Below are 288,358 nucleotides of genomic sequence, written 5' to 3'. Positions count from 1 at the left end.
TTCCTTTCACACATGAGGCCTACATGTAAGATTCCTTGTAATGTTCACAGCGTTTATTTTAAATCGTTTACGTCCTCAAATTTCAGCAGGTATTAAATTATCAATATTTATTAATGATTTTGATTTATTTACTATTTCGAAGATACAGTCTTGCAACGTGTTTAGTTAGTCTAAGTTACATGTTAGGTGATTCTTACAAACAATAGACTGACATGAAAAGTGGCTCCTTTTGAAGCACAAACTGCATCCATGTATATATTTCAGCTGGCCCGGTTTGATGGGGCCTGTTTTTGATAATAATTAATTACCATTTTTCACTTCCGTGTTTATTATGTTTACCAACGCCATGATGGAAAAAAGTCCGTTTCCCACAATGCTTAGCGCGCATTCACACAGGTCAGTAAGACCGGTGTGACACAATGCTGTTTACTCGGGAAAGAGAAAGTGAAAGTGACTCGGGTTACCAAAAATATATCGATGATTTTTAACGTTTTCCGGTATTACCGGTACTCACAAAGTAGGTCTCTTCTAAATGGTTAAAACGTTTGTTGTGAACTAATAAGTTACTTTCTGCTGGAAAAAAAAGTTGTTAAAAATATAATTAAAATTAAAATTTCGGCTATTTTTAGCATATGTCACCGCTCTGAGGCTACACATCACGTTAGTTGCAAAAATGTTAACATTTCTTCCAATTATGAAACGGGTATATCTTCCATAATTCTTTGCAACGTTGTACCTAAGCTGTGTTATCAGCAGATTTTATGCAAGAGTAACTGAAATCCGGTAAAAATTTGACCAGTTGATATGCATAATAATTGGATTTGTCACCTTTATAGAGCCTAGTAGTTGAGTTGTCATAACACTGGTATTAAAAGTATGACTTCAATAGAGTGGTCAGATCTTATGAAATGTAATTTGTTTGACCTAGGTTTGACCTAGGTATTAAAGTATCGGTGGATTAATTGTTAACAAAATCGATTGTGAGTGTGTTTAACTTGTATTTATCCAAAGGGTTTGTTAAAATCTGTCTTAGTTTTACAACAGCATTTCAAAATTGAATAAACGCTTAAGCTATTATAATAATAGCATTACTGCAGGGCGTCCATCTGAACCAAACAATTACGTAGTTTCTGCATGACTTGTACGTTCGGTCAAGTTTCTCGATGGATCAGTTAGAATAAACAGCACATACATGTGTATCATTTACAAGGATATAAACGAATGGTCGGATATACAACTCCACACACACGAACACACTTACACACACTGTGATTTAGTATACGAATACTCGTAAAGAAAAAAACCCACACCCCCACACAATTTTTCTCGTTTATAAGGCACCACCTGAATAGACAAATCATGCAGGATCAATCTGCTCCGGGGTGTACTTTAAGTGGAAGACAAAATTTAGGGGGTACTTATCCGGGTCATCAATTCTGACAAGAGGACATTACTTCGCCCCCTATTTTTTGCAGGAGGGAAGTTCTCCGCCAAATAAATAACATTGAGGGGTCATATATCCGCCCAGTATAAAATCTTTGAGGTGGCACCTCTCCGGGGGGGGGGGGGGCGCCTATCCTAGAGTCAGAGTTTTGTAGTACATTTAATAGTACCCGAGCCGACAATGACCAATCGAACTATAACAACCGTTTTCAGGAGGTTTTTTACGCAACTCTATCAAATGTAGAGCTGATGTTTATGCTCCTGATAGGATGGCATATAGCAGTCGGACTGTCCGTCCGTCTGTCCATCCGTCCGGCATTTCATTTTCCGGCTTTTTTTCCAAATAGCTAAGATATTGACCCAATATTTGGTGTGTGAGTCTAGCTACATGACTTACAGATGAAGTGTCAGTTTCGTTCCGGTTCATTTATTTTTGAGAAGTAATGGGCCTTGGACTTCGACAAAGACGATTATTAACATCACCGCCTTATTGCTTCCAACATTATTTGTTTTTCAAAAATTATTAACGCCAGCAATGTCCAGACCTACGAACTCCCGTGTAAGTTGTTTCCATTCGCTGCTTCTCTTTCCTTGGTCAATCAAAAGACCTGTTTAATCAAGATCCCAAGGGGTAACTGACTGATCGGGGATGTGGGTACAAGGAGATAAGAAAACATTGCCTAGGAGCTTATCTCCACCGGCGAGTAAATTACCGCTAATCCATTTGTTTAACAGGGACAAGAAAACACGCCTGCTCTTTTGTATTGAGTGAAAGTGTACTGTGTTTCAGGAGAGAAAAAAATGCAGTAGGCCAATTATTAAAAAAATCATAACTCAACAGCCAGCTGGGAGGACCCGGGCCGCTGGGCCCACCCCCTGTGTACGGGTATGATTGCATGATATAATCTTCACAAACTGTAAAAAGCATGAGATGCATAAGTTATTTAAAATAGGCTGAAAGGCTAAAACAGCTATTAATCACCTTTATTAGCGATTTACATGTCTATACTTTCTTGGTAGAAAGGATGTTCTGCGCAAGGTATTTTGTTGGCACCTTGTTTCTGTTCATGTAGTTTGGACAAATCCATCCACAAATGATCAGAGCATACCCTGATGTATCTGCAACATCGATATACACTTAAGGGTTAAGCTTCATATGTACTGAAAAAATAATAAGCCGTCTGAGCACATTAAATTTGTCACAGAGCTAAATGTGAAATGCTAGTTTGTGCAAAACATGGCAAATAATTGAATATACACAGTCGGGAAGGGTGTTGATGTTTAATCCACTGAAATTGTACCAATCAATATATAAACAAATAGCCCTATGTTGTATTAATAAGAAAACGGTTTTATTATAAATGCCATTAAGTTCATTAGATTACCATTTCAGGCATTCATGGAATAGAAGAGCTGATTGTTGATATTTACATTGGTGTAAATATTCAATATCAATCTGCTCAAATTAATTATTTAAATTTAAGAATAGCAAATCATAGTGTAAAATGTCAACAAATTAGGCCATATCAAACCAAATTTAATAAGTTTATAACCCGATTAATACTAAACAAAATGTTTGTAATAATTTTGCTTGCCATGTACATGGTGTACTTCTCCTACAAATACGATATTTATAAGTCTCATTTATAAGACGCGCAAAAAATTTAGAGATACTTTTTATATGGGCTAAATTCTGCTCCAAATATTACCAATATAAAAAGAAGCTTTATATTTGAGAGCGTCAACAAGTTGGACTAGATATTTATGTACATCGACATATCATAAGACGTCGGTACACTAATGATACCTACCCGGATGCCTTCCAGTCTCGCCTGCTTACAGCTCTAATCCATGCGGTTTTCGAAACATGATTACTTTGCAATTTGTGCAGCGTTACAGGCTTGCCATATCTGCCAAGTTTTTCCCAATAATTTTGACATTCAGGCATACTACAATAGAATTTTCCAATTGTTTTCTTTCTGCGCCGCGTACTTCTAACGGACTGGAAGTGAGCGATACCTACCCGAATGGGAGACTTCTCTAATGCTACTTAGTTTCGAAAATCCGGAATAGCAACAATTTCAATGCTAGTTGTGGTATGATTGCATAGATTTTTGTAGATACAAACTGCTCGTTTCTATTTATTTTTGACCACAATTCCCATTTTGATTTCCCGCGGTTATATCTATTCATACGACACACGAATACCATGCAAGTGTTCATGTGTCGTATGAATATATATCGTTGCGGGAATTAAAAATGGAATAACAACGAGCATTTTGTATCTACAAACATCTATTTTACCAGACCAAATCTGGCCTTGACATTTCGGCAATTTTCATAAGGAACACTGATTTTTAATTGCTTAAGTTTATTTTACGAACTATTGTACGAAATTTTCGATGATTTTTAATAGTAATGTTACTTAAAGTCTCTATAACGCTCAAAATCAACGAACCTTTCGTAGAGTATTTCGTACAATAAAGTTAACACTTACACAATCAGTGGTCCTTATAGCAATAGCCACAATTTCAACGCTAGATATGGTATGATTACATATATTATTGTAGATACAAAATGCTCGTTTTTATTTATTTGTGACACAATTAATTCAATTCAAATTTCCCGCGGTTGTATCTATTCATACGATACACGAACACCATGTTAGTGTTCATGTGTCGTATGAATAGATATCGTTGCGAAATTAAAACGGAAAAACAGCGAGATTTTGAATCTACAAACATCTATTTTACCAGACCACATCTGGCGTTGAAATGTCTGCAATTGCCACAAGGAACGCTGATTTTTAATTGGTTAAGTGTATTTTACGAAATATTGTACGAAAACTGTTAAAGAGATATTATGGGCATCTAACAGTTTATAGGTATCTTTCGCAACCGTTGTTTATTTTTGGTGTTTTCACTTCATATACACTTATATTTGTTAAAGCGGATATATACGATTTTGTCAAATATTTATGAATTTATATAAACTGTGTAAAAAAACTTATTATATATATATTTCAATATAAATTAAAATAAAAGTTAAGAAGAACATGTGTCGAAAATTGCAAAATAAGCTAGATATTTAATTCTGAAATTGAAAACGGCTGTACAGCCGAATTCGCCAGCATGTATACCAAACATGTACGATGTGCATCTAAATTTAGTTTAACGGTTTATTTGAATTCCTGCAACGATATCTATTCATACGACACACGAACACTATCTCCGATCCTACTGCAAAGTCGAATGCTTCTGTTATTGTAGGAAAATATGTACGTCACTATCGGCTCGGGGCGCTAATTTGCCTTTGCTGCATTTTTATGAAATTCGGCTTTAATGTATAAATTTTCTTGCCTATTTTGTGTTATTGTAACATATTTTAACAATTAAACACATATAAAAAAATCGTATATACCCGCTTTAAAGGGATCTTTTCACGCTTTGGTAAATTGACAAAATTGAAAAAAGTTGTTTCAGATTCGCAAATTTTCATTTTAGTTATGATATTTGTGAGGAAACAGTAATACTGGACATTTTCCATGGTCTAATATAGCCATTATATTCATCTTTTGACGATTTTAAAACCTAAAAATTATAAAGCGTTGCAACGCGAAACGATTGAATAATTTGGAGAGTTCTGTTTTTGTCGTTAAATTTTGTGAAACTACGAAGATTGCTTATATAAGGTATAAAATACGTCCAACATGTGTACTCGGCGGAATAGCTCAGTAGGCTACTGCGTTTTTACTTCAGGACTCTGGCAGGACTCCAGGGGTCACTGGTTCGAAACCTGGTCCTGGCAATGTTCTTTTCCTTTTTTTAATTTTATTCTTGATTTTTTACTGGAGCTTTTACGAACCAATGTTTACGTTTATCGATATAAAGCATTTAATGAATAGTTTAAAAAATGCCAAAATCTGTGAAAAGGCCCCTTTAATGCAGCATAAACATACTAAAACAATATCCCGGAAAGAGAAAAACAATGCATTTGAATATCAACCATACTTTCGTTTGACAACTGATCATGCATGTACGACGTGATACTAAATTTAGTTTTAGTGCAGATTATTTCATACGACACAAAGACACATTTTTTCGGCTTACAGGACTCACCAGTCACGTAAAATATCGAATATAAAATACATTTTTATAAAAAAAAACTGGTAGCAAGATGAGTGGCCGATAATTGGTCAGTAACCACATTTTAACTAGCGCTTTTGACTTGTTAACTCTTTTCAGCTCAATTCAATAGTGAAAAATGACCATCATATCACTTTAAATGAAAGACGCTAAGTAATCAAGCTCAGGCTCATACAAAGGGACAATCGCACACTTTGATTTGGAGATTTTTGTATTGACTTTTTTGTACTTGACAATTATATCTATTTAGTGCACCGTAATTATGATTTACAATTGTACAAACTAAGTCTCTGAAGGGTTTTATAAATTCCATTTTATGTTTCTTCTGAATTAAACGCAACAACAATACAATATCTGTTTACAAAACGAGCCTAAAGTATACTGCGTCGCAATTTAACATATTCAATCACTTTTTGATTTGCTTTGCTTATATAAGAAATATGCATGCCTGTGGTCTAATTAAAAGGAAATGAAACAAAATTATCTTATGGCGAGAACATTAATTTGACATTTCATTCTCGATCTAAGGAAATTTTGATATTACAATTGTTAATCGTGCGATATACATGTACATTTATCCGAAATTTTAAACAAATTGATTTTTATAAGAAATTTAGAAAATAGGTCTTTTATATTATATTACAGAATATGTAATAATAATATTCATGTGTATAATTTAATAATATATATTCGATATCTAAATTTTGTAATAATAGTTGTAGATGTTATGTGAAAATATTTTCTAATGTTACAGTATTATATTAATTTTTAACTTATAATGGTAATTTACCAAAATATGTATCACATTACATGATGATAAAAGATATATTTATAATTTTCAAATATTTGAGAGGTCGCCGTGGTGTAATGGATATGGTGTCCGCCTAGCGACCGGGAGGTCATGGGTTCGATTCCTACAGTGCGAGCTTTCTTTAGATCTCCACCAAAGACACCAAGTACTGGTTCTAGGCCCAGGAAACGGACTCGAAAGCGTTTATATAAGCAATATAAACCCTCTCAGTTTGCATTAACTAGTGTAAGAGTTGTGTCCCTTAGCCGGATGTGACATAACGAGATGATACAAAATCCGCCAGAGAGAAAATTGTACAGTGTCGCTGATAATATCAACGTCTCTTGCACTATCCCGTATATGCGTATATTGCACAAATATTTCATTTTTTATTATATTGACGTCTATTTAAGCTATCGCTTTCGCATATTTCATTTTAGTATATTAAAGCGTGAAAATACATTAAACATTCTGTTCAATAATCCTGTGTGTCGCAAGACAAATCCCGCACTGTTACCACTAAACTTAAACGTAAATATTTTATTAAAATGCCAAATATTGAAAAAAGCGCTGAACGTTTACATTTTAATCGTATTGATCATTGGCATATGATTTGAGCGCTTTTTTACCACTTGGGAACATGACCTTTACCATTGAAAATGCCAATTGAAGTGTCAATTCACCCCACCTGCAAAGTTTAGACTTCGCCCACTGGTTGGCAAAACCAGTTGGAAATCATATTAGCGCATAAAGGGAAGGCTGAACAAATCATCGTTTGTAATAATAATCATGCAACATATCAAATAAAATTTTACTATTTATGTCTGAATAAAACATTTGCATGCAAGGAAATGCTTTTTTGAAACGATTATATTGTTGTTATTATTTGTTTTTACTAACAACGACCTCGGGAGTAGAACACAATGTAAGAGCTCGGTATGTGGTTATGACAAAAATCTCCATACTTGGCACTTCTTCGCGACCATTTTTTTTGTTAAAAAATTCTCATAAATTGTACTTATTTCAGAATAAATTAAATTTAAGGAACTAAAACAAGTAAAACAAGCAACAATTAAATAGATCGATTTACGCAACATTCTGTACCTGATTTGAAACTTTATTTGTCTGAAAAAAAAAACGTACCTTGTTACATATAAAATAAATTCTCTTGAATAATGTAATTGTTTGAATTAATTGTTCACACCAATGTTTAACAGAACAGAACAGAACAGAACTTTATTCGTTTTCACAGGTTACAAAACAATGACATTTTGTAATAACATGTGAGCATATATATAAGATAATTGCACAGATATCAAACAAACAGTATTATATACGATAAATCATATAAAATCAATTGGGAAAGTGGTTGTTATGTGAAAATTCTCCAGTAGAGGGTCAGTAACATAATGGTTATTTAAACAATATATTGTCTACAAACAAAAGAAAATGTGGGTTTCGAACCCGTAGGTGTTGGATAATTAATAGTTAAGTACGTATGTGAATTCGTTCTAATTACAAAATAATGTATAGTGATCACCAACAACCACATTTGTTATAATAGTACTTCTACAAAAGTAACACCAACAACAACATTAAATAGTTAACAGTTAGTGGTTGAATATTTATGTGGATACACTCCGTATTAAAGAGTAGGATTAATGATTTACAACAGCGTTAGTCATAATAATACTTCTAATAATAGTAACAACAACAACAACGATGCTAATAATGATAGTAATACTGATAATGATGATACTAGTAATCATGATGATGATCGAGATGACGACAATGGTGATGACCATGATGATTATGATAGTGGTGATTATAAAGCTAGGAAGAGCAAATATTGACACTCTTTGTTGCAGCCTTTTATCCCGGTGTTTTATTGCACCTTTGTTCATCACAACCAGATTATCTCGTTATGATCGGATACTGCCCAGACAATAACAAAAAACAAGGTGTCGTAAACAATCGAGCTAAAATAAATAGGTTTAAACTAAATAAAGGCTTAGCCCGGAATTAAGACGAGATTAATATTGAATAAAGGCAATGCCTTCCACTAGTTTACAATACACTACTAGAAGTTTTCATTTGTAACACGTTAACTAATAACTAGCGAAAGGCAACACTTTCAATACAAAGTCCTGTTTACTTGTTAAACTTACAAACATCATCGTGTTATGAACGCTACCACAAAGGGATTTTATGTTACAACAACGTCATAATCATAATCAAAATGAATCGGAAAAAAAATATATGCGTTGTGTCATTCATCACTGTTTGCGTTTTGCTAGTTTCATACTTCAAACTCTTTATGTTAATTGTACTTCATCAAATCAAAACCGCAAATGTTCTAACAGTTTTCCACGAGGAACATACACCTAACCGGAATATATGTGCGAAACTTATGAATAAAAATAAGCACGTTTACTCTTGTCATGGTGAAGTTCCCTCAATATTCGGTATAGAAACTTTGAATGTTTTTTCTGGATTTGCTGTAAAGTTTTCAAAGAAAGAGTATGACGACCAAATGCACACTCTTGACTTGTTCATGCTTTATTGTGAACACCATAGCATCACTGTCATGCTGTACTACGGCTCACTTCTTGGTGCGTACAGGAATTTTCGAACTGAACCTTGGGATGATGACATAGACGTTCTAGTGCTTCTTGAAGACCAAGAAAAGCTCAAAAAGATATCTAATGCATATTCCGGTCATACGTTGACAATATCTGAAGAAAATTACCTTTGGAAATTTCACAAGATTTATAACAGAACGATGCTTGGACTAGAATTGAATCCAGTGTGGCCGTTCATCGATATTTTCTTTTTCTCGTTTGTAGATAATCGTTTAATGGTTTTGGGCAATAAGGACAACTCTGCACCTGTTTCATATAATGACGTGTTTCCATTAGACTACATACTATTTGACACCATGGTTCTACCGGTTCCAAACGATGCTGGAAAATGCCTCAAACAAACATATGGAGACCTCGTCGAATTCAACATTTGTCAAACCAATCCTTGGGATCACAAGCATCGCAGGTGGACGGGAAAAGTGTCAATGAAACCTTGTAAATCTTTAGCCGCCATATTTCCGTTTGTGTACCGGACTCTTATGCCCAACGGAGACGTTGTCGAAGAACTCCGAGTAGGGAATTGGACGCATTTGACATTAACACGTCGTAATAAGACGTAATTGTTATCGGATGGCGAAAACATGTGACATTCAAACTTAAACTACATTTTATGCCCCCCACCACTGTAGTGGGGGACATAATGTTTTGTCCTGTCTGTTGGTTTGTTGTTTTGTTGCTTTGTGTGTTTGTTTGTTTGCGCCAACTTTAACATTTGCAATAACTTGTGCAATATTGAAGATAACAACTTGATATTTGGCATGGATGTGTAGCTCATGGAGCTGCATATTTTGAGTGGTGAAAGGTCAAGGTCAACCTTCAAGGTTAAATGTCAAATATATGGGTCAAAATCGCTCGTTTAATGTACACTTTTGCAATATTGAAGAAAGCAACTTGATATGTGTCATTCATGTGTATCTCATGGAGCTGCACACTTTGAGTGGTGAAAGGTCAATGTCAAGGTCGTCCTCCAAGGTCAAAGGTCATATATATAGGGACATAGCGTTTCACAAACACATCGCTTGTTATATCGGTATATAAGACAAGAATTACAGTTTGTTTAATGTTAATAATTTGATCAAGATCTTGGTAAATACCATTCAATTTAACTGTAATGGTAATGACAATAAAGTTTGAAAAGTTTGAAACAAATTTAAAAACAGCTTCAGTAGTTTAAAGGGACCGTCAACCGCCATTGCGAAAAAGAAAAGTTCTAAATTACCGTATTTTTTACAAGTACATGTATTAATTTATACTGATTAAAATATCAAGACTCGTATATTACATTTCTTGAAAAGAAGTTGTTAAGTTTTCATATTTTCAGTATATTCGGTAATAAATTTTACTGGGTAAAGGTACCAGGTAAATACCAGTAAACTATTAATAACGCAAGTAGATTGATCGTCATCGTCACTGGGTAAACCCAGGAATGCAAATTGTGCATGCGTAGTAAGTTGTATATATTATATATGTATAATGATCAATCTACTTTTGTTATTTACAGTGTGTATGTCGTTATGTCACCTATTTTCGCGATGTACTTTCGATTTCACATCGCGAAATTTTATTACCGAATATACTGAAATATAACTTTTTTTCAAGTAATGTAATATACTAGTCGTGATATTTTAATCAATTTAAACTAATATTTGTAAAAACAAAACGGTATTAAATAACTTTTCTTTTTTCGTCAATCGCGGTTGACAGTCCCTTTAAGAAAATAAAATTGAGTATGACATTACAATTACATTGAGCTAAGATATAAACATAATGCGTTTACACTGTTTGAGTAAATTATAAGTTTATTGTGCCAGTTATGTGAAATGCGAAATCAAAATAACATAGATAATGCTTCATTCTACTAATAAAGACGGAAAGGTATATGATTTATGTTATTACATGAAAAATACAAAACAGTCTTTTCAATACATTAAAGGGCTCACCTTTCTTAACACTTTGCTACATTAAATTTAACACTTGTTTATGTTTTGATATATGCCGTTTCTACATAACTTTTCTTGGATGCTAATCGAGTATACATATCGTCGTGCCAAAAATGAAATACAAATCAAAAGTAATAATCATGGAAACGAATTATTCTATTATATTTTTTTGCATATCTCAATAACGCACACATATTTAACAATCAGCGCGGTCAATGTTGTTGTCGAAGTAACCAACCTCCTTTGAATACAGTGTAAACATGCTTCATCTACCAAATTTCTCACACAGCGAGTAAATTTTAAAGCTATAAACATTGAGATCAGTTTCATACATGGTATTCCCCCCCCCCTTTAAAAAGAGGGAAAAAAAACAATCAAACGAATCACTAAACATCTTTTGAGAACAAAAATTGAAGGCATCAAAGCAACAGACAATGTATTATAATAGAACAGATAATTTATTTGCTACTAAAGCATATACAAGTCATCGTCATAACAATAAAGCAATAATGCAAAAATAATTTAAACATGCATCAAAATAACAAAAACAAAAAACAGTGAAAGAAAAAGTGAAAGTAAACATTTTATTCTCTCATAAATCTATTTATTATCGGTTCTAAGTTTAAAGGCTTTACTGAATTAGTGCATTGTCAAAATTAGCTAAAGAGCGATTGTCCGTGGGAACAAAATAGGTTTCCGGAAACCTATTAAAGCGCTTTTTAACTGTGCGTTTTAAATATTTAAAAAATGTAATGCTAAACATTTAACATATTTAGCGGGTGTTGGTAAAATAAAACTATGTCATTAAGTAGGTCCGAGTCCTATAAAGAGTGTACGTTAGCGTACGGAACAACATTATCAATACGAGAACTATCGTTGACCACAACGGGGTTAAATAATGTTTCCGAAAAATACAAAGATTCGAGATTTATTATATATTAGACACTTATATTAACGTATATAGAATTATCAATATGAAGGCATAGACAGTTTAGTCTGAATCACGTCCGTTTTTTCACTTGTCTATGGCATGCTTCAATATTGTCATTCACTGCAAAAGAAAATGTATTCAATTAAAAACAAACATTTATATAGCATCGTGCACTTCGCCCTTTATAGTGCGTTTTCTTATAGTTATTCAACACACCTCTTACACGTTCGATCGATCATAAAAAATATCACACATCAACACACTCATTCCGTTGAGAAATATAGTTATATACATGTAATGCTATTTATTGTATTGTAACATAATACATGGATTATAATGGGTCGATACCTACGGCAAATAGTTCCAATGTATACATGATTGTATAACAGACTTCAAATGTTAAGACAGTTTAGCGCGATTAGATTAACCCCATTGTTGGTACATATCTGATCATATATAACAGCGAGCAGAGTGCGAGGTACAATAAAGAAAATCAAGTAAAGCTAAAAACCAAACATAAGTCTACCAACTTCATAACAAAATGTTACGATAATGTAATTAATTTCCTCCATTACCAGCAAGTTTATTGTAGCTACCAGATCCATAGGCAACCATTTAGTAAAAAAAAGAGTCATATTTTGTTTTGTAAAGATTCGGCTAGCATATACATCAGATTTTATTATATATAAATAATACCACATTTATATAGCGCCCTTTTCATACAGTACTGTGATGGCGAAAACATGTGACATTCAACCTTAAACTACATTTTATGTCCCCCACCATTATAGTGGGGGACATAATGTTTTGTCCTGTCTGTTGGTTTGTTGCTTTGTGTGTTTGTTTATTTGCGCAAACTTTAACATTTGCAATAACTTTTGCAATATTGAAAATAGCAAGTTGATATTTGGCATGCATGTGTATCTCATGGAGTTGCACACTTTGAGTGGTGAAAGGTCAATGTCAAGGTCAACCTTTAAGGTCAAAGGTCACATATATGGGGACATAGCGTTTCACAAACACATCGATTGTTATATCGGTATTTAAGACAAGAATTACAGTTTGTTTAATATTAATAATTTTATCAAGATCTTGGTAAATACAATTAAATCTAACTGTAATGGTAATGACAATAAAGTTTGAAAAGCTTAAAACAAATTTAAAAACAGATTAAGTAGTTTAAAGAGACCGTCAACCGCCATTGACGAAAAAGAAAAGTTCTAAATAACCGTATTTTTTACAAGTATTAATTTATATTGATTAAAATATCACGACTTGTATATTACATTACTTGAAACAAGAAATATCTTTAAAAAAGATATACGGCGTAAATAGTTTAATGAATGAGATCAAATATAGCGAATGTCTTTTTCTGTGCAGTTCTTAGCTGCATCACAAGCAGTACGGGATGTTACGGGGAGTTTTCGCGGCTTATTTTACATTATAACATATTGCTGGTCATAAACCTATAGATACAAAACAGAAAACCAAAAGAAGAATGGAAGTGAAATTTAAACATATGAGTCAACCGGCCACACGAGAAGTATCCGTATTTATAGGCGCGTTCTTCGAACAAACCTGTTTTAGTGGTTTGTCGGGCATTGCTATTTGATTCGATTATTAACAGTATCAATTATCATCGTGCTAATGCTTAAAGTGATATTATGGGCATTTTGCACTGTTGAATTGAGCTGAAAAGAATTAACAGGTCAAAATAGTTAGTTAAAATGTGGTTACTGATTAATTATCTGCAACTCACCTTGCTACCAGTTGTTTATAAAAATATATTTTATATTCGATATTCTTACGTGACCCACCCAGTCCTGTAAGCTGAAATAATCCGTAAAACAATTTCGTGTCTTTGTGTCGTATGAACAAATCTGCACTAAAACTAAATTTAGGTTCAACTCGTAAACGCATGATCAGTTGTCAAACGAAAGTACGGTTGATATTCAAATGCATTATTTTTCTCTTTCTGGTATATTGTTTTAGTATGATGATGCTGCATTAATTAATATAAGTGTATATGAAGTAGAAACATCAAAAATAATCAACGGTTGCGATAGACACCTATAAACTGTTACATGCTCATAATATAACTTTAGTACATTAGGCAATATGGACGAATAATTATTGTTAAATTTATCAACAATAATATTTATCATTGTATTGTTGAAAACACATTAAGAATCTATTATTTACATACCATAATTATATTGCTGAATATCTTCATTTAACATATTTCTGGTCTAAAGAAAATTCCAGGTCACCTAGTTCACGGATAGCGTCTTTATTATATAACGATTATTTTACTGGCCGCCAACTCCGGTGATGACCTGTATATAAACTCTGAATGTCCGCGAACTGACCCGATATACCTCGCGGGTTGAAATGCAATGCTTTAAAGTGAGGCCTCGCTTCCATTGCTCTTTATACTTTTACATGTTAACATGTTGACAGGAATAAGGAAGTAAGTACTAAATATAAGAACATAGCCTTTTAAGTATAAACGCTCTTGCGCTGGTAATACTCTGAAAATAAAAGGTGTACGCACAAACTGTATTGATGTCGAGAATTGAGTGTAAAACTGTTCTATTTATTAAGCCTTTTCAATCGAGATAAAATTGTTTCATACAGTAAAACAGTGTTACAAAGACGCGGATATGTTTCCAATGTTCTGGTGGTATACTCAAATCAGCCAATGGAATAAATGAAGTGTATTCATTCGTACCTAGCCGCGGGAAATTTTATTGGAATGTTATTGGACACTTACAAAGGTCAGGCTGAGGTGAAAAGCTGGCGTATACAGCTAACGCCGAAAAAAGTTGTTTAGTTTTTATATTTTCAGTATATTCGGTAATAAATTTTACTGGGTACAGGTACCAGGTAACTACCAGGTAACTATAAATAACGCAAGTAGATTGAACATCATCGTCACGGGGTAAACCCAGGAATTCAAATTGTGCATGCGTAGTGAATTGTATTTATTATATATATATATAATGATCAATCTACTTTTGTTATTTACAGTGTATATGTCGTTATGTCACCTATTTTCGCGATGTACTTTCGATTTCATATCGCGAAATTTTATTACCGAATATACTGAAAATATGAACTTTTTTTCAAGCAATTTAATATACCAGTCGTGATATTTTAATCAATAAATATTTGTAAAAACAAAACGGTATTTAATAACTTTTCTTGTTTCGTCAATCGCGGTTGACAGTCCCTTTAAGAAAATAAAATTGAGTATGACATTACAATTACATTGAGCTAAGATATAAACATAATGCGTTTAATCTGTTTGAGTAAATTATAAGTTTATTGTGTCAGTTATGTGAACTGCAAAATCAAAATAACAAAAATAATGCTTCATTATACTTATAAAGACGTAAAGGTATATGCTTTATGTTATTACATGAAAAATGCAAAACAGTCTTTTCAATACATTAAAGGGCTCACCTTTCATAACACTTTGCTACATTAAATTTTACAGTTGTATATGTTTTGCTATATGTCGTTTCTTCACTACTTTTCTTGGATGCTTATCGAGTATACATATCGTCTGGCCAATATGAAATACAAATCAAAAGTAATAATCATGGATATGAATTATTCTATTATATTTTCCGCATATCTCAATAACGCACACATATTTAACAATCAGCGCGGTCAATGTTGTTGTCGAAGTAACCAACCTCCTTTGAATACAGTGTAAACATGCTTCATCTACCAAATTTTTCACACAGCGAGTAAATTTTAAAGCTATAAATATTGAGATCAATTTCATACATGGTATTCCCCCCCCCCCCTTTAAAAAGAGGAAAAAAACAATCAAACAAATCACTATACATCTTTTGAGAATAAAAATGAAAGGCATCAAAGCAACAGACAATGTATCATAATAGAAAAGATAATTTATTTGCTACTTAAGCATATACAACTCATCGTCAAAACAATAAAGCAATAATGCAAAAATAATTTATAAATGCATCAAAATAACAAAAAAACACAAAACAGTGAAAGAAAAAGTGAACATTTTTAAATTAAAGAAAAAAAGATATTCTCTCATAAATGTAATTATTATCGGTTTTAAGTTTAAAGGCATTAATGAATTAATGAATTGTCAAAATAAGCTAAAAAGCGATTGTCCGTGGGAACGAATGTCCGGAAATCAGTTAACTATAAATAACGCAAATAGATTGATCCTCATCGTCACGGGGTAAACCCAGGAATGTAAATTGTGCATGCGTAGTGAATTGAATATATTATATATTATATATATATATATATATATATATATATATATATATATATATATATATATATATATATATATATATATATATATATATATATATATATAATGATCAATCTACTTTTGTTATTTACAGTGTGTATCTCGTTATGTAACCTATTTTCGCGATGTATTTTCGATTTCACATCGCGAAATTTTATTACCGAATATACTGAAAATACATTTTTTTCAAGTAATTGAGTATACCAGTTGTGATATTTTAATCAATATAAACTAATATTTGTAAAAATAACCCGGTGTTTAAGAACTTTTCTTTTTTCGTCAATCGCGGTTGACAGTCCCTTTAAGAAAATGAAATTGAGTATGACATTACAATTACATTGAGCTAAGATAAAAACATAATGCGTTTAAACTGTTTGAGTAAATGATAAGTTTATTTTGTCAGTTATGTGAACTACGAAATCAAAATAACATAAATAATGCTTCATTCTACTAATAAAGACGGAAAGGGTTATGCTTTATGTTATTACATGACAAATGCAAAACAGTCTTTTCAATACATTAAAGAAGGGCTCACCTTTTTTAACACTTTACTACATATTTTTTTATATTGATTTTCAACAAACATCTCTATTACAACATGAATACACATATGAAGCAACAAAACATTTTGGTCTCTTACATATACTAAAGTATCATATGCATTGACTATGTCTGCACTTAAACGTGTTTTATGTATATACTTAGACAAAAAACACACACTTTATTTGTTATGAACATGGTATTGCTTAACGTTGTTACCAGAAAAATATTGTTGAGACGATGCTATGCTATTTTTTAAAGAGTGAAAAGGAGAGGGGAAAAGCTAGCTTTGATAATAAGAGAGTTTTAACATTGATTAATAATTTTAATATACAAAATAATAATTAAGTGAAAAATAATTAAATATATATCAAACAAAAATCAAAATGCCCGCGATATTTGACATATTTCACAAAATTTGACACAAATAAAGAGAGACATTTAGCGGTTTAAAAAGAAAGATTAAACAGAAAAATCATAAAGTGTCGGGGATGTAGGCAAGATTCCTAATGAGTTATTTCAAAGTTGTGTCATTTTTATCATAGCTGCGGTTACGCGACTATACTTATGTTAGAGCTACATTCCGAAAACCGACATGGAACGGTTGACCATTATGAAGCCTTACCTGATCAAAAATCAGACGAAATATCTATTTAATATAGTATATGGTAATTCTAACATTTTTTTTATATTTAGAAACGCTTTTCTAACGTTTTCTTCTAAGAATATTGCTGACACCGTTTTTAGTGAATTTTTCTAAGACCGTTTTACGTGAAAAAGCCCTCTAAGAAACTAAAACAAATTTTGTTCGTAAAACAATTCTATTCTGGTTGATAGTGATCTCACACCTACTTTCTATTTCCTTTGTTTACTGTTCTGGTTACGCATGCGCAATTAATTTCCTTCTATATTACATATAAAATAGTTGAAGTTCGATATCAATTTTTACCATGATCAAGCGCATACCCACTATATCATCATACATCATTGAACAGATAAATGCATAATCTTTTGAGAACAATGCATGTCATTAAATTATATACGCGCTAACTTAAAATATTTACCTTTGAATAGGCTAACCGGTTTTGACAGCTGTGCAGACAACCATTTTGGGCTCAAATAGTATGACCTACTTTCAAAGCCGGGAACCATCAACACAAAAAATAGAGCACACAAATGGCTTATTTTCTTATTGCTTACAAATATACCTTCAAGTTGATACCAAAACTAACTATTTGCCATGTATTTTACAAATCCTAGGCAGCATGCACTCAACAATGTGTGCTAAGTATCAAACTGTATGTATGTAACCCTAAAAAGAGGAGTTCCGGTTTGGGGTTATGTGACCTTCTGGGAGAGGTCAAATTCATAAGGCCCTGGTTTAAGGATATTTAGAATTTCATTGGTTAATTATAAATAAAAATTAACATTCTCTACAGGAAGTGGGGCATAAAGCACTTACATTCTTTGTAAATGTGTAAAAAAATAGTGTAGTACGATGAATGTTTTCTGATTTATGACATGGATTCTGACCTGCCTTTCTATGGATTTAATGAAGTAGAGTTTGAAAGAAATAGAGATTTGTTAATTGAAATTAAAATGATTAACTTTGAGCCAGAAATAAACGTTACGAGTAGAGATAACGGTTTAAATGTGGCATCGAATTTAAATTTTAATGGATTCGCGCAAATTCTGGACGAGTGTTGTCTGCAAAATATTAAATGGAATGCCGTAAATGTATCAAGTCGGAAATGAAAACGGATGGTTGCATAATGGTATGCGTGAAATAATTTAATTCTACGTAATTATTTTCATAGTTATGTCATTTTGTAACCAATCACATTCGTCACGATTTGGTATTCCCGTTTCTAAAAATAGAACATTTTTGTAGCATGAACCAACAAGGGAGGCGATGCATGATGTCAGAAATTGTTAAGGCTACAATAAACTAAATAATGTACTCTCTAAACCAGGGACCTATACTGTATTGGTCCCTGTCTAAACAAATCATCATATTTTCCTCGAAGGCATACTTAACACTTTAGACTGTTGTTCTGGTTTTATCGTTTGGAGATATTGATAGCGTAAGCATAGGTGTTCACTATTAAATACCTGAAATAGGATTAAGTTAGAGATTAAAGTAAAAAAAAGGTACTACAAAAGGTTACAATCCACTAGAAAACGGCCGAAAAAAGAACGTGCAAAAACAGTCGATTTTGATTTGAGTCGAATTCTTTTTTGGTTTGAACATGACAAATCTTTTTTATTGCTTAAATCGATTCAGCTAAGAATGCCCGTCAAGAAAAGGTATGGTTATGGGGGTCTTTATGTGCAAAATGTTGTATTTATTTACGCTCAAATATGTCGCTTTTACATTGAAACATATAAGGAAACTATTAAGTATATTTTGACCTAAACATTTTATTAAGCAGCACCTTCCCTGTATCTTGCAACTATGCCTTTAATGCCATCGGCGCTCTCGTTTATTATGTTGATCAATTTTGCTTTTTTCGAAAGCCATTTGCTTTTCTAATATAATTTTCATTCTAAGAGCATTGTTGAAGGTCTCAATATTTGGCTTTTCGGTTTTTGATTTGGTATTGAACATTTAAGATTTCATAAGAATAATTATAAAGTTTATCACTTGATTATGAGTGCCTCCTTTTTTAGTTCCAAAAATAGTATCAATTACTTTCAGTTCTATGTGTATTTTTTTCTATTTAATAACAACGTAAGCTCTTGCCATATGGGTTGTACAGAATTACATTCCTATAAAACGTGTATAATTGTTTCCTTACAACTTGCGCAAAAAGTGCACACACTTGAAGATGTTAGGTTACAATTATACAAATATGAATTAGTTGGTAGTATGCACTGTATGCTACATAAAAAATTAACAGTTGTACATGTTTTGCTATATGTTGTTTCTTCATTACTTTTCTTGGATGCTAATCGAGTATACATATCGTCTGGCCAATATGAAATACAAATCAGAAGTGATAATCATGGATATGAATTATTCTATTATATTTTCTGCATATCTCAATAACGCACACATATTTAACAATCAGCGCGGTCAATGTTGTTGTCGAAGTAACCAACCTCCTTTGAATACAGTGTAAACATGCTTCATCTACCAAATTTTTCACACAGCGAGTAAATTTTAAAGCTATAAATATTGAGATCAATTTCATACATGGTATTCCCCCCCCCTTAAAAAAGAGGTAAAACACAATCAAACGAATCACTAAACATCTTTTGAGAACAAAAATTGAAGGCATCAAAGCAACAGAGAATGTATCATAATTGAACAGATAATTCATATGCTACTTAAGCATATACAACCCATCGTCAAAACAATAAAGCAATAATGCAAAAATAATTTAAACATGCATCAAAATAACAAAAACACAAAACAGTGAAAGAAAAAGTGAAAGTAAACATTTCAAAATTAAGGGAAAAAAGATATTCTCTCATAAATCTATTTATTATCGGTTCTAAGTTTAAAGGCTTTAATTCAGAAATTAGCTAGACGTATTAACACAGCTTTTCTAGTCTCTTGTAATTATTGTTAAAATTTAAACATATTAGGTCTTCCTTTGAAAATATCAGATATAAGTGTGTTTCTTAAAGAGATATTATGGGCATTTTTCACTGTTGAATTGAGCTGAAAGTGGAAACACACAAAATAAACAACGGTTGCGATAATCACATATAAACTGTTAGATGCCCATAATATCACTTTAAGTCTCTATGACGCTCAAAATCAATGAAAAGTTCGTAAAGTATTTCGTAAAATAAAGTTAACAACTATACAATCAGTGGTCCTTATAGCAATAGCCACAATTTCAAAGCTAGAGGTGGTATGATTACATAGATTTTTGTAGATACAAAATGCTCGTTTTTATTTATTTGTGACACAATTAATTCCATTTTAATTTCCCGCGAATATATATATTCATACGATACACGAACACCATGTTAGTGTTCATGTGTCGTATGAATAGTTATCGTTGCGAAATTAAAATGGAAAAACAGCGAGCATTTTTTTCTACAAAAATCTATTTTACCAGACCACATCTGGCGTTGAAATTTCGGCAATTGCCACAAGGAACACTGATTTTTAATTGGTTAAGTTTATTTTGAGAAATATTGTACGAAATTTTCGTTGATTTTGTGTAGTAATGTTTCTTTAAATTATAATATTAAAGACATAAAAGACTTAAATGGTATACATCTTCATTTCACTAAGATTAAACAATTTACATATTATTTCGTTTCTGGATTTTTTTTCGTGCTTACCAGATTCTATCAATGGAACATTAGAGGACAATCTTTATTGAGCTATTATGCTTCTAAATTTCGAATTTTCAATTTTGTAGTAGTAAATAGAACTTTCGAAAATGGCCTACCGGTGAATTCCTTGTACAGAGATAGTTTTGAAGTGCCATTTATATCAGTAAGCCATTTTGAAGTAAACAAATCTTCTAATCGTTTTTTGAAAAATTATAAACAATATCAAAAGTTACTATTTATTACTATTTTTATATGTTAGATATGATATTTCATGCAACCATTTCAGACAAAGATTTTGTTACTTGTTTATGGTAGTGCAGCAAACATCGGGGCAAACAACAATACCAAATTGAATCGAATGTTTATTGAAAATTGATCAGCGTTTGAGCATTTGTAGGTGTAAGTCTAGAACTTTATCTTTTTATCGTGGTTGGTATATATTCTATTAATTATGCCACATTTAAAGTAAATAAGAAAATATTAACAAAACAAACACACACAAACAACCGCTAAATTTCATTGATGTAGATACGGTAGTAAAATATGCAAATTAGTTGCAGCCTGATTACATCCGATAGCGTCTCTTTATACATAAAAATAGTTCACAAGTAAGCAACAAACAATAAAATGTAAACGCGCATAATAGACCCTTTTCACAATACGCCAAAATTGATAAGAGGGCGAAGTCACGTGACTCGCAGAATAGCAGAACGAGGCTGAACGTGTATCAAATGCTTACAGTGCCACGCAACGCCTCATCTGATTTCAATCATTCACTCTAAATAAACATTCGGCGACGAATATTGTCAACCAATGATGACATTGTCAGAATTAGAATTGATATATAATTCCCATTTTAACTTGAAGCGATGGGCACAAGGGAGGCAACTGCGTACGGCTCATTTATTACTAAAAAATTCCTGCGCGAAATCTCGTTCATAAAAATAGTGCCGATAAGGGGGTCGGAATTACGTCGTTTTAAAGGTGGTTTTCGATTGGATATGGTTAAAATAACCACTAATCATATAAGTTAATACATTTATGTTCGCGGGCAAAGCACTTTCGTTTCCACACAGTTGCGTAAAAGATTAAAAGAAAGCTTCAGAAAATTTCCGAGATCGAGAAAAATAGGTAAGATACATTGCCCAGTAGAAAAATTGCTCTTATTTTTTAGGTTAATCATTCTCCTTTTCATTAATGCCACATATTGCTTTGCAAAATGCCGTGATTCTGCTGGTTGTTGCTAATGTATGGATCCACTATTGACCCGTTTCATGAATGGCAAGATGGCCGCCGTTGTTGAAAATTCATACGACTTAAAGGGATCTTTTCACGCTTTGGTAAATTGACAAAATTGAAAAAAGTTGTTTCAGATTCGTAAGTTTTCGTTTTAGTTATGATATTTGTGAGGAAACAGTAATACTGAACATTAACCATGCTCTAATATAGCCATTATATGCATCTTTTGACGATTTTAAAACCTAAAAATTATAAAGCGTTGCAACGCGAAACGATTGAATAATTTGGAGAGTTCTGTTTTTGTCGTTAAATTTTGTGAAACTACGAAGATTGCTTGTATAAGGTATAAAATACGTCATTCGGTGTATTCGGTCAGGTCGAACCTCAAAGACCTCGTGAAGAGGCCGGTAGGACCTGTAAATAAACTCTGATTCAAAAAAAAATCGGTGTATTCGGCGGAATAGCTCAGTGGGCTAAAGCGTTTTTACTTCAGGACTCTGGCAGGACTCCAGGGGTCACTGGTTCGAAACCTGCTTCGGGCAATGTTCATTTCCTTTTTTTAATTTTTTTCTTGATTTTTTACTGGAGCTTTTATGATCCACTGTTTACATTTATCAATATAAAGCATTTTATGAATAAGTTAAAAAAATGCCATGATCTGTGAAAAGGCCCCTTTAAATATCAATTGTTCTTTTTTTTCCTCTGTTGCCAAAAAATATGTTTTACGTGCTAAACATCATCGAAGGATATATTTATGCCGACATTATATCATAATGGTAGATTTCATTCGTATATATGTAAATAGACGTTTGGATAATACAAAATACAGACTTGCACAATTCGGACAGCAAGTATTTCGTATATAGAATTAATGATACAAGATACAAGAATCTTTATTAAACGTCGGATATGAACAACAATTCGATACAGTCACTGTTTTTTAGTTATATTATGTAGATATATTATTTATTTGATTTTAATTATTCTTTTTGCAGACATATGTCTGATACTAATAAGTCAGAGTCTCAGGATTGGGAAGAGTTTGACTCGGAGTCTGACAGTGAGCGTTCGGAGTCTGACAGTGAGCGGTCGGAGTCTGACAGTGAGCGTTCGGAGTCTGACAGTGAGCGTGTATCACTGCAGCGAGGTCAATTTACACAGGACCTAGCTGCAATAGCTGAAAAGTTAAAGCTTCCGCATCAGGTACTAGATAAAAAATAATTTGCAATGTTAACCAATAAATATTTTTCTTAGTATATAAATGACATTTCAGCAGAATGACATTTTGAAACATAAACCCCATGTACTTTTATTTTATGGCAATGTATCGGTCATTTTGAAATACATTTATTATCAACATTAGTTAATCATCATTATTGTAATTCACTAATGTTTTTGCATTTGAAATATATACTGTTATACTTTTAAGAAGTCAGATATCACAAAATGTAGTTTAAGAAGACAGATATCACATACTTGAGTTTAAGAAGACTGATATCACAATATAAGGAAGAGCAGTCTTTTTTTTAATTCTAAAGCTGTAGCCTAATCTAGTCTACAACCCCATAGAAATTTTCATAAAAAGGCTACATCCTCTCAAAAATTTTCATAATATTTATGCACTTATCCCAAAAAAGAAACTTGCACCTGGAAATTTCATTCCCCTGTGACTAACATTGCGTGAGTTGTATCCCCAAATTTTGGGTTTCACACATTTTTTTTTTCTATATAATATGAAGGCTAAGGCCCCTTCCCCCAACAGCCTTTAAAAGCCATGAATGGTAAAAACAATGAACCTTTAAGCTATTTTCCGTTTAAGAAAGTCCCTTCTTAAAGAAAATCCAGTTGAAGCAGAAAGCGTTTTCCCTAATAAGCCTGTGTGGACTAAACAGGCTAATCTGGGATGACACTTGAGGCTCATGCATTAAGCCCCGTTTTCCCAGAGTGCAGCTCAAATGTTAATTTACATGTTATAGAGTACCGCAAGAAGCTGCCGTTTGTGAATGCGGCCCCGATAGAGGAGATTGAGGCAAAAAAGCTGAAGGCAGCGGGAGGAAAAGAGAAGAAATCAGGAAGAAATCGCCATGGGCGATAACTGAATATAACATTTTTTAAACCATTGGATAGGTTTGCTGGTCACCTATCTTAGGAAAAATACTTACAGATACATTGAAGTTCAAATAACTAGTGTTAGGTCTTATTTAAATAAGAAGAATTTTGGTTTTTGAACCTATTTAATGAAGCAAATGATTTTACTTTTGTTAAACATGTGTGACAGTGAACTATTGTCTTCATGTTTACCTTATTTAAGTATTGGCTGTTGTTCTTGTGTTGTATTTATAATTTCAGGACTTATTTTACCTAATAGACAATTTACTTTAATTGAGTGAACAACAAATAAAACTTGTCAAAACTATTGAAAGCCCCCATAAGAATTTCAACGGTTTGTCTGCTCATGACACTGTCGGTCTGATATGTGAGAGTGAAGTTGAAGTAAATTGATTCATTAATCGTCATTTATGAAATATTTCAATCTTTGGGATTAGTTTTTACCTATATTTTACCTTTGACTGACAAAAAACCCACATCAACAATAATGTTTGTTTTTTATTTGAACAACTCGTCATTGTGATTGGGAGGCATGTGTCATTTTTATTCATCATTATGTAATGTCGGGTAATTGGACATTTCACAAGTATTTATATATTGTGTATGCACAACAAATATAAATTGTGTCAACAAATTATGTGTTAGTTCCACATTAGTTATCATTGAAAATAAAACCTTAAAAAAGCTGCAGACTTGTTATCCCCCGCCAGAGGCGGAGGGCTATTGTTTTGGCGTTGTCCGTCCGTCCGTCCGGCTGTCCGTCCGTCACTTTTGTGTTCGGAGCCATATCTTGATATGCTTTGGCGTATTTCATTGAAACTTCGTATGAGTATATATATGCATAAGAGGATGATTCACGCCAAATGGCATTGTACACCATCTGTTAAAACCAGAGTTATGGCCCTTTGTATCTTGAAAAAATGCTTTTTACTATAGGCACTTTTGTGTCCGGAGCCATATCTTGGAAGTGCTTTGGCGTATTTCATTGAAATCTTCCTCTATCTTAGTTTTGAGTTATTATCCCCCGCCAGAGGCGGAGGGATATTGTTTTGGCGTTGTCCGTCCGTCCGTCCGGCACTTTTGTGTCCGGAGCCATATCTTGGAAGTTCTTTGGTGGATTTCATTTAAACTTGGTATGAGTATATATATGCATAAGAGGATGATGCACGCCGAATGGCATTGTACACCATCTGTTAAAAACAGACTTATGGCCTTTTGTATCTTGAAAAAATGCTTTTTAGTGTCCGGAGCCATATCTTGGAAGTTCTTTGGCGGATTTCATTGAAACTTGGTATGAGTATATATATGCATAAGGGGATGAAGCACGCCAAATGGCATTGTACACCATCTGTTAAAAACAGACTTATGGCCCTTTGTATCTTGAAAAAATGCTTTTTACTATAGGCACTTTTGTGTCCGGAGCCATATCTTGGAAGTGCTTCGGCGGATTTCATTTAAACTTGGTATGAGTATATATATGCATAAGAGGATGATGCACGCCAAATGGCATTGTACACCATCTGTTAAAAACAGACTTATGGCCCTTTGTATCTTGAAAAAATGCTTTTTACTATAGGCATTTTTGTGTCCGGAGCCATATCTTGGAAGTGCTTTGGCGGATTTCTTTGAAACTTGGTATGAAATAAATTGTGAAGGCTTAAGAACCTTCCTTTGTCTTAGTTTTGTGTTATTGTCCTCCGTCCGTCCATCTATCATTATGTTCATCCGTCCAATTTGCACCCATCCTCAAACAAAGCATATGTTGCGGGGGTTACCTTTGGCCTTTCAGGCCCTCTTGTTGTTGAAAGCAGTAAAAACAAAGGCTATTCACGCACATAAATATATATTTGTATGCCCCCTTTTATTTTGCCATAAACTGTGCAGTAAAAAGTGCAAAACCAATAAAAAGACATCATTATGTTTCTTTTAAGTAGTATAACATCAATGCCAAATATCATTCAAATATTCCAATTTTAAAAAAATCGTTGCCTCTTGCTATTTTAAGTATTTATGCATTAAATAAATGTTCTAAATTAATATACTTGTTTTATTTATTCAATTGTTGGCACACAATTTGACACTCTTCGCTTGAGCATTTTTATCGCGGTGTTAGATCAAAGATAGATCAATTATCGTGTTTATTGATATATCTATGGTTTTATTGCCACTATGTGCACAACAAACGAATTATCTCGATGTGATCAAATACTGTGCCGTCAAAAAATACAAAAAAACAACAAGTTGTCATAAACCACACGTAGATCATGATGTCTGGTAAGTAAACACAATGTATGATACAAACATGTCTTCTCCTGGTAGAAGTATTGCGTATTCATTTCTAGGACTAATTAAACGCAAAAAACTCAAATAGAAAGTAATTTTTCCTTACAGATTGTCATACACTAAATACTGTATAGATATTAGCCAGTTTAATCATAATGATTAAATGAATGACGGACATTCGTTCCTACGCTAATTTGACAACGATTGACGGACGTTCGTTCCTACGTTTTTTTGACAAAACGGACAATCGTTCGTTCGTACGTGCAAATTCTCGTTCTTCAATGACAGAGAGCAGGTCCGCGTGAGCAGCCGAAATTTAATGGGAACGCCGTTCTACGTCACAGAGCAGTTCCCACCGAAAGTTGAATTAAAAAGGAGTCGTCTCTTTAAAAGAGCCAAAGAGGAAAAGCAGGCGGAAAAACGGGCGTGGGCGTCAATCGACACTTTATATATCGACGGCAGGCCAACAAAGGATGCATATAAGGGGCCGGATGGACTAAAGTGTGTAGTTTGGAACTGTAATGATTTGAGTGCAGCCAAGCGGGAGGATCCGGATTTCGTTTCTCTTTTATCACAGTATGATTTAATTATTTTGTTAGAATCATGGACTTACAAATCAAGCAAAATAGAACTTTCTGGGTAAGAGTGTAATAACTTTTTTAGGAAATATAGATACAGGCAAGCCAAGCGCAATAGTGGCGGTATAGTTATATATACGCGCAGTAGCATAACCAGTGGAATATCGGTTGTTAAGAATACTCACGACACTATAATATGGCTTAAACTAGATAAATCGTTTTTTAACAATAATGAAGATATATTTATTGCAGCAGTATATATGTGGGAAAGCGAATCGCCGATGGCCAACTTGATAGATACGGACCTGTTTGAAGTCTCGGTAGCGATACTAACCATTTTCAAGGGTTGGGCACAGTAATGTTAGCTGAGGATTTTAACGCTAGAACAGCATGTGAATGTGATGCCATTCTTTATGATTCATATGTATACGAAATTGACCCCGAATACTATATAGCTGATAACACGCTACCAAGATTTTCGATGGATAAAGGAAGTAACTCTCAAGGAAATAATTTACTTGATCTATGTAAGGCCACGACATTGAGAATCGCTAACGGGAGATTGGGCTCGGATTATAGCATTGGTAAATACACATGTTTTAATACTCATGGTGCAATGTCATCGATTATTTGATTCTAAGTGAACATTCCGTTAATGAAGTAGATAACTTTAGTGTAAAAGAGTTTAATAATTTCAGTGATCATGCCCCGCTGTCTTTTAATATAAAATGTAACTTGCGAGTTTCAGTATACGAACCATACATGAGCGAGCACGTGAAATGGAGGGATGATGAAAAACAGCATTTCCGAGATGGTTTAATAAGCAGGGCAACGGATTTTAACAATTTAATTCATAGTCACGTAGATCAAAATAACGCAAATATTGACACAATAGTTAAAAAATTCACAAATATTTTAAGAGATGTGGCAGACCCATTATTTGTCAAACGCGTTAAAAAATATCCACAAATTGAACGACACACTATATCGGACAGCGATAAACGGTTTGATCAAGAATGCAGTGCAGCGAAACAGTTGTATAAAGATGCATTGCATATATATAATAACTCACATATCGATACGTATAGAGTTAAAATGTGTAAATTAAAAAGTAATTTTAAAATGATTACAAAAAAAACAAACGCAAAGCATACAATCTTAAACGCTGTTAACAATTTGAAGACCTTAAACAGAAAAAAAGGAATTTTGGAGGTACTTTAGGTCGCAGAATACAGCTTGTTACAATAGTAATACGTCGCTCAATGATTTTAAAAATTCATTTTCAGCAAATGTTTTCGGACAAAAATCTGACTCAAAACGCTAATGCAGAAGAATTTAATTCGAACCATGACTTCGAAAATGTGTTAGGCGACCTTGATAACCAAATAACATATAACGAAGTAGTTAAAGCTATTGCCCTCTTAAAGAAATATAAATCGCCTGGTTTAGATAAATTGCTAAACGAATATTTTATAGAAGCCTGCGATATTTTGGCTGGTTATATAACAACGATTTTTAACATCATTTTAAATACAGGTAAATTCCCGTTAGCTTGGCCAGAAGGAATTATAATCCCTATTCATAAGAAGGGTGATAAATCCGATCCTAGTAATTATAGATGCATCACCTTATTACCGGTAAGAAACTTTGCAAAATTGTTTACATGTATACTCAATCAGCGTATATTGACATGGTGCAAAAACAATGATGTTATATCTGACGCGCAGTTCGGATTTAGAAAAGGCAGGTCAACTATAGATGCAGTTTCATACTCCATTCAATTCTTGAAAAAAAAACGTTAATATGAACAGACGATTGTATTGTTGTTTTATTGATATGAAACGTTGCTTTAAGTTGTATAAGACATTGCAACACATACTCCGAATATTTTAATATAGCAGTCGGGCTAAGGCAGGGGGAGATAACATCGCCGATACTTTTTTCTCTTTTCGTAGACGATCTTGAAATGTTTTAACAAAATAGACATAATGCGGGAATAAATATACAAGACATATGTTTAATTCTACTTCTGTTTGCAGACGATATGGTTGTCATAGGTGAAACGCCGGAAGATCTACAACAGTCTGTCGACCGTTTATACGAATAGTGTAATTCCTGGGGTTTGCAAGTTAACATTACAAAAAATTTTTTTTTATTGTTTTCCGCAAACGCAGAACTATCAAACGTAATGAGCGGTGGGTATATGGTAACGAAAACATAGACATTGTAAACGATTTTATATATATCTGGGTGTAACATTTAATTATACAGGGAACTTTAATCTCAATACTAACACTCTGCGTGGTAAGGGTCTAAAGGCACTTAATATATTGCTATAAAACTTGAAAAACTATAGTTGTACACCTAAGGGAGCTTAACAGTTGTTTGATGCGTTTGTTTCTTCAATTATTACATACTCGTGCGAAGCATAGGGTTTTTCAAAGTGTAGCGAGTTGAAAAAATTTCACCATAAATTCTGCAAAGCTGTTCTTGTGTAAGGAAATCAACTTCAAATGTAGGCGTTTACGGCGAACTTGGTAGACACCCGTTATTGACGATGCGAACAGCATCGTCCAAGGTATCATAACCGTAATTTTTTTTTTCACAATGGCAACCTATGTAAAAGACCGAGCCAGTCCGATTGAGATAACTCGATTTTTCAGTTACTTCCCTTTTGCATTCGCCACTGCGTAGGATATTGCTCGGCATTGATAACATTCTCCTAGCAGAGTTGTCGTTCGTGTTTCGACATTCAACAATAGCCGCCACCACGAAAGTCTCGATTCAAAACTTTCTTACTCCATAAATTGGCTTGTTTCGCTATTTAGCAGCTGTCATTTAGGATATATGAATTATTTATTCACTAAATTCTCCGCTTATGACAACAATAGTTGGAATTTGAAGGACATATACTCGATGTGAATGAAGGACTTTCTAGATCGTAACAGCTTGACACGGCAAAACTGGCATACTGCATTACTGGTATTTTTAGTTATCAATATAAGTCACATTGTGCTTTATAAATTGTATTCAGGCATTATACGACTTATTGAATGACTATGATACCCGATTTCAACATTTCATCGGGGATTTGCAGATCACCAAGCTGTCCTGAAATTCAACATTGATTTCAAACTCTTTACTGGTTTGTATACTCTTTCTTAGTCTTAGTACTTTTTATCATTTTAAAGTTAAATGAACTGTGTCACAGTAAAAGAGACATTAAAGGGGCCTTTTCACAGATTTTGGCATTGTTTAACTTATTCATTAAATGCTTTATATCGATAAATGTAAACATTGGATCGTAAAAGCTCCAGTAAAAAATCAAGAATAAAATTAAAAAAAGGAAAAGAACATTGGCCGGACCAGGTTTCGAACTAGTGACCCCTGGAGTCCTGCCAGAGTCTTGAAGTAAAAACGCTTTAGCCTACTGAGCTATTCCGCCGAGTTCACATATATGACGTATTTTATACCTTATATAAGCAATCTTCGTAGTTTCACAAAATTTAACGACAAAAACAGAACTCTCCAAATTATTCATTCGTTTCGCGTTGCAACGCTTTATAATTTTTAGGTTTTAAAATCGTCAAAAGATGCATATAATGGCTATATTAGACCATGGTAAATGTTCAGTATTACTGTCTCCTCACAAATATCATAACTAAAACGAAAATTTGCGAATCTGAAACAACTTTTTTCAATTTTGTCAATTTACCAAAGCGTGAAAAGATCCCTTTAAGGCGATTGTGGCCAGTTTGGATCTAGATCAGACTGCAGTCGCTTGAAAGCTGTTTGCTTAAAAGCGTTTTTCTGACAATAACAAATAATTTAATTGGATACTGATTTGACTGCGCTTTTCCTGTGACCTGGCTCAAATAATAGAATTGTCATTAATCAAATTATTTATTTCAAACATTAATCAATTGTTTTTCTTGTCCATCGGGATCAATGACTCCAGCAATTTCCTGTTGAGAATTGAATACTGCAAAAGGCGATGCTAGGGGGCGTAAGAGATGTTGCACCTTCCAGTAACGCTCGATTGTTCATTGTCGGCTCGGGTACTACGTACATGTACCCCGGGTACTCTTAAGTATACTTACCTGTATCCCGGGTACGGTAAATATACTAAAATGTACGTGGGAAATTCAACCCTAAATCCGTCGTTGTCGACTATTTTTTTGTAATAATTATATATACACATCAGGGCTTAACACTAACTTTTTTTCAACTAGCCCGTTCGGGCTAGTAAATGCAGAACCTACTAGCCCTGTCCAATCTTTCATGTGCCCTGACCCAAGTATTATAAAAACCTTTATATTTATTATTCAACTTGTATTTTCTTGTTCTTGGAGATGCGCAATTATGATTAAATCATTCTTATTAGCTTGCCTTACTAATGCTATTGAATTCAATATTCATCTATTTAAGACATCTATTTGTAATCTTCACGCCATTTCTGGAGAAATTTTCTTGTTTTTTTTTTTAAATATATTTCCTCATACTTTCTCTTACTTTCCTCCTTCCCTTTTCTTTTCGTATCCGAGGAACCCCCATCCCCACCCGTAAAGCCAAACTTAAACAAAGACATGAACGTTAAAACCTTTTTTACATAGATTGCTGGGTTACCGTCTTACATGTACAAGAAATGGTAAGTGAATCTTAGCAAAATAACGTGTTACGGTAGTTGTAACAATTGTACAGGGTTAACTCTCTACTAAAAGCCGGGATCGACCATTAATATTAATTTTGCTAATTGAATTGCGTAAAAAATATTGTCAAAACACTTCTTATCTTAATAAAGTCTCTATCTTCCTGTAAATGGATTTATTAATCTTCTAAAGGATGGAATAACTTTTCCATAATGACAACAAATTAAAATTATTTAAAATTGATAAATAACTATTAATTTTATAGTGACTTTGTCTTAATGTCGAGTTTTATACCTTCATCATTCCGGACGATCCTGGGCGATCCCGGCTTTTAGTTTCAAACGTATTTTCATTGAGAAAACACGTCACTTCGAAAAAAACCAATCAAAAACCGTGTATAGCGGCATTCCGTTTAAAAATAGGTACAGACGTGTTTTACCAGGAAAACCGCCGAGGATTTTCTGAATTGTCGGCCTCTTTTTGATTGCAATCAGGGGGTTCCGAATCTATTTCGAGATACGATCCGTTTGTTGTCTCCGAACTCACTCTGGGATTTAATTGTCATCTGATCGTACTGAATTAAGATTTTTGCATCTTTGAAAAGCTTATTTAAAACGCAGTTTATTGATATAGAACATATAATCCCGCTCAAAATACACACGACCGGTCGGGCATGTTCCTGGGACATTGGCTAGCCCGGACCAAGGTACGGGCAGTAAATGTCGTTCGGACGTGCCTTAGTGTTAAGCCCTGCACATTTATGTCAATTTTCTGTAGAATGGCCTCTTTATTATCGGAACACATACTCAAAAAGCATGTTGATGCAGTGTTTTTTGAAGAGAAGTGTGTTTAAGGTAATCGGTTGCGCGTTTTACGACATCGGATTTTGGGCGCAAATACAACTCGGGTACAGTCTAATATGGACCGAGTACAATTACGTTTATTTACCATACCTGGGGTACATGTAAGTATACTAAGAGTACCCAGGGTACATGTAAGTATACTTAAGAGTACCCGGGGTACATGTAAGTAGTACCAGAGCCGACAATGTCCAATCGAGCTCCATTATCCCTCATGAACCGACTCAAAAAACCGAGTCGGCAATATTTGACTTAATTTTTGGTTTGGTTGCTCTCGAGGGATCGAAAATTTCAGAATCTTCCTAAAAGCCCTACGGGTTTGATACCCAGAAGCGACATTGAAAACTAGCATACTTTGTTATCTAAAAGGCTGCTAAACCTGATATTCAATGATAATGTGAATTTTCTCTCACATGATGTTCATCATTCATATTATATAAAAACTTACAGCAGTAGTAAACAACTGGACAATAATTAATGAACGCATCTTTCATTTGTCTTTGACACTTTGATTTTGACATGGCCTAGATTAAAATATGATACTGGACTTTACCAGCACTCTTGTAACAGAGCTAAAGTTTAAATGTACCATTGAAGATCACCTAAATCCAGATTTGCTATTATAGATGTGTGGAAAGTTTTAAGGGCGTGACAAGTAAGCAAAAATTGGTCATTACCCATTAAAATAGCAACTTGATATTTGGCATACATGTGCATCTCATGGAGCTGCACATTTTCAGTTGTGAAAGGTGAAGGTGAAGGTCATCCTTCAAGGTCAAATGTCAAATATAAAGCGTCTGTCTGTCTGTCCCAAAACTTGGCCATAACTTTTTCAATATTTGCGTGCATGCGTATCTCATAGAGCTGCACATATTGATTGGTGAAAGGTCAAGGTCATCCTTCAAGGTCAAGGTCAAATTTTGCAACATTGAAGATAGCAACTCCATATTCGGCATGCATGTGTATGTCATGGAGCTGCACATTTTGAGTGGTGAAAGGTCAAGGTCATCCTTCAAGGTCAAAGGTAAAATATATGGCTTCAAAGCTGCGCAGCAGGGGGCATTGTGTTTCACAAACACAGCTCTTGTTTAATATATTTTCTGCAAATTTCTTAAAAAAACTTACATCAATACACGATTTTCTTCGTTAATTCAATAATTCCTGACAGACGTCATATTTCGCTTACATTTTGACGTGCGTAGGTAGGACCGCATTACCGCTTCCGAAATGTGTATTCATACTATTGCATTCGAGGAGGTTACGCATGCGCAATTAATTTCCTTCTATATTACATATAAAATAGTTGGTGTTCGATATCAATTTTTACCATGACCAAGCGTTTCAACACTATATCATCATACATCATTGGAAAGATAAATGCATTATCTTTTGAAAAAATGCATGCCATCAAATTATATGTGTTGTAACTCAAAATATTTACCTTAGAATAGGCACACCAGTTTTGACACATGTGGAGGCGACCATTTTTACTCAAATAGTAAGACCTACTTTCAAAGCCGGGAACCATCAACAGAGAAAGTAGAGCACAAAAATGGCTTTTTTTCTTATTGCTTACAAATATACCTTCACATTAATACCAAAAACAACCATTTGCATTCTATTTTACAAATCCTAGGCAGCATTCACTGAACAATTTGTGCTATATATCAAATTGACTGCATGTAACCCTGTAAACAGGAGTTCCGGTTTGGGGTTATGTGACCAGGAACGGTTTGGGGTTATGTGACCAGGAACTTATCTGATATTTGATGGAAAGGGCCGAAAATGTGCGAGTGTGGGTCAAGTTCCCCACAGGTACTTTCCCGTTCCCCCAATTTTTTTTACCGTACCTAAAATTTTTCGTACCCCAATTTTTTTTCATACCCCATTTTTTTTTCATCCCCAATTTTTTGTTCGTACCCAAAAAATTTTCGGTCTCAATTTTTTGTTCCCAAATAGTTTTTCGTACCCAAATTTGTTTTCATACCCACATTTTTTTCGCAAAATTTTTGTACCAAATTTTATTTTCGTACCAACATACACAATTGTGGTGATTGTTGTGATGTAGATAAACTTAACTTGATGCTTTTATATCCATCCTCTCAAAAGCATCGTCACACCAGTACTTTCAGTTCTTTGATATATTAACAGATATGTACGCATAATAAAATATTGGTTTACGTGGAAACGAGATATTGATGATAATAGGGTACTCATTGTATATAAAGCATTAAAAACAACCTTTTTTAGAATCATATCTCGAGACGATTTTGTTAAGAAATCTAAGAATGGCGATAACGAAATTACGCATCTGTGCACATAACCTTAGAATTCAGACGGGTAGATATGATAGAATGGAAAGAAATATTATTAATATGTTGAAATGCTCCAAATTTGTCCAAACCAGAGGAAAATACATTATAACTTATTATAGAGTCAGACCTAGCATGTTCAAACTCACACAGTTATTAACCACACAAAGTAAAAGTGAAATGTTCAAGTTAGGCAAGTTCATATCAGAGGCACTAACTATTCGCCAAGTTTACACTCATAGTAATGTATAATTGTGTTATATGTATAACTGTAGTGTTATATGTATAACTGTAGACTGAATTCATTATGATACATTATGCTATAAAGTGATAGGCTGCATCTAACCATGTTATGTAACTATTGTATGCTGATGTAGTTGTTGCATTAACATTAAGTATAAATAAAATTCGGTATTCTGTGTACTACTAACATTTAACTGTGATTCAAATTGTATTATGTTTTGTTCTTTAAAAGGATACTGATTTATTTTATTGATCATGTTGTATAATTAAGGTTCTTAATTGTATTTAGAGGAAAGATTAACACACCCGCTGCTCCTTTCGGGGGCCTCAGTTTGGTCTTATCAGTCACGTGATAATTAGTTACTGGTTTGACCGGCTGATTCTGTCTGGGGAAGTTTGCACGCAATCTCCGTCAAGGATGCTTTGTTTTTTTTGTGTTGCTCAATTGTGTCTTTAACCTATTATCAGTTTTAACGGATAATGTGTTTTTACTTAAATCTTTGGTTTTGAAAAATGAACAACGATATAGAAGCTACGAGTGACTTTGCTTTTGAAGCTTGTATTGCAGAACTAAATTTACCTCGTAAAGTGTCGCAGATCTTACGTCAGGAGGAACTGACATCAAAAGAAACATTGTCATTACTAAGCGAAAACGACCTTAAAGGCTTAGGATTACCTCTGGGTTGTACGAAGGTGATCCTTGAGCAAGTGAGAAAATGGAAACAGGGCGAGATTAGTGATACTGCTGGCGAGCAACCCAACGATAAAGAAACGCAAAACGAGGTGACGCTGGATGGTTCCGGTAAGTTGCTCGATGAGCTTCTTACTTTCCCAAACATAACACAGCTTCCTTCAAAAGAAAGACACAGTAATGTGCATATTGGGTCTAGCTTTATGGACCCAAGATCAATCCTTACCATGAAAGCGAATACAAAAAAGACAGTTCACATAACACAGTTCCTGTCGGAGAACAGTAAACGACGGAAGAATAATAAAAGGAAAGAATTCGTCTTGCACTCAAGCGAACGTGAAACTATTGTCTTCAAAACTGAAGATGAACATCCCTATTTGGGCATTCAAATGGAGGAATGGGGGGCAGCGAATATGCGAGTCCTAAACCACCTTCTTACGGTGAACAACATTGAAAGAAGCGAGGTGGAGTTTTACCTCGCATACACTACCATAATTTTTGAATTTGCAGAGTCTTTCGAGTGGAATAGTGTGCTGAACTATGATTACCACTATCGTGAACTGCAAGCAGAACATGGATTTAAGTGGGGAACATACTCCCCGCATATGGAACTCCAAATGCTATTTCCTAAACGACCAAAACCGTCAGTTCCGGTCCAAAATCCAGGGCCAAAAGAGGACTGCAGGATATTTAAGGCGAAAGGTGCATGTCCGTTTGGGGATAAATGCCGTTACAAGCACGTGAAAGCTCTACCCTCAAACAACTCTCGCCAAGACGCTACAAAAAACCAGTAGTCCGACCGTCGACCTTGAAACACCAAGCCTGGGAACAAAATCTGCCGGCGGATTATAAGGATCGTGAATTTATACTTTCGGGAATCAAGAACGGTTTTCATATCCTGGACATAGGCACAATTTCTCAAAGTGAAGAGGTTGAAAATTATTCATCGGCAACAATTTTAAATATGCGCACGCGAACTGAGGCCCCAAATTCTCACGGAAGTTGAGAACGGGCATTATAAGATAGTCGAGCCATACCAAAAATCTGATTCCTCGAAAGTACGATTAATTCATGATTGTAGTCAGCCGACAGGATTAGCAGTTTATGACTTTGCGGACACAACTACCTTTAAATATCAATCAATTAAAGACGCCATAAAGCTAATCACACCTAACTGTTACATGGCTAAATTAGACCTTAAAAATGCTTATCGAAGTGTTAATATTCATCCCTCTAATACTCAAGCTACAGGTTTAAAATGGCGTTTCGGAAACAATAAACACTTCACTTACATGGTAGATACAAAACTTCCCTTCGGAGCAAAACTGTCCCCTTATATATTTAATACACTGACCCAAGCTGTACGAGTGATTTTGAAAAATAGAGGTTTCAAAGATATCATTGTGTATTTAGAATACTTTCTCTTAGTAGCAGACACATACGACAATTGTCAAAAAGCACTTCATGAACTTATGAAATTAGTCCGCGAATTAGGATTTCAAATCAACTACAATAAAGTGGAAGGACCGTATCAGAAGCTGACATTCCTTGGGCTCGTTTTAAATTCAATTAATATGACTATAACGGTACCGGACCAAAAAATCACGGAAATACACACGCTCCTGATAAATACACTGCACGCAAGGAAAATTACAAAAAGACGGATTCAACAACTAGTCGGCAAATTAAATTGGATAACACAATGTGTTTACGGCGGTCGGTTTCATATGCGTCGCTTAATTGACCGCGCAAATTCCCTTCGCTCTAGTGGACATCGTACTTATGTAAATAAAGATATGAAACTTGATATTATGTGGTGGTTGGACTTCATGAAAGTATTCAATGGTACAATGCAGATGATAGACGATAGAATGCCTGTGTCAGTCAGCATTGACGCATGCAAAACTGCATGCGGCTCGTTTTTCCAAGGGGACTTCATACATGCACCATGGACTCCTCAGACGGCATTACTTCCTATAAATTACTTGGAAGTACTTTCATTGGAAATAGCTACAAGACGATGGTCACGTGCGTGGTCCAACAAATTGGTATACGTACATTGTGACAACATAACCGCATGCGCGATTATAAACAAAGGATCTTGCAAACATCCAACTGTGATGGACTCGCTTAGACGAATCTTTTTGCTGAGTGCTATTTATAACTTTAGAATTCGTGCTGTTTATTACCCTGGCCGTTTCAACACTCTAGCTGACAGGGTATCAAGACTCCATGAACCAAATGGGTTTTCGCGGCTAATCGAAATCATGGAACAATCGGGTTTTTCTCTTTACAGATAGAAGAGGTACAACGGAAGAGGACCTGGATCGGGCCGTTGAATATTTCTACAGTAACGCTCTGTCGTCCAACACGAAACGGACCTACTCAACGCATATATCATCCTATCTCAAATTCTGCGAAAAGTTCGGATATGCCGCTGTTCCTGCATGCACGACGACATTGTGTCGTTAGGCTGCCTATTTGTCAAAAACGTTAAAGTTCAGCTCAATTAAACAGTACATGAACATTATACGCTTACTTCACGCAGAATGGAACCTGCCTAACCCGGTAGCAGACAACTTCAAACTTAAGTACACGATGCAGGGTATACGCCGTCATATAGGGGACATAACTGTGCGCAAACAACCTATAACACCGGAACTACTAATAATCATTCTGGAACGACTAGACATGTCCACCTCATTCGACTCATCCTTGTGGGCTGTAGCCCTAACAATGTTTTACGGCTTATTGCGTCGCAGTAACGTTTTGGTCTCCAGTGATATGGCCTTCGACCCCCACAAACATCTCAGACGGCGTGACGTAACCTATCATCAATGGGGTATTATGGTGCACATAAGATGGAGCAAGACAAATCAGTACCAGTCTAGAACCTTTGATATCCCGCTCCCGCGCCTTAAGCAGCATCGCTTGTGTCCTGTGCAGGCTATATTCCATGCCGCAAAACTTTCCGCGCTAGCAAACAATGATGGCCCAGCCTTTGTTTATTTGAAGGATGGCCATACTCAGGTTCTAACCAGTAATCTGTTCATTGGTCGGATTCGACAGTGTTTGCAGGCAGGTGGTGTGGATCCTAGTGAGATTGCGTCACATTCATTCAGGCGCGGTGGTGCTACTTTCTGCTATGCCATCGGGCTTCCCCCAGATGCAATCAAACTACTGGGCGATTAGCGTTCAAACTGTTATCAGAACTACTTATCAAATGACACTCGTGCTAGGTACAATATTATCCAATCCATGCAAAAAGTATTCCAGGAATCTTAATGTTCAACGAGTATACCCCTACTATCTACCCCTACTTTGGGAGTTTGGGAATAACATTATTTTGTTTGTTGTGTATGCATGCATATCTTTGAATTGTTTACAATGCTTGAACATGCGTTATTACCAATGTGTGTAACATGAATATATTTAATTTAATTATTGCATTACCTTTAGCGCGCATCTACTTTGATTTGCCATGTTTTGTTATTATGCGCGCTTTTAGTTTTGGAGCTATAGTTAGTATTATTAATAAAGCTCTCCTTACCCCTCTATATGTGTTGTTGGTCTTTCGTTTAAGTGTAACTAGTGTATGCTGATGGAGTTGTTGCATTAACATCAAGTATAAATTCGATTCGGTATTCTGTGTACTACTAACATTTTACTGTGATTCAAATTGTATTATTTTTTGTTCTTTAAAAAAATATTGATTTATTTTATTGATCATGTTTTGTAATTATTGTATGCTGATTGAGTTGTTGCACTAACATCAAGTATAAATAAAATTCGGTATTCTGTGTACTACTAACATTTTACTGTGATTCAAATTTTATTATTGTCTGTACTTTAAAGCGGGTATATACGATTTTTTTTATATGTGTTTAATTGTTTAAATATGTTACAATAACACAAAATAGGCAAGAAAAATTATACATTAAAGCCGAATTTCATAAAAATGCAGCAAAGGCAAATTAGCGCCCCAAGCCGATAGTGACGTACATATTTTCCTACAATAACAGAAGCATTCGACTTTGCAGTAGGATCGGAGATAGTGTTCGTGTGTCGTATGAATAGATATCGTTGCAGGAATTAAAATAAACCGTTAAACTAAGTTTAGATGCACATCGTACATGTATGATATACATGCTGGCGAATTCGGCTGTACAGCCGTTTTCAATTTCAGAATTAAATATCTAGCTTATTTCGCATTTTTCGACACATGTTCTTCTTTACTTTTATTTTAATTTATATTGAAATATATATATAATTAGTTTTTTTACACAGTTTATATAAATTCATAAATATTTGACAAAATCGTATATACCCGCTTTAAAAAGATATTGATTTATTTTATTAGTTTAAACCTATTTATTTTAGCTCGATTGCATCGAAAGCCTAAGGCTTATATAAACGCTCTCGAGTCCGTTTCCTGGGCCTAGAACCAGTACTTGGTGTCTTTGGGGAAGATCTAAAGAACGCTCCCACGGTGGGGATCGAACCCGTGACCTCCCGGTCGCTAGGCGGACACCATATCCATTACACCACAGCGACCTGCTTTATATTTTATTATATATTATATTTTATTGATCATGTTGTGTAACTATTGTATGCTGATGGAGTTGTTGCATTAACATCAAGTATAAATAAAATTCGGTATTCTGTGTATTACTAACATTTTACTGTGATTCAATTTGTATTATCTTTTGTTCTTTAAAAAGATATTGATCTATTTTATTGATCATGTTGTGTAACTATTGTATGTTGATTGAGTTGTTGCTTTAACATTAAGTATAAACAAAATTCGGTATTCTGTGTACTACTTACATTTGACTGTGATTCAAGTTGTTTTATTTTTTGTTCTTTACCTAGATATTGATTTATTTTATTGATACAACGACATATTAAAGCAGTTTCATATATAGCTAGATTCATTGTTATCATGTTTGTCTAAAATACCTGTAAAGTTCATCTATTACCAAATTATGATATTTCTGTAAGAAAACACAACGACTTACTATATTCATGTATTTTGTATTATCATTTTGTTTAACACTAGAAACTGTAAAGTTTATGTGTAATTAAATTCTGTCCTGTCCTGTTCTGTTATTTTGACAATCCGGACAATAATTCCTACATTATTTTGACAACCCGGACATTTTTAATGTGTCATTATAAAATAGTGTGCAATTTTTCATATTTATATCATATTCTTATTCAGTTTTAAAATATTTCGTGAGCATGACCATGATATCGTTAACAATTATTCGAACATATCGACAACACTGATATCTGTAATATGCGAAACCGTGCGGAAATCGGAGAGACTTTAACTGCATGGTCACCATTGTGTAGACTCAGACGTGGGTTCCTTGGCGTACGAGTGACCCTCGAAGCATAACTTCGATCAGGCCGATCGCGTGTGTTCGTTTGATGTTCATTGTTGTAATTGAATTTTAATGGATTGCCCTTTACTATATACATGTACGTATTGTTTTCACAGTTAAGGTATTGCCCTTAATTGTAGGAATCAATGTTCGGATGTAAAAAATATGTAGAAGCGAATGTCTGTGTTGTAAAAATTATGTATGAGATAATATTTTGACTGTCAGAATAATGTTAGAACGATTGTACGGGATGTCAAAATAACATTTGAACGAATGTCCTGGTAGTCAAAACAAATAAGGAACGAATTAATGCATTGTCAAAATTAGCTACAGAACGATTGTCCGTGGGAACGAATTTCCGGAAACCTATTAAAGCGCTTTATAACTGTGCGTTTTAAATATTTAAACAAATGTAATGCTAAACATTTAACATATTTAGCGGGTATCGGTAAAATATAACTATGTCATTAAGTAGGTCCGAGTCCTATAAAGAGTGTACGTTAGCGTACGGAACAACATTATCAATACGTGAAATATCGTTGACCACAACGGGGTTAAATAATGTTTCCGAAAAATACAAAGATTCGAGATTTATTATATATATGACACTTATATTACCGTATATAGAGTCATCAATATGCATGCATAGGCAGTTTAGTCTGAATCACGTCCGTTTTTTCACTTGTCTATGGCATTCTTCATATTGTCATTCACTGCAAAAGAAAATTTATTCAATTAAAAACAAACATTTATATAGCATCATGCACTTCGCCCTTTATAGTGCGTTTCTTTATAGTTATTCAACACACCTCTTACACGTTCGATCGATCATAAAAATATCACACATCAACACACCCATACCGTTGAGAAATATAGTTATATACATGTAATGTATTTAACATAATACATGGATTATAATGGGTCGATACCTACGGCAAATAGTTCCAATGTAAACATGATTGTATAACAGACTTCAAATGTTTAAATGTAAAAATGGAGACAATAAATATTCACATAATTACTCATGAAATGATTGAATCTGATCCCAGGAATGACTCTAACTCTGTGGACTTGAAGAACCATCAGGACTGATCAGCACTTTCAAACACCTTTAAAAAAGTAATAGTAAGATATATAAAAGGATGTTTCTGTACAGTTTATGTAAATACAACAACAAATATACTGATTAAATGCAGATAAAAATACAGTTTAAATACACAGGATGTACTTCATACTAAAGTTCAAATACTCAATGTATATTAAGCCTAGATGATAAGCTAGAAATAAGCGTTTGATGTTTTGAAATGTTATTGAGTAATATTGCTACATACATGCATTAATATGTATGATCTGAGTGTCTTCATATAACATACATTGAACTGTTGCTGTTTTGCATTATTTTCTTATGCAAAGTTTTAGTAAAGACTGTGTGGTCTAAAATTAATTTGGAATGCATATGTCATGCATGATATAATCTTCACATACTGTGAAAAGAATGAGATGCATAAATTATTTAAAATAGGTTAAAAGGCTAAAACAGCTATTAATCACCTTTCATTAGAGATTTACATGTCTATACTTTCTTGGTAGAAAGGATCTTCTGCGCATGGTATTTTGTTGGCACCTTGTTCCTGTTCATGTAGTTTGGACAAATACATACACACTTGATCAGAGAATACCCTGATGTATCTGCAACATCGATACACACTTTAGGGTTTAGCTTAATACTGAACAAAAATAAACAGTCAGAGCACCTTAAATTTGTCACAGAGATAAAAGTAAAATGCTAGTTTGTGCAAAACATGTCAAATAATTTAATATACACAGTTGGGCAGGGTGTTGATGTTTAATCCACTGAAATTGTACCAATCAATATATAAACAAATTGCCCTATGTTGTATTAATAAGAAAACGGTTTTATAATAAATGCCATTTAAGTTCATTAGATTACAAGTTCATGCATTCACGGAATAGAGGAGCTGATTGTTGATATTTACATTGGTGTAAATATTCAATATCAATCTGCTCAAATTAATCATTCAAATTTAAGATTAGCAAATCAGTGCAGGGTTTTCCCCAGGCCATTTAAGCGCCCCTTGCCGGGGCGCTTGAATTCCGAAATCAGAGTCCCCGGGGCGCTTGAAATTTTCCGATCAGTGTTTTTCTACAGTAAAAAAATGGAGAATGTCAAGAAAATCAAGGGTTCTTTATCAGTGTATCAATATTCCCTGTTTTAAAAGAGCACTTGGTACCTTCTTTCGCATATAATCGCCATAAACACCACATTGGGTCATAGATAATCCACTGATAGGAGATAGCATGACGCGCGTATCGATTATTCTAGCCACATTACACAGTCATTTATGCTGGCACGGATGTATAACAGGAAACTCTCAGATAACTTTCCAGTCGTCAAACTGTGATGTTCATCGTCCAATCGGTTACGCGAATGCTTATGAGGGCGGGGTTAACTATCGACAATTATTTTTGATTGACGTCGGGCACGAAGTAAGAGTTTATCGAAGCTTGATTAGCAAGGAGTTGTACCATTCACGTAATATAAAACCGGTAACTAGAACAGTACATTAACTGTAGGTGGATGGTCCACGGCCGTCCACAAGCTCAAATGACCATATATGGAGAAAAAGGCGGGACCAAACCAAATAGGCTTGCAATGCGCATGCCCAAGCAAAACCGATTGTAAGCCATCTTGAATTGTTAGCGTGAAAAGAAAGATTCTACATTTATTGGATATTTTAATATGATGAATATTATAGGTAGAGAATATGGATAGTATTATCATTATCACGTCAACATAAACTCAACAATTGTATTGTTGACATGAAGATAAAGCTATTTCGAGGTTGTTTTGACCATTGAATTGCTAAGTAGGTCAAACTCAAAGTTTTAACTTTTATTCATTTATTGATATTTTATTTAGTTTAGGAATCTTCGAGTAATAGTTAAAAAAAATCTTTCGCAATCTATAGCTAAATCATGTGTTGTTGCTATATTATAAACTTTCGTGCATGAGCCATTTAAATCCGTTTGCATTACTTTTTTTGTTGTTTCCCCTGGAAAATTCTCTTCTTGCTAGCCTTCGCTGAGTTATTCAACAACATCGCTATATTGCTGATTTTTGTTGTTTTTTTGGTTAAAGCTGCATGCTTTTGTTGGATAATGTTTTATTTATCATTCACGTTTTACTCTCCTCTTGTGTTTCTTATGTATGCAGATTAAAAAAACAGCTCATGCTTAAATGTGTTATTGAGCAAGTGACTTCTTAATACTATGGCAGGAATAAAAAAAACTGTTATAAAATTAAAAAGGCAGTTTAGTTACATGTATAAACTCACAGTCACAAGTGTGTAAGTATTACTGTTACATTTATTTATATTTACTAAAAGTAAATATATTCTCACATATCAGTAAGTATTGTACAGCCCTAAATTATATTTAATACACCCATCAAGGCAGTAAATTCATATATGTGCTGGTTTCAATTTACATTTTTGTTATTATCCCCCTGCAATAGGCGGAGGGATATTGTTTTGGCCTTGTCTGCCCGTCTTTCTGTCCGTCCGGCACTTTTGTGTTGGGAGCCATATCTTGGAAGTGCTTTGGCGGATTTCATTGAAACTTGGTATGAGTATATATATAGATAAGAGGATGATGCTTGCCAATGGCAATGTACACTATCTGTTAATAACGGAGTTATGGCCCTTCGAACCTAAAAAATGCTTTTTTACCCGAGTGTCAAATATAACACTTTTGTGTCCAGAAGCTAATTAGCGGGGGATATCAATTCAATGAATTTGCTTGTTATTAATTGAATGGAAATAAACCTGTTTTTTTGTCTGTCATTATGGTGTTTAAAATCACATTTAATGGCATCCAACCTACTTGGTTTCAAATACAGTAACACCTGGCACCGTGACCTGGATGCAGATTCTAAGCAGATGGGCCAAAATGGGGGCAGCTGGAGAGACTCGCCCGGAACTGACAAGCCTGGAGGAAGCTGGTTGACTGTTGGCGAGATGGGACAACAAACGAAGAATAAACGAACCTACTTGATTTGATAAACATTTTTGTAAGTCATTAAAGAATCGAGCAAACTTTGTGTTTCCAATAAGCAGTCCTGTATATATCCGAAATAAAATAAAATGTTTCACTCAGGTTCCTTTATACTCATCTTGGTATTTAAGGGACCTTATAACAGATTTTGGCATGTATTGAAGTTTGTCACTAAATGCGTTATATTTATAAATGTAAACATTAAATCTAAAAAGCTCAATTAAAAAATAAGAAAAAATTAAAAGAAGAAGTAATCCTCATCTGGGCTCGAATCACTGACCTCAGGAGTAAAAGTCTAACGCTAAGACGGCCATCCATGCTCAACCAATATTTTATACTTTCAGTTTCTATAAGCAAAGCTCGTAGTGTCACAAAAAACGACAACAGAACTCCAAATTATTCAATTGTTTTGCTTTGCAACGATTTATCATTTTCAGATTGTTAATGTTAAGTATAACTGTTTTCTCACAAATATAGTTATCAGACTGTCCGTCTGTCGGTCCGTCACACTTTGCGTTTAGGTTTCGAAAAATGCTCATAACTTCTATGTCCCTTGAGATATAACCTTCTTATTTGGTATGCATGTGCATATGAACAAGGCCTTTACGTACGAACACAAATTTTTACCCATGTGACCTCAGGTTGTTTTTTTTTCCTTCTTTGGGACCCGCCGAAAATCGGCCCTTTCCCCTCGGATTTTTTTTCCCCTCAGCTGGTAAATTTTCCCCTAGATTTCATTTTCCCCTAAAAAAAAATAAAAAAAATTTTTTTTTTTTTTTTTTTTTACCTTTAAATATATAAGTTAACCTGATACACTGTAGAAACTAGAAAAATCTTGCATAATTACATTATCTGTTGCCTTGAATTTGTTTTAAAGACAGTAAAATATGTTAACTTGATTATTTTAGACCTCGCTTATTTCCCCCAAAATCCAGCTTTTCGCACAATTTTTTTCCCCAAATTCGATGTTTCGCGCGATTTTTTCCCCCTAAAAAAAGGCCAGGCCCTTTCCCCAAAATCAGATAAAAACCCCTGGACATTGACCTTGAACTTAGGGTCCGCGTTTAGGTTTCAAAATCTGCGTTTAGGTTTTGAAAAATGCTCATAACTTCTATGTCCCTTGAGATATAACCTTCATATTTGGTATGCATGTGTATATGGACAAGGCCTTTCCATACGCACAAAAATTGTTACCCCTGTGACCTTGAACTTAGGGTCCGCGTTAAGGTTTCGAAATCTGCGTTTAGGTTTTTAAAATGCTCTAACTTCTATTTCCCTTGAGATATAACCTTCATATTTGGTATGCATGTGTATATGAACAAGGCCTTTCCATACGCACAAAAAATTTTTACCCCTGTGACCTTAACCTTGAAGTTAAGGTCCGCGTTTAGGTTTCGAAATCTGCGTTTAGGTTTTGAAAATGCTCATAACTTCTATGTCCCTTGAGATATAACCTTCATATTTGGTATGCATGTGTAAATGGACAAGGCCTTTCAATACGCACACAAATTTTGACCCCTGTGACCTTGAACTTAGGGTCCGCGTTTAGGTTTCAAAATCTGTGTTTAGGTTTCGAAAAAAGCTCATAACTTCTATCAAGCATTTATAGGGGGCATAAGTCATCCTATGGTGACAGCTCTTGTTTTATTTTGTCAATTTACCAAAACATGCAAAGGCCCCTTAAAATACATGAAGTAATGTTTACAGTTGACCATAACCATATATTGAAAAAGAATGTGCAAGCTCTATCTATTGGCATACAAACAAAGCCAATCTGTTGGATTATTACTCAGGGCAAGCAATATGGTTTTAGGTATACCTTCTATAATAAGGTGTTTGCACTTTAATTACATTAAAATTTGAAATACTATGGAAGTACAAAAAGGTCAGAATGATAACAAACAGGTTTGTAATGGACATCATCTTGCAATTGCTATTTATGTGAGTGGGATGGTACAAAAATTCTGAATTTGTTATATGTAGGACATTTAGTAACTTATCAACCCATGCATGTTGCAAGGGTTTTAATTGTCCGGATTATTTGGAAATCCCGATTTGAGCCATTCGGGATTGAATTTTAGATCAGTGTAAATCCGATGATTTATTTTAAGGGGGTGTGAACAAATATTGTAATTGCTTCATTGGCATGCCGGGCATGTGCGCTTAGTACGGATTTTTCCTGGTCTTTTAAACAAGGTTTTCCAAAGAAAAAAACGGGTTATTAGATTGGCAAATGTCGGTTGGCGGGCGGGCGGAACAAGCTTGTCCGGGCCATAACGTTGTGGTTCTTGGTGAGAATTTAAAATCATTTGGCACATTTGTTCACCATCATTAGATGGTGTCGCTCAAAAGAATACCGTCGATATATCCAAGGTCAAGGTCACAATTTGAGTTCAAAGGTCAAAAATGGCCATAAAAGAGCTTGTCCGGGCCAAAATTATGTCATTCATTGTGAGACTTAAAAATCATTTGGCATATTTGTTCGCCATCGTATGACGTTGTTTCGCACGTTAGAATTACGTCAATATCTCCAAGGTCAAGGTCGCCACAACTTAAAATCTATTTATTTTGAAACAAAGGGGGTTAATTATAAACAATCAGTTCAGTTGGAGTTGTCTCCCTCTATCAGACTTTTTTCTACATTGAAAACCTGGTTTTGTGACAATTTTTTTCCTTGTTTTACTATTGTCTGATTGGTTATCCGCTGACACGGACGTAAAAGGTAACTGACCTAACCTCTTGGCTACTTTCCAGAAATCTTACATACTACAAAATGTAGCATATGTCCGCCATCATTAAATTTCCATTTTCTGCTGTCAAACTAAGTGCATATATTATTTCATTTGCAAAAGACATATCTGGATATATTTTTGGACAGTTGTTTTACTGTATGGTTAGTGTATTAACATTTATTATTCCCCCTTCGAAGAAGAGGGGGTATATTACTTTACACATGTCGGTCGGTCAGTCTGTTTGTCCGTCCACCAGGTGGTTTCCGGATGATAACTCAAGAATGCTTAGGCCTAGGATCATGAAACTTCATAGGAAGATAGATCATGGCTCGCAGATGACCCCTATTGCTGTTGAGGTCACTAGGTCAAAGGTTACGGTCATGGTGACCCGAAATAGTAAAATGGTTTCCGGATGATAACTCAAGAACGCATATGCCTAGGATCATGAAACTTCATAAGTAGATTGATCATGACTTGCAGATGACCCCTATTGATTTTGAGGTCACTAGGTCAAGGTCACGGTGACCCGAAATAGTAAAAAGGTTTCCGGATGATAACTCAAGAACGCATACGCCTAGGATCATGAAACTTCATAGGTAGATAGATTATGACTCGCAGATGACCCCCTATTGATTTTGAGGTCAGTAGGTCAAAGGTTAAGGTAACAGTGACCCGAAATAGTAAAATGGTTTCCGGATGATAACTCAAGAGCACATATGCCTAGGATCATGAAACTTCATGGGTAGATTGATCATGACCCGCAGATGACCCGTATTGATTTTGAGGTACTAGGTAAAAGGTCAAATTCACGGTGACCAGAAATAGTTAAATGGTTTCCGATGATAACTCAAGAACGCTTACGCCTAGGATCATGAAACTTCTTGGGTACATTTATCATGACTCACAGATGATCCATATTGATTTTCAGGTCACTAGGTCAAAGGTCAAGGTCACGGTGACCCGAAAAAGTTAAAAATTTTCCGGATGATAACTCAAGAATGCTTTTGCCTAGGATCATGACACTTCATAGGTACATTGATCATGACTCGCAGATGACCCCTATTGATTTTCAGGTCACTAGGTCAAAGGTCAAGGTCACAGTGACAAAAAACGTATTCACACAATGGCTGCCACTACAACGGACAGCCCATATGGGGGGCATGCATGTTTTACAAACAGCCCTTGTTATCGATGTTCTTTATAACATTAATATAAAATGACAATTACACATAGAGTGTTACTGGTGGTCTGGCTTATAATATTTTGCATTTTACTCACCAGAAATAGCAACTAAGACTATAAAAAGAACAATAAACTATGGCTTTGGGGGCTCTACCTGTAAGGGACCTACAGCCTCAGACTCCAGACTTTATCATTAGGATTTCAAATTTGTGACATTTGACACCCCTGATGTTGTGTCATGTATCAAACCGTCTATAAATATTAATTTTATTAATTGGATATGTTGAAGATTTGGTGATGCAATCATTGGATTTCATTTTGTGTTTTGTTGACCTACTTTTAATTTTTAGGCTCAGCAGAACTATGGCTGTCAAAACACAATTGTATTAATATGAATAGTGCTTCAAATTATACAAGAAGTCACTTTCTTTTTGTTTTAGATGTTTTTCAGTTTCGTCGGAAGACGTTTCCCAACAACCATCCTGTCTTGAAAGAAATAACTTTTGAACCCGATTTTCTGATAATACTATTTTTTTAAAACATACAGTTATTAGTGAATTATGAACATTTCATAAGGATCTCAATGGTCACAACAGGTATATTTATATAATATATATATATATATATATATATATATATATATATATATATATATATATATATATATATATATATTAAAAAAGGCCTGTTGAGTTTTTAATTTGTTCTCTTAAAGATTTACAGAAAGACCCTTTTTAGCTCGACTATTATATATGAAATCTATATAGTGGAGCAATTCTACTCACCCGATGTTGGCGTTAGCCTTAGCATTGGCGTTGGTGTGAGCATGCAAATGTTAAAAGTTTGTGTACTACCCCAAATATTTTCAATGTCCCTTGGCATATTTCTTTCATATTTTGCATACTTCTTAACAAACATGACCCCAACATATAAACAAGAGCAGACAACTCTATCAAGCATTTTGTAATAATTATGGCCCCTTTTCCACTTAGAAAATGCAGCAAATGTTTAAGTTTGTGTACTACCCCAAATAATTTCAATGTCCCTTGACATATTGCTTTCATATTTTGCATTTTTCTTAACCAACCTGACCCCAACCTATAAACAAGAGCAGACGACTCTATCAAGCATTTTGTAATAATTATGGCCCCTTTACCATTTAGAATATTGATATTATTGATAAATCTATGTTAAAGTTGGCGTACCACCTAAAATATTTTCAATGTCCCTTGACATATTGCTTTCATATTTTGCGAACTTACTTACCAACATGACCCCAATCTATAAAGAAGAGCAGACAACTGTATCAAGCATTTTGTAAGAATAATTGCCCTTTTCCCATTATTATAAGCATATTACTTAAGATTCAACCCAATAATATCTTTGACAAGTTTTAAAATGACGCCGGTTGGTTGAAAAAATGGCATTTATGAGGTGGGGCATTTTCCTTATATGGCGATAGTAAACCTTGTTATCACTCTAGAGGCCACATTTATTGTCAGATTTTTATGAAAATTGGTCAGAACATTTTTCCAATGATATCTTGGATGAGTTTGAAAATGGTTTTGGTTGCTTTAAAAACATGGCCACCAGTGGGCGGGGCATTTTTCCTTATATGGTTATATATGGTCCTTATATGGTTATATATGGCTTTAGTAAAACCGTGTGAACACTGTAGAGGCCGCATTGTCCAATCTTCGTGAAATTTGGTCAGAAGATTGGTCTCAATGATATCTTGGATGAGTTTGAAAATGGTTATGTTTGCTTGAAAAACATGGCTGCCAAGGGGCGGGGCATTTTTCCTAATATGGCTAAAAATGGCTATAGTAAAATCTTGTTAACAATCTAAAGGCCACATTTATTGTCCGATCTTCATGAAACATGGTCAGAAGATTCATCCCAATAATATCTTGGACGAGTTTAAAAATGATGCTGATTGGTTGAAAAACATGGCTGCCAGGGGAAGGGCATTTTTGCTTCTATGGCTATAGTAAAACCTTGTAAACATTCTAGAGGCCACATTTATTGTCTGATCTTCATGAAACTTGGGCAGAAAATTTGTCCCAATGATGTCTTGAATGAGTTCGAAAATGGGTATGGTTGCTATAAAAACATGGCCACCAGGGGGCGAGGCATTTTTTCTTATAGGGCTTTAGTAAAACCTTGTTAACACTTTAGAGGCCACATTTATTGTCAAAGCTTCATGAAATTTGGTCAGAAGATTGGTCTCAATGATATCTTGAAAGAGTTTGAAAATGGTTACATTTGCTTGGAAAACACGACTTCCAGGGGGCGGGGCATTTTTTTTCATTATATGGCTATAGTAAAGTCTTGTTAACACTTTAGAGGCCACTTTTATTTCTGATGTTCATGAAAAATGGTCAGAAGATTCATCCCAATAATATCTTGGACGAGTTCAAACATGATGCTGATTGGTTGAAAAACATGGCTGCCAGTGGGCTCTGCATTTTTTCTTTTATGGCTATTTAGTAAAACCTTGTTAACACTCTAGAGGCCACATTTATTGTCTGATCATAATGAAACTTTGTCCGAAGATTTGTCCCAATGATATCTTGGATGAGGTCAAAAATGGTACAAATACGTACAGACTTTAATGATAAACACTAGTCTGGCCAATGTTGTCTTACAAGCTGGTATATACACTCACTGCTAGAGCAGAATCATTTGTAGTCTGCTGCAGACAGGCAGTGGTGATCCTTGTTAGCAAATTGAGTTGCGGTTATTTCCGTAGCTAAGGCTTCTAAGCACACACTGATTTGCAAAATATGCTCTGTAAATTCTAAAATGAGACCAACTAAAAACAAACCCTTTGCCAACTTCTAGGTCAAAGGTTAAGTTTGAACATCGTGATTCCTTTTAAATGGCAAATGATATTCGCGTACGATCTTACAACTGTAACTCCCTATTAATTGTTCCCAACTCGGCATTTTCATCAAAGGGCATGAAAGGTGTCCAACGTGGACAGGTTGGAATCTTTGAATGGCAGGGTGCTGCGCCCTTCCATTCATGCCAAGCTGGAGCACTGGTTTTGATGGTGTTTCACTTTTAACACACCAAGCATTATGACCCTGTATATTTATCAACATTGCTAAAATGAGGCCAAAATAATTGTTAAATGCCCTTTGTTTATTTCCAAAGACATGGATGGATCATCTTTGTCTCTGAATATATTATAAATACTCGTGTTGTTGATTTTGTCCTGTTTGCTTATTGCAGGAAAACTGTTAACGCATTATGTTGTGAAGACTCCTCTGTAATCAGACAGCTAGCAGTGTTCTGATTATCAAATATTAAAATTTGACCTAACAATATAGCGCATAAATTATTATTGTTGTTTCAGATATTTTCCAGTTTCCCCTCACAACAATATGCATCAAACCTCTTGTCTGGTAAGAAATTTCCATTGAAACCAACTGCTGGTAATACTATCTTTTTATACCCCCATTACCATTGGTAATGGGGGCTATATAGGAACCACTTTGTTTGTCCGTCGGTCTGTCCCGAAATTTCATCCGATCTTCACCCAAGCTTGGTCACAAGTTGTATATATAGATGATGTATAGGTCAAGTTTGAATATGGATCATGCCGGGTCAGAAACTAGGTCATGGGGTCACTTATTGTGTTTTAAACCTGAAGTTTGTCTGGACCATAACTTTGTCATTTATTTCATACAGTATTGTAAATGATGGAACAGTTCATAATGATTTCAAGACACCTTCTGATCCCTGGAAGATAAACTTGGGATTGATCTGTCTGTATATAACAGTTCAGAGCCTTCCAATCTAGCGTGAGAAGATGTAATGATAATGTTAAAAGGAAATTACATATAACAATTCATACAGTTTAAGAAATACAATACATTTTATACAATATCATTTTTGTGCCCCTGAACCAGCGATTTTGGGGGCATATTAAAATCGCTCCGTCCTTTAGTTTGTTAGTCCATCCGTCCGTCTGTAAGTAAGTAAGTCCGTCTGTCAGTCGGTCTGGATTATTTTCCGCTCAATAAGTCAAGCAATTGTCATCAGATCCTCACCAAACTTCGTGAAAATGTGTAAGGCAATAACATCTAGGTCAAGTTAGATAATGGGCCAAATAGACCCAAACACCCCTGAGTTATGGCCCTTGAATCATAGTAAAATGGGGTTTTTAGCTCGACTATTATATATGAAATATATACAGTGGAGCTTTCCTACTCTCCGCGGGGTTCCAGTGTCCGTGAGCGTTGGAATGAACTATAGTGGGAGACATATTGTTTTTGCCCTGTCTGTTGGTATGTCTGTTGGTTTGTTTGGTCCAACTTAAATATTTTGCCATAACTTTTGCAATATTGAAGGAAGCAACTTCATATTTGGCATGCATGTGTATCTCATAGAGCTGCACATTTTGAGTGGTGAAAGGTCATGGTCATCCTTCAAGGTCAAAAGATACATAGAAAGGTGCAAATTTGCTTCAGTTTTGTGTTTAGGTTCATTTTATTCCTAAAACATCACAGCTATTACACTATGCCTCCAAACAATATACGAAAGCTTGACCCAAACCAAGACACTCTTGATGTTAGTAATGGTAGATGAATACGTCGTAAGAATTAAATGCTGGCAATTCACATGAAATTGACATGAGGGTTTATTAATTATCCATGGTCCTGACCCCTTAAATATCTGAAATCCCTGTTTGTGCATATAACATAATGAGAACACCCTTTGGTCGACCTAACTTTGTATTTCAATCAGTTTCTTGTTTTGACCATTATTTTTACATTATCATCAAAACTTGTTAGTTTCCTACCCTTGAAAAAGGAGAGGGACTTACGGTTTGCGCTCTGTGTCTGTCAGTCTGACACTTTTCTGGATCCTTCGATAACTTTAAAAGTTCTTCACCCATTTACTTCAAATTGATACTGAACCTCTCTTATGACAATGCGGTCAATCTCAACTATGTATGGCCCCATTACCAACCCTGGGGTGCCCCGCCCACATAGGCCACGCCCACCCAAAATTGCCTTTTACTGTAATTTCTTCATTTATACACCGATTCACTTCTAATTGATACTGAACTTCTCTTATGACAATACAGTCAATCTCAACTATGCATGGCCCCATTACCAACCCTGGGGCGCCCCTGGGTCAAACATGCGGCGTGGGGATATGCGTCGGCCTCTGCCGCGCCATTTCTAGTCAACATTGGAAACATTGGCATCTTAAAGGAATAAATTATGTATGAGCCCCAATTTTGCAGAACTATGGTCCTTGCTCATTTTTGTTTAGCTCCTCAGCTGAAATCATCATCTAGCAGTCACAATAGTTGAGCGGTTGGAGAGGCATGCATTGCGTCCTACTACCTGCTCAGACTATATCATTGTAATGCCTTATCCAAATAACACAAGTATTCACCATGTGCAAATGTCTTGTTGTCTGTATAACTCTCTCTATTTGCTCAAAGTAAAAAGCATTTGAACTTGCACACTTTGGTGTTTTAGTTTAAGTAGACCTTGTGTTTACAATGGACAGGTTTAAAGTGGAAGTGACAAGTTAACTGTTGATCATTAGCTGCACTGATGGAAAAATACCTGCTCAGACTATATCATGGTAATGCCTTATCCAAATAACACAAGTATTCACCATGTGCAAATGTCTTGTTGTCTGTATAACTCTCTCTATTAGCTCAAAACAAAAAGCATTTGAACTTGCACACTTTGGTATTTTAGTTTAATTTTGTTTGGACATTACAATTGTTTTGAAACTAAAGATTAGTGTGGGGGCATTACACTTCTCTTTAAAATGTTTATTTGTGATTAATATTTTTTTCAGTTTGGCAGACAAAACATGCTGTTCAAAAAGAATGTGTACCACAGGGGCCAGAGTTTCCATTTGAGTGATTGACAAGAAGAAGAGATGAGAAATGTTATCATCATATTTTAGTCTCTACTTTTATAGTGTACAGCTCAATGTATTGAACTGTTGTCTAGAATATAAATTGGAGATACATGCGAACATTATAACATTATATATAAGATGATATTTCAAAAGCAATAAGAAATAAAGAGTATAAAAAGGTCAAAACAGTAGACTTTGTGTTTACAGTGGACAGGTTTAAAGTGGAAGTGACTAGTTAACTGTTGATCATAAGCTGCACTGATGGAAAAAATAGTGGGAAATTACTATCTAGAAAACTGTTTAACGTACGACAACAGTTGTGGAACATCATAAATGACCGTATGTAACAGGGCTGGGCAGTTTTCCTTATATAGCTATAGTGAAACCTTTTGAACACTAGTGAAGTCAATGTTTTTTTCCAATCTTCATGCATTTTGGTCGAATATTTGTTCAAATGATGGCTCAGTCCAGTTTCAGATTTTTTATGTCTATTCAAAAAACATATCCACTAGAGCGCGAGGCAATTGTCTTTATATGGCTATAATGAAACCTTGTAAATTCTCTAGAAATGACATTTTTAGCCATATCTCCATAAATTTTGGTCAGAATATTTATTCTAATGATAGCTCAGTTGTAGAGTTCTTAACTGGTTCCGGTTTGTAGACTAACATGGCTGCCAGTGGACATGACAGTTTTTCTTAAATTACTAGAGTAGAACCTTGTTAACACACAATTGGCCCTTTTTATGTGCATTTTTCATGAAAGATGATAAGAGCATTTGGCCCAATGTAATCTCAGCTGACTTTGAAACTGGATCACATAACGTTTAAAAGTGGGTCAAAATGTCAAATTAAAAAAAGCTTGTAAACACTGGAAGTTGCATTTGAAATTGTGTTCCTTTTTTATGTCCCCCACTATAGTAGTGGGGGACATATTGTTTTTGCCCTGTCTGTTGGTTGGTCTGTTGGTTGGTTGGTTGGTTTGCGCCAACTTTAACATTTGCAATAACTTTTGCAATATTGAAGATAGGAACATGATATTTGGCATGCATATGTTTCTCATGGAGCTGCACATTTTGAGTGGTGAAAGGTCAAGGTCATCCTTCAAGGTCAAAGGTCAAATATATGGGTCAAAATCGCTCATTTAATGTACACTTTTGCAGTATTTCAATATTCAATATAGCAACTTGATATTTGGCATGCATGTGTATCTCATGGAGCTGCACAATTTGAGTGGTGAAAGGTCAAGGTCAGATGTCAAATATATGTGGCCAAAATCGCTCATTTTATGAGTACTTTTGCAATATTGAAGATAGCAACTTGATATTTGGCATGCATGTGTATCTCATGGAGCTGCACATTATGAGTGGTGAAAGGTCAAGGTCATCCTTCAAGGTCAGAGGTCAAATATATGTGGTCAAAATCGCTAATTTTATGAATACTTTTGCAATATTGAAGCTAGCAATTTTATATTTGAAATGCATTTGTATCTCATGGAGCTGCACATTTTGAGTGGTGAAGGGTCAAGGTCATCCTACAAGGTCAAACGTCATATAGGGGGACATTATGTTTCACAAACACATCTTGTTTAAAGTTTGTCAAAACATTTGCTGTAATGATAAGCAAAGTCAAGTTTATAAATGAGTATTTGCCTACAAATTACATATTTTTCATCAAGTAAATTTATTATACTAAACTACACCCTCTCAGAATAGTTTAGTTCCTTCTGGTCACAGTTGAGCATCTTAGTGCTCTTGTTCTATAATTTGATTGTTTTGGGAAAATTGTCATTTTGCCAAAATGTGAGCGAGTCCAAATTTAATTAACCCTGCTTTGTAGTATCTTGTTTTCCTTATATGTGTAAAGTGGAAAATTATCTATGAATCTGACTGCATAGATATTTGGTATTCAGTATAGCATCGTGTACATTATTCAGTATAGCATCGTGTACATGTAGTAGAACTAAATACAATTGTGTCATCATAAAACTGGCCATGCCATGGGGGTCAAATGGTTAATACAGACTTGTAGGAAAACGACTTCTAAAATTTTTATCTGTTAAATATATTTTATGTACATAATGATTAGCTTTTTCCTTCAACTTATCGCTTTCATGGTGTAAAGAAAACATGCCGACTTACTAAGTAAGTAGGAGATCTGGGTTTGATTCCCAGTGAAAGTCAAGTCACAAGGAAAATGCTTATTGTTGGAAGGATTTATTAGTTATTCAAAACGTAAGATTTTTTTTCTTTGCTCGTTCAGTTACAAATAACAGCAAATGATCTGAAAGTAGTTGTTTATAACGTAGAAGTTAGTGTCATGAATAGTAAATTGGAATAATGCACTTAATAGAATCTATACATATTGTATATAAGACTAAAATACACAGAAATGAAATACCAGTAGCATTATTAATACATTTTTATACCGGTTTCTGGATGATAACTTGAGAACGCTTAGGCCTATGATCATGAAACTTCATTGGTACATTGATCATGACTGGCAGATGACCCATCTTGATTTTCAGGTTACTAGGTCAAGGTCACAGTTACTCCAAATAATAAAATGGTTTCAAGATGGTAACTCAAGAATGCTTAGGCCTAGGATCATGAAACTAAGGATCATGAAACTTCATAGGAACATTGATCATGACTGGCAGATGACCCCTATTGATTTTCAGGTCACTAGGTCAAAGGTCACAGTGACAAAAAACGTATTCACACAATGGCTGCCACTACAACTGACAGCCCATATGGGGGGCATGCATGTTTTACAAACAGGCTGCCATTGTATATACTACTACCCCATGCTCGTATATAAGTAATGCCGTGTCAAGCCAGTACTATACTAGCGAGTCATGTATCGGATATATCCTACTACCCATGCTCGTGTATAAGTAATGCCGTATCAAGCCAGTACTATACTAGCGAGTTATATAGCGGGTATATCCTACTACCCCATGCTCGTATATAAGTAATGCCGTATCAAGCCAGTACTATACTAGCGAGTCATATACCGGATATATCCTACTACCCCATGCTCGTACATTAGTAATGCCGTATCAAGCCGGTACTATACTAGCGAGTCATAGCGGGTATATACTACTACCCCATGCTTATATATAGGTAATGCCGTACCAAGCCAGTACTATACTAGCGAGCCATATACCGGGTACACCCTACTACCCCATGTTCGTATATAAGTAATGCCGTATCAAGCTAGTACTATACTAGCGAGTTATGTACCGGGTATATCCTACTACCCCATGCTGGTAAACGAGTCTTATACCGGTATATCCAACTACCCCATGCTCGTATAAGTAATGCCGTATCAAGCCAGTACTATACTAGCGAGTCATATACCGGATATATCCTACTACCCCATGCTCGTATATTAGTAATGCCGTATCAAGCCGGTACTATACTAGCGAGTCATAGCGGGTATATACTACTACCCCATGCTTATATATAGGTAATGCCGTACCAAGCCAGTACTATACTAGCGAGTCATATACCGGGTACACCCTACTACCCCATGTTCGTATATAAGTAATGCCGTATCAAGCTAGTACTATACTAGCGAGTTATGTACCGGGTATATCCTACTACCCCATGCTGGTAAACGAGTCTTATACCGGTATATCCAACTACCCCATGCTCGTATAAGTAATGCCGTACCAAGCCATTACTATACTAGCGAGTCATATACCGGGTATACCCTACTACCCCATGCTCGTATATAAGTAATGCCGTATCAAGCCAGTACTATACTAGCGAGTCATATACCGGGTATATCCTACTACCCCATGCCTTTATATAAGTAATGCCGTATCAAGCCAGTACTATACTAGCGAGTTATGTACCGGGTATATCCTACTACCCCATGCTGGTATATAAGTTATGCCGTATCAAGCCGGTAGTAAACTAGCGAGTAATATAGCGGGTATATCCTACTACCCCATGCTCGAATATAAGTAATGTCGTTTCAAGCCAGTACTATAATAGCGAGTTATATACCGGGTATAACCTACTACCCCATGCTTGTATAAAAGTAATGCCGTATCAAGCCGGTACTATACTAGCGAGTTATATAACGGGTATATCCTACTACCCCATGATCGTATATAAGTAATGCCGTATCAAGCCAGTACTATACTAGCGAGTCATATACCGGATATATCCTACTACCCCATGCTCGTATACCCGGTATAAGTAATGCCGTATCAAGCCAGTACTATACTAGCGAGTCATAGCGGGTATATACTACTACCCCATGCTCGTATATAAGTAATGCCGTATCAAGCCAGTACTATATTAACGAGTCATATACCGGGTATATCCTACTACCCCATGCTCGTATATTAGTAATGCCGTATCAAGCCAGTACTATACTAGCGAGTCATAGCGGGTATATACTACTACCCCATGCTCGTATATAAGTAATGCCGTATCAAGCCAGTACTATATTAACGAGTCATATACCGGGTATACCCTACTACCCCATGCTCGTATATAAGTAATGCCGTATCAAGCCAGTACTATATTAACGAGTCATATACCGGGTATATCCTACTACCCCATGCTCGTATATTAGTAATGCCGTATCAAGCCAGAACTATACTAGCGAGTCATAGCGGGTATATACTACTACCCCATGCTCGTATGTAAGTAATGCCGTATCAACCCAGTACTATACTAGCGAGTCATATACCGGGTATACCCTACTACCCAATGCTCGTATCAAGCCTGTACTATTCTAGCGAGTTATATAGCGGTATACCCTACTACCCCATGCTCGTATGTAAGTAATGCCGTATCAACCCAGTACTATACTAGCGAGTCATATACCGGGTATACCCTACTACCCCATGTCTTTATATAAGTAATGCCGTATCAAGCCAGTGCTATACTAGCGAGTTATGTACCGGGCATATCCTACTACCCATGCTGGTATATACGTAATGCCGTATCAAACCGGTACTATACTAGCGAGTTATATAGCGGGTATATCCTACTACCCCATGCTCGTATATAAGTAATGCCGTATCAAGCCAGTACTATACTAGCGAGTTATATACCGGGTATATCCTACTACCCCATGGTCGTATATAAGGAATGCCATATCAAACCGGTACTTGCTAGAGTCATAGCGGGTATATCCTACTACCCAATGCTCGTATATAAGTAATGCCGTATCAAGCCGATACTTTACCAACGAGTCATATACCGGGTATATCCTACTACCCCATGCTCGTATATAAGTAATGCCGTATCAAGCCAGTACTATACTAGCAAGTTATATACCGGGTATATCCTACTACCCATGCTCGTATATAAGTAATGCCGTATCAAGCCAGTACTATACTAGCGAGTCATGTACCGGATATATCCTACTACCCCATGCTCGTATATAAGTAATGCCGTACCAAGCCAGTACTATACTAGCGAGTTATATAGCGGGTATATCCTACTACCCCATGCTCCTATATAAGTAATACCGTATCAAGCCAGTACTATACTAGCGAGCTATATACCGGATATATCCTACTACCCAATGCTCGTATCAAGCCTGTACTATACTACCGAGTTATATAGCGGTATATACTACTACCCCATGGTCGTATATAAGTAATGCCGTATCAAGCCTGTACTATACTAGCGAGTTATATAGCGGTATATACTACTAACCCATGCTGGTGTAAGTGATACCGTATTAGTTACACTGTTTGTAACTGATGGTGTATAAGAGAGAAGCTCGAGAAGGGAACTGAGGGTGTATATCCTATACACAATCAGTTGCTAACTGTGTATCTATTATATCTCAACCGATTACTCGGGGTGTATGGAAATTTCTCAGGGTGTATGGAAAATACATAATGGGCACATAGCCACTCAAAGCAAATCGAATCAGGTCATTTTTGTAGGAGGCAAGTTATACCTTACTACCCTATGCTCGTATAAGTAATGCCGTATCACATCAGTTGTATTTTTGACGTCATTCAGTTATATACAGGATAGTCATACAGCGGGTATTTCCTATAACCCCCAAGTACGTACTGTTAATGCTATATCAAACCTGTTATATTCCTAATTTCACAAAGCGGGTATAACCGACTAGTCATTATGCGGGGATACTTGACTATCGTATGTTCGTATTTAAGCGATGCTGTAGCACATTAGTTCAACATTCACAAGTCATACCAAGGGTATAGAGGGTTAGGGCAACTAAACCTTATTATATTGTTCACTGCTCGCCTGCATGGTCTGTTCTTCTAAAAGCCATGTAAGAAACACAATCATTCTGCTGTGTGCATATTTTGATCAAATGAATGAATGCTAGTTCAGTTGTTCGGCGTAGCTGTCTTACCAAGCTTTTCACATTAAATAACCTTTATCAACAAACAATTAAATGATGGGGAAATTTCACGCCTGTACACCCGAATGAATGAATCAGAATATTTTAATTATTGATTTCAGAGAAATCGCCCACAGCATTGGCCAAATCACTGCGGAAATCCGGACCTTTTCATGCACGTTTTTGACCAAACAACAATCACTGCGAAATAGCGCAGACCGTGTTTGAGTTACGCCGGCCGCATACGCATTAAGACCTATTTACGCAAGACGCGACTATTAGTGTGATTTGGTTGTGTTGAAAGAACACTTTGCATGTATGAACTATTTACATCTCATTGCGATATAATAAATTCATAATAAGCCACATATGATCACATGTAGTATATTTTAATCTAAGGACAAATTTGTTCGGTTTGAATATACGTTCACTTAATAAGAAACACATCATGCGGTGGATATGCGACAATTAAACCTTTATTTTCTATATAAATATTTATAAACGTGAATATACGACTTGCTTTAACGAAACAAGCGTTAATGTGTTACTGATAGGAAAATGCGGCAGCAATGAATGGACACTCCTCGTGTAAGTAATCATCATAGTCTAGGGACCCTTCAGATTTTGCATCGTAAAAAGTGTGACCCAGTAATATTGCTTAAAATGGTTGAGCTAACTTAATTTTCATCTTTTCTCGTGCTCTCTAATTACCCACATATTTAGGTCTGGTTGATAGTACTTTTACTTCCCACAGAGCAATTCGCTTCAAATTACTAATAACAACAATACACATTTTTAGCTTTATTTCAAATGTGAACATATTTATTTAACGCAGACGTGTACATAATTTTAACACAGAACAAGGGCTGTTTGTAAAACATGCATGCCCCCCATATGGGCTGTCAGTTGTAGTGGCAGCCATTGTGAATACGTTTTTGTCACTGTGAACTTGACTTTTGACCTAGTGACCTGAAAATCAAAAGGGGTCATCTGCCAGTCATGATCAATGTACTTGAGAAGTTTCATTATCACAGACCTAAGTATTCTTGAGCTATCAACAGGAAACCATTAAACTGTTTTGAGTCACTATGACCTTAATCTTTGACCTAGTGACCTGAAAATCAATAGGGGTCTTCTGCCAGTCATTATCAATGTACCTATGAAGGGGGTCATCTGCAAGTCATTATCAATGTACCTATGAAGTTTCATGGTCCTAGGCGTAAGCATTCTTGAGTTATCATCATGAAACCATTTTACTGTTTCGAGTAACTGTGACATTGACCTAGTGACCGGAAAATCAATAGGAGTCATCTGCCAGTCATGATCAATGTTCATATGAAGTTTCATGATCCTAGGCGTAAGCATTCTTGAGTTATCATCCATTAATCATTTTACTGTTTTGAGTCACTGTGACCTTTGACCTAGTGACCTGAGAATCAATAGGGGCCATCTGCCAGTAATGATTAATGTACCTATGAAGTTTCAGGATGCTAGGCCTAAGCATTCTTGAGTTATCATCCGGAAACCATTTGACTATTTTAAGTCACTGTGACCTTGACCTTTGACCTAGTGACCTGAAAATCAACAGAGGTCATCTGCCAGTAATGATCAATGTTCCTGTGAAGTTTCATGATCCTAGGCGTAAGCATTGTTGAGTTATCTTCCAGAAACCATTTTAGTATTTTGATTCACTGTGACCTTGACCTTTGACCAAGTGACCTGAAAATCAATAGGGGCCATTCGCCAGTCATGATCAATATAGCTATAATTTTTTATTTTATGATCCTAGGCGTAAGCATTTATGAGTTATCATCCGGAAACCATTATTCTATTTCGAGTCACTGTGACCTTGACCTTTGACTTAGTGACCTGAAAATCAATAGAGGTCATCTGCGAGTCATCATCAATGTACCTATGAAGTTTCATGATCCTAAGCGTAAGCGTTCTTGAGTTATTATCCGGAAACCATTTTACTATTTCGAGTCTTTGTGACCTTGACCTCAAAATCAATGGGGGTCATCTGCCAGTCATGATCAATGTACCAATGAAGTTTCATGATCCTAGGCCAAAGCGTTCTTGAGTTATCGTCAGGAAACCATCTGGTGGACGGACGGACCAACCAACTGACATGTGCAAAACAATATACCCCTCTTCTTCCAAGGGGGGCATAAATATAATATTAATTTTTAGTAATCTAAATTAACTAAAAATTGCTAGATTGTATTTTCCGAGAAATTATCGGTAAACATCGTTAAAGTTAAAGGGTATCTGCCAGCTTATGCAATTATAACAAATGTTAAATGACAAAAGCTGTTGCCCGGTTCACGGCATGCGGAGCCTACCCTATTGTGATCCATAATCTTTTTTGTGTATTTCATCCTACTAGTTACCTTGACATAGAACAGACACATTGGTTACTTTTATGAAACAATTCTTATAAAACTTGGTATACAAATTGCGACAATGTTGCCCATTTGTCCGTCAGTCCAGGTCCGAATAGTCGCTAAAATTGAGAAAACTCAGTAAGATTTCATGAAACTAAATATTTACATAATTTTTAAATACAAAAAATAATACATGGACCATTTTAATTTTGTGATAAAACTTGGTTTACAAATGAACTCAGAAGAGCAATGTGATATTTATTTTGTCCCTACCGTTTTCACATGAAGGGATTTACGGTTGACCCACTGTCCATCGGTCTGCCAGTCAAATAAACCTGGATCTTGTTACAATGTTTTCCTAAGATTTCACCAGGTTACCTACTTTTGGGACACACTTAACCCAGGCTTACTCAACCAAGATGAGCATGTCGATCAGGTTTCATCAACATTGAGTCGAAAAAAGCCTGGTTTCTTCCTTCACCTGATGATCCTCTAACACAGCAAGTCAATCCTCGAATTTCCGAAATGTGTTCTGGTTCTTTTAATGGCAGACAAAAACAAGACCTATGATTTTAAGTAAATTTGTTATGTTCATATATACATTAATTATTCCAACTATTTTTTAGCTTGTATATGTTGTTATACAATTGTATTAAACATGGCCATTTAAGTCTTTCATAAGATTCGAACTAAACAAATGAGTTTTAATTTCTTTTAAAACTCTTGATGCAAGCAAACGATGAACGGCAGTATTGGGGGAAAAAAACTGGCAGACAATATGTATTTGACCATCAAAACTAGAGAATACTGAGATAAAGATATGCAGAAAATGAAGCAACATCAGTTCATACACAGTGCTAAACTCACATCATAGAGATGTTTAAGAGCATGGATTTCAAGACTATTGAAACTCAGAACTTTGGTACAGTCTCCACATCTACAGCATTTCTCTTGAACCATATGAGAGATGATATGTGCATCTTGCTGTCCTATGGAGTGGAAGTCTTCCTTGCAGGATATCCATTTGCACGAATACTCCTATAACAAGCAAATTTGTAAACTGCAGATTGGAAGCCAAAGTCAAGTAACTTACAGTGTCCACATTTTTAACTTTAGTTATAATCATTGACCATGTTTTTCACAAATGTTATTTTTGATTGAAAATGTTAATGAAAAGGCAAAAAAAGATATTTACTGTGAAATAAGTCAATGGAGATAAGCCTACTAATAGCTCTTTGTGTGTATTGTGGATTTCACCATGATTTGTTTAACTCTATTTTTGTTTTATTTATCTATATATTGATATTTTCCATGAGTACTTTACGCAGATACACATCTAATCAGAGCCTCTGTTAATGTAATAAAAGTATGTTACTGTTCTGTTCTTCTGTCAATAACTAATCTAAAAAGAAAGAAAAAAAAGTAAATTTGCTCTATTGTATGAATATGGCATACACTTATTTTTCCATGTTGAAATCTTATTAAATTCATGATATGAAGCCCTAAAATGTTTGCAACAAACAGATGGATGGACTGACAGACTGACCGATGGAAAACGCCAACACTATATCTCTCTGGCTTTGGCGAGGATAATGATTCAACAGAAAGTAGAAATCATCAATAAATACTTGATGCATCTAAGTTAACTTAGCAATTAGTGAGTTCAATATGTCCTTTAACTGAACAAAAAACAGATGTTTCAAAAACTTAACATGATTTGTCATTTGTTGCAAATATTAAAAAGCACTTACAGGTCCTGGGTTTCAATCACCAACATATGATAAAATAAAATTTTGTCATAAAGTACCGGTCCTGGATTTTTCTCAACATCATTTAAGAGCAAAAACATCCGCTGGGACAGGTTAACATGTTGTTGAATACGCAGCTGCATCATGATGTAATGAAGACCACCTTGTCCACACATACGACCCAGAATCATCAGCCCAAACATCTTGATCCACATGGTGGGTGGGAAATGTTTGTAAGTTCCTAAAGAACAAAACATGTTAATGATTTATCATTTCAAGTATAAAAGGCAAGCCTTAAAATTCTCAGAAAGCTTTAACTTCTGAAGGTTAATATCATCCTGGCTGTGCAGATTTTGGTAATATACCCATTTAAAAAACATTCCTTAAAGCCACACAACTTGAAATGAAATATCTGGCATAGTAAATTTGGACATAAATAAGAAACATATTTTATCTTTGCCAATTAGAATATATCTGGTGGTTGCAAGGTAGAAATCCGTCTTTTTTGTGCTTTAAAACTTAAAAATAATTGTGTTTCTTGAATTGAACATGTACATATACAAATCATACATTCAGTTTTAAAATAAAAAAAAATAAATTACTTGCTAACTAGGCTATAGATTTAATGACAATTTTGCACACTTTCAAATTGCATCTATATGTACTGATTAACATGTATTTCATTTCAAGGTGAGTGGCTTTTAATGTAATAAACAAGAGTGCCAAACTGTCACAAGATACACCCGTTAGAAGTTTTTGGACACCATGCTTAACACTGGAAATGCACTAAGTGACCTAGTTTTCGACCCGGCATGACCTATATCTGAACTTGACTTAGATATCATTAAGACACAACTTCTGCCCAACTTTGGTGAAGATCGGATGAAAACTCTTTCAATTAAAGAGCTTACACCATGCTAAATCCTTGAAATGCACCCTGTGAACTAGTTTTTGACCCAGAATGACCCATATTTGAACTTGAACTAGATATTGTCTAGATACAACTTCTGACCACATTTGTTGAAGATCAGACGAAAACTACTTCAATAAGAGAGTGGACACCGTGCTAAATGCTTGAAATACACTAAGTGACCTCGTGACCTAGTTTTTTGACCTGGCGTGACCCATATTTGAACTTGACCTAGATAACATTTTGACACAATTTCTGACCAAATTTGGTGAAGATCGGATGATAACGACTTCAATTAGAGAGCGGACACCATGCTTAATCCTTGAAATGTACTAAGTGAACCCCTGACCTTGTTTTTGACCCGGCATGACCCATAATTGAACTTGACCTAGATATTGTCTAGATAAAACTTCTGACCAAAGTTTGTGAAGATTGGATGAAAACAACTTCAATAAGAGAGCAGACACCATGCGAAATGCATGAAATGCTCTAAGTGACCTCGCGACCTAGTTTTTGACCCGGCATGACCCATATTTGAACTTGACCTAGATATCATTTACACACAACTTATGACCAAATTTGGTAAAGATCAGATGAAAACTACTCCAATTAGAGAGCCACCAATGCTAAATCCTTCAAATGCACTAAGTGACCCCGTGACCTAGTTTTTGACATGGCATGACCCATATTCGAACTTGACCTAGATATTGTCTAGATACAACTTCTGACCAAGTTTGGTGAAGATTGGATGAAAACTATTTGAATTAGAGAACGGACACTGTTATGGACGCCGCCGCCCGCCAAGGGTGAAACTATAATACGTCCCGTTTTTAAAAACCGGCGTTTAAAAATAAGTAATATCCCTCACAGGGTTCAGGTCACACAATAAACTTATAGACAATAGGCAATACTTAATTCATTCGCTTCAAACTGTTTCTCTTGACAGATAACTAATTTTCAATCAAATTTTCATTTAAGATCTTGTCATTTCATTTGGTTACAAATTTGAAATATACTAAAATTTGCCTTCATAATGGAAACTTCTATTTCCAAGCATGCCTTCCACTTCCTTGGGCTGACTTCGTTGAGTTCATGATTAGCAGATGCAATCTGTAAGATTTACTTATAAATAACTCTAAAATAAGTGATTATTACCCAAAAAATAAAAAAATATAAATTCTTTTGTCTAATTACACACTTTCACATACATAAATGTGACACACGCATAAAGGCCCATAACCATCCAATCAAAATATTCAGAAATAGAGGTGCTCATTATACTAACAGTAATGACTAAGTTTGTATACATGTATGTTTTTTTCAACTATGTTTTGCAAAATATTCTCATGCAAACCAGGGTTTCCAATTTAATAAGCCACATGTACATTGCATGTAACAGGGGTAAGACAATGCTAACAAGAGATGTGGTTGTCAGAAACACAATGCCCCCTAATGCGCCACTTTGATTATTTTTTTACCTTTGACCTTGAAGGATTACCTTGATCTTTCACCACTCAAAATGTGCAGCTCCATGAGATACACATGCATGCCAAATATCAAGTTGCTACGTTCAATATTGCAAAAGATATGAAGAAGGTTAAAGTTTTGGTTAAAGTTTTGGGACACACACACACACACACACACGGACACATACAATGACAAGACAGGCCAAAAACAATATACCCCCGATCTTTCGATCCGGGGGCATAAAAATAATCCTGGTTGTATTTTTCAAGCAATCTAGCTAAACAAACAGGTTTAATTAAAATAGAAAGATTAACTAAAATGAACATACCAGTTATATAGGGCTATAACTATCATATTGAGTATGTCAACACAAAATCGTGTCATTAGTTGCTAAAAGATACAGAAAGCATTATATGGGAAAGTGCATGTGTTGACCTCCTTTTTTGTTACTTTATTTGTACATAAAATGCTTGTCAAGCATACACAAGTTAGTGATTTAAAGTCATACCATTGGTGAGCCTATCAGCTTAATTTTACTCTCTTTTCCAGTCTCTGGTTGCTTGATATGGCGACTGCAGAAGTGGCTCAGCAAAGCGTCATCGTTGGAGCAAACAACCCAGCATTCTGGACACCGATTGTGCGCCTCCTTAAAATATAAAACTTTGTGAAACATAAAAATATATTCAACATTTATTTTTCATCATTTTAACCAATAAATACCTACTAAACAAGAACTTTGACATTAACTTAGATAAGAAAACATGTATATTATGTTCAATTAAATTGTTACACAAGAGCTGTCTCCATAGGATGACGTATGCCCCCAATAAATGCTTTGATAGAAATTATGAGCATTTTTCGAAATCTAAATGCATTTTTCAAACCCTAAATGCGGACCCTAAGGTCAAGGTCATGGGGTAAAAATTTGTGTGCGTATGGAAAGGCCTTGTCCATATACACATGCATATCAAATATGAATGTTACATCTGAAGCGACAAAAGAAGTTATGAGCAATTTTCGAAACCTAAACAAAAAGTGTGACGGACGGACGGACAGACAGACATCAGACAAACAGACGGAAGGACAGTGCGATCACTATATGCCCTCCTTCGGCGGCATAAAAAAGTTAATCAAGAAATGCAAAATAAGTCCCAAACTAGAGAGCGGACCCCATACTTAATCCTTGAAATGCACTAAGTGACCCCGTGACCTAGTTTTTGACCCGGCATGGCCCATATTCGAGCTTAACCTAGATATCGCCTAGATACAACTTCTGACCAAGTTTGGTAAAGATCGGATGAAAACTATTTGAATTAGAGAGCGGACAAGAAAAGTGTGACAGACAAACAGATAGTGCGAAAAATATATACCCACTTTTCTTCGAAAGGGGGCATAAAAAATGTGGAGTAAAATATATACAAATGTGTTCTTTTTCTTTGCAGACTGACTTACCGATCAAAATAGTTACATAAACAAATATGTATAATTATATTGTTAATATTATGCGCATAAATAAAACATTGGCTATTTCATCTAAAATTAATTGTAGACAGAAAATAATGAAACAAGAAACCGTTTGAGATGGGTGATGCTCCACAAAGGTTTTTTTTGTCACAATATTGCACTATATATTCAGATAAAAGGAAACGTCTTGAGGGGCATAATTTTGGACAAAATAATATGATGGATGGTTTAGCAACTTAAAAATTTCAAAGGGCCATAACTCTGTTAATAAATCATCTAACCAGAACCCACTAATAACATGTGCATCTTCTCAAGGTAGTTAAGCTTCCCATAAAGCTTCATTGTATTCCAGTCAGTAGTTGGGGAGAAATAGCCCGGACAAAAATTGCACTATATGTACAGTTTATAGAAAATTTCAAAGGGCCATAACTCTGTGAAAAATCATCCTACCATAACCGGCTGATAATATGCACATCACCTGTTGGTAGTGAAGCTTCCCATAAAGTTTCATTGAATTCCCAGGATAAATTGCTGAGAAATAGCTCGGACATGAATTGCACTATATGTACAATGGAAAATTTCAAAGGGCCATAACTCTGTGAAAAATCATCCGACCATAACTGGCTGATAATATGCACATCTCCTGTTGGTAGTGAATCTTCCCATAAACTTTCATTGAATTCCCGTAATAATAAGTTGCTGAGAAATAGCTTGGACAAGAATTGCACTATATGTACAATGGAAAATTTCAAAGGGCCATAACTCTGTGAAAAATCATCCGACCAGAACCGGCTGATAATATGCACATCTCCTCTTGGTAGTGGCGCTTCCCATAAAGTTTCATTAAATTCCGGTCATTAATTGCTGAGAAATAGCCGGGACAAGAATTGCACTATATTTACAGTTAATTGTATATTTCAAAGGGCCATAACTCTGTAAAAAATCATCCGACCAGAACTGGCTGATAATATGCACATCTCCTCTTGGTAGTGAAGCTTCCCATAAAGTTTCATTGAATTCCGGTCATTAGTTGCTGAGAAATAGCCCGGACAAGAATTGCACTATATGTACAGTTAATGGAAAATTTCAAAGGGCCATAAATCTGTGAAAAATCATCCGACCAGAACCGGCTGATAATATGCACATCTCCTCTTGGTAGTGAAACTTCCCATAAAGTTTAATTGAATTCCGGTCATTAGTGGCTGAGAAATACATGTAGCCCGGACAAGAATTGCACTATTTGTACAGTTAATGGAAAATTTCAAAGGGCCATAACTTTGTGAAAAATCATCTGACCAAAACCGGCTGATAATATGCACATCTCCTCTTGGTAGTGAAGCTTCCCATAAAGTTTAATTGAATTCATGTCATAAGTTCCTGAGAAATAGCTCGGACAAGAATTGCACTATATGTACAATTTCAAATGGCCATAACTCTGTAGAAAATCATCCAACGACAACCGGCTTATAATATGCACATCTCCTGTTGGTAGTGAAGCTTCCCATAAAGTTTCATTGAATTCCCGTAATAAGTTGCTGAGAAATTGCTCGGACAAGAATTGCTCTATATGTACAATGGAAAATTTAAAAGGGCCATAACTCTGTGAAAAAACATCCAACCAGAACCCGCTGATAATATGCACATCTCCTCTTGGTAGTGAAGCTTCCCATAAAGTTTCATTGAATTCCAGTCATTAGTTGCTGAGAAATAGCCCGGACAAGAATTGCACTATATGTACAGTTAATGGAAAATTTCAAAGGGCCATAACTCTGTGAAAAATCATCCGAACAGAACCCGCTGATAATATGCACATCTCCTCTTGGTAGTGAATCTTCCCATAAAGTTTCATTGAATTCCGGTCATTAATTGCTGAGAAATAGCCCTGACAAGAATTGCACTATATGTACAGTTAATAGAAAATTTCAAAGGGCCATAACTCTGTGAAAAATCATCCGAACAGAACCCTCTGATAATATGCACATCTCCTCTTGGCAGTGAAGCTTCCTAAAACAGTTTCATTGAATTCCGGTCTTTAGTTGCTGAGAAATAGCCCGGACAAAAATTATTCACGGACGGACAGACGGACTGACGAAGAAGCGACTATATGCTCTCCGCCAAATTTTTGGGGGGAGCATAAAATGTCAAATTAACATGGATAATAGAAAATATTGTGAAATGCTTTATTTATAAATTAGAAACTGGATAACACTTCTAAAATGATTGCAAGTTTCCATGACTCATTGAGGAATAAACCATGTAAAAATGTTAGTTTTGCAAATTTATATAGTTAAGGGAAACAACTACATTAAATTTAAATATCAAAGCTTTTTTTTATAATTGTATATGTACCGGTAAAACACCGCTTCATTCGTAAGAATGTCATTTGAGCCTAGATGAAGATACAGCTGTTGAACATCCATCTTCCGCAAGTCTCTCAACAATGCATGGCAAAAACGATCACAAAAAAATTTGGCACCTTTGAAAACAGAGTTAGCGAATGTCTGTGTAAATAAATCACAAATTAGATGAATGAATACACAAGGAAAATGCATGCTTTGCCTCAAGATTAAAATGAAAAGTTTGCCAATACAATTCCCTACAATCTGTAAAATATTCCACACGCTTAAATAAAATATATAACCATACAAATTAGTTAGAAAACGCAATCATTGCACATCAGCATAATAAGTTTAACTTTATATTGATGACAAATACTGTAATCATACGAAGCTTAGGACTTGACATGTGAACTGTTTAAGTATAAAGAAATGAAATAATTACATCATTTATAGAAACTACGAGTATCACGTTAAATGGTGGCGTTTCGTGTTTTCTCAAAAATGTTTACAAAAACAGTAAACATTTAAACGACTGTTGATATCAACATAATCCATTTTAGTTCATTACGTTACAATGTTGCATAACTTATTAAAAGCTGTTAAAAAAAGACTCGTATACATTTGTATCATGTGTGCCAGATGGCCCTTATTCACAACAGCGTAAACATAACAAAACACCATGTACGACCTAGACGTCTTGAATATTTGACACACGTCGGCACAAAGTTTGGAAATGCGATGTCAATGACGCTTTTATAACTGACATATGGATACTGTTTAAACAGTAAGCTTTTGTTTATTTCATTAATCATTTCGTTTTAAGGTTTAGAAAAATGTGTACATGTGATACCATTAATAGAAACAAACCTGAAACTGTAATAACTGTTCTATACAATTTTCATTATATATTCTCACCAGAGATTGGCAGGCATTTGACAGCTATATCGTCAGGAAGAATATTCTTAATCCGATGAACATTGGAGTCCCCAGCAATACGGTTCACTTTTCTCCTGTCTTGGGCACCTGAAAAAATAAAAGGAAAATGCTTCCTGACACAACGCTGCATCCTGTTCAAAAGAGCCTGCGTAATAAATCTACTTATTATAAAAAGACAAGTCTTAAAGGGATCTTTTCACGGTTTGGTAAATTGACAAAATTGAAAAAAGTTGTTTCAGATTCGCAAATTTTCGTTTTAGTTATGATATTTGTGAGGAAAAACTATTATTGAACATTTACCATAGTCCAATATAGCCATTATAAGTATCTTTTGACGATTTGAAAACCTAAAAATTATAAAGCGTTGCAACGCGAAACGATTGAATAATTTGGAGAGTTCTGTTGTTGTCGCTTAAATTTACGAAACTACGAAGATTGCTTATATAAGGTATAAAATACCATCATAGTGTATACGCGGCGGAATAGCCGAGAGAGCTTTTGTGTTTTTACTTCAGACTTACTCCAGAACTCCGGGGGTCACTGGTTCGAGCCCTGGTGCCGGCTACTTTTTTTTTCCTTTTTTTAATTTTATTCTTTATTTTTTACTGGAGCTTTTAAGATCCAATGTTTACATTTATCAGTATAAAGCATTTAATGACAAACTTCAAAATATGCCAAAATCTGTGAAAAGGCCCCTTTAACAATCCAAATACTACCTTAACACTACTATTGCAACAAGACTAATAAGGACGACTAAACATGTCTTATGTGTGTCTAACTACACAAAACGAATATAAACAAAACAGATCAATCACGCTTAAATAAAAATAAAGGGCACACAAGTTAAAAAGCACTAGTTTTCAATAATCAATAAGTGTCAAAATTGCAATACACTGGTCAGTGTTCAGTGCAAATATCACTATGAACATGTCAAGTGTCAATTATTGCACAAGTGTGTAACACACTGTATGTGTTCAAATGCGCGAAGCAACTGTTGTTTAATAAATAGTATTAAAGTGTCACTCAAAATTGCAATCCACTGGTAAGTGTTCAATCAATGCACAGTCACTATAAACACATCAAAAGCGTCAATTATTGCACTAGTGTAAAACACACTGTAAGTGTCCAAATGCGAGAAGCATGTGTTTTTAATAGATCACAAAATGGGTAATAAAACACACACAGTTGAACTTAAGGTGAAAAGTAAACACAAATCCTTCGTTCACTCACACCGAGTTATGCCTCATTCTCATACTTTCGTGTCTTCTCATTGGATTCGTGCTCATTTTAATACGTCATTATCGCTGTCACCAAATACTGCACGTGCCCGGTTTCTATGCATGTTGATCGAGCTTTTACAACTGTTGTGTATTTTGCCGTGGAAAATGCGATTTAAACAGGTAATGTCCCACAACACGTAAATAAAATGCTAAAATTAACGTTTAACTAATTATTTAATCAGGTATGAATGCCTTATAGGTCACTTTCACCTTAGTAAAAATGAGTTTCCAAACTCTGTTTACATGTGTCAGCCATTTTGTTATGTATTTGTACCAAAGTTAACGCTCTATTGATTTCGGAGCGCTTTGAGGGTCCCGACGGGGTATTGTAACTCACTGAAGAACAACTCATGGTGCGCAAATAAATTAAATATCAATTAGCGCATTGTAGAATCTGACAGTTCCCAATATAAATTTACCATGTTTATTGATCCATCACAGATTGAAATAATCATTCTGATTCTTGACATTTTTATACATTCACAAATAAACATATGATCAAAAAGTTATCTGATCGAAAAACAATTATTTGTCGTCTAGTTGAGCACATATTTGTTTTCAGCCGAACCCTACCAAAATACCGGATCATAAATATCGTAGGTACAGTCCAGAATCCCTCAAAAATGCATATGCTGCGGTAAAGGAGAACGGGATGCCAGTTAAAAGGGCTGCATTGACATATAATGTGCCAATTCAAACATTAAGAGATCGTGTAAAAGGGAAAGTAGATCCATTTAATATTGGATTGGGCTCCGAGTTAATCTTTTCAAAAGAAGAGGAAACGGGTTTGGTGGAGCATCTGGAGAGCATGTCCCAGCTCGGATATGGTTACACCAATATACAGGTCCAGCATCTGGCTGAGGAACTGGCCGAACATTTAGGGAAACGCCCTACCAACAAGCCATTAAGTATAAATTGGTTGTATGGCTTTCTAAAGAGATGGACAGGCAGGCTCTCTTCCATAAAACCACGCGCCCTGGATAGTGGCCGTGCGAAAAACTCAACGCCGGAGATCGTTGAAAGCTACTTCAAAAACCTCGGGGAAGTAGTGGAGAAACACAATCTGACCGACAAACCTCATCTCATCTACAACATAGATGAAACCGGGATTCAACCCGAACACAGGCCCCCTAATGTTCTTAAAAATCCTCACGTGGGGCGAGTGCGCCATTTGCAGCCACTGGGTGCACCTAAAATTCTGCACGAAAACGCGCGTTGTAAGGAGAAACGACCGTTTCGTATGCCCTCATTGTGAAGTTTAGTTGTGCAGCTAATCAGACATGGGTCAATTGTGTTACTTACAATGTTAAAAGTTTCGTTTATATATGTTATTTTTAAGTGTAAAAAGAAGATTAAATTTAAAACACAATTAATTAGTTGATTAAAATCATTACATACCTGCTCTCGGATGGAATATTATATTATAAAATAAAACGCCAATATCGAGTTATACACGTGCCAGTGTGTCGAAGAAAATAGCCATTTAAATATGTGATTTATAAGAAAATTCCCCACATGGTGCCCCATTTAGAACGCGGTCAAGAAAGAGCACGAATCCAATGAGAAAATTCTTCTGCATGATACAGATCATTGACCTTCACCTTAACGAGGTAAATATTTAGCAAATATGTAAACAAATACTGTTTTCTTTGTGTTTCGTTTTAATATAGTATTTTAATGACGAAATAAAAGTTAAACAATGCTAAAAATACCAGCCAGTGTATGCGCATGCGCGGTAAAAATAGTTAAGAGGCACGAAAGGACGAGAAGATAGCATACTAGGACTAGGTCGCGAAAATGAATGCCACTTTGAATTATACAATTTACAACGTCGAAATACACCAAATCACAATTAAAAGATAGCTATTGCAAGTTCAAAAACAAAACTGAAATATATAAGCGCCGAAATGACTTCTTGATCTCAAAACAATGTCACAAACGTATACAATACCGGATCTCAACCGTTTGAAAGCTCGTGGGCAATCAGAAGGGGAGATCAACGATGTTTTTTATTGTTTCTCCATTCGGTACCCCTCGCACGTTATTTGATTACGCTTTCTTCATATATGGTCATATTTCACTCATTCATAACGTTTATTTATAGATGTTTGTGTTGTGACATGTATGGTTATGATTACCATATAAGGTAAAGACGGCCAGGAACCAGAGTCGCTCTGTTAAAGACGGTTTCGGGCCTCATCATCACACCTTTTGACTGTAAACAAGTGTTACTCATGACACATAATTAATACGAGAAATTAATTGCAAGTGGTAAGCAATTACTTACTTGTAGCGAGTAAGTTTTGCAAATAAATCCCGGTATCAATTATGCGATAACAATTTAATTCCAGTACATATTTATTTCATCATGTCCATTTATAGAACTGATTAACCTCGTTTTTCTGACATTTATTAGACACGTAATGCGCTTTAACAAATAATCTTTTAATTAATTACGCACAACTGTAAATGTTTCGTTCGATTTTCAAATGAGCATTATCAATTTGTAATCCGAAACACGCTTCCGAATTTTAATGCTAACGCGACATTAACAAATTGTAGCGTCAAATACACAGTGCATTATCCTTTGTCTCAATAAAAAGTGCGCGAAAAATATGCAGACATGTAGAACGTCGCATGGAAAGTGTGGATGTATTTTGTGCTGTATAAAAACATGAACATCATGTCAGGCGATTTACGCGTGTTCTGGTGGAAAAAAACGCCGTGATTGGACGATATTTCATCACATCTTTAAATAGTAACACATGCCAAAATCTTGAGCACTCTTATCGTTAATATTTACCAGAATTTGCTTTAAAGCGGGTATATACGATTTGTATATGTGTTAAATTGTAATATATTGATACAAGTTTGTTATCATAACACACACTATGCAAGAAAAATGATACATTTAAGACGAATTTCATAAAATGCAGCAAATACAAATTAGCGCCCTGAGCCGAATGTGACGAAGATATTAGTACATATTTTCCTACAATAACCGATGCATTCGTCTTTTTAGTAAGTGTGTATGAATCGATATCGCTGCAGGAATTTCAAATGAACCGTTAAACTAAATTTAGATTCACATCATACATGCATTACATACATGCTGGCGAATTCGGCTGTACAGCTTTTTCGATTTCAGAATGAAATATATGGCAAATTTCGCATTTTTCGACACATGTTCTTCTTAACTTTTATTTTAGATTATATTGAAATGTATTTATAATAAGTTTTTTACACATTTAATATTAATTAATAAATATTTGACAAGATCGTATATACCCGCTTTAAAACTGGAATATACGGGATTATCGGGTAATGAGTAGCGACTGGAAAAGTAGTAAGTATGCAGTACTAGATAGAAGGTATGGTTGATACGGATATATTAAGGAATTGATCGAGACGGGATTATGCGTATCTATGCGGGAAAGGGTAAAATATAAATAAAGGGTAAAATATAAATAGTCACTTAAAATTTATTTGAAACAATAGAAAAACGGCAAGGTTTGTGTTAAAGAATTAATTGAGAGCTTTTATCGTCAGTATTTACCAGAAAGTGATTGATAACATCGGAATAAACGGGTATATAGGGTAATATATAGAAACTTAGTAGTAAGTATACAGTAATAGAGTCGGGTTGAAACGGATGTATTGGGGACTCGTTCGAGTCGGGATTTTACTATCTATGCGGAAAAGTTTTAAAACAATTAAACAATATATTATATATTTTGAATGACTTGGGGATTTTCTTGAAGAGTCATAGCGCACCAAATGACGTCTTTTGACGCTGTTTTTATTTGAGTTATAACGCACCACAGAACGTAAATTGACACGTTAAATAAAAAAAAAATCAACGTCGGGACCGACAAAAATCCTGTGGAAAGCACCGTGTAAAATGTCAACAAATTAGGCCATATTAAACCATATTTAATAAGTTTATAACCCGATTAATACTAAACAAAATGTTTGATCCGAGTACCAAGTTTGCGACCTGTTTCTTCTATGAACACAGTTTCACAATTCTTGCACGGGATCTTGTATACACAGCCGCACACCACTTCCGTCAGCGTCTTGTCCTTAGGTTGTACGAGAAAGCGTCTGAGAGTGATGTGTGGTCGCATTGCTACACTTATGCTGTGCATTCTGTAGACTCGCGCCAGCGCCTCAGATACATTTTTCACATAGGGAATGACTACCATACCCTTTGACTTGTTCTTGGTTTTATCCCTTTTCTTCCCTCCTTTTATCTTTCCCTTCCTGTTTTTCTGATATCTTCATTTCAGTGTCTTCAACCACATTGTGTATTGCCCATATCCACATACTTTCAGTGCTCACCTGATGTGGTCAAGTTCCCTTTTTGATCCTCTTTATCAGTCACTCAGGGGTGTCAATTGGCCAAAATCTAAAATCCTGAATATAGGCCTATCTTTTTTGGGCCAGAGCAAAAAAGGGTTAATAATTCATGTAACTTTGTTAACTATTGTATATAACTTATGTAACTTTGTTTACTAGTGTATATAACTTTGTAAACATGATGTCAAAGTAAAATAATTTGTGTTTAAGATGACATTTTGTGACAATAATCTTACAAGTACAGAAAAAATCCTCTGATTTATAACAATATCAAAATTGGTCCTTAAGGGCCAAAATCCTGATTTCAGGCATAATCCTGAACTTTGACGCCTCTGGGACTCACTATTGTAAAACATCTGTCGACTAGAGTTCTTACCACACTCAATTTTTGACATAACGGGTGGTGGGAGTCGAATTGCAGATATTGCTCTGTATAGGTAGATATCTTGTAAACAAATAGCTTCACCAATCCGTCCTCCTTTCTCTACAAAGAGTCCAGAAATGGTCTCTTGCACTCACCTTCCTCCTCGTATGAAAATTTGATACTGCCTGTAGTATCCACTGTTCAAGTGCTCAGTCAACTGATTCACATACCCTTTTTTTACAATCTCTAGAATATCATCCACATATCTCTTCCAAAGTTTAGGGGCGCATGTTATGGGAGATGCCGAGATCACTCCCCGCGAAGTCACAGTCTGATGAAGATTCACCAATGGTGGATCGAAACTGTCACGGTATGTGAAATATTTCTTGTAATGTACATATAAACGGTTAAATACTTTTCAAAAACATTCCTGATAAGTTTCTTTCGAGAGCTTTTTATTATATCTTCCACCTTCAAGCTATGGCGCATACAAATCTCTCCAACACATGGCATTTATTGTATCATTTTTACATTGATCTCCGGACAGCCTTTGATAACATTAACCATGACGTATTGTTCGAATATTTGCAAAGGAAATACATTGACGGCAAATGATTATATGCATTATATAACATATTACTCTATTCACGTGTTATTTTGAAGTGCACTGAAAACACACCGATATGATATATTGTTTACATGTTACGCGAAAAACGTGGGTATTGTACATGTCTTGCTTGAAATTTACGACAAAATATATCGTACGTTCGCTGAAGATGTAACTAACTGCAGAGAGACTGCTTACAAATTACAGCATAATTTAATATGAGCCGCGCTCTGTTTAAAGGGGAGGGGGGTAATGCATGTACGTAAAGTGTCCGTAAAGTCCGAACAGGCTAATCAGGGAAAACTCTTCTCCGCCTTAACTGGATTTTTTATAAGAAGAGACTTTCTTTAAACAAACAAAATCATTAAAGCGTAAAGTGTCGTCCCTGTTTATCCGGGACAACACTTTACGCACATGCATAAAACCCCCTTTTCACAAAGCATGGTCACAATAAATATTGAATTCACTTTTCATAAACAGAGGAATCAATGTGGTGCTCTTAGCACGATCAATAAGGAGAACAGACTATTTGTGCTAATAATAGTTATTAAATTTTGTTTAATAGTATGATCATCAAACTGTTGTGGGACATTTAAGAAGTTCATAACATATTTTGTAAAATAATTGTATGTGAAACGAAATCATGTCTAAGGTAAAGGTATAGTATCCAATTTTAATATCACCATTATGTTTTCTCGTTTTCAACTTATATACATGAATATAAACTAGACAGGTTATGAAAAATATATCATGATATGATGACGGTGCAATTAATAAAAAAAAACAAATTTTGTTTATTTTAATGAAATTCATTACGACAAATTACAAGCCGATATCGTCACATTTACTCGCAGTTGTTGCACAACCAAATACGTGTGTCTTTGTGCCATATGAACCAATCTGCGCAGACAAATGCCGTAATCGCGTATTTTGCATTATATTCTGGTACGGATTCTTTTTAAATGTTTTTTTTAACCATTAACGTTTTACCTGTGTTAAAACAAAATAAAATCTTATATACGCGCTTTAAAATTTGCGAAATTTATGTATGACATTAAGATTGTATGCGCATTCAACAAACTACAGCATGTTTTTATGTTTAATAAATGCTATGCTATTATCAATAAAATACAAGATATAACAGGTTGTATCCACTTATTGCCTATTGGACAATAAAAAATACATTTTTGTGTATATGTAATTAAATTACTAGTATATATACAATCATATTGAATCACACATTCAATCAGGACGATTCTCGAACATTAATTTTTGTCCCATACCAATGAAAGTGTCTCGTGATATTCCAAATGCTTTAGGTATCTCAGATTGCAGCTAACCTTGTAGTTCTATCTTGAGTTATATAGGTCCATATGTATAATATTTCTGTTTCGTACCCCACGGGGTTCGAGTGCCTTTGTCACATACCGGTAGAGTGTGGTGTGTGATTAGAGTTCGGTCTGAACGCCACGTGCGGTAACAACTTGCCACGGTAACTGCTTTTAAACTTAAACGATATCAACAAGTATGTTCACTGTTTTTTTTTATCTTATTAGAGACATTACAATATGTACATTTTTTCCATTAATGTGAAAGTTGTATATGTCTGTCGAACACAAACTTCATAAAAACATCTCATTTTTGTCTATTGTTAATCAAACGTGTCAAGCGCCACGTGTCTTATGTAGACTACGGTTACTAAACATTTCTGTGCGAATGCCATGCAAACACATAACATGTTTGTATGTTTGTATAATTGTCTGATATTCGTAAGGCAGTTAGCGTTGTGTCCGACTGTAATGCGACACGTAGTCAAGTTGAACGCATAATCAGTCAAATTTTCTTAAAAGAACTCGTGGCCTGTATGGGCATATCATATGCAAAACAACAACAAAACAAAACAACATGCAAACAACATGGCAACAATGTCGCATTAAACTGTTCACAAAAACTAGTTTTACTAGTACAGTTGTATTAGTAGTACTATATAAGTTTATGGCAATATGTTTGCCGCTAACGAAAGTCAAGTTCATACAGTTAAATAGAACGTGGAACCCATAACCAATGTAATGAATAATGTTTAAACGGCAACATGCATAACGTTAATTTTCATCTTCATAGTTATTTTTCGAGAGGTATGACATCTAAATTTCCGAAGAGCAAATGATACGTTTCTACGTAACACAACAAATGGTTCTCCGCACCGGGAGCAGACTTAAGTGTTTTAAAATGAAAACTTTGCACTGATCCATAATAATATGTTTGCCTTTATGTTATACAATAATATATATATTATGGCTAAGCAAGTCTTTTGAAAAACGTAAATTATCTACTGACATCTATAATGGTGCGATTCAGCGATAATAAATAAAGTATTTCATTGAAAGTGTACATATGATTTATTTAGGAACATATCTTGGTCGTCCTACCAGAAGAAATTTTGACACAATAAATAATCTTTAACGCGTAATACTACTAGTATTTTCAATAAGGTGCGTCGCCAATTTGAGGTTAAGGATATACTTTTCATTTGCAACTTGGAGCAATATCCTCTTTTCCCATCACTTCATATGTAGTCAGTACACATTACGAATAATTGTTATTGAATAAACGTTAATTTGCAAGGACATTATTATTTTATATTTTGTTAATGGCAAGTAACAATGCTCTACGAGCTTGAATGTTACTGTCCTCTTTTGTTTCTTTAAAATTTACAATGAATACTGAATTTGCCATTGTTTTAAACTAAAGTTATCTTCAAAATCGATTGGTGTATCATTATAATTTAACAAACGTTTCTTCTTAGCTTTCCTTTAGCCATGACTTTTATTGTATCAGTATTTACATATAAATGTCATTGATAATAATAATAATAATAATAATAATAATTGAACATACAATTAAGAGCTTTCTGAAACAACTCACATGCTTCAGACAATACACAGTATTGTTACCGTAAGACATTATTTACTGCTTTATGAAAACATCCTCATCATTAAAGGGGCCTTTTCACAGATTTTGGCATATTTTAAAATTTGTCATTAGACGCTTTAAATTGATAAATGTAAACATTGGATCTTAAGTGAATTGGATGCATTTGATAATTAAGTCATACCGTCATAATAACTTAGAATATTACACCTCAGCATTCTATACATAGATGGTGACGTCACTACGTTATTGTCAGTAAAGACCGGTGTGACACAATGACACAATGACACCTCAGAGATATTGGTCCTTCTATATCTATATGACCGGTTCCAGTCTGTATAAAATGCGATGGAGAAACCTAAGAGTATATGGACCGGTCACTATTTTTTGTATATGCACCGTTCGGGGTTACACACCACTTAATGTGCATTGTGTTGAAGCGTTTTATTGAACAGCATTGACACTATTTCAGCTTTAACAAGAGTAAAAAACAACAACTTAATTTATAATAAACGACACGCTTATCTCAATGCCAACGTTAATCCAATGTTTATCACAATAAAGTCGGCACGATATTCACTTCATTTTTTTATTCTTCCATTCCTTTATCGAAACTTATTTTGAATCACACTATTTTATTGTATTCCTACAGAAGTTTACATTATGTATGATAAACACACAATCCGAAATAAGTATTGCATTCGTTCGATGCCTTAAACAAATAACTAACTGTTAAAAAAACACCACGTCCGACATGTCCTTAACATCCAGAGAATTTAGCTCCATTATACGTCACATGATATACGTTATCGTTTACGCATTCAGTTGCATGAACAATAAAAGTACGGAAAGCCGGTACAACACTGTACAATGATACAGGGGACACTCTTTGGTGAAATATAAGAAATAGCAAACTCCACTGCGGTCCCAATGGCCTACGGCTTCGGTCCATATACGGTTTGTGGCTGCCTGGCTGGTCAATATAATTCCATAGGGTCCCAGTGGGGTTTACTATTTCTTAAATATTACACCTCATAGATATTGGTCCTTCTATATCTATATGACCGGTTTCAGTCTGTAAAATGAGATAGAGAAACCTAAGAGTATATGGACCGGCCACTATTTTTTGTATATGGATCGTTCGGGGTTACACACAACTAAATGTGAACTGTGTTGAAGCGTTTTATTGAACAGCATTGACAATATTTTAGCTTTAACAAGAATAAAGAAAAACTTAATTTAGAATAAACGACACGCTTCCCGCAATGCAAACGTTAATCCAATGTTTATAACAATAAAGTCGGAACGATATTCACTTCCATATTCTATTCTTCCATCACTTTATCGAAACATATGTTGAATCACACTATTTTATTGTATTCCTATCGGAGTTTACATTATGTATGATAAACACACAATCCGAAATACGTTTTGCATTCGCTCGATGCCTTAAACAAATAACTAACTGTTAAAAAAACACCACGCCCGACATGTCCTTTACATCCTGAGAATTTCGCTCATACGGGAATGTTTCGTCAGAGAAACTACATCACAAGATTTACGTCATCGTTTGCGCATTCAGTTGCATGAAATATAAAAGTACGGCAAACCGGTACAAAACTGTACAGTGATACAGGGGACACTCTTTGGTGTAATATACGAAATAGGAAACTCCACTTTGGTCTCAATGGCCAGCCAGGCAGCAAAAAACCGTATATGAACCTCATCCTACGGCTTCGGTCCATATACGGTTTGTGGCTTGCCTGGCTGGTCACTAAAATGCCATTGAGACTTCAGTGGGGTTTACTTTTTCTTAAATATAAATCATGTAAAGAAAACATAATTGGAGAAAAATGTGCGACTTGTATGACTTAAACACTACGCAATATATATATATATATGTTATATATATATGTATATATATATAAGAAATAGTAAACCCCACTGAGGTCCCTATGGCATTATAGTGACCAGCCAGGCAGCCACAAACCGTATATGGACCGAAGCCGTAGGTTGAGGTCCATATACAGTTTTTGGCTGCCTGGCTGGTCACTATAATGCCATTGGGACCAAAGTGGAGTTTACTATTTCTTATATTACACCGAAGAGTGTCCCCTGTATCATTGTACAGTGTTGTACCGGCTTTCCGTACTTTTATTTTTCATGCAACTGAATGCGCAAAAGATGACGTATATCGTGTGACGTAGTTTCTCTGACGAAACATTCCAGTTGGAGCTAAATTCTCTGGATTTTAAGGATATATCGGACGTGGTGTTTTTTAACAGTAAGTTGTTTGTGTAAGGCATCGAACGAATGCCAAATGTATTTCGGATTGTGTGTTTATCATTCATAATGTTAACTTCGATAGGAATACAATAAAATAGTGTGATGTAAAATAAGTTTCGATACGGGGATGAAATAATAGGAAATGGATAGTGAAACTATATGATCAACAGAAGTATGGTTTGCCGAAAACTTGATTGGTCTTCGACAAACTTTCTATCGTCTAAAACTAAACTTATTCTGATATTTAAATCAAACGACACATAGGCAACCAAGGATTGTGTTTCTGGTAGAATTATTTCAATTATTTTAATCACCTGAATTTTTTGTCAATGGTAAAATAGCTCTTGAGCACCAACATCTTAAAAATCAGTGTTCCTTATGTCATTTGCCGAAATATCAACGCCAGATGTGGTCTTGTAAAATAGATTTTTGTAGATACAAAATGCTCGTTGTTTTTCCATTGTAATTTCCCGCAACGATATCTATTCATACGACACATGAACACTTGCATGGTGTTCGTGTGTCGTATGAATAGATATATTCGCGGGAAATTAAAATGGAATTAATTGTCACAAATAAATAAAATTTGATATCTATTTGATAAATAGATATCTACAAAAATCTATGTAATCATACCACATCTAGCGTTGAAATTGTGGCTTTTGCTATAAGGAACACTGATTGTTTAAGTGTAAGCTTTATTTTACGAAATACTTTACGAAATTTTCGTTGATTTTGAACGTTATAGAGACTTTAAAGCGGGTATATACGATTTTTTTATATGTGTTTAATTGTTAAAATATGTTACAATAACACAAAATAGGCAAGAAAAATTATACATTAAAGCCGAATTTCATAAAAATGCAGCAAAGGCAAATTAGCGCCCCGAGCCGATAGTGACGTACATATTTTCCTACAATAACAGAAGCATTCGACTTTGCAGTAGGATCGGAGATAGTGTTCGTGTGTCGTATGAATAGATATCGTTGCAGGAATTCAAATAAACCGTTAAACTAAGTTTAGATGCACATCGTACATGTATGGTATACATGCTGGCGAATTCGGCTGTACAGCCGTTTTCAATTTCAGAATTAAATATCTAGCTTATTTCGCATTTTTCGACACATGTTCTTCTCAACTTTTATTTTAATTTATATTGAAATATATATATAATAAGTTTTTTTACACAGTTTATATAAATTCATAAATATTTGACAAAATCGTATATACCCGCTTTAACAGGAATGTAGAAAATATTTCACGCACCGACAGTGGGGAATAAAATAACATATTGAGGTCATTTAAAAGCAATACTTCATTTAGGTAAAATTTATTTGTATTTCTTTATTGTGTTTTTTTTTAATCAATCAGTTATACAACTTTTAAAAGGTCTGTACATTTATTTTGAGATAAAATAATAGTACAAATATTTTATTAAAGACTGAATTATTCTTAGAATCGAAAATTCATTAATATTTTTTTTTAAATAAATCTACTATAATATTTTTCAAGACTTTGAACATTTGTTAATAGCATTTATCTAAATTGAAGATCTTCTATTTATTCAGTTAACGTTTATTATTACTATTTTTTTTAAATAAATGCATATACTAGTATTTAAAAAAAGCATTGATTTATTTTAATCGTAAATTTACTTTCAATGAAGTTACATTTTAAATTCAATCTACATTTTTTGGTTTGGTACCTAAAATTTCTCTTTGTTAAAAGTTCAGTGGTAGCTTATTCGTGCCCCTAAATTCTTCCTGTAGGCATTGCACTAATTAATCAATTAAAAATTAATTACCAGTTTGCAAATATATGCCCCTGATGTAAGACAATTATAGGTGGCATTAACGCCTCGTTATAGGAATACCTCTATAAAGGATCATTTTATCGAAGCCTTCACAACATTTACTATATAAATACAATTTACCGAGTTTGTTATTTACCGAAACCTCTACTACCCGTCAATACTATACCGTAACCTAAAACATATTGTAGTAAATGCACTGTAACACTCTCTGTAAGACGCCGTAACATTTTAATTCATGAAAACTTATCTCGTTACACTTACATGCAGTTATTTTTTAGACAGATCTTGATAAAATTGATTAAAGATTCGTTCTTGCTTACGTTTGTTAGCATTTTCTTCTGTTTTATGTCAGACTTTGAATTATATTTCAATGATTATATGAGTTGTCTTTACAGGTCTGTAACACTTCCATTTTATCGATAACATAGGAATAAATTACATTGCAAGTTGAGAAAGAGGAACACAATATCCGTATTTAAACAAACATTTGCTTACACATACAAAACTATTCAAAATTACCGTTATTATCATCTATTTTAACAACGTCCCGTATCGTCAACAAACTGTGGAAAGACGCCGTAACCGTTGTAGTTATGACGCCGTATCGCGTTGTCGTACGGACGCACCTCTCATTGTAACGTAGATCAGCGGGAGTGAGTTTACGAAGTCATGACTTAGAGAGGAATTTTTAAGTTGTTTCATAACCAAGTTTGATCACAAATTGTGACCTTTTTTGTCGGGAGACAGGTGCTTACGCGTTCTTATGATGATGGGTATTTGTTAAGATTTAATTTAAAATCAATCAATATATAACTCAAATATGGACATTTTGCAAATGCGGACAGCGCGAATATTATTTATTCCCTTCATCGAAAGTGGACATAAAATTTATCAAACGAGTAAATTGAACATTCAATGCATGTAAAAGGGAGTAACTGTGTCAGTCATGGTTGATTGAAGAATATTACTAGCATCTCACCCAAGTGGTAACAGTACGGCAGGTTTGCCTTTCCGTAGCGCGAAATCTCATGCCGAGAACTTCAAGATAAATATAGAATCAGAATGTTATTTTGCTGATTTATATGCAGCACGAATACAAGATACCTAAACTCATATGATGATATTTTGTCGTTCAAACTAATCATACGTTAAACTTTAATCAGCATTCAACATTTTATATGTCGCAAATGCATAACATCTAAGCGAGCTGTGTTTAATAGGGATAAGTTGTGCTTCGAATCAGTCCAATAGGGTTTTAAAATTAAAGACATTATAATTTAGCAGTAAATAATATCACATGTCTAATTACTGTAGAATCCAATCAATATACAGCGACATTTGAAATGCACAGGTCTGGAAAAAAAGAAAGGCCGAACGATCGATGTTTTCTAAATGCTAATTGTGTTATTTTAAACGTTGATGCCATGACACGTTCCTATCAATCAGTTGCAAAACATAGTTTTATTTTGACTTCTGTTTTTATAATATTGTTTGTCTAAATGGTTTAAAAAGAATGAGGTCAAACATGCAATAACACTACTTTATCTACGACTGAAAATTAAAATCATTAAAGGCCTGCTAAAGCCTTGATTGACATGTTGAATTGTTTTAACTTAACAGTGCGGTTGCTTATATTTAGTTCACAACAAAAATGATGTGTTTTGTATGAATACAAAGGTTTATCGTAGAATAGATATGCATTCAGTTTACATCAACATATGAATATGCGACTCAAGAAACATCAGGAGAAATGCAAATGATCCATTGCCAATACACGATAATAAATACATATCAACATAACTCATAAAGCATTATGGACCCAGGATGACAAGAGCATATTTTTTATTTTAAGTATTGACATCATTCAACTGTAAAACAGTGAAAATTATCCATACTCTGCATTATTTTTCACTGTTTGAAACAGAGAACAAACGCTTAATGCTTACAAAGATATGTGCCTTTAAACTACACGGAGGCTTAATGTAAATATAAAATATAAAATGCCTGTGATGTTCCGATTGGTTGTATTTAACGAGTTTATTGTGTCAGCTTAACGCAGTTCTTTAGATATAACGTACTTGTAGTCGATGGAAACTACAAATTTCACAAAAGCACAAATGTTGTGTAAAAAACTAAAACGAAAATTTGCGAATCTGAAACAATTTTTTTATTTTATCAATTTACCAAAGCGTTGAAAAGGCCCTTTTAAAAAGATATTGTAGATTACTTTGATCAATGCCCGTAATTACTGGTTGAATAGTTAATTTGTATCTATCCGCAATTATAATACAAATGATGGGTCGATGGGTCTAATTGACGTTTCTAGTTCATCAGTGTTTTGTTAGTTAATGCCGACATAAGTTGAGGCTAATTAGAAAGCCAATTACCTTCGTTTTAGCTGTCATCGGCAATTATATCTGATGTTCTATTGATTAGGTTCCTTTCATTCGCCCAAGTGTTCCTTTTATAATAACGTTTTCGTGCAGTTTCAGTCAAATATCGGTTTGATAATATAGAAGAACAGTATTAGAGCGATGAACCATTTTTGTCAAACGGAGTTCGCAAGTCTGATATTAAGTTGTTTCTTATGGCTATCAATATCTGCATATTCCTTGCATAATGTGTCGTTACTGCGGAAGACGTTATTTCGAACGAATGAATATGACGTCATTTCGAGGCCGATGATGGACCAATCCGTCCCAACTATCGTTTACGTGTCTCTTCAGATATACGTCTTTACGCCTCAGCTGGCTTGACGAGCATTTGGTGTGGAATCCTGACGACTTTGACCGCATACAAACGGGCGTCTACCCACAGAACAGCGTCTGGAAGCCGGATGTGTCTCTCAAGAACTCGGTGGATGATTTCAAGACACTCGGAGACCCGTCTCTCAATGTGATCGTCACGTTCGAGGGACTTAATATCAGGGCGATGACACCCGTTTTAATGTATGTGTATTTGTTGCTAGTTTCGTGCAATCTTCAGTGTTTTTGTGTACAGTTGTGGTTTCAGCGTGTTTTTCAAAATGTGTTTTTTTCCAAAACTAAGGAAACATGTTTGTTTTTTAAATAACGTTTTCTCTCCTGCTATATAAGCTTATGTAAATAAATGTTTGCTATTGTTGTTTTTTCTTGAACATTTCAAACGTTCGATATTGCAAAAATGAATACAATACAATCGTAATAGTATCGTCACTGACAAAACGTTAATATATCAGATAAAAAGTACTCAGTCACTCACGTTTTTATCGTTTCAGTTGACAACGCGAAAGGGATTATTTATTCTAATATAAAAACGTTTTAACGTACAATACGTTATGTAATTCATAACAGTGATTAATAGGAAAATACCGTTGATTTAGTATTGCTTATTCACTGTTACTAATACAAAACAATATAGAAATTGAAAATGAATGAAAATTGCCATTGTTTCCCTTTGTTTGTGACGTTTTTTCCGGTTCTCGAATGTTTACGTGTATAAAACGGATCGTAATTGATGCCAAACCCACCTTGGATGAAACGCATTTATTAAATATTTTGACGTCATGACGTTTGTAATAACTGGTGAGTTCGCCAGATAAACGCTTTGAAATGCAACACCTAACGGTGGCTTAAACTTAACAGAAAATCTTGGTTTCGGAATTTTAACAATGTACAGAAATATTTTTTATTAACAGTCAATTCAACAAATCATTTGCGTTTAATCACCATGCACAAAACAATGACATTCTTATGTATCTTAGTGAAACATATGTTATTTGTATATAAATTCAATACACAGAAGATCTCTTGTAATCAGTAGAATATACATGTATAGATTATTCTACGAGTGATCCTTGTAGCTGAGAGTGAATATTTGCATCCGCGTCGATGACGAGTGAATTAAACTGGATACTTTACATAAGGTTTACAGTATTTGTTCGGGAACCAGTGTGTAAACAATGACGCGTATCAGATTGAAAGTGTTGAAAAGCATGATATTAACCTAAAGAAATGTCTTATTGTGAATATATTGTCTTATTCCAGATATTTACCTCCAGATGCCGATTTGACATCACGTATTTTCCATTCGACAAACAGGCATGTGAAATGATTTTTGTTACTTGGGGCTACACGGCGTCTGACGTCCGTATTTGGAGACCGGAACTGGGACAAGCGGCACACTTAGAAGACATTCTGCATAACCCTGAGTGGGACCTGTTTGGGGTGAGAACTCGCAACGAGTCGAATCCTCGCCCGATGATTATTTTTGACGTGTATTTGAAGCGCAAACCGACATACGTAGTGAACAACATAATCCTCCCGCTCAGTGTTCTCATCGCTTTGAACGGCTGCGTGTTTCTGTTACCTGAACGGAGTGGCGAGAAAACCGGATTCGCAGTAACCGTGTTTCTCTCCTTTATGGTGTTTGCGAAAATCGTACAGACTACACTTCCGGTGAACTCAAAACAAACGCTGCAAACTGTTGAAAGCTCTGTCATCACGATAGTCGCCATTTGCCTTGTACGCATCGAGGGACGTTCTGAACAGTCAGGGACTGGTTAGCGTCGCTTATCATGTGCCTATCATGCTACAATGCTTTATCGCGCTCGTCTGATACCACAAAAGATGGTGGCGATCGATTTCCTGAAAATCAGAAGTGCGTAAAAACTAAAGAAAAGCCAGTCTATAATGAAGAATGTCACAAACACGAAAGCGTTACTGGCGACAAAAGAGAAGAAACGCAAACCATCAACTGGGGCCATGTTTCTTCGCGGCTTAACTGGCTTTTCTTTGCATAATTTGTCGTTGTCAACGTTGCCTCGATCTCAATCCTTATGGCTTTGCTCTACTTGAACACGAATGATCAATGAATCAGAGTCATCTACTTATGTATCTAGCTATCGCAGAGTTGTCCTAATGGTTCTTCAGTTTGTAGTTTTTATAACATATCAAATAAAAATATGAACAAAATAATGTGACAAATATTTGTGCAATCAAGTGTTCGGAGCAACACAATTATGCGAGTTGCAGGGTCTAGTTAAACATACATAATTATCATATATGAATTTCACTATGGTAACTTAGGCAAAGGGGCACCGTTCATGGTTTATTGCCCAAATGGTTGTTCTCACGTGTAGAATATGAATGAATCAGGAAAAAAAACTTTACAGATTTTTCGTTTGTTTGTTCTCTTGTGTAAAATATTATAATTGAACCGCGATCATTGGTTACGCATGCGCGAATACATTTTTTTCTTTAAAAAAATTACAATATTTAACACTTTATATCAACTTCCACAATGAAAAAGATACCTTTAAAATATTTAATTAAATATAAACACAGTTTTTTCAATGGCATCAGGCTGCCATCTTGGACATAATGTATGTACAAAGTGCATAAACGCACTACACCTTAAAAATGTAGGGAATGGCAGTGATACCACTGTAAACGCGCTTACGTCATTAAGTGCGGTCATATTCAAATCGACTAGACCTCCGCCTGACTCATAAGTAACGTGCTCTGTATGAGACTACTCAATAAACACTTGTACCGTGCAATAATCAAAGCGCTGAAGGCACTGAACTTGTTCGCTACTGCATAATCTTAGACGCAACTCATTTTTCAAAATTATCTTTTAGTTTTTTTAATCGCAAGTTTGAAATGAACACAACCCATTTAATTCATAAAGAGCGTGTCTTAACGCACAGGTCAAGGTGTGTTTGCACTGTTTGCCATCATATTTATGATAGAGAGATAACTAAAACAAACAAACAACAACATGTCTCTTTTTAGACGTTCTGAAAGCATTAAAATATGATGAAAATGGTTCAATGATAAACAATAAGATAATTGATTAAAATAAAATAAAAAAATCTGTGATCAGTACTTTTTACTCACGAATTAGTGGTCATAAAGACAGCGCTGTTGAACCTAACTTTGTTCTTTACGCATTACTTGTTACCCTTGTAGTTAACACGTTGACAACCAGTCTCTGACCTTAATATCGGTATAGAACACTCATGCGCCTTTTCGATGTAGCTGTTTTACCCAGCTTTCACCTGAAATGACCTCTACATAACGCCAGCAAGCACGAAATAATACATTCGAATTGTATAGGCTGATTCGAGAGAAATCCCCATTAATTTGGCTGCATCACCGTGTCTGTGTAAAACGTGAAGGATGTTACACTGTTAAATGTACGGAATTCCGGACTATTTTCTGCATGTTTAAACAACACATGGACACAAATTATGGCCTAGTTACAATTGCGCGCTAAAATCCATCTCTCAGAATTTTAGGGTCTGTACTCGGTCACTACATCGTAAGGGGAAGACATAATTGACTATCGATAAACACAGTTTTGCTTTCAAGATGAGAAAAAAACACTACCGAAGTAGTAAAGTGTCAAGTTTACCCATATTTGCAAGTTTGCTTTATTTGCTTATTTGAATTTAATTTTATATCGAAATGCATGGTGATAAAACAAACCATTTACAATTCTCAATTATATTTAAAAAGACCCGCGTCATGCGAAAATTGCCTGCTCATGTCTCAGTCTGGTCAGAAGAAAAAAATGAAACCATAAAACCATGAGTGATTTTATAGCGGACAACATTGCCTCTGACCAGACTACGCAAATGAACAGGCTTGGCTTGAGCTACGCTGGCTGAAGACCCACTTTCGCATGTGGCGGGCATAAAAGTGAATGTTTCGAAATAAAACTGAGTGTTACATATTTACACACGATATTTTTCCATGGTGGAGTAATAAACGCATAAAAAGCTATGTGAGGACACATATGATGCGAACTCCCTTGTATAATGTCTATCTACTAATTATGTGCGTTTTGTCTATAATAACACACATATCATGCGGTGAATATGCGACTAACAAGCGAAATAACTCACAAAATTGTTTAACCTTTTTTTCTATTTAGTTTTTTAGAAACATAAATTTCAAACTTTATTTCAAAGTCAGCATTATCGCCGAATATCTTTTCATAAGATAGTACTGATTATATTTAGTGTTTTATATATATATATAATTCGGTTTTAACGATTACAAAGCATGTGTGTCGTTGTCTGTATTAAACTGTTGTTATTGGTGAACTCGTTCAACGTTTTGTAAATTTAGAACTGTGAGCACTCGTGAATATAAGAGATCTGTTTAGAACAAAGAACGTTTCCCCGACATATACAACTTATCCCCGCTGTAGTAGTAAAAGCAGTATCAACGAGGTTACGCAACAGACAGTGTGTGTGATAGTGTGTTGGACTCTCCATATTCTTAGTTGATCTATTAATAGTCTTAGATTATAAATGACCTGTGTAGAGCAAACTAACCACGTCATTAGGACGTAGCAGATAGTGGACTTTTTTAGTCATTCATAAACATTCTCTTCCGCGACACGTCTATTACAAACGTTGCGTTTTCATTCGTTTCTAAATACGCTCCTTTAAACAATATTTCATTTAACGAGATATTCACATTATATTTCCATTTGCGAATGAATCAAGTTGGGTAATTCAACCATCTTGCATAAATTATACAACTCTTTCTCGGAGCGGATGTGGCAGATGCGGCAGTTATCAAGTTAATAGTATTTAGACAAACTGGAGTGGTTCGCAAGCGAACAACTAAAAATGGTCATTTCAATTGCAGAATCGGAATAGTCAAATTATAGTGTTGACTTGTGTGACAAAAAAACGTGTCCCTTTAAGACGCTTGCTTCCGAGGGGGGAAATACTTCACTCGACCTCCTTCATATCTTGGCACTACCACTAATGGCTATTGAATACCGTCTAAAATCAGCAACAGGTTTACTCATTTTCATGGGCATTTATGTTTAAAACCGACAAAATAGAATTATTTTTTTTAAACACCCCTATATTTGCCGATGGAAATATGAAAAGTGTTGCGCGGCTGGATACAAGTATGTTTATGTTTTAAGCCTCCAACTTAAATTATCAAAAGCTACATAATTACAGTGTTACTGACCTTTATTGGAAGATTATATAATCAGCCCATTCTAAACTGACCGTTGCTTAATGAAGTGCGCCGTTAGTGTCACTCAAAAATACGCTTGATCTCATGCGCTGGATTAAGAAGTTAATCAAGCAAGTAAAGGCTGTATAACTCTTTTATAACTTACCCGTGATTATGGATATTTTCTATTACATTGACGACTCATTAACCGGTGGCGTCGAGAACTTAATTAGAAAAATAAATGTTTATATGGAATGGGTCAATTTGTTTTATCGTAGACATCGGCGATAATTTGTATGAATCAGCAAACGAAAGGACAATGGACAGATACTGATTGCGACAATACTTTCAGTAGAGTTATCACTCTTATCGACTTGATCCACTATATAAGAAGTAAAGTTATCACTCTTATTGATTTGATCCACTATATAAGAAGTAAAGTTATCACTCTTATCGATTTGATCCACTATATAAGAAGTAAAGTTATCACTCTTATCGATTTGATCCACTATATAAGAAGTAAAGTTATCACTCTTATCGATTTGATCCACTATATAAGAAGTAAAGTTATCACTCTTATCGATTTGATCCACTATATAAGAAGTAAAGTTATCACTCTTATCGATTTGATCCACTAAATAAAAAAAATACCTTTAGTAAACGGGTCATACACTGTAATACTTCACTGCATTTACAGAACAGTCAATGTGTTTAACATGATTAAAATTTAGGCGAAAATGGATTACTTTCTTTAATCACTTTCATTATCAGTTTCAATGATATTTAATCGACCACGCGCATGACTGATTTAGGGTACGCAATCAAAAAGATATTTAAATCAAAGATTCGTAAATTCGTATCATCAATTCGATATTTCGACAAAAATAAACAGAATGTCGACCTGCTTTCTGAAATGGACACGATTGCTTTCTTTTGCTCCTGGCTTCACTTCCACAAATATTCCGCTGAAAACTACACTTACATTGAAACAATGACATCAGCCTGCCGTATTAACAGTTTTTAAATTGCACCGATAATAAAACCCTTTAATGGTTGCTCTTAACCAGAAAAACAAACTTATTTATTTTTTGACAGTTTAAATTGCATAAATATTTTGAATAAACAATTAAAATATAAATGTTTTGATGCATATGATTATTAGTTGTAATCGATTAAAGCGAATGCATTTCCTTAAAAACAGTCTTTAAAGCGGGTATATACGATTTTGTCAAATATTTATGAATTTATATAAACTGTGTAAAAACACTTATTATATATATATATATTTCAATATAAATTAAAATAAAAGTAAAGAAGAACAAGTGTCGAAAAATGCGAAATAAGCTAGATATTTAATTCTGAAATTGAAAACGGCTGTACAGCCGAATTCGCCAGCATGTATATCATACATGTACGATGTGCATCTAAACTTAGTTTAACGGTTTATTTGAATTCCTGCAACGATATCTATTCATACGACACACGAACACTATCTCCGATCCTACTGCAAAGTCGAATGCTTCTGTTATTGTAGGAAAATATGTACGTCACTATCGGCTCGGGGCGCTAATTTGCCTTTGCTGCATTTTTATGAAATTCGGCTTTAATGTATAATTTTTCTTGCCTATTTTGTGTTATTGTAACATATTTTAACAATTAAACACATATAAAAAAAATCGTATATACCCGCTTTAAAGCGTCGGATTTTAATTAGAATGTACTTTTAGGTGTCGATGTCAAGCTGAATAGACTCGCACAGATGTTTTTGTAAAACTAATACATGTTATTATATCATTATACATTAATATATGCGCAAACCTCAAACGCAGGAAACAAACAAGCAAGATGCGTCGGGGGAAACAAAAAGCATATGGCGTCAATAAACCTTTTTTAACTCTCAAAATTACATTTGCCATTCTAACGCGATAAATTGGTAAAGAAATCAAACATTTCATGTTCAAACGGTTATTATTTTTTATTTATTAAAAGTTTATATAACCGAGAGTAAGATGAATGTACCAGGCAAGGCAATATTCTCTAATTGCGAAGAGACGTGACATGAATTAAACCAACCAATCATAAACACCAAAACACGAACACAACAGAGCGGAAACGAAAGCATCTCTTAACTTGCTTAACGACCGTTATCACGGGTTTAACAGTTGGTGTAAAATTCCGTCATACTGTAATTGAAGTAATGGCAGACATTTAGTTGCATAGCCCTTTGATGCGTTCCTTTGATGCCGATTTTTCACACTCATTAGGTGAGCGAATTGTAAAACATGATAGAGAAACCAATTGTTCGTATGTCAGATTATAAAAAAGGCTATCAGTATCAGAGGTTCATTAGAAAGCTAGTTACAGACTTTTTTGCTATTATCGCTAATTATTTAGTATTGATTCGTCCATCTATGAGTTCCTTTTATACTACGGTATTCTGACCAGTTTCAGTCGAATAGCTGTTCGAACCGGGCATCAATAGAGCATCAGAGCGGTCACCTAGTTTTGTAAAATGAAGTATGCATTTTTGATTTTAAGTAGTAGCTTATGGTTAAATATATCTGGATATTCCTTGCATAATGTTTCGTCACTACGTAAAACATTATTTCAAACGAATGACTATGACGTTATTTCAAGGCCGATGATGGACCAATCCGTCCCGACAATTGTACACGTGTTTCTTCTAATATACATCATCTATGACGTGGATGAGTTGATGCAGACGTTGAAGGTATCGGCGTCTTTGCGTCTCACCTGGCTTGATGAAAATTTAGTCTGCAATCCGATAGACTATGGCGGCATACGAACGGGTGTCTACCCACAAAACAGCGTGTGGAAGCCGGATATATCGCTCAAGAACTCGGTGGACGATTTCAAGACGCTCGGAGACCCGTCGTTAAATGTGATCGTCACGTTCGAAGGACTTGTAACGTGGGAACCCTACCAGGTTTGTCGAAATTAACAATTGTACAAGCATAAATTCGATTGAAAATCTAGGTAGATCATTAGATCAATGGATAATAAATTTTTGTTGATATTGTTCGCTTCACTTGCTTAAATGTATTTCACTATCGTGCATTTGAACATTTGTCGCTTTGTTCATTTATTTTCATTGACCGTCCAAGTCACCAGTTTGTTTGTATTATGCTTGTTGCAAGTTTGTGTGCGATTTTCATTGGTTTTGTGAATAGTTGAGGTTTTAAGGTTTGAAGTTCTTTAATACAATGTTTCTTCATGCCGACGTGATCTGAAGCGATCATGTTGTTTTATTTATAAATTATAATTGTTCTTGTTTTAGAATTGAAAGTTCTTGATATTGTAAAATTGAATACAAAATTATTGTCACTGACAATATCAAAGTTTTAATAAATAAGACATACTTGCAGTCACTCACTTATTCTTGTCTTATTTGTCAACTTAAATGGCATTACATAATCATCATCAATGTTAAAACGTGCATTTCATGATATGCTTTCCCGTGGGTTTAATGAAAAAGCCGTGGGTAAGGAATTGTTGTTCACTGTTTCAAAACAATATCATAAAGCCAATGAGAATGATTTACAATTTTAATTGTTTGATATTTTAAACTTTTGTTTCTATTTCTCTCATGTTAACGCAAATAAAACGGATCGTAAGTAAGGCCAGACCCAAAATTGTTGAATCGTCGTAAATATTTTGACGTTTTGGCGTTTGTATTTTAGCGTTATATTCCAGTTGAACGATTTGAAATGGAACGAGAAATAGTTGTTTCAGGATAACACAAATCAGGTTTGGTATGAGAACTTGGACAAACTGCAAAAAACAAAGTGGGAAGTATTTTATATTAATTGTGAACTGGAACAAATGCTTGCAGCTGGAACGATTAAGTAGAACATTAACACTGAGAGATAAAATATCATTTTGTATTTATGTAATTATTCTACACATAATAGTGATTATTTTATAATAATAATAATAATAATAATAATAATTATAATAATAATAACTTTATTTTACGAAGATAACACATTTAGAAATAACATTTCTTTTTTACAATGTGGTCTTCATAAACACAGTATATATAAATATAACACAACAATGTCTAGCATACTGCAGTAAGCCTTAAAATAATTACAACAGCAACATAAATAATAGAACTACTACTACTACTACTACTAATAATAATAATAATAATAATAATAATGATGATGATGATGATGATGATGATGATGATGATGATGGTGATGATGATGATGATGATGATGATGATGATGATGATGATGATGATGATGATGATGATGATGATGATGGATGTGATGAAACACATTTATTTAGTCAATCATAATTTACATTTGTGTGATATGTTTTTTTAAATAAGTACATATAAGAAATATACTTATTTTTAGATATAATCTAAACACTTATAACTAAATTGATATATTATCCAACTTTTACAGCGAATTCTATTGATTAACCCCCGTTTATTAAACTTCATCTATAAACAACGGCACGTGCTACGGTGTTAGACTACGTTGCAATCAAATGTAGTTCCTTGTATATAAAAACTAAATGTTATATTGATGTTCTAAAACTTTTAGATTTGCAATTCAATATGAATAAAATTGTAATTGATAACGCACGACTCTTTGTCACAGAACGATATTCTGATTAAAAGAATGATTATTTGATCAGCGGATATTTTTGGAACGCGGAATAACACACTGACCTTGGTTACACTACAGTCATTATCAACGTACGACAAACACTCATGAAAACGCGAAATTATCCAGTTAAACAAATTTTGTTTAAAGGCTCTTTAAAGGTAAAGATCCGTAATTATTTACCGATTTTTAAATCTTTTTTTCATATTTTATTTATAAAGGTTATCAAAAAACAAAATATATATGCTTTTGGGCATTACAATAAAAAATAGCAATACAACTTGTTTTTAGCTCAAAATAAAGTGTCCTCCAAGTCAATTGTGTTTACAAACAAACCGTTTATTTACATCACTGTTTACTCGGGAAAGAGAAAGTGAAAGTGACTCAGGTCACCAAAAATATATCGATGATTTTTAACGTTTTCCGGTATTTCTTACAAAGTAGGTCTCTTCTAAATGGTTAAAACGTTTGTTGTGAACTAATAAGTTACTTTCTGCTGGTAAAAAGTTGTTTAAAACAGAATTAAAATAGAATTTTATTTCGGCTATTTTTAGAATATTTCACCGCTCTGAGGCTACACATCACGTTAGTTGCAAAAATGTAAACATTTCTTCCAATTATGAAAGGGTATATCTTCCATAATTCTTGGCAACGTTGTACCAAAGCTGCGTTATCAGCAGATTTTATGCAAGAATAACTGAAATCCGGTAAAAATTTGACCAGTTGATATGCATAATAATTGGATTTGTCACCTTTATAGAGCCTTTAAATAAAAAGGTTTACTGAATAAAAAAATGGATAAATAGAATAAAAGGTTAGTGTTGATTATAGATTAGGTTTATCATGCTCGGCACGAAAACGAGAAAGCACTCGCCAAGGCTCGCACTTTTTGTTTTCTAAGCCTCGCATGATAAACCTGATCTATAATCAACACTATATTCTATATATAAATATTATTCTAATATATCTTACTAAAACATGTTTTGTTATTGATAAATAAACAAAGTATTACTTGAAATTAGTAGAGTAAATATATTATTTCACGAGTGATCATAGCATCAGTAAGACAATATCTACATTAGCTTCGATCACGAGTAAATCGAGCTGGATATTTTCTAACTGTATGTAAGAATTAGCTTATTTGTTCGGGAAGTAGTACGGAAACAATTACACATATCGGGTTGATATCGTTCATTGTTGAAAAAAAAAACAACTCAAAGTATTGTTACACAAACCACCTTAAAAAACCGAAACACATTTTTAATTGTGAATGTATTGCCATATTCCAGATATTTACCTCCAGATGCAGGTTTGACTTCACGTATTTTCCGTTCGACAAACAAACCTGTGAAATGATTTTCGTCACTTGGGGCTACACAGCGTCTGACGTCCGTATTTGGAGACCGGAACTGGGACAGGCGCAATACTTAGAAGACATTCTGAATAACCCCGAATGGGACCTGGTTGGGGTCAAAGCTCGCAATTTGACGAATCCTCGCCCGATGATCATTTTTGAGGTGAATTTGAAGCGTAAACCGACACACGTAGTGATCAACATAATCACCCCGCTGATTGTGCTTAATTTTTTGAACGCAGGCGTGTTTCTGTTACCGGAACGGAGTGGCGAGAAAACAGGATACGCAGTATCCGTGTTTCTCTCCTTTATGGTGTTTGAGACAATCGTTCAGGCTACACTTCCGGTGAACTCAGAAAACGTCTGCTACCTATCTATTTTTGTCACGCTTCAAACTGTTGAAAGTTCTGTCATCACGATAGTCGCCATTTGCCTTGTTCGCGTCGAGGGACGTTATGAACTCGTCTCGGACTGGTTAGCGTCGCTTATCATATGCATAACGTGCTACAAGGTATCATCGCGCTCGTCTGATCCCACGAAGGATGGTTGCAATCTTTGTCTTGGAAAACAGAAGTGTGAAAACAACAAAGTAGAACCGCATTTTATTGACGAATGCCACGAACATGAAAGTAGTTTAGGCGACAACAGAAAAGAAGTGCCAATCGTAGACTGGGGCCAAGTTTCTTCACGACTTAACTGGCTTTTCTTTGCAGTATTTGTTGTGTTAAACATTGCCTCGTTGTTCATCCTAATGGCGCTGCTTTACTTGAACACGAGGGATCAATGAACCCCGTTTCATAAACTTCTGTTTATATTTCCTGCAAAAATGCTGTTATGGTCCTTCAGCGTCATAGAACAAACGATATAAGACACATGCACACAATAAATTCAAGCAGCAGGGACCAGTGACGAAAACATTATTTTGATATATATTGTACGTTGACCACGTACGCGCTAGAGTAGAAAAAAATCAGGGCTCTGACCGTTGTATATTGCCTAAAAAATCTTGAATAAAAAGCGTTTTCATTTATTTGTTTTCTTTTCAACGAAAAATTATTGTTAATGACCCGCGATTGTCGATTACGCATGCGCAAATCTATTTGTTATTTGTTAATTATACAGTATTCAACACTACATCTCATGAAAAAGTCAATATTTTATCTCAATTACCATCATAACATAGCTGCTTTCAAATACAATATCATGTAGTGTTTGTAAGAATATATCATACATTTTTTTTTAAACACTAACCAAACATCAGCATGTCAAAATACATCTGTGTACCTCTAAATATTAAATTGAGAGAAACACACAGGTTTTGAAAGGCATGGGGCTGCCATCTCGATCAAGAATATATTGGTATCTTTTCGAAGCTAGGAGCCATTTAAAGACAACGTAATACAACAATCGCGATTCAGTACTAATTTCTTACATATCTATACATTTTAATTGTCACTTAAACATGAACGTAATTGCGTTTTAAAAATCGCATTCACTCTGAACTGCATCAGGTCTTATGACGTAACTTGCAAAGTGCATATAGGCACTTCAGCTTTAAAATATAGTGAAAGGCGGTGATACAAATTGTTACCGCGCTTTTGTCGCAAGGTACGTTCTTTGTCACGGTGACCTCTATTTGGCTCATAAGTAACCTGATTCAAATGTTGCTACTCAACAAAAACTCAACGTCCAGTAAAGACGACCTTTTCAATTGTCCTTTTCAGAGGCATAACCGTCGGCAATAACTAAGTTGGTGTTGTTCCCAAGCTTGCGTGCTTGTTATATGGTAATAACACACTTACTTTTTCCTATTGTGGCTCTTCCATAAAAGATGGCATTGTTTTCCAGACACATACGACACACATAGCAGATATCAAATAGATATTACACATCAATGAACCTCTTACCCTTACCCTGGCCTTACCCCTACCCCTTACCCTTCGTGGGCGGAGTTAACACCGCACTTTCGATTTTGCAATTTCTCTTTTGGTGTAAATATATTTGGAATATAATGCTCACGTTCCATAAATGGCTAATAATACCGCTTCAAATAAGATTTTATATCTTCACATGGCATGGGCAGATAATCAACAAAAAAAACGTAATAAAAATTATTTAAAACCCCGAAATTAGCAGATGAAGAGACGAATAAGGGCTATCAGGAAAGACATAATTAAAGCAAATCTCAAGCTTACAGCTACATTATCGGAAGCTACTGAATAAAGTCTGTATGGCCTGGATTGGAAGTAGATACATGTACAATCAATCCGTATTTTACTTATTGTTTGTAAATGAGCTGCGATCGATAGTTTCGTGCAGAAAAACAATTTATCAACTACGATATATTTAGAGGTAAATCAAGTAACGTGTTAATATTGAATAACTCTGTAACAACTTTCCCTTTTCAACGTATCGCACTTATTACAGTGATAACCTAGTTAATGAGGAGTCGTAAATATTATTGGAATAAGACATTGTATTTATGGATTGGTTCAATGTGTTTCTTAATAGGCTCGCGCGATTATTTGTTTTATAAAATCACTGAAACAACAAAATCGATTAAGTTATATCTCTTATCGATGTTATCCATTAGATATGGAAAAAAAGAGTATCACACTGTAACTGTATTTACTGATGACGATACCATGACTGCGACAGCAATATTTAAAAATATTTGCGCTGGTTGGAAGTCGCAAAATTTCAAAACGAACTAAAGTTTGGAAATATTGGAAAGCGTTAGACAATCTAATATATCATAAGCACACGTCTTTTCAAAATTCAAGGATGCTTCATTGAACATGCATTAATGACGGACAAAACAAACTTATCATATATCTATCTTATATCATTAAAAATAAATCTGCGAACTATACTTCGGGGCGTTCGTTAAGAAATAAAATAATAAACTATTATTAATAGTTTCTAACTACCATATAATTATTAAGATAAGATGTTTGTGTTGTCTTATGCCGAAATATCGATGGACATGAAGTATTTTTATTTTGCTCTTTAGTACACTTTCAAAAATAGTTAACTTTAAACTAAGCTGACATTGATTCAAAGACATCTTTCGTGTCTACAATTTTAAAACGTATTGATAATGGATCCGTTCATTTGATTGCTTTATAACTATTGAAACAAACTCATTTAGTTTTATTGCTCGTTATTTTAGGTATTAACTACACGGAATTCACAACACAAAATATTAAAATGACAACAACTAGGCACACCGTCGTCGGATAATGTATATTGGTGGTGTTGAAAACTGGTTAATATGCATTCTGAAGGTCACTACTAAATCGTTTAATTCTCCCCATATCAAAACAATCGCAAACTTCCAACGAAAATTGTATTCATAGTATTAATAAAATACGAGTTCCAGCTAATGGTCGTTTTGTTTGCATGATTGCAGAGGGTGCTGATGGCTGCCCAGTGTCGTAGGCTCACGTCGTTTCATCTCAGCTTTCGCGTTACAGCAACTGTATGATTCAAAGCGTTTATTTAAATATCCGACAACTACGTGTTGGTATAGATAGCGATTGCCGTTAAGATATATTTTGTTATTACTATTTTCATATATGAACAAGTAGGACGGTTTACATTAACGCTGAAGTACTGCTGAGTCATGTTGAGTATGGTTGATATCTTTTTCGCCGACACATTTGATCGTCACTGAACTTTTTTTAATTAATCGATATATAACAAATAAAACTCGTTATAAACTATCAGCACAGAAATAAATATTACCATTCGCAAGTCTTTCAGTTAAGGCTAGTCATCATTTAATTTAATAAAAAGCAATACTAAGGAAACAAATATATAGTAAAAACATGACATATATATTTCCATATCACTTTAACTATCTACAAAAACAATGCTAACAGAGGCGAAAGACACGACACAAAATAAAAGCTGTTTGTTTCCATTGACCCTACCGACCCCTTTTTGTGCCGACCATAAACTTTTTTTTGGCAATTCTGGTTAAATTTTCTATATATGTGCAGAAGGCGATCATTGTCACAAGTTTCACTACTAAGTTTGAGATAATTATTCTTCATAACATCATATTCTCTGAATTGTCTAAAACTTGAAATTTAAGAAAGTGAAAAAAAACCAACAACAACAAACAATGCCTTGTACAGATGGAAGTAATTCTGCATCTAATTGCACATTCATGTTAAATTTTTGAATCTTAAGACAATATTTAGTAGATCTATCTCCCTTATCTAGTACTGCACGGAAAGCAATAGAAACAATAAGTAACAATATTGACAAATCACAGTCAGGATGTCTCACCGTTTATTCAGTTTTTTTATTATTATTTTGCCGTTTTTATATACATGCCAAGAAAATTTTCACATACCGTGAAAGTTTCGATCCACCATTGGTGAATCTTCATCAGACTGTGACTTCGCGGGAAGTGAAGGTCACAGGGCGGGCTTACTGCCGGACTGGTTCCTTGCAGTAAACAAAGGCGTGTAGATGGGGCTCAGTTGATAGCCCCCCTCTTCCCTGTTCATCACCCGTCTCTCCTTAGCTATCGCTACCGATTCCCTAAGTTTTTTCTGAGTGCGGTGTTGTTTTCCCTATCTATCACTTTCACCCCTCCCAGTCAATGACATGGTTGTGCTTAGCTATATGGCTTGTAACTGCACTGGAGTGTTCTGTTGTTTCCGATTCTCTTCTTCCTGACCGCGTGAAAACTCGTGGACTGTTATTGGCATCTTTTTGTGCTCATTGATCCGAGTACCAAGTTTGCGACCTGTTTCTTCTATGTACACAGTTTCACAATTCTTGCACGGGATCTTGTATACACAGCCGCACACCTCTTCCGTCAGCGTCTTGTCCTTAGGATGTACGAAATAGCGTCTGAGAGTGATATGTCGTCGCATTGCTACACTTATGCTGTGCTTTCTGTAGACTCGCGCCAGCGTCTCAGATACACTTTTCACATAGGGAATGACTACCATACCCTTTGACTTGTTCTTGGTTTTATCCTTTTCTTCCCTCCATTTACTTTTTCCTTCCTGTTTTTCTGATATCTTCATTTCAGTGTCTTCAACCACTTTGTGTATTGCCCATATCCACACACTTTCAGCGCTAAACTGATGTGGTCAAGTTCCCTTTCATGATCCTCTTTATCAGTCACTTTTGTAAAACATCTGTCGACTAGAGTTCTTACCACACTCAATTTGTGACATAACGGGTGGTGGGAGTCGAATTGCAGATATTGATATCGATGGGTAGATTTCCTGTAAACAAATAGCTTCACCAATCCGTCCTCCTTTCTCACTATCACAGAGTCCAGAAATGGTATCTTGTCCTCACCTTCCTCCTCGTATCTAAATTTGATACTGCCTGTAGTATCCACTGTTCAAGTGCTCAGTCAACTGATTCACATACCCTTTCTTAACAATCTCGAGAATGTCATCCACATATCTCTTCCAAAGTTTAGGGGCGCGTGTTATGGGAGATGCCGAGAACACTCCCCGCGAAGTCACAGTCTGATGATGATTCACCAATGGTGGATCGGAACTGTCACGGTATGTGAAATATTTCTTGGAATGTACATATAAACGGTTAAATACTTTTCAAAAACATTCCTGATAAATTTCTTTCGAGAGCTTTTTATTATATCTTCCACCTTCAAGCTACGACGCATAAAAATATCTCCAACACATGGCCTTTATTGTATTATTTTTACATTGATCTCCGGAAAGCCTTTGATAATATTAACCTTGATTTATTGTTCGAATAACTTCAAACGAAATACATGGACGGCAAATGATTATATGCATTATATAAAATGGTACTCTGTTCACGTGTTATTTTGAAGTGCACTGAAAACACACCGATATGATATATTGTTTACATGTTACGCGAAAACGTGGGCATTGTACATGTCTTGCTTGAAATTTAAGACAAAATATATCGTACGTTCGCTGAAGATGTAACTAACTGCAGAGAGACTGCTTACAAATTACAACATAATTTTATATGAGCCGCGCTCTGTTAAAAGGGGAGGGGGTAATGCATGTACGTATAGTGTCCGTAAAGTCCGAACAGACTAATCAGGGAAAACTCTTTTCCGCCTTAACTGGATTATTTATAAGAAAAGACTTTCTTTAAAGAAACAAAATCATTAAAGCGAAAGTGTCGTCCCTGATTATCCGGGACAACACTTTACGCACATGCATAAAACCCCCTTTTCACAGAGCATGATCCAAATAAATATTGAATTCAACTTTCATGTACATAGGAATTATCGTGGTGCGCTTAGCACGATCAATTAGGAGAACAGACTATTTGTGCTAATAATAGTACTTAATTTTTGTTTAATAGTATGATCAAACTGTTGTGGGACATTTAAGCAGTTCATAACACATTTTGTAAAATAAGTGTATGTGAAACGAAAGCATGTCTAAGATAAAAGTATAGTATACAATTTTAATATCACCATTATGTTTTCTTTTTCAACTTATACATGAATATAAACTAGACAGGTTATGAAAAATATATCATAATATGATGCCGGTGCAATTAATAATAGAATCAAACTTTGTTTATTTTAATGAAATTCATTACGACAAATTACAAGCCGATAGCGTCACATTTACTCGCAGTTGTTGCACAACCAAATACGTGTGTCTTTGTGCCATATGAACCAATCTGCGCAGACAAAAGCCGTTATTGGGTATTTTGAATTATATTCTGGTACGGATTCTTTTTAAATGTTATTCTTTTTTTAACCATTAACGTTTTACCTGTGTTGAAACAAAATAAAATCTTATATACGCGCTTTAAAATTTGCGAAATTTATGTTTGACATTAAGATTGTATGCGCATTCAACAAACTACAGCATGTTTTTATGTTTAATAAATGCTATGCTATTATCAATAAAATACAAAAGATAACAGGTTGTATCCACTTATTGGACAATCAAAAATACATTTTTGTGTATATCTAATTAAATTACTATTATATATATATAATATTATCTAATTAAATCACACATTCAATCAAGACGATTCTCGAACATTAATTTTTGTCCCATACCAATGATAGTGTCTCGTGATATTCTAAATGCTTTAGGTATCTCAGATTGCCGCTAACCTTGTAGTCAATTTGGTAACGGTAGTGATAACATCATGTAACACAAACTAGAAACAATTTCTGTAGAACACAACACATCTGCTAAAATTTTAAACATATTAATTCGCTTATCATATTACATGGCAGCATGTTTGACATTGATAGCCCTAAAACAAAATGCCACACGAGACGATGTCGAATGTGATATTTTGTTTTCAAAGGCTGACAAGACCAATATCACACAGACGTCCATGTAACATTAATTTCATTTATACCCAACACATATGATATGTGTTGTTGTATAGTATAAGTTGCACAAAAGTGTTAGATTGGTTTTATTGTCATTTAAAGGCCGAATTCTTGTTCAATTAACATCCACAGCACACCTTCCAGCATCGACCAGAAGAAGCGATTTCTGGCGATTCTGTGCATAACCTGGGTCCGTAGTCACCACAATTCTTAACTTAAGAATTAAGAAAATTCTTTTATTTCGTTCTTTTTAAAGAACGTTCTTAGGTCGATTCTTTATTGGTATTCACCAATGGTTAGCGTTCTTTACAAAGAATTATTTGTTATTTTGTTATGATATAAGCGACATTGGTACTCGGCATTTTCTGTAACGCATAAATTTGGAACCTTTGTGTCTTCTGTAACAACAAACAAGATGGCGGACACGAACGAAGTTACCATAACCAGAAATCGTTGGACCGAACAGGAGGAAACTGTTCTTGCAAATGAAATCATTAAACATCATGATGTCCTGGTCGGCCCAATGACCGGTTGTGGCGCCGTAAAAAATAGAGGAGGTCAGGCGTAGAGGCTGGGAAGCGGTAGCGAATGTGCTAAACTGGTTGGTACATTTGGTGTTATTAAAGTGATATTATGGGCATCTTACAGTTTACAGGTGTTTATCGCAACCGTTGTTTATTGTTGGTGTTTTCACTACATATACACTATATTTGTTTATGCAGCATCAACATACTAAAACAATATCCCTGAAAGAGAACAATTATGCATTTGAATATCAAACGTACTTTCGTTTTGACAACTGACGACACTATTTTGTTTTACGGATCATCTCGGCTTAGAGGACTGGGTGAGTCGTGTAAAATATCGAAAATAATATATACCTTTTATAAACAACCACATTTTAACTAACTCTTGACATGTTAATTATTTTCAGCTCAATTCAACAGTGATAAATGCAAATAATATCAATTTAATTTTTCAAATATTTCTCAATTCTAGCTCAAAGAATATTTTTACAGTTGCATTGTTTTGTTTAATCATTGATTATTATATCATTTTTATTTGTGCAATGTTTAACAAAATTAAAAAAAATGTTAAATAGCATTTCACCCTATATTTTAATTTCAGTAGATATTGATTTGAGAACCCAAAAATTGACCAAAGAATGCTTCCCTTTTTTTAAATTATCCGTCTATCCTGTTTCAAAAATACCAAAATGTTCACCAACTGGGCATCTATTTAATAAATTCAACGTAATTCATTGAAATGTTCTTATTTTGCAGATGCGAGTTTGCTAAGGCTGAATGTGAGAACAGAAATCTACGTTTGTACAGCAGCTTAAGCTTCTGTTCTCGAACATTGGGTTGAGTGAACAGCAAAAGAACAACACACATATGTTGCAATTAATGATGTATTTTTTACTAGTTTATTAGTTCATAATTCATCGATTTTGTTTTTGTTTGCTCTAGAAAACCTGACATGTAATATGCATTTCGGGAAAATGTAGTAGAAACTTAACACAAGTTGCTACAAAAGTTGTGTATAGGACATTGAATATGAAAATAGTCTAAGTTAAACAGTATGTCAGTATTTATGAGTATATAAGAATACATTTGTTTTACTGATAATAGCAAAAATATTACAAGAGTTCAGTGTTTTCTTAGCATAATGATAATACAACATATTGTTAGAAAAGATAAGAAGAAAACAGTTATTCTATATAGTCTACATTGAATTCACCTCTTAGTAAAATAATGTCTTATGTGTAAGTTATTAGCCTTTATTATGTTGTACAGACATGCATGTTAAAGTTAAATGCCTCAAACTTGTTGAAATTGTGTTCTTACACTATACAAAGACATGAGATATAATATTGTTTGAAACTTTTGCCATGTTTATTTAATCATACGTGTTTTTATTGGTTTATGAATATTAATAAGTATTGATACAAATACAGATTTCAATTAGGAGATTTTACAAGGCAATTTCTTTTCATTTTATTTAACAAAACCTTTGTAGAAATAAAAACATATTTTTTGTTTGTTTATGCATTACCATTTTTGATTAAAAACGTCTCTAATTGTATTTCATTTATTTCAGCAAATTGTCCAGCTATAGGAGGACGGGGGCCGAAGTAAAGAAAAAATATTACAACATGAAAGACAAGAGTAATGGAAATAGTGCACATTGTTATATGAATAACTACTCTGCAACTTGTCACTGGCCCAGAGTCCTTAAGCTACGTAATCTGCAATTTAAGATACATTGTACCTGAACAGTGCATAAAAATAGCATCAAATTAAATAACATAGCTACTAACAAGGGTATAACTGATGTTCTTAATGTTTATTTTAGACTCTTTAAAGCCTCTATAACGCTCAAAATCAACGAAAATTTCGTTAAGTATTTCGTAAAATAAAGTTAACACCTAAACAATCATTGTTCCTTTTAGCAATAGCCACAATTTCAACGCTAGATGTGCTATGATTACATAGATTTTTGTAGACACACAATTCTCATTTTTATTTATTTGTATGCAGTTTTTTTCTGTCCGGAGCAGTTTCTCAGTTACTATTGTAAGGAATTTTATGAATCTTACAAACATATGGTGCTATTCGCATGTTTTGTTTGGTCATCCTTCGTAATTCCTGAGCTATGCCCTCTTAATAAATTAAATTTAGGCAATTTTGTCAGTATAATGCTGTTTCTCAGTCACACTTACATGGAAATTAATGAAACTAAAAATAAATGTGAATCATCATACAGCGGTGGTGCATGCATACATTTTTTCGGAAATGACTTGGTGTTGGATTCAAATTGATTATGTTTTGCCATGAACTGTTTCACAATAACTATTGAATGAAATGTATTGAAATTTAAAATTAATGTTAAGTGTTCTATTGTGGTGGTACACTTGAAAGTTTTTGGGGTTCAGCTCAAGAGCTATGTCCCATTATTTGATTTAAATTGAGAATTGTGTCTGTCTTTGCTGTTGTATGGAATTTAATGAAATTAAAATTAAATGTATATTATCATGCTTTGGTGGTTCTTGCAAAACATTTGTCATGATGATTTGGACAGTTCATACTTGTGTTTGATTGATTAAGATTTAATTGATTGAGACTTAATGTTTTTTTCATTTGACGGGAGTAATCAATTTAAAGAATTTATGTGTTATCCCACTTTGTCATGATATCACTTATTCATGCTTTTTATGCACCTGAAGAGAGGCATTTATTTTTTTTAAACTGTCTATCGGTTTGTCACTCTGTATGTCTATCACAATTGTGGGTCCGCTTTATATCTTTGTTATTCATGGTTTTATTTAAATATAAGTTGCCAAACATTATTTTGTTTTAAAGATGTTGATAGTGATAAAAACTGTTGTTTTTATGCTCCCCCCAAAAAAAAATTATGGGGGGGGGGGGAGAGCATATAGTCGCCGCTTCGTCTGTCCGTGTGTCCGTGCACACTTTTTGTCCGGGCTATTTCTCAGCAACTTATGATCGGAATTCAATGAAACTTTATGGGAAGCTTCACTACCGAGAGGAAATGTGCATATTATCAGCGGGTTCTGGTCGGAAGATTTTTCACAGAGTTATGGCCCTTTGAAATTTCCCTGTACATTTAGTGTTACTCTTGTCCGGGCTATTTCTCAGCAACTAATGAACGGAATTCAATGAAACTTTATGGGAAGCTTCACTACCAAGAGGAGATGTGCATATTATCAGCCGGTTCTCCTCGGATCATTTTTTTACAGAGTTATGGCCCTTTGAAATTTTCCATTGTAGATATAGTGCAATTCTCTCCGAGCTATTTCTCAGCAACTTATAACGGGAATCCAATGAAACTTGATGGGAAGCTTCACTACCAACAGGAGATGTGCATATTATCAGCCGGTTATGGTCGGATGATTTTTCACAGAGTTATGGCCCTTTGAATGTTTCTATAAACTGTACATATAGTGCAATTCTTGTCCAGGCTATTTCTCCCCAATTACTAAATGGAATTCAATGAAGCTTTATGGGAAGCTTAATTACCTTGAGAAGATGCGCATGTTATTTGTGGGTTCTGGTTAGATGATTTATTTAGAGAGTTTTGGCCCTTTGAAAAAAATTAAGTTGCTAAACCATCCACCGTATTATTTTTATGCCCCCTTTCGAGGAAGAGGAGGTAATATTTTTGCACATGTCTGTCCGTCCTTACGTCCGTCCGTCCGTCCGTTAAAATTTGCTCGTAAACACTCTAGAGGCCACATTTCTTGTCCCATCTGCATGAAACTTGGTCACAAGCTTTGTCCCAATGAAATTTCGGCCGAGTTCGAAACTGGGTTGAGCCGGGTCAAAAACTAGGTCACTAGGTCAAAAAAAGAAAAACCTTGTAAACACTGAAGAAGTCACATTTCATGCCCGATCTTCATGTAACTTTGTCAAAATGTTTGTCTCAATGATATCTTGGTTGAGTTCAAAAGTGGTTCCGATCCGTTGAAAAACATGGCCGCCCACTGGCGGGGCAGTTTTCCTTATTTGGTTTTAGAGAAACCTTGTAAACACTCTAGAAGTCACAATTGTTGCCCAATCATCATGAAAGTTGGTTAAAACATTGGTTCAATTGGTGTTTCAGAGGAGTTCGAAAATGGTCGAGATCGGTGAAAAAACATGGCCGCCAGTGGGCGGGGCATTTTTCTCTATATGTATATAGTGGCAGTTTTCCCTATTTGGCTATAGAGAAACCTTGTAAACACTCTAGAAGTCACACATTTTGCCCAATCATCACGAAAGTTGGTCACAACATTTGTTTTATTGATATCTTGGACGAGTTTGAAAATGGTCGGGATTGGTGAAAAAACATGGCCGCCAGTGGGCGGGGCATTTTTCTCTATATGTATATAGTGAAAACATGGGAACACAGTAGAAGTCACATTTTTGGCCCAATTTTCATGAAATTTGCTCAGAACATTTGTTTCCTTGATAAGAGAGTTGAGTGCAAAAATGGTTCCGGTCAGTTGGATAACATGGCTGCTGGGAGGGGGCAGTTTTCTCATTATGCCCCTCCCCTACGAAGAAGAGGGGGTATATTGTTTTGCTCATGTCGGTCCGTCCGTCCACCAGATGGTTTCCGGATGATAACTCAAGAGCGCTTATGCCAAGTATCATGAAACTTCATAGATACATTGATCATGACTCGCATATGACTCCTTTTGATTTTTAGGTCACTTGGTCAAAGGTCAAGGTCACGAGGACCCGAAATAGTAAAATGGTTTCCGGATGATAACTCAAGAACACTTATGCCTAGGATCATGAAACTTCAAAAACTTCATAGATACATTGATCATGACTCGCAGATGACCTCTATTGATTTTCAGGTCACTAGGTCAAAATTCAAGATCATGGTGACCCAAAGCAGTAAAATGGCTTCCGGATGATAACTCAAGAACGCTTATGCATAGGATCATGAAACTTCATAGCTACATTGATCATGACTCGCACATAACCCCTATTGATTTTCAGATAACTAGGTCAAAGGTCAAGGTCACGACGACCCGAAATAGTAAAATGGTTTCCGGATGATAACTCAAGAACGCTTAGGCCTAAGATCATGGAACTTCATAGGTACATTGATCATAACTCGTAGATGACCCCTATTGATTTTTAGGTCACTAGGTCAACGGTCAAAGGTAACGATGATCCAAAATAGTAAAATTGTTTCCGGATGATAACTCAAGAACGCTTATGCCTAGGATCATGAAACTTCATAGGTACATTGATAATGACTCGAAAATGACCCCTATTGATTTTCAGGTCACTAAGTCAAAGGTCAAGGTCACGGTGACCCGAAATAGTAAAATGGTTTCCAGATGATAACTCAAGAACGCTTATGCCTAGAATCATGAAACTTCATAGCCATTGATCATAACTCAAAGATGACCCCTATTGATTTTCAGACCACTATGTCAAAGGTCAAGGTCACGGTGACCTGAAATAGTAAAATGGTATCTGGATGATAACTCGAGAACGCTTATGCCTAGGATCATGAAACTTCATAGGTACAGTGATTTTGACTCGCAGATGACCCCTATTGATTTTCAGGTCACTAGGTCAAGGTAACCTGAAATAGTGAAATGGTTTCTGGATGATAACTCAAGAACGCTTATGTTTAGGCTTATGAAACTTCATAGGTATATTGATCATGACTCGCAGATGACCCTTATTGATTATTCGGTCACTAGGTCAAAGGTCAAGGTCACAGTGCCAAATAAAGTATTCACACAATGGCTGTCAATTTCACGGTGACTCAACTTAGAAAATGATTTCTGGATGATAACTCAAGAATGCTTACGCCTAGGATCATGAAACTTAATAGGTAAATTGATCATGACTCGCAGATGAAATAATGATGAAATTTGACCAGGATGTTTGTCTGGTCAATATCTAGGTCAAGTTTGACATTTGGTAAAGATTAAATGAACCGACTCCTCTCAGGTGAGCGAACTAGGACCATCCTGGCCCTCTTGTTTATCATTAATTTGCATTTTCCTTCAGCTTTGATCACTGATTTGTCATACATTCTAAATTTTGAGTCAGTGCATTCAATTTCAACTCCTGGGATTAGTGACCGTGGACTGATATTTGTTGTCCCGCCCGAATCTTATTGGAATTTAATTGTTTTCCCAAGTTTCACTAGTTACATGTTTGCATAAATTTGGTTCTGAACACGTTTTCCTGCGTTTATTGCTAATATGTCATCGCAATTCCCATCATCTGAAAGGTCACATTGTTTCACATGGCTTTTGTGTTTTGATTTTCTGGCTGAGCGACATTCTGACGCATAATGATTAAGCTTTCCACAGTTTCGGCACTTTACTCCAAAGGCCGGGCACTTGTTTGGAAAGCAATAAGGACATTTCTTGACGGCTGACTTAGGTCCTCTGTGATTGCTTTGCTTTTGTTGCGGCTTCGATTATTGTTTGACGACATGCACATCGTCGGACACACCTGGCGCACCATTGCTAATTGTCTTTATTTTTGCAGTTGAGACTTCTGCGGCCCTGCGCATATCGATGCATGTTTGCAAAGTTAATTTGTCTTTTTGTAAAAGACGTTTACGCACCTGTGTGTCTCGTATTCCGATAACCAATCGGTCTTTGATTAAGTCATCGTTCAATTGTCCGTATTCGCATGACTTGGACAGTTGGCGTATTTTTGACAAATACGTGTCAAATGAGTCCATCTCACCTTGTACGCACGTATGAAACAGATATCTTTCGTACGTTACGTTTGTTTTCCCAACACAGAATGCTTCGAATTTCCTGGCTTTCGTCCTAAGTGAATGCGAATCCCTCGAACACGTCCATAGCTTCCGGTCCTATGCATGTAAGGAACGTAGCGGCACGTAAATCCCGTGCTTTGGCACTAAGTCCCGATGCTTTTTCGTAGTTAAACCACGAGCGCTTAAACTTTTTCCAGTTTGTGGCAATGTTACCGTCCATGTCGAGCTTTCCCGGAAACGGTATTTACGATGGCATTGTCGCTGGCGCTGCTATCGCTGCTGCTGGTGGTGCTTCATCACCCATGGCGTAGATTCAGATAATTGGCACAGATAACAAAATATTGTTTTTTGAAACTGTCCGAACGGATTAATCCAATTATCAGCTATCTTCTGACATCATGTTTATAGTGTACTTTATAAACTAAACGTATGGTTAATAAGTTAATTAATTATACATCCATAATAAAATATCAGGCAACTTTATAATACGAGTGCATGTGGTGAGCGCTAGCAATAGACTGAGTTAACTGTGGAGGCTTGTATGTATATGCTATCAGACAGACGCTGGGTATGACTCATGCATTCAATTAAAGGCCTATACTGTTACCAAGTTCGATCGTTCATTTAAATATCACATATCAGCACACTCATACCTTTGAGAAGTATAGTATGTAATGCTATGTATTGTATTAGACAGCTATTGTATATATTCGTTTTGTTTAGTATCGATGCTGAGTCTTCAGACCACCTTTGCTCTGATGGTCATTGGTAACTCGTATAAGATACACTAATGGTACTAAATATTATTTCGTTGAATTATTATTTAGATGTAACAATGTTTCATGTCAATTTACATTCTACTGTTGTAGGAAAATCATGATTGTCACATTTCTCATCTCTGCTTTTGCCCACTTTACCATAAGACTTATATTGCCCAGCATTATTGTCACTTTACCATACAACTCATATTGCCAAGCATTATTTTCACTTTACCATAAAACTTATATTGCCCAGCATTATAGTCACTACCATACTACTCATATTGCCCAGCATTATTTTCACTTTACCATAAAACTCATATTGCCCAGCAGTATAGTCACTCAAACATACTACTCATATTGCCCAGCATTATTGTCTCTTTACCATACTACTCATATTGCCCAGCATTATTGTCACTTTACTATACTACTCATATTGCCCAGCATTATTGTCTCTTTACCATACTACTCATATTGCCCAGCATTATTGTCTCTTTACCATACTACTTATCTTGCCCAGCATTATTGTCACTTTACTATACTACTCATATTGCCCAGCATTATTGTCACTTTACTATACTACTCATATTGCTCAGCATTATTGTCACTTTACTATACTACTCATATTGCCCAGCATTATTGTCACTTTACTATACTACTCATATTGCCCAGCATTATTGTCTCTTTACCATACTACTTATATTGCCCAGCATTATTGTCACTTTACCATACTTCTCATCTTGCCCAGCATTATTGTCACTTTACTATACTACTCATATTGCCCAGCATTATTGTCACTTTACCATACTACTCATCTTGCCCAGCATTATTGTCACTTTACTATACTACTCATCTTGCCCAGCATTATTGTCACTTTACTATACTACTCATATTGCCCAGCATTATTGTCACTTTACTATACTACTAATATAGCCCAGCATTATTGTCACTTGACAATACTTCTCATTTTGCCCAGCATTATTGTCACTTTACCATAGTACTAATATTGCCCAGCATTATTGTCACTTTACTATACTACTCATATTGCCCAGCATTATTGTCACTTGACTATGCTACTCATATTGCCCAGCATTATTGTCTCTTTACCATACTACTCATCTTGCCCAGCATTATTGTCACTTTACTATACTACTCATATTGCCCAGCATTATTGTCACTTGACCATACTACTCATCTTGCCCAGCATTACTGTCACTTTACTATACTACTCATATTGCCCAGCATTATTGTCTCTTTACCATACTACTCATATTGCCCAGCATTATTGTCACTTTACCATACTTCTCATCTTGCCCAGCATTATTGTCACTTTACTATGTGTAACGTAATGTACATATAATATATATAATAATAGAATTTATCTCATAGAACCTTCGGGTAGGGTATACATATAATATATATAATAATAGAAAAAAATCATTTGAAAGAGTGAGTTGTGTAACGTCATAGAACTTTCGGGTAGGGTATACATATAATATATATAATAATAGAATTTATCTCATTGTACATTATTGTGTTATTATTGTCGTGTTATTGTTGTATAAACAAACTAATTTAGGAAATAGAACCTTCGGGTAGGGTGTAATGAAATTTGAAAATTGATTATGTAGATGTGTAATGTAATGGGTTATAATGAATATATTACTTTATGAAAAGTCAATAGAAATATTTCAACGAGATGCAACTAACAGAAAACATGGGGGTCGTGACTCGCAAAATGCATATAAGCAATTAGTAAATACGGGCGGACCAGGAAACATAAGATTCGTGACTCGTAAAATGCATATAAATGGTTGGTAAATACGTTAAGCGGGAGGACTGACGTTCCGATGCGTGTTCCAGGTGTGAATACACCTGTGAACACAAATTGGCTTGTCAAATTACATAGGGGCCCGCGATTACAGGCGGTGTAAAATATGTAGGGATCATACATCATCTGTCTATATACGTCAAGATACACACGTTGACGTCAATTACTTGTTGACAGGCGTGGGTCACGAATTAAGCGAATACACAACGGGATCAGTATAAATAACCCTCAAAATAGGCAGACGGGGCCTCGCTTCCTCTTAGGAATTATTCACGTTATGTTATTTACTTTGACTTTGAAATTATTATAGTACAATTTTGGTGTTAGGGAATAGAGTAAAATAAAAGAAATATTTTAGACATCAGAGACTTGTTTTATCTTCACTAAAGTACATCCGATTACGTGACACGTGTTTAACTGGTGCGCGGTGACCAGAGGATCAACCAGAAGTACCACTTCTTTCACGGGCCAGAGGGAAGAAGACGTGCCGGACCTCCACAACGAACGGGCAAATATTCGGTGAGTGACTGACTTATTTTCCTATGGTTAATTATCTAAGATGGCAGATCAAGCGATTCCACAATTCTTTCAAAATTTAAGCGAACAAATTAGAGGAGTAACAAATGCTATCGGAACTCAAAGCGTCTCACAAGTAATTCAAACTTATGACGGAAATCCTAAAGAATACAAAAATTGGATCAAAAACATAGAGAAATATGGGGTACTTTCACGTTTGGCGGGGGATCAATTGAAGTTAGTAGCTTACCAATCTAGTAGGGGACTTGTTAGCGATTACATTCAGAGGTATTTGACTGATTTTCCTGATGAGTCATGGGCAACCTTAAAAAATGAACTTAAGATAAGATTCGCAGAAATCCAGGACCCTTATTATGCTCTCGCTCTCTTAAAAACACTCAAACAAAAACCCGACGAAAATGTCCAATTATTCGCGGAACGACTTCTGTCTTTATCTAGTGAAGCGTATGAAAATGTTGAGGATAACCTCGAGATGATCGAAAGTCAGTTAATTGGAACTTTCATTGACATGATTATTTACGCCTTAAATTAATGCGAGAAAATCCAACTACTTTAGCGTTAGCAGTCAATTCCGCATTAGCCGAACAAAATGTAAGAGCAAGATTCGAATTAAGGTCACATTTGAGTCATAATCAAGTTCAAACACCACTTAATAGACCTGTTCCCATGGAAATCGATCATTTGAGACCATCAAACACTTGCAGGTATTGCAAGAGACAGGGTCATGTTATACAAGACTGTAGACGTAGGAAAAACGAAATAAATGCATACGCGGTAGGTCAAAACAATTACGCACGTAAGAACGAATATGACAAAAATTGGAAAGACAAAATAGACTGTTGGAATTGTGGAAAATTGGGACACTTCAGTAGAGAATGTACTCAAAGAAAACCATACCTTAATCAAAAAAACTAGGAACGTCGTACCAAAAAGGGGTCTATGGTAACGACGGAAACGTAAAGACGTATAATATTGCTTTGTGTGGAAACCCAAATTCTTGCCTCATTTCAATAGGAAATTGTAAATTTAGGAGCTTGATAGATTCTGGTGCAGAACTTTCTGTAATTAGTAAAAGAGCTTATGATCTATTAAAACACAAACCACCACTTAAAATGACAAAAATTAATCTAAAAGCGGTCGATGGTAACTCGCTATACATTCGCGGGAATGTAAAATTAAAATTTAAAATAGGGAGTATATATATTGAACATACATTTTTTGTCGTTGAAAACATTAATAGGAACGTAATACTAGGGAGAGATTTCTTACAAGACAACGGTGTCCGTGTATACTTTGACCTAGGATGTTTAAGAATAAAAGATTGTTATGTACCTCTGGAAGAAGATGTACACCTTTCGGTAATAGCGAGGCTAACTAGGCATACCGTTCTTAAACCACAAACTGCATATAGACTCCTTGCCAGGACGAAAAGAAACAGCTTACGCTCAAATCAAAATTATGACTTTACTGGAATAAGTAATTCTTTCTTTGATAACGAACCCGGTTTAACAATCGTTAACTCAGTAGTCAAGACAACGCGTGATCGTAAATTCCCTATTCTAATTATAAACAATACCCATAAAACGATTAGACTAAGACGTAATTGTCCCATAGGCCAACTTCAATCTATCCAAGATAATGAAATATGTTCTATCGAAAGCGTTATCAAAAACAATACACCCAAATCAGGCTTGTCTAAAGATGAGATTCTATCAGATTTACATGTCGCTGGAGATCAAAAAGAAAATATTCTTCCAATACTCTTAAAACACAGAACTCTCTTCGCAAGAAATAATTTAGAACTAACACAAACTACAGCAATGGAATTTAACATCGATACAGGGGACCATCCTCCCATTAAATTAAGACCGTATCGAACACCATTAAACAATAAGGTATTCATAGATAAAGCTATTGACGAAATGTTAACGGCAAACATAATAAGCCCATCGAGAAGTCCGTGGAGTTTCCCTATTGTTTTAGTAGACAAAAAGAAAAATAACCTTGATTCAAATAAAGATCATAAAGAAGAAAAAAGATTTTGCGTCGATTTCAGACAGCTTAACAAAATTACAAAACCAATTGCATATCCATTACCATTAATTGATGATATATTGGCGTTATTAGGGAAAAGTAAATATTTCACCAGTTTAGATTTAATATCGGGTTATTGGCAAATACCTATAAAAGAAGAAGACAGAGAAAAAACGGCTTTTGCTTCAGGGTTTCGGGGTCTATTTCACTTTAACGTTATGCCATTCGGTGCGTCTGGGGCGGGATCGATATTTCAAGAATTAGCTAATAAAGTACTTAAGGGTTGTGAAGGATTCGCCGTAGCATATTTAGATGATATTCTAATATTTTCACCTGACTTACAATCTCATTTATCACACGTAGATACAGTACTGCAAAGTCTCAGTAAGCATAACCTAAAGCTTAAACTATCAAAATGTCAATTCTTACAAAGGGAGACTAGATACCTAGGCTTCATTATAGATGAAAACGGTATAAGACCAGATCCGTTAAAAGTAGAAGCGATCCGACAATTCCCTAGACCAAAGTGCGTACGCGATGTACGATCTATCTTAGGTGCAGCGGGATTTTATAGGAGATTCTGTCCGTCGTATTCAGAAGTAGTAGAGCCTCTCATTAATCTCACGAGAAAGAATGTCCCATTTACATGGTCAAAACAATGTGAAGATAGTTTCTTACAATTAAAAGACTCGTTCACGCAAATTCCTTACCTTTCCTATCCGGACCCGAATAAAGGTTATATTCTGTATACAGATGCTTCAGATAAATGCATTGGATCTTGTTTAACTCAAAAATGCGGGGATAATGAAACCGGAGATTATGTAGGGGAAAAACCGATATTCTTTCTATCACACCGATTAAACCCAACGCAATGTAAATATAGTACTATTGAGAAAGAATGTTACAGCATATTTTACAGTCTAAATAAATTACACCATTATTTACACAACGCCGAATTTGTTATCAAAACGGATCATCGCCCGTTAAAATTCCTTCTTGAATCTCCGATGCAAAACAAGAAAGTACAATTATGGGCCTTAAGTATAGCAGGTTACAATTGCAAAATTGAGTATATATCGGGAAAAAAGAACATAATTGCCGACTTTCTAAGCCGACCACCGAATACCAAAATAACGAATGACCGAGACGAACAAACGGAAATAGAATTAGATATTAACGATAAACATTATACGATTAGTTCGGAAATAAATAGACAAAACCAGGCGCGCGAAATTAATGTAATTGACTCTACGCATATCGATCACAGACAAGTAATTGATACTAGCACGATCCCACAAACGGTTATGAATAACGAGACAATCGAACCCGATAAAATAAACGATTGTAACATGGAAATTGAACAAGGAAAAGACCCACACATATCTGAGATTAAAACGAGATTAAAATTAGGGAGACTAAACAAACACGAAGATGGAAAATTCATTATGGTTGATGAGATATTATACTATATATCGAGCGTCGATGAAGAACCTACCTTTAGGCTTTTTGTACCTAAACACCTGACAGGTTTAATTATTAATCAATATCATGACGAAAATGGACACGGTGGTTCTCAAAGACTTTTTCATACCATAAAAGAGAAATATTATTGGCCTAAAATGTTCAAAGAATTGCATGATTACGTGTCGAAATGTATTGTCTGTCAAACTAGAAACTTGAAAGCAATTAAAGCTCCCGTATCATCAGAAACCGCAATACCACCATTCCCTTTCTCGGTCGTTTCCATAGATATATGCGGACCATACCCAACAACGCTTTCCGGAAATAGATATATAATATGTTTCGTGGATCAATTTTCAGGATATATAGAGGCTTTTCCGTCGCCGGATAAGTCATCCGATAGCGTAATACACCTGTTAGTAAACGAGATTTATTGTCGTCATTCATGTCCCATAAGGATAATTACCGATAATGGTAAAGAGTTTACTAGTACGGCGTTTACAGAAACATTAAAATCCCTGAATATCCAACATGTCAAAACGTCCACATATCACCCAGAAGCTAACGGTAAAAATGAACGCTCTCACTCGACTATGAACAATATACTATCAAAACGCGTTCAAGAAAACGTACAACAATGGGATTTACATTTAAACATGTCTTTGGCAGCTATGCGATTTTCCCATTCAGAAACATCAAAACATTCGCCTTTCTTTTTAGTATTTAACAGAGACCCCATCCTACCAATAGACAATTTGTTAAAACCTAGGCGTAAATATCACGGCGAAGATTATCATAAAATAATATTAGAAGAACAACACAAATCATTTAAAAAGGTGTGTGCACAAATTCAAAAATCTAAAGATAAACAAGCCGAATATGCGAATAAAAATACAAAAGACATTAAATTCGAGATTAATGACCCCGTTTACTATAAGAACTTACACCGTACAAATAAATTAGACAGTAAATGGAGACCATATTATCGTATTATCGAACAAAAATCACCGTTAACATACATAATAAAGAATCAATTAGACAACTCAACTATTAAAGTCCATGCTGACCAAATAAGACATGCTAATATAAATGAGTGGCCTATATCAAATACTAATATGGGACGCCCCATAAGGAAAGCAAATTTAGCTTTTGCCGAAACTAGTGAATCTGATAGTGATTTAAGTAAGTCAATACAAGGGTTACCTATCATAACTAGGCAAACTCGTCAAATTCGGGACAATTCTGACGAGGAGGAAGACATCCCCTTAGCAGAATTGCAAAAACATTTACGGAAAAAACAATTCAAATACAATGCGTCAAACTCTAGCGAATCTGACACACATCAATACGATAGGGCTGAACAACAATATCCGCCCCCAAGTCAATCGGACACCGATTCGACCGATAATAACATGCAAATTGATGAAATAGCTATTAAGCACAAAAAAGAAAATCCATACGACAACGTCAGAGATCTAATAAATCTATTAAGAAAGTGATTTTCACGTGCCTAGAGGCAATAGCTGATCATATGTAATATTTACCGTAACGACCACACGAGCAACGTTGACGTCTATACGCTTGAATGACCTCAAGTTATGTAAATAGCATTTAGTTAGTAACCAAATCGGATAATATACTTCTTCTTTGTAATATTTCAGATGATGTTGCCATCATTTGTTTTTATATTATCGTTGCGCATGATCGGGGGACTTGAGATTAACGAAAATGTTATATTTCAAAAAGTTAACGAAGTGTCTGTGACCAGAGCTCATTGGCAAATAGCCCTACTTCTCGATACCAACGTCTTCTCTACATTTCTTACCCAACTTGAAACAAGACTAAACGATATCACAAATACCACGAAAGACATGATGTTCCAATTCAAACGAAATGATCTACTTTTAAAAACAGACGCCTTTGAACAATCATTAGCACAACTCCATACGGAAATCGAATACATCCGTTCTGACCATGACAACGTACTTGACAGCTATCTAGATTATAAAACGCTCAGTCATACCCAGAAACGCTCATTGTTACCCCTAGGCGGATTCTTTAAATGTCTTTTCGGCACAGCTGACGATTCTGACATCCGTAATATTCAAACACACGTTATTCAACTTCAAGAAAGCCAAAAAACTATTATCCATGTGTTACAAAATAGTTTATCTATTCTCAATGTTACCCAACAACACATAACTGAGAATCGCCACTCCATTAACACTCTGATATCTACCCTCAGACAACTTGACGACAAAATCATGCACACACATGAACGTTTACAGGCAATGACCCATGCTGTTCAAGATTATACGGTTAATTACAACTCCCTGAAGATCATGATTGATGAATTACGTCAGGATGTTTTCCACGCATCACTATATCTAGAAACGTTTAAAGGACAACTTAATATGCTCAGCACTGGCAAACTTTTTCCATCTCTTATTTCACCTATTCACCTGAAAGACGTACTATTAGACATTGCGACAAAAGTGCCTAATAATTTGCAACTACCAGCTAATCCCAAGACCGACCTATGGCATTATTACCAATCTACCTCAACGACCGTCGTAATGTCACCTACTACTATTATCATTACAATGGACATCCCTCTCCTCGAGATAGGAGCTTCTTTCGAGGTATATGAAGTATTCAATTTCGATATGCCCTACTCACCCATTAACGAAACTATCAATGACAATAAGATCCACTATAACATGTCCGCTAGATACGAACTGGAAACTAAGGGCTTCTTGATTGATCAAGCGCGAAATCACTACTGCCTATTGACAAATAACGAACTGAAAACTTGTCAAGCGCGACGTACATGTGACGTACAATCCCCATTCTACCAAGTAGACATGTCTAAATTATGCGTCATAGCCATTATGATTAACAACACTCAGCACATAAAGGATTATTGCAAGGTGATCATACACCCTAACACCGTCTTACCTGATGCCAAATATTTAGGATCTGGTAACTGGGCGATAGTCTCTAGACAAGACCTACGCCTCGTGACGATATGTCAAGATCATTCCCAAAATAAAATATCCGCTCGCGCTATCGCTCCCATAGACATTGTTAATGTACCCATGAACTGTCGCGCATACAATGAATACTTTACATTAAATGCCTGGTACATTAACTCCAGTCAAACCCGGCTTCAGACCGACAAACTCGACATACCTACCTTTAAGGGTTCTTCCATTTGGAAACCATTCCATACCTCTCTCGTTAATTTCACTAAAACCGAAATGCCTCATGAACTATCAAACATCAAAGAAATACCTATGGAAGCTTTAATAACAAAACTGCAGAGTATCAGACAATTAAATGACATTGACACGACATCAGGTGACTTCCCATTATGGGGTTACATTATCATAGGTGTAGCGACCGCTCTGAGTTCTGGTGCAGCACTCCTTATTTACTGTAAATGTAAACGTATGACCCGATCTAATCGTCCCATAATTACCCAATTCCGATCTGCCAACGATGATATGCACCTGGGAGAAATCAGTCCCCCGGGTTATGTGGGCGTGGCTTCCTGTGATGTGGCGCACGAACCTCTCGTGTCTGAGGTCAAAAAGCCCTCGGCACCCCCACAACGACCGAGAACACTGTCATCCCTATACCCGTCTCTACGAGGGTAACAAATCCTTCCAGACGACGACATCAGGATGATCCTTGGCGATAACAACTTGTCAACAACCAAGTTGTGAACCATAAACAGCACCATGGGCTGTTTACTGGATATTACCTACTATCGTCAATAATGAACAGAACGATATACTTGAAAACTAAAATCTACGAACAATTGTTTAGTGCACTACCACATCGATCGATATATCACCCGTATTCATCTATTGTGACTGTATATATGTGTTGAACACTCGTATAATCTTCAAAGAACGTTTGGAATATGTATTATTCGGATGTTGTCTATAGTTAACCAAGATGCGTTGAACACTCGTATAATCTGCAACGAACGTTTGAAATATGTGTTATTGCCACATTGTATATAATTTACCAAGACTAATGTCAACACCATGAACTGTATCTAACGATGATTTTGATTCCACGAGTTATTCTACCGCAGAGTCAAACCAACAACTACAAGAACTCTACCGGACGCTGCCGTCCAATCTACCAGAAACCCATCATCCGCGGGCGCCAACTCTACAAGACCTACATCGTTCACTGACACCAAACTTCACAAACTTTATCGTCTGCCGACACCCAGTCTACAGGAGCTCCATCGTCCAACATCACCCAGTCTACAAGACCTACATCAACCGCTGACGCCAACTCTACAAGAACAACATTGTTCGCTGACGCCCAGCTACACTAACTTTATTTTCCACTAAAACAACATACAAGAACTGTGCTGTCCACTGACGAAACGGATATAAACATTTCCTTATTTTTATAACTATATATTTCATTTATTAACCATGTACCTCGTTGACCTCTTTGTACACATTACTTTTTGGACCACTAATTCGATTTTCTTTCAATCATTTTTTAGATTTTACAAAGAATTTAATTTTCAATTGCCAGTTTCCATTACTTTACCCATTGAAGAAACTCAATTAGAAGAAATACATTATTTTATAACTACGTTTGAAAAAATGTCCACCCTTGAACAAGAACATAATGTTTCAATTTTTACTTATATGATGAGATCTGGCGAAATTCAAGTGGATACATTGATTTTCTTGATTACGTATTTCAACATACCTCTTCTTCATCAACAGATGCTCAATCATTTAACAAATGAACAACACATTCTCAATTATCAAATTTGCAAAGCAATGTACATTTTGTTTCACACATTTGACATTACCAGATATAGCCCTCATTCATGCATCACATCAGTTACCACACATACAGAGATATAAACAAATACTACTGGAACGCAAACGACGTAAACTTAGTAATAGACATCACCAAGTTTGGTAAACAAAAAAAAAACAATAATCATTATTTCATAACAGGAAATATTTTTACAATCTCGTTGGTTCAGAGTTATACAGTATTTTATCTTCGTACATATCTCATGATTAAATTGTTGACATCATCGTAATTTTTTCATATCATGAAATAAGAAAAAATTCATTTGAAAGAGTGAGTTGTGTAACGTAATGTACATATAATATATATAATAATAGAATTTATCTCATAGAACCTTCGGGTAGGGTATACATATAATATATATAATAATAGAAAAAAATCATTTGAAAGAGTGAGTTGTGTAACGTCATAGAACTTTCGGGTAGGGTATACATATAATATATATAATAATAGAATTTATCTCATTGTACATTATTGTGTTATTATTGTCGTGTTATTGTTGTATAAACAAACTAATTTAGGAAATAGAACCTTCGGGTAGGGTGTAATGAAATTTGAAAATTGATTATGTAGATGTGTAATGTAATGGGTTATAATGAATATATTACTTTATGAAAAGTCAATAGAAATATTTCAACGAGATGCAACTAACAGAAAACATGGGGGTCGTGACTCGCAAAATGCATATAAGCAATTAGTAAATACGGGCGGACCAGGAAACATAAGATTCGTGACTCGTAAAATGCATATAAATGGTTGGTAAATACGTTAAGCGGGAGGACTGACGTTCCGATGCGTGTTCCAGGTGTGAATACACCTGTGAACACAAATTGGCTTGTCAAATTACATAGGGGCCCGCGATTACAGGCGGTGTAAAATCTGTAGGGATCATACATCATCTGTCTATATACGTCAAGATACACACGTTGACGTCAATTACTTGTTGACAGGCGTGGGTCACGAATTAAGCGAATACACAACGGGATCAGTATAAATAACCCTCAAAATAGGCAGACGGGGCCTCGCTTCCTCTTAGGAATTATTCACGTTATGTTATTTACTTTGACTTTGAAATTATTATAGTACAATTTTGGTGTTAGGGAATAGAGTAAAATAAAAGAAATATTTTAGACATCAGAGACTTGTTTTATCTTCACTAAAGTACATCCGATTACGTGACATATACTACTCATATTGCCCAGCATTATTGTCACTTTACCATACTACTCATGTTACCCAGCATTATTGTCACTTTACTATACTACTGATATTGCCCAGCATTATTGTCACTTTACCATAATATTCATATTGTCCAGCATTATTTTCACTTAACTATACTACATGTACTCATATAGCCCAGCACTATTGTCACTTGACCATACTACTTATATTGCCCAGCATTATTTTCACTTAACCATACTACTCATATTGCCAAGCATTATTTTCATTTTACCATACTACTAATATAGCCCAGCATTATTGTCACTTGACAATACTTCTCATTTTGCCCAGCATTATTGTCACTTTACCATAGTACTAATATTGCCCAGCAGTATTGCCACTTTACTATACTACTCATATGGCCCAGTATTATTGTCACTTTACCATACTACTCATATTGCACAGCATTATTGTCACTTTACCACACCACTCATTTCCCAGCATTATTTTTATGTTACAATACTACTCAAGTAATATTGCCACTTTACCCCCAACACTATTATTTAACTTTTCTTGTTTCAATTTACAATACCACTTGCCTGCAATTGTGTCACTTAACCATACTACTCTTAATGCCAGGCAATATGGTATCTACCCTATTACTCCTATTGCTCAGTAATTGTGTTACTTAATCTTTCCTATCGAATTTCCCAGTAATATTGTAACTTTACTATACCACAGCTATTGCTCTGTAATAGTTTTATTAAACCATACCAGTCATATTAAGTTCCACTTTACCACATCACATCTATTGCTCCATGAAAATGTCATTAACCATACTACTCATATTGCTTAGTAATAATCTCACTTTACAGCATCTGCTAAAACTTTGACATTTGGCTCTTAAATCAAAGTACTTCCACATGCAACTTTGAAACTATAAATGTAGATGCACCTTTATGAGTTCTACACGTCACACCCATATTTGGGTCACTAGGTCAAAGGTCATAGTCATTGTGACCTCTAAAAAAATCTGACAAGCTTTCATTTATTCAAAACTGCACCCGCAGCCGAGCGTTGGAACCCGCTATGCGGTGCTCTTGTTGTCATTTTATTATGCCACGACAGCGCATTTACGTTGGAGACGCTGACATGATATTTTAAAGTGTTATCGGATACCCATCCGATAACAGTTTTAAGCTCCGCCCATCAATATCCGTTTTAAAACTCCGCCCATATTTGGTTTACTCAATGATTTTTTTAGCGTTCTATGTTTTAGCCCCGCCCATTCTGAGAACTACTTTTTTGTAGGCGTGGTATGTCGCTTCTTTGATTTAAATGGAAACAAACAGTGATTCATATTTTATTCAGAAGTTAGAACATTAATAAACAATAAGTTTTTTTTTAAACAAAACTAACACTTTATTAAGTATATATCTATAGGGAAATATAAATTAAATGAGCATTAATCAATGGAAAAAAATTAAACAAATACAAAGGTGCACCGCTACCATTCATAAGCTGCAATTTAAAACAGTAACGATAAACATTTATCACGTAACACAAATATACTTAACACGTTTTAAATAAAATATGACAGATTTGATCAGTTAAAGAAGAATTTATGACAAATATTCACTAAACATCTGGTCTAAGATTATATAAAAAAAATTAACTAATTCTTTACAAATGCTTTCCTTTTTAGTGTCATTCATATAAAAAGCAAGGCAAACAGGTGAATAGCATACATGCCATACGTCCCGATCTCGGCGGGACAGTCCCGCTTTTGGACCCTTTGTCCCGCCGTCCCGCCGTGAGACGATTTGTCCCGACATTCGTAAAAAACGATGTAAGGTCTATAGGTTCCCAATAAAATTCGCTATTCAAGCTCTGTTTCGCTAACACTTACCACCGCTAATCCCTTTATTGCCCCCAATTAACAATCCGATTCTACTTATCGTGTGTACCAGTGTTGTTTATGACACCTTATCAGCGATTTATCGGCTAATTATTGATTTCATCAGGCATTCACACCATGGTGGTCTTTAAAATAGTGGTCGCTTATTGCTATCGATTATAATGAAATAAATGTTGAAAATGTGTTTATTTTTGTATTTGTTTGAAACGGTTTACAAAACAATTGTTTCGTAAAATTAACTCTACGTCATTAATGAGTCTTTAACATTCAATGTTTAGTTCCAATATAGCGGGATAATCCGAATGTGCAATATACCAAAATCGCAACAAACAGTCCAATAAGTGATACCCATCCTGTCTAGTGTAATTGGGTGTAATTGTAATAAAAACAACGAGGTGCTATGCATGACAGTTTGACCCTACTTCAATTAAGCTAAAATCAACGAGGTGCTATGCATGACAGTTTGACCCTACTCCAATTAAGCCGCGACAATTGACAAGTAACAAACTGCGCATGGATACATGCTTAAAAAAACATCGCAACAAACAGTAAAAGTGGTTCGGTAGATAGTGTACTTTAACCCGTACTTTCAGTCAACTGGATAACCTCCCCTGCGTTAATGTTTTCCATTGAAATTAATATAATGAGTATTGTTGTCGTAATGTTCTAGATTTTATACTCTTTAAACGATGAATTTTATTTCGTTGTTTGCTATTGTCTTATTTAATAAAACTGTTATTGTTATGTTTTAGATTTCATGTCATATCAGATGTTTTATGTCTTGAATAAAAGTATCAAGAGTTTTTGTTAGTACTATTTACTGACAATAGTAAAGATGGAATGATAGATCGTTTTAGGTGTCCTGCTTTTTGGTCAAATGTCCCGACAATTTTTTATGGAATGTCCCGCTTTGGACCTCAAAAATTATGGCATGTATGGTGAATAGCATACAAAATGAATTATCATTGACAAAGTAAAATAATAAATACTTGATTGAGATGCTTTGCGAATGCCTGTCATGCCTAATAATACATGACAATTTCAATTTTTAAGTGTCTGAAATCAAACTTTCACAAAAAAAATGATTCTATCTCCACAACCAAACAGGAAATTTGTGTGGTCAACCTGAAAATAAAATAAGGATTCCTTTAGAAAAAAAACAAACATCATCAAACATTAATTGCATAACTGCTTTAACCCTTTCAGTGCTGGAACCGAATTTTGAAGGCCTTTACAAACAGTTTGGATCCAGATGAGACGCCACAAAACGTGGTGTCTCATCTGGATCCAAACTGTTTTCTATTCTGATAGTAATCTTTGAAAAAAATAAAGAAAATGCTTATTTTACAAATTCAGCAGACGACATTTTAGCAGACGACAAATTTCCCAGCATGCAAAGGGTTAAAAATAAAAATCCAGATACATAATTTGTATTAAAATTGAAACTTTATAAATATAGTGACATATAGATTTATAACATGTTCAGATAAAACAATTACTTAAATACTCTCAAAAATAAATTGGGCGAGAAAAAAGTATTACCTTTCCGACAAATTAATTAGATGGGTTGATGTGAAGCTGTGCCGGGATGCAGTTGGGGGGGGGGGGGGGGGGGGGGGAATATCTCGAGTTGGTTGAGAGGCAGAGAAAGACTCGGACAAGTGCAACTGACGAGGGTAGAACTGTGCGGCCAAGAATTTTGGTAGATATCATCACCCATGGAATGTGTGGTCGCAACTTTCTGCCATTAAAAGAAAAACATTTCATATTATAATAAAATAAAACAAATCCAACAGGAGATAACATATCAGAATAGAGTGTTTTAATAACATTTTTATGGCACAACTTGAACAAATTACAACTTTAATAGACACAATATTATTAATACAAAATGATAAAAAAATAATTAAGAATTTCTTTTAACTTAAAATATTTTTATTATGGATTATTTTTTTGCTTATTAAAGGGGCCTTTTCACAGATTTTGGCATTTTTTAACTTATTCATTAAATGCTTTATATCGATAAATGTAAACATTGGATCGTAAAAGCTCCAGTAAAAAGTCAAGAATAAAATTTAAAAAAGGAAAAGAACATTGCCCAGACCAGGTTTCGAACCAGTGACCCCTGGAGTCCTGCCAGAGTCCTGAAGTAAAAACGCTTTAGCCTACTGAGCTATTCCGCCGAGTACACAGTTGTATGTTTTTTATACCTTATATAAGCAATCTTCGTAGTTTCACAAAATTTAACGACAAAAACAGAACTCTCCAAATTATTCAATCGTTTCGCGTTGCAACGCTTTATAATTTTAAGGTTTTAAAATCGTCAAAAGATGCATATAATGGCTATATTAGACAATGGTAAATGTTCAGTATTACTGTTTCCTCACAAATATCATAACTAAAACGAAAATTTGCGAATCGGAAACAACTTTTTTCAATTTCGTCAATTTACCAAAGCGTGAAAAGATCCCTTTAAGGGAATAGGTGTTTGTTTTCCTAATTTGAGAAATTTGCGACTCAAATTTTCACAATTTAAATCAGTTCGGGACTCAAATTTTCACAATTTAAAAAAAGTTTGCAACTCATTTTTTCACAATGTTGATCTGTGGGCGACACAATTTTGAACAGTTTTCGACACATGTTTTCAAAAAAGTTGCACAGTGCGCAACTCATTTGTTCACAGTTTTCAACAGTGTATTTTTTTATGAACAGTGCGTGACTCAATTTGTTCACAATTTTGAACAGTGTGCAACTCATTTTTTAAAATTGTGAACAGTGCGCGACTCATTTTTCCACCATGTTGAATAAACAGTGCGCGACTCCTTTTTTTCCAAATTTTTAACAGTGCGCGACTCATTTTTACAAATATTGAACAATGCGCAACTCATGTGTTTTCACAATTTAAAGAGTTTGTGACTTATTTTTTTGTAATTTTGAATGAACAGTGCCCCACAAAATTGTCCCCCATTTTTGAACAGTGCGCAAATGATTGTTCCAAATTTTGTACAGCGTGTGACATGATTTTTTTCACAATTTTAAACAGTGCGCAACTCATTTTTCCACAATTTTAAATGAACAGTTCATGACTTATTTTTTTGCAAAAATTTGACAATGAGCAACTCATTTTACAAATTTTGTACAGCGCTTGACTCATTTTTTCAAAATTTTATTTATGAAAAGTGTGCGGCACATTTTTCCACAATTTTGAAATCATAATGAACAGTGGGCAACTAATGTTTCCCACAATTTTGAACAGTGCGCGACTTATTTTTTCAAATTTTGGTACAGTGCGTGTCTCATTTTTTCACAATTTCGAACAGTGCGCAACTCATTTTTTTCCACAATTTTGAATAAACAATTCGCGACAGTAGAACAACTGGCACTGATCAATGGTTCATCAGCATGAGAATGGGTGTTAAAAAATGGCACAAATAATGAAACATGTGTGTTTAAGCATGCATACATAACAATGAAACTTACCAACCACTCGGCCAGGAAACATATGGTGCAGAAGCTGCGGGATTCAGCATGCTCTCCCACTGATATTATGCAGATCAGTGGTCAAACTGGCAGTCAACTTATGTTGGGATTTCCCAATTGTAAAGATATTAACCTCAGCAATCTCCAAACACAAACATGTTCATTTATTGTCACTCAAACAGCAATTAATCTAGCTAAAGAAACTTCAGCGTACAGTTTATATAGTATTGACAGACCTGTAAAGTCGCGCCAGTCAAAAATCATAAAAAGCGACATTTAAAGTTATGGAAGCCAGAACTACAATTAATCCATCATGTCACCCTGACAGTCTCAAAACACGATGCAAAACCAAAGCATTTACGTTTCGTCTAACACACAGCTGGTAACGTCGCTGAATATTGCACAAAAGCAGCTTCATTATGAAGTTCCAGCGACTCGAAATACACGTTCCCCACCCACTTTGACTTCGCACGAGAAGGCCTGTTTTTGGGGGAAAACTGTGAACATCTCACAACTAAACGTATATTACGGAGATGGACAAGTTGAAAAATAAATCACTCTTATCACTTCCAAATTGCGCACTTCGTTAAAATCCCGTTCCATTTGATTATTGTATTTATTGTTTGAAATTTTCACTCTACACATTCGCTTTGAAAATAGCGGTTGGTGTGTACTCTTGCCAGTCTTGGAAGTACATGTCGAATGTGTTATTGTAAAAAAATTGGTATTGTGTTTTTAGTGCAGAAATTGTTCTTTTAAGTTTCGATTTCTCGCTTCAGTTTTTGTATTATGTGCGTTTAATTTTGATTGATTGTTGCCTACTTTCGAACTATTTTTATGTGTAAATATATATGCATAGACGCTAGCGGATGTAATCAGGTTGCTACTAATTTGCATATTTATCAATGAATTTAGCGGTTGTTTGTTTTTGTTTTTTTTGTGTGAATATTTCCTTATTTACTTTAAAATGTGGCATAATAAATAGAATATATGGTTGGTGACTTTTGATATCATGTGATATAAGACTCGTCCGATATGGCGTGTGAAAAGGCTCGGCAAGCCTCGCCTTTTCCTACGCCATATCAGACTCGTCTTTTATTATGCCACGACAGCGCATTTACGTTGGAGACGCTGACATGATATTTTAAAGTGTTATCGGATACCCATCCGATAACAGTTTTAAGCTCCGCCCATCAATATCCGTTTTAAAACTCCGCCCATATTTGGTTTACTCAATGATTTTTTTAGCGTTCTATGTTTTAGCCCCGCCCATTCTGAGAACTACTTTTTTGTAGGCGTGGTATGTCGCTTCTTTGATTTAAATGGAAACAAACAGTGATTCATATTTTATTCAGAAGTTAGAACATTAATAAACAATAAGTTTTTTTTTAAACAAAACTAACACTTTATTAAGTATATATCTATAGGGAAATATAAATTAAATGAGCATTAATCAATGGAAAAAAATTAAACAAATACAAAGGTGCACCGCTACCATTCATAAGCTGCAATTTAAAACAGTAACGATAAACATTTATCACGTAACACAAATATACTTAACACGTTTTAAATAAAATATGACAGATTTGATCAGTTAAAGAAGAATTTATGACAAATATTCACTAAACATCTGGTCTAAGATTATATAAAAAAAATTAACTAATTCTTTACAAATGCTTTCCTTTTTAGTGTCATTCATATAAAAAGCAAGGCAAACAGGTGAATAGCATACAAAATGAATTATCATTGACAAAGTAAAATAATAAATACTTGATTGAGATGCTTTGCGAATGCCTGTCATGCCTAATAATACATGACAATTTCAATTTTTAAGTGTCTGAAATCAAACTTTCACAAAAAAAATGATTCTATCTCCACAACCAAACAGGAAATTTGTGTGGTCAACCTGAAAATAAAATAAGGATTCCTTTAGAAAAAAAACAAACATCATCAAACATTAATTGCATAACTGCTTTAACCCTTTCAGTGCTGGAACCGAATTTTGAAGGCCTTTACAAACAGTTTGGATCCAGATGAGACGCCACAAAACGTGGTGTCTCATCTGGATCCAAACTGTTTTCTATTCTGATAGTAATCTTTGAAAAAAATAAAGAAAATGCTTATTTTACAAATTCAGCAGACGACATTTTAGCAGACGACAAATTTCCCAGCATGCAAAGGGTTAAAAATAAAAATCCAGATACATAATTTGTATTAAAATTGAAACTTTATAAATATAGTGACATATAGATTTATAACATGTTCAGATAAAACAATTACTTAAATACTCTCAAAAATAAATTGGGCGAGAAAAAAGTATTACCTTTCCGACAAATTAATTAGATGGGTTGATGTGAAGCTGTGCCGGGATGCAGTTGGGGGGGGGGGGGAATATCTCGAGTTGGTTGAGAGGCAGAGAAAGACTCGGACAAGTGCAACTGACGAGGGTAGAACTGTGCGGCCAAGAATTTTGGTAGATATCATCACCCATGGAATGTGTGGTCGCAACTTTCTGCCATTAAAAGAAAAACATTTCATATTATAATAAAATAAAACAAATCCAACAGGAGATAACATATCAGAATAGAGTGTTTTAATAACATTTTTATGGCACAACTTGAACAAATTACAACTTTAATAGACACAATATTATTAATACAAAATGATAAAAAAATAATTAAGAATTTCTTTTAACTTAAAATATTTTTATTATGGATTATTTTTTTGCTTATTAAAGGGGCCTTTTCACAGATTTTGGCATTTTTTAACTTATTCATTAAATGCTTTATATCGATAAATGTAAACATTGGATCGTAAAAGCTCCAGTAAAAAGTCAAGAATAAAATTTAAAAAAGGAAAAGAACATTGCCCAGACCAGGTTTCGAACCAGTGACCCCTGGAGTCCTGCCAGAGTCCTGAAGTAAAAACGCTTTAGCCTACTGAGCTATTCCGCCGAGTACACAGTTGTATGTTTTTTATACCTTATATAAGCAATCTTCGTAGTTTCACAAAATTTAACGACAAAAACAGAACTCTCCAAATTATTCAATCGTTTCGCGTTGCAACGCTTTATAATTTTAAGGTTTTAAAATCGTCAAAAGATGCATATAATGGCTATATTAGACAATGGTAAATGTTCAGTATTACTGTTTCCTCACAAATATCATAACTAAAACGAAAATTTGCGAATCGGAAACAACTTTTTTCAATTTCGTCAATTTACCAAAGCGTGAAAAGATCCCTTTAAGGGAATAGGTGTTTGTTTTCCTAATTTGAGAAATTTGCGACTCAAATTTTCACAATTTAAATCAGTTCGGGACTCAAATTTTCACAATTTAAAAAAGTTTGCAACTCATTTTTTCACAATGTTGATCTGTGGGCGACACAATTTTGAACAGTTTTCGACACATGTTTTCAAAAAAGTTGCACAGTGCGCAACTCATTTGTTCACAGTTTTCAACAGTGTATTTTTTTATGAACAGTGCGTGACTCAATTTGTTCACAATTTTGAACAGTGTGCAACTCATTTTTTAAAATTGTGAACAGTGCGCGACTCATTTTTCCACCATGTTGAATAAACAGTGCGCGACTCCTTTTTTTCCAAATTTTTAACAGTGCGCGACTCATTTTTACAAATATTGAACAATGCGCAACTCATGTGTTTTCACAATTTAAAGAGTTTGTGACTTATTTTTTTGTAATTTTGAATGAACAGTGCCCCACAAAATTGTCCCCCATTTTTGAACAGTGCGCAAATGATTGTTCCAAATTTTGTACAGCGTGTGACATGATTTTTTTCACAATTTTAAACAGTGCGCAACTCATTTTTCCACAATTTTAAATGAACAGTTCATGACTTATTTTTTTGCAAAAATTTGACAATGAGCAACTCATTTTACAAATTTTGTACAGCGCTTGACTCATTTTTTCAAAATTGTATTTATGAAAAGTGTGCGGCACATTTTTCCACAATTTTGAAATCATAATGAACAGTGGGCAACTAATGTTTCCCACAATTTTGAACAGTGCGCGACTTATTTTTTCAAATTTTGGTACAGTGCGTGTCTCATTTTTTCACAATTTCGAACAGTGCGCAACTCATTTTTTTCCACAATTTTGAATAAACAATTCGCGACAGTAGAACAACTGGCACTGATCAATGGTTCATCAGCATGAGAATGGGTGTTAAAAAATGGCACAAATAATGAAACATGTGTGTTTAAGCATGCATACATAACAATGAAACTTACCAACCACTCGGCCAGGAAACATATGGTGCAGAAGCTGCGGGATTCAGCATGCTCTCCCACTGATATTATGCAGATCAGTGGTCAAACTGGCAGTCAACTTATGTTGGGATTTCCCAATTGTAAAGATATTAACCTCAGCAATCTCCAAACACAAACATGTTCATTTATTGTCACTCAAACAGCAATTAATCTAGCTAAAGAAACTTCAGCGTACAGTTTATATAGTATTGACAGACCTGTAAAGTCGCGCCAGTCAAAAATCATAAAAAGCGACATTTAAAGTTATGGAAGCCAGAACTACAATTAATCCATCATGTCACCCTGACAGTCTCAAAACACGATGCAAAACCAAAGCATTTACGTTTCGTCTAACACACAGCTGGTAACGTCGCTGAATATTGCACAAAAGCAGCTTCATTATGAAGTTCCAGCGACTCGAAATACACGTTCCCCACCCACTTTGACTTCGCACGAGAAGGCCTGTTTTTGGGGGAAAACTGTGAACATCTCACAACTAAACGTATATTACGGAGATGGACAAGTTGAAAAATAAATCACTCTTATCACTTCCAAATTGCGCACTTCGTTAAAATCCCGTTCCATTTGATTATTGTATTTATTGTTTGAAATTTTCACTCTACACATTCGCTTTGAAAATAGCGGTTGGTGTGTACTCTTGCCAGTCTTGGAAGTACATGTCGAATGTGTTATTGTAAAAAAATTGGTATTGTGTTTTTAGTGCAGAAATTGTTCTTTTAAGTTTCGATTTCTCGCTTCAGTTTTTGTATTATGTGCGTTTAATTTTGATTGATTGTTGCCTACTTTCGAACTATTTTTATGTGTAAATATATATGCATAGACGCTAGCGGATGTAATCAGGTTGCTACTAATTTGCATATTTATCAATGAATTTAGCGGTTGTTTGTTTTTGTTTTTTTTGTGTGAATATTTCCTTATTTACTTTAAAATGTGGCATAATAAATAGAATATATGGTTGGTGACTTTTGATATCATGTGATATAAGACTCGTCCGATATGGCGTGTGAAAAGGCTCGGCAAGCCTCGCCTTTTCCTACGCCATATCAGACTCGTCTTATATCACATGATATCAAAAGTCACCAACCATATATTCTCTATATATCACATGATATCAAAAGTCACCAACCATATATTCTCTATATATTGCCCAGTAATATTGTCACTTTATCATGCTACTCATATTTCCCATTTATAGTTTACTTTACTGTACTACTCATATTTGCTCAGTGATATAGTCATTGTACATATTGCCCAGCAATAAAGTGACTTTACCATACTTGTTGTATTGCCCAATTATAGTGCCACTTTTCCACACAACTCGAATTTTCGATTAAAACTCACTTTCCTAACAGCTCATTTTTGCCCAGTAATAGTGTCACTTTAATACTAATTTTCATTTTTATCATACTTCTCATTTTGCCGAGTAATAATTTTCACGTTACCATACTTCTCATATTTCCCAGTAATATTGTAACTATAACATACCACTCATATTGCCCAGTAATTTTGTCACTTTACATATTGCCCAGTTATAATGTCACGTTACCATACTTCTCATTTTGCCCAGTAATAGTGTCACGTTACCATACTTCTCATATTGCCCAGTTATATTGTCACTTTATATATTGTCCAGTAAAAATGTCACGTTACCATACTTCTCATATTTCCCAGTAATATTGTCATTTCGCTTTACAACTCATATTGCCCAGTTATTTTGTCTATCTACCATACTACTAATATTGCCCAGTAATAGTGTCATTAGTTGATGTCATTGCCGAAAATTTCAAGTCAGTTCGCTGTTATCTACGAAAAGCCTACTACCCGTAACATCTGCCGTATCCGCGCGAGAAAGAGTTGTATAATTTATGCAAGAGGTTTGAGTTCTTCAACTATATTCATTCAAAAATGGAAACATTATGTGAATATCGTGTTAAATGAAATATTTTTGAACGGAGATGATATAGAAACGAATCAATAAACAATGTTTGTATTATACGTGTCGCGAAGAGATTGTTTAGGAATGATTAAAGTATTCCACTATTTGCTGCGTGTTAATGACGTAGTACAAGTCATTCATAATCTGAGGCTATTAATAGATTCGGGAACACAACGCAATAGTATAAGGTTACGGTTGTTTATATTCTCAATTTATAAAACGTTGAACATGCGTTCAACAATAACTTCAGTTATACGACAGGCAACAAAATGCTACATAATCGCTAAAACCCAATATAAAAAACAATTAAATATAACAATATAAAGAAGTGAAACTCCAGCTGCTGGAGCAGTATTGAATTTTCATTAAAGCGGGTATATACGATTTTTTATAATATGTGTTTAATTGTAATATATTGATAAAATATGTTACAACAACACAAAATAGGCAAGACAAATTATACATTAAAGCCGAATTTCATAAAATGCAGCAAAGACAAATTAGCGCCCCGAGCCGATAGTGACGTACATATTTTCCTACAATAACCGAAGCATTCGTCTTTGTATTAGGATCGGAGAGAGTGTTCGTGTGTCGTATGAATAGATATCGTTGCAGAATTTCAAATAAACCGTTAAACTAAGTTTAGATGCACATCGTACATGTATGGTATACATGCTGGCGAATTCGGCTGTACAGCCGTTTTCAATTTCAGAATTAAATATCTGGCTTATCTCGCATTTTTTGACACATGTTCTTCTTAACTTTTATTTTAATTTATATTGAAATATATATATAATAAGTTTTTTACACAGTTTATATAAATTCATAAATATTTGACTAAATCGTATATACCCGCTTTAAAACAATTAGTTGGTCCTTTATTTCAGGCAAGTGATCGATTGCCCAAACAGTACAAAACAGCACAATACAAACCAACATAAACACAAAATATGAATAAAGCTGGGGTCATCGCCTTGGAACGGTCAATGAAAAGCATAGGGGGTTTAAACCTGGTTATAGAGCGCTCAACCTTACACTTGGCCCAGCAATATTCATAATACATTTAAGTGTAAATAAAATTTAACGTCATAGCATTGTAACTCAAATTAAACAATAATAAAAGGGAATTAAAACGCATTCAATTAAATTACTTTTTAATTACTCAATTGCAATGAAGATACAAGAGTAACATAGTTACAACTTTTTGACGAACGATCAAATAAAACTATTAACAATAATTGTCAACTACATTCCTTCTTTAAAGAAAAAGATTTGAGAATATAGCGTCATGGAGTTAATATCTCAGATAATCATCGCGCAAATACAGGAAGAAGCAGCAATAATGGGTGTAAAAATTCCATATTACATAGCTTGGTTGTTTATGTGACTGCTAAAAAAATACAAATAATTAAATCAAACAAGAATCGCATATCAGAGAGAAAATATAAATAAAATGGAACGTTATAAACCCAATGATCTATGCATGTAGATTACAACTGGGAAAGTCGGTCGTATGACGTCACAAAAATCCATAATGACATAATGACGTGAACAAATTCCAGGGGCAGTACTAAATAAAAATATTAATGGGGCTATGCTACTAATAAAACAAGTTTAGGTGATTTAATATTAAGAAGCAAATGAATAAAAATAATAATTCCATTAAAGCGACATTATTGGAATCAAACAGTATATAGGTGTTTTGACAACTGAAGACAGAAATGATTAGATGTACGATTTGAGTCCAAATGTAGTTTTCATGCAGATTTGTTCATACGACACAATGACACAATTTTATTCAACAGTGAAAAATGCCTATAATGTAGTTTTCATGCAGATTTGTTCATACGACACAATGACACAATTTTATTCAACAGTGAAACATGCCTATAATATCACTAATGATTCCAAATTTTAAGGGAAGAAAGATATAGTGAATCGAAAACCATCAAACACGTGTTTTCAAGTACATAAGCATCGTATCCTTTTGATAAACACAAGTTAATTAAATTGTAAAGTTTAATATGAACATTTGGTTTAACATATTTTAATTTGCCGACACGCTTCAAAACATCTCCGTAAAATGATGGATAGGAGATTCCATTATTTAAATGCCATTTTAAAGAAACATTTATATTTTGAAATTAAATCACCATACTTGGAGTAAAATCTAGCAAATTTATTTCTTAGGTTATGATACAAAAAGCCTTGTTTTAGCAATTTTTTAGTTAATATTAGATCACGAATAAAATACACCATTCTTCAGCGCTTCAATCACTTCATAACAAAATACACCATTCTCTAGCGCTTCAATCACTTCATAATTAATATGTTCACTGCTGCTGCGACAAAAGTCAAAGATAACATATTTCTGTCCTTTATACATGTATTTTAAGTCATTGCTCTTACCGTTCTCAAAACGGATCGCACCCATAATGCTCATCATGAAGCACGCCAAGGTTGTTTTGCCGTTTCCGCCCACAGGGTCCATTACAAACAAAATTTGGCGGTCGTTCTGATCTTCTAGTTTTTCAAGCACTTCGCGTTGCCATGGTCTAAGAACTAGTTCCGCGCTCTTGGCCATCCGTCGTTTCTTGATACCATCAGCTTTCAGTTCTCCCGCCATTTCACAAATCTTCCGCTTATGCGTAACATATCCGCTACCATGTTTTTTAAGCAAATCTTCATTACTCATGCCGGCAGCAACATCATTACACGCAGCAACGAGATCGCATTTCGAAACACCATTTACTTGCTGTACTCCTTTTTCAAAAAAACGTCCCTCTTTTGTACAGTAAATGTAATTATCTCTAGCACTTCCCTTAGCAATGCTGTAATGTCCTCTAGCATTGAATTTCTTCTTCAAAGTAGTCAGACGCATCTTTTTGTGAAGTTGCACGTAACCCTGAAGGTGTGGAGTAACCTGTTCAGCGCCGATCTCTTCTCTTACGACAAGGTATCCGCAATCGTAATCTCGTACATCTTTATACTCCTGCTCAGAATAATTATTAATGGTGAAGCACCAATTTTTCGAAGCAACTTCAACAATACGTCTTTCAGCCATTGCAAAACAACTTGTTATGGTTTACCGGTAGTGACGTATTAGAACAAAAGCGCGTGCACATACGTCATTGTTTACTGCATACACTTTGTCGGGCGCGGCAAAATTGACGGTAAATTTCTACAGTGTAGGCCGAAGGCCGTAATAGCCGTTATATATATTAAAGGTCGCGCCTTCGGCGCTCTGCATATATAATATTATATATATATATATATATATATATATATATATATATATATATATATATATATATATATATATATATATATATACACACATATATATATAATTATATAATATGATACAAAAAGCCTTGTTAAAGCAATTTTTTAGTTAATATTAGATTACGATCATTAAAATCTTTAATACACGAACAAAATACACCATTCTTCAGCGCTTCAATCACTTCATAACAAAATAAACCATTCTTCAGCGCTTCAATCACTTCATAATTAATATGTTCACTGCTGCTGCGACAAAAGTCAAAGATAAAAGATATTTCTGTCCTTTATACATGTATTTTAAGTCATTGCTCTTACCGTTCTTAAAACGGATCGCATCCATAGTGCTCATCATGAAGCACGCCAAAGTTGTTTTGCCGTTTCCGCTCACAGGGTCCATTACAAACAAGATTTGGCGGTCGTTCTGATCTTCTAGTTTTTCAAGCACTTCGCGTTGCCATGGTCTAAGAACTTGTTCCGCGTTCTTGGCCATCCGTCGTTTCTTGATACCATCAGCTTTCAGTTCTCCCGCCATTTCACAAATCTTCCGCTTATGCATAACATATCCGCTACCATGTTTTTCAAGCAAATCTTCATTACTCATGCCGGCAGCAACATCATTACATGCAGCAACGAGATCGCATTTCGAAACACCATTTACTTGCTGTACTCCTTTTTCAAAAAAACGTCCCTCTTTTATACAGTAAATGTAATTATCTCTAGCACTTCCCTTATCAATGCTGTTATGTCCTCTAGCATTGAATTCCTTCTTCAAAGTAGTCAGACGCATCTTTTTGTGAAGTTGCACGTAACCCTGAAGGTGTGGAGTAGCCTGTTCAGCGCCGATCTCTTCTCCTACGACAAGGTATCCGCAATCGTAATCTCGTACATCTTTATACTCCTGTTCAGAATAATTATTAATGGTGAAGAACCAATTTTTTGAAGCAACTTCAACAATACGTCTTTCAGCCATTGCAAAACAACTTGCTATGGTTTACCGGTAGTGACGTATTAGAACAAAAGCGCGTGCACATACGTCATTGTGCACTGCATACACTTTGGCGGGCGCGGCAAAATTGGCGGTAAATTTCTACAGTGTAGGCCGAAGGCCGAAATAGCCATTATATATATATAATAGGTCGCGCCTTCGGCGCTCTGCATATATATTATATATATATATATATATATATATATATATATATATATATATATATATATATATATATATATATATATATATATATATATATATATATGTGACGTCGTCAGCAGAAATCAGTACAAACGCGGTCGACGTTATTTTAAGCTACGCGTGATTGAAGCGCGGCGTTATTAAAATGGAAATAAAGTTATAATTATATTATGAAAAACCTATTGAAACTTGAGATATATGCATATTATCGAAGAATGAAATGCCCCCGAGCTCTGATCGACAATGTACACTTATAATTTTTTATTTGGTTGGAAGTAACCGTTGCTTTGTTGAGCGACCTCTACTAAAAATGGCGTGTCGTAATTAGCCTACGCATTGACATTGTTCACCGTTTGTTTGCGAGTTCCTTTGGAATAAATTGTCAATCAATCCTGACAATAATTTCTTCAATTGAAGGATCGTAGTATAAATCAGGTAAGATATTTTAATAAACTTGACAATCATTAATTTTGGTAAACAATGGTCCTATTTAGATAACATTGAAAATGAAACTGTTAACCCGGAAGTAAAATACTTCGCTACGAAAACTTGGTTGTTGGTTACAAAATGTAATGGCGCACTTATTTAAATTGAAAATATGTCACACGAAATTTCAGCAAGCACGATCCCATATGAAATCTCACAGGGCCAGGATGATATTTTTTTATTGAAGATTTGAATTTGGTTGACAACTTGACATTAATTTTTTGCAAAACAGACCATCAAGCATTATACATGATAATATTACAAGCCATGTATTAGAACTATTAAAATGAAAATGTGCCCTCTTCAGATTCTGATGAAGACATTAACTATGAGTCAAACTGTTCAGAAACAGAATTATCAGGATTCAGCGCTAAATGAGACAGATGGAGTGTCTGTCCCTATTGAGAATTCCTTGTTTGATTTAAACAATTAAAGGAACAAGAAAAGCAAAATAAATTCCAAATTCTAACATGTGGCTGTTATTTATTTCATAACAAACCGTGCAGCGATGTCATTGACTTTCAACAAGCAATCTCTTTTAGACAATACTGCCATTAACTCACTCGTGATGAATTGGATTTAGTTATAAAAGCCCACTTGATAACGCTCAGACTTTACGAAACTCCTAAAGACACTCAATTATTATGATTATTATTAATGATGATTATTATTATTGCATTATTTTGTTATATTGCTATTAAGTTAAGTGAAAGATATTAATCTTTTCAATCTTGACAATTGTTTTAAGAACTTAAATATATCTTAGGTTGGACCAAACTACTTCAAGACTGCGAAAAAATGTGAAGTCGTTGGTGTTTGCTGTGAAGGTACAGGTAGGTGTGATTATTAATTTCTAGATCAGTAACATGTCCCGTATTGTTCTTAAATATGCAAAAATGTGTTGGTGTGACTGTCATTATTTTAGGTGAAATATGAAATACATATTTCTGTATCAAATAACAATTATAGTCAGTTTGCTCTTATTTTCATTTCTTGTTCTTTTGCAGGAAAACAGGTGTTTTACTTGGCGAATGAGGGTGAATCACCCGGGAAAGGCGCCAACACTGTTGTTAGCTATGTGCATTACTAGCTTCATCACTATGGCCTAGGGGAGGAAGAGGCAGTTTTCTTCTTTGACAACTGCTGGACAAAATAAGAACAACTGTGTACTTTGGTATGCACTGTGGAGAGTTAGTGTTGGTAAGAATTTTTACTTATGCATACAATGTTATTGCATGAAAACTTGGAACCATTTTTGCATCTTAAAGGATAAAATTTTAGAAAAAAAATAAAATCACTCCTTATTTACATATAATCATGTTAAAATAGATTTCATATTAATCTATGGAATATTTGATATTAAAAATGTTTGGGAATGCTTTTTGTTTGGTTAACAAATCGGTAAGAAGGGCTTAGAATAGACATAATATTTGTGTTTAAGTTTTATTAGTTTTTTTACAGATTGTGAAAATGATATGTTAATATTCTTTCCATTCTCAATAAGGGCTGCACACTCGAATGAGATACTCGATGATGGTGACTGCGGCCACATAAAGTTCTAGCCTGATTGGCATTTTGGATTATGGAAGTCAAAGTGTAGGTTTATTCATCAGTAGATAATGATTTACCATCTGATAATCTTAGTATACATAATGCAATGAGCACTGGCAAAATTATTACTTCCGGTATTCATAAGAATTGTTTTTGATACATGGACTTTTTCCCATCTTTGTGAAATGGCCTTTGGCCCCTCATTTTGTGAAAAAATGAGTTGAGAACTGTTCTAAATTGTGAAACAATAGTTAAGTTAAATAGTTAAATTGTGAACATTTGAGTCACAGGCTTTTCAAATGTTTGAAAAACTGCCATTCTCTAAGAAGGAAATAAAGCTCTGCAATATTTGACCAATGTTCATGCCTCACACTTTTCCAGACTTTGTGATGCAGAGACCATCGAGGCTGTTGCTGTGACTGTATCCACCTCCTCACGATCTGGACTTAATGTTCCGCACATGATTGGTGATTTGGAGAAGCCTGTGCACCTATACGATCGGAAAACATTTCTTGCCCAGTTGTTCATACCCTTGAAGAACATTTGAAAGTACCAACATTTCCTCATTGATGCTGGTAAACCAGGCTTGGTATTTTGTAAAACAAGTGAAAAATCTACAGTTGAAACTCACTGTTTGTTAAACTTTAAAGAGTGCTGACCTCTTACCATCAATGTCTAGCCAGTCTTGCCCAGCCTGAATTAAAGGACCTTGACTCAGTATCGCCTGACAATGCTACCTTTATGAGGAAATAGGGCAGTTTTTTTTAATCAGACCTCTGTAGACAAGCTACCTGTCCCAAGCCGAAGTAAAACAAAACAAAACTGTCTGTGTAACTCAGAAGTTGCAAAAAACATGTGCCCTGTCCTATCTTTGTTTGTTTTAAGGTTGAAAATTGTATGATCCTGTTTGTCAAATAGCCTTAGATTATTTGTTTTGATTACCAAGTTATATGTTATTGTTTACCATATAAACTGTTCATTGGTGAACTTTTCAGTAACAATTATTAGTGTGAAAATTTTAAAATTAAATTGGCCTGTGGCATGGTATTTTCTAAATTGAAACTTATGATGTGATGCTATTAATGTAAAATGTCATGTCCATCACGTGTGTTCATTTATTATGACAGGTGGTAATATATAAGTTTTGTTGAAGCTCATCATACCCATGATTGCGAAACCCATTTACATGTAAAATAAGAATGACGGTTGCTATGGAAACATTATTTTGGCATTTACTTATTTGTTGATGAATTAATGCTATTTATATGATAATGGTATTATCTTTATTTTAACTGATTTATAGAAGGTATCTTTTAATGCCTTAACAATAATACATGTTCATCTTTAATTGTTCTGAATTATAAGTACATGTTGTTATTTGTGCTTATTTACGGCGGTTTTACTATGTGGGTTTCGTAAACAAATTGTAGTTAAATTGTTTGGTCAAATATTGTTGTTCTTTTTCATGTTTGATATGTATGGGAAAGGATTTACTATTAAAATTAGTTTTTTTTTGCTGTTCCAAACAGTAAAAATATGTATTTTATCTATTTGTTCCCATGGTAACCATGGTTACCATCAGCAAAATGTCTGATCATTAACATTTTTACCAGCATATATGTATGGCACTATTAAATTACATGTATGGCGTTTACGTTGTGCAAAGTCTTAAATAGATTGAAATCAATACACTGTAAAATATGTGGATCTTTTCTAAAAAAAAGGACATAATGCACTTTAACTCAACCTATTTTCTTAGATTCTTTTTGTTACTATGTATTAAATAAACACCATGTAGAAATAAAGATCATTGACTATAAGCAGTTTTATCATATATTTGACAAAAACGTAAATATTTAGTTTTTTTCCTGATATTTAAACAATTTTAATGAAATTAATGTATTTTATGTAAATTCGTTACCATAGCAACCGCTGTATTCAAATGATTGCTTTTGTTCGCACATAAAATGTAAAAATCATGGTCAGTGTAGCTAATGCATTGAATCTGTGTGTGAATGCTATACGGTAAATACATGTATACTGTATTTACAAAAGAGTTTGTTGTCAATGTCAATCGATATAGAAAACCATTATTTAGCTATAAGATCTATAAAGGGTGCATGTGTTCAAAACTCAATATCTCAAAAACTATTATAGATAGAAACCTAAAATTTTGGATTTGACTTATGCTTGCATTCATCTTTTACAAAATGACAAAAAACGAAAATGTGATTTTTCCTCGTTTGTACTGATTTCTGTAGCCTATGACACATATATATATATATATATATATATATATATATATATATATATATATATATATATATATATATATAAAATATGATACAAAAAGCCTTGTTTTAGCAAATTTTTAGTTAATATGAGATTATTATCATTAAAATCTTTAATACACGAACAAAATACACCATTCTTCAGCGCTTCAATCACTTCATAACAAAATACACCATTCTTCAGCGCTTCAATCACTTCATAATTAATATGTTCACTGCTGCTGCGACAAAAGTCAAAGATAACATATTTCTGTCCTTTATACATGTATTTTAAGTCATTGCTCTTAATGTTCTCAAAACGGATCGCATCCATAGTGCTCATCATGAAGCACATCAAGGTTGTTTTGCCGTTTTCGCCCACAGGGTCCATTACAAACAAGATTTGGCGGTCGTTCTGATCTTCTAGTTTTTCAAGCACTTCGCGTTGCCATGGTCTAAGAACTTGTTCCGCGTTCTTGGCCATCCGTCGTGTCTTGATACCATCAGCTTTCAGTTCTCCCGCCATTTCACAAATCTTCCGCTTATGCATAACATATCCGCTACCATGTTTTTCAAGCAAATCTTCATTACTCATGCCGGCAGCAACATCATTACATGCAGCAACGAGATCGCATTTCGAAACACCATTTACTTACTGTACTCCTTTTTCAAAAAACGTCCCTCTTTTGTGCAGTAAATGTAATTATCTCTAGCACTTCCCTTAGCAATGCTATAATGTCCTCTAGCATTGAATTTCTTCTTCAAAGTAGTCAGACGCATCTTTTTGTGAAGTTGCACGTAACCCTGAAGGTGTGGAGTAGCCTGTTCAGCGCCGATCTCTTCTCCTACGACAAGGTATCCGCAATCGTAATCTCGTACATCTGTATACTCCTGCTCAGAATAATTATTAATGGTGAAGCACCAATTTTTCGAAGCAACTTCAACAATACGTCTTTCAGCCATTGCAAAACAACTTGTTATGGTTTACCGGTAGTGACGTATTAGAACAAAAGCGCGTGCACATACGTCATTGTTTACTGCATACACTTTGGCGGGCGCGGCAAAATTGGCGGTAAATTTCTACAGTGTAGGCCGAAGGCCGTAATAGCCGTTATATATATAAAAGGTCGCGCCTTCGGCGCTCTGCATAGATAATATTTATATATAATATGATACAAAAAGCCTTGTTTTAGCAATTTTTTAGTTCATATTTGATTACGATCATTAAAATCTTTAATACACGAACAAAATACACCATTCTTCAGCGCTTCAATCACTTCATAACAAAATACACCATTCTTCAGCGCTTCAATCACTTCATAGTTAATATGTTCACTGCTGCTGCGACAAAAGTCAAAGATAACATATTTCTGTCCTTTATACATGTATTTTAAGTCATTGCTCTTAATGTTCTCAAAACGGATCGCATCCATAGTGCTCATCATGAAGCACATCAAGGTTGTTTTGCCGTTTTCGCCCACAGGGTCCATTACAAACAAGATTTGGCGGTCGTTCTGATCTTCTAGTTTTTCAAGCACTTCGCGTTGCCATGGTCTAAGAACTTGTTCCGCGTTCTTGGCCATCCGTCGTGTCTTGATACCATCAGCTTTCAGTTCTCCCGCCATTTCACAAATCTTCCGCTTATGCATAACATATCCGCTACCATGTTTTTCAAGCAAATCTTCATTACTCATGCCGGCAGCAACATCATTACATGCAGCAACGAGATCGCATTTCGAAACACCATTTACTTACTGTACTCCTTTTTCAAAAAACGTCCCTCTTTTGTGCAGTAAATGTAATTATCTCTAGCACTTCCCTTAGCAATGCTATAATGTCCTCTAGCATTGAATTTCTTCTTCAAAGTAGTCAGACGCATCTTTTTGTGAAGTTGCACGTAACCCTGAAGGTGTGGAGTAGCCTGTTCAGCGCCGATCTCTTCTCCTACGACAAGGTATCCGCAATCGTAATCTCGTACATCTGTATACTCCTGCTCAGAATAATTATTAATGGTGAAGCACCAATTTTTCGAAGCAACTTCAACAATACGTCTTTCAGCCATTGCAAAACAACTTGTTATGGTTTACCGGTAGTGACGTATTAGAACAAAAGCGCGTGCACATACGTCATTGTTTACTGCATACACTTTGGCGGGCGCGGCAAAATTGGCGGTAAATTTCTACAGTGTAGGCCGAAGGCCGTAATAGCCGTTATATATATAAAAGGTCGCGCCTTCGGCGCTCTGCATAGATAATATTTATATATAATATGATACAAAAAGCCTTGTTTTAGCAATTTTTTAGTTCATATTTGATTACGATCATTAAAATCTTTAATACACGAACAAAATACACCATTCTTCAGCGCTTCAATCACTTCATAACAAAATACACCATTCTTCAGCGCTTCAATCACTTCATAGTTAATATGTTCACTGCTGCTGCGACAAAAGTCAAAGATAACATATTTCTGTCCTTTATACATGTATTTTAAGTCATTGCTCTTACCGTTCTCAAAACGGATCGCATCCATAGTGCTCATCATGAAGCACGCCAAGGTTGTTTTGCCGTTTCCGCCCACAGGGTCCATTACAAACAAAATTTGGCGGTCGTTCTGATCTTCTAGTTTTTCAAGCACTTCGCATTGCCATGGTCTAAGAACTAGTTCCGCGCTCTTGGCCATCCGTCGTTTCTTGATACCATCAGCTTTCAGTTCTCCCGCCATTTCACAAATCTTCCGCTTATGCATAACATATCCGCTACCATGTTTTTTAAGCAAATCTTCATTACTCATGCCGGAAGCAACATCATAACATGCAGCAACGAGATCGCATTTCGAAACACCATTTACTTGCTGTACTCCTTTTTCAAAAAAACGTCCCTCTTTTGTACAGCAAATGTAATTATCTCTAGCACTTCCCTTAGCAATGCTGTAATGTCCTCTAGCATTGAATTTCTTCTTCAAAGTAGTCAGACGCATCTTTTTGTGAAGTTGCACGTAACCCTGGAGGTGTGGAGTAGCCTGTTCAGCGCCGATCTCTTCTGCTACGACAAGGTATCAGCAATCGTAATCTCGTTCATCTTTATACTCCTGCTCAGAATAATTATTAATGGTGAAGCACCAATTTTTCGAAGCAACTTCAACAATACATCTTTCAGCCATTGCAAAACAACTTGTTATGGTTTACCGGTAGTGACGTATTAGAACAAAAGCGCGTGCACATACGTCATTGTTTACTGCATACATTTTGGCGGGCGCGGCAAAATTGGCGGTAAATTTCTACAGTGTAGGCCGAAGGCCGTAATAGCCGTTATATATATAAAAGGTCGGCGCTCTGCTTCCAGACTGGTTCGATTATTTAGCCTTCTCCGTCCCTACTTTATTAGAGGCTCAAATGACGTGAACGTGGTTTCACATTATTACCCAACACCGACCTCTCAAATTGATCACTTTTCCGGGATACGTCGGTCCCTTAAATTAAGAAAGTCAAATTGTAATAGAATGATTATGAAAATGCGCTCTTTGCGTCATTTCGCATTACAGATGCGACAAATAGTGTAATCAGGTCTTTCAACATTTAGTGTTTGGTTGCGACACTACGATTTTACAGTCCGTATCGTTTCCGCACAGTATCTGGAGTTTAAAGAGATTACAGCAAATTTTCGAGCAAACGTTATATTATATGGCTTGTCTGTAGACGACGATCTTGCAAACAATAGCGCACACATATACGAAACCCACATACACACCGTACAGGTAATCCGTTGGGCGGCATCATGTTAATAATAATAATTCTATCTCGCTACCTTGGTTTATGTTTATGCATTTCTCTTCCCGCTAGGAATGAGAAAGAGAAATCACGCGAATAGCTGCATGCATAAGGTTTCTTATGTATTTGCGGCTATCGTAAATTCTGCAGAGCGAATAGTGTATAGAGCAGATTCTATATATATACTTACAAAAGCGGAAATTAACTATTAGAAATACTTTTCAGAAAAAAACACTACAGTGTAGCTAACTGGATTTGTATTATTAAAATCGGAATTGATACGTTATTGTGGTAAGAATGCAGTTGTATGTTCAGATAAATGAATTACAAACGACTTTTATTTGCAATGATTCACCATAAACAAATTAAAGGTACCGTCAACAACAAACGACGAAAACAGATCAGTTCTAAAATACCGTATTTTTACAATTATTAGTTTATATTGACTAAAATATCACGACTGGTATATTACATTACTCGAAAAAGTTGTTTAAGTGATATTATGGGTATTGTTCACTGTTGAATTGAGCTGAAAAGAATTAACAGGTCAAAAGAGTTAGTTAAAATGTGGTTTCTGACCAATTATCTGCAACTCATCTTGCTACCAGTTGTTTATTTAAAATATATTTTATATACAATAATTTACATGACTCACACAGTCCTCTAAGTCGAAATGATCCGTTAAACAAAATTGTGTCTTTGTGTCGTATGAACGAATCTGCACTAAAACTAAATTTAGGTTCACATCGTACATGCATGATCAGTTGTCAAACGAAAGTACGGTTGATATTCAAATGCATTTTTTTTTCTTTCCGGGATATTGCTTTATTATGTTGATGCTGCATTAACAAATATAAGTGTTTATTTAGTGAAAACATCGAAAATAAACAACGGTTGCGATAGACACCTATAAACTGTTAGATGCCCATAATATCAATATAATAAGTTTTCATACTTTCAGTATGTTCGGTAATACAATTTTACTGGGTATGTTTACCAGGTAACTACCAGTTTACTATATACAACGCAAGTAGATTGATCATCATAGACACGTGGTAAACTCAGGAATGCAAATTGTGCATGCGTAGTATATATTTTATATGATCAATCTACCTGCGTTATTTATTGTGTGTATATCGTAATGTCACCTATTATCGCGATAATAATTTCACGTCGCGAAATTGTATTACCGAATATACTGAAAATATTAACTGTTTTTAAGTAATGTAATATACCAGTCGTGATATTTAAATCAATATAAACTAATAATTGTAAAAAATACGATATTATAGAACTTTTCTTTTTTTGTCGTTTGTGGTTGACGGTCCCTTTAATGATGTTATTTAATACAGTGTATTTCAAATGATTGCTGAACACATACACACAAACTCGCGCGAAAACACACATTCACGCACGCACGTTCACACGAACACACACAGGCATCCATGTTTTAGGAACATCTCTGATTAAAACTACCATGATCGTGAAAAAACGTTGCAATTGAACGCCATGTACAGGCTGGTAGTGTGAATCTCTCCTAAGTGCTTGTTTGCATGTTAGTTTACTTAAAACCTATTTATTTTAGCTCGATTGCACCGAAAGCCTCAGGCTTATAGAAATGCTCTCGAGTCCGTTTCCTGGGCCTACCAGTACTTGGTGTCTAAGAGGAAGATCTAGAGAACGCTTCCACAGTGGGGATCGAACCCGTGACCTCCCGATCACTAGGAGGACACCTTATCCATTAGGCCACAAAACGGTTTACATGTTTCAAGACATAGCAAAATTTCTTTTAAAAAAACATTTAAGGAGAACGTTTTTCTAAAATGTATGTTATTTAAAACAATTTAAAGCTAAGCGATATGACAATTTAAAAAAATCAAATATTAAAAAACACAGATTGTATTAAAAGATGCAAAATTGAAATCATTAGTGAGATTTTTTTTAATCGGTGCATTTTTTTCAATCATCAATCAAAATCGGTAAAATAATAACCATCTAAAAAGCTTTTCATCGATAATTTGGAAAATACGTGAATTAATAACCTGCATAGCGTTTAAAATATGTTGTTAATGTTAAAAGGCTGAGTCCATCAGTGGTTGCGCGTGAGAATTTGCCCCCGGCTCGAATACCCGGGCAGGCATACTTTTTATTCCGAGTTTTCGTTTCTATTATTATCATTTTTAGCAAAGGTGCGTTTACGCACCTATGCTTATGGTATATACCACATTTCAAAAATCCACATCGTTCGGTTACCCATTATGAAGCCTTACCTGATCAAAAATCAGACGAAATATCTATTTAATTTAGTATATGGTCATTCTTACAAAAAAAAATTGGAAACGTTTTTCTAACGTTTTCTTCCAAGAATATTGCTGACACCGTTTTTAGTGAATTTTTCTAAGACCGTTTTATGTCAAAAAATCTTCTTATAACCTAAAACAAATTTCGTTCGTAAAACAATTATATCTGCACTATAAATCTCAATCTCCTACGCAGTGGCCTCCCTTATACTAGAAGTTACTGACCGGGCGAAGCAAGGGAAGTAACTGCTTTGAGGAGTTTCTATAAAAATCTGCATTCAGAAATCTGTATTCAGAACTCAATCTGTTGTGCACGTCTGCATCTAACGCTTACCACAAGTTTTACGACAAATTCTTGACGCAGACGAATAGGGTAGCGTCTATTTTCATTTGTGAAAAGATACAGATCTGTCCGTGCTTAAATTTTGAAAGGCTTGGGTAATTATTTTTCATAAGCGTTTTAAACACTGATGTAAATGGAAAGATTATCTATTTAAATAGTCGGTAATTGTTTGAAATTATTGATTTGAGAAATTCGCGGATGGCGATATCGAACTACATTATACCACGTGACGCCATTCTTCCCTGTATCTTGCACCTATGCTTTTAACGCCATCGGCGCTCTCGTTGATATTGTGCTTACCTGAGAGCATGGCGTTTATGAGGAACTGTTATTATTCCGTGATGTCTGTGCTTGCATGAGTTCGTTAACCTTTTTGTCTAAACTGTTAGACAACCACTGATTGACTCAGCCTTTTTACATTAACATGGCTTTCGCGGCACATTTAACCACAGGAGTTTGAAATTCTATCCATAAAGCTAATCAAATGGCTAAATAAAAAATACCCCTATATAGTATAAAGACTAATTGGATCACACTCTATGACTTAATTCCGGGGGGGGGGGCGAGAATGGCCACCTTTTTTAGCGCTCCCAGGTATATGAATAGCTTCCTTTTTAGACAAGAGAGGCCTCATGTTCTTTTATGGGTGCCTGATTTTCACATTTGGCATACGGTATGAATCGCCCAACTTTCGGACTCGGACTGGCTGCGACCTTGGTAGTCTACTAGAACCACCGACCTTCCGCCGCTAGTCACATGGATGTCTTCATAGACCACTCCGGCTTGGCACATATTACTTTACTATATTAACTTACCTTATGATATGTCACGAATTTGATGATTAGTGACTGGGAAATGATATGGTTATTTTTAAGTAAATAATAACGAACACCCTTAGTAAATATCACCACAGCTTTAATGATTACTATACACGCAAATACTTTGCGAACATACTAGTACTCGTATTCGTATACATATTGCATCATCAACATATAGAGTATATCCTGTCTAACAAAGCGTTTATAGCCACTAAACAGTACATGTATATTGATGCAGGAGTTTGAAATTCTATTCATTAAGTTAATGTAATGGCTAAATAATAAAAATAGACCCCCCTATATAGTCTCTATAGACTATATAGGCTAACTCCTGTGATATTATTGTTGTCATATATTGTCTCTTTCGGAGGATATAATTACAAGCACGATCGGACATTTCCCTAGAACCGCTGGTCGTTCAGCTTGGTTACACCAGCACTAAAACCAGATAGACACAATCGTAAGGTCTACATCATCGGACATTGTACTAATTAATTATGCAACATGTATGTTTAAATGCAGAAAGTAACGACACATCTGTACTGCCGTAGACAAACTGATAACTAACTGTTGAGGTCAATCATTATAACCTTTACTGGGATCTGGTCAGGTTCCAAGCAGTTTGACGAATAACAATAATTCTTCTGAATTCAGATAACTTGGAAAAAAATGAAACATAAATCTTAAGACATTTTAGCAGACGACATGGAGTTGATTAACACAATTATGACGACACACTGTGATACAGTATTTGTATAAATATTACGATGGAAATAAAAAACGGGACGATTGCACGTTACCGGTACGTTAAAAAGAATGGAAAAGCGTAAAATTGTATCGTTGCTACGCGCCCAATACCTTACACCTAACGCAACACCTAATAATCCTTTTTATCCTATATATTTCCTTAGTATCAGGAGCTACGGCCCCCAAACCCCCGCTTTGTCGATAGTGGTAAACAACTGCGTACCGGTTCTAGTGCAATCTAGCCTAAAAAAAAACAACAACACGCAATGGACCCGACGATGAGCGGAAAGTGTTGAATAATTGTGAATTAAGAGGAAGGTAGTTCACGGTAAGCAGTGTTCGTAGTTTCTTTCACCGGCCTTTTGATTATTATACCATGGGTCGATGTAGGGTACCCCGTTTTTCCAGTAATTTCCCATGTTCACTGGAAAATGGGCGGGTCCGGGGTCTGCTCACAGGCAGCAGTATCATAAATTTGCCCCCCCCCCGGGACCCTACCCCACCCCCCCCCCGAGCTTACCCCAGGGGTTCCAAATTGTTAAATGTACACCAACTGTGTATGGTTTGACTTTTCAACAACGTATATGGACAAAAATACACAGTTTGAAAAAATAACCCTTGTATAGGAATTATATATATACACAAGGTATGAAACGCACTATATGCCTATTGCTGAAAGATTGTGGAACACTGGACGTGACCTTTTTCATCGAAAACACACATGTTCCCATGCAGTTGCCAACAAAATCCAACTGGATTCGTTAAAAGACAGTAAAAGCAACGAGATTACAGTACTAACCGATCTCATGCTTGGCTAATAACTTTAATATTCAATTAAATTCGACTTTCTCGCTACATGTCTGTGTTTTGCTGTCATATTTTGTCAATCGAATACTCGGTTCTAAAACGCCATATAATTGGCCAACACAACAATGAGAACAACCAACCAGATGACGCATTATAAAATTAAAATGGTGTACATGTGTAGATGAAACACCGAGTGACATATAGCGAGAAAGGGTGGGTCCCGGGGGGGGGGGGGGGGGGGGGGGGGGGGGGCAAATTAAGATACTGCTGCCTGTGGGTCTGCTGCGTTTCATTCTTGAAGTCTTTATACTATATAGGGGTATTTTTTATTCAGCCATTAGATTAGCTTTATGGATAGAATTTCAAACTCCTGTGAACTAACAGTTCGACAACTGTTTTTGAAACATCACACAAGCTGCTCAAAACATTTCAGTTCCCCAAATTGTCAAGAAAGCGACCTATGGCCTTTGTTTCTCTAGGTTAGAAAAGGTTTCGACTTACACCTCCTTTTTTATACTTATGCGGAAATATTCAAATTCTGAGAAAGCATGAAGTAGAAGAGTATTTCATCATTTCGTTGCATAGTCTACATGTTCAGTAAAATCTTAACAGTAAATATAGTAAACAAAATATTGATGCAATATAAATTATTATCTAAATTAAATGAAGTTTTCAAAGTACATTAAATTAGATATTTTTTTTTTAATAAACCTGTTTGTGGACATAAAAGTCTTGTAATTGAGCAGATTTTCATAAAAGCAAACATGTTTTGGCCCTTGATTTATTGAACAACTTCCTATACCAGATCCATTTTTCTGAAAATGTTTACCTTGTCTTCAGAAAATGGGTATTTGTAACTTTTCGAATGTTTTTAACACGAAGCAAACATTTATACAACTGGTTTGCAAACATTTTTTACAACTGGTTTTCCAGGGCCCTCAATTTATTAAATCTGCCGCCGAAAATCAGCAGCAGTCGCCCACCTGAAAAGTATACTTTTTATCCCCACGCTTTTTGAAAAAAAGGTGGGGATATTGTGGTTATCTCCGCCGTCCGTCCGTCTGTCTGTCCGTCCGTCCTGGCCACTATCTCCTCCTACACTAAAAGCACTAGAACCTTGAAACTTACACACATGGTAGCTATGAGCATATGTGCGACCCTGCACTATTTGGAATTTTGATCTGACCCCTGGGTCAAAAGTTTATAGCGGTTGGGGTGGGGCCGCGTCAGAAATTATCACTCATTTTTTTAGGTTATTTTACATTTTCTTCTTTATTTCTACACCGATTCACTTCAAATTGATACTGGACCTCTCTTATGACAATACGGTCAATCTCAACCATGCATGGCCCCATTCCCAACCCTGGGGCGCCCCGCCCACATAGGCCACACCCACCAAAAATTTCCATTTACTATAATTTTTTCATTTCTACACGGATTCACTTCAAATTGATACTGAACTTTTGTTATGACATTAGGGTCAATCTCAACTATGCATGGCCCAAATCCCAACCCTGGGGCGCCCGCCCACATAGGCCACACCCACCAAAAAATTCCATTTACTATAATTTTTTCATTTCTACACGGATTCACTTCAAATTGATACTGAACTTCTCTTATGACATTAGGGTCAATCTCAACTATGCATGGCCCCATAACCAACCCTGGGGCCCCGCCCACATAGACCACACCCACCCAAAATTGCCTTTACTATAATTTCTTCATTTCTACACCGATTCACTTCAAATTGATATTGAACTTCTCTTATGACAATACAGTCAATCTCAACTATGCATGGCCCCATTACCAACCCTGGGGCGCCCCGCCCACATAGACCACACCCACCCAAAATTGCCTTTTACTATAATTTCTTCATTTCTACACCGATTCACTTCAAATTGATACTGAACCTCTCTTATGACAATACGGTCAATCTCAACTATGCATGGCCCCATTACCAACCCTGGGGCCCCGCCCACATAGACCACACCCGCCCAAAATTGCCTTTTACTATAATTTCTTCATTTCTACACCGATTCACTTCAAATTGATACTGAACTTCTCTTATGACAATACGGTCAATCTCAACTATGCATGGCACAATTACCAACCCTGGGGCGCCCTGCCCACATATGTCACACCCACCCAAAATTGCCTTTTACTATAACTTCTTCATTTCTACACCAATTCACTTCTAATTGATGATGAACTTCTCTTATGACAATACGGTCAATCTCAGCTATGCATGGCCCCATTACCAACCCTGGGGCACACCTAGGTCAAACATTCGGCGTGGGGATACGGGTCGGCCTCTGCCGCGCCATTTCTAGTTTCCCCTTTTGGGGGGAAAAATTCCCCCTTAAAAATTTTTTTTTTTTTTTTTTTTTTTAATAGAAAGATGTGTCTCATGATTATTATATCTCAATTCTATTTCAATTTAATCTTTGCAAACATACTAAATTATGAAAAATGCAATGAATATAGTGCAAACATGTACAAATGTAATAATGAGAGAGTAAGTAAAAAAAATCCCCCTAAAAGGGAAACGCCGCGAAAATTCCCCCTCCTAAGGGCTGCGGACCCCTTCTCCCAAAGTAGTGTGAGGGCGCTGGTTTGCAAACATTTTTTTGATGTGTCAGGATCCAAGAATAGTTCGTAATAAAGGTTGAATTCTTCCTTTACAAATAGTGATCATTTTTATTTTTATCATCTGCAATATTTTGCATTATATATGTCAACACATACACACTTTTCATCATGCACGAATAATATGTATGTTGCCTTGAAGCATCTACACACATTTCAATATATGTTAAAATGTGTTTAAGAATGTATACAATCAGGTCTGACTGTATGTTAAATTATCTACAAACATTTAGCATTTAATTTTGTACTATCTACAAATGTAGCACTATATATTTCGGAATCATCGTATAGTTCGCATTACATATTAAAGCCTCATCAAACTTTTTTCCATATATGTTTCAAAATTTACAAACAGATCTCACTATATGCTTCACAATGTACGAACATATCTCATTATACGTATAGGCATCTACAAGCAGGTCTTTTTTTACGTATTAACATCTACAAACAGTTCTGATTATATGTTTCAACGTCTACAACCAGTTTTCAGCATCAGCACACAGTTTTTATACGTTTCATACAATAGTATCAATACACAATCTGCATGATGTTTTAGGCATCTACAAACAGTTTGCATGATATTTGTAAGCCGTCACAAACAGTTTGCAGTATATGTTTTAGGATCTACTAACAGTTTGCATTTCATTTTCACGCATCTTTACCCATTTATGCCTAGTTTACTCTCCCATCTTTCTAAATTGGATCAATTTATTTCCAAAATTAGGGATGTCTAGTACAATTATTTCTATATTTAGAATTTTTCTTACAGAAATTCTTTTAAGCAAACAGCGCAGACCCTGGTGAGACGCTGTTTGCCAAGGCCTTTTTTCTAGACGCTAGGCATAACTGGATTAATTAGTACGCATTATAATGTCATAAGCTTCACACACAAAATATTGCATCAAATGTTTCAGCATTTACTAAATGTTTGCTTTTTATGTATCAACATCTAAGAAACAGTTATCATTATATGTTAAAGCATCTACATACAGTTATCTTTCAGAGTTTTTTCTTTCAGCATCTTACAATGGATACCCCTATTCGGATCCTTATTTGCGGTGGTGGAAACGGCGCCCATACCATTTCGGCCCTTGCATCGTCTCGACCCAACGTAGAGGTCAACGTCTTGACCCTGTTCGCCGACGAAGCGCTGCGATGGAAGACGGCTCTAGGTGACGACCACATCGTTATCAAGGCCCACTACAGCGACGGAACACAGGGGGAAATCCGAGGCAAGCCTCGATTGATCACGAACGATCCAGCGGAGGCCATGAAAGACGTGGATGTCGTGTTTTTTGTTGTACCAGCGTTTGCACACAAGCAATACTTTGAGGCAATTCAAAATTATATAAACAATGATACAATAATCGTTGGCATGCCAGGCCAAGCAGGATTTGAATTTCAGGCACTAAGCAGTATGAAAAGACCAGGGCATTCGGCCATACTAAGCCTTGATTCAATGCCTTGGGCGTGCCGAATTGTGGAGTTTGGACGAAATGTTGAGATATTGGGTTTTAAGGATATCCTTGGCCCATCGGTGATTGCGGGGACTGGGAACTATAAATTGCCGCCTTTGCAATATGTGCAAAGGATATTGGGTGAGAAACCAAACCTTCAGCCTGTGGACAATTACCTCGCTGTCAGTCTGATGGCAGATGCTTGCGTCCACCCACCGATGATGTACGGTAGGTGGAAGGACTGGGATGGTACTCCCCTTTCTGAAAAGCCGCTGTTTTACCAAGGAGTCGATGAAATTCAGGAAGACCTGCTTAGTAAAGTAAGCGACGAAATTGTAGCAACGGCAAAGGCTATCCAGCAACAAAGGCCTGAACTGGACATGTCGACAGTTATTCACCTGTTTGACTGGTACAAAAAGTACTATCCGGATCAGATATCTGACAAATCCAGTTTGAGATCTTGCATGGTGACCAACAAGGCGTACAATGGTCTTGTTTATCCTATGAAGTCGGTCGACGGTGGTTTTGTACCTGACTTCGGCTACCGCTATACGTCTGAGGACATACCGTTTGGTCTCGTCGTTATGAAAGGGATCGCAGAATGTGCAGGAGTGAAGACCCCAACGATGGACATAATCATTGAATGGGCACAGAAGAAATTGGGCAAGGAATATATCGTTGGATCAACATTGTCGGGAAGAGACGTCGGCTCTAGTCGAGCACCACAGGCGTTTGGCTTCAAAACTCTGCATGATCTATGCAGCGTACTGTAACTTAACAAGGACTATTAGCTTAGTTATGACTTTGTCGTGTTAAAGGGGCCTTTTCACAGATTTTGGCATGTTTTGAAGTTTGTCATTAAATGCTTTATATTGATAAATGTAAATATTGGATACAAACAAGCTCCAGTAAAAAATCAAGAATAAAATTTAAAAAAGAAAAACAAGGTAACCTTCAGCAGGACTCGAACCACTGACCCCTGGAGTCCTGGAGTAAAAAGTCTACCACTTAGACCACTCGGCCATTCTTCCGTATACAATGCCAGTTGTATTTTATACTTTATATAAGCAATCCTCGTAGTTTCACAAAATATAACGACAACAACATCACTCTCCAAATTATTAATTCGTTTCGCGTTGCAACGCTTTATAATTTTCGGGTTTTTAAATCATCAAAAGATGCATAAAAAGGCTATTTTAGAGCATTGTAAAAGTATAGTATTACTGTTTCCTCACAACTATCATAATGAAAACGAAAGTTTACGAATCTGAAACAACTTTTTTTTTCAATTTTGTCAATTTACCCAACCGTGAAAAGGCCCCTTTAATTAAAGACTTTAGAGACGTCAAGTGTATAGTTTCAAGCGTGAAAACCCTTTTTTACCATACCCAGTTTGACCTGTGTTGCGTGTTTGGAAATTTATTAAACTACAATTGCTCATAATTTGTTATTTTCCAAAATATATTTATCTTTTCTCCGATGTCGGTACTTTCCGCAGTGCAAATAAAATTATATATATCTAAATAAATATTATTTACTCGATCAAGGCATTCAGTTAATACTCTGTATATTACAATATTGTTTTTAAATTTTTAAAGTCGTCTTTACAGTATGTCATAAGTGTTCGGTAGTACACTCAATTTCGTTGTTAATATACCTTCGTTTTAAATCCAGATCTGAATTATTATGATTTATGTGCGTAGTATTCATTATTCAAAATGTTTGTATAGGAAATATAACATGACTGTTTCTGCTCCGATTGGTTGTATCGCTCGAGCTGATGTTTTATGTCTCGAGCCCACAGAGCGAATGAATACAGTATTTAGGAATAATGAAATCCCGCAAGATTATGTGGAGAACATAAATGCCTGCTAGTCGTTTACTCTATAAAGGTATTTTATTACACAACGCACTATCATTCCTATAACACTGTATACAGGTATTTTCTTGAGTAAAATGCCCAATATTATACAATATTTTGCAAATGTAGACATTATGAAAGTTTGGTCATCGCCATGGAACGGTCGATGCAAATCATTGGGTGAGAGGGTAACTAGATTATAGCTTGCCTTACCTCACACGATGTCTCACGATGGACAAGTGCGATGTAACCCATAGGAGCACACCCTATACTAGTATTTAATTACATTGTATTTATGCGTCCTTACGATGAAAACATCCTGACAAAATATTTTAAATAATTCGTGTGTTTTTTTCAAAACGTGATCTAAAAAGTCGGCGTAAGTGGTCAAGATAAAGTCGAAAACGTCCAGTCGAGGTACATTATTTGTAAACATAATTTTATGTCATTCTGTTTATCGACAAAAGATATAGCGCGGATTAAGCTTTCTTGCCGTATAGAATACATGGTGTATGTGTTCTAAGTTACCGAAAACTCTTTGACACAAATGTCAAAAAGCAGAGGCTAACATCCGTAGCAAACATACGAATCATGCATTTTCAGACAAGTTAGCTTTACATATTTCCAGCAATTATCGTCTGATATGCATGTTGATATATTGTCGTAATACGTATAAAATGGGTCATTTTCACGATTATTCAGTAAAAAGAAGTGAGTGCTAACGTCTTTAGTAGTCGATGTAAAACTTGCTTCGGTACAGAAGATATGCGAACGCAAGTAGCTTGGGATTCTTTATAGGTTCACTTTGTTCTAACGAAAGTATCACTTTAAATTAAAATTAAAAAGTGCGAAGTCGTATACACGCGAAAACAATCGTTTCTATGCATGCAATAACGCAGAAAAATGTATTCTAACGTTAATAAACGTGTAATAACGCTTAACTAAATACGTAACAAGCATTCGCATTTGCACTCTTTTATTTGACAGATCGATTCTATGTCCTTTTGCGCTGCCTTTAATTTGTATCGATCTGGTCGCATGTACATATTTGTATGATTTCTCTGTATTGTTCTTTTAAAAGGTCACTAAAAACACACTATTTCATTGAGGTGTACGGGAAGTAAATCTCCGGGGGCAGTGTGCTCAGTTATGTGAACTTGTGACTGAGGATTGCCTCGCACACCTGTCATGTCTCGACACCCCTTCCCTGCCAATTACACATTTTTATATTCTTTTATAGCTGTTTTCATGTTTTACCAGTCAGAACATATTGTTTTTCTCTTAATCTTTTAACATTACACTGTTGAATTAATGTCACCTTAGGTCTGATCTCGGCACGGCCTCCTTCGGCGGCGTGGCGCGCAATGCCCTTGACCTAACAGGGAGAATTGTTCTATGTCTGAAAGCATGTTTTAGCTCTCTGTGTAGGACCCGCTTTGCTACCGTAGGGGTTGCGTCTTTGCTTTTACAACTATCTGAGTGTATCATGCTCTGTTAAAGGGTCCGTTTTATCTATTGAATGTTCATTTAATCAATTGATTTTTAATTCTAGTACTTTTAGATAAATTCCTTCAATCGTGGTGTATTACCTATATTGTTATACATCTTGTTATATGCTTGTGTTGTATTTTATACTGAATTATGTCATGTAATTTCATGTGAAGCGCTTTTGAACGCACAACTATGTGTGAAAAGAGCGCTATACAAATCAGGTATAATAATAATAATAATAATAATAATAATAATAATAATAATAATATTGTTTACTTGTCCTAAATGAGTGCAATCAAAACGACATGGGCACTTCGAACAATATGCTGCTTCTCCTGCACCGATTCCTGTGCTCTTACTAACATCAAACAACTTCCCACAAACTCAATATCAAATACACGTACAATTGTTAATTTAGTTTTGATAAACATAATTGGTAAAATACGTTAAAAGTTATCTTTATACGTTGAAAATTGCGAATAGTAGTCATAACAGAATTTTTCGGAGGAAAACCAAACAAAATATTCCGTTGAAACTTTGAACACAGGCACTTTCGCTTTCAAATACGTAATGCGTTGGGTCTATCGTTCGCATGGCGTTCTCTTTCTTACCAGGCCTAAAACGCAACAACACGAACGAAAGTGCGAACTCTCGATGAGAGCGCAAGTGATCGCGATGAAAGAACGCGACATCGCGGAGCGCAATCGCGATTGCAATATCGCGATCTCGCATTGTTATCTCGTTACCTCGCATTGTGATCTCATGTTCTTGCCTTTTGCATTCAACGGTCGAGAATGCGAGAAAACGACATTACAATCGAGTTTCGTATTGTATTATCGCAACCTCACTACGTTATTCCAAACTAATGACATTTTAATTACAAGGACGATACAGCAAAAACATGTTGCGAAGGCACATTTTATGATGCGAGTTTGCTAAATCACGATGCGCGATCACAAGAACACGATTCGAGAAAGCGAAACAACGATGCGATATAATGATTGTCATATCGCGTTCATATACGTTTTCTCGTGATCTCGACTAATCTAAGATCGAAATGCGATCGCACGATATTAGCTCCGTGATGCTGCTTTCCGGTTGCATATGCGCAGAGGACTCAGTTCGGTGAACTCTATTTATAACAAATTTATTTTATTTACGAACAGTTCATACTATATCTACTTCAGCTTATGGTAAACATGCATGTTTTCGTACCTTATTAGAAAAGGAATGTGTGCATTATATTAATCAATCAAAATCTGTTAGAATGGGGCAATGTTTGCATTCCGCCAGTCAGCTGGTAGTGTCCCTTGGTTCAGTGATTTCTGGAAAATGTATCGAATGGCTGTGGCGAGTTTAGCTGCGCAATTCTTGAGTGCCGGGTTTGAGATACCGTCTGGGCCCTTAGCTTTGGAAACGTTTAAACCGGAGACTAGTTTTTTACGCCATCCTCTGTTATTTGCAATAGGGATATTGATTTTGTTTTATTTCTCAGGTTAGGTAAGGGCGTGTCTTTATCTTCTTTAGTGAAAACAGAGCTAAATTGGTCTATTAATATCTGAGCCTTTGTTTTGCTATCATTCACTAGAATACTCATTTTTCAAAGAGGTGCTATGCCTGTGTTGTCTTGGTGGCGTGACTTAACGTATCTCTAGAAAGGCTTTGTGTTGTTTTCCTCAAGACAACTCTGTGTTGTTTATAAATTCAATTTCTGCTTTTTGAGTGCTTTTTGCAGTGTTTTTTGGTAGCGCTTGTAGTTGTCCCATTGGTTGGGTACCTTTACTCTCCTGTGGAGCCTTGCTTTGCGTCTAATCATCCTCGAGCCACGGTAGGGATTTCCAGTGTTTACAAATTTTGGAGGGGACATGTTTTTCTACGATCTTATGAATTCTTGTCTGAAGTGTCTCCCATAGGTTTTCAATGGGTAATAATGGATTAGATGCTAATACTGAGGTTTCCAATATGGTTGACCAATTCGCTTTAGAATATTGGTACATTTTCTGAGGATGTTGCTTGATTACACGTGGAATAATATTAAATTTTGTGACAATCATGGCATGGTCTCTTATACCTGGCACTGATGTGGATGTCTTTACCAGTGAAGGGTTATTTGTAAACACGAGGTCTAATGTGTTTTCATTTCGTTTTGGTTGTTCATGTACCTGTGAGAGACCATGTCCAAAGGCGAAGTCAAAAAGTACTTGTTGGATCTCTCTGTCTGAAGCGCCTTTCGTTACTGTTTGAAAGGGCCAGTTTATGTCAGGGCAATTGAAGTATGCGGCTAGGATGATTGTTTTGTCTTTTTGGTTGTGGGATGGTCTATTGAATGTTGAGTTCATTGATGTCGTTCTGTGGGGCATATAGAAGGAACATAGAAGAATATCCTTAGTGTCTCTTACTTCGACCTTCGACCACACGATTTTACATTCACTTGTTAGGCCATGTAGCGCGCCCATTACAATGCTGTAAATACACCTCCACCTGTCCCTATATTTCGATCGTTCCTGTGGACAGTTAGCGTGTCTGGAAATACCTCGCAGTTCTTAATATCATTTGGTTCTGGATCTTTCCCTGGTTTGATACCTCGTATCCAAGACTCCACAAGTGCCACAAACAAGGTCTGGCTTAATGTAATCCAATGGTGCTTTGAATTCAGAGCTATTTGTCCTTACCTGCAACATTTCACAGTCAATAGTCAGATGTTTGTTGGCATTGGTGGTCTCCCCAAGTCAGGGTCAGCTGTAGTACTGGAAAAAATTCTAGAGCTATGCCGTGGTATTGATGCGGATTTACCGTGTTACTATATTTTATCCTGTCTAGCACTGCTGTATGGACTGCTTGTATGCCGAGGACTTAAACATATCATTTTTACATTAAGGTCATCCAATCAGCTGTTAAAGTTTTGCTATAACTGGTTGAAGCTGAAATCAAATCCTTTACTTACATCTTCACATTATGGTCATTCAACCAGCTGTTAAAGTTTAAACTTAGAAGTTTGAAGTGGAGATGGGTACATAAACGTTGGTATGTACGTACATGATATGCAGGGGCAATAGAAACATTCTTACACATCAACTACCACCTCGCAGCGATTGCCTCGCTTGCGAACATTGATCGGAACCAGTTTAACAAGGGCTGTTTGTAAAACATGCATGCCCCCCATATGGGCTGTCCATTGTAGTGGCATCCATTGTGTGAGTACGATTTTTGTCACTGTGACCTTGACCTTTGACCTAGTGACCTGAAAATCAATAGGGGTCATCTGCGAGTCACGATCAATGTACCTATGAAGTGTCATGATCCTAGGCAAAAGCGTTCTTGAGTTATCATCCGAAAATCATTTTACTTTTTCGGGTCACTGTGACCTTGACCTTTGACCTTGTGACCTCAAAATCGATAGGGGTCATCTGCGAGTCATGATCAATCTACCTATGAAGTTTCATGATCCTAGGCGTATGCGTTCTTGAGTTATCATCCGAAAACCATTTTACTATTTCAGGTCACCGTGACCTTGACCTTTGACCTAGTGACCACAAAAACAATAGGGGTCATCTGCAAGTCATGATCAATATACCCATGAAGTTTCATGATCCTAGTAGGCGTATGCGTTCTTGAGTTATCATCCGGAAACCATTTTACTATTTCGGGTCACCGTGACCTTGACCTTTGACCTAGTGACCTCAAAATTGTTAGGGGTCATCTGCGAGTCATGATCAATCTACCCATGAAGTTTCATGATCCTAGGCGTATGCGTTCTTGAGTTATCATCCGGAAACCATTTTACTATTTCGGGTCACCGTGACCTTGACCTTTGACCTAGTGACCTCAAAATCAATAGGGGTCATCTGCGAGTCATGATCAATGTACCTTTGAAGTTTCATGATCCTAAGCGTATGCGTTCTTGAGTTATCATCCGGAAACCATTTTACTATTTCGGGTCACCGTGACCTTGACCTTTGACCTAGTGACCTCAAAATCAATAGGGGTCATCTGCGAGTCATGATCAATGTACCTTTGAAGTTTCATGATCCTAGCCCCAAGCGTTCTTGAGTTATCATACGACAACCACCTGGTGGACGGACCGACCGACCGACCTACCGACCGACCGACCGACCGATCGACCGACATGAGCAAAGCAATATACCCCCTCTTCTTCGAAGGGGGCATAAATATGCACTACGGACGACACATCATAACTAAATTAGTACAATGTAGCCTAATGCGCGTCTTTTATAACATGTGTATTTTATACGCAAACCGCTTGTAAAAATGCGAAACTAATCCAAGGTTGCGATTGCTAGCTCCGAGTATATTATTTTATGGAAATTAGGTCGACAGGAGAATCAAAGTGTTCAGAATGTGTGTGTTTAGTGCCATGTTGTGATCACCAGATTTCACAGGAGTGTCGGGCGAGCTTATAGGAAGATTTGCTCTGCTTTTGTCGCACTGACAATCATGTCATTGTCAAAAATGCGGCGAAGTAGTCGCTTAAAAATCTGTCGGACCCCATTGTTCAATTTGTGTGTCTGTGTATTCATTTTGCAAACCATTGATATATATGGATGTAGTGGCATTCAAGTTCGCAAGAGGGATACAAATACACATGAGGAAGAAGAAAGCCTAGATGATTTCTTTGCAAGTGATGGATATCTCACCAATCCAGAGCAGGAAAAAGTTGCCCCATTTGGTGGGATTCAAGTTGAAAACGAAGCTAAGAAATTGGCTGCAAGGCTTAGACTTATAAGTAATGAGGAAATTGGTGTCACAAAAATGCAGGTTTGTTAAAATTGCAGCGTTTTTGCCCCAATTTAAAGTTGCCATTCCCAATGAGACCATTTTTCCCAATAACAAATTCACAAAAAATCCGAAAACGGAATTCGCAGAAAAAAACCAGCGAAGAGTTGCATACAATACACACATGTTAATCTCTTTTCGCAGTCTACACAGGTAAGTTTACTTGCTAAGCAGGTTTTCACAACAAAAGCACTTAATCCATTTGTTTTGCGGATATTCTCAGTACTGTTTACATTATAACAACTTCTTAAATAATGAATCATCTACAGTACAGGCAACGTGTACTTTGACAAAAACGCGTGTCCGCGGTGTTCAATTTTCCCGATGGGTGACATTTCGCGGGGGGCGGACACGCTACTGACCGCGGTGTTCGGCGAACACCCGAAATCGCCGCGATTGGCTTTATTTTATGATTGCACGTCATCATTAACTGGAACACCCGTGATCACCGCAATGCCGCGCGGCCATTGATACATGTAATACCTGTCTGCGATGGTCATTCAAGAGTTTTAAATTTACATGCACATGTACAATGTACAAATGAACATAATAAACTACATGTATGTGCAAATGTATGCGTACTTGTGATATTATGGGCAACTAACAGTATTTACAATATACAATGTAGGTGTGTATCGTAACCGTTGTTTATTTTTTGTGTTTTCGCTCGATATACACCTGCATTTGTTAATGCAGCATCAACATAATTAAACAATATCCCGAAAAGAAAAATAATCCATTTGAATATCAACGTACTTTCGTTTTGACAACTTACGACAGAACTGAATCGATGTACGATGCGAGTCTAAATGTAGTTTTCATGCAGATTCTTTCATACGACACAATGACACAATTTGGTTTTACGGATCATTTCAGCTTAGAGGGATGGGTGAGTCATGTAACATATCGAAAATAATATATATTTTTTATAAACAACCGGTAACAAGATGAGTTGTAGATAATTTCAGATACCACATTCATTATAACTTATTGTTTTCACCCGTTTCTTTTCAGCTCAATTCAACAGTAACAAAATGCCCATCACTTTAAATTCGGACAGCACGTAAAGTCGGAAACGTAATTAAAGCGCTTAGATCATCAAGTCTATTAACTGGTATGGTGTTAAGCAATTCAATCGCCGTTTTTTAACAACACATATCGAGTTATAAAGAAAGTGAGTATTAAATAATTTATTTGCGTCCGCCTGTACTGTCTGAAATAACGTACTGCATCAGTATGCTACGAAATTTAGAAATTGTCAACTGTCGATTGCAACGACTGCAATCGTAAACTGTTGGGTTTTTCTATTCATATACATGTATTTTAACAGATTATATTTTGTGTCTTTCAGGTTTCTTCCATTTCAGCACTGGACTCGTTTGTTGAAATAAAGTTCTTTAAGATCTTTGAAAGAAGTTCAAAATTAGTAAATATAGCATGTATATAGAGAATGATATTCCGGATCATTCTCTTTCATGCGGTATTTTCGTTAGAGTTGTTTTGTTCGTTTGTAACTTTTTGTGCTTCTTCCCGACTTTTTCTGCTGACATTTCCGCTTGTTCTCAATGCTTTGCATGGCGAGTTGTGAACAATATCTGATGTAAGATATTTTATATTGATCTAATCAATATTTACTTTCTAACGTAGCCCATGTCATCCTTCGTTTTCAAGTTAGTTATTTTTTATAAAGATTTGTTACCGGTTATAAATTTACATATCAGGTTATGAATATTTGATAACAACTCGTGATATTCGTTCATGTTGAATTAATTGTTTGTTTTTGTTTTTCCTGCGTCTTCCCCTTAGCATATAACATTGCATTATTTAATAGATAGAATCCTGTATATACATGTATGTACGTAATAACAACAACATTATAAAGTCGGTATTTATTCGAAATGCACAGTGAATATCAAATATATACAGTATTTACATAATTTACATTCAGTAGAAGTATTCACATGTTGTTGTTCAGAAGCGACAGAAATCTATATACAGTATTTACATAATTTACATTCAGTAGAAGTATTCACATGCTGTTGTTCAGAAGCGACAGAAGCGAAGTGTCGCATGAGGTGTTTATCTCGGGAAGCATGCCGTGCAGGTTCTCCATGTACCCGTTGATGTCGGCAGATGTGCCCGCATCTCTCCTCATTCGTCTCTCCTCTCTACCCTGGCGGCGAAGAAGTTCATTAACCTTAGGCACAACACTGTCACGCCATACATTTTCCGCCAGGGCTTCTGGATAGAACACACCGCATTTTGTTGTCGCCAATATGTTTTAGATTGATATTATGCGCATTTTCGACTGTTGAATTGAGCTGAAAAAGGGAAACTGGTCAGAATATTTAGTTAAAATATGGTAACTGACCAATTATCTACAACTCGTCTTGCTTCCAGTGGTTAATAAAAAAATATAATATTCGATATTTTTCATGACAGTTCAGTCCTCTAAGCCGAAATGATCCGTAAAACAAATTTGTGTCTTTGTGACGTATGAATGAATCTGCACTAAAATGAAATTTAGGTTCACATCGTACCCCGAATCATAACGAAAGTACAATTGATATTCAAATGATTTTTTGATTTTTCCGGGATATCGTTTTAGAATGTTGATGCTGCATTCATAGATATAAGTTTATGTAAAGTGACAACACCAAAAAATATCCGACGGTTGCGATAGACACCTATACACATTGCATATATTGTTAGATGCGCATAATATTACGTTAAATACTTAAAATATCCTTCGACCATCATGTACATAAAAATAGACTATATTTACTTGTATTCATTATCGCTTTAAAGCGGGTATATACGATTTTTTATATGTGTTTAATTGTAATTGTAATACATTGATAAAATATGTTACAATAACACAAAATAGGCAAGAAAAATTACACATTAAAGCCGAATTTCATAAAATGCAGCAAAGAAAATTAGCGCCCCGAGTCGATTGTGACGTACATATTTTCCTACAATAACCGAAGCATTCGTCTTTGCATTAGGATCGGAGTTAGTGTTCGTGTGTCGTATGAATAGATATCGTTGCAGGAATTCAAATAAACCGTTAAACTAAGTTTAGATTCACATCGTACATGTTTGGTTTACATGCTAGCGAATTCGGCTGTACAGCCGTTTTAAATTTCAGAATTAAATATCTGGCTTATTTCGCATTTTTCGACACGTTCTTCTTTACTTTTATTTTAATTTATATTTAAATATATATATATAATAAGTTTATTACACATTTTATATAAATTCATAAATATTTGACAACAACGTATATACCCGCTTTAAATGAAAGGGATCAATAATTTACGTTTATATTTAATTATTTTATTTTTAGCGAACACGATGAACACCGCGGTAGATATAATGGGTCCGCGGTGATTCGCGGTGTCCACCTTATTGAAAACGGCCCCCGCGAATATTTGATCTGAACACCCATCGCGGGGGTCGTTTGGTAAGCGAACACCGTAAAATGAACACCGCGACGAGTGGCGTTTGTCAAAGTACACGTTGCCTGTACTGTATAGACCCTAACGATGAAGATACAGATGTTTGATTTGAAATTAATTTTAAGGAAATGTCAAATCAATATCATTCGTGATATAATTTATTTAAAATCAACAACGAAAGTTTCAACTGTAAGGGCTCAACATTAGCGGTTGTCCTATTGTCCCTGGCAAGTTAAAGTTAGGTGCGGGCAATTTATTTTATAATCTAGTTGTCCGCCCGGAAAAGTGCTAAAAAGAACAAAGAGCATTTAATTTAGACTTGAATTAGACTTTAATTGCTGTAATCATTGTGTAAAATGATCAAAAAGAAAAAATGTTTTGTGGTGTATCATTTTGGTTTATTAAAAATATGAGTTTTATTTAGAGTAGATGTGATATTTCATGTTTGGGCAAGTGGCTTTACGTTCAGGGCAAGTAGATTTTCTAAGTACTTGCCCGGCAGGGCAAGTTGGTTTTTTGGTTAATGTTGAGCCCTGTCAAAGCTCAACATTAATGGTTGTCCTATTGCCCCTGGCAAGTTAAAGTTGGGTCCGGGCAAGTTATTTTGTAATCTAGTTGTCCGCCCGGGCAAGTGCAAAAAAAAACAAAGAGCATTTAATTTAGACTTTAATCAGACTTACATTGCTGTAACCATTTTGTTAAATGTGTAAATATAAAAAAGGTTTTGTGGTGTATCATTTTGAATTTTATGAAAAAATTAGAGCTTTACAGTTTATGTGATATTTCATGTTTGGACAAGTGGCTTTATGTTCTGGGCAAGCAGATTTTCTAAGTACTTGCCCGGCAGGGCAAGTTGGTTTTTAGGTTAATGTTGAGCCCTGTAAGTGCTACGTTATTATACTGTTTTTTTTTTCATTAGCAAAACAAACAGAATGTTTAATGGCTTTAATATATAGGCAATGATGTAATAACAACATATTATATAACAAGATGTCATAATAACATGTACTTAAAAATAGAACAGTAATATATTTCCGAATTCCGGCTTATCAAGCATTGTGAATGTATGTACAACGCTCGGAAAGTAACACGAGTAACACGAGTTATCCGCATTGGAGCCTGAAACAGAAAATCAATAAGTATAGCATAATTTAGTCCAAATAATTTGACGTAATCTACCGATTACATTTAACCTTTAAATGAAAGTGTTACTTAAAAACACTGTATTTTGTATGTGAATTGGGAATAAGACATCAAACTGGCAATGGACATCATTTTGTTGATTTTATCAAACAAAACTATTCATTTCATGATCTACATATATTTTTGTAATATATTATCTATAATTTAAGCTTAGTAAGAAATTTTCCATGACTTTTTCATTAACAGTGATTGAATTTGTATCATTTAAAGTGTATTTTTAAACCGTTGTCCATGCGCGGCATGGACACAGTTTCATTTCATGAGGATTTTTTTTTAAATTAATAAAAAATCCAGTTTTTAAGTAAAATCAATTTAAATGATGCTATTATATGTGCAAGTATATGTTTTAATTATAATTTGTAAAACTAGATAAATGCAACATATAAAACTGCATATTATGCACTTTTGATAAAACACAATTTATTCCCAAATTGATGTCTATTCCCAATTCACATAATACAGTGTTTTAAACAATTTTCCGTGTCTTAAGGTGCGAATATTTTGCTAAACACTGTTAACAAAAGGGCTACACGTTATAATTCTTAATGAAATGCAAAAATAAGTATTAACATAATTAATAACGTCAATTTACACACACAGTAAGATCAAAGTTTAAATGGAAAACTTATATCATATTTCTCGTAAATTACCAAATTTTTATTTTCTTCTACATGTAAATCTAATACCATGTATAGAGAAACAATGTATTTATGGCGCCCCTGTATTTATAACCGACCAATGACGAACCACTATGCAAATTTCAATTTACACAGTGCTACGCTACATGTACCTGTACATATATATTTCAACAATATGGAATTTGAACAGTGGTAGTGTATTCGGGCCTGGAATATAATTGATGTAAGTTTTAATAAACATTCTGCTAATGCAATTAGTTAAATAATGTTTACATGTTCAGGGTTTTTTTTTACTAAGAAAGTGACGCCGATATTCGGCGTCTTCCCCTACCAGAATTTTTCCCCTCAAAATACAATTTCCCCACCAAAAATATCATTTTTCACCAAATTATAATATTTTCTTTCAAAGAAATGTTTATTTTTCCTTTGAGCATTCGACAATTATCCAATTTGCACCATGTACAACGATCTCGCTCTCTCTCTCCAGACGAACACAAAAAATCTGGGAATCCCAGTTATTCTAAATATAGCTCTTAAATTACGTCATGTCAACTGGGCAACTAGTCGTTATAATCATGTGACTATTTTACTGGATACCGGTCTTGCGCGAGAAGGGTGTTTCGTCAATTAATTACCGGAAACCAGTCGAATTTTCATCCGGGCTATGTGCAAGCCAAGATATAAACATGAAAACAGAAAAAAATGTATCACAATTGGCGTTTCTACACAAACAAAATAAAACATTCGGACTCGGAAGATACTGAACGCATTGAGGCATTTTTTTAAAAAGGATTATCGAAAACCGTTTTAACCCAGCAGGATTCTGAGGTAATCAACATCGAACATTGTGAAAGTGAAAGTAGACAATCGGCAGCTGCCGCTCCTTTCCCTTCCAATACTGTAGCAGATCAAGATCGTCAACCCATTCATCATGAAATTGAAATCACAAAATTGACATCGTCCCCCGGCCCCATTTCCCATTATTAGATCTACACCTGCAACTTGTTTAAGGAACAAAAAGGACAGAGACAAGCCTCTTTTGATGAGTTATAGACATTGAAATGAACAGTTTTTATTTTTTCCCCTAAAATGTCTCTTTCGCACTCTTTTTTCCCCTTTCACCCAGCGTCCAGCGTCTTCCCCTTTCTCTAAAAAAACCCCCTGATGTTATGTTCAATAATTATTGCATGATCATTCTGCGCTGTTATATTAATTTGGAGCCGTTAAAGCTTCCGACATTACTTCATCAAGTTCATGTTGGAACGGGAGTATTTTAGCTAAAACGCCCGTTGAATACAACAACAACAACAAAAGCTTTATTATTGCAATGTATAATGTAAGTGTATACATATATATGTTACATGTAATGTAGTGTAACTCTCTACGTAAATCGCTTAAAAAGGTGAACCACGGCGGTTTGCGGTGATTTGCGCTGATTCGCGCTGATTGCGTAACAGCGAGATACATCGCGCGACGGTCACCGTGGAGTCGCTGAGACATCACCCAAATTTTCTTGTCGATCGGAAACACCGCGATTTGTCACGTTGCATTGATTGCGGTGATGCGAAAATCGCGGCAAAAATCACAGGTCGCGTAGTGTAAATAGTATAAAACATAAATAAGAATAAAGAAAGAAAAAAACTAATCCTCAACTGACCTCGAACCACTGACCCTTGGAGTAAGCCTAACATTTACACCACTTGGCCATCATGCAGTGCTAACTTAGTGTGTCGTGTGTTTTATACTTCGCATAGGCAATCCTCGTTATGTCACAAAATATAACCATAACAACAGACCTCTCCAAATTAATCAATTGTTTTGCTTTTGTAAATCTTGATAATTTTATTTGATTATGTCTATTTACCAAAATGTGAAAAGGTCCCTTTAACATTAAAATTTAAAAGCGTTTTTCGGATGAAAAATTTAATTATGGTCATTAGAGAATGCAACAAAACATTAAAGTAAACTACTCAATATCAAAGAATATTTGACCAATATTTCAAAAAAATAAAGTTAACCCATAAAAAATCAATGTTTTTAAAAGCAATTATAAGCAATAGCCGAAATTTCAACGCTAGATGTATTGTGGTATGGTAAACATAGATTATTTACAGCGATTTTTTTTGTCCAATTGGGAAAAGTATCCGTACCGGTCCAATTGGGAAAAATTGAGTCGTGAAAACCTGAAAATTGGGAAAAAATCGAGTCGTGAAAACCTCAAAATTGGGAAAAATTGAGTTGTGAAAACCTCAAAATGGGAAATTGGTGTATTTGATTTTATGCTCCCAAATACTTTAAAATTGATAACTAAGTGTTTTCAAGCTGTCAATATTATATTTACATAGATTCAAGCCATAGAGCTGCATAGGGAAACTAACTAAATGTTTCATTTTCCATTTTTACCTTAAACTGGGAATTTTTTTGACAGCAAATGGGAAATTTGTAGTTTTTTCTTAATTGGGAAAGTGCCGTTTACCGGTACTTTATAAAGGAGGAAAAAAATCGCTGATTTAAACAAGATACAACATGCTTGATTTTATTTTTTTGTGGCACAATATATTCCATTTTAATTTCCTTCTACGATATCTATTCGTACAACACACAAACACTAACATGGTTCATGAACATCTGTTGAATATCATGCATTGTACATTTCAATAGATTCATGCTTTCCATGCGGTTGACATGACATTGTATATGCTGCAGATTTAATTTTTTGCGCTTTTTTTTCAAGATAAAGGTTCAACACCAAATACATTAAAAGTTTATTTGAAGCTTGAATTTGTTGACATCGCCTTAACATTAACATTCGGAAGTGTGTTTGGGATTACAAATTTAATTATGCTCATTTGAGTGTGCAACAAAACATTTGCAGTTGCATGAACTGTAATGAATTAAATCCTGGATAAATTAGGATAATTAGTTAAAACGCTTTACAAGTCCAATAAATGTTTTGACAGACTCACAGTATTATGCATGAAATGCACAATTTCCATGAGGACAACACCTGGTTGCCATCATCAGTGTTCTAATTAACTGGCCAAGATTTTATTATAGTTAATTATATATTGCAGTTTGTCAACAATATTCGATTATATGACAATACTTTCTCTGTTTCGTTGATAATGAATAAGAAACTGCTACAGTAATACTGAAGATAATTACTACTTCAACTTACTCACACATCATTTATATATTTTTCAGCTTATATATGACCAGCTTCCATACAATAATGAGAAAGCGGATTATAAAACAACATTAAAAGATGTAAGTATGATTTTATTTATTTGATTCAATTGGAACGGTGAGACATAAAGATGTATAACACATCAGTAATTGTTTTCTAAATATTTTTTTTATTAGAAAGGATGGGTCCAGTAAAAGGACTCTTACACTATACATGTAAAACAGGGACCAGTTACCAAAATGAATGAAATCCTTTCCAATTAAAGAAGAAAGTAAAATCCAATAAAACATTAAGTATTTGTTTACATGTATTTCTCACAATGATGAATTGTTTTAAAATAACATAACACAATCCTTTTTGTTCCTCTTATGACATAATGTTATTCATAAAATCAAAGTTTTTATCCATATAAACACGTTTATAAACAATAATTGAAAAATGAATTTTAATGGATTGATATTTCCACTCTAAAGTTCTAAATTTCAAGGATACAATACCGGTTCACAAAAAGAACGAAAGGGTACTTTTAAACACCCTGAACCTTTTGTCAAATTATTTTATTTTCTGACCCACAGATCTTAAGGTTGTTGGAGATTTGTAAGTGGTACATGTACATGTATGATGAGATTCATTCAAAAGTGGGCTTTAAAATATATTTTTATGAGAGTCATGTAATGGTAATCATCATTATATACCACTCTAGTACACTGTAGTATTATCAAATTTAATAAACCCTTTACCACTTAGATACATATTTTGACGCATTTGTAGTCCCTTCCAAAGTAACATTTAATTAAATCCCTTTCTTACTCAATTCAAGTTCTAAAGGCTTCACATCCAACCGTTAGTTCCTCATGACCAGCAAACAGCATAAAACCTTAACAGACTGCACTCATTTTCAGCCATTTTCACTTTGTTTCTTATGGGGGAAATGGTAAATAAAATAAATGTTTTAGTAAAAGTTTGTTTTTTGCCTTTTTGCAAAATTAAATGTAGACCTGTACAACCACTATAATTGTCTTATAGGAACTTACATGTACAGAACATGTATATTGACAACCCTAACTGAATAAAATCTTTAGTGTTGCAAAATTTAAAAAAGTATTATAGGATTCTCTGAAATCAATTGTCTGCCATAGGGCTTATTTATTGGTTGAGTGCATTATTAAATGGTTTCACTTGTACTCCTATGCTAAGTTAGCTAAATCTTTTAACTGTTGCCAGTGTTTTGATGAGCCAAGAAAAATAACTCCTTAAACTGTTGCCCTTGTATTCCTTTGCCAAGGTAGGTAACTCCTTAAACTGTTGCTCTTGTATTCCTGTGCCAAGCTTGATAACTCCTTAAATGTTTACCCTTGTATTCCTTTGCCAGCTCAAAGTTGAACCTTTGTAGAAATAATATTAAAAACAAAATAATATTCGATTTCGAAGCATCTGTTAGCAAAACAATAACAACACTCATTGCCCAATTTTAGTTAAAACGCTGTTTTTTATGCCCCCTTTCGAAGAAAAGGGGGTATAGTTTTCGCACTGTCAGTCAGTCTGTCTGTCAGTCTGTCACACTTTTCGTGTCTGATCTCTAATTCAAATAGTTTTCATCCGATCTTTACCAAACTTGGTCAGAAGTTGTATCTAAACAATATCTAGGTCAAGTTCGAATATGGGTCATGCCGGGTCAAAAACTAGGTCACGGGGTCACTTAGTGCATTTCAAGGATTTAGCATGGTGTCTGCTCTCTAATTGAAGTAGTTTTCATCTGATCTTTACCAAACTTGGTCAGAAGTTGTATCAAAAAATATCTAGGTCAAGTTCGAATGTGGGTCATGCGGGGTCAAAAACTAGGTCATGGGCTCACTTAGTGCATTTCAAGGATTTAGCATGGTGTCCGCTCTCTAATTGAAGTAGTTTTCAACTGATCTTTACCAAACTTGGTCAGAAGTTGTATCAAGACAATATCTACATGTAGGTCAAGTTCGAATATGGGTCATGCCCAGAGCTCCAGATAACTTTTCTGAGTAATTGGGTAAATACCCACTACTTTTGAGTTCAATTGGGTATTTTCATTTTCAATTGGTACAAAAAAGTCGGTACCCACTATTTTAATTGACAATTAGGTATTTTTGTATACAAATTGGGAATTTTCATTGTCTTTAATTCTCATCTGAATGAGCTGGTTGAAGTTCCGCTCTTAATTGATAAGTTTCAGGGATCTTGTGTAATTATGTAGATGTATCCATAATATACAGTCTTGATTAAAAAAAAGTTTGACAATGTTTTCCACCAGTTTTCTTACGATGTAAGCACTGTCAGCGCTTGCCTCCAACACAATATTGTCAAAAATTAGTTTCACTATATTTTCTGCTTCTGATTTCGTGTTGCTCGCGGTTAAATAACTTAGCTAAATATCTTAAAATTGAGTTTTTTTGTGCCTGGGATACGATGTTTCCCTTTTTACGGCCTCACAGTTTCGACATTTTCACAACAATAACACATAATTACAGAGACGCTTTCTTCCGTACATATTATTGTGCTAAAGGTCAGGGCTATAGATAACAAGCGTATTTGCGTTATTACGCAATTAAAATAACCAAAAACTTAATTAAACTCAAAATAAAGCGTACAAAAACGCAAATACAAATTTAATAACGTAATTCCCGTAAAAAACCTTGCGTGACGCAACACAATTCTTACAAACACCGGGCCTATGTTTTCGGTACAAAAATGTATCGGATAGTTTATATGCCGTCTTATGAAGTAAAGAAGGCAGTCTTTCCAGCGATTATCAATCTTTGGGGTATTATTGTAATTATTCGTAGACCCGTCCGATTTCTACTTTCATTTTCAAGGTATTCAACTCAAAATGACCCGAAAACGGGTGCATCACTTTGATCAGCCATAACTTCATCAATTGTGCAGCGATTTTCACGAACTCGGTCTTATTCAACTCAAAAATGAATGAACTTTGATCAGAAATTCAGTAATTGTTTGTTGTTATGTACAGGTACAGTGCCTTCCCCAGGCCATTTAAGCGCCCCTTGCCGGGGCGCTTGAATTTCGAAATCAGAGTCCCCGGGGCGCTTGAAATTTTCCGATCAGTGTATTCTTCAGTAAAAGAAAGTGGAGTCCAAAAAAATCAAGGTTTCCCTATCAGTGTATCAATATTCCCTGTTTTAAAAGAGCACTCGGTACCTACTTTCACAAGTAATCGCTATAAACACCACATGGGGTAATGGATAATCCACTGATAAGAGAATAGCATGACGCGCGTATCGATTATTCTAACATTACACGGTCATTTAAATGCTGACAAGGATGTATCTGGTAACTTTCCAGTCGTCAAACTGTGAAGTTCATCGTCCAATCGGTTACGCGAATGCTTATGGGGGCGGGGTTAACTATCGACCATTATTTTTGATTGACGTCGGGCATGAAATAAGAGTTTATCGCAGCTTGATTAGCAAATAGTTGTACCATTTGAGTAATATAAAACCGGTAATTAGTACAGTGCACAACATTAAAGACGGTTTCAGGCATCATCATCACACCTTTTTACTGTAAACAAGTGTTACCTATGACTCATAATAAATACGAGAAATTAATTGCAAGTGGTAAACAATTAATTATTATAGCGGTTACAATTATGTGATAACAATTTATTTAATTCCAGAACATGTATATTTCAACATGTCCATTTATAGAACTGATTCACCTCGTTTTTTTGACATTTATTCGACACGTAATGCGCTTTAACAAATTTTCGTTGAATTAATTACGCACACTTGTAAATGTTTCGTCCGATAATCGATAGTTAGAAGACTGATGATGGCAACCTGCCGTGATCCTCGTGGACAACGTGAATTTCATGCATAATTCCGTCAAAACATTTATTCGACTCGTAAAGTGTGTAAACAAATTATCGTTGAATTTATTACGCAACGGTTAATATTTGTTGAAATCTCAAATGGGAATAATTAAATTTGTAATCCGAAACCCATTACCGTAAGTCGATGTTAACGCGTTTTTAATCCGAAACACACTTCCGAATGTAAATGTTACCGCAACGTTAAATATTTTTGCTTCAAATAAGCAGTGCAAATTTATTTTGTGTCGAAGCTTTTTCTCAATTAAAAAGAGCGCGAAAATTATGCAGCATGTACAACGTCGCGTCTATTGCATACAAATGACGTGTATTGAGCGTTTTAACAAGCACACAACAGGTCAGGGGATTGACGCATATTCAGAGGCAATATTTCATCAAATCTATAAATAGTCACTTAAAAAATGGCAAGGTTTGTGTTAAAGAAATAACTGAAAGCTTTTATCGTAAATATTTACCAGAAAGAGATTGATAAAAACGGAATAAACTGGATTATCGGGTAATAAATAGAAACTTGAAAAATAGTAAGTATACAGTAATAGAGTCGGGTTGAAACGGATGTATTGGGGAATCGTTCGAGTCGGGATTTTACTATTTGTGCGGAAAAGTTTTAAAACAATTAAACAATAAAAAAATATATTTTTAAATGACTGGGGGATTTTTTTGAAGAGTCATAGTGCACCAAATGACGTCTTTTGACGCTGTTTTTCTTTGAGTTATAACGCACCACAGAACGTGAATTGACACGTTAAATTTAAAAAAAATCAACGTCGGGAGGGGACACCCGTCCCGAACCCACCCCGGGGCGCCTGAACAAATTCCTGGGGAAGGCACTGCAGGTACCTTTTTGAATTCCATTTGTAATTAAGTATAAATAATTTAGTAACCTTAGTAGATTTTCATTATATTATATATGTCATTCCCTAAATTACCCAATTGAGTTAAAAAACTGGGGATGAAAAACCCAATTAAGCTCAAAAGTAGGGGGTGAAAATTTTTGCTAAAACTCTATTTAATTTACAAAAACCCAATTGTTGTCAAAAACAGGGGGTGAATTACCCAATATACCCAAAAGTTATCTATAGCCCTGTAAAGGTTATACTGAAAGCGCTTGGACGAAGCGAAAAGAATCCGGGTATTTCGGACCCGGGTATTTCCGTGACAGATTTACTCGTTACGCAGAGGCAAATTACTATATGCGTAATCAGCAACTTCAATTGGAATTCGGTACGCAGAGTTTTATTTTTCTATGCGTAATCAGCAATTTTTCATTGGGTATTTACGCAAATACGCACCTTATCTGTAGCTCTGCATGCCGGGTCAAAAACTAGGTCACGGGGTCACTTAGTGCATTTAAAGGATTTAGCATGGTGTCCGCTCTCTAGTTTTTCCGAATTTTTAGATGAAATTTTTATTCATCGTTAATGTTGTATGACTATTCACTTTGAATTAACTTCTAAACAAAGAACTAAGAAATGTGAATTTTATTGTGAAAATTTTTCACAGAATTAAAATTTTGACATTGATTATATATAATACACAGATGGATATAAATCATTTGGTAAGGTGCTTTTTATCAAGTTATTTTTTTATGCCCCCGAAGGAGGGCTTATAGTGATCGCACCGTCTGTCCGTCCTTCTGTCCGTCCGTCTGTCTGTCCGTTACACTGTGAAACTTTGCGTTTAGGTTTCGAAAAATGCTCATAACTTCTTTATGGCTTCAGATGTAACCTTCATTTTTGGTATGCATGTGTTTATGGAAAAGGCCTTTCCATACGCACACAAGTTTTGACCCCTGTGACCTTGACCTTGAACTTAGGGTCCGAGGGTCCGCGTTTAGCTTTACAAATCTGCGTTTAGGTTTCGAAAATTGCTCATAACTTCTATCCAAGCAATTATCGGGGGCATATGCCATCCTATGGAGACAGCCCTTGTTTTTTCTCAATCCAAAAGAAACCAAATAAATTCCCAAAGTGGTGAAAAAAGCCCACTGCAACTCCTGAAAATGTTGCCTTTGTACAAATGTAATCCTGTGCCAAGATAGATTACCCCTTAAATTGTTGTTCTTGTTTTGCGGTGCCAGATGACAGAGCGTGTGAAGCAGAGGTTCCGTGACTACCTCCAGATTGTGAAGACCAACAAGGTGATAGTGCAGAACCTGTATAAGCTGCACATCAAGCAGCCCATCTACAAGCAGCTTGACTGCTGCCAGCTCAATGCCTCTGATCTCTCGTAAGCTGCATTTTAGTTTGTTATATTTGTTATATTTTCACTGTTTTTAGCTCACCTGAGCATGGTATTTCGGATGTCAAGGCAAAAAAAAAAGGTTTGTTTCGGGTCGCCTGACCGTGTCTCCTGAATCGGCGCCGACCCTCAACTTTGTATTTGGGTCGCCAAAAAAGTAAAAAAATAGAATAAAAAATCAATAAAAAAATAATTAAAAAAATCGTTTATTTTCGTTCATATAAGAAAATGTATCAAGCAAACAAAGCATATATATACATGCATTTCTTATTATAAGCTTTAGTAGCCATCCATTCTAGTACCCACAAAAAAAATCCCTACCTACCGACCCTATTTTTTTTCCGAAGGAGACCAGAAATGGACCTATTTTTTTGGCCCAAAGTGACACAACGCAATATTTGGGTTGCCAATTCATCTTTGCTGATGATATTTTACAACCTTGAAATTGTTTCTTAGGTCTAAAATTAGAGGTTAAAATGTATTTTTCTAGGTAAAAATGAACACGCTTGTATATGCGATTGCAAAGCAGAATTCAATTAAAATCCCCAAATATGTTCTTAGAAATAGCTCATTTTTGTTACCTCAAATGTTATCAACTATTTAAATATTCAGTCTCATATTTGGTGAATTTACTGTATGTGTAATCATGTATAAAGCCTTATTAAAGCAATCATTGCTTGTTTGTTAACAATAAAGTTTGTGTTGTTTATCTATGAAGAACTTCTAGAGCTGAAATTAAAAAACAAAAAACATCAACTTTCCTCCTTACAACATCTTTTGTAACTTCTATTATATGTAAATTGAGACAATTTTAAATCACTGTGTATAGCGTTCACAAGTTATGTACACAAGTCTTAATCATGTATTTCCCAGCTATGACAGTGAGTACAAATGTCCGGTTACCAAGACTACCAGCTGTGACCTGCTACCGTACTCACTACCAGGCGGGTCCTTCAATCCAGGACGCAATCTCACGGATGGTGAGTTCTTCCAACATATTGAGTGAAACATTCAAGGCACATGCGGTTATTGTTTTTGCACAAAATAACAGCCTCTTTGCCAATGACAAAAAGTAATATTCCCAAAATCTGACCAACATTTCCACAAAAGATGCCGAACATTTCCAATAAACTTAATAATTTTTTTAGCTCGGCTGTTTTCGGAGAAAACCCGAGGTATTGTCATAGCCAGCTTGTCGTCCGGTGTCTGCAGTGCTAAAACCTTGACATTTTCCTCTAACATCAAAGTGCTTCCACCTACAACTTTGAAACTTTATATTTAGTTGCACCTTGATGAGTTTTACACACCACACCTATTTTTGGGTCACTAGGTCAAAGGTCGAGGTCACTGTGACCTCTAAAAAAAAAGATAAAAAAATTCTGACAAGCTTTTGCAGCCGAGCGTGGCACCCGTTATGCGGTGCTCTTGTTTAGAGTTTATTATGAATCAATATAATTCCATAGCACTTTATATTAAAATATAAGTTAAAGAATGCAGTGAAACTAAAACATGCAGTTTGAACTTTAAACAATTTGAATACTTTATTTATAATCATACATGTATAATAATGTTTCATTTTTTTCCCAAATTCATGGTTTAGCGAGCGATTTTTCCCAATCCAAAAGGCACAGGCTATTAATTATAAAGCAAACAAATCATTAACATGTCTTCATGAGACTTAAGTATTTTGAAAACTGGATGAGAGAACATGTGTCCCCTAGGCTATATACTTGATTCAGCAAGGTTAATATACTACATGCAAATTCTTACTATCTTTGATTATATCTGAAATGGGCTTTTGGCTTACAAAATGGCTTTTGATCAGCGTATCAGATATATTTCCCAGTAATGGTTAACTAATCTGCAGTGAGATTAAATAACTTGTAATAGAGTACAAACTGGCAATAAAAAAAGAGCATATGGATTAGTAGATTGATATGTGTATGCCCCTCAACATGGAAAACTGGGCTTAGGTAGGCATATAACTTGTGTACCCTGTCTTTTGGTATGTAGGTACATGTATGCATGTACATGTAGGTATATCCTGAATACAAATTAAGTCTGATTTATTATTAACTGTATATAAAGTTAAACATGTTGAGATGGTGTTTGTCAAAGGTCAAGATCATAGTTGAAGGTCAAATACAAGATTTGCCAATTCTGAACTATCAGTTAAGTAATTTTTTTGCTGCTTTATATTTTACAGCCTTCACCTTTTTAATATGGAAAAAAGCTCAAGTGCATGTTTAACTGCTGTCTAACACTTTTACATGTATTACAACTGTATAAAGTGCCAAGGAATTAAATTTCTATAAAATGAACTCAATAAACCAACAGTTTTCTGAGTTAATTGGAAAAGTTTGGCATGAGTTTTGGAAATTTTGGTCAGATTTCGAGGGAAAATGTTAATTTTTGCCATTGGGAAACAGCCTGTTTTCCCTTTTCAATTGTGAAACAGTCTGGAAGTATGGGCAAGAAAACTCACTGGAGTTTGTGCAGCTGTGATATTCAAATAGCTTGATTGAGATGTTAAACATGATGTTAATCAACCAATAAATCTTGTAATCTATGTTCATTTTTTTTTCACAAAGCTTTGTTCAAATGCTTATTAACTGAGAAGCCTGTGTGTTGTCTCTGATGTTTTACTGCAGTGTTTATGCAGCAAACACTTGTGAGGTCTGTGAGTTTTATGGGCCATTATAGAGAAATACCTGATACACTGGATTCCAAGCTGGTAAAGTCTTGGTGTTCATGCTCATAGTGAATAAAGACTGACCTAGGCAAGTTTAACAACATTCTTAAAGATTTCTTCAACGGTAAGGAAAATAGCTCACCTGAGCTCAATGTTCTTATAGTGAGCTTTTGTAAGTCAAGGCGTGTGTTGTCAACATTTGCCTTGTTAACACTCTAGAGGCCATATTTATTGTCCGATCTTCATGAAACTTGGTCAGAAGATTTGTGCCAATGATTTCTTAGACAAGTTTGAAAATGGTTCTTGTTGGTTGAAAAATATTTCCGTCAAGGGGCTGGGCATTTTTCCTTACATTGGCTATAGTAAAACCTTGTTAACACTGTAAGGCCCACATTTATTTTTATTTTTTCTGATCTTCATGAAACTTGATAAGAACATTAAATTTTGTTCCAATGATATCTTGGATGAGTTAAAAAATGGTTCCAATTGTTTGAAAAAATGGTCTCCAGGAGGGAGGGCATTTTTCCCTATATGTCTATAATAAAACCTTGTTAACATTTGAGAGGTCCTAGGTACATGAAACTTTGTCAGAAGATTTGTCCCAATGATATCTTGGAAAAGTTCAAAGATGATTTTGGAAGGTTTAAATACCTGGCCACTAGGGGGCATTTTTCTTATATGGCTATAGTAAAACCTTGTTAACACTCTAGAGGCCACCTTTATTGTCCAATCTTCATAAAACTTGGTCAGAATATTTGTTTCAATGATGTATTGAATTAGTTTTAAAATGGTGCGAGTTGGTTGAAAAACATTGCTGCCAGAAGGGAAAGCATTTTTCCTTATACAGCACAGCAAATGCGGAACAAACGTATTTCGCGATCCGTGGCGGCAAGGCGAAACGAGTCGATGCAGCGTCAGTCGTTGAAGCCGCGTCAGTATGCGGCGGCAAGTCGCATTTCGCCGCGAAGCTTCTCGTCTGTCCGCCGAGGCATGCCGCGATCCGCGACATGATGCCGAGTCGATGCGCATCATGAATTAAAAAATATTTTTAAAATTATTAGTTACATGTAGTTAACAAATTTTGAAAGAACAATTATAATAATAATTAAAATCATAATAAATTTATTGTGCGCGGATTGTATTAGCATATACATGTAAGCATAGTTAATGTGTCTGGCCAATTAAGTTTGTTTCCCGCCCTTAGTGTATGTATTTCACACATAAACTAGGTCACGAAATTATGTTTTCGCACATACAAGTGGTCAAGGCTCCAGGATATGGTGGATTTATAAATTAATTGCATGTTAATTTTGCTATTATATTTAAGCTGAGAAAATTAGCAGTTTGAAGCCACATCAATAATCAAGACGGTGAAGACGTATTTGTTGTTTTGTTAATTATCAGCTTATTATAACTAGTGTTTGAATTTGCGTATATAAACACGTTTTATTTTGTTCATATTATACAGTTAATATCGCTACTAATTACCCGAAAATCCCATATATTCCAGTTTTAAAGCAAATGCTGGTAAATATTTACGATACATAAACATTATCCATATTTCCTTAAGTATCAAAAACATTTTGGCATTTGTTACTATTTAAATAGATGATGAAATAACGTCTAATCGGGGCGTTTTTTTCCCACTGAACACACGATTTACGCCTGACGTGATGTTCATGTATTTATACAACACAAAATACACCCACACTTTCCAAACAACGTTCTACATGTCTGCATAATTTTCGCGCGCTTTTTATGAAACAAAGGATATTTTAGCACTGACGCTAGAATTTGCCAAAGGTCACGTTAGCATTAAAATTCGGAAGTGCGTTTCGGATTACAAATTTAATAATGATAATTTGATATTCGAACGAAACATTAACAGTTGCACGTAATTAATTCAACGATAATTTGTTAAAGCACATTACATGCCATTTCGCTTATTAAAACGTGAAAAAAATAATTATGAAACCAGCGTAAATCTTGGTTTCTACGCTACACATACATGTATGTACATGAAGGTAACTTTTCACTCGATCCGCCGCGTACGTATGCGGCAGATTTACTCCGCAAAGTACGCGAGGTTAATACAGACTCGGCGTCGTTGCGCGGATCGATGCTGAGTGCCACGGCGATACGCCGCGTGAACACACGATTCGGCCACCGCGTACTAATAATCTGGCCGTGTCGTAGCCGTGGATTATGTTTGTGCCGCCTTGGCTGTACTATATGGCGATAGCAAAACCTGGAAATTACTCTGGAAATTACATGTATTTAGTCCAATCTTCTTGAAACTTGGTCAGAAGATTTGTTCTTATGATATCTTTGATGAGTTTGAAAATTGTTTCGGTTTGTTGAAAAGCATAGCCACTGGGGGGGGGGTGCATTTTTTCTTAACTGACTATAGTTAAACCTTGTTCAGACTCTAAATAGTCTACAATCATGTAGGTCTGTTGAAAAACATGGCTGCCAGGGGGCAGGGCATCTTTCCTTATATGACTATAGTAAAAGATTGTTAAAATTCTAAAAGTGTCGTGTATGACAAAAGTTGCTTAATACACTATCAGAATAGACTGAAAACCCCTGGGGAGATGGGGGGGGTTCAAAGTGGTTGCATAAGACAAAGGTCCCTTAATTCAAGTGGTCGCATCCACAAGATTGACTGAATTGTGTACATGATCAGACATATAAAATAGTTTTGTAATGACTTGCGTATTTTTAAGGGTTTCCTAGTTTAACTACTTATCTTCATACAGGGCTTTTCATCAAGAAATTGGGAAGAGGCCCTAGCCTTTCAAATTGGGAATTTCATACGCGATAACTGCTCATTTTGGGAAGGCCGTGTTTTTAGAAAAGTATTTGTAACAGGGTCTTTTTCATTGTGCAGACGTATTAAAAGACACATTGTGGTGCATTCCTATTCATATTAGAGCTCATTGCTTTCAATTTTGGAGATGTCCAATATGTCAATTTTGGAAAATCCTCTATAAATTTTGGGAAAAATTGACCTTAATTTCAATTGGGAAGGGGCCGAATTTCGGCCGCTGTTATATAAGGGTGAAAAGCCCTGTCAAACATGTGTCTTTTTTGTATCAGATACTGATTTCAAGCTCAACTCTGTAACTCTACTTTGTTGTTTTTGTAATTTTGTTCTTTTGCAATATCAGTATGCCTGTAAACTGATACGTTAAACGTTCCTACTGAAGTGTTTTCGGTAATTTGACAATCTTCATCATGGTTAAGATTATATGTGGTTAAAACGAGATCCAGACATAAGCCCCCCAGGACAAAACCCCCCCAAATGAAAAAATAAACATTTGGACACTTGCCCCCCAGTAGAAATGACAGGTAGGATACAGGGTTTTTTTCCCACTTTTTGGGAAGATAGCCCATGGCTTTGGAATTGGGAATTTTATCGGCATTTTCATGAAATTGGGAAAATACATTCATTAGCCTTTTTTTCCACACGAAAAGTCCACTCATTAGGGAAATACTAAATTTGATTTAACTCTTTATAATCATTCAAATTAAAAGAAAAAAATCATATAATACTTTGTTAGATGTGATTGAATTAAAATTGAGATAGAATACACAAAAGACTTCTTTCTATATTCTTCTTTCTACTTTTTTTTTTTTTTGGAAATTGGGCATTTTTTGCAACATTTTGGGAAAAAAGTATACTTTTAGGGATTGGGAACATAGCCGAATTACGGCTATAAAATCGGGCCACAAAAAACCCTGGGATATAAGCCCCACAGTGCTTATTTTGCATCTGGACATTTGCCCCCAGTGCTTATTTTAGAAGTGGACATATTATTTGCACACTTTAGACATACTCTCATATTACACTCTTCAAATTTTTCATTGGCATCAATACTTAAATCTGATCAAATGTCCAAGCGCCTGCAGAAATGCAGAGACAGTCTTCTTTCCCTCTGAGAACTGTTGACACAGACTCTTCAACTTATGTTGGTACTGTTTCATTTCCCTCCTCACCCGTTTCCTCGCTTGATCACCCTGTCTCAACCGTTCAAGTTCTGTCAACACATTGATCTGATCCTTCTGAATACTACTTATACAATACCACAGACTGGGGTTCTTCTGTCCCACTAGATAGGCGAATCCATTGTTCCAAGACTCGCAAATATTGTTGGTACGTGACCTGTCATTCAGAGTCGCTTCATTCACATTCCACATATCAACTGGATACCTGGGATTGTTTGTTCGGGTAACTTTGATCACTCCTCTTGACCCCCGGGTTGAATGGTAAGGGCCACTATCATAATAAGTGTCAAAATATTCCAATATTTCTCTGAGTCACAAGAGACTGAAGTTGGATTTGATGTGAGTTCATAGATGTGTTCACTTTAATTATCATTATTTGTACTAAATTATGATAATTATTATTGATAATCCTTTTGATTGATTAAATAAAGAAGCCTTTAATTTTCATTAACAAGTATATGATCAAAGCCACATGTCACACCTTTAACAAGCTGATAATCCTTTTGATTGACTAATTAAAGAACAATAAAATTCTTTAAGATGTTTGTTTTACCTAAGATTAGGCAATAAAAGTGAGTTTCTGGACCTTTTGTATTTCAAATTTTAAATATCCAAGTTTCTATGATTGTATATTTATGAGATATGAAATTATACTGAATCAAAATACAGATATATACTAGTCTAATGGAAACAAAATATGCTATTAGCACTGGGGGGCAATTGTCCACTTCTAAAATAAGCACTGGGGGGGGGGCAAATGTCCAGATGCAAAATAAGTACTGGGGGGCTTATATCCTACCTGTCATTTCTACTGGGGGGCAATTGTCCAAATGTTAATTTTTCATTGGGGGGGGGGGTTTGTCCTGGGGTGCTTATGTCCTACATGCACTCACCTACGATATTTAAGGATATGGGAACAAGAAGGCCAACCATTTATGGGTTAGAGGATTAATTCTCATGTTCACATCATGCCTTTGTTCTGTTTTTGGTATGACATGTACATGTAATTTCAATCCGAGAACAACATTGATATGTGCAATTCCATATCTGTATAGTATTGCATATACTTTTCTCAAGATACCAGTGAGTGTACATGTAGATGCACCTGTACTTAATTTTTGTGTATACAAAAAGAAATAGATTTCTTACTGTTGATGTACAGTAAGTAGTGACTAAGTACATCTTGCAATGAAATTTCAGCTGCGTGCTTATAAACTCAAAAACTGTATATTTAATGATGAATTTACATGAGCGTTTTGCCATAAAAATGTAAATGAAGATCATTGATAATAATCATCATCTGAAATTTACATAGCAAACACTTTGTTGAGTTTAATTGTGGTTTACACATACAAATAGCCTATAATGCTCAAGTGTGGTGTCTATTTTAACGACAGCTTTTAATTTATAACAATTGTTTACAAAAGTAAGCAAGGTTTTGGTCTTTCAACATGAATGTTACACAGTCAATGAAATTGTTCCGATTTAAAAGTTTGCTACCTGTGAACAGGCCCTTTTTCTTCCATTTTGGGAAAGCATCTTTTTTGAAAGTTTTGAATTGTGGGTCTTGACAATCTTTATATTGGGAAAAACATTATTTTCAAAATCAGCAAAATACAATGTAGTCAAATTATTTCTTTATATACGTTTTCAACCACCACAATTTAAATGGACACATGGTAGAATTATTAAAACTAAAACAATAAATTATATTTGACAGTTGATAATGGACAGATGCAAGTAAATATTTTCATATTCCTTGAATGTTAAGCTACAGTACAGGCACCGTTTACATAAACAAATGCCACTCGCCGCGGTGTTCATCTCACTGTGTTCGCTTACCAATATGAACCCCGCGATGGGTGTTCAGCTCAAATGTCGCGGGGGCCGTTTGCCATAAGGCAAACACCGCGAATCACCGTGGACCCATAATATCTACCGCGGTGTTCCTTGTGTTCGCTTAAAATAAAATAATTATACATAAACGTATTGTTTTGATTCCTTTCATTTAAAAGTGATATGATATAATGTATTTCACACCCATGCCCATGACAGTGTTTGCTGTCTTTTTAAACGCCGCGAATAAAAGAAAACCGTGTTAGCACCTAGCAGTAGGATACCAAACCTTGAGGAGTTTTAATTGAGTGTTTGATTATTCAATTGACAGTTTGAAGCCATGGAGAACTCATAACTGATTGTAGTAATCGTATATTATCCAGAGTCTCCGGATTCCCAGATACATACGTGTCGACTGTCTTAATCGCATACATACAACTTCTCCCATCTTTATCTATTACTCGATAATCCCATATATGCCCAATTTCTATTTTAAAAAACAAATTATGGGTGAGTAATATAGACGATAAGAGTCATTAACACAAACGTTTGCAATTTTCTAAAGTATCAATGAATTTCGGCATATGATTCTATTTAAAGATTTGATGAAATAAGCGCCCAATCAGGACAGTTGTATTGCAAAATGCGTAAATCACCTGACACGGATTGCACGCGTCGTGTACAGCTATTTTTGGTTACAACTTCTACATGAAATAGATGAATTTCTTTGTCTTCATAAAAGCGTTCAAAAATTGGCGGGGGTGTATTTATTTGTAAATAGAAATCTTGTAGCGGGTACGACATTGAGATCATTTAATTTCCATTAAAAGTTTCGTTTTGAATTTTAACTTAAGTACCGGGGTATCTCGCGAATTATTTGGCATTGACATTTCCTCTTAAAAAATATAATTTAAACACACTGTAACGTTACCGTTATTCTGTATCAGTTTCTTCATTATTGAAACAATTATTGTATTGTATACTGACTGCATACAAGTTAGTCCAAATAATGAGACGTAATCTACCGATGTATACCTCATATTTATTGGCGTACACACAAGTGTCGTAACATACTGATGCAATACGTAAATTCGGACAGTACTCCAAGTCGGACACAAGTAAATAAATGATTTAATACATTCTTGATTTCTTAGAAACTCGATATTTATTGTTAAAAAGGACAATGGCATTGATTAACACCATAAGAGTTAATAGTATTGATCATATAAACGCTTTATTAACTTTTCCGACTCTACATACTGTCCGAATTTAAGTACACATACATGTGCACATACATGTAATCTCTGTATGTAGTATATGATTTTCTTTTGAACATTTACATTTAAAACGCGTGAATGACTCTCGCAGACAGTTGTTTACGGTGGCTGCGCAGCATCGGGGGGTAATCACAGGTGTTCCCGTTAACGATAGCGTGCAATTGCGGCAATTTCGGGTGTTCGCTGAACACCGCGGTCAGTAGCGTGTCCGCCCCCCGCGAAATGTCACCCATCAGGAAAAGTGAACACCGTGGACAGGCGTTTTTGTTTAAAGTACACAGTGCCTGTACTGTAACAAATATCCACAGGAAATTGCATTTGTTTGAAATGGTTTGGGAATTTTTTTCCTAGTATGAAAAAAAAGGTCAAATTGAGTTTTGGGAATAAGGGCCATTATTCCGCTCCATAGGATACAGGAGAAAACCATGCTTGAGATTATAACTAGTATAATTAAATTACCAGTGTTCTTTAAAGTATACTTGAAAGTCTTTGCACACTTTATTTAAAATATTAAAGTAAAGATTTCTTTATTGTACTGAATTAATAAAACCAGGAAATAATATGTTTCATTTTGTAATAATGAATGTACATGTACCTTAGTTACACACAATTATGTGGTGCTTAAATAAAACATCAATCTGATAAGAAACTGTGTTTTTATTAGCTCATCTATTTTTTTGAAAAAAAATTATGAGCTATTGTCATCACCTTGGCGTCGGCGTCGGCGTTGGCGTTGGCGTCGGCGTCCGGTTAAGTTTTGCGTTTAGGTCCACTTTTCTCAGAAAGTATCAATGCTATTGCATTCAAACTTGGTACACTTACTTACTATCATGAGGGGACTGGGCAGGCAAAGTTAGATAACTCTGGCGTGCATTTTGACAGAATTATGTGCCCTTTTTATACTTAAAAAATTGAAAATTTTGGTTAAGTTTTGCGTTTAGTTCCACTTTTCTCAGTAAGTATCAATGCTATTGCATTCAAACTTGGTACACTTACTTACTATCATGAGGGGACTGGGCAGGCAAAGTTAGATAACTCTGGCATGCATTTTGACAGAATTATGTGCCCTTTTTATACTTAGAAAATTGACAATTTTGGTTAAGTTTTGTGTTTAGGTCCATTTTATTCCTTAAGCATCAAAGCTATTGCTTTCATACTTGCAACACTTACTTACTATCATAAGGGGACTGTGCAGGCAAAGTAATGTAACTCTGACTGGCATTTTGACAGAATTATGTGCCCTTTTTATACTTAGAAAATTGAAAATTTGATTAAGTTTTGTGTTTAGGTCCACTTTATTCCTACAGTATCAAAGCTATTGCTTTCATACTTGCAAGATTTATGAACTATCATAAGGGGACGGTGGAGGCAAAGTTATGTAACTCTGACTGGCATTTGGACGGAATTATGGGCCCTTTATACTTAGAAAATTGAAAATTTGGTTAAGATTTATGTTTTGGTCAACTTTACCCCTAAAGTATCATAGATATTGCTTTCATACTTGGAACACTCACAAACTATCATAAGGGTACAGTAAAAGGACAAGTTGCATAACTCTGGTTGTCATTGTTACGGAATTATGGCCCTTTTTTGACTTAGTAACTTTTAATATATGGTTAAATTTTGTGTTTCGATCCACTCGAAGTATCAAGGCTATTGCTTTCAAACTTCAAATACTTACATGCTATCATGAGGTTACTGTACCTGGCAACTTGAATTTTACTTTGACCTTTGAATGACCTTGACTCAAGGTCAAATTATTAAATTTTGCTAAAATTGCCATAACTTCTTTATTTATGATTAGATTTGATTGATACTTTGATGAAACTACTCTTACCTGACATACCACAATAGACTTCACCCAAACCATCCCCCGTGCCCTCCCCCCCTCCCCCCCTCCCCCCCCCTAATTTTTTTTTATTTTTTTTTTAAGATCATCTCACAAATGACCACCACACCCTCACACTATACCCCCACCCCACCCCCCCCCCACCCCACCCCCCCCTAATTTTTTTTTTTGATTTTTTTTTTTTTTTTTTTTTTAAGATCATCTCACAAATTATCACCACACCCTCACACTATACCCCCCCCCCCCATTTTTTTTTTAAAACGGTTATGTTTGAAATACCGTCCAACCATCGCACCCAAAACCCCCCCCCCCCCACCCGATTTTTTTTTTTTTTTTTTTTTTTTTTTTTTTTTTTTCGCTTTTTTGGAAGATAATGTAATAAATGTCCACAACCCCACACTATACACCCCTCTTCACTCCACTCCTCCCTCCTTTGTGATTGAAAATGAGAGTCCCTTCACCTTTAAAAAGAAAATAGATGAGCGGTCTGCACCCGCAAGGCGGTGCTCTTGTTTAATGATGTGTTTATTCCAAGATAAATGCGAACATGACAAAACATACCGTGGTTTTTAATTACATTGAACTGCAGAATACAGTGTTATTGAAAAACCTTAAGTATGGAAATTTAACAATATTGACCCTTTTTTCTAATTCATCTATTTTCTTTTTTGCAAATAACAGAATAAACAATTAAATATGGTTTTTTAATTATAATTTCTTGATCACACTTCCTTAAAGGAGAATAGAGAATGCATTTTAATAGTTGTATATGTGACACCAAAAACATTTGCATGTTTATTAGAACTATTTTTCAAATGTTTTAAATAAGGATTCAGTAAAAATTTGTTATTCCACAGTATCTCGTCAGAAAACTGATTCTGATCAGTAAAATCGCAAGGAGATTTTCATGAGCCTGGCTTACATTTTGGAAACAAATCACTTGTTTGACAACAACTGGTTGTATATTTCCAGTGTGGAAGAGCAACGTGAAGTTCATCCCAAGTCTGAAGTGGCAGTACTACATGTCCACAGACGGCATCCACAATGAGTACCCTGGCAGTAACTTCCACTGGACCAACTGTCCCAGCATGCATAATGTCAGACACAGGTACAGTATAAAACTGTACCAGCATGCACAATGTCAGACATATTTACGGTATGAAACAGTATGAAAGTGCCCTAAAGTGCACAATGTCACACACAGGTACAGTATGTAACTGCCCCAGCATGCACAATGTCAGACACAGGTACAGTATGAAACTGCCCTAGAGTGCACAATGTCAGGCACAGTTACAGTATGTACAGTAACTGACCTAGCATGCACAATATAAGACACAGGTATTTAACTGTCCTAGCATTCATGATGTCAGACACAGATATTAAACTGTCATTGTATGGCTAATGTCAGGCACAGGTATGTAACTATCCAAACAAGTTTTATGTTGGACAGAAATATGTAACTGTCCCAGCATGCATTATGTCAGACACCTGTATTTAAATGTCCCAGCATGCATGATGTCAGACACAAGTATGCAACTGTCCCAGCATGCATAATGATAGATACAAGTATTTAACTTTCCTAGCATGCATTATGTCAGACACAGGTAGGTAACTATCTTTTTAACTCGCACATGTCAGAGATAAGTATGTTACTATCTCACTATGCACATTGTCAGACACAAGTATGAAACTTTGCCACCATGCATAATGTCAGACACAATTATTTAATTTTTCCACTGCATAATGTCAGACACAAGTATGAAACTTTTCCACCATGCATAATATCATACACATGTATGTAACTTTCACCATGCATAATATCAGACACATGTATGTAGCTTTTCCACCATGCATAATGTCAGACACAAGTATGTAGCTTTTCCACCATGCATAATGTCAGACATATGTATGTAGCTTTTCCACCATGCATAATGTCAGACACAAGTATGTTACTTTTTCATCAAGCATAATGTCAGACACAACTATGTAACTTTTTCACCATGCATAATGTCAGACACACCTATGTAACTTTTTCACCATGCATAATGTCAGACACAAGTATGTAACTTTTTCAACATGCATAATGTCAGACACAACTATGTAACTTTTTCACCATGCATAATGTCAGACACAACTATGTAACTTTTTCACCATGCATAATGTCAGATACAACTATGTAACTTTTTCACCATGCATAATGTCAAAGACAACTATGTAACTTTTTTCAGCATGCATAATGATAATTTCAGACACAACTATGTAACTTTTTCACCATGCAGAATGTCAGACACAACTATGTAACTTTTTCACCATGCATAATGTCAGACACAACTATGTAACTTTTTCACCATGCATAATGTCAGACACAACTATGAAACCTTTCACCATGCATAATGTCAGACACAACTATGTAACTTTTTCACCATGCATAATGTCAGGCACAGCTATGTAACTTTTTCACCATGCATAATGTCAGACACAACTATGTTACTTTTTCAACATGCATAATGTCAGACACTACTACATGTATGCAACTTTTTCACCATGCATAATGTCAGAAACAAGTATAAAGCTTTTCCACCATGAATGTCAGACACAAGTATGTTACTTTCACCATGCATAATGTCAGACACAAGTATGAAGCTTTTCCACCATGCATTATGTCAGACACAAGTTTGTAACTTTTTCACCATGCATAATGTCAGACACAAGTATGTAGCTTTACACCATGCAAAATGTCAGACACAATTATGTAACTTTTTCACCATGCATAATGTCAGACACAAGTATGTAGCTTTCGACCATGCAAAATGTCAGACACGAGTATGTTGCTTTTCCATCATGCATTATGTCAGACACACGTATGTAACTTTTTCACCATGAATAATGCCAGACATAGGATTTTGAGCGTTTGGGTCAACACTACCAAATGTGTGTCACACTGTGGAAGTGTATTGACCTATAAAATGAGTTTTACACCAGGTAAGGGTCCTTTACAAATTAAGTTTTTAAAGTATTTTAATACTTATTTACAGTATTCCAAATGGTTATAAAATATAGTAATATCTTATGAAGAGCGCTGAATAAGCAATTAATTTAAGATTGTTTCTTTGAAGTGGACGCCTTGAGAAGCCTTCAGTAGACCAACTCTTTGCAAATATTTGCTTGGTACACATTGTTTGAAGTTTGCCGGTCATAATTTACACAAAGGATTAGAAAAAAGTTAGATTCCTTTTATCATGGCAAACTTTCTAAATGCAACAGGGTGCTGCTATTCAATTTGTTGATCTTAGTCAATATTGCAACTTGGGGACTCTAAAATGTGTTATCACATTTTGTGACAATCGTCTTCATATATTCTTTTGATAAGAGCTGATTTTCCACTTAAACTTCTATCGTTTTGTTTCGATAAAAAATGAATAAGTATTTCTCTTGGTTCAAATGTTATCTGGTGATTTGTATCCAGTTTATTAATGGCCCTTCTTTATAAACGAACATATGGTGTGTCATTGTGTAATGTTCCTGTTTATGGACAGTGATTTTCTTCTGGTAATTCTGCTCACAAAACGTGTAATCCGTTTGAGCTGGAGACTTCAAAAATTCACTTTAGACAGCTTATTTTTTGCCTGATATTACTCCAAATGGGCTATACAAATACCAATATTGCATTGCCTTTATTTTCATTGTTTGGAGTTCTTGGATACCAAATGGCAGCAGTTGTAGAAAGATGTATACAGATTAATGATTTCATAGTTATTTTTGTAGGAGTTCTGGTTTATGAATGACATTAATATATTCAAATGTGTGGCTATTATACTCTTGCAACTTATGCTATTGTGGGTGTATGATAAGTATTGAAATGTGTGTTTTATTAATAGCTTAAAACATTGGGTATTGAATAGAAATTTAAGATATCTTTAAGTTGAATTGCATCGAAATCCTAAGGCTTATATAATCGCTTTTGAGTCTGTGTTCCGTGTAGAACCAGTACTTGCTGTCTGTGTTCCGTGTAGAACCAGTACTTGCTGTCTGTGTTCCGTGTAGAACCAGTACTTGCTGTCTGTGTTCCGTGTAGAACCAGTACTTGCTGTCTTTGCAGGGATCTTAAGAATCCTCTTAAAAATCAATAACATTACTCCTTTAAGCTGATAAAATTATCAAATTCACTTCTTTTGTCTAGTGATAAACATGCTTAACCAAAGGTGTGTATGTTACTCATTGTCATATTGTATTACATCAAGTGTGTAGCTTCGTTTTTCGTAACTTTTTACCCCATACTTATGAGCTTGAAGACGTATGACTGAGTTTTTATGGTACTTTGTCTAAATTGTTGTTCTACAGCATCATCAAAACCACAAATCAATCTTGGATAGGCATTTGTCGCTTAGACTGAGAAAATTAGTGATTTTTGTGATTGTTAATTATAGTTGTATTTTTTGTCAGGCCTCCAACTCTTATTATATACAGTACAATATATTTAATATACTTTAATAATGGATAAAATGTATAACTTCTGTACTCCATTTTTTTCTTAAGATTTTTGTGAATTTTACGCTTCTCATATAACATGCAATGGACACATGTTTATAACCATGTTGATGTTTTTCGCGATACTTCAAGTGAAAATGAATAATAACGAGACAAACTAGTAATAAAAGTGCCACCATTTTTGCATATTTTCTTGACAGTAATTGATCATTTCACAATAATTGCCGAGGGAACTTTCTGTATAAAAAGTAGTTATGACAAGCTCAATTTCCCATATTGATACACTTGGGTCTCTGTTGAGATCTTGTCTGGAGGGTTAATATTGATGTCACTTTGGATCAACATAATTATATACATGTAGAAAGCTTGTAGAAAGACATAGCTTAGGATTGTATTAAGGGCTATTGGGGTAAAAATTTGGGTTGTTTGCTCTTAACATAGAAATATATTTGGTTTGATGGAGTTATTTCCCTTAAATTGTCCGTCTTATATATATGTAGATTGAATGCAGACATAGCTTAGATTTGCATATGGGGCCAAAGGGGTAAAGATCAGGGTTGGTAAAAAAATAAAAACGGCCTCTGCTATATGAAAGTACCTCATTTGTAACAGGCTTTTTCTTGGCGTATCTATTGGTCCGTTAAACTGAATCATTCCTAAAGCCAACTGGTGAGAAAGAATTCCCAATTTGAAACAAATCCCAATTAAACAAGAGCTTGTCACAGTAGTGTCTAATCTCCGCCAAAATGTGTTTGCTTGTATGACAACATTTGTTTTAGAGAGTAGAATAATATTTGTAAAAACAAATAAAGGGAGATAATTCATTATGCTCCAGACAAAAATTTAATTTGAAATTAAATTAAGGGAGATAATTCAAACACTAAGGTAGATAGAGTTATGGTTCTTAGTCACTGCACTTTTCCTACTTGCCATCTGTTTATATTTCAAGTTTCAAGTAAATCCCTTCAGTAGATTTAGAGTAATGCTCTGACAAAAATTTACTTTTAAATTATATAAAAGGGGAGATAATTCAAAAATTAAGGTAGATAGAGTTATGGTTCTTGTTCACTGCACTTCTCCTAGTTGCCATCTGTTTATATTTAAAGTTTCAAGTAAATGCCCTAAGTAGATTTAGAGTAATGCTCCGTACAAAAATTTACTTTAAAGTTATATAAAAGGGGAGATAATTCAAAAACTTAGGTAGATAGAGTTATGGTTCTTAGTCACTGCACTTTTCCTACTTGCCATCTGTTTATACTTAAAGTTTCAAGTAAATCCCTTCAGTAGATTTAGAGTTATGCTCCGGACAAAAATTTACTTTTAAATTATATAAAAGGGGAGATAACTCAAAAATTAAGGTAGATATAGTTGTGGTTCTTGGTCACTGCACTTCACCTAGTTGCCTTCTGTTTATATTTCAAGTTTCAAGAAAATCCCATCAGTAGATTCAGAGTTATGCTCCGGACAAAAATTTACTTTAAAGTTATATAAAAGGGGAGATAATTAAAAAACTAGGGTAGATAGAGTTATGGCTCTTGGTCACTGCACTTCTCCTAGTTGCCATCTGTTTATATTCTAAGTTTAAAGTAAATCCATTGAATAGATTTAGAGTTGTGCTCCGGACAAAGTTTCGGCCGGACGGACAGACGGACAGGACCAATTACTATATCCCCTCCATAAAGTTGTACTTTACTTGGTTGGGATTGCACAATTTGAAAAAAAGTAGTGGTTTTGTCATGTTTCTTATCTGTGTGCTTGTTTCCTGTGGATATTTTTTGACGTATTTGTTTTCATGTCTGAGATAGATGAGGGAGCTGCCTCAAATGCTCTTTTGTTTTCTTCCCTGATGTAATTCATCAACATCGAACAAGCGCTTTTTTAAAATCTTTATTGTGTGAATTTGAAATATTACTGTCTTAAAAACTGCGTTTATGAATATCGTTCAAATTGTAAAACAACAAACTTTCTTCTTGGTCATTTTGTGCTTTGAAAAAGCCTCCTGTTTTATATTTCCCAAATTACTGAAATTTCATGTAACCACAATTTTATACACATATAATTTTGTATTCTGAATATATAGATTGTTTGATAACCTTGCATTAGAACACATTAAAGTACAAGAGTTTTTAACAAATTTAACAAAAACCAACCAACAACTTTGCAAAAAGCATAACTGAAAACCTGAACTGCACAGCCATTAACCACTTTTCCACTCCAACAGCAAACATCACAGAATGTAAACCTAGACAAGGTGATTCAATTCACCATTTCAAAACATCAAAAGACATAAAATAGCTCATTAAATACATAAACATCCAGGGTCAGGCCATCTAATGCACACTACTGCAAACACACTTGTCTGCCTTCAAAGTAGCTGGCTATTTGTCTTGCCAAAATAAAATGTTGAAACAAGATAAGGGTTTTTATGTGGCTGGTTGGAGTGATATTAGGTTGTGATTTAGTGTTTCATTTTGTATGAGAGAGAAAATGTGTATCTCAGACTTTAATATAATAATCATGCATTTAATGCTTTATCCAATTTTCAAAACATAATTTTGTTTTGATCCTGATAACTGATAACAGCACGACACTAAAAATTCATTATTACAAAACAAAATCGATTGAATTGGTAGTGTTCAATGTTTGACAATGATGGTAAATAGTATGTTTCGCAGTTTACTACATTTCCAATACAGTTAATATATTATACATGAAATTTTTTGGGGGAAGAAAATTATTGAATAACAAATTATTAGGGGTTCAACAGTACGTCAAAAAACAAGATAGCAATATATTGTTATAAAGTAAAATGATATAACAATACATACTGAATACAATTTATGCATCTTGAAAATAGTAAGAACATGGATCGTTTACATCTTGAACATGTGTAAGTTGTTGGCCATCTTAAATGCACCATACATTTACTGTAAGCGTTGCTTGTTTATGATTGCAAACTTATTTTTGAAAGAAAGATATGTTAATATTTATTGATATGTCATTTATTGAAAGGACTTATTGATAATTTGATAATTTGCTATACAAATAATTAGTCTGTTGTTTAATTAAATTCTCACTGTCATAGATTAAAGAATAAACGTTTTTGAAAAGAAGGTTGTAGATGGACTTTAATATGGCATATAATATTGATTCACAAAACATCAATAGACTTAAATATTATATGATTCCAATTTAAAAAAGTTCTTAAGTATAGTATTTATGATTTAAAATATGTTGAACAAAAATTAAACATATTCTGACAACAATAAATATGTATGATATAATTTAGCAAGTAATTTTTTTTTATATCTTGCATGTATTGATATATAAATAAAAACATTTATTTTTTCATTAATTTCTAAACAGTTTAATACTGCAAACAATTATCAAACTTTATTCACATTCACAATGTTTACCATTTTTGTTAACTTTACACCTACTCATGCTGGTTTTCATCAAAATTAGTGAACTGTAAAATTTAATTAATGTGTTTGGAAAAAAAGTTGACCCTTACCAATGTTATTTGTTGTTTTGCAATTAATCAATAAATTAATGGACACAACTTTAGGTAAATAGACGATAATTTGTTTGTATAACTGTGATGTAGATACGTTAATTTTGGCCAAAGCTCCGACCCAGTTGGATAAAGTCAGAAACAAATTGGATGCAAGTTTCTTGCTGCTTTACTATTTGCTAAAATTATTCCTGATTTCCACCATTTTCAAATGTTAAGTTCTTCTGAAAACATAATGCTCATTCTATAATTCAATATTGCTTCTTGTTTGTATGTGCTCCACTCTTCTGTCTTTCAATCGCTGTTTATTTTCATAATAATAAGGCAGACAAAAAACAAACCCAAACATCCCAAAAAAGCATGCAAATACAATTCAATATTCCATTTTATCTCAAATATTAATTTCAACACCTTCCTATTCAGTTGACATTCCCTATCATTTGTTCTTATACTTTCTCATCCAATTCAAATCTTTTTCAAACAGAGTAAAACCCTAGATAAAAACCACAACTGCTAATGAAATATCACAAAATCTGTTGTTAACAGTTTGGTTAATAAACGTCTCAGGTGAGCGTACTAGGTGATAAGACCCCCTTTTTATCGTCTTCATCCCCCATTAGTGTTATTTTGCATGTTGTAATGGAATGGCCACATTTATTTGTTAATCTTTAGCTTTTTTTTACTTTAACAAAACTGTTAACAAGTCCTTCTATATGAAAAGCTACTGAATAAGTTCCAATGTGCTTTATTAGCATGAAAATGGCATCATGTGGATCTACTAAACAGCTTCATATTTTTTTTCTCTTAACATCAATGGTCCTTTTATCAGTGATAACTTTCTCAGATCTGGAATGAACTGAAACACATGTCTGAGTGTATTGGCAGTATCCAGGTAATAGAAAAAGTGTACTTGTAACATGCTTTTATTTTTTTTACCATTATTGCATAATTATCTTGTAATTATCTTTTATGTTTGGGATTGAAGCCTTTCATTTTGATATCTTCAGAAGGACGGAGAGTTGTAAGAACATCCATGGAGAACTTGGCCCATATGCACCAGACAAATCTTAGACTTCAGTCTAAGAATAAAGAATATTCTTTAACCCTTTCCCACTCAGAAGCAAAGTGAAAATGGCTATGTGCAAACAGCATGAATCCAGAACAGCCTGTGAGTTACTCGCAGTCTGTTCAGGTTTTATGCGGTTTGCTGCCCATGAGTATCTAAGGGTTTGAAATGAAGGCTTTACAATCTGAATCTAGTAAGAACGGTCTTTAATTATAATTAACTTTATGAGGGACCACAAAGTGTCAAAATATGTATCTAAGTGGTAAAGCGTTAAATCGGAATGTTAAAGGATTCCTATATATGCACTTGTATTTTCTAGGGATGTGTACGTGTCCACGATGCAGCCCCAGTCGAAGCACATTGTGATCCTCATGGACCATGGTAACTCACTGAGCCCCACGCAGATGGCTATGGCACGTAGCATAGCAACCAGCCTCATTGCCTCCTTCACAGAGAATGATCGGGTAAATGGGACTTTGCTCTATCATGTTGTATGTGGCTTCTGCCTATGCTGTAACATTCAATTGTGTAACAGTTTGATGATAACATACTAATTAACAAACAAAGAATATTAATAATTAAAATCATTTTACCTTATAGAGAAGATTTTTTTTCATTATTGTTCATATAAAGTTGACTTTGATTCAATTTTTTTATAGAATTTAAGTACAGTAAATGTTTCACTTATGAGATATAATTGTACTCTCATCTGTTATAAATATGATGTTGTTATTGTGCAAAGTTTCTGGAATCCTCTTATGATTACTCTTTAACCCTTTGCATGCTGGGAAATTTGTCGTCTGCTAAAATGTCGTCTGCTGAATTTCTAAAATTAGCATTTTCTTTGAATTTTTTTCAAAGAATACTATCAGAATAGCAAACAGTTTGGATCCTGATGAGACGCCACGTTCTGTGGCATCTCATCTGGATCCAAACTGTTTGCAAAGGCCTTCAAAATTGGGTTCCAGCGCTATAAGGGTTGAGAGAAATATCACACCAACAAACCTTAATAACTGATTCAGGTGGCAGTTTTGGGACTGGCTGCTGATGTTACATTTCCACGGGACGATACCTGTGTTAAGAACAGCCTGGTCCCTATGACTTATGAAACCAAGTTCTACTTCACACGATTTGTTGAGAATCTCCAGAAACAAGAAGGTTTGTCGTCTAACACTGCCTGCATGATAGTATTCAGTATGGGGTAGTGAATGGATTTTTTTGCTTTTGCTTAAAGATGAGGTTTCTTAGCTGTTACGAACAATATAATAAATGTAAATACTTCCAATGGAACATAGGAAACGATCATAAATCTTGCATACACACCCAAGAGCAATGTGAGGTGGTCACTAGAGGTCAATATGGGTTGAAGGTTTGAACAAATTAATAGGACATATAACATGACGGAGGTATTCTGGTAATTTGTATGGCAGAAGTTGATTGTGCTATGTTGTATCTTACAAGCCCACCGGGCGAGTGTATTATGATATCGCACAATCAACAAGTGTGATACAACACATCAGTAAACCACAGTCTGGTAACATTCCATTTATTATACACCTCCATAGGAAAAAAAACAAACAATTAAAATTCTCTTGAAAACAAATTTATTTAAAGTTTTTACATTTGCAATAATATAAAAAAGAAAATATGTTGTGAAAAGACTTTCTTGAATTCTTTGTATGACATTCACATTTCAATTAGTGTCTGAAAGTAGAACGGGCTTTTCCCAAAGTCCCTCACAACGTCGCACATATTACAATACAACACATTAAAGAAGTATTTGTTCCTAACGGTTGGGCAATGGATTTTACCTTGTAAAATACAGAATATTTATCCAGTATTGTATAGTGGAAAGACTTAATTATTTAAGTATTAATATATATATTTAAACTGCTGCAACAAATGGACATTGGTTGTGATTTTCTTTCAGCATCAACAAATCATTCCCTGGGGTTTCAGCAAGCATTCAAAATGATAGCTACCTCCCTGCAGCAGTATAACAAAGGTCAGTTTATTTTGTTGAAAATCTGTACATCTACAGAAAAACAAAAAGTATTAATGTCCTTATAAGTCCATTGCTTTTTTAACTTATACTAATAACTACATTATGTTGTTTGAAAAAGTATGATTCAATTTGCAAAAACATTTTTACAAGCTTGCATAATTAATTTCTTTCTTCATTTGACACAATGTTTAAATGCCCAATAATTTACTCATAAATTTAAGCAAATTATGAGGTGTTTCAATTATTTCATTTATGCTATTTGGTATTTTTTTGGATTATAAGGTGAATTGAGCATGCAGGTAAACTATATATATATGGCCTCATAAAGTTAATTGTGAGGTATGTTTGTATTCGATGCCCAATCAAGATTGTGATATTCACATTGACCATGTGTAAAAAAGGCAATGGGATGAGAGGGCAAGTAAATCTTATTAGATTTAATGCAACATGAACATTTTTTTCCTGAAATTTGGACAAAGAGTTATTTTGTCTGTGCACAACAGTAAAATAAGAGGATATCCAAATGTACATTTAATCTTCAAATTGATTCTTAAACAATGACAATTTGTATTTTTACTCATTTAGTTAACAAAACTAGATTTGTTTTCAACTGGGAGTGTTTGGTAAAATTTTGGAGCAAATGTGCATATTTGCTATTGGGAAAGGGTCAAACTGTCAGAACCTGTTAAAAAAAAGTTTTTCATGATTACTTGAACCTCTCTATTACATTAAGTCATCCATTGTATGTTGCAGAGGAAGGCATGATCATCTATGTGAGCCGTGGGCTGCTCTCCTCTCTCACAGAGGCCAAGGACGTGATGTCCACCATCGCCTACTTCAACGGGCGCATGGACAACCGTATCATCATCAACACATACGCCGTCATTGACAGTGAGTACTCCAAGCAACTACATGCTTACTGCGGAAACAAACATCAAACATCAGGCCTTTTTCCTGGCCATTTTGGGAAGAAAGCAATTTTGGGATTGCCTGTGGAAATATTTTCACATGAAAAGTGCAGTGATGTTGGAAAAACTAATTTAACATAACTCTTTATAATAATTCAAATAAGAAGAAAAAAACACCATAAATTATAGTTATATAATGTGTAAGATGTAATTGAAATGAAGTTTAGATATATCATTTGACACTTTCTTTATAAAAAAAAATTAATGAGGGATTTTCTTTGAAACTGGGATTTTTTTTGCATTTTGCTTTGGGAATGGGTCCGTATAACAGACTCATAGATACACCAGGGAATTGCCTGAACATCTACAAAGTGTGCATATTTTATACTCATAAATAATCAGTTTTACTAGATATGCTGTTTTACTGAGCTAATGAATTAATAATTATCATAATTGAAGATATCTGACTATAGCTGTATATTATAATTGTAATGTTTTTATGCCCCCTTCTAAGAAAGTGAATTTTCTCCTTATATACTTGGGCGAATATCATTGTTTGCTATTTATAGACAAAAGTGGAATTTGGAGGCATCCAAGCCTTATTAACACTTGTCTTGTTTTTCTTAGATAATAAGCCTATCATGTATGAGAAGAGTTTCCTACAAGATATTGCTGACCAGAACTACACCAAGTACAAGGTCGTATCCCGTAGCAACTCCCCAATCAGGGTATGCAACACTTCTTTAGTGTTATCTGCCTTTATAGTTAATATTTACTGTCAAAAGATGAAAAGGAATAATTGCTTTTAACCCTTAAAGCGCTGGAGCTGAATTTTAAAGGCCTTTGCAAACAGTTTGGATCCAGATGAGACGCCACAAAACGTGGCGTCTCATCAGGATCCAAACTGTTTGCTATTCTGATAGTATTCTTTGAAAAAAATCTTAGAAAATGCTAATTTTAGAAATTCTGCAGACGACATTTTAGCAGACGACAAATTTCCCAGCATGCAAAGGGTTAAGTAAAGTATTTGTACCAAGGCTCAAATAGCATGTATGATTTTATTGAACAATTATTGGTTATTCTTTGCTTATTGATATAGATGAAACAGGTTACTACAATATTAGCTGGTTAAACTATTATAGTAAGCAGTTAATTAACCAGTTTACAGAGAAAATTGAAATAATTTCTGATTTTTTAAATCAGTTACATTGTATGCAAACATATTAACGCTCTTAACAAATAAACATACATTCCTTGCGTATTATGTTTGTATCATAAGGGGCCATGTCATGTTCATGATAAACCATAATAATTTAAAATCATATCAATGTCAATCAATTATATTAGATTTTCCACATGTAAAACTTCAAACAAAACAAAAGTGACTATTATCACAACTTAAAATCATAACAAAATGCCAAAGTGGGGGATAGGATATATTATCAATAGGGCACTAGAAATGAATTGCGTAGGATCTATTTTTAAAAAACCTGTCAGTTTAACTTTTTGCAATATTGTAATCATTGGCAGTTCAGTAGGTAAACAAGTTAATGTGTAGCATCCCTGATTACTGAACAACATATATGGTGTAATTGGTACAGCCTGGTCAGATGGTTGCCGTTAACAACACTCAGGACCTGGGTATGGCAGTGGGTCAATTTTACAAGCCGTTCAACAGGACCACAACAGAGGATGCCATGTTTTCTCTTCCCTACATTGATAATGCAGATGGAGGTAAGTTGGTGTTAGTGGGTTTCATTGGCATCATTGGAAAAATAGAAGGTATTTGGAAAATTGTTTGTCAGTACATTAAACAAATCATGTCTTTTGGCCTCAATTTGTGTGTGTCTGGATGCACTTTGGTTGATGAGAAGGGCAATGATGTGCACAAAAGCGCTGTATACTTTGAAGTTTATAGAAAAACAAAGCCAGCTATTGTAAATGTATAGAAATTTGTCGGTATGAAATTTCGTGGTTTAATAAAAATCAATTAATTCTTTGACTTTAATTTCGTGGATTTCAAATAAAAAACAACTAATTTGTTGATACATAATTTCGTGGATTTTAAATTTTCGGGACAGACTGACGTCATTATAATTAAACTTTTATCAAAACAACCAGAGTAATAACGAAGAATAATCTGCTAATCTGTGTTGACAGCAAGACTTGAGGTTAATGTGCACTGAAGCATGAAAATGTTGCCGATAATTGTTGATAAGGGCGATAAAGCGGCGTACTTGTGGGTCCCCGCTCGCTTATTGCCATCAATCTTGTTTTGACAATATTTGCAATTCTCAGGGCAATCGGTCCCCTAGTATTGACAATTATTGAGTAATATGGTCCCCAAAATACACTTGTGAAAACCGTTATGTCTCTTTTAACTTTAATTGGCACTAACTGACATGTGATAAATCTGCAAACTGCTCATTTGACGACATCACGTAAAAGAGAAGACTCGTTGATGTACAGTTTAAATACTGTGCTTGGTTAAAAAAGTTTTATTACCCAAACACTTATCAAGAAGTAACTATTACAAAAAACAAATATCTTAAATAACCAACAACAAAAGAAAGTGTCGGAAATTACCGATTTCTGATTAAAACTGTATAAATAATCTTTGGTACTTGAATTCGTGGTTCAGCGGAACAACAAAATCCACGAAAATTCGTACCACACGAAATATAGTGGTTTTACAGTATGTTTCGCTCCTTAACTGAATTTATTTTCAGGCGTGTTGAAAAAGTATTACTAGCAGTGTGTGTTTACAAGAAAGAGCCTAACTGAATGTTTGTGAAATGACAGCCACACAATCTAACTATTGTGTTCTGTGTATCTCTCCAGGCCTGGTGATGAGTATCAGCATGGCGTGCCTGCACAACAAGGAGCCTATCGGGGTGTCAGGGGTGGATCTGCACATGGAGGACCTGGTCCAGGACATCACCTACTTCAACCAGGCAGACAGCTCATACGCCTTCATGATCACGGACACAGGTACCGGCTTTGATGGATTCTTTACTTACACAATCTTTTAATCCAAAAATAACAGTACATTGGAAGGTGTCTTTCCTGATTAGCCTGTGCGGACAGCTCATTCATTAAGCCCAGGTTTCTCAGAACATGACTATTTATCAGTTGTTTGACAGCATTAGACTTCAAAACATTCTATTTTATATGTTATCAGTGGCTGGCGCATGGCGCAGAATACAAAATATTGTGTACATATTGGTTGAAAATTATTAAATTGCTGCAATTTGTTACTAAAAAACATTAGAAAAAACAAACAGTCTCTGTTATGAAATATTTATATTTAAACAAATTAAATCCAAATAAAACTTTTAAAAGAATTTTACTAGGTGCAATAAACTAGGACCATGCAATAAAATAAAAATAATTTATTTGTCAATGTTAAGCTGTGGCAAATATGACAAAAATTTGATTGAATTATTATGTCATTGTCTTTCTCTGTTAAAGGTGTACAATAATGTTGCTATCTTATCTACTGTCATTCCAATGATATATCAAATTGCCTTATTTCTTGTGCAGGATACACGATCATGCACCCTACGTTTATGCGGCCCATCAAGACAAGCATGCAGCCGATGCACACTGACATCTGGCACTTTGAGAATGTGCCTGGCTTTGAGAAGGTGCGCAGTAACATGCTGCGGCATCCTGACGGTGAGATGAACATGACAGTGCGCCAGTTCTACAACCAGTCTGGGGTGGTCACCTCACAGGACGTCTTCTATGCAAAGTATATCTGGAAGAAGGTGGGTGCTTTTGATTATTTATTAAATGTATTGCATCAATTGATCTTGGATATTTCAATCATTAAAACCTCATGGTGTCCGCCTAGCAACTGGTATGTCACAGGTTTCATCCCCACTGTGAGAGCATTCTTAACATCTCCCACAAACACACCCAAGTACCCATGAAACAGACTCAGTAAGTTTCAGAAAGAAAGGCTTTTGATGCAATCAAGCTAAAAAGGTTTAAACTAAGAAGTTAATAATGACTTAAACATTGAAATAACATTGTGGGTGGGTAGGATATTGGTATACAACTCAGAACTTTAAACATTTTTTTAGAGCCACTATGTTATGCATGTTATTATTATTATATTTGCACTTATTTCTGAGCCATTTATTTTTCCATTAACGTTATCAGGTTGAGGACACTCCGTTCATCATTTCGATCAAGATACTTCAGAAGTTTGATGAAGTCAAGCATCTGGACAACCATGCTGGTCTGCCAGACCTGGTCTACCACCGCATAGACATCGTGCCTGCCAACAACATGTGTATGCACCTCAAGCAACTCGCTACCACAGGTTGGACATTGGCAGATCACATGAGCCGCGTATTGAAAAAACTGGGCTTAATTCATGTGCGTAAAGTCATCACAGATTAGCGTGTGCAATCTGCACAGGTTAATCAGGGACAACACTTTCCGCTTTTATGGTATTTTTAGTTATGCCCCCCCTTCGAAGAAGAGGGGGTATATTGTTTTGCTCATGTCGGTCCGTCCGTACGTCCGTCAGTCCACCAGATGGTTTTCAGATGATAACTCAAGAACGCTTAGGCCTAGGATCATGAAACTTCATAGGTACATTGATCATGACTGGCAGATGACCCCTATTGACTTTCAGGTCATTAGGTCAAAGGTCACGGTGACCCGAAATAGTAAAATGGTTTCCGGATGATAACTCAAGAACTCTTATGCCTCTTATCATGAAACTTCATAGGTACATTGATCATGACCGGCAGATGACCTCTAATGATTTTCAGGTCACTAGGTCAAAGGTCAAGGTCATGGTGACTCAACTTAGAAAAATGGTTTTTGGATGATAACTCAAGAACGCTTACGCCTAGGATCATGAAACTTCATAGGTACATTGATCATGACTGGCAGATGACCCCTATTGATTTTCAGGTCATTAGGTCAAAGGTCACGGTGACCCGAAATAGTAAAATGGTTTCCGGATGATAACTCAAGAACTCTTATGCCTCTTATCATGAAACTTCATAGGTACATTGATCATGACCGGCAGATGACCTCTAATGATTTTCAGGTCACTAGGTCAAAGGTCAAGGTCATGGTGACTCAACTTAGAAAAATGGTTTTTGGATGATAACTCAAGAACGCTTACGCCTAGGATCATGAAACTTCATAGGTACATTGATCATGACTCGCAGATGACCCCTATTGATTTTCAGGTCACTAGGTCAAAGGTCACGGCGACTTGACACAGTAAAATGGTTTCCGGATGATAACACAAGAAAGCTTACGCATAGGATCATGAAACTTCACAGGTACATTGATCATGACTGGCAGATGACCCCTATTGATTTTCAGGTCACTAGGTCAAAGGTCAAGGTCACAGTGCCAAAAAACGTATTCACGCAATGGCTGCCACTACAACTGACAGCCCATATGGGAGGCATGCATGTTTTATTAACAGCCCTTGTTTCAAGGAAGTCCTTCCTTACCGAAAATCAAGTTAAGGCGGATATTGTCGTCCCTGATTAGCCTGTGCAAACTGCACATGCTGATCTGGGATGACACTGTACGCGCATGCACTGTGAGTAGATTTCTCAGAACGCGACTCATATGTAGTGATTCTCTTTCTTGAACCAAAATTTAGCCTCGTTCTGAGAAACTGTACAGAAGGCATGTGCATAAAGTGACCTCCCAGATTAGCTTCTGTAGTTTTGTTTTCCTTTAAACAAAAAATTCCATAAAGGCAAAGTGTCTTTCCTGATTAGCCTGGGCAGATGCACATGCATTAAACCCAGTTTTTCCAAGAATGCGCCTCAAAATAAAGTGTTTTACAGTTTGTTGTGAACAGATTTATTAGATAGTTGTGTCAAGGAAAGTATCACTAGTTGAAGTTTTCTTTCCGATAAATAAGCTTCTGTAGTTTAGAAGGTTAAAGTAAAGTATTTGTTAGGTCTGTATGCTGTTGTGCATATACAATCAGCTGACTGTTATATTTACACCATGAAAACTTGTTCTTAAGTTAGTGTTTTGTTAACATTTAAGGTGTATACAATTCCACACAAATGCTACTCACCCTGTAGGACTTGTCTTTGCAAATCCAAATGTTGTTCATTACAATGCTGCTTCGGTGGTTACCACTGGATAAATAGAAACTGGTTGGTATCTATTTATGCATGTTCAAGATAAAATGTATTGTTTTCCAAAGTTGTTATTTCAGAACGCATACAAAAGATATGCCAGATTTTTTTATTCTTTGTATGGCATTTAATAAATTTAGACGTGCAAATGCACGTGCCTGGTCTGACTAGCATAAGATTATTAAAGCTCCATTGGCGCCCTTTATTCGGTGACTGCATACAGTTTTTATGCCCCCGTCACACTTTGCGTTTAGGTTTCGAAAAATGCTCATAACTTCTATGTCCCTTCAGATGTAACATTCATATTAGGTATGCATGTGTATATGGACAAGGCCTTCACTGTTCGTCTGTCAGTCCGTCCGTCCGTCAGTCTGTCCGTCACACTTTGCGTTTAGGTTTAAAAAAATGCTCATAACTTCTACATGTATGTCGTAACATCGTTTGTTGTAATATTCATATTTGGTATGCATGTGTATATGGGCAAGGCCTTTCCATACCCCCACAAATTTTGACCCCTTTGACCTTGACCCTGAACTTAGGGTCCGCTTTTAGGTTTCGAAAAATGCGTTTAGGTTTCGAAAAATGCTCATAATTTCTATCAAAGCGTTTATCGGGTTATCAAGTACCATTTCCCTCTGCTGATACAGCCTCCAGTACAGTGTTCCTGTCAGCAAACAGCTTTGTACAGCCCTTTGAGCACCTGAACAGCGGCATGAACAGGCGCATGGTTCAGAGCTATGTGGCATACCTCACTGACGATACCAGGCTCATCAGCAACCCTGGATTCAAGGTAGGCTCAACACTGTCTACAAGGATGTGATCACTCCTCCTATCAACTGATTTCCTTCCTTTTCAATGTCAAACTTATTTTGCAAAGAGTTGTAAAACTTTGCAATATCCACTAATGAAGAGATTATTTGAGTCTTGTTTTGAGAAAACTGGGCATAATGCATGTGCATAAAGTGTCGTCCTAGATTAGCCTGTGCTATTCAGGCCAATCAGGGCTGACACTTTCCGCTTTTATGACATTTTTCATTTAAATGAAGTCTTTTCTTAGAAAAAATCCTATTTAGGTGTAAAGTGTCATCCCTAATTAGCCTGTGCAGACTGCACAGGCTAATCTGGGATGACATTTTACACACAAGCATTATGCCCAGTTTTCTGAGAGCGCTACTCATTTAAACCCTGTAAGAGGGGTAGGGCATTTTCCACCCTAGAGATGGTTCTTGAATTACACATCTCTTTCTGCTATTTCTCCATAATCACTTGTGATGTGCCCTACCTCTGTGACCAATATGTTTGCACAAACTTGAAATTCATGATCTTAGGTTGTCCAGAAGAAGGAGATTTCCAATTTACAAGATATGTTGTGTGTTTTTTCTCACTAATATGAGCTAAAGACAATCTTGATGAAATGATCACCTTAGATTGCTCCTGATGCTACAGAAATAGCCTTTATAGGTTGGGCCAGGTCTTCATGAATGTGTTGTTCATTTACCCAGGATTCGGTTAGAAATGATGTGGCAGCCACTGCTGGTATTGACAGTGTTTGGCTGAACCGGTTCAGTGCTGGAGAGATGCGCAACTATGTCGTCAGGCGGTTTGTGACCACCCCCAGTGGTGTGTTCCGATCTTTTCCTGGAGCCTTGTTTCATGAAACCTATGACCCAACTAAACAGCCTTGGTGAGAACTGTTATTTGTGATTTGATGGTTCTTTTTACTAAACAAATACTTGTTTTTGTTGAGTCCAGCATGAAGGCATGACTTGTATTTAAAAGCAAGAGGATGACTTATTAAATACAAAACTTGATATGATATAAAATTTATCAGAAGTTCTCAGAAAACTACCATACTTATATTTCGACAATAGATCTTCTTCTATTCTAATCTAAGTTCCTATGCATTCTTAAAACAAAGAAATATACAAATAACACAAAAGAAAAGAAAGAGATAATAAAACAATACAATTAACCTACATGTATGTGATGTGCCATGTTCCCCTACATGTTCATCATTGCTGCTATGGTCTCTGTGTACAGGTATGAGAGAGCTATGAAGTACCCGGGCCAGGTGACCCTGACCGCCCCCTACCTGGACGTAGGAGGGGCCGGGTACATCGTCACCATTAGTCACACCATATATGAGGGACAGTAAGTAACTCTTGATTACTGTTGTCCGTGTAAGGTTAGATTAATTTTTTGTATACTTGATGTACATGTACATCTTTGGTCTTGTTATATGTGTCAAAGTCTTACGGATATGGATAATACAGTGTAAATTAATGTATTTTATATTCATATTTATTGTGGAATTCATTTTTTATATATTTTGAAGCAATGGTTGTTGTTTTTTTGTTAGAAAAATTAAAAAAAATATTGTGTTTTATAGAGATTTTCTGTTTGTCCAAGGGTTTGATAAATTAAATATTTGCCATGTTTGATTCTTAGCTTGACTATTCACTGAATTTCAGTACTAATTTCACTTATGTTCCATTATCAGTCCACAATAAAGTTTCAGCATTTATTGCAGTTATGTTCAGTTCTCATTCCACATTCATGTTTCAGCACTGGTTAAACTTATGTTTCATTCTACTTCCACATTCAAGTTTCAGCTTTAATTGTGCTTATGTTCCATTCTCTGTCCACATTTAATTTTAGCTCTAATTGCACTTATGTTCTATTCTCTGTAAACATTTAAGTTGCATCACTTACTACACATATCCTCCATTCTGAGTATTCATTCGAGTTTCAGCACTAATTGCACGCATATTCCTTCCTCAATCCATATTCACGTTTCAGCACTAATTGCATGTACAGTCAATCTTGTATTTAGAGACCACTAAAGGAAGTAACCAAAAGTGGTATCTTAATAAAATGGTCTTTAAATTTAAAAAAAGACCATTTGTGATGAATGCCGACCTTTGATTTTAAATCCAGATATCGGATTATCTCTTTTTGACACAGTGATTTCTGCTTTTGTAATCAAATGAATCTAAATATAAATAAAATGAATAAAACAATTTTTTACTTAAAATAAGTTGTATTTGTTCTCTCTAATTCTAAATACACGGAGAATGGGTTTTTCCGACTCCAAACTCATTCGCGATTAAATTTACGTGCACTTTTACTCTTCGACACTTCCAATACCCGAATTTTCTCATTTAACGTTAATACTTTCCGTTTTGACATTTTAATTTCTGCATGTAAGCTTATATATATCTGACTCGATTATGGTACATAGGGAAATAAATAAAACACCTTGATTGAAAACTAAATAAACACGCCTGATTGGAAAATTTGCTAACACAAACTAATTAGCATAATAACAATTACATTTTTTAATGAACAGATATCGCTACATGTTACCGATTAATAGTTTATTTTTTACACCTCTCGAGAACACTGTGAAAATGTTTGTCGCGTCAGCGCATTGTTTCTGCAATAAAATCGGCGATCAAATTTGTCACTTAACATCCCAAATAGTAAACTCTTTAACCCGTAGACTGTTGGCAATACCTCACTGTATTATTCGACACCAAAAATTGATACGCAGTCAGCATTAACGCCGGTCAGAACCGGTCATCAAGACAAAGGAAAATGGCTGGTGTGAAATCACAACAAAGGTGTTATCGTTCATGTTATCGGCTTAGATAAACAATCAACACTGATTTGTCCCTGAACGGTCAACAGATTTACCACTTTTACCTTAAAGCGGTCGCTTAATTCAAGACTCAGGCATCAAAATACACTGAAATCAGCGGTCGCTGGTCGCATAAGACAAAAGTCGCTTAATACAATATATAGGTAAAACGCTCAGGTGGGATTTAAAGTGGTCTCATAAGACAACAGTCGCTTAATTCAAGTGGTCGCAAGCACAAGATTGACTGTATATTACATCCCCAATCCACATTCATGTAAGTCAGTGTAACAACAGTTATGTTTCACTACCAGTCCTCAGACCCTGCACTGAATGGCAGACAAGATCATATCTGTGATGGGAATGGACACCACCCTTAGCTACCTCTATATTATAATCTTCGTCACTCTAACAACACATTAAAGCTGCGCTCTGTGAAAAGGGGGTTTAATGCATGTGTTTAAAGTTTGTACAGGCTAATAAGGGACAACACTTTCTGCCTAAAATGGATTATCATCAAGAAGAGTCTTCCTTGTAATTAAAAATGCAATAAAAGTAGAAAGTGTTGTCCTTGATTAGCCTGTGAGGACTGCACAGGCTTATCTTGGATGACAGTTAACGCACATGCATTAAACTCCCTTTTCACGGAGCGAGGCTCACTTACGTTCCAGTCCACAGTCCCTGCACAGCACTGCAGACAAGATCATAGCTGTGATGGGAATGGATGTCACACTGGGCTACCTCTACAAGATGCTTCTAGACCACATCGGAGTGTGCCACGTGGCGGGGGTGCGGTGTTTCCTCATCAACGATGACGGCTACATGGTGGCACACCCCTCCCTCATAGAGCCTGATGGGCGCGGGCCTGTGGAAGACCTGCATGTCACACACAAGGTAGGGAGCATTCTGGTTTTATGAAAGGAAAATGTTTATTATAGATGTATGTGGCTATGATTGGCTTGCAATGTCACACAAAACCAGTAGACAAAGCTTTTTTGAAACATTTTTTAGGATGACGATTATTTGGTGTTTTTCCAGTTTAGCGAATTCTGTCTTTTTCGCAATCTCACATTATGAATTTCCCAAAAAGTGCGTTTTAAGACTGTCACACGACCATTTTATATGTCAATTTTCTTCTCCATCTTTAGTGCTCTTGGTGGTTGCACTTTTTAGCTCACCTGAGCACAACGTGCTCATGGTGAGCTTTTGTGATCGCCTTTTGTCCGTCATCTGTTGTGCGTCGTCTGTCCTCAACATTTTGCCTTGTGAACACTCTTGAGGCCACATTTATTGTCTGATCTTCATGAAATTTGGTCAGAACATTTGTCTCATTGATACCTCGACTGAGTTCGAAACTGGGTCATGCTGGGTCAAAAACTAGGTCACTAGGTCAAAAAAAAGAAAAACCTTGTGAACACTGTAGAAGTCACATTTGATGCCCAATCTTCATGTAAGTTTGTCAAAATGTTTGTCTAAATGATATGTTGGTTGAGTTAAAAAATGGTTCTGGTCTGTTGAAAAACATGGCCGCCAGGGGGCGGGACAGTATTCCTTATATGGCCATAGAGAAACCTTGTGAACACTCTAGAAGTCACAATTTTTGCCCAATCATCTTTAAACTTGTTCAAAACATTGGTTTTATTGATATCTCGGATGAGTTCGAAAATGGTCCAGATAAGTGAAAAAACATTGCCGCCAGGGGGCGGGGCAGTATTCCTTATATGGCTTTAGAGAAACCTTGTGAACACTCTAGAAGTCACAATTTTTGCCCAATCATCATGAAACTTGGTCAAAACATTGGTTTCATTGATATCTCCGATGAGTTAGAAAATGGTCCAGATCGGTGAAAAAACATGGCCGCCAGGGGGCGGGGCAGTTTTCCTTAAATGGCTATAGTAAAGCCCTATTAACACTCTAGAGGCCACATTTATTGTCCAATCTTCATGAAATTTGGTCAGAAGATTTGTCTGTATGATATCTTGGATGGGTTCGAAAATGGTTACGTTTGCTTGAAAAACATGGCTGCCAAAGGGCGGGGCATTTTTCCTTATATGGCTATATATGGCTATAGTAAAACCTTGTGAACACTGTAGAGGCCACATTAATTGTCCAATCTTCATGAAATTTGGTCAGAAGATTGGTCTCAATGATATCTTGGATGAGTTCGAAAATGGTTACGTTTGCTTGAAAAACATGGCTGCCAAAGGGCGGGGCATTTTTCCTTATATGGCTATAGTAAAACCTTGTGAACACTGTAGAGGCCACATTAATTGTCCAATCTTCATGAAATTTGGTCAGAAGATTGGTCTCAATGATATCTTGGATGAGTTCGAAAATGGTTACATTTGCTTGAAAAACATGGCTGCCAAGGGTCGGGGCGTTTTTAGCTCACCTGAGCATTGTGCACATGGTGAGCTTTTGGGATCGCCCTTTGTCCGTCGTGCGTCGTCAACATTTTACCCTGTGAACATTCTAGAGGCCACATTTCTTATCCGGTCTTCATGAAACTTGGTCAGAACATTTGTCCCGATGATACCTTGACTGAGTTCGAAACTGGGTCATGCTGGGTCAAAAACTAGGTCACTAGGTAAAAAAATAGAGAAACCTTGTGAACACTGTAGAAGTCACATTTGATGCCCAATCTTCATGTAAATTTTGCCAAAATGTTTGTCTTAATGATATGTTGGTTGAGTTCAAAAATTTTGTTCCAGTCCGTTGAAAAACATGGCCACCAGGGGGCGGGGCAGTTTTCCTTATATGGCTTTATAGAAACCTTGTGAACACTCTAGAAGTCACAATTTTTGCCCAATCATCATGAAACTTGGTCAAAACATTGGTTTTATTGATATCTCGGATAAGTTCGAAAAGGGTCCAGATCGGTGAAAAAACATGGCTGCCAGGGGGTGGGGCAGTTTTCTCTATATGTATAAAGTGAAAACATTTGAACACTCTTAGAAGTCACATTTTTGGTCCAATCTTCATGAAATTTGGTCAGAACATTTGTTTCCTGGATACGACAGTTGAGTTTGAAAATGGTTCAGATCGGTAAAGAAACATGGCTGCCAGAGGGGGGGGGGGGGGGGTCTTTTTCCTTTTATATATATAGTAAAAAAGCTTGTGAACACTCTAGAAGTCACATTTTTTGCCTAATCATCATGGAATTTGATCAAAACATTTGTTATGTGGATACCTGGGACGAGTTTGAAAATAGTCTTGAACATTTGAAAAACATGGCCATAATAACAGAGGATTATTATGTTGAAAATTGGTTGGGGATGAACTGCAACAAACGTATTTTTGCCATCTGAAAACCCTTTATTAAATAATCTCAAAATTTTAAGTAGTAATATTGATTTCACAGAAAATTACTTAGGCGAGAAACAACTGTACATGTGTATATAACAGTTTAGAGTCAAGCACCAAATTCCTGTGCTGGCCACTTTTCACACATTTTGTTGCATGTAATTTAATGATCACAGACCTATGAAATAACCATTAGCCACAGCAGGTACCTCATTATCTCTGACAGTTGCTTGATGCCTAACCCCTTGTTTACAGCCCTTTGCAGTGAACAGCATGGAACAGCAATTGCTATACAGTGGTATCAATATAGAGATAAACACATAAATGCATCTGTCTGGCATTTATTTTCGTATAAAAATCAGCATGCTGACTGCATAAAAAGAACAGATTACAACATTGGAGCAAGCTCTTGAAATAGCAAAATTTATGTACTTATATATTTTCAAGAAAGGTTTATACAATATATTTAAATTTAATGGGCGTGATATTTCATATTTCTTAGCTTTAAGTTCAGTGATGCCTGATTGAACTTACTCAATATGGCTATTATTTAACTTGTAACTATCACAAAGTCCCAGTGTATATTATGAATATCAAGAAGAAAAAGTAAAGATATGTACGTAAAAATATCCTTTACAGCTTAGGCAACAACTGTTGCCAAAATTCAATTATATTGATCAATAAAAACAGCGATTTTTTTTGTCCAATTGGGAAAAGTACCCGTGCCGGTCCAATTGGGAAAAATTGAGTCGTGAAAACCCTCAAATTGGGAAAAATCGAGTCGTGAAACCCTCAAATTGGGAAATTGGTGTATTTGATTTTATGCTCCCAAATACTTTAAAATTGATAACTAAGTGTTTTCAAGCTGTCAATATTATATTTACCTAGGTTCAAACCATAGAGCTGCACAGGGAAACTACCAAATGTTGCATTTTCCAAAAAAAAAAAAAAAAAAAATTTTTTTTTTTTACCTTAAATTGGGAATTTTTGGCCAGCAATTGGAAAATTTGTAGTTTTTTCGTAATTGGAAAAGGGCCGTTTACTGGTACTTTATAAAGAAGGAAAAAAATCGCTGAAAAAATAGATTGAAATATTCTCCTGCTTTACTGTTGAACATTTATTGACAAAAAACTATCGTGTCTACATGTACACATATCATATCACAGATATACTTTGTTCAAGAATTAAAGAGATAGAGAAAATGTACTTAAAACCAACTATTTGCGATACTTATGATATTAAATGCAGCTTGTATTTGAGAATAAATTTCACAATTAAAATGCATTTTAGTTTTGCATTGGTTGTAAATAAAGAGTAGAAGCGCAGAGGAATTGTTTACAAACAACACTTACAAGTGTGAATAATTAACAAAAATTAACTCTTAAATGAAGTATGAAATTTCATTTTAAATCATAAATACAGATTGATAAAAAAAAGTCATGTAGGCCTACATGGATGATATGTGAAATACAGTATTATGTGAAAGTCAGAAATACCATTATTCTAATTAATTTTATATACAGACGTACGTCATGTATGATATGTGAAATGCAGTATTACTTGAAAATCAGAGTATCATTGTGCTAAGTAACTTTGAATGGAAAAACAGTGAAAAAGTATTTTAATAATAGAGCACACTAAGTCTGTACTACCGCCTGTCTGCTCAGCACTCGTCCTCTTGAAGATTTTACACTAAATAATCGAACTATAAAGCGCAAGTTAAGTATATACGCCCGTCTGTATGAAGTACTTATATTATTTTGAACTCCACCATCCCAGAATAGTTTAGTTCCTTTGGGTCTCAGGTGAGCGCCTTAGGGCCCATGGCCCTCTTGTTCCTTATATGGCTATATATGGCTGTTGTAATATCTTGTTAACACTCTAGAGGCCACATTTATTGTCCGATCTTCATGAAACTTGGTCAGAAGATTCATCCCAATAATATCTTGGATAAGTTAAAAAATGATGCCGGTTGGTTGAAAAACATGGCCACCAGGGGGCGGGGCATTTTTTCTTATATGGCTATAGTAAAACCTTGTTAACATTCTAGAGGACACTTTTTTTTCCGATCTTCATGAAACTTGGTCAGAAGATTTGTCCTAATGATATCTTGGATGAGTTCGAAAATGGTTTCAGTTGCTTAAAAAACATGGCCGTCAGGGGGCTGGGCATTTTTCCTAATATGGCTATATATCATGCTTTTGTAAAACCTTGTTAACACTCTAGAGGCCGCATTTATTGTCTGATCATCATGAAACTTGGTCAGATGATTTGTCCCAATGATATCTTGGATGAGTTCGAAAATGGTTCCAGTTGGTGGAAAAACATGGCCACCAAGTGGGTATGGCATTTTTCCTTATATAGCTAAATTTAAACCTTGTTAACACTCTAGAAGCAGTATTTATTGTACGATCATCATGAAACTTTGTCAGAAGATTTGTCCCAAAGATTTTTGGACAATTTCGAAAATGGTTCCAGTTGCTTGAAAAACATGGCCACAAGTGGGCAGTGCATTTTTCTTTATATGGACTTATGAATCTTCATGAAACTTTGTCAGTATATTTGTTGAAATGATATCTTGGATGTGTATGAAAATGGTTCTGGTCTGTTGAAAAACGTGGCTGCCAGGGTGTTCACTAGTCATGAAAGTTGGTAAGGACATTTTGTTCTAATGATATCTTGGGCTGCACAGAACAGGTCAGTTCCTTTGAATCTCAGGTGAGCGACTTTGGGCCTTTCAGGCCCTCTTGTTTAACAATACAATGTATTTGATATGCATAAACTGCTTTTAATAGGTTCTAACTGTTTTGGAATGTTACTGAGTGTTAAGTTACCCATCAGTTTTGGCATTTTATCACCAAAACCTGTTTCAGTATTTGTTGCTGTGTTTTAGGAACCGTTGGTGGCCAATGACATCCTCAACCACCGCCACTTTGTGCACAAGCAGCTGTGTAACCGCTACAATGACAGGACCATTCAGAGATTCTACACGGTATGGCTCACATCTGGGACTGCGGTGTTTTCAGGCTTCTTTACAATAATTGATGAATGTCGTGCGAAAATGGGTCTTATCCTAATATGTTATCGTGGCCAGCCCTCCTATTAGCGCAGTCTTGGGAGCTACTTTAAATTCAAGCATATGGTCTCATCAGCAAATGTGCAGTCTGGTTCTGGGCTTCACTGGCTGCATTTGGCATACCCATAATGTCTTGATGCAGTTCAATTGTTTTTAAATGTTCTTAATATGGACATAGATTCTTGCCTATACATTAAACAATTGATAACTCTCAATCATTACTTAGTGAATATGTTTTGATTCATATTCTTTTCGGAATGCCCAATATCAAATGTATACATTAACTGGTATTCTTCTTGTCCAGCAAACTAGATTATGTGTATTATTCACAATTTAAATTGTTTTAAAGTAGAAATAAAACAAAGATCTTGAGTTTTAAACACTCGTTACTTATGAAAGCTTAAAAGAGTTAAAACCATGTCCTATTCCCCACTCAGTTCAACACCAGTCTGGATGGAGTGCTTACCAATCTTGTGCATGGAGAGCACTGCGCCAGGTACCAGATTGTGGCCGTGCCTGGAACCAACCTGTTCCTGGGCATGATCAACCAGACCTGTGACATCGCCACCGCCTTCTGTCCGTGCAGCATGGTCAGTACAGTGTAAATGAGCATGGCTTTGTGAAAATGAACTTAATGCATGTGCTTTAAGTGTAGTCCCATATTAGCCTGTGCAGTCCTCTGTGGCTAATTGTGGACCTAATCGGGATTTTTACTAAGAAGAAACTTCCTTTAAACAAAAATACCCATCAAGTGTAAAGATGAGTCCCAGATAAGCCTATGCAGTGGGCACAGGCTAATTAGGGATGACGCTTTAAGCCGAGAGTTAATTTTTGTTGGGACATGCACATACATTAAGCCCGGTTGTCAAAGAGCAATACTCATAAAGTGTTGTTTGTTTTTTGTGAATATGCCCTTTACATGAAATTGTGATGATAATGATATTGCATTGTAAATTCTGAAAATGGTATAAAAGTTACATATACCATTTTAAAATGTCATCAAGCAATAATTGATGGTGAAAGTCAAAGATTTTTTCAGACTTAGTAGGCCCTTTTGCATCTCCAAGGAAAATTTTTAATGCAAAGGTACCAGGATTTTTTTGTATCCCCTGCCATCGGCTGAGGGATATAGAGTTGGGGTTGGCTGTCAGTGCGTCAGTCCATCAGTCTGTCAGTCCGCTAGTCTTTCACAAACTGTCCAGGTCTATATCGCAGATATTGTATAAGATATTAACATGAAACTTCATAGGTGAATAGATATAAATGAGGAGATATGTCATGCACAAGAATGATAACCCGTCACCTCATTAAAAGTGAGTTATTGCCCTTGTTTTTGTATGATGAACTTTTTCGGGGCTATATCTCATAAACTATATACGATTTTAACATAAAACTTTATAGGTGTAGAGATATCAATGAGGAGCAGTGTCATACACAAGAATGATAACCCTACACTTTCCTAAATAAGAGTTATTGCCCTTTGTGGTTTTTGTATTTTTTGTATGATGTAACTTTTCAAGGCTATATCTCATATACTATACAAGATTTCAACATGCAACTTCATGGGTGTGTAGATATCAATTAAGAGAATTGCCATGCTTAAGAACCATAACCCTACACTTTTATAAGTAAGAGATATTGCCCTTTGGTGTTTTTATCTGATGTTACTTTTCAGGGCTACATCTCAGATACTATACAAGAAAGCTCATGGGTGTATAGATATCAATTAGAGAATTGAAATCCATAAAAACAATAACCCTTATTATTTGTTCTGCACCTGTCAATTAACAAAATGTATTTTGCGGTGGATATAAATTCAAATTTGCTTGTTAAAACTTACTTCGAATGAGAACAATTGAATGATATCAAGGTTCTATATATTGCAGAAGGAATATTGAAATGAGTGCATGTGAAAGCCTTTTTCTGGTGAACTTATGATTTCCTTATTGTCAGTTGAAGAGTCACTTAAATGATTTTTAGCTCGGCTGTTTTCGGAGAAAATCCGAGGTATTGTCATAGCCAGCATGTCGTGTCATGTCTGTCGTCGTGTCCGCCGTCCGCGTCGTGTTAAAACCTTAACATTTTGTTAAGGTTTTGAACATTGGCTCTAAGATCAAAGTGCTTCCACCTACAACTTTGAAACTTCATATGTAGCTGCACCTTGATGAGTTCTACACGCCACCCCCATATTTGGGTCACTAGGTCAAAGGTCAAGGTCACTGTGACCTCTATAAAAAAATCAAATAAATTCTGACAAGCTTTCATTTCTTTAAAACTGCACCCGCACCCGAGAGTGGCACCCGTTATGAGGTGCTCTTGTTTAGATTAAATATTGCAACTAAAATTCTTGCTGGCAGGTTGACCGATTGTGTTTGAACTGTAACCGGATGGGTCAGGCTGAGTGTGAGTGTCCCTGTGAGTGTCATCTGGCCATGGACTTCTGTAATGGGGACCTGCTCAAAACGGACGACATGTGAGTTACATAGTAGTATATAACCTGGAACTGAGCATATGTGAGCTGTATATGAATGTACTGGTGTTATCAAGTGATTATGATAATTTTGGAAAATAACAAGAAATAAAGAATGGAGACATGCCAAAAATATTATGCAAATAGATCTGTGATTTATCTATCTTGCTTCATCAGTTGTAATATAATATTTTGTTGAGAATGTAGTCAGGCTATGTTCATCATAATGCAGGTAACCAAACTTCTTGAGCAAATTTTTTCTCTCAATTTGAGTAGCAAAATTACTGGTTTACTTTTAATTATTATATGGTTGAAGACAAGATATTTAGCATTTCTTTTAGCTACATGTACAGTCAATCTTGTGGATGCGACCACTTGTATTAAGCGACCTTTGTCTTATGCGACCATTTTGAAATCCCACGGAGCTTTTTCGCTATGTAATGATATTGTATTAAGCGACTTTTGTCTTACGCGACCAGCGACCGCTGATTTTTGTGTATTTTGATGTTCGAATCTTGAATTAAGCGACCACTAGGAGGTAAAAGTGGTAAATCTATTTATCTTTCAGGAACAAATCCTTGTTAATTGTTTATCTAAGCCGATAAGATGTACTGTTACACCTCTGCTTTGTTTTCACACCAACCATACTGATTATGCTTTTTCTCGTTGACCGGTTCTGACCGGTATTTTTGTAGACTGCGTATCAATTTATTGAGTTGAATAATAGAGGAACGTATTAAGCACAGTCTACAGCTTAAATAGTTAACTATGTGTAAAGTTAAGAGACAACACCGATTTTTCTCGAGTGCAGATAACAGGTGCAGAAACAATGCACTGTACGCAACAAACATTTCCTGAGAAGTGCGGAAAATAAACTATTAATCGGCAACATCTGTCGGAATCCGTACATTACCAATTTGTAATTATGCTAATTAGTAGATATTTGTTAGCCAATCACATTGTTATTTACTTAATAAATTTTCCTATCAGGTCTGTTTGTTTGTTTTCAATTGACGTGTTTTAATTTTTTCAGCTAATTATGTATCATAATCGAGTCAGATTTCCTTAAGCGTACATGCAGAAATTAAAATGTCAAAACGAAAAGTGTTAACGTTGAACGAGAAAATTCGGGTTTTGGAATTGTCAAAGAGTAAAAGTGCACATAAAATCGCTGATGAGTTTGGAGTCGGTAAAACTCAAATTCAGAACATTCTTAAGCGTAAAGCCAAGGTGCTTGAAGACGTGGAAAATAATGTGTCAGGTAAAGAAAATGCGAAAAATATTTCCTTTTCTATGTTGTTTTTGCAAATAAATATGTACACACAATTCATTTATAATAAATGATAATTTGTAATAAGTGAAAAAATAAAACACATTATAAGTAAAATATTGTTTATGTTTTGTGTTTATTTTCATTTTGTTATAAAAGTAAGCATTCTTCCAGAATGGCCTTTTTTTATTTAAAGACCATTTTTTTAAGAGACCGCTTTTGATTACTCCCTTGAGTGGTCTCTTAATACAAGATTGACTGTACATTTTATTTGAATAAAGGGATAAATACATGGATAAATAGACATCATATGAATTTAATAAAAATGTGTCATGAGCATTAAATTATCTCAACATGCAAGCCTATATTTCAATTATGGTCTTTAAACATATAAATGATATTAGCTCCATCAGCATGCTCATGGTGAGCTTTTGTGATCGCCTTTTGTCTGTGGTCTGTAGTGCGTCGTGCGTAGTCAGCAATTGCCTTGTTAGCACTCTAAAAGTCACATTTAATGTAATTTGGTCAGAACATTTGTTTTAATGATATCTTAGATTAGTTTGAAAATTGTTTTGGTCTTTTGAAAAACATGGCTGCCAGGGGAGGAGGACTTTCCTTATACAGCTATTGTAAAACGTTGTTAACACTTTTGGTCTTTTGAAAAACATGGCTGCCAGGGGAGGAGGACTTTCCTTATACAGCTATTGTAAAACGTTGTTAACACTTTTTAAGTCACATTTATAGCCCATTCTTCATGAAACTTGGTCCGAACATTTGTTCTAATGATATCTTGGATGAGTTCAAAAATGGTTCCAGTATGTTGAAAAAAATTGCTGCCAGGGGGAGGGGCATTTATCCTTATATGGCTAAAGTAAACTCTTGTTAACTATCTAGAAATCTAATTTATGGTCTAATCTTTATGAAACTTGGTCAGAAAATGTGTTCTAACAAATAGCTGGGCTGATTTAAGAAATTGTTATGATTTGTCAAAATATATTGTGGCATGGGCGGACATTTTTGCTTATATGCCTATTGTAAAACCTTATTAGCTTTATAGAAGTCTGATTTTTAGTCCAATCTTCATGAAACTTACTTAGTTAGAACATTTGTTCTTACAATATCTGGGTTGAGTGAAAAATGGGTTCCGTCCATTGAAAAACATGTCTTGTCATTTTTCCTTACATGGCTATAGTTAAACCTTGTTAACTCTCTATCAGATATTTTGGCCAAGTTTGAAAATGGTTTCAGAAACATTTTTTTGCTGAAAGCAGTTCAGTTCCCTGAAGTCTCCGGTGAGTGACCCTGGGCCTCAAGCATTGTTGTATCCTCTAGCCTTCTTGTATCATAGAGGTCTTTATTGAGGATGTAATGTGAATGCTTATTGTGCAGTGTTCTAGAAAAACTGTTCTTAATGCATTTGAGTGAAGTGTTGTCCCAGATTAGCTTGTGCAGTCTGCACTGGCTACTCTGGGACGACGCTGTCCACTTTATGGAATTTCCTCTTAAAGGTAGTCTCTTCTTGATGGAAATCAAGTTTAGGTAGACAGATTTGTTCCTAATTAGCCTGTATGGAATGCACAGGCTAATCTATAGGCCTGTTCAGACTGCACAGGCTTATCAGGGAATAATCTACATGCGCGTCCCGCGTCTATGACGCGCAAATATCGAAATAGACGCATAGTTTTGAAATATGTGCGTCCACTCTGACGCATTGTTGAAACTAATCCGTTAACGGATAGGCAAATCACGATAAGTACAAACCATCTTGGGTATGAGTCAAAAGTGCAGTAATGAACGCTGAGTTTAAACGAATGAGGCTTGAAGACTTCAACAAGTCTTTTGATTGACTCTAGTCGAGCCGCTGCTGTAATACTAATCAATTAGAATCGACCTTTTAAATAGAGAGTGTTCTGATATTTTCTAGAGTCTCTGGATGAAGGCCTGCTTTTACATTTTGTAACTTAGTCATAAATAATACAGAAATAATGCCTCCAAAATAAGATGTTGAAGCTTGATCCAAAACAAACAACTCTAAACTAACGGTAGGTCAACGGCTCGCAATTCGGACGTTAACAAAAATATTATCAGGTTCGCAATTTGGATGTTAACAATAATATTATCATTGACTTGAATCAAGTTGAAATGTTGTAATAGGTTACATTCATGTAACAAACCCTGAATTTGTTTTTTGGTTTCAAAATTCACTGTTTTTGAGATTATTAAAAGTTTAATGCAAAAAATAGTTATTGAGCTAGTGTCATTTTCTTCGCTACTTGGTATCTTTCAAAATGTGTGACCCATTCTTTTTCAAGGTGGACTCAATAATTTTGGCCTGGGACTCATGGGTAGTAAATTCTAGATTATTCCCTGGCTTATCTTGGACAGCACTTTATGCACATGCTTTTAGCCCAGTTTTCCTAAAACAAGTCTCTATTGCTTGTTGGCCATGTACAGGAACCCCAGCTGCCCGCGGTACCCTGAAAAAGATGAGATACCTGCCCTGTCAGAGGATGTTACTGCCGGACTTGGCCAGTGTATCACCATCAACTGTGACTCCAAAACTAACCAGATGTACGCATAGTTCCACATCGCATTTTAAAGTATCATTATTCTATGAATTGTTCGCATTGTATTTGAAAAAATACACACTCAACTGTTTTGTTATATGTGCAGGATAAAAGTTAATAGGTAGATATTTTCACATCATGGGCGAATGACCCCGAATTAAACCATATTGAAATCAGTAGCAGTTTAAGAATAGTTCTGTGTCATAGATGGGAGTTATTCCATAAATTTGAAAATACTGTAGACAATGTCCTAAGTTCAAGATTGACATCTTGTTTTGTATTCTTTACATATTTACTTTATTGGGGTCATATTTAGAGAATGCATAAACAATGCTAATGAGTAAGTGTAAAAATGGTACAATGCGTGTTTATTAGCCCTGTTTGTGTGTTTGCAGGGATTGTGTGGGTGTACTTGGCTGTGAGTGGTGCCAGGCTAAGTTTGAAGATGCCTACACCTCAGATGGCTCTGAATTGCGCAATCCCCTGCCACGCCCCTTCTGTGCCAGCCAGGCCACATGCTTTGGAGGTATTGTGGGTGCCGCCACGCCTTATGGGGACAGAGTTGTGTGTAAGTCAACCAGTCTGTTGTTGGTCAGTGTGAATACATGTTTATAACAGATACAAGAAATTGACCAGCTGATTTTTTTGCTGACAAATTAAATTTACTAATGATTTAAAAATTACTTAAACAGTTTACTGTTCAGATTTTGCATACATTAAAATTATATTAAAGCAATTCTTAAAGCAATCATAGCATGTTGAAAATATTTGGTACTAGTTCCCAAGTGAAAATTCTATGGCTTTTTATGGCCACAAAATTAAGATTACCCATGAGGTTATTGTAATAAGGCATAAACATAGAGAATCTGTTACAGTTGCTGAGGAGATGGATGAGTCCCTGGAAACCAAGAGTGCCCCTGTGGGTCCTGTGGCAGGTGGCATTATGGGATGCTTCCTGATGCTTGCGCTTGGCATCTACTGCTACCGACACCGTGTGCACCGCAACCAGCTACAGTACATCTCCACTATCCCGGAGAACCAGAACAGGCACTCACAGTTCTATGAGACTGAGGACCTGGATCTCCCAGACGAGAATGGAGATGGTAAGGGCTGAAACAGAGGCAGATTTTTATGCCCCCAGATCGAATGATCGGGGTATATTGTTTTTGGCCTGTCTGTCTGTCTGTCATTACGTCATTCTGTCACCAAAACTTTAACCTTACATTAAAGTTTTGCAATAACTTTTGAAATATTGAACATAGCAACTTGATATTTGGCATGCAAGTGTATCTCATGGAGCTGCACATTTTGAGTGGTGAAAGATCAAGGTCATCCTTCAAGGTCAAAGGTAAAAAAAAAGCGGCACATTAGGGAGCATTGTGTTTCTGACAAACACATCTCTTGTTCATGATAGCCTCTCTCTGGGAAAATGGGGTTTAATGCATGTGCATAAAGTTTCATCCCAAATAAGCCTGTGCAGTCCACACAGGCTAATCAGGGATGACACTCTCTGCCTTAACTGATTTTTCTTTAAGAAGAGACTTCCTTTAAATAAAAAATATCTTAAAAGTGGAAATTGTTCCTGATTAGCCTGTGTAGACTGCACAGGCTGATCTTGGATGACACTTGACGCTCATGCATTTAGCCCCTTTGTTCATAAGAAGAGCTTATAGCCATGCTGGTATGGCCTAAACCTATGTTTGAGCTTTTATTTTCGAGCTAGTGTCTAGAATGGTGATGATTATGCCTAAACTGATCATTCACTTTCAGGCGACATTCTAGTGAATGGTTGCTTTGGATTTGTTTTGATTTGTTTGTTTTTTATTAAAATCAAATGTTTATTTTCATATTCAGCCTGAGAAATGAAGCAAGTAAAGTCATCTTGGCTTGAGCAAGTCCTTAGCTTATTAAGTTGTTTTTTTCTTCCAGTTGTTAGTTGTTAAAAACGAGACCTTAGTGTTGTGATAGAAACAATTCACTACGTACTCATTGTGGATGTTATCATTACATTTAACAGTGAACACAATGTATTATAACACATGTTTAATATACATCCAGGTCATACCAACTTTGTTCTGGCAACATTTGAGAACCCCGCCAGTATATCACCTTACCGTGTGAACACCTCCTACCGGCGCCCGGCGGGTGGTGACAGTGACCATGGTTACAGCACCATGACTCCACATGACGACAGCGAGCATGCAAGCCTGCCCTGTCTGGAGCCCCTCATTGTTGGCAAGGACAGATACAAGCCCGGGGTGCACACGCCTTCCAAGATGCCCACTATTCCCCCGCCCCCGAGTGTTGCCAGTAGGCGGAGTCGCAGCCCGACTCCGCCCCAAACCAGACTGTCAGTGTATCAGCCAATCATAGAGCAGACTGACCCTTCCCAGACTGTAATAGACACGCCTCCCCAGGCACCCCATTGCTTTCAAGCCAATGTTCAAGTGCACATGGTAGACTCTCACTGAGGGTAATGGGGAAGTGGGCAGTACTGAAGAACATGTGATGTCAGTGTACATAGCTTTGCTTTATAATGCAATATTTTACATGGTTATGTAAAGGTGGTTGTGTGCTGGACAGGAGACCAGGGTCTGATATTTGTCTTTGTTTATGTCTTAATGTTTTGTTATTGAATGAAAGTTGCGGCACATCCGTGATTCAGGATAATTCTGCACTTTTCAAGATGACAACAAGAGAAGCTAACATTCTGTTTCAAGCTTTAAAAAAATCCTTTCTGTTCAATTTGCTAGTTGTACATTAGAAACCAACATCAGGATAGTGTTGGAATAGCTTTCAAGGAAGCCTCTAGAAATTTGCAAAGATTTTAAGTTTATTTACTGAGGTCTGAATGTGACTGCAGTTCAAGATATTTGTTTTTGTTATGTGATAAGTTGTGAGGTGATGTGCAGTGGATATTTTTGTTTTGTTCAGGGAACGTTTAAACACATTCTGGACATTGAGTTATTGTATGTATTTGTTTAATGATACGGTGTTGGCAATATTCTGGCATTTTATTATCTCTTTGAAGGGTACGCTTTGTTTGATTACTTGTAGTATTTTTAATGAATGCTTTTATAATTCAGTTTGTGTTTGCGCTGGGCTCTTGGAAAACAGGGTTCATTGCATATTAATAAAGTATTGTACCCGATACGCCTCTGCAGTCCTCACAGGCTAATCAGGGACCACACTTCTGCTTTTATGGAATTTTTCATTTAAAGGAAATCTCTTGTAAATGAAATCCATTCTAGGAAGAAAGTGTTGTCCCAGTTTAACATGTGCTGACTACAAATCTGGAACAAAATTGTACTCATATGCATTAAGCTGTGTTTTCCAGACCCGCTCATATATGTTTGTGTTATTGGTGTGTATCGCACAAATCTGAAAATCTTGATTTTTTTTTCAATGCAACCAAACACATTGAATATAAAATTAAACAATGATTTTTTGACAAAAATTATGACATGTTGCAATTGTTTATTATTATGAATGTCAACTAAACTCAGGAATGCTAAAGTTAAGTACCAAAACATTTCATTTTGTACTTTTGCATGATCATTAAGTTATTATCATTTAGATATTAAAATTTTGTCACACAAAATATACATTATATTTTTTTGTTAAGCTGAAACACAACTTTGACAATATAAGGCTTCAATAACTATTTTTACTGAATCAAGTAATACTTCAGTTATATTTATTTCAGATTTAAAAAAAGATTTGCTTACATTCAAGAGTTCAGCATGAAACGTTCTATCAGAAATGTAGAATCTTAGAATTTCAACCTTGAAATGAGCTGCTTGTTTGAGAAAATTGAGTTGGTATTTTTTATTTTTGAGACTTGAACTTTTTTTTAAAGAAGCCCAGGTTTTTTATAGATCATTTATGCATCAAAGACTATGACAAGATATTAGTTTCGCCTTCGGTTTTTACAACCTGATTACCTCATTTATGATGTTGTTGTTGTCTCTTTGATTTGTTGTTTGAGTACAGTATGTCTGATTGTGGTGTTAAGAATATCCTGCACTTAAACCAGGTTTTTGATTTTGTTTGTGAATGAAGATTTGTTCATGTTTTGTCTCACTTAAACAAATATGTGAAAATTCATTTCAAGGCTATGTATCCTTATTAAAGGCTGTATGGTGACGTATAATCTATAAATGTGTTATGTTTGCCCGATGTTTTATATTTACTTTGGACATAAGCAATGTTTTGAAGTTTTATAATAATGCATATTATATGAAGATTTTTTGCTGGCTTTTTCAGTGAATAATCTTGATGTATAGATAAGTAAGACTGGTAAAGTTTTTAGTTGTTGGGGTGTGGGTTAAAATGTAATGTTACAGTTAACATACGTTTCATATTTTTATGTTAAAATCTTAGTCAATCTTTATGAACTTAACACAAATGATTCTCCAACTTCTTCTATCAAAACATTGTGCATTTCATCTACTAGATGCGAAAAACTGCATGAAGTTTTAAATATTTGATTGAAAAAAATAATAATGGCCAACAGGTGGCCCTGTTAAAATTTATTTTTTGCATGTAATTTAGATATTCAACAATTGATAAAAATAAACATATAAGTCAGAAATGTTATGCTATCTCTCTGGTCCAAAACTTGAATTATTTTATTTTGGCAAATAATGTGCATTATTTCATCAAACTACATACATTTAACAATTTGGACCCTCAAGTTGAAACTTCTTTTCTTCATCTACCATCTCTAATATATGTTCTTTATTTGAAAAATAAAAAAAATCTAACTTATATACAGTTTTAACATTTAATGTGTGTATACAAAAGTTGACAGCCTTGTTAATGTAAGTTGATTTATTTACAGTATTTTGATGCCAGTATGAACAAAATGGATGCTTTTAGAATTATTATGCTCTTCTTTCTGTGGGAAGGGTTTTTTAATAGATTTAATTGATTTGACATAGAAAGACATCTATTTACATGTAGTATCTTTAGTGAATTGCAAGATAAGGTTTGTTGTCCCCTACCGGTAAAACCGGATGGGACTTATGGTTTGCGTTCCGTGTGTCAGTCTGTCCGTCACACTTTTCTGGATCCTGCGATAACTTAAAAAGTTCTTCATATTTTTTCATGAAACATGAAACATGGACAGATGGCAATATGGAGATTATGCACGTCAATTCATTTTGTTCCTACGTCAAAAATTGTGGTTGCTATGGCAACAAATAAAAAAAAAAAAAATTTTTTTTACTGAAAATGGTGGAGTTTCACCGGTAGGGGACCATATTTCTTGGCAATCTCCTATTTTGAATAAAATAACCTAGAAGCCTAATACATATGAGTAGCGCTGTAAGAAAACGAGGCTTAATCCATGTGGGTAAAGTATAATCCAAGATTCTGCTGTGCTGTCGGCACAAGCTTATATGTTACGACACTTTAGACGGTATTTTTGTTTAGGAAAGTTATTCTTTAAGGAAAAAATTGCATGAAAGCAGAAAGTGTTGTCACTGATTAGCGGACAGCAGAAAGTGTTGTCACTGATTAGCGAACAGTACAGGCTAATCTGGAATTATATTTTGCACACATGTATCAAGCCCATTTTCCCCAGAGACTTGCTCATATAAAATATAAATGTTGGTGCATTACTGTATATACTGTACATATATTATGAAAAAAATTATGTAAAAGTTTCTACACTGTTTGATCAATTCAATAGTTTATAAAAGTGCATGTTTATGGATGCTTATAGATGATACATGTATTACTGTTTTCTCTGGAATCTATGTTGAACTTGACACCAAACCTTGAAAAAGTGCGCAGATCTTTTTTATTTTTTAAATATTGACAGAAACTTATGATTTCAATCAGATAAATGATGACTTTATTTATAATTTATCACAAATTGTCAGAAACTGTGTCATTTTCGGGATCACCTTAATCATTTTTCTTCAGTTAATTCAAAGAATTCACAATTACCACAAATTGTCACGTATAGAGCACAGTTTTTTACCTTCAAATTAAAATGTTTGTGTTTGTTATACATTTGTGCAACGCTATCCTGGCTGCTAAATTGCGAAAAATTCATCTCGTAATTAAAAATTTTATAATCTTCATTTTTGAATACAAAAAATCAGGATATGCGCCAAACATGGGGGCCCGCTATACGTGACAACAAACGGTATGTTTTTAACAAGCTTTTTATCACAATAAATTGTGATAATTTATGCACAATTTTTTTCAAAATTTATATTAAAATTTTAGATATTATGTACAATATTTATATTTTAAAGGTATTTTGTTATGAAAACAATAGTTCTGCTAACATGTTATGAAAAAATAGCTCAGCTAACACAAACATCAGTGTAGGGACATTTTCATGAAATGTTACTTTGTGTGGCTGATCTACATAATTATATTTTGTTGTCTTAGTATTTTTTCAGCAAAGCTGAGCCTTATACATATAGTGCTATATTATCTGCTTATTTTCATAGTCTATGCATTATACATAACTTATCATAACCCTAGCTATAGTTGTGGTAGTAGTAATAACATATTAGGTATGTCTTTGTATATTAGTCAGTTGTAAGGCTAGGGAAATAGTGTGTCTGTGCCAGTTGTTGCAAAGTTTAGTGTTCATAATGATCACATACTTTGAATGCTTTTAAAGTTTCCACAAAGATAATTTTTGTACATAATTAATTATGTGATGTAGTTATACATACCTGTACACTGAATCTGTAACCTCCCTTACTTATATAATTATTTTATTTATGAAGTATATTAATGCACTTTCTTTATTATTCTGTGAACATTTGTCATATTTAAATCTCTTAACATAGGGATTTGCTTACACATTATATTTTAATGTGTTAATTGTTTAGCAAACTCAATTGTATAAAAATATTAAACTTTTATATGATCTATCATCTTTTATATGTTTTTTTATTTATTTGCGTTTATATGTAAATAATGTAAATACAGTGTCATTTTATCTTAAATGATTTTTATATGAATAGTAATGTCATGTTTGTTTACATAGCACATTTTTATGTGCAAACATGTGAGCAGATCTAATGTTTGTATCATTCTGACGTCATGTATAAAACAAAGGGGGCATATCAAAAGTGTTTTAAATCAAGTAAGACATAATAATTTATTGAAACAAGTGTGTTTTTTTTAGTTTTCTTGAGTAAATTCTGTATTACATAATCAGATTAACAGATATATGAATGGAATAGAATGTATATCAACAGATACATATTTACTCACTACATCATTATTGATCACTTTCCTATTTGCTTCACATGCTGTAATATTCATTCTCTTGACATATGAAGAAGTTTATATTAAGATTTCTGGTTGCAATTGTTGAAATAATGTTGATATGTCTCCTTATAAATTGTGTCAACTTGATGTTAAAAATAAAGTTCAAGATTTCTTGGACTAGGTGAATAACTATTTAAAAAAACATATAAAAACTCTCATGGAAAAAGTAATAGTTAAAATAAGTTAGTTGGAAAGGTAAGAAATAGTACATAAAACATAATTATAATACAAATCATGTTGACTGGTTTAAATAAAGTGAAAAAACTTGAGTGTGGCTTGCTTGTTCATCTGCTTATAAGCACTTATGACCATCTTCCCCTGAAGAAGCAATTGCTTTAATGTTGCTGTGAAAGACCATAATGTGTAGTTGATCGTAAAGAAGTGATTAAGGGCTGCATCAATTTTGTCCCCATTGTCTGTTTTTCCTATAAACACATGTAATATATAGTTACCTGCAGCTTTTTTCAGGTTCTCCAATTACCGGGTAAATCTCGTTCAAACAAAATCACAGTTATGACCATTATTTGTAGATGAGCGTATAGAAAGGAAAACAATATGTTTTTCCACTAAAGAATAATTATATCATCCCAAAGTTTTGTGTTTTTAGCTCGTCGTTTTCGGATAAAACCCGAGGTATTGTCATAACCAGCTCGTCGTGTCCTCTGACGTCCGCCGATCGTGCTAAAACCTAAACATTGGCTCTAAAATCAAAGTGCTTCCACCTACAACTTTGAAACTTAATATGTAGATGCACCTTGATGAGTTCTATACGCCACACCCATTTTGGGCTTGCTAGTTCAAAGGTCAAGGTCACGTTGAAAAAAATTCTGACATGCTTTCATTTATTCAAAACTGCACCCGTAGCCGAGCGTGGCACCCTTTATGCGGTGCTCTTGTTTAACGTCTCTTTCAAAGTTTCAACTACTGGGCATATATCTCTTAAATTTTCACAGTCAAATGACCTTTATGTGAAGGTGAATCATGATAAACAAGAAAGAAATGTTTGCTGCGACACGTTTTGGCAGAATTTTTGCCCATTATCTGTTTGTCCACTATGGAATATTAAATAATTATGAATATTCCCAAATATTTAATAACTGTGCTGATCGTGTTCAAACTTTTGCGATTGCATGACCTTTGTGTGTAGATTGGTTGTAAAGAAAGGAATTTGATTGGTGAGTTTTGGCAGAAATATGGTCGTTGGTAAGTTTTTCCACCAAGAATGCTGAATGGTGAATGCTACCTTAGGCCCTGCTAAGAACAGATAAGTTCCTTGAGGTCTTAGGTGAGTGCTTTATCACTACTGTTAATCACGCACGCCACCTCTTTTTTTAAAGATGCATTAATAAATGAGACAATGCAACTTCCGAGTTGGCGCTCAGGCCCGGTTGTTTTGAAATTTCATGGATAATTTGACAGGGTGATTAGGTTTTATATGTTTTTATGTCCCCCACCACTATAGCGGGGACATATTGTTTTTGCCCTGTCTGTTGGTTTGTTGTTTTGTGTGTTTGTTTGCTCCAACTTCAACATTTTGCCATAACTTTTGCAATATTGAAGATAGCAACTTCATATTTGGCATGCATGTGTATCTCATGGAGCTGCACATTTTGAGTGGTGAAAGGTCAAAGGTCAAATATATAGCTTCAAAGCAGCGCAGAAGGGGACATAGTGTTTCTGACAAACACATATCTAGTTCAACATAGTTCGCTTTATTTTTATACGCCCGTATAAAATACGGGACGTATTATGTGAAACCCCTTGGCGGCGGGCGGGCGGGCGGGCGGCGGGCGGAAGGCATCACTTTGTCCGGACTCTAATTCAAATTGTATTCATCCGATCTTCACCAAACTTGGTCAGCAGTTGCATCTAGTTGATATCTAGGCCAAGTTCGAATATGGGTCATGCCGGGTCAAAAACTAGGTCATAGGGTCAATAAGTGCATTTTCAAAGGGGCCACTTTGTCCGGACTCTATTTCAAATTGTATTCATCCGATCTTCACCAAACTTGGTCAGCAGTTGTATCTAGTTGATATCTAGGCCAAGTTCGAATATGGGTCATGCCGGGTCAAAAACTAGGTCATAGGGTCAATAAGTGCATTTTCAAAGGGGCCACTTTGTCCGGACTCTATTTCAAATTGTATTCATCCGATCTTCACCAAACTTGGTCAGCAGTTGCATCTAGTTGATATATAGGCCAAGTTCGAATATGGGTCATGCCGGGTCAAAAACTAGGTCATAGGGTCAATTAGTGCATTTTCAACGGCGCCACTTTGTCCGGACTCTAATTCAAATTGTATTCATCCGATCTTCACCAAATTTGGTCAGAAGTTGTGTCTAGATGATATGTAGGTCAAGTTCAAATATGGGTCATGCCGGGTCAAAAACTAGGTCACGAGGTTACTTAGTGCATTTCAAGCATTTAGCATGGTGTCCGCTCTCTAATTGAAGTAGTTTTCATCTGATCTTCACCTAATTTGGTCAGAAGTTGTGTCTAGATGATATGTAGGTCAAGTTCGAACATGGGTCATGCCGGGTCAAAAACGAGGTCACATAGTGCATTTCAAGCATTAAGCATGTTGTCCGCTCTTTAATTGAAGTAGTTTTCATCTGATCTTCACCAAATTTAGTCAGATGTTACATCTAAGTGATATCTAGGTCAAGTTCAAATATGGGTCATGCCGGGTCAATAACTAGGTCTTGAGGACACTTTCAAGCATTGAGCATGGTGTCCAAAACCTTCGAACGGGCGTATCTTGTGACAGTTTGGCACTCTTGTTTAAACTTACAATGTAGTGCGATTCAGCGAAGATGGCGCTAATGATAGGAGGTGGCGCCAATGCAGGATGTATCAGTTAACAGTCGTATCGCAATGACATTATCACATGCCGTACATTTGATAGATGCATGTAATGTTATTTGTTATATTTACTTTATTTTTTAACGTACATACGAAGGCCCTAATCTTTACATAACATACATAGTAAAACTACTTTTTTCTAATTAAAAACGCACGCGACTCAAATGTGCTGAAGTAGTAAACTTACAAAAAATAATGTAAGTACTGTAAATTCATCTAATAATGTACAGAAACATACAATCATAGCCCATTTGGAAAGGTGAAGACATTTCAACATAAGTTGTGGTATGGTAGAATTCGTTAAAGCAAATTGATGTATTTTGCCTGTATGACGAGCACATTCCCAGCCAATTAAATCGCTCATAACATAAAACGATTGCTTTTAACATGTACAAGTTAATACATGCACAAAATATGGGCTTCTAGCCGATCTAATATATAAATTTGGAGCCAATGCCTAGGAGGTGGCGCCAATGCAATTTATCGCTATTTTAAAGTGACATATTTTATGTAATTGTTTATATTATGTTTACAGGACTTTAATTTAGTTTTGTAAGTTGACTACTTCAGCACATTTGAGTCGCATGCGTTTTTAATTAGAAAAAGTAGTTTTATAATAATATCTTGATGCATTTAAACGTTCGTCTTTGTAACATAAGAACATTTAACATGCATAATACAAAAACGTTAACTTAAAAAGACCGAGCTATCTTCAATTTTTGGAGTTGATAGTGGGCAAAAACATATATGAGCCTAATTAAGATTCGTTGGCCATGGTCATTTAGTAAAGTAAGCATTTAGATTAAGGGGCACAAATCATCGTTTCAAGAAGAAGTATTATCTTATATTTATTTCGTGAATTATCATACTGTACTCAAAAATTGCTGTCGATGAGCTAGTTTGATAATGATGAGAATTTAGTTATTGTTTTTATTGAGTAGATCTACTACAAATATTTGGTGCATGTATATCTATATCGTACAATATGTTTTATTCATGTTGGTGACTTCTTAATTGAGTTGATAACTTATATATTTAAAAAACCACATCTTATTTATTATATAATGTGTTTATATTCTGTATGTATGTACGTTGCAAAATAAAGTAAATATAACAAATAACATCTATGTATAAAATGTACGTCATGTGATGATGTCACTGAAATACGTCATGTGATGATGTCACTGAAATACGACGGTTAGGCTTATTGATACATCCTGCATTTGCGCCACCTCCTATAATTAGCGCAATGTCCTAAGCATTGGCTCCATCTCTTTTGGAAAAAAGCAAAAGTATCTACCGGTATTACGTCGGCAAGTAGGCCTAGCCAATATTTGTGTGCATGCAGCATTTAATATATGTTGTACCAAAGCGTTTGATGTCGTAAGCGATTTAATTGGGTAGAAATGTGTTCGTCACACAGGAAAAACTCGTTGAAATGCTTTTTAAATTCCAACTTGCCACAACTTATGAAGGTTCTCACGTTTTTAAATGGGTTGAGAATGTATGTTTCTGTACATTTTTGGATGAATTTACCTTCGCTTAATCGCACTACATATATTTCCGATTTTAACAATAATGCGATATATGATTAAAAAAAATATATAAAACCTAATCACCCTGTAAAATTATTCATGAAATTTCAAAATATTCGGGCCTGAGCGGCACCTCGGAATTTGCATTGGCTCATTTATTAATGCATCTCAAAAAGGGGTGGCGCCCGTGATTAACGACCGTGTCATTTCTATGGAAGAAATTTCAACTGAAACAAGTAATGGATCTTTGTCACTTTATTTTCTGTAGAATATATCATCGAGTGCCCTATTTTGACGCCATAATCAGCCGGTTGAAGTTTTATTGCTCTAACAAGTGATATAGGTCATTAATATTTATTTCATTACACAGAATACATTTACCGTTTATTTACACAATTTAATATGGCATTTCTAGTAAAGGTAGAACATATATTGCTATTTCTAGTAAGACCAGAACCATACTTTTATTTTGTTCACTGAAATCATATAATAAATCTTGAGTAATGCGTACAGCATAAATGATGTGATAAAAAGTTTCCTGCGGCTACTTTTCATTGTGTCTAGCACGGGTTATATTCACGGGTAAGCAGAAGCATAGAACCGTTTGTTTTCATTAGCAACCGAACACGTGCGTGAGCGTATTTAGCATAAAATAAACCGCGTTTTATTTACTTCATTGATTAAGGAAATAGTATTGTCTTATCCTTTTAATACCATGCTTTTTAATGTGTTTATTTATGCGAATTAATTTACTTCTCATATTGACCTTTTTTGAAAAAGAAATTATATTTCAAACTTGAGAACTATTTATATTGTGCCTACACTTCCGGTTGTGTTGTTCGGTTAAAGGGTACATTAAAAAATGACAAGTGATTAAATTAAACGCTGAAATATTGCAGACCGAAAGCAGTAGTTTGAAGGTAAAACGTGTCATGCGAACTGCTCGTTTTATTTAGAACTAGATTATGGTACCACATGAGTCATGCTACACCGACACGTAGAGTATTGAACATAAAACAAACATCATTAACTGTCAACAATCATCTGAACAAAAGTAATTTTGTAATGAAGTAATGTTAAATATGATGTTTACATGTGGACAGTTTGGCTGAAAGTTCAAGTGCATGGTACTTGTAAGGTTTTTAAAAGTAGTTCTATCTCATGTCAAACTTATTGTATCTTGGTTTTAACAAACTACGAATTCCCACCACATATGTTTAATGACTGTTCTGAGGTTTCAGACGGTTGTTGTTTTTTGGGGGGCAATTTTGCATTTACCCACCAAGCAAGCTTACATAGAACATATGTCTTATCACAATCTTGTGTGTCTTATTATTGGACAATATCTATTCAAACAATTATTGCCCATCAAACATTTGGTCAATATCCATTATATCGTTTCAGCAAGCATGCCTTCTATATCTGTCCTAATGTTGAGTATTCAGATCAATTGTTGTGGATGCCTTTATATCCAGCTTTTGTAGTTAATGAACTCTAATTGTGACATATGCATACTTACAAGACACACAGCCAAAATCATTCCTTTAACAAGCTTACATTTTTTCTAAGAAGTTTAAACAATGTTTAATTAAATGATTATCCCTTATTCTCATAGTATCGGCCCTCCTCATAGTATTGTGACTTTAACGTAAAACCTTCAAGAAGTGCTGGAAAGTAAATGTAATTTCAATTTTTAAAAGTTGTAATTTATTTGATGGTTATCCATCGATCCAAGACGATCATTCTCATGATTTCCAGTGTTCATTGAAAAGTAGGTCATGTTTATTCCAGGGTGATGTTCTGATTTTTAGCTCAGCTGTTTTCGGAGAAAACCCGAGGTATTGTCATAGCCAGCTTGTCGTTTCTTTCCGCCGTCCGCCGTTCGCCATGCTAAAACCATAACATTGGTTCTAAAATCAAAGTGTTTCCACCTACAACTTTGAAACTTCAGATGTAGATGCACCTTGATGAGTTCTACATGCCACACCCATTTTTTGGGTCACTAGTTCAAAGGTCAAGGTCACTGTGAAAAAAAATAATAATCTGACAACCTTTCAAATATTCAAAACTGCACTGGCAGCTGAGCGTTGGCACCAGTTGTGCGGTGCTCTTGTTAAATTATGTAGCACACAATTATGTTAGTTTGTTGATGGATTACTACAAGCTTTATCTTAAGCACATGCGCATAGAAACAAATCTTAGCAACCAATCAGAAGGGCCAATATTATGAGAACCATTGAAAATGATACAAATTACTACAGAGAGCAAAGTGTAGCTTATTTTTTGTCAAAACAATTCCAAATTTAAATGAAGTTTTCATTGTTATGCCCAAGAATACACATTTAACTATATTTTAACATATAGCAAATGCGTGTTTTGTATTGGTTCACTGCTAAAATTCGTATGTATTCATTAAGAGGGCGGATACTACGAATAGACATGCTACTTATTACAAGAATGGATGCATTTATTTGTAAATATAAACAATGTTCTCAACATATTAATGAGTATTGATCTCAATTATAGTTTTGGTGTTTGTGCCATGACCAATAATCATCTAGGGAAATATTTAGGATTCAGCTAAAGGTACAATGTCAGTGTTTTGTTTTTCATTAAAAATCGGGTCCAGTAACCGGACCCATTCCGATTACCTGGGTATACTCCTAGGGAGGTCCATGGTAAATTATTATGCCCCCCTTCGAAGAAGAGGGGGTATATTGTTTTGCCCATGTCGGTCCGTCGGTCCACCAGATGGTTTGCGGATGATAACTCAAGAACACTTAGGCCTAGGATCATGAAACTTCATAGGTACACTGATCATGACTGGCAGATGACCCCTATTGATTTTCAGGTCACTAGATCAAAGGTCAAGGTCACAGGGACTCGAAACAGTTAAATGGTTTCCGGATGATAACTCAAGAATGCTTACGCCTATGATCATGAAACAGGTATATTGATCATGACTGGCAGATGTCCCCACTTGATTTTCAGGTCACTAGATTGAAGGTCAATTTCACAGTGACACAAAATAGTACAATGGTTTCCGGATGATAACTCAAGAATGCTTACACCTAGGGTCATGAAACTTCATAGGTACATTGATCATGACTGGCAGATGACCCCTATTCATTTTCAGGTCACTAGGTCAAAGGTCAAGGTCACAGTGACTCCAAACAGTTAAATTGTTTCCTGATGATAACTCAAGAATAATTAGGCCTAGGATCATGAAACTTCATAGGTACATTGATCATGACTGGCAGATGACCCCTATTGATTTTCAGGTCACTAGGTCAAAGGTCAAGGTCACAGTGACAAAAAACGTATTCACACAATGGCTGCCACTGCAACTGACAGCCCATATTGGGGCATGCATGTGTTACAAACAGCCCTTGTATATCAAAGGAAATCCCTGTATTTGAGGACAAATGCATGTTCAAGTGGGGGTGTATGTCACGGTCTGAACTTGGTCAGGTTAGGGGAGAAGTTGTGTGGAGGTCTGGTAAGCTCAGTCGGGAGATCACTCGCCCTGTTAGCAAGGTGTCCCGGGTTTGAGTCCCGGACTGGCCACACAATTTTCTCACCCTGTGACACTACTACACTTTATTTCTTAATCTTTTAATTAAGGTTTTAAGTATAGTCATCTTATTTGCCTTTAAAAACGTATTTTAGCTTTTAAAAGATTTCAACATTAGTTTAACATAATTAAGTTTGCCTTGACTAATTCAGATGGGCTGCAAAATGGCCAAAAAGGAGGTCACCGCTGCCTTATTTTTAAACCTAGATATAAAATTGTCAAATGTATAGATATATGTATATTTTTAATTGTCCATTTTATAAGTCATTATGTGGAGGAGAAGATATCAAACTTTTAAATGTTTGGAAATCCAATTTAACCTGTTCTAAGTTCATGGTGGGAACCATTAGCAGAAAGATATTGCTCCTTTGTCCAATTATCTAAATATGATTTTGATGCTGATGTCCATAAAACATGCTTTCTGGCTTGGTATGCTTATCATGTAATCACTGAATTTCATGACAATCAATTTTGAAGATCAGAAAGCAATTGTAAATGTTGATAAATGTATTTCTGCAGCTCTACAAAATGGTGAAGCTGACTATAGACCTTATTGCTCGTGGCACCTCAGGGTATACAAAGAAAAAACGAGATGAAACCATGCATCAATATCTGAAGAGGCTAACACATCTCTACCTGGAGAACAAACAGATTGATGAAGTGGTATATGATGTATACAATTATAGTTAAGACTTGTAACAATATGAGCCGCGCTCTGAGAAAACTGGGCTTAATGCATGTGCGTAAAGTGTTGTTCCAGATTAGCCTGTGCAGTCCACACAGGCTAATCAGGGGGTGACACTTTCCACTTTTATGACATTTTTTGTTCAAAATAAAGTCTCTTCTTAGCAAAAATCCAATTAAGGCGGAAAGTGTCGTCCCTGATTAGACTGTGCGGACTCAACAGGCTAATCTGGGACGTCACTTTATGAACATGCATTAAGCCCAATTTTCTCAGAATAAGACACATATACATGTGTGTATTCATTAAGAAACACATTATTACACACACTCTAAAAGATGGTGGGTATTATGGGAAAAACTTTATCCGGCCAGTGAAGTCCATGAGAACAAGGTTTGATCAATTACTTGGAACTGTTTAAATAGGATCCTGATCATCATGAGACTTGGTGATAATGTTTGGGGCATAATATTTTTATAAAGTTTGATAACCAGCCAGATAATGCTTGAAGCACATCTAAATTATGGCACTGAAATATAAGAAAGGGTCAAATTTACCTTTCAAACAGTTGAAATCTTATCACCATACAACTTCCTGATAATATTTGAGGGCATATAATCTCGACCAAAATTTCTGTAACCAGCCATATGATATTGTATGAAGCACTTCTAAATTATGTCCCTGGAATTCATGTTATGGTATTCGGGAATTTGCCAAATTAATGTTGTCCACTCTGACTGAAATAGTTTTTTTTCCTAAAACTTGTTGAATATTTATATGTCTTATTTTTAGCTCATCTATTTTTTGAAAAAAAATTATGAGCTATTGTCATCACCTTGGCGTCGGCGTCGGCGTCCGGTTAAGTTTTGCGTTTAGGACCACTTTTCTCAGAAAGTATCAATGCTATTGCATTTAAACTTGGTACACTTACTTACTATCATGAGGGGACTGGGCAGGCAAAGTTAGATAACTCTGGCGTGCATTTTGACTGAATTATGTGTCCTTTTAAATTTTATACTTAGAAAATTGAAAATTTTGGTTAAGTTTTGCGTTTAGGTCCACTTTTTTCAGAAAGTATCAATGCTATTGCATTCAAACTTGGTACACTTACTTACTATCATGAGGGGACTGGGCACGCAAAGTTAGATAACTCTGGCGTGCATTTTGACAGAATTATGTGCCCTTTTTATACTTAGAAAATTGAAAATTTTGGTTAAGTTTTGTGTTAAGGTCCATTTTATTCCTTAAGTATCAAAGCTATTGATTTCATACTTGCAACACTTACTAACTACCGTAAGGGGACTGTGCAGGCAAAGTTATGTAACTCTGACTGGCATTTGGACGGAATTATGGGCCCTTTATACTTAGAAAATTGAAAGTTTGGTTAAGTTTTGTGTTTTGGTCCACTTTACCCCTAAAGTATCATAGATATTGCTATCATACTTGGAACACTCGCAAACTATCATAAGGGTACAGTAAAAGGACAAGTTGCATAACTCTGGATGTCATTTTTACGGAATTATGGCCCTTTTTTGACTTAGTAACTTTGAATATATGGTTAAATTTTGTGTTTCGATCCACTTTACTTCTTAAGTATCAAGGCTATTGCTTTCAAACTTCAAATACTTTCATGCTATCATGAGGTTACTGTACCTGGCAAGTTGAATTTTACCTTGACCTTTGAATGACCTTGACTCTCAAGGTCAAATGATTAAATTTCTCTAAAATTGCCATAACTTCTTTATTTATGATTAGATTTGATTGATACTTTGACAAAACTACTCTTACCTGACATACCACAATAGACTCCACCCAAACCATCGCCCGTGCCCCCCCCCCCAACCCCCCCCCCCTATTTTTTTTTTTTTTTTTTTTTTTTTTTTTTTAAGATCATCTCACAAATGACCACCACACCCTCACACTATACCCCCCCCCCCCCACCCCCTCCCCAATTTTTTTTTAAACGGTTAAAAAAAAAAACTATTTATTTTGATTATTTTATGTTTGAAATACCGTCCAACCATCGCACCCAAGAATCCCCCCCCCACCCCCCCTCCCCCACCCGAATCCCCCCCCCCCCTATTTTTTTTTTTTTTTTTTTTTAAGATCATCTCACAAATTACCACCACACCCTCACACTATACCCCCCCACCCTCACCCCCCCCCCCCATTTTTTTTATGAAACGGTTAAAAAACACAAATATTTATTTTATTATTTTATGTTTGAAATACCGTCCAACCATCGCACCCAAGAATCCCCCCCCCCCCCCCCCCCCCCGCCCCCCCCCCCCCCCCCCCCCCCGATTTTTTTTTTCCTTTTTTTCGCAATTTTGGAAGAAAATGTAATAAATGTCCACACCCCCCCACACAATGCACCGCTCTTCACTCCACCCCTCCCTCCTTTGTGATTGAAAATGAGAGTCCCTTCACCTTTAAAAAGAAAATATATGAGCGGTCTGCACCCGCAAGGCGGTGCTCTTGTTTTACTAGCTAGCACTCATTCTTGTTTAATTATAATAAATTTTATAATAGACCCCATAAAGTGGCATTAAATTTGTATATTCAGATGTCAACTTCAGAAATAATATCTGACATTGTGTAGTCCTTGATAATTTTAGAGTGTATGATAATCTTTGTGTACACTTTGTATTGTAGTCCCATTCTAGTTACAGTTTTTACCTTTTCTGCATTTATAGTTCCAAAACCTTAAAATATAGTTGCTTTGTAATTGCAGTATATGATTTAAGGTTAAAAATTACATATTTTTTCTGTTTAAATGACCGTATATAAATTAATCTCGTATATATAATTATTTTTAACATTCTTAAAAATGATTTCCATAATTCATTAATCTGTAAAATAATTATATTAATAAGAACCAAACATTCTGATAATCATGGAATAACTCTTCAGAATGTAATGTAACATTAATCCGAAAAGGCATACTGTAACTCCATGTACCGGTAAGTTGGCTATTGTATTAAACTGGGTCTTATGCTATATGTAGCTAGCTTAGCTCCAGACCAGCCTGAACATCCGTGCAGTCATAGGAAACAAGTATATACCGTCATATTTGTTTCAGGGGGATGACCTGTCATTGTGCCGAAATCTCTCGGTGTTATATCTGTATGACAACCAGCTGACTTGCATCCCCAACATGAACCAGAACCAGCACCTGACCATGCTTTACCTGCAGAACAACCAAATCAGCCGCATAGACGGCCTTGCACACCTAAACAGAATCACCAAACTGTAAGAATTACTTGTCTTGATTCAGGGGTTTTTCTGCTATGTAAAAAAGGCCATAAACGGACTTGATCCCGAAACAAAAGGTCCAATCCCAAGCCAAATAAAATCCCAATTGCATTTTTTTTTTATCTCCATTTAAAAATATATATCTCAATTTTATTTAATTAATATCTAAAAAAAAGTATATAACTAACGCTAACAACAGAACTCTCCAAATTATTCAATTGTTTTGTGTTTGTTACCCTTTATAATTTTTAGGTTTTAAAACCTCAAAAGTTGCATACGTTGGATATTTAAGAGCATGGTAAATGTTTATTGTTTCCTCGCAAAAACATAACTACATTTGTACTACAAAAATTAGCAAATCTGAAACATTTTTTGTAAATTTACCAAACCGTGGGCAGGTCCCTTTAACAAAGGGAGTTATTTGTATATTTGGTCATGCTTTCAGATACTTGGGTGGCAACTGTATAACAGTAGTTGAAGGCTTAGAGAAGTTGGAGAAACTGCAAGAACTACACATGGAAAACCAGGTTTTACCTCCGGGGGAAAAGTTGCTATTTGACCCTCGATCCCTAAAGCCAATATCAGTAAGTATATTATGTTATAACAGCTTTCACTGGTTCAATCTTTTACTTTAGCCTTTAAGCATTGTTAAATTGAACTTCTAAAAAATCATTAACTTTAAACATACACAAACAATGCAAAACAACTTTAGAAAGTAGATTGCTGTAATGGTATTCAGGTTTGTTCTTTCTTCTATGACATGCTGTCTTGTTCATTCTTTATCCTTATTTAATTTTATAAAACAATTTTACTTAAGACTCAAAAACATAAATATTTAAAAAATTACAGATTTTTTTTTCACAAACAACACAAATAATGATGACTACCGTAATTAACTCTATGTTTTTGGACCCTTAAATTTTTATTTTTTTCATGTCCAAAAACTTAGATACGAAAAATTATCGCAAAATACAGGTGTCCGAAAACTTAGAGTAAAATATTGAAGTGTCCGAAAATAGCGTCAATTGTATCATTGACTACAGGTAATAGCACTTGCTTGTAAAATACCATGCCGTATAATATAAATAACAATTATGTGTGCACTGCATTTTAAATAATTTTAGATGCTTAATTTATATGACAGAAAGTTACTACAAGGTTTTACTTTGACCAACGAGTTCAAAGATGAGCATGTGATGTTCCGATACTCGCTAGTATGAACCTGTAATTAACGCAATAACAAAAGCAAACTATGAAATCTTTGTTTGTTCATTTCCGATAGTTGTTGACTAACACCTTCCATTGTTCGTAAAACTTGCAATAGGGTTTAGTATTTGTCACAGTTATTTTACTGGTAAGGGGTAGAACCATAGCGGTAGATAATTGAACTGGTAATTGGCACTTCCCCTGGTAATTGTCATAACGCTTATGCTATCGGGCGAAACCATTGTTTAATCCCGGTTTACAATGTTATTTACCCAATAATGCAAATGTAATGGTCCCTTGCTCTCAGGCATGCACCTGCCATGTTTTATGATGTTACGGTACACATTTTCTCTGCTCTCTGTAAGTCCTCTGTCGAAACTAGTGTTCCATGGTCAGAAATGCAACTGATCGGTGATCATGCATTTATATTTTTTAAGTTGATTAATACAGCTCATGGCTGTATTATTCAATTGATTTACATAAAATTCTGTACCTAACAAACTTGGACAAACAGAGAGCCATATTCACTGGAGGAAAATAAGTACTGTGTCTCTAGCTCTACTGTAGTGTGAATATTGTTTGTTTGTGTTTTTTTTCAGGAATCTCTGTCAGTGTTGAATGTGAGTGGTAATAACTTAGACAGTATAAAGGACCTAGAGTGCTTAACAAAGCTTACACATCTAGTTGCAATAGACAACCATCTAAGTGATATGAAAGAACTTGCGCATGTCCTTGGACAGTGGTATTTCTTAAAGCGCTTGGATTTAATGGGTAACCCTGTGTGTCACAAGGCCAAATACAGGGACCGAGTTATTGTGATGGCAAAACAGCTTGGTAAGTAACTTACTTATTCTGAAAATTGATTGTAATATTCTTGTTGTCACGTATAAAAGTAATACAGCATTATTATTCTATGCGGGGTCACTTAGAAAAACCCAGCTAAAATAGATTTACACCGGTCAGTTGGTCAGTATAGGTAGTTCAGTGGGTCAGTCAGTGGACCATTAGTTTCCACATGATATCTAGATAATTCTTTAACCTTTAACCATGCAAATTGGCATTATTGTTACTATGGTAAAAAGACAATTATGAATTTTGAGTTCAACAGGTCCAAGGTCAAGTTCGAATCGTCATATAACATTAAATTAGTTTTGTTACTTATATTGAGATTTCTTTGACCTATGATCATGCAAACTGGTATATTGATTTCTTGGGTGCAAAGTTGAATGCCTGATAAGTTGGAGGTCATCAAGTCAAACATCGTGCTCACAGGGGCTGTTATCATAAAATTGGTTTCTGCATAATATCTAGAACTTAATGGGAGTATGCCTATGGATTTTGTAGTTACTAGGTCAAAGGTCAATGTCACAGGTATTTGTAACATAAATTTTGTTTTGGAAATATATTTTCAGAAAGCTTTGAATTACAATAATGCAAATCTAAAATCATGGTTTAGTGGCACAATGGGAGGAAAAGAAGAGAGTTTATGATTTTGAGGTCATCAGGTCATTGGTCAAGGTCACATTACCTGGTATCACGAAATTGATTTCTGCAATATATCTAGATGATTCTTTGACTTACGATCACCTAAATTTATATGCTGGTTATTTGGGAGGAAATAATGATGCATATTTATTTTTGAGGTCAACAGGTCAAAGGTCATTGTCAAAGGGTCTTTCAATTGGAAATTCGTTTCCACACAAAATCTTAAGAAGACTTGACCTACGATCATGCACATGAGGATAATGGTTACTTCGGTGTAATGTAAGACATCTGCAAAGTTTCAGGTTGCTAAGTCAAAAGTTAAGTTCACATGTGCTTATATCACGACATTGGTTTTTGCACACTATCTTTTGAATGCTTTTATCAATGAACATCTTTATTGATATTCTGGAAACGTAGAATTAAAGAAAGATTCCTACTGATTTTGAAGTCAGCAGATCAAAGATAGAAGTCGCATGTGCATGTAACATAAGCATTGTTTCCACAGTCAAACAATATCAATAGAATTCCTAGGATCATATACAATATACATATAATGCTGTCTGATAAATCTTGACTAAGGATGGCCCCTTATGATTTTCAAATCACTAGAGCAAAGATCAAGGTCTTGCTACATGTAGGGGCAAGGGTGTACATATTCACAAACAATATTTGTTAATTTTCTTACTGCACCAAATGTTTTGATATTTGTTTTGGCTATACAAAAGCAGTTGTGCTGTGGTAAAAATTGTTGAATCAAAATATTCATGTATTTTAAATTTCAACATGTAAAAAAATCATCATTTAATAAGCTGACCCATAAAACACCATAAAAGTTGGTTTTGTACTTGCTCAATTGATGTATATACTGTAAATGTATAGAAATTCGTCGGTATGAAATTTCGTGGTTGAATTAAAAACAACTAATTCGTTGACACTTAATTTTGTGGATTTAACATTTTCATGGAAGACTGACCGTCATAATAATTAAACTTTTATTAAAACAGACAGAGTAATAACGAAGCATAATCTGCTAATCTGTGTTGACAGCAAGACTTGAGGTTAATGTGCACTGAAGCATGCAAGTTTTGCTGATAATAATCGATAAGAGTGATAAAGCAGCGCACTTGTGGGTCCCTGCTCGCTAATTGCCATCGATGTTGTTTTGACAATATTTGCACTTCTCAGTGCAATCGGTCCCCTAGTAGAAACAATTGAGTGATAAAGTCCCCAAAATACATGTGTGAAAACCGTTACATCTCTTGCGCATATTGACATATATGATAAATCTGCAAACTGTAAATTTTACGACGTCACGTAAAAGAAATGTGTTTTTCTCCACAATTGGTAATGCTATTATTATATTTATTTACCATGATTAATAAAATGTACATTAACGATGAGGAATAAAAAAAGAAAAACTGATATAGTGTAATGTGACCTACTGAAGTGAAGTAACTATTACAAAAACAAATATCTCTGATAACTGACAACACAAGAAAATGTCGGAAATGACATTCGGAAATGACCGATTTCGGATTAAAAATGTATAAATAATCGTTGGTACATAAATTTGTGGTTCAGTGGACCAACGAAATCCACGAAAATTCGTACCACACGAAATTTAATGGTTTTACAGTATTAAATACATGCATGCCATGCCACCATGTCCATAAGTGCATATTTGCTTCAAAGAACAAGTAAGGTGATGAAGATTACTTGATCATTAAGCTGATCAGTGTGCATATTTTTATATAGAAGGGGACAACTAAATCAGTGCACTTCACTTGCATTAATTTTGTAGACATATACATTTGGTCTGAAATTTACAAACATGTAATTCAAAAAATTAATATGTAATCATCATCATTGCAATCATTAGATATGATATGAGCTTTGTCATTTGACAATTGGGCATGCTAATATGCTGTAAAGTCATGGTAGGTTTCGTAGTCTCATTTGTGTTGTTCCTGACCAGACTGCGCAAATGATATGCGCTGTGCTTAGGAAAATGGAGCTTAATGCATGTGCGACAAGTGTCATCCCAGATGAGCCTGTGCAGACTTTGTAGGCTTATTAGGGACGACACTTTTCTCTTTTATGGAATTTTTCGTTTAAAATATACTTCATCTTCTAAATAAAAATCCAGTCTAGGCGGAAAGTGTCATCCCTGATTAGTCTGTGCAGACTGCACAGGTCAATCTGGGAATACACTACGCAAATTTATTAAGCCCAATTTTTTCGGAGAAAGGCTCATATAGTTTATAAACGATATGTCTATAAGTGGAGGTTTACTGTATGCTTGTGCTGTAGACATGCTGGATGGCAAGCAGATTAGTGAGACGTCCAAGCAGTTCCTGAAGAACTGGCACGCCAACAAGGAGACACAGAAACAGAAGAAGAGTGACATCTTGAAGCGTGGCACTTCATTCTATGAAGACTATGGAGGTATAAGAGATGTCGCAATAAAGACTTTGCATTCTATGATTGAGACTCTTTGTGGGGAGATTGGTCTTTAAGCATATGTGTTAAGTGTCTTCCCTGATAAGCCTGTGCATGTCACCCAAGCTAATCAGCAACGACACTTTTCACTTTTATTGTATTTTTCATCTTAACTTGGCTTGTGGGGACTGCACAGGCTAATCTGTGACGACACTGTACGCACATGCATAAAACCCTGTTTTTTGCAGATTGCAACTCAATTATTTTGTACAGACTTGGTTTTATAGGAAATTTATTTGAGGATTAAAATTGGATTTCTAAAATAATACTGGCATGTTGTTTTTAATAGACTATTAACATTTATGTATTATTGTAAAGCTATCCTTCAGTAAACAAAAGAATTCCAAATTTTGATGTAATTTGTTTAGAATTTATCAGAGAATGTGTTGTTTGAGTGAATTTCTATCAGTGAATAATATGAATAATGTAGATCACAAGTTCAAGTGTTGTAAAGTTTTCAAAGTGTACTTGAAAGTTACTTAAAACAATCTGTCAGAACATGTTGGAATAATAATAATTTTTAGCTCGACTATTATATATGAAATATATAAAGTGGAGCTATCCTACTCACCCCGGCGTCGGCATTTCCGTTCCGTTCCGTTAGCGTTAGTGTGCAAATGTTAAAGTTTTCGTACTACCCCAATTATTTTCATTTTCCCTTTACATTTTGCTTTCATATTTTGCATACTTGTTTACCAACATGACCCCAACCTATAAACAAAAGCAGACAACTCTACCAAGCATTTTTTTATTATTATGGCCCCTTTTCCACTTGGAATATGCAGCAAATGTTAAAGTTTGCGTACTACCCCGAATATTTTCAATGTCCCTTGACATATTGCTTTCATATTTTGCATACTTGTTTATCATCATGACCCCAACCTAAAAACAAGAGCAGACAACTCTATCAAGTATTTTTTCATTATTATGGCCCCTTTTCCACTTACAATATGCAGCAAATGTTAAAAGTTTGCGTACTACCCCAAATATTTTCAATGTCCCTTGACATATTGCTTTCATATTTTGCATACTTGTATACCATAATGACCCCAACCTATAAACAAGAGCAGACAACTGTATCAAGCATTTTGAAATAATAATTGCCCCTTTTATACTTAGAATATGCATATTATTGATAAATCTATGTTATACTTTGCGTACTACCCCAAATATTTCCTATATCCTTTGATATATTGCTTTTATATTTTGCATACTTGTTTACAAACATGACCCCAACCTATCAACAAGAGCAGACCACTGTATCAAGCATTTTGACATAATTATGGCCCCTTTTACACTTAGATATTTGAACATTTTGCTTAAATTGCCATAACTTGTTTATTTACGATCACATTGTATTATTACTTTGACAAAACAACACTTACCTGAATACCACAATGGATTCCACCCAAACAATACCCCACGCCCCTACCCAGAATCCCTACCCCCCCCCCCCCCCCCCACCTTCCCCCCCCCCTCCCCAAAAAAATATATTTTTAGCTCACTTGAGCACAAAGCGCTCATGGTGAGCTTTTGTGATCGCCTTTTGTCCGTCGTGCGTTGTGCGGCGTCAACATTTGACTTGTTAACTCTCTAGAGCCCACATTTATTGTCCAATCTTCATGAAATTTGGTCAGAAGATTGGTCTCAATGATATCTTGGATGAGTTCGAAAATGGTTACGCTTGCTTGAAAAACATGGCTGCCAAGGGGCGGGGCATTTTTCGTAATATGGCTATAGTAAAATCTTGTTAAAACTCTAGAGGCCACATTTATTGTCTGATCTTCATAAAACTTAGAAGATTCATCCCAATAATACCTATCTTGGACGAGTTCAAAAATGATGCCGGTTGGTTGAAAAACATGGCCGCCAGGGGGTGGGGCATTTTTCCTAATATGGCTGTTACGGAAAGATAGTCTAATAAATAACCACACCTCACATTATACCCCCTCTCAACCCCCCCCCCCCCCAAAAAAAAACATATATTTTTTTTTATTTTCCTTTTTTTATTTTTGAAAGATCGTCTAATAAATTATTGAATATGAACAATTTCCCCATGATGGCTTATGTTATACTGTCAAGCACTCGAATAGTCGAGCGCGATGTCCTCTGACAGCTCTTGTTTCATTTTCTTGTTAAGTTGCGATTTTGTAACTCATTCTCAGTCTGTTGAAATTGATTTACCTGTAAACAACAATATGAAAAAGTTTTTTTCTTGTCAATCAACTTTTAATGTGTATTTTAGAATGTTTGTGCCCAGTGAATGTTGTGTTGAAATGGATCTTTTTTGTTAATAATGTTTATTGATCTAAAAGGTCTTGTGCACATTGTAAAAATTTACCGTAGCCACAAGTTTTTTTTACTTATTACAAAAGAAAATTGTTACACATTTAAATATTGTTGGGACTATAGCTACAGATGCTTTCTTATCCTGTTGCAATTGTATTATATTTGAATTGCACCATAAAGAGCACATAATTTAAAGGTAAAATAGTTTTAACAATAATAATGCCCATGTAAATATCTTTAAATAAGCCTCGAAAACTGGGCTTAATGCAAGCACATAAGGTGACATCCAAGATAAGCCTGTGCAGTCCACAAATGGCGAACAAAGGACTACACTTTCTGCTTTTTTATGCTCCCCAAACATTTTTGGGGGGAGCATATAGTCGCTGCTTCGTCTGTCCGTGCGTGTGTCCGCCCGTCCGTGCACAATTTTTGTCGGGGCTATTTCTCAGCAATTAATGACCAGAATTCAATTAAACTTTATGGGAAGCTTCACTACCAAGAGGAGATGTGCATATTATCAGCCGGTTCTGGTTGGATGATTTTTATGCTCCCCCAAAATTTTGGGGGGAGCATATAGTCGCCGCTTCGTCTGTCCGTGCTCGTGTCCGTCCGTCCGTGCACAATTTTTGTCCGGGCTATTTCTCAGCAATAAATGACCGGAATTCAATTAAACTTTATGGGAAGCTTCGCTACCAATAGGAGATGTGCATATTATCAGCCGGTTCTGGTTGGATGATTTTTCAAAGAGTTATGGCCCTTTAAAATTTTCCATTAACTGTACATATAGTGCAATTCTTGTCCGGGCTATTTATCAGCAACAAATGACTGGAATTAAATGAAACGTTATGAGAAGCTTCACTACCAAGAGGACATGTGCATGTAATCAGAGGGATCTAGTCAGATGATTTTTCACACAGTTATGACCCTTTGAAATTTTCCATTAACTGTTCATATAGTGCAATTCTTGTCCGGGCTATTTCTCAGCAACTAATGACCGGAATTCAATTAAACTTTATGGGAAGCTTCACTACCAAAAGAAGATGTGCATATTATCAGCCAGTTCTGGTCGGATGATGTTTCACACAGTTATGACCCTTTGAAATTTTCCATTAACTGTACATAAAGTGCAATTCTTGTCCGGGCTATTTCTCAGCAACTAATGACTGGAATTCAATGAAACGTTATGGAAAGCTTCACTACCAAGAGCAGATGTGCATATTATCAGCTGATTCTCGTCGGATGATTTTTCACAGAGATATGGCCCTTTGAAATTTTCCATTGTACATATAGTGCAATTCTTGTCAGAGCTATTTCTCAGCAACTTATTACGGGAATTCAATTAAATTTTATGGGAAGCTTCACTACCAACAGGAGATGTGCATATTATCAGCCGGTTATGGTCGGATGATTTTTCACAGAGTTATGGCCCTTTGAAATTTTCTATAAACAGTACATATAGTGCAATTCTTGTCCGGGCTATTTCTCCCCAACTACTGACTGGAATTCAATGAAGCTTTATGGGAAGCTTAACTACCTTGAGGAGATGCGCATGTTATTTGTGGGTTCTGGTTAGATGATTTATTTAGAGAGTTATGGCCCTTTGAAATTTTTAAGTTACTTAACCATCCATCGTATTATTTTGTCCAAATTTATGCCCCTCAAGACGTTTCCTTTTTTCTGAATATATAGTGCAATATTGTGACAAAAAAACTTTGGGGAGCATCACCCGTCTCCGACAGTTTCTTGTTATAGTCGCCGCTTCATCTGTCTGTCTGTCCATCCGTGCACAATTTTTGTCCGGGCTATTTCTTAGCAACTATATACCGGAATTCAATGAAACTTTATGGGAAGCTTCACTACCAAGAGGAGATGTGCATATTATCAGATGGTTCTGGTCTGATGATTTTTCACAGAGTTATGGCCCTTTGAAATTTTCTATAAAAAAAAATTCTTGTCCCCCCATACTGTTCCCTCAAGACGTTTGCTTTTATCTGAATATATAGTGCAATATTGGGACAAAAAAAACTTTGGGGAGCATCACCCTATCAGACGGTTTCTTGTTTTAAATTTGTTTAAAGGAGATCATTCCTTAACGGAAATTCAGTTTGGACTGAAAGTGCTATCCCTGATTAGCCTGTGCAGACTGCAAATGCTAATCTGGGATGTAACTTTACACTTGTGCATTAAGTACAGTTTTCTCAGAAGGAGCCTCATGTAAATAATTTCTCATTTCCAGTAGGGGATGGGGGAGACTTGCCCCCAGTGCGGGAGCCAGCAAGAATGGGAACCATACCGGGATACATGATGCCAGGTATGTATATATAGACTTCACCCACAGCGGTACAGGTCTGAACATGAGCTCTCTGTGGCTGTTATTTGGGTCTAGTTTTGGGAAAATGGGGCTAAATGCATGTGCCTAAAGTGTCTGTACAAGCGGAAATTGTTGTCCCTAATTAGACTGACCTCACAGGCCAATCTGGGACAACACTAACACATGTTTTAAGCCCAGTTTTCCCAGAATGAGGTTTATTTCCATGTGTTTTTTTCAGTGCAATGGGATTTTAGCAATGACACACATTAAGGCAACATTTTAGCATTGTTGAGCTATTTTTGTGCCAGTTGATGTTTTTCAAGGTTATGTAAGAATAATGATAATTCTTTATAACAATGTATGCTTCTGAGGAGTAAGTGACAAAATAATTTTAAGGTTTGGTTTTTATATACAGCGTATGTCTTTATCTTAAAGGTCAAGATGTATAACATGTACAAGGTTAATCCCCATAGTTTATAAAGTCTCCAAAAAAAGGTTAAAGTAACAATTGGAGTAATAAAGTATGAAACTTTTGTATCAACCTAAGGTCAAAGTTACATTTGTAAAAGAAGTTTAAATTTCTTGTTGTTGTTGTTATAGTTAACTTTTAACCTGGTTTTACACATAGTGACAATATTTATTTCCAAATAAGCTGTGCTCTAATCAGCTTATTTTCCAACTTTTTGTTATACAAGGTGATTGGAATTAATGCAGCGAAATTTTGTGTTTGTTAAAACATATTTATTTTTCCTTTATCTCAACATCTTAGACGTAATATTAGTGTCAGAATGTTAACACCTTTTAATAATGCTGCTGTATATTGTCCTATGAATGTTCAATTAATATTACAAATTAGAAATCAACTGGGCCACATTATATATGAATTGGTCATTTATTTCTATATGAACTGTATATCAGAATGTGTCTGTTTTCATTTTATTCTCCTCATTCTATCGTTTGTTTTCCATGTTATTCAGTGTTATGCAGCAAGCCTATGTGTTTGCATACATTGACTTGTTTTTATAAATTCGCAAAATTTTTGTATGGCAGCTTTTTAAATAGGCTTTTTGTATTGTAATAATGTTTTGTTTTTTTATTTGCTTTTGTAATTTTAATAAAACAAAATTGAAAATTGCAAGATTTTTTTTTGTTATTGCACTATATTTTATTAAATTGTGTAACTTTCGTTGTAACAGGTGTTTGCTTTGTACAATTTAACAGCAATTAGGTGTACTTGGTGTCTTTCACATTAATATAATAATCAACTTATTTCCCAACGTTCTGCTCTCTGTCATTAGATGATAGTGTGTTGCCACGCGTGTACGGACGTTCAGCTAGGGTATTGTGTACTTTTGCGCCCCACACGTATGCGCCGTATACATCTGTACTATCTCACGCACACACTCACAACTGCTATTGATTCTTAACCTATACCATTGACTTACACTTGCAAACACTTCCTGTTTTTGTCTATTTCTCTATACATTTTTGGGATCTTTTTTCAAATATTATACTTTGAAAAAATAAAAATAAATTTGGTTTGCTGATTAAATGTATAAAAGCATGCACAGTGTCCTAAGAAAGATGTACGATGAATAAGCTAACTTGCCATTTCTGTTCCCAATAATCATGAATTATTACATGTTTTTTTTCTGGAAAGTGATAAAAAAAGTTTTAAAATGAGCACCACTGCTTCTTGAGTGCAAATCATTCTTTTTAACTAACCTCAGAACCTTCACTGATTTGGAGTGTACTTTAATTTATTTATTTTTTAACACGGAAAATTATATTTTGTTGAGTTGTTTAGACTATTTAGCTATAAGTGTAGCCAATGCAAGACAGTATGGTTAAAAAGGAAACTATTTGTGATGTTGTGGTAACCAATAACTAAAAGTGTTTGTGGTTTAAGTTTTAAAGTTTATGGTTTCTATACTTTATACCATTGTATATTAGATATTGCACAAGATTACATCATTACTTAACGATTTTATAGCATCAGATTGTTTTACTAATGGAGGTTGAAATTAATGGCTATTCTACATTTACACAGGTTTAAAAGGTAAACTTTCTAGAATTGACAAGAGTTTTTTATATCAGACTTTAATTTGCTGTTTACGATTTCATAATAAATTCACTAAAAGCATGCATTGATGAGAAGTGTGTTGGACTGAATTCAATCAACATTATAAAGGAAAAATACTGTTTACAAATAACAGATGAATTCTGCATCACTGTTTAGGTGATTATGGAATGTTTATTTAATTATCATGGATTTTAAATTGAATTATCATTGACTGTTAATTGAATAATCATGGAAATTGAATTAAATTCTTATGGAATTTAGATTGTTTTATCATGGAATTTAAAATGAACTTTCATAGAATTAAAATTGAGTTATCATGGAATTTAGATTTTAATCTTGAGGAATTTATATTGAATTCTCATGGGATTTAGATCGCATTCTCATGATATATAAAGATTGAATTCTCATGAAATTCGAATGAATTCTCATGGAATTAAAATTTATCTATCATGGATTTAAGGTAAAAAATTATTAAGGAAATAAGATGGAATTGTCATGGATTTTAGATTGCATTCTCATTGATTTGAGTAATATTGGTATATTTGTTCGTTATACTTAATGCATTTTTTTGTTTTGTGTCAAAAGTGCATAGTATTAACATGGTAAGCCCTAACTGACTAGATAGCGACTCACAGCAGTTAATCTTAGGTTACCTACTTATTAGCTGCTGGAATGGAAAGTTGCTATTTTCCTTCCCGTAAAATTAGATTTTGTAGATAAACATGTTATTTTAGTTGTAGCAGATTTGAAGTCCAGCTGTAAAACCTTGTGTGTCTAAATCATCATGAAAGGCTCATTTTGAGCTAGATTCCTCATGAAATTATCTGAAAACAATCTTTATATTCATAAAAGAATATTATTAATTTAAACAACAGATATTGAAAATGTCTTCATCTACATTTATGTTTAGAATCGTTTTCACATCAAGTTAATCAAGTTGATGTTATCTTAATTCCAGTTTTATAGGTGATGGACAAATGATTACTCCGGTACTTGTACATATATATATAACCTTCAGCAGTAAAGTGCCCATTCTTGTTCTATTTAGAGCTCTTGATTATACGCCAATCAGAACTAGTGCGACCCAATCAAACTAAGCGTGCAATGAGCGCGCCCCCAGGCCCACGGCGCCAGGTGACGTTATGTGTATATCTTCCCTCTATTTGGATGGTTGTATAACGGCGAATGCTTCTGTAGATATATATAGAACTGTCATTTTTAGTAGGCATTATTTCTCCATCATCTGCAAAAACGTTTTTTTCTAAAGACTGAAAGAGCAAACAAACTGAATAAATTTTTCCCTAGCCAAATTTACATATAATGTAGAAATAATCATAATGATTTGCTTTCATATGGAATTGTTTTGAAAAAAAGGCTGAATTTAATTATCTTCACCTAAATTTGCTCATTTGTAGTATTGGCTAATTTTACAAATAATTGAGCCAGCCCTGAATAACATCCCAGAAAACAAGGATAATAAGCCATTAAGTTTGTTATAATAATGGCAGATATGATGATAATTAAATTGAGAAAAAAGTTAACCAATGCAATGTCAGAGCAATATGTTTTTCAGAAATGAGCAAAGAACGCCAATTTTTGCAGATGGTGTTAACCTTTAATATATCAGACTTTTGTTTACATGTTGTTAAAACAGCCAGTGGACACAGTTCATATAATCTGTACTGCACTAACCTGTATGTCATTACAGCTTGTTGGAGGGAAATGTAATGAATAGCGTTTTATTCTTACCTAATTTGCAGTTTCTTTTTGGTTAGTCTATGCAAAAAGAATCTCTTGCCAGGCTTAACCAAAGTGACCCGCAATCAACTGAATATAGTCAATTTCATTGAACAACTTGTTGTTTTTCATGGCTTTATATTGATACCAAAACAAGCAGCTCAGTGGAATGTTTATTTCCATTTGTTTCTTTGAATAGTGGGTAATTTGCAGCATCAATTCAATTGTTGTTTTTTGGTACAGATGTATGCATTCCTTTACTCTGTGTTGTAAAATGTTATCACATTTATTTTATCATTAAAACATGAACAAATATCAACAAATATAAGCTGAAAATGGAGTTTCATATTTCATTTTATTGATGCAATTTAATGTAGATTACATTTCATACCATGGTATTTTCTTTGTTTCTTGTGGATCTTTGTAAATTTCTTTAATTTGCATGACCTAGCTGTCTCTTACTGCGGAATGTGTTTTTCTTAGATGTTTTTATGCATGGTACGGATCTAGATAGCTGGCATTGGTCTCAGAGCCTGAACATTTGTATTTGCTTTTTGGGTTATTTCCAGTCATGCCATGGCAATGAAATGTGAAAAAAATTAGCAAAATTTGATAACAAATTAGTTCTTAAAAAAGCTCAAGACAATTTCATACAAAGTGAAACCTGCATGAAATTACCTGCATATGATGTATTTTTACCATACAAAAAACTCAAACATTTCACTGCTGTGGTCATGAGCGTTATTTAACATGTGGACATTCACCAACATTGCATGGTCTTTTGCATGTATATAATATCTATTGGGGTATCAGGTGTACTTGTGTATATGTTACTTGTTTCAGAGAACTTATTCAAAGGTGGGTGGGCCTAGAAAATGGCATGTGACATAGGTTTTTAGCTCGGCTGTTTTTGGAGAAAACCCGAGGTATTGTCATAGCCAGCACGTCGTCCGCCGTCAGGCCACTGCCGTCCGCATTCTAAAACCTTAACATAGGCTCTAAATTCAAAGTGCTTTCACATACAACTTTGAAACTTCATATGTAGATGCACCTTGATGAGTTCTACACGCCACACCTATTTTTGGGTCACTAGGTCAAGGTCACTTCTGACAAGCTTTCATTTATTAAAAACTGAACTTACAGCCGAGCGTTGGCACCTGCTATGCGGTGCTCTTGTTATGAAATGGAAGTGTGCATACACTCATGCATTCACAGTACATTGCTAGCAATAATTTCTCTGGGCATTTTTCCTTTTTTTTACAAATATGAATCCTTATTTGAATTTATGTATAAAACTAATTTATAACTGAATATTCAGTTGGTAATAGGTACAGCCATCACCCTTTTTTTTTGTATTTGATTATTTTAATTTTCGAATGAACTATTCAGTTGAATATTATAATAAGCAAATGGCCTATTAAGATTTGTACCCGACAATGGTCATGTCAAAGTTGACTTCACCATAGTTTGTATTAAACTTGAGAAAACTTTTGATGTTGCAAGCTTGCATTGGGACCAAGCTTTTGATTGTATATGGTATAGTTGGATCTAGGTCAAAGTCACTGATACTTTAAATAGGATTAAGGTTAGTGGAATGTTTATGTGTGATGTGTACTCTACCATCATTCATGCCTATACGAGTACTATATACTATAGTAGTGGGGGACATATTGTTTTTGCCCTGTCTGTTGGTCTGTTGGTTGGTTGGTCTGTTGGTTGGTTGGTTTGCGCCAACTTTAACATTTGCAATGACTTTTGCAATATTGAAGATAGGAACTTGATATTTGGCATGCATATGTATCTCATGGAGCTGCTCATTTTGAGTGGTGAAAGGTCAAGGTCATCCTTCAAGGTCAATGGTCAAATATATGGGTCAATATCGCTCATTTAATGTACACTTTTGCAGTATTTCAATATTCAAGATAGCAACTTGATATTTGGCATGCATGTGTATCTCATGGAGCTGCACAATTTGAGTGGTGAAAGGTCAAGGTCATCCTTCAAGGTCAGATGTCAAACATATGTGGCCAAAATCGCTCATTTTATGAGTACTTTTGCAATATTGAAGATAGCAACTTGATATTTGGCATGCATGTGTATCTCATGGAGCTGCACATTTTGAGTGGTGAAAGGTCAAGGTCATCCTTCAAGGTCAGAGGTCAAATATATGTGGCCCAAATCGCTAATTTTATGAATACTTTTGCAATATTGAAGATAGCAACTTGATATTTGGCATGCATGTGTATCTCATGGAGCTGCACATTTTTAGTGGTGAAAGGTGAAGGTCAAGGTCATCCTTCAAGGTCAAATATATGGGTCAAAATTGCTCATGTAATGTCACTTCTGCAATATTGAAGCTAGCAATTTTATATTTGAAATGCATGTGTATCTCATGGAGCTGCACATTTTGAGTGGTGAAGGGTCAAGGTCATCCTACAAGGTCAAACGTCATATAGGGGGACATTGTGTTTCACAAACACATCTTGTTTCATTTGACATTGAATTTGTAGAAGATACAATAGATGAATGAAAGATGCATGTATGCCTAGAAACTGTCAGCAGTTTGTTCCATGGTATCCAAAATAAGTGTACCTACCCTATGAAAATGTTTGTTCGTTATTGCAATTTTTATAAATGTATAGCAATTGCATGTTGTTGTTGTTTTTTTATTCAAAATGATGAAAACATTTCACCTTCAATTAATGAACCACTCTCTAGGAAAACTGGGCTTAATGCCTGAGCGTAAGCACAGGCTAATCTCTGACAACACTTTTCACCAAAACACTTCTTTTAAAAGAAAAAAACATTAAAATAAGAAAGTGACTTCCCTGATTAGCCTGTGAGGACTGAACAGGCTAATCGGGTAAAACACTTTACACACCTGCTTTAAGCCCTGTATATTCAGAGCGATGCTTAAATGGTATTGTAGTCCTGTGCATTATTTTGTTTCAGTTTTAATATCTGTTGATAATGTTGCAGTGTTTTTTTTTGTTTTAAGTTTTAGAAATAGAATATGAAGGTAAATACTCAAGTATTTAGACAACAAGACATTTCAAGCCAGATAAAGGCCTAATACCTGTTGCAGGATGTGCAGGGTTGAAGTTTGAAGCCAGTTATAAGTTTAAAGATGTGTACAGTAACATAGTCTTGCTGGTTGAGATTTTTGTGTGTGATTTACTACCTTATAGTTCCTTTTAATTAGTGTGGCAGAGAAATATGTTGCTGTTGGTTTTCATTTTAAGTTTAGATGTATTCATGTGACTTACCAATACACTTCATGTTCCATGTGTTTGTATCAGATGAGTGGCTTTGTGTGATGACGTATCTCACAAGAGGCGGAGCCTCGAGTGTGATACGAAATAGCGCAAGCCACGAGACTGATGCAAACACATGGAACAATTGACTTGCATAATATTCCTTTTATTATGTACAACTTTGAATCATTTAAGTTAAAAAAAATGAGTTTAAGCGTTCATAATTAACCAAGAATGCTCTTATAATTTTCTGCATTCAAAGTGACATCATTAAAAGTAGTCCGGCTAGTATGGTTATAAGGAATAGGAAATCTAGCGAGTAGCATAATACGGGAATTATTTCTGTGTAGTTGTATTTAACCGATTAATGCAACTTGTATTTTTTGGTAACATAAAGCAGGTATATAATACAATTTGATTATGAGTGGCAGTCTGTGATCATTATTAATCTTTGAGTTTGTTCAAACTTCAGATTGAACAAGTTAATCTGAGACAATACTTTATGCACATGCATTACCGTGAGCCCATTTACCATTTAACAGATAGAGCATGTTGCAAAGTCAGGCTAAAATATCACTTACTAATTGGTATATTAAATGGTTGTATATATTTTGTAATAACACTGACTGTGTATGTTGATACATGTTGATTTTGTTAATGTACGAGTTAAGAAGCCCTATTTTGTGTTACATTGTTGTATTTATGCACCAACATTTAAGTATAGATAATACCCAATAGATATAACAGTATTTATTTATAGAACAGCTAGTCCAACATATTTAATGTATTATTTTAGCTTTTAGATATTTATTATTTGTAAGAATAGTTGTATCTTTTTATTTTCTTAAAACGCCTGTAAAATCAGTGTAGTTTATAATGATGTTATATGAAAAATCTCAATATCTGTTTACAACTCTTGTTAAAGATTTAATCAAACAATAACATTCTTCTGTTAAACAACTTTATTTCTAATAATCTGGTGTAGCAGTTTAGACAACAATGAACATAGTGTTTTATCAGCACCCAGAGTTACTAATGAATACTAAATAAAACTATAATGTTGCCCTTCTAGGGAATTATTTACTCAGTGTTTCTTTCCTCTTCACAAGCAATGAACAGCAGAATTAAACTCGACTGACTACAGTTGCTAAAGAAACATTTGTATTGAAAAGTCTTAAGTTTGATGTGAACGAATCAGTTTCACATTCAACCTTCCATATTTTTATTTTCATTAAGATTAAAAACAACAATAAGGGGAAAGAAACATAGGGACTGCCTAATCACGGACATGAAGATTATTTAGGAACACACATACTAATTTAATGATGCCTTGTGTTTTTTTAGGCCTTCCGAGAAAACAGTTTGACGAACTGTTGGCCCGAACGTCCACCCTTGCCGAGTCGGGTTTCCAGCGCGCAGCACCGGTCAAGGCAAGGAGCGGCCTCTTAAGATCCAAGTACGTAACTAGCTTATCTTCTACAGTTTTTACTTTAACCTGTGAAAGTCATTTTATTTTATTTCCTGATCCAGCAAGCTATATTAATTCATTTAAAACTGATTATTTTTTTTAGTCATCTAACATTTTATTTAGCATATATAGTCCTATATAGAGGAACACATTATGGTAACAGTGTACCTGTAGGTGAAGTAATCTGGTCTAGATTATAACTCTTTACTACTTAGATACATAATTTCATGCATTTCTTACTAAATTCAAGTTTTTAAGGCTTTATTTCCAACTCTTAGATACTGATGAGCAGCAAACAGCATAAACCTGAACAGACTGCGAGTTACTCGCAGGCTGTTCTGGTTTTATGCTGTTTGCATATAGCCATTTTCTTCTGAGTTGGAAAGGGTTAAATCATAGATGGCATGCATGTGAAGCTTATTATTACCCCAGTACACAGTAAAGGGGGTATACTGATATTGCCATTGACATCTGTTTGCGTGTCTGTTAGTAGACCAAAACATGTTGGGAGGCATTTTCCACCTTTCAACATACAACTTTCAAAATTGCTGGCAATTTTCCTCATGATTAGAAGTTTTTTCCTCATGATTAGAAGTTGTGCATGTTTTTAATCCTTTGTTAAAATTACAAAAGTTATGATTCTTTCAAATTGTTTACAGATTTTGTAAAATCAAGAATTTTTAGGTAGGAAGCTTGCATTGTTCAGAAAATAGTTCCAAAAACTTATGTGCAAATGCCCACTGACAAAGTGGCATGCAGGGGGTATTTCAGGCACAACAGTGACAGTTTAATTACGAGTTCTATTATGCATTTTGAGTGTACCTTGTCTGCGTGCTATAAAGTCTGCATTTTTAGCTTGATTATATACCAAATAGTCCCAGCTCTACTACTGACCAAAGTGTTTTTGTGAGGTCACTGACCAAGTTCCATAACTCTGACCTCCAATTTAGCAGTATTATGCCCTATTTTGTACTCACAACTTTGTTTAAGGTTTACATGTAACATCACCTTATCAATGTTTTTACTACAGGTATTCAATTGAACTCTGAGCCGTAAAAGAGCAGAAAAATACCCCCTTTTTTGCATTTAAAACTTTGGTAAAGGTAAATATGCAGCTCTATATCACTGTTTCTACAGGGTATTAAATTAAAAGCTTCACACATGATCTTGGGTTCATTGCATGTGGTCACTGGTCAAGTTCCATAACTCTGACCTGTAATTAAGCTGCATTATGCCCCTTTTTTAGCTCGGCTGTTTTCAGAGAAAACTCCTAGGTATTGTCATAGCCTCTTCGTCGTCCCCCGTCCGGGCATCATGCTAAAACCTTTAGTTTGGCTCTAAAATTAAAGTGCTTCCACCTACAACTTTGAAACTTCATATGTACATGCACCTTGATGAGTTCTACACGCCACACCCATTTTTGGGTCACTATGTCAAAGGTCAAGGTCACTGTGACCTCTAATATTAAACTTTAACTTTGCCTCTAACATCACAATGCTTCCTCATACAACTTTGAAACTTCATATGTAGATGCACCTTGATGAGTTCTACACGCCACACCCATTTTGGGTCACTAGGTCAAAGGTCAAGGTCACTGTGACCTCTTAATTTTTTTTTAAAAATTAACAAATTTCTGACAAGCTTTCGCAGCCGAGCGTGGCACCCGTTATGCGGTGCTCTTGTTAAACTTAAATTATAAAAGAGTTTCTGATGAATAACTTTATAATGGGTCACTAGGTCAAAGTTCTAGGTCACTGTGAAACTTCATATGTAGATGCACCTTGATGAGTTCTACACGCCACACCCATTTTTGGTCACTAGGTCAAAGGTCAAGGTCACTGTGACCTCTAAAAAAAATATTAAAAAAATATAAAAAATTCTGACAAGCTTTCACAGCCGAGCGTGGCACTCATTATGCAGTGCTCTTTTTAAACTTTAATTATAAAAGAGTTTCTGATGAATAACTTTAATGTTAATGGAGGTCTTGTACTTTAATTTTGTTTGTGTTAACTTTCATGCTCACCAATGGTGGGATTGCATTTGGGGCCATTTGGGTCAAGGTCACTGTTACTTAAAATTGAAAAATGGATAGAGCTCAATTCCTTTAATTTTGATTTGTGCTGTAAATTTATTTATGGGTTGCTTAGATGTAGATCTTGCTTTCAAGGTTAATTGAATTTAACTAAATTCATTGGTAAAAATAAAAAAAATCTTTTTTTCTATCATGGCCACATTTTGTTTATTTATGACATTTGTTTTAATTTACAGATTTTCAGCTTTAAGTTAGCACATACTATTTAACTAGTACTTGAGATATGTCTTTGTAGTCGTTATATTAGGCGACTTACATAAAATAACATTATACTCTCAAAGCCAAAGAATAGTTGAGGGTGCTGTCTAAGGAGTGCTGTTGTTGTAATTTTAATATTGTACTAGTATTATTAGTGCCAAGTTTGTTACTACAAACACAGGTTTGATTGTCTGGCCTTACCAAGTCTATACCTTTTCTTAAAAGTAGAGACCAGTCTACATCTTCCAGGTTTCCACACAAGTACCCTTTGTTGAGGGGGAGGGGGGGGGGGGCATTGGCCTGTTTTTTTTCGGCATAGCTGTTTAACGTCACTTTTGACCTTACCAGACCTTTGTAAGTGTCCAATAAAATTCAAATAAAATTTCCCGCGGTTAGACACGAATTAATACACTTCGTTTATTCCATTGGCTGATTTGAGCATACCACCAGAACATTGGAAACATGACCGCGTCTTTGTTACACTGTTTTACTGCGTGTTCAGCATGAAACAATTTTATCTCTAATGAAAAGGCTTGATAGATAGAACAGTTTTACACTCAACCCTTGACATCAATTCAGTTTGTGCGTGCACCTTTTATTTTCAGAGGATTGCCAGCGCCAGAGCGTTTGTACTTAAAGGCTATGTTTTCATATTTAGTAATTACTTCCATATTCCTGTCTGTGTACTAGTATATTTAAGTTCATAAAAGTATCGTTTTTCCCTATTCTGATATTCGTTTTTGCCAAACCATTTTAAATTGTTTTCGAAATTGAACATTAAACATGTGAAAGTATAAAGTTTTAAACAAGCCAACGTTCCAGCAGAGGAAGCGTGGCCTCACTTTAATGCATTGCATTCCAACCCGCAAGGTATAAGGGTCAGTTCGCGGCCAGTAAAATAATCGTTATATAATATAGACGCTATTGGGTTAACTAGGTGAACTGGAATTTTCTTTAGACCAGAAATATGTCAAATGAAGATATTCATCGATATAATTATGGTATGCAATAATAGATTCTTAATGTGTTTTCAACAATACCATGATAAATATTATTTTTGATTAATTTAACAAGAATTATTCCACCATATTGACTGACGTATTAAGCATGAGCGCGATGATTCTCGATACTGTTAATAATCGAATCAAAAAGCAATGCCCGACAAACCACTAAAACAGGTTTGTTCGAAGCACGCGCGTATAAATATTTAAAATATGTACAGATACTTGGCATGTGGCCGGTTGACTCATATGTTTTAATTTCACTTCCATTCTTCTTTTGGTTTTCTCTTTTGTATCTATAGGTTTATGATCAGCAATATGTAATAATGTAAAATAAGCCGCGAAAACTCCGCGTAACATCCTGTACTGCGTGTGATGCAGCTAAGAACTGCACAGAAAAAGACATTCCCTATCTTTGATCTCATTCATTGAACTCTTTACCTTTCACAAACTCCAATCAACGCCGTATATCTTTTTTTAAAGATATTTCTTGTTAGTGTTAAAATAGCTTTGGGTGCTGTTGGTTGCACATTCAAAGTGGTTTGACATCAGACTTTTTAGCCAAAATATAACTATTTCATTCAACACTATTGAGACAAATTTTGATAAGCAATAGCATTATATAATGATATATTCCTTTGGATGTAACATATTGTCCTTACATCAACCACTTAGAACAAGTTATTTACAATAAAGTTATGAGTAAAGCAATTATTTCTTAATCAAAATTGATCCAGCAACAAAACAACTTTAGGTCATAAGGTTTCTAATTATTAGCAAATTCAGTATACTTACAATTCTTTGGTTGAAGTTGATCATACCAATTTAGAGCGTTGTGTTGCCTGTGTCTGGCTCAAGGTACTTAACTCTTTCAGTGCTGGAACCGAATTTTGAAGGCCTTTGCAAACAGTTTGGATCTAGATGAGACGCTTCAGAACGCAGTGTCTCATCAGGATCCAAACTGTTTGCTATTCTGATAGTATTCTTTGAAAAAAATCAAAGAAAATGCTAATTTTATAAATTCAGCAGACAACATTTAAGCAGATGACAAATTTACCAGCATGCAAAGGGTTAACAGCATCAATGCAAACAGACTTAGTCTAAAGACTGAAATGGTACTTATGCAACAAATTACTTACCATTAAGACCTTTAAGAAGACGACTTGTATTTGTAACATTATTTTCATTGCAGTTGGACATTACCTGTCAGGGACTTAAACCCGTATCCATGTTTATTTGTGTCCTCTCCGCGCTATTCCCCACGCTATTCCGTGGATTAATCATGGTAGTAGATGCATGCTGAATTACCTACCCTTGAGTGCTTAAATGCATGCAAAGCTCTTAAATAAATATTAAACAAACTTCCCACAACCCGTTATACAAGTAGGCATAAACATGTTTGAATATTCACTTAAACCCATTATTTCTTTCAAAAGAGGCTATTCCCACCAAGCCCTAGCTGATAATATTTTCCAAATCTTTTGGTTATTGCAAATGAGACACATAATGTGAAAATGGGTCTTTTGCCATTACGCGGTCATGGTAGCTTATTCAGACCAGCTGCACATTCCTGCCCTGTCCTCTATAAAGTCAAGCAAGGCTGAGTGGTCTCATTAATGGACAGGGTAGCTCCTGATTAGCCTGTGCAGATGGCATAAGACCCATTTTTGCTTGCTGCTGCATTTATTTTAGTGAAAGTATTGAGACGCCTTGACCACGTCATTAGTTTACCCTTAAGTGTGCTCGTAAGTGTTTTTTTTAAAGTGTACAGGACCCATGGTTTTGAAAATATAAAACCAAATAAATTACATCTGTTTTGTTAATTATACTGTACTCTTTTTTTTGTTATTTTGTTAAAGAAAGAAAGATTGAAAAATTAATAATAATCATAATAAATGTTTTCAGTAGTCAAAATTGCCTGTATTAAGTCTTTAAAGTGATGATGGAATATTTGTGTTTTTTTCATGCAAGTACCAATGCACTACAGTATAATGCTTATGATATTAGCTGCGTTCTGAGAAAACTGGGCTTAATGCATGTGCGTAAAGTGTCATCCCAGATTAGCCTGTGCAGTCCGCACAGGCTAATCAGGGACAACACTTTCCGCCTTAACTTGATTTTCGGGGACTTCCTTGAAACTAAAAATACCATAAAAGCGGAAAGTGTCGTCCCTGATTAGCCTGTGCGGACTGCACAGGCGAAAATCTGGGCCGACACTTTACGCACATGCATTAAGCCCAATTTTCTCAGAACAAGACACATATGTTTTCCTTGAGTTTTTGTAGCAGCTATTTTTCCAGGGAACCAAACTTGGCATACTTACAATGCTACCATTTTCATAGTAACCACATGTCTGTGCCTTTGTTTCCAGTACGATTGTTTTGGGAGAGTTCAAGTGACTATAGGTAACCATGACGATTGTACACTGTTTTATCTGTACTACAGATCTCTACTATGACACCAATATTACTCAATATTTTCTATGTGCTTTTGTATTTAAGTCATATTATTGTTGGGTTTGAATGCCCTGTGCATACAGTCACGTATAACCTATGTTGCTCTTTAATAATGTGTTGCTTTCAGTGGTTTTTGGACTATAACCAAGCCCCATTTCTGCCCCATTAATATTTACCTAACCAACTAATTTTGTTCACCTGGTTGTCATTAACAATGTTTGGTTGGTTTATTATGTCACTTAACAGAATGAATCTGGTAACTTATCGGAAACCTGTCATTGCATGGACTTGCATCGCAAGTAGTGCCGTTAGGCCCAACATTTTATAAGTCAAAACTGTCTTATAAAACTATTTAAATACTGGTAAGAAATTAAGAATATCATAACCACACAATTTTAGGATAAATATGGCATGGCCAAAACTGTAATAGAAATTTTTGAATAAGAATATTGTACCAAATTCTTTATTTTTTTACTTTTGTGATTGGGAATATAGCTGAATATCGGATATCAAATAAAAAAAAATAAAAACAGATCTGGAAGTAAACTGTACATTGTCAATAAATGTAGTGCCATCCCTTTTAAGCATAAACCTTTGGGGCATATGCCACATCCTGTCACAAGCCTTGTTTAACATATTTGCATACATTTTATTTCTAGAGATGGCAACAATCTGAATCTGCCAATTTTGGTGAAGACTTTGATTTCAGCCTCCCAAGAAAATGTATAAATGTTATAAATGTCTGTAAGGCCACAACAAAATGATTGGATGTTTGTCGGATTTGCGGCACCTATATATTATGAACTGGAATACAAATATTTTTATTTTTATATTGCACCTGCAGAGTCCAATAGTCCTGCAACAAACGAGTTAAAAGAAAAATATTCATATTTGTTCAACAGTAAATGGTACAAAATTTAAGCATTATGCTGTCAGGTCCTATTTAAAACAACAATTTTATTTCCCTCTAGTTTTTTCGAACACAGCCTCATTTTTACCTTGATAAACTACTTTTGGGATTATACTTATTAAAAGACTTACATTTCCACTGGCAGCATATACACACATTGTTTTTTTTGCACTCGCTAGTTACATTTTTTGGCAAAAATCTGTCAAACAGCTGATCAATTGTTGTGGCCTTAAATGATTAAGAAAATTGTGTTCTTGAATCTGTTAAAAATGTACAGAAAAGATACGTTACACTGGTACTGATCAATCTGAAAGAATATTCAGCAAAAGATTTTTTTTTATTTTATTACCATATTTCATGATGTACACAGTGATATTTTTGTGCATTGTCAACATTTTTTTGTTGTGATCTTGTTATTGTTGTTTGTTCTTGTGTTCATGCATGCACATTGAATACTTTTAGCTGAGAATTGAGTATGTTTCTGTAAGAACTATCAGCAAATGTGAAATGTGTCTGCTCATGTCTTATTCAATAGTGTTGAAAAGTAAATGATGCACGAACATTGTAACTGTATAACACATTTTTTAAGCAGACAAAGTTGTTTACTGTTTAGGGAAATGTACTCAGGAATCAGGATGCATTTTATGAAATTGCATATTGATGTTTCATTATGATGTTTTGTATAAATGTTTTTTATCTGGTACTTTTTGAAAATAATTGCTTGTTTTACAAGTTATTTTTGTGTTGTTTTGTTTCTGAAGTTTTAATTTTTAAACAAACTACACAATTTTCTTCTGTTAACATAATAAAGATGGCCTTTAGTATGTGCTCTTTTTGTGCCCTCAATATGCATGCTGGGCAGGCATATACCGCTAACTAGGTTTGTAGATGCAGACATTTGTATGTGTATACATTAAAACATATGTGTACATGTTTGGATTCTTGTCTGGACAATTACTTTATACAGTGTTGAAAAAATCTTTAATCTCTCAGTGCTGGAACCGAATTTTGAAGGCCTTTGCAAACAGTTTGGATCCAGATGAAATGCCACAGAACGTGGCATCTCATCAGAATCCAAACTGTTTGCTATTCTGATAGTATTCAGAAAAAAAAATGAAGAAAATGCTAATTTTAGAAAATTCAGCAGACAACATTTTAGCAGACGACAAATTTCCCAGCATGCAAAGGGTTAAATAACTTGGCTACAATGATTAACATTGTGAGACAGCATGTTGAAGCACAAGAACCAGATCCCTGCGCATAAGGTCACACTTAAAGGGTAAAAGTCAAATATATATAATTGTATAGGCATAAATCTTTTCCTTTAAGCATGGAAGGAATTTAAGGTATCTTGGCACAAATGTTATGTATATTGAGATGGCAGTGGCAACATATTAAAACTTCAATATAGCTTATTGTCCAGAAATAATTTATTACATGAAACTTACAAAACAAAGATATTTCATTTGATGACCTAGTTTATGGGATTGCATAGGGGGTGGTTGGAGTCTTGAAGGTCATGTTATATAATAGACAAAGCTGCATAGGTGGGGGCATCAGTGTAAAGGACATATTTCTAGTAATGCGTCCTTAAGCAAACAAATATTTTGGTTATACACGTTTAAAACAATTTTCTTAATAATAATACATCACAATTGATGTCTGCTTGATAGTCAAAACAAAACAAACAAAACATAACAAAAACCTAATGACCATAAAATATATGGTATACAATTACCTTTCAATTATCTACAATTAACATAATGTCTTTGCACACATTCTGTTGCAGGTACACAGACAGTGGTAGACCGAACAAGGCTGACATTTTCTCTGGCTCTGCCCCTGCGCGTCGCCGGCAATTATTGGGCGTCGCCATTGAACTTTCCGGAAATTTCGACCCAACCCGGCACATTCCACCAGACCTTCTTGATAAAGTGGGGTGAAACACCATAACAGTACATTATTTTTCTGTGATAGAACTTCCACATTCATTGAATGTGTTTGTAGCTTTTTAAGCTTTATAAGGCTTAAAATGAAGCTGTAACATGTTTATGACCTTTTTGCCAGTGAAATGTTGGGGGAACATTGTTTCAAAAACTCAGAGTAATTCATATTTTGAAATTCATTATTTCTTGTTTATAATTTGGGCTTGAGAAACAAGTGACACCCTAAGTGTTACTACTGGTTTGAAAGGAACATGTTTGTTATGAAGTCAGTATTGAACATTTTTTATCTGGTTCATGTATTTGTATATATACTTGTATAACAAGTCGGTGATGTTTTACAGTGGAGTTTTGACAGACCTCTCTTAGCAGCTTCAGATGTCTTGAACAATACCAGTAGAACATTCATAAAATGACGTAATGCCGGTTTTAATGTCAAGACTGCATAGGGTCAGCTTAATATGGTTGTCACAATTGTTAAGTGTATGTGCAAGCATGCATTAGTGTGTATTTTAGACTGACTGAGCTTGTTCAGAATATTAATTCATAATTCATCATGAAATTGTAAAATAACTTCCCAATAATTCAAAATATAGAGTCTGTTTATCATGTGTTGGACCCATATTTCTAACTCAAATGTCTAAGAAGAGGTCAAAGGTCAGTTTGTGGCAGGCATAATAAAGTTGGTGCAGACTGTAACTTCATCTTTCATCAGGCAATTTTAAATTGACTTTTCACAAATACATGTATTCACCATGTAAAAACATGTGTTGTTTGTCCATAGATCAAAGGTCACTTTGTTAACAGCTGGTTTGGCCTCCAACCTCATCCTTTAATTTTACATGAAGTTAAAACTTAAAGTTTAAATAAAGACATGATGCAGCATGTCTAAACAATAACTTTGTAATCCATTAGGCAACTTTACCATGTTATAAATGTACTAAATGTGGAGCGAGCATGTCCTGCGCAAGACCTGTATCCCTAAGTCAAAGGTTGAGCTTAAATATATGTGTTAAAATATGGGCACCATATAGGTTGGGCAGACTTTAACTTCATAATTCATCAGACAAATACAAAATAATATGTTTTTAAATTCCTTCTCATGAATGTCGCCATTTGGGAAAAACCTATTGAACGGAGAACCTGGGCCCAAAGCTCAGCTAATTTGAATGTTTAATGCTATTTGCCTGCTGGAGCTTTTACTGACTATAACTTAACCATTCAGACAGCATTTTATGTAGCATGCCCCTCATGTTCAACCTGGGCATGAAGCAGTTAAGGTGTGTCCCAAGTTCAAGAGTCAAGGTCACACTCATTGTAAAAAAAGTACAATATGAATGGCATTCCAGACAACTAGCACTGAATAGTCTTTAACAGTGATTTTAAAAAAAATTACACATCAATCCACCAATAAACATGTTATATAAATAGGTTATAGGACAAATTTATTTTTGCTGTGCGAATACATGTATGTGTTTGCAAAGTGCACAACTTGCACCTGTGATTTAGAGTCTGTGATTTCAGAATTTACATGTTCTTGCATGCATTCTCAAACAAATTTGATTATTTGTATTAAATTATATAAAGAATAATAACTTTTTATCACCTGAAGTCATTTAATCCATGTGGAACACCAGAATTCTAATATAATTATGTAATAAAGTGTTCATTGATTTCATAAAACAAAGCTATCATATATTCTACAAAAACTACAAAGTACCATCATGATGTTATTTCCATATATTGTTTTGCAGATGAGAAATTTATTCAATTTATTGTTGATAATATTGATAAATACCATAGTAGTAATATTTTATTGCTTTCTTGCCATTGCTATAAAAATTTGTACTTTCTTTATTGAGCGTTTGATGAAGCTTTTTCCACATATACCAGCATATTATTGGTTAAGAAAGTAGAAAAAACTAGGCAAGTTTTGAATACATTTAAGTATATTAAGCAAGGCTTAGGAAACCTTGACCAATAGCCATGGCAAGTTGTTTGAGTTTTCGTGTTGAACAAATAAACTTATCTGGATTTAATTCTTGCCTGGTATTTTATATTTCCCATCATTTTTGCATTTTTCTGTCTGCAAGTCAAAAGTAAGCAAAATAACATAAATATGAATTAAATAATAATAATGATTAAACTAACTCAAATGATATCATGCATAAAACAAAATGATGTCTCTGCTCTGTCCGAGCTAGGTGTATTTGAACATTGTCGACTATACCAAAATTTATCTGATTGGGTGTTTATTCCTTAGGATTGGAATACAATGGAATTATGCACATTGTAAGCCTTCACAATATATTACTCATTAGATGCATTTATGTGATAAATTTGCTTGCAAATGCTAAGATGTACAGTGTTGTCTGTGTACTTGTTTTGATTGATTTCAGCATGGAAACTATATTTTAATGATTCATTTGCAAATATTCATGCCTACATTTCGGTGTTATATTTAATATGCGACCTAAAACTGTTTTGGAAGCTTTGTAAAAGGGTATTCTAATTTTAAGTTTATACCTATTAAAGCTTGATTGCATGAAAACCCTTTGATTAATTGCGACACTTGACTGTTTCTTGCGAAGAACCAATGCAATGTATTTGGATCACTAGGTAGACTTCCACTATGCAAGGGAAACCTCACTGTCAGGTGTGTTTATCCCTTTCCTACTTAGATACATATTTGTAGTCCCTTACAAAGTTATATTTTATTAAAGACTGTTCTTACTAGATTCAAATTTTACAGGCTTTATTTCCAACCCTTTGATACTGATGAGCAGCAAACAGCATAAAACCTGAACAGAATGCGAGTTACTTGCTGGCTGTTCTTGTTTTATGCTGCTTGCAAATAGCAATTTTCACTTTGCTTCTGCAAGGGAAAGGGTTATTCATGTACTCAGCAGCATGTCTGTTAGATCTGCTGACAATCATATACTGGTAGCAGCATGTCTGTTAGATCTGCTGACAATCATATACTGGTACTGGTAGTTGTGTTATTGTGCGTCAGTTTTTGTTTTTACTTTGGTAAGAATGAATTCTCTTCAAATGTGTTCATGTTATTTTAGTTTGATATTGGATAGATTTGGAAATATAGTGTTAAGCTGTTTCCAGGCGCTTTTTAGCTTTAGGGTATTAGGAAGGGAAAGGTGCACAAATAGTTGTCTGAAAATACTTTAAAACTAGTACACTATTGCAAGTGTTTTTCTTTTGTGTTCAGCATCTCCAGTCAAAAGCATCTGTTTAAACCTCTTTTTCTTTAACTTGAATACATAAAAAATATAGTTGCTTATGAGTAAAATATAGTTACAGTTGATAAAAGTTCTTGAATGTTTGGTTATAAATATGTTAAGCATTTTTGTTGTTTATCCTTAAATTAACAATTATTTTGCATTCTATTATACAGTTCAATTTTATGCATGTGAACAAAATAATTCAGTGTTAAAAGATATGCAACTGAAATGTGAACTTTAATATAAATTATTTTTCCGTTTTATTTTTCCAGCTTTATTAACCAGGTTTTTTGAAGAAAAAAACTGGTTATTAGATTGGCGATTGCCGGCAGGCGGGCGAGCTGGCGGGCGGGCAGAACAAGCTTGTCTGGGCCATAACTCTGTCGTTCATTGTCAGATTTTAAAATCATTTGGCACATTTGTTCACCATCATTAGACGGTGTGTCGCGCGAAAGAATTACGTAGATATCTCCAAGGTCAAGGTCACAATTTGAGTTTGAAGGTCAAAAATGGCCATAAATGAGCTGGTCCGGGCCATAACTTTGTCGTTCATCGTGAGATTTTAAAATCATTTGGCACATTTGTTCACCATTATTGGACGGTGTGTCGCACGAAAGAATTACGTCAATATCTCCAAGGTCAAGGTTGCCACAACTAAAAATAGATCGTTTTTGAAACAACTATGTAACTATGAAAGGATGATAACTCAAGAACGCTTAGGCCTAGGATCATGAAACTTTATAGGTACATTGATCATGACTGGCAGATGACCCCTATTGATTTTTGGGTCACTAGGTCAAAGGTCAAGGTCACAGTGACTTGAAATAGTAAAATAGTATCCGGATGATAACTCAAGAACGCTTAGGCCTAGGATCATGAAACATCATAGGTACATTAATCATGACTTGCAGATGATCCCTATTGATTTTAAGGTCACTAGGTCAAAGGTCAAGGTCACAGTGACTTGATATAGTAAAATGGTTTCCGGATGATAACTCAAGAATGCTTACGCCTAGGATCATGAAACTTCATTGGTACATTGATCATGACTTGCAGTTGACCTGCATCAATTTTCAGGTCACTAGGTCAAAGGTCAAGGTCACAGTGACTGGAAACAGTAAAATGGTTTCCGGATGATAACTAAAGAATAATAAGGCCTAGGATCATGAAACTTCATAGGTACATTGATCATGACTGGCAGATGACCCCTATTGATTTTCAGGTCACTAGGTAAAAGGTCAAGGTCACAGAGACAAAAAAGGTATCCACACAATAGATTCCACTACAAATGACAGCCCATATGTGGGGCATGCATGTTTTACAAACAGCCCTTGTTTTCTAATTGAAATCAAGGTCAATTTTTCACAAGGAAGTTAACAATACACATTTTGAATTGTCTCCCCTTATCAGACTTTTTTGCAACTGAAAACCTGGTTTTGTGACAATTTTGTCCCTTGTTACTTTTATTATCAAAAATATTTTAAAACTGCTTTTCTGAAACCTGATTTAGAACCACAACATGCCACACAATTTGATGACTTGCTGCATTTCATAAACTTTTTAAGAATAAACAGCATTCACATCTTTAACACATATTATATTCAATGAAAGTTTACAGATTCCAGGTTAAGTTTATTGTACAATGACATACCAGTGATTTGTACCTTTCCTTTATGGTAGATACACGCAAATGCAGTTAGAAAGTATAACTTACAGATAGGTTCCTTCCGTTAGTCAATAATAAGTTTATTAGAGTCACTTATGATATTTAATTTGATGCAAATAATGTATTATATTTTCATGACATATTTTTGTTAGTAATAATGTGGAATTAAGATTTGTTTTAAGTTGTTCAAATTTGAATTCATTCCTTTATGTCCATAAATCAAGCAATGCAAAATTCTAGATTAGTTTGGGATGTAGTAAAGTGGGAATATGGTTCAATATTAATAATCACTTGATCTTGTCTGCCTAATAGGCAAGATAATATATTAAAATATCATTTGAAAACTTGTATCTGGTTCAATTCTAACTGTTTTGATAAAAGTACATGAGTAAGGATTTAAACTACTACTTACACATTCAATCATTGACATCAGCTGTTGTTAAACATTTGGGACTGAAGGAAAATAATTTTGTTATAAACCATTGTTGTTATTTGAGTGTTTTGACACAGAAAGCAAATGAAGTTATGGTTTATCTACTGAAAAATCTATCAAAGATGAAGGAAGAAATATAATCAATCATTAATTACTGGGCCTGTCTTAAAATAAATTGCTGTATTGAAATACTCACAAGGAAGACAAGAAACTCAAACAATAGACAAATAAGTTGTCAAAAAAAGTCATTTGTAATTTTATGCAATCTTATTGGTAATTTTAAAGCATATTCCCACTTTAAAGGTTCTTGTTTACAGATTTTGAATTTGTATGCCCTTCACCTCTCTTTGAAGAAGGTGGCATATAGCGGCCCCACTGTGCATATACGCAAAATTTATTTTTTTCAGTAAAAGTTTTGGGAAACCTTGGGATATATAAATTGATTTTGAATAGACTTTGAACAAATGTGATCATAAGACAACATGTGACACCTGTCTCATAATTTCAATGGTCAAGGTTACACACAGAGGTTAAATGTAAAATTTGGCCCTAAAACAGCTTTAAAATCCTGCCTTTGCCATAACTTTGTCATATATATTTTTATGCAATTTCAAGTAACTTGGCACAAACATAAACTATCATAAGACAATATGTCACATGTAACGCACTAAGCAGTCTCCCTACCTCAAAGAACAAGGTTATGTGCAACATGTGTCTGCCTACCTCAAAGGTCAAGCTTCAGAGGTCAATTCAATTTTTGCCTTAAACAGCTTGTTTTAACAGCAGAATGTTGAGGCATAAGTGGAATGTTGGGGCATCTGTGCTTACATGTAATGTTGAAAAATGTGGTTAACTAACAAAACTATAATATTTGGAATTATAAAAGCAAGAAAAAGTTAACTTTAATTTTTTACCTCTGCAGCATTTAATCTGGTTTTGGAGGCAAAATATTACTTGCTACCACTAGACTCTTCAGGCTTTTGAAGTTAACTGCATATTTTAAACATTAGTTTTTTGGAAAATTATCGATGAAAAGCATTACGAAAACTAATTTATTTCACAAATATTAATTATGCCATAAATGAACAAATATTTTTTACATTTTGTGTATTACTTTTACTTGCTTACTGATACTATTTTAAGTTTTTTGCTTTCATTTTTGTGCTAATTTGCTATGTAATACTATGCCGATATTCACTAAGAATAATGACTAACATTCAGTTTTTCAATAACATTTTTATCAGTCAAATAAGAATCTTTACTTAAAAAAGTAGTTATAGCAGTAGCTTTATTTGCAGTTGTACTGCCTGATAAAGCACAAGAACCATTCATCTATTGATATTGTAGCTTGTATCAAAAGCCATATCATATATGCTATAAAATACCCGAAAGCCTGTTGTTCATAACATTTATATGCTCAATTGTTAGTTCTTTTTCTTAGACGTGCTATCTATTTAGTTCTGTAATTGTTCAGATTTCACTTATTTGGTGCTCACTGCACAACCATGTAAATATTTAAGCTTACTTGCTATTTATTGTTAGATGTTAAATGATCAAATAAAAGAACAAAAATTGTGAAATTGTTTTAAAAAGTACATGGGGGTCTGTTACAAGAAGGCCGGCGCTCTGCCATATGGGCCTTCCTGAGCACTACGGTACATAGCTTGGACAGTCAGACCAAATCTTTCTGGACTATCCATTTGTATGTTTTCTAGATATGAATCACTTTATCATTTAAACCATACAAGAAAGTCATGATGGCCCTTGAGCGCTCACCAGAATACATGAGTGGCTACAAGGTGTATAATTAAGCAGTAACTATGTTTTGGATACACCTGGATACACCTGACATGGATTTTAACTTGGTCTGGATATTAACGACATACATTTTCTGGAAGTTTTATCAAGGTGGTCTTGTGTTGCCCCACAAAGATTTGACCTACTTCAAAGACTAACATGACCAAGATTAAAACATGGTCTTGATATTATCAAGATGAACATTCTGACAGTCAGTAGGTTTACAAGATTTAACCTGGTAACACATTTTTTGAACCCGCAAGATTTTGCCAAAAATAATATTGTGAACAACTGAAATCAATAGTAAGTCATAAATGTGGCCTCTAGATGGGCAACACATTTTTTCTAATATTTGACCTCAAAACCTAGTTTTTAAAAACGAGATAGAGATTTGAACTTGGCCTGAAAATTTCCAAACAATAAATGTTAACAAGTTTCATCAAGAATAGATGCAGTATATGGCCTCTAGATAGGTAATGATCTTCAAGTTGTTGATGCATACCAGCCACTAAGGGGTGTGATTTAGGAATCACCTCAGGGGAGGAAAATGCCCTATCCCCCCTTACAGGTTTCAACTAAACTCTTCATGAGTAAATATATCCAATAAAGTTAATAACTATTTGCAAAATTAGTTTGACATTTAAAGGTAGGAAATCGGCTGAAAAGAGGAAAAATCACACCCCTGACACTGCAGCACACCGGACATAATAGAGACATATACATGTAAAGCCATTGATATACATGTACAAACATGAAATAGAAAAACATTAATACCTGATGATTTTAATATGCAATCAAATAAGTTCTTTAAAAAAAGATTTTGAATTAAAACACCAATTGACAATTACTTTTCGCCTTCTCCCCATGTAAACAATTATTTTTGGCAGCCTCAAAACATTTTTAAATCCATGCATTCAGCGTCAGAGAGTAATTCATCAGATTTCACATGAAGAATAAAAACCTGATAGTTAAACGCATTAACTAATAGGGTAGTTCTTCTTGAATAATCTGAGCTTTTATGCGTACTGAAGTACAGCTCAGAGTTCTTCCTTAAAAAAAAACAAATTCTAGGTCATAAAATTTAGTCTAAAGTTTGCCTATAATATTAAATTCAATCAACATAATAGATTGTAACAAATAGGACATCGACATCAGTTTTTGTGTGGATTAATGCTCAAAACAATTAGCTACTGGAGCTTATACATCGATCAACTTGGCTACAAAGGGAACAACCATGGGAACATGTAACGTAAGAAAACTCAATGCGTGTGGTAAGGTCCATGAACTGACCCACGAGCTGAAGCGCCGCTACCGCTGGGACATCATGGGACTAGCCGCGATTAGGTTGATAGGAGTGGGGGAAACATCAACAGAAGAAGGGCATAAGATATGGTTCAGCGGTGAGGATTCAATACATTACCAAGGGTTGACTTTCATCGTTAGGAGGTAGTAAACAGCGTAATCAGTTGCACCCCAGTCTCCAGCAGACTCATTTTCATCCGTTCATCAGCGAAACCTCACAACATCACAATCACCCAGGTCTACGCACCAATAGCTGACTACAAAGACAAGGAAATTGAACAGTTCTACAAAGAATTAGAGCACTAACCAAGGTCCCCAAGGAGGACATCCTCATTGTCCAAGGCGACTGGAACGTCATGGTTGGACCAGACGCATACCAAGACTGGTCAGGGAAGTAGCTAGATTTGGCTTAAGAGGGGTCAACGACAGATGTTTCAGACTTCTTTAGTTCGCCAGAAGCCACCAACTCACCCTGGCCACCACGCTGCACCCATACAAACCGTCCAGATCTGCGACCTGGTATGCTCTAAACAGGCGAGTACAAAACAAGATCGATTTCATACTGGCGCCGCAACGGTTAAAGTCTAGCATTAACATGAGCACTAAGTCATAGTAACTGTCGATGTCTGCGCCAGGCAACATTCTTGTATTCACAAGAACGTTTCCTGGCGCAGACATCGGCAGTTACCATGACTTAGTGCTCACCACCATCAAACTGATGTTAAAGAGCATGCGCATCACAAAGAACCCTTGCATTTGACTTGGATAAATTGAAAGATTCAGTGATAGCAGATGTATTTCAAGCACAGATACTAGTTGGTGGAAAAATTGCAGTCCTGAACAATGAAGACAATGACATCGACATCATGAGCAATAACATTAAGACTGTCCTACTGTCATCGGCTGAAGAAGTGCTTGGGAGAGAGAAAGAAGGAAGAACAAGCCATAGATGACGACCAAAATCATGGTTCTATGTGACAACAGAAGAGAGTTTAGGAAATTGAAGTACAAAAGCCTGCACTATAGGGCCAATTACCAGAAAGCGAACAAGGAGGTAAGGAAGAAAACGAAAGATGCCATGGAGGAATGGATTAAGGAACAATGTATCATCATCGACAAAGTGATGATCGCAGGCAGCGGTAAGGAAGCCGACAGCACCATCAAGACTCACGAAGACCAGTCAGCCCAAGCCCAGTGTTATATCAGACGCTGACAGGAATCTCCTTACTGAGAGTGCCACAGTCCTAAACAGACTGCAGTGGCCTCTACAACTATCCGCTCCAACCTGACTCCAGTCTCCTTCAAAACGATCCCAGGCCAAAAGCGGACGACGAAAGTCCGCCCATACTTGAAGCAGAAGTGGAGGGGGCAGTGCGTTGTCTTAAGTGGGAAAATCTCCGGGAGTGGATAACGTCCCTTCCGAGCTGATTAAGCACGAAGGAAAGGCAACGACTTTAGCATTGACGGCACTTTGCCGAAGGATCAGGGAGGAGAAGATTAGGCCCAAGGAGTGGGCACAGTCACTGGTTATACCCCTACCGAAAAAGGGAAACTTCAATTTGTGCGAGAATTACCCCATCATCAGTCTACGCCTCACCCTTAATCGATTGAAAAGTAAGGCCGATGAGCAGGCTGGATTCAGAGCTGAGTGGAGCACAGTCGAGCAGATCTTTAACTGCAGAATCTTAGTACTTCTCAACGGACAGCAGAGGGACTTCTTCAGGACATCAGTGGGCGTTCGTTAGGGATGTCTTCTCTCTCCCGTACTGTTCAACCTTTTCCCTGAGAAGATAATGCAAGAGACTCTCCATGACCACCACTCCTCTATCTCCACCAGTGGAAGACCAATCTCCAACTTGAGATTCACGGATGATATTGACCTCATGGGTGGCACCAGCATTGAACATCAAGATCTCACCAACAGAATATATGAAATAGCAAGAGAATACGGGATGGAGGTCAGCACGGAAAAGTCGAAGATCGTGGTGAACAGCCTGATCAACACCAGCACAGACATCACCGTGAGCGACAAGCAGCTAGAAGAAGTGACTAGCTTGAAGTACTTGGGAGAACCCAGTCCAAGGATGGTACCAGTACCGCTGAGGTCCGAATAATAATTGCGATGACGACGACAGCGATGGCCAGACTGAGCGGGTTTTGGACAAGCAGTTTTTTTCATTATTTTCAATTCCCCACCATGTACAGGCTCTACAAGTCCCTCGTAGTCTCCATCCTACTCTACGGCCGCGAGACCTGGGCGTTTCACGTGGACATAGAACGCAGGATGCAGACATGCGAAAATAATGTCTCCGCATCTCCAATACGGAGCACAAGACCAACGAGTGCGTCCGGAACATGGATGCAACAATTGTTGGTCCACAAGAGTCCCTACTGGCGATCGTCAAACGAAGAATGTTGGCTTGGTTTGGACACGTCACCAGGCACGATTCTCTGTGCAAGACTGTTCTCCAGGGCATGTTAGAGTGAGGTCGACGTCGAGGCCGTCAGAAGAAAAGCTGGATGGATAATGTAATAATTTTCCGAAAATCAAACGTTCACAAAAAACGGTTTGCAATTGTAAACGAAATGTTTACTGTCTGGATTTACTTTTGTGTGACTCTATTCGACTGTAAATTAAGTAGGCTTAGTACATGTACACATTTTAGTAAACACTTAAAAGTAGCGCTTAAATTAAGCAATACTAAATTAAGTCTCGAAGCTCAAACATTACCCCACATTTATACATATGGGAGAGATGAGCACAATTAAACTCGTCGTACTAATATAATCATAAAATACACCGTACCTTAAATGCAATCAATACCCATTGTATTTAGAGAGATGTTAATCGTGATTTTGTAAGCAATTAATTAATTATAATTGTATAACGATCATTTATTATTACACCTCTTACATAAATTTAATTAATAACCATTATTGCGTAGAGTATTTCTACTATAATAAATATCTACATTATTTCGTCGTGTTTTTTACCAGTCACTTTTGACTCTGATTTATCAACGAAGACTTAAAAGACTGATCCCAATCAGTAACATAATAACTGGTCCAATAATATGGCATAACGTTTTAAAAAAAATCATGTGACTTACCGAATAATTATTTGATTTACACAAAGGGTAGTTTTGGTTTATAAACAATCAATGTTTTATAATGGTCCTCAGACCCAGCAGTTGGTACACTATTTACTTTCAATAGTCATAAAACAACACCAAGGCTTACTTTGTGCAGAATATAAGTATTCAAACTTATGTCTAATTGCAATCGAATTCGTTTGCTAGAGATTCTTTTCAATCATTTACGTGCAAAATCTTGCGAGCAAACATGCCCTAATATTGTCCTTATGTATTTGGATGGTTTTAACAGTTACACACATGAAGAAAGCAATATTTAATTATTAAAGGGAAAACATAATGGAAAATCTTAGTTAAGTTTGAAAACGGCATATTTAGGATCTTAAATAATAGTTATATTGTGTATTTATCTCCGTGTGTCCTTTCCTGCCAACATATTGTTCTTATTGCTCGCTAAAAATCAATCTTCTATTATTTTTTCTTAAGGTCATCCCTTCACCGTCTTTTCAAAGTCTATGTGCCTATCTGATCTGACAATCAATAAAAATATTTATGAGTAGTCGCCACTCTCTATATGTTTCTGCAGTCAGAGAAATCCATTTGATGCATTAAAACACACTTTAACCTCGACTGTTCCAACAAGTACAACAAACAGTGCACATTATATTTTAAAGGGGCCGTTTCACAGATTTTGGCATGTTTTGAAGTTTGTCATTAAATGCTTTATATTGATAAATGTAAACATTAAATTTTAAAAGCTCCAGTAAAAATCAAAAATAAAATTTAAAAAGGAAAACAAAGTAGCCCGTAGCAGGGC

At 35.3% G+C, this 288,358-nt stretch overlaps 6 protein-coding genes and 2 long non-coding RNA genes across 13 annotated transcripts; 7 read left to right on the top strand and 1 right to left on the bottom strand.

Moving 5' to 3' along the window:
* The first annotated feature begins 74,111 nt into the window (after positions 1–74,111).
* Positions 74,112–75,929, top strand: LOC127862356 (uncharacterized). Its single transcript, XM_052401442.1, has 2 exons — positions 74,112–74,268; positions 74,711–75,929. The coding sequence occupies exons 1-2, from the start codon at positions 74,209–74,211 to the stop codon at positions 75,401–75,403; spliced, it is 753 nt and encodes a 250-aa protein (XP_052257402.1). The 5' UTR covers positions 74,112–74,208; the 3' UTR covers positions 75,404–75,929.
* Positions 75,930–79,171: 3,242 nt separating this feature from the next.
* LOC127861667 (5-hydroxytryptamine receptor 3A-like) lies at positions 79,172–91,052 on the top strand. The gene is made up of 4 exons (XM_052400356.1): positions 79,172–79,241; positions 80,931–80,970; positions 89,256–89,456; positions 90,548–91,052. Exons 1-4 carry the CDS (start codon positions 79,172–79,174, stop codon positions 91,050–91,052), a joined length of 816 nt encoding a protein of 271 aa, XP_052256316.1.
* A 5,865-nt stretch (positions 91,053–96,917) lies between these two features.
* Positions 96,918–101,461, top strand: LOC127862562 (neuronal acetylcholine receptor subunit alpha-6-like). The gene is made up of 3 exons (XM_052401740.1): positions 96,918–96,992; positions 97,113–97,422; positions 100,405–101,461. Exons 1-3 carry the CDS (start codon positions 96,988–96,990, stop codon positions 101,254–101,256), a joined length of 1,167 nt encoding a protein of 388 aa, XP_052257700.1. The 5' UTR covers positions 96,918–96,987; the 3' UTR covers positions 101,257–101,461.
* Positions 101,462–130,584: 29,123 nt separating this feature from the next.
* Positions 130,585–137,832, bottom strand: LOC127862801 (uncharacterized). 2 transcript variants are annotated; one of them, XR_008040804.1, is made up of 3 exons: positions 137,371–137,832; positions 135,444–135,632; positions 130,585–130,765 (listed from the first exon to the last, which is right to left on the bottom strand). It is a non-coding gene; the product is annotated as an uncharacterized LOC127862801 (long non-coding RNA). The 2 variants fall into 2 exon arrangements; XR_008040803.1 differs by lacking the exon at positions 130,585–130,765 and adding an exon at positions 134,618–135,026.
* Positions 137,833–143,948: 6,116 nt separating this feature from the next.
* LOC127862957 (uncharacterized) lies at positions 143,949–147,901 on the top strand. The gene is made up of 5 exons (XR_008040877.1): positions 143,949–144,254; positions 145,072–145,138; positions 145,313–145,505; positions 145,810–145,901; positions 146,238–147,901. It is a non-coding gene; the product is annotated as an uncharacterized LOC127862957 (long non-coding RNA).
* Positions 147,902–152,010: 4,109 nt separating this feature from the next.
* On the top strand, positions 152,011–162,555 carry LOC127862524 (opine dehydrogenase-like). Of its 2 annotated transcripts, none has more exons than XM_052401687.1 (2): positions 152,011–152,186; positions 160,575–162,555. In XM_052401687.1, the coding sequence occupies exon 2, from the start codon at positions 160,584–160,586 to the stop codon at positions 161,784–161,786; it is 1,203 nt and encodes a 400-aa protein (XP_052257647.1). In that variant the 5' UTR covers positions 152,011–152,186; positions 160,575–160,583; the 3' UTR covers positions 161,787–162,555. The 2 variants fall into 2 exon arrangements, with proteins under 2 accessions (XP_052257647.1, XP_052257646.1); XM_052401686.1 differs by lacking the exon at positions 152,011–152,186 and adding an exon at positions 156,334–156,431.
* A 6,060-nt stretch (positions 162,556–168,615) lies between these two features.
* Positions 168,616–237,446, top strand: LOC127862122 (VWFA and cache domain-containing protein 1-like). The gene is made up of 25 exons (XM_052401108.1): positions 168,616–169,141; positions 177,666–177,728; positions 183,609–183,757; positions 184,643–184,749; positions 196,404–196,539; positions 204,819–204,963; positions 205,522–205,657; positions 206,430–206,504; positions 207,258–207,395; positions 208,040–208,140; positions 209,014–209,146; positions 210,254–210,403; positions 210,956–211,182; positions 211,580–211,742; positions 214,197–214,339; positions 215,052–215,233; positions 215,590–215,700; positions 217,858–218,080; positions 223,383–223,481; positions 224,003–224,155; positions 225,923–226,038; positions 229,760–229,876; positions 230,268–230,440; positions 230,748–230,975; positions 231,931–237,446. Exons 1-25 carry the CDS (start codon positions 168,821–168,823, stop codon positions 232,341–232,343), a joined length of 4,002 nt encoding a protein of 1,333 aa, XP_052257068.1. The 5' UTR covers positions 168,616–168,820; the 3' UTR covers positions 232,344–237,446.
* A 4,953-nt stretch (positions 237,447–242,399) lies between these two features.
* Positions 242,400–282,930, top strand: LOC127861374 (protein phosphatase 1 regulatory subunit 42-like). Of its 4 annotated transcripts, none has more exons than XM_052399775.1 (10): positions 242,400–242,492; positions 245,666–245,809; positions 248,911–249,080; positions 249,529–249,667; positions 250,889–251,123; positions 254,085–254,219; positions 258,799–258,873; positions 267,292–267,403; positions 273,822–273,885; positions 275,862–276,012. In XM_052399775.1, the coding sequence occupies exons 2-10, from the start codon at positions 245,675–245,677 to the stop codon at positions 275,877–275,879; spliced, it is 1,083 nt and encodes a 360-aa protein (XP_052255735.1). In that variant the 5' UTR covers positions 242,400–242,492; positions 245,666–245,674; the 3' UTR covers positions 275,880–276,012. The 4 variants fall into 4 exon arrangements, with proteins under 4 accessions (XP_052255735.1, XP_052255736.1, XP_052255734.1 ...); XM_052399776.1 differs by lacking the exon at positions 273,822–273,885 and adding an exon at positions 273,078–273,111 and having other exon boundaries at positions 275,862–275,989; XM_052399774.1 differs by lacking the exon at positions 273,822–273,885 and adding an exon at positions 271,899–271,991 and having other exon boundaries at positions 275,862–275,980.
* Positions 282,931–288,358: the final 5,428 nt, after the last annotated feature.

This window comes from Dreissena polymorpha, chromosome 16 (genome assembly GCF_020536995.1).
Source record: "Dreissena polymorpha isolate Duluth1 chromosome 16, UMN_Dpol_1.0, whole genome shotgun sequence".
Taxonomy (NCBI): domain Eukaryota; kingdom Metazoa; phylum Mollusca; class Bivalvia; order Myida; family Dreissenidae; genus Dreissena; species Dreissena polymorpha.
The sequence above is the reverse complement of the archived record's forward strand: the minus strand, read 5'-3'. Positions and strand labels throughout refer to the sequence as shown.

Coding starts and splice junctions, on each gene's coding strand:
- LOC127861667 (XM_052400356.1), top strand. CDS start 79,172: ATGCCGAGATCACTCCCCGCGAAGTCACAGTCTGATGAAGATTCACCA. Junction 80,971..89,255: donor TGCGGTAACAACTTGCCACG/GTAACTGCTTTT, acceptor TTTACGCCTCAG/CTGGCTTGACGAGCATTTGG. Junction 89,457..90,547: donor GCGATGACACCCGTTTTAAT/GTATGTGTATTT, acceptor ATTTACCTCCAG/ATGCCGATTTGACATCACGT.
- LOC127861374 (XM_052399773.1), top strand. CDS start 245,675: ATGGTGAAGCTGACTATAGACCTTATTGCTCGTGGCACCTCAGGGTAT. Junction 258,874..267,291: donor ACCGGGATACATGATGCCAG/GTATGTATATAT, acceptor GTGTTTTTTTAG/GCCTTCCGAGAAAACAGTTT. Junction 267,404..275,861: donor AGCGGCCTCTTAAGATCCAA/GTACGTAACTAG, acceptor ATTCTGTTGCAG/GTACACAGACAGTGGTAGAC.
- LOC127862562 (XM_052401740.1), top strand. Junction 97,423..100,404: donor TAACGTGGGAACCCTACCAG/GTTTGTCGAAAT, acceptor GCCATATTCCAG/ATATTTACCTCCAGATGCAG.
- LOC127862356 (XM_052401442.1), top strand. CDS start 74,209: ATGTTGATCGAGCTTTTACAACTGTTGTGTATTTTGCCGTGGAAAATG. Junction 74,269..74,710: donor GGAAAATGCGATTTAAACAG/GTAATGTCCCAC, acceptor ATTTGTTTTCAG/CCGAACCCTACCAAAATACC.
- LOC127862122 (XM_052401108.1), top strand. CDS start 168,821: ATGTCATTGTCAAAAATGCGGCGAAGTAGTCGCTTAAAAATCTGTCGG. Junction 226,039..229,759: donor CTGCTCAAAACGGACGACAT/GTGAGTTACATA, acceptor GGCCATGTACAG/GAACCCCAGCTGCCCGCGGT. Junction 230,441..230,747: donor TTATGGGGACAGAGTTGTGT/GTAAGTCAACCA, acceptor AATCTGTTACAG/TTGCTGAGGAGATGGATGAG.
- LOC127862524 (XM_052401687.1), top strand. CDS start 160,584: ATGGATACCCCTATTCGGATCCTTATTTGCGGTGGTGGAAACGGCGCC.